Source organism: Aplidium turbinatum, chromosome 7 (genome assembly GCF_918807975.1).
Source record: "Aplidium turbinatum chromosome 7, kaAplTurb1.1, whole genome shotgun sequence".
Lineage (NCBI taxonomy): Eukaryota > Metazoa > Chordata > Ascidiacea > Aplousobranchia > Polyclinidae > Aplidium > Aplidium turbinatum.
In genome coordinates, this window is record NC_137478.1 from 16439829 (window position 1) to 16728186 (window position 288358).

General features: G+C 38.6%; 4 protein-coding genes, 1 long non-coding RNA gene and 2 other non-coding genes across 9 annotated transcripts; 5 read left to right on the plus strand and 2 right to left on the minus strand.

Moving 5' to 3' along the window:
• The first annotated feature begins 3091 nt into the window (after positions 1-3091).
• LOC145773790 (uncharacterized) lies at positions 3092-17667 on the plus strand. The gene is made up of 3 exons (XM_082584919.1): positions 3092-3158; positions 3249-3398; positions 12383-17667. The coding sequence occupies exons 1-3, from the start codon at positions 3092-3094 to the stop codon at positions 17665-17667; spliced, it is 5502 nt and encodes a 1833-aa protein (XP_082441045.1).
• Positions 17668-21927: 4260 nt separating this feature from the next.
• LOC145773791 (protein FAM200A-like) lies at positions 21928-22287 on the plus strand. Its single transcript, XM_082584920.1, has one exon. It carries the CDS (start codon positions 21928-21930, stop codon positions 22285-22287), a length of 360 nt encoding a protein of 119 aa, XP_082441046.1.
• Positions 22288-28227: 5940 nt separating this feature from the next.
• On the minus strand, positions 28228-30966 carry LOC145774378 (uncharacterized). Of its 2 annotated transcripts, XR_014290018.1 has the most exons (4): positions 30039-30966; positions 29243-29428; positions 28899-29017; positions 28228-28619 (listed from the first exon to the last, which is right to left on the minus strand). XR_014290018.1 is itself a non-coding variant. In XM_082585616.1 (3 exons), the coding sequence occupies exons 1-2, from the start codon at positions 29472-29474 to the stop codon at positions 28905-28907; spliced, it is 345 nt and encodes a 114-aa protein (XP_082441742.1). In that variant the 5' UTR covers positions 29475-30024; the 3' UTR covers positions 28228-28619; positions 28899-28904. The 2 variants fall into 2 exon arrangements, 1 of the variants encoding a protein (XP_082441742.1); XM_082585616.1 differs by lacking the exon at positions 30039-30966 and having other exon boundaries at positions 29243-30024.
• Positions 30967-52331: 21365 nt separating this feature from the next.
• On the plus strand, positions 52332-53190 carry LOC145774417 (uncharacterized). Its single transcript, XR_014290019.1, has 2 exons — positions 52332-52448; positions 53023-53190. It is a non-coding gene; the product is annotated as an uncharacterized LOC145774417 (long non-coding RNA).
• A 29615-nt stretch (positions 53191-82805) lies between these two features.
• On the minus strand, positions 82806-227834 carry LOC145774372 (guanine nucleotide exchange factor VAV2-like). Of its 2 annotated transcripts, none has more exons than XM_082585605.1 (26): positions 227582-227834; positions 223053-223169; positions 218351-218406; positions 214832-214921; positions 209200-209326; positions 204413-204562; positions 203574-203669; positions 168506-168607; positions 168271-168366; positions 167898-167969; positions 161348-161440; positions 160682-160813; positions 160054-160134; positions 154398-154507; positions 143937-144070; positions 141882-141947; positions 141738-141757; positions 135992-136058; positions 132244-132371; positions 131681-131743; positions 129219-129331; positions 119794-119901; positions 100924-101011; positions 100253-100508; positions 84844-85007; positions 82806-84596 (listed from the first exon to the last, which is right to left on the minus strand). In XM_082585605.1, the coding sequence occupies exons 1-26, from the start codon at positions 227795-227797 to the stop codon at positions 84546-84548; spliced, it is 2796 nt and encodes a 931-aa protein (XP_082441731.1). In that variant the 5' UTR covers positions 227798-227834; the 3' UTR covers positions 82806-84545. The 2 variants fall into 2 exon arrangements, with proteins under 2 accessions (XP_082441731.1, XP_082441730.1); XM_082585604.1 differs by lacking the exon at positions 129219-129331 and adding an exon at positions 129530-129654.
• Positions 109942-110044, plus strand: LOC145774923 (U6 spliceosomal RNA). Its single transcript, XR_014290096.1, has one exon. It is a non-coding gene; the product is annotated as a U6 spliceosomal RNA (small nuclear RNA).
• Positions 170311-170422, plus strand: LOC145774951 (U6 spliceosomal RNA). Its single transcript, XR_014290119.1, has one exon. It is a non-coding gene; the product is annotated as a U6 spliceosomal RNA (small nuclear RNA).
• Positions 227835-288358: the final 60524 nt, after the last annotated feature.

Genomic DNA, 288358 nt, shown 5'->3' on the forward strand with positions numbered 1-288358 from the left:
AATAATTCCCCAGCAACAGGACTTCAACGATCGGAAACTTCACTCTGTCAATTTCGGTGACCTGTCAATTTTTTTGTCTCATTTGCATATTTCTGTAAGTGTAGCCATTACTGGTTACCGCGCGCGATAACTTTTAACCAATTCATTTTTTTCGCGCAGTTTTCAAAGTCAGCAGACAATTTTCGCTCTGTAGGTCCAAATCTAAACATCGAACTTGAAAGAAAAACGAAGCATGCTGGAGACACACCTAGTCAAGTTTAAAAAAGTTCACAAAAGAAATTGATTGTGGTTACTCTAAAAGTAAGATTTTCCGAATTGATTAAGAATTAACCCTAACCCTACTTCTTTTGAAAAGCCTTTGTTCATCGCAAAAATTAATTCAAAGAAAAAAAAATTGAAATCGATGGGCGTCGAACCGTTATTCTCACGAACATTAGGCACAAGATGAAATCATTGAACTAAACATGCCAACGAAAAAATGTTTGTATTCACACGGTATTAATACAAACTCTATCAGAAGTAACTGACAGATAAATTTACCACACGCGGTAACCAATAATGGCTACACTTACCGAAATATGTAAATGAGACAGAAAGTTCGGTTCGCGGGAAAAAAATTCGCGACCGGGCCTGCGTCAGTTTGTTTGTTTGTTTGTTTATCTTTATCATTCATTGCGGGAAAGCGGACTTGAGCGCTATGCATCGGTGTACGCCTTCCGACGTACGTAGGCCTTACGTAGGCCTACACCTGACCCACGCTGCAGCCGACTGCAATGTCTGTTTCCGGTTGTCTACTCTATTTATGACTGAAATTTGGTACTACCCATTACTCGAAATCGATCACTGGGTAGAGGCAATTATCGTAAAGTTTCTTGCCCAGAGAAACAACAGCAAGTGCGGGTGGCTGGAGTCGAACATACAGGCTCTCGACTGCGAGCCCAACGCGCTAACCACTCGGCCAATCAAAGCCCCTACAAGCAGGGCCTCCGAGAGAAGTCAGTACAGGTCGGGAAACAATACTAAAAATGGGCCCCATAATATTTTTTAGCAAATGTAGCCTACAAATAATTTGTATCTTGTGTTGCATGTTCGTGTTAAGCTGAAATTAGCCTATTTTCCTCAGCATGAAAAGAACTTCGTTCAACGTAAAAATTATCAATAATACTGTAATTAATCACTGGATTACACTTGCAGCAAAAATGCCATTGAGGCAAACTATTTTGTCTAGAAAGCTTTGTAAACACACAATATGCTTACAGGCAACGAAAATAGTTGAACCAAGCATTTAATTCAGGAGTGTCCAAACTTTTTCCCACGCGAGCCAGATTTGATAATAAGTGTTCGCGGGCCAACAGCCACAATAATTTTTCTGAAAACTGAAAGTTGAATTTATATGTTTTTTGTGTGTCTGCAGGCCAAAAATAACACATTGTATACAACAACAGGCGTGGCCATACAAAAACGTCTCGTGGGCCGGAGTTGTCCAGCGGGCCGGACTTTGGACATCCCTGATTTAATTCAACCCTTTCTGGACTTTTTGCAATGCAAAGTTGCGGATCACAGCATCAAATGATAAAATTTTGCGACGACTGAATTGATGCACAACATGTAGGCTATAGTTAGGTTCAGTGGCGTACGCAGGATTTTCTCAAGGGGGGGGGGGGGCCATTGAGAGTAGCGTAGCGAGGAATTTTGAAAAAGGGGCTCTTGACGACCGGCGTTTTCGCTTAAGACGACAGCCAACGTCGGGGGGTCTGGGGTCCTTCCCCAGAAAATTTTGAAAAATTACTTTGAATTTGGTGCATTCTGAGAGCATTTTCAACAAAAATGTGGGTATGAATATTCCTGTAAAATGGTGCTGTCAGGTGGCATAGAAAAAGGATAAGATCATGTTTTCTTTGGCATTTTTCGGAAATAAAGCTAAGTTTCTATGTTTTCTTGTTAATTCCTGGCTGAGATGTTTGAATGTTTGGTATTGGCAAAACTCGCTTTTTTAATCCAGTTTTGTTTAACCCTTATCAGCACATGCGTTGACATTTTGTCAACATCGACTGTTTTGTGTGAGATTGCTCTCGCCCCTTATGCACTAGCTCACCAACATTCAGTGACGAAGGAGAACTTCTGAGTAGCTTACTGCTGTAGCGACTTCAAAACGTTAAATTGTTTCCACAATGAGTTATTTGCGTTTTAACTTAATCGGCACATCTGTTGACAAAATGTCAACAATCAGAAACAATAGGAGTTTGGAATTTAAAGCCACTATGCAGTAGCTAGCTATTATCACAAAGTGATAACAGGCGACTTACAGGAAAGTTGCACGTGTATTTAGTGAATCGCTGTCTGACTAGGTCTTAGTGGAGAGCTCCTCCTAGTCACTAGGAGGAGTTAGATTGCCAGTTGATATAACTCAGAAGAAAAATACAGTCTAAGAAGTTGTGTCGGAAACGTTTGCCTTAGCTCTAACTAGCTCTTACAAGATACTTGGCATGAAATACTAACTATTTGAAATTCAATGGTTGTTTCGGCTAATTACAGTAAGGGTCAAATTTACTGATGGACAGACAGAGAAGATTTTCATTTTAAAAGGCCCAAATACACCTGCAAATAACTTCTGATGATGTTGATAGCAACTCTAATGCTGAGGCTACAAGTAGTAGTGAATGTGAGTCCATACCAGATGTTGATGAACTGCCTTTGGAAGAGGAGGAACTGTCCGATATAGATATCTTTGAGGAAGAAAGTGAAGATGACGAGACTGGTAGTGATGCAGATCAAGAATCTAATGACGGTTCCTCAGAAGATGAAGATCAAGTACCAATAACAGCTGGCAATGCAACCTATTATGCAAATCTTTTTCCAGGCAGGCTCAGAAGAAGAAATATATTGATGCAACAGCCTCGGATTGATGCTGCTCCTGAACTTGAAGCGGATGCCTTCAAATTATTTTATCGGCCTGAAATTATACTTCAGATAGTAGGCTACGTGAGACAAACAGAAAAGCAAGAAACGTGAGACACGAATGTATAAGCTGTTGCCTAATTCTGTACAAAAAAAATTCACAATCGAAGAAGTTAAGGCAGGTCTTGCAATTATGATACGTGCTGGCTTGGACAGAGATAACTTCACCGATTTACGTCGATTGTGGGATCCTCTTGATAGTAGGCCATTTTATAGTGTAGCTATGGCACAAAATCGATTCAAATTTCTGATACGATGCATGCGTTTTGATAACTATCGCAATCGACCAGAAAGACAAAGGAACGACATGTTAGCTGCTATTCGAGAGGTGTGGGAAGCATTCAACAGTAGTCTGCGCAACGTCTACATCCCTAAGGAAGCATTGACTGTGGATGAACAACTGATCGGATATCGAAGCAAAATTCTTGGAAGAACATACGGTACATGCCATCGAAACCAAGGAAATTTGGTGTAAAGTTCTTTTGGCTGTGTGAATCCACATCAGGTTTTGCTCTAAGTGGCATTCTTTATTCCGGAAGAGAATCCGGCTTGGCTTCTCACAGACATCTTGCAGATGATATAGTGATGAACCTGTGTTCTGTTTACTTTGGTAGTGGTCGGGATATACGGTCTACGTTAACAGTTATTTTACATCTTATGGTGTGGTTTGCTATCTTTTGCTTCAAAATCTTACATTGGTAGGAACAGTAATGGCTAATCGTCGTAAAGTTCCATCGCAACGCAAATCAGCAAGGGGAAGAGAGGTGGAAAGTACTAAAGGGTAGTATGACCATTTGAACAAAATTCTGCTATTGTCATATATACCAAAACGAAACAGGAATGTCCTCATGATGTCTTCTTCACACTCTTCTGTTTCCGTCACTGACTCTCACAGGAAACCTACAGTTATCATGGATTATCACAAGCACAAAGGTGGAGTTGACACTCTTGATGAAAACTGTGAAGAATTCAATTGCTTGAGGAAAACAAATTGTTATAGTCGTCATTTTATTTACGTTGAATATATGTAACTCGTGACCAGCGTCACTACATAATCACCGTTCAGCGTTTTCTGGTACAGACGTTGGAATTGATTACCACCGCACTGCGCGTGTAATCAATTGAGCGTTCTGTACCACGTTCCTCAGTTGATTGTTTTGCGTTTCTTTCTTACTATATATTGCGTTGATTTTATACACTGAATCAGTAAGTAACAAGAGGTAAATGGTTTTCTCACTTGGTTGGCTATCGCTACAATTATTATTATTGTTTATTTTATATTAAACGTCTGGAAATACAACAGACATTTAACTGGCGTCGTCGGCAGGATCTTTACAGAATTTCTACAGGATTTTAGAAACATGGAGAAACTGATCGAAGTCCTGCAACAACAAATTGCCAACCAAGAACGTCAGACGAAGGAGCAAATTGCCAGACAAGAAGAACGTCTGTACCAGACAAGAAGAACGTCACCAGGAACGTCAAGAAGAACAAGAAAGGCGCCACCAAGAACAATTACGAGAAATACGAGCCCAAACTGCGAGATCACAGCCAACAACAATACAACAACAGGTATCTTTACCTAAGTTCGTAGCGTTCGATGCCACCACTGAACTGTGGGCAGACTATTGGAAGAGGTTTAACACCTTTGTAGCAGCACATTCAGTCGCACAAGACAAAATGCCGCAGGCTTTTCTCACCAATCAATCACCTACAATCTACAAAATGTTAACAAATTTGGCTGCGCAGGAAACAAACCCAAAAGAAGTCAACGATCTCACCATGACGGAAATTACAAATTACATGGCTCAACAATTCGACCCAAAACGCTTCATCGTGAGGGAGCGATTCCGTTTCTGGAGCGAAATGAAGCGCAAGCCCGGGGAAACAGCTCAAGAACTAGCCATCCGCATACGTCAGGCAGCTGCCACCTGTGACTTCTCGTCCATTTCAAATCCATTGGACGAAGCTTTACGTACTCGTTTTATTTGTTCAATAGGTAACGAGGCGGTGCTTAAGGCGTTATTCAAAATCAGAGCTGATGAACTTACTTTCAAACGTGCGGTGGAGGTTGCATCAGAAACCGAAGAGGCAGCCAAGGTGGCCAAAGAAACTGTTTACGGCACTCCACCAGCACCAGTTGCGAAAGTAAGGACCATCAGCAAACCTCCAAAAACTAGGCAACTTACAGGTACTTTCTTTACTTCTAAAAATAAAGAATGCTATCGTTGTGGTAATTCCAACCACAACGCCAATGACTGTAGGTTTAAGAAAGCCACTTGCCATTTCTGCAATATTACGGGACACTTACAGAGTGTTTGTCGAAAGAAAGCTAGACAGTTCAAACCTTCTAAGGTAAATTGTATCGAGGAAATTAACATGCTCTCTAGTTCTTGCAGAAAACCTCGAAATTCAAAGTTGGAAGTACCGATCTCCATTAATTCGGTAACCACACACTTAGAACTGGACACTGCTACAAATGGAAATTTCCTTTCCAACGACGTCTGGACTCGGGTAGGCGCACCTCAATTGCAAGCACCAGTGTCGCAGTTCCAATCTGCTACCAAGCATCTAGTACCAATCACGGGTTCTTTCACGGCCCAGGTAACTTGTCCTTCCACGGGAAGGTCAGATAATATTCCTTTTGTAGTCACGACAGTCAAAGGACTGAACTTGCTAGGTCGTGATGCAATCTCGTCTTTAAGAATTTCTATCGATAAATTCCTTCTGTCTAACTGTTCTACTTTACAGAGCATCCAGTCATGCGACAAGCCTGATAAGAGTCTGGAGAAGGCATGCTCCCTCTTATGTGACGAGTTTAAAGATGTTTACGATGGGTCTCGGGTGCTTACGAGATTATGAACTAGACATAGATTTTAAGTCTGATGCTAAACCTGTTTTTCTAAAACCTAGGCCTGTACCTTTCGCGCTAAAGGAGGACTTAGCACAAGCCTATGATTCGGGCATTGCACGTGGTGTATGGACACCAGTTCAGTTTTGCGATTGGGGCACACCGGTTGTTCCAGTCCGTAAGCGTTCAAATTCTTCAGAAGCGAAGGCCAAGTTACGCATTTGTGGCGATTATTCAGTCACGGTGAACCCTTCCCTGGAGACCCATCGTCACCCGTTACCCTTACCAGAAGACTTAATGCAAAAGTTGGGTGGTGGGTATGGTTTCAGCAAGATAGACTTGGCTGATGCCTACAATCACATTCGACTTGGTCCTGACAGTCGAAAACGACTCGCATTAAGCACTCACCGTGGCGTACTTTTACAAAATGTTTTACCTTTTGGCATATCTTCTGCTCCAGGTTATTTTCAGAAGATCATGGACGACCTTACAGCTGACCTTCCAGGGGTCGCAGTCTACCTAGACGACATTCTTGTCAGTGGCAATACTGCTGAGGAGCATCTCCAGAATCTTAGACGGCTCCTCGATCGACTTCACTCAAAAGGCCTGAGGTGTAGGAAAGACAAGTGTAAGTTTGCACAACCTCAGGTAGAGTATCTCGGACACATTTTGTCCAGGCAGGGCATCTCCAAAGGTCCCAAGGTAAACGCCGTACTGGAGATGTCTGCCCCCACTGACGTATCTTCTCTTCGTTTGTTTTTAGGTTCCTTACAATTTTATTCGAAGTTTCTACCGTTGAACGCTTCTACTGTAGCAGAACCACTATACCATCTCACGAAAAAGGACATTCCTTGGAGATGGGGAAAACAAGAGGAAAACTCTTTTGCTCAGCTGAAGCATCATCTATCTACTGATGAGGTTCTTACACATTTCAATGCTTCACTTCCGGTAGGTATCGCATGTGATGCTTCTAGTGTGGGCATCGGTGCTACTTTGTTTCACCGTTACCCAGATGGCACAGAACGGCCTATTGCAAACGTTTCAAAGATATTAACAGCTTCGCAGAGAAACTATAGTCAAATTCAGAAAGAGGCTTTGTCGATAATTTTTGCGCTAAAGAAATTATCAATATCTTTTTGGTAGATCATTCATTTTGGTCACAGATCATAAACCATTGCTTAGTCTTTTTGGCCCGACCAAATCGACACCTTCTTTGGCAGCAAATCGTTTGGCTCGTTGGGCACTCTTTTTATCGCAATTTACCTACACTATTGAGTACAGGAAGACGAAGGATCATCAAAACGCTGATGCTTTGAGTCGCTTACCAGCAGGAGGGGATAAAGTCTTCGATGAAGAGGAAAGTGCGGATGACATTGATATCGTCTGCGCTATCGATGCTTTGGATTTGCAGGTCCAGACCCCAAATGCTGCATCACTACGTAAAGAATCTTCTAAAGATCCTATCATTTCCACGGTAATGCGTTTCATTCATGAAGGATGGCCGGCTAAGTCTTCTCCACAAGACCCGGTCGAACCGTTTCGTAAGTACGCAGACTCTCTTTCTACTTGTTACGGATGTCTACTTTACGGTTCCAGAGTGGTCATCCCTTCCAAACTTCGTCCTTCCGTCCTTCAGTTGCTTCATGAAGGACATTTCGGCATTGAGAGAATGAAGCAGTTGGCAAGGACGTCCGTCTACTGGCCAAACATCGATCGAGACATAGCGGAACTTTGTCACAAGTGCAGTACCTGTGGCAAATATCAACCGCAATCTAAAACCCAGGTCCAATCATGGACGGTTCCAGAAGCACCGTGGAGTCGCTTACACATAGATCATGCAGTAGAATTCATGGGTTACTATTGGTTACTCAGCATTGATGCTTTTTCTAAATACCCTTGTATTCATGCTACTACTTCCTTATCTTCAACAGCTACTATCAACCTGCTAGAAGAGATTTTGCTCATTTCGGCTATCCCCATACTGTAGTTACCGATAATGCTACTACTTTTAAATCCACAGAATTCCAAACTTTCTGTAAGGAGAGGGGTATGGTACACATCACGGGTGCCCCTTACCATCCGGAAACCAATGGAGCGGCGGAACGCCTCGTACGTACGTTCAAGCAAGCACTTCGCAAATCTTCCCTGCCCCGAAACAAGCAGTCTTGGAATTCCTACAGCAGTATCGACGCACGCCCACTCCGAGTGGCTACTCTCCAAGCCAATTACTCAACAATCGTCAGATTCGAACCAAGATCGACACGCTTCTCCCCACACCGTCTCAAGTGGTACCCCGACAAAACCCTCACAACACGGACGCCTCTGAAGTTACAAAACGACATTTCAAACCGGGAGATCCCTGTTACGCGCTATCATTCACTCCACGACGGAGCCAGGATCCTCGTTGGGTTCCAGCCGAGGTGATTAAGCGACAGGGTAGCCGAATCTTCCTGGTACGTCTGCTGCCACATGGTCCGACGTGGAGGCGCCATATGGACCAACTGCAACCTCGCTATGCATCATCGGAGGACCAGGAGCCGGGAGAAACTCCTGCACCAACAGTCGACTCCTCCGCTGTCTCCACCTCAGCCCGAACGAATTCGGACGACACACCGACTGTACCGGAATTCGGGCCACACAACCCACGAAGGTCGAGCCGTCGCCGCAGACCTCCGGCCCGTTTCGGACTTTGAGTTTTATTGTTAATTCGGTGTCTTGTTCATTTTTATGTTTGTGTATAAAAATTATCGGGGAGGTGTTATAGTCGTCATTTTATTTACGTTGAATATATGTAACTCGTGACCAGCGTCACTACATAATCACCGTTCAGCGTTTTCTGGTACAGACGTTGGAATTGATTACCACCGCACTGCGCGTGTAATCAATTGAGCGTTCTGTACCACGTTCCTCAGTTGATTGTTTTGCGTTTCTTTCTTACTATATATTGCGTTGATTTTATACACTGAATCAGTAAGTAACAAAACCAGCTCAGTGGCCGAGTGGTTTCGCCTTCGGCTCTGGTGCTGGTAGATCTGAGATCGATTCCAGGTCGGGTCAAACCGAAGACTTTAAAAATGGTACCGATTGTGTTCTATCCTGCATATCGCAGTGAGAATGAGTCGGGTAATAGGCTAATGTGATAACATCGTAAACCTGATATAAATTAAAAATGAGCCCTGTCGCTAAAAGACCTTAGCTGTTGTAAAGCGACAATAAATAAAACCATAACATTATTATTATTAGTAAGTAACAAGAGGTAAATGGTTTTCTCACTTGGTTGGCTATCGCTACAATTATTATTATTGTTTATTTTATATTAAACGTCTGGAAATACAACACAAATCATTGGCCAATGGGTATAAATTACAATTTGATAAATGTTGCCAGCAACAACACATTTCTCATAATGAGAGGCAATGGGAAAAGTAACAAAAAAACAGATTTTCTCAAACAACTTAGCTTTCAGCTTGCTCAAACGTATGTCAACAAAAGAAAATTGGCGAAAGAAACTAAACTACTTGCCGAAAAGTCGAGGTTCATCGATGTTGCTACTTCAAGCACTTTCAATCGCACAGTTCAAACTATCAAACGGGGAAGATGCTACAGATGTGCAAAGCATACTCGTTCTAAATGTGTCACTTGTAGCCGACGGGTTTGCCCACCACACTGAAAACTTCAGAAGAACCAATATTGCTTGGAATGCTGAACAATTTGTTGTAGTGCTCCAAATTCCTTCGTTTTTGTGTTTGAAATATACGTGGCAAAACTTCGCTTGTTAAGATTTCTTTGCATTTTATCTGACAGCTAGTAATCTAAAACTATGTCCTGGATAGAAGATAGACCTCCCAATTAGGATTAATGATTGTTTTGTTGAGGTTTTATCAACATCAAATCATCTAAAATAACAACTTCACTTTGAGACCAGCGCATTTGTATCGAAAAACACAAGAAAATGCCATGTTGACAATTTGTCAACATCTGTGCCGATTAAGTTACCTAAAATCCCTGTGCTAATAAGGGTTAAAATTAGGCAAGTTTTTTTAGACTGAAAGCATCATTCCCAAGCATAAACAGACTGAAAGCATCATTCTCAATATCGTGACGTCACACGCGTGCCAAAGTGGGGTTGTAACTCCCCTGCCATGGCCCAATGCCCCCCCCTGCGTACGCCACTGGTAGGCTTTTCAATCGGTTTTGAGTCGTAGGCCTACTGGAGTGCAAACAATTCTTTACAAATTTCAGTAATTGCTAAAACCACGTTCTCAAAGCGCAACCGTTGGAGGTATAGCTACCGGAACACAAAAAAATCATAACAAAACTATTTGGAAAAACCTTTCAAAAGTTGCAATCAATGATTCCTTATTGTATTGATTATGGGGTGGTTCGTCCTGGTTTGCAGCTGAAGTTTGCTGTGTGGCTTTCTGTCAAAAGTACCAACTCATCCAAAATGTCTTGAAAAATGTCATTGTTGTAGCCTACAAATGGTTTAAATTTGTTCCACATGCCCGAAACTGCACAACAGACATACGATGAAATTTTCATGGAACTTCAAACTCATCGACGATATGTTTGAGTTTGTTGATACATTTGTCAATTCCAACAACTATCGAATTCTTTGCAATGTGCGGTAGAATACACTTCCTTCGAATGATTCAGCTAGTTAAGTGGAGTTATAAAAGCGTTCTGTCTTCAGGAAAAAAAATCATTTTTTTTTAAATTTATAATCGCCACTGCAACTTTAGCTTGCGAGCAGTAGCCTACTCTTCTCAGCTTTCTCTTACTTAGATTACACCTTCCTTTAATTTCATTAAATTCGTCAGTGAATCTTGTTTAGGACCGTAATCCACATAGGCTAATGCAAAGCAGTCACAAATTTAAAACTGCTAGTTGTAGGCTACTTTAGCATTGACTCAGCTTCCGATCAAGCTCTTGTTGGTTTCAACTTGATGCATTTAAGAAACGTCTTTATAAGAGCTTCAATTGCAAAAGGGTAATATAAAGCATTGAGTTTGACTGCACCACGCCTTGATTACTCTCTCGAAGTCAATTTTTTTTGCAAGATGATAGGACAGCTTGTTTAGATTTTCAGAATTTTTCCTCTGACTGGGCTATAACTTTGAAGAGGCCACAAGCTTACAGATAATCAATTACTCCAAAAATGATAAGACATTTGAACAACGCTGTCTGTAGGCAACATAATGAATTCAAACTAGATTTAAGCAACAACATCTATAAAAAAAACTCAAATAAAGAAAAAACTCACTACCTTCCAAAATCCCATCATCTTGAGAAGCATGACCAACAAAAGGCTACTTAATTGACCACAAGAAAACAGAAGATCTTTTAACTATGGCAAAATTAGCCTACATCCAATTGCAGCAATAAGTTAATAAAATCAAAAGTTTTAAAACTGTACTGCAACACTAAAAGATCACAATTCGGAATCAGCAAAGTTTGCACAGAAAGAAAAGTAGAAGGAAAAAGAAAACGTGGCAGACAACCAAAACGATGGCAAGACAACATCCAATCACGAACCGGACTCAGCTTGGCGACACTGGGCGAGCTGGCTCAAAATCGCCACTCTTGGAAGCAAATAACTCATGTTGATGCGCAATCTGCTGCAGACGGAGATGATGACTGATGATGATCCATAAACAACAAATATACAGGATTTACTTTCTTTAATCGTGCTTGGACTGATACCTTTAACTTTCCCAGATAACTTATGTTGGATACAACATCCTATGCCTGGCCAACGCAGATTTTGAAGTTAAGGTTCAGTTGTCAAGCAAAAATAGTTCCCGCTTAGCTAAAACAGCACCAGTTTTCAAGTTGAAACTATCAGTACAATCGAAACCGTTCAATGATGCAGAAATCATTTCAGCTTCAGATTTTACGTCTGGAAGCTGTTCAACATCGCCTACCTTAACACGAAAATGATTTGTTCTTGATGAGAAGCATCGAGAGTGACATTTAGGCTACAATGCTTGAAAAATACATGAAACTACACACCGTTGTTTGCGTTTGGTCTGAAGGAGAGCAACCTCTGTACATTTTGCAAAATTGCTACGGAGAATACCTTTCATTTGTTTTGCGAATGTCATGTTGTAAAGAATTATTGGGAAGATGTTTTTTCTTGGATATCAGCAAAACTGAGATATCCTGTTATAGCTAATGACCAGTTGATTCTGTTTGGAACTGTGAATTCTAATTTGTTGAATTGTTTACTTTTATGCGCAAGATATGTTGTTTATCGATGCAAATATGCCGAAGCTAACCCGACGATTTCCCAGTTTATTCAAACGGTAAAAGAAACTCGGCAATCAGAGCGAGTGATCGCCGTAAAGTCTAAGAATTTGAAAAAACACCAATTGAAATGGAACCACATGACATAGATAGTTTGTGAACTAGAACTTGCATGCATCTTGCTGATGTGCTGATGAGTACAATATTTTTGTGTTTGTTATCTGTGTTGTTATTGTTGTGTAATAAAAAAAAAAAAAATAAATAAAAAAAATAAATAAATAAAAAAAAAAAATAAAAAAAAAAATAAGGCTAATTCTAATGTTGAAGGTAAAACTGAACCGTCATGGTCATCTGGGGCAGCCAACCAGTTCGACCAGGATGAGACTTCTGGCAGTAGTGGTACTAGCAGGGAGCAATATCAAGTTATAGATGCGCTCTCGGGTCACGACCTCTCTCCAAGTCTGAAAAGCGAGGTTCAGTTTCATGGCAAAACCACAGTGCCGCCTGACTTTCGCGGTGAACCACAATTGACGCTCGGTTATGCAACTAGTTATGGATTCTCAAGAAGAGCAAGTGCGCCACCTGGCTTCCAGTCCAGGTTTGATGTGCCCAATATTTGGTCTGATAATCAGGGTCACATGCCCAGAGATTGGACTCCTAGACAGACTAGTTATTTACGCTCCGCACCCCAACCCAGTCGGCCTTATATGGCGCCTACATCACCGGCTGTGCAGCTTCCCCAGCTGCAGCTGAGGAAATTTAGTGGGGACATTGGGCAGTATCCATCCTTTGTCCAAGAGTTTAAGGCATTCGTTGAAGGCAGCTGCTATGATAGTCATAGACGGCTATTATACCTGCAGATGTATGTCACCGGAGAGCCAGCCAGGTTGATCCAAAATTGTAATGTCTACCCAGACAAGGGGGAAGGATACTATAAAGCATGGGAGCTTTTAAATAATCGGTATGGCAACAACCTCAGGATGCGGGTGAAAGTTAAGGAAGAACTGATAAAGGGTCCCAAAATCCGTTCATCAGACTCAGAGCGACTCAATGACATGGCTCTCCGGATGAACAATTGCAAATGCCTTTTTGAAGCAGGTGGCAACTTGGGAGAACTTAACGGTTCGGAAATATTAAGCCTCCTGTTAGCTCGCTTACCCCTAAAGCTTCAAGAAAGGTTTGCTGAGTTGGCATTTCACAAACAGCGTGTAGGGGAGCAGGCCACTTTTGTAGATCTTTTGGAGTTAGTTAACGATGCAGCTCGCTATGCCGAAATGGAGTGGGCTCAACAGGTATTTAAGGCACAGGCAAATAATGACTTCCATTTGAAAACACACCAGAAGGAACACAACCGGAAGGACAGGATATTGGCAGTCTCCAACAACATGACGGGGAATGTTAAAACTTCTGTAAAAAAGGAATGTCCTGTTTGCAGTGAGGACCACCCCATCTGGCGTTGTAATACTTTCCTAGAGACATCCATATCCGACCGCCGCAATTTGGTGCGTGAGTGGGGACTTTGTTTCAACTGCTTAAAAGGGGGTCACCTTGCATCTAAATGCAACTTTAGGAAGCATTGCCAGAAATGCCATCAAAGACACAACACTCTACTTCATTACGAAGGCGAGCAAACAACTGCACCTAACAAGTCCCTCTTTGCATCGACGCCGATAGAAGTACCTACCCACCCCGTCTTAAGCATTGTACCGGTAAAGGTTTGGGGGGGTGACCAGGAACAAGCTATTTGTACCTATGCTCTTATGGATACCGGCTCCACCACAAGCATTTGCACTCAACGCTTGGTGAAAAGATTGAGGTTAAAAGAATCCATTGGAGGTGCATCTCTCCAAGGCATTGGTAACTCGGCCACCTGCCATTCTAAAGTCAAAGCGCTGCACATCCAGGGAATGGCAGAAGATGAAGTCTTTGCAATTCCTTCGGTGATGGTACTACAAAAACTACCTAATCTGTCAGGCAATATCCCCTCTAATAGGATTTCAGGAGAGTACAATCACTTAAGGGACATTCAATTTCCTAAACTGCCTTCACAACAAGTGGATTTACTGATAGGCATGGATGCCCATGAGGTCTTCCGTATTAAAGAGCAGCGCTGTGGTAAGGCTGGTGAACCATTTGGGTGGCATACAGCAATTGGATGGACATTGTTTGGAGCCGAATTTGAAGAAAATGTCAACTCGGATAGTGGTGGCACTGGCATCAGCCTTACGGCAGTGAAAACCTCGGAAGGGCTCCATGAACAAGTGCTGCAGTTCTTGGAACAAGATTTTAAGGATGCCGAAGAGGTCCAACAGGTGTCCATGTCCAGGGAGGATCAAAGGGCCTTATCAGTCATGGAAGACTCGGTTAAAAAGGTTGGTGGCCATTATCAAATGAGACTCCCCTGGCGAGATGAAAACGTACCCCTCCCAAATAACCGGATTGTGGCAGAGCGGCGCCTTCAGTCTCTTAAAAACAAACTTGTTTGTAACGAGGAGGTAAGGGGCTTATATGCTCAAAAAATTAATGAGTACATTGTAAACGAATATGCCAGTCAGGTGACTAATCCCACTCCTTCAGATCGTACATGGTACCTCCCTCACCACGCTACAGGGCCGAAGTTTCGAGTGGTTTTTGATTGTGCTGCCAAATACAAGGGAGTTTCCCTTAACAGCACACTGCTGCAGGGTCCAGACCTCTGCAACAATTTAACCGGTGTACTTCTTAGATTTCGTCAGGATCCAATCGCATTCATTGCAGACATCCGCAGTATGTTCCACCAGGTGCGAGTGGACCCTGCAGACAGAGATGCTCTCCGATTTCTTTGGTGGCCTGATGGTGACCTGGGTAAGACGCCGGCGGAATATCAAATGAATGCATTTCCCTTTGGTGCAACATGTTCGCCTAGTTGCACCTCTTATGCACTCCTGCAAACAGCAAAGGACAATGCCACCGGTGCATGCAAAGAGGTAAGAGACACAGTAGGTAACAGCTTTTATGTCGACGACCTCTTAAAATCATGTGGTAGTGCAGATGAAGCTACCAAACTAATAAGTGAGCTTCTTCCATTGCTGCACAGTGGTGGGTTCCATCTGACCAAGTTCGTCGCGAATTACCCAGATGTTTTGAATTGTGTTTTAGACGATGACATCGCCAAGTCTGGACCGGATGTGTCACTGCATGACGAGACAGTTGAGAAGGCCTTGGGTGTTTTCTGGAGCACCTCGGCAGATTGTCTCAAGGTCCAAGTTGACGTGAAGGAGAAGCCAATGAGCAGGCGAGGACTTCTTTCCATGATTAATCAGGTGTATGATGTCTTAGGCATAGTTCAACCGTTTGTTTTGCCCATAAGGAAGCTTTTACAGGAATCGTGTCGAGATGGGAGCGGCTGGGATGACATCATTTCAGAAACTGCACGCCAGCAGTGGCAAACTTGGTTGCATGGACTACCACAACTGCGTAACGTCTCTATACCACGCAGCTTTAAATTGGCCGACAAGGTTTGCGTTAGCATCGAGTTACATGTTTTTTCTGATGCGAGCACTGTGGGGTATGGTGTGGCCAGTTACATTCGTATTGTGTATGCTGATAATTCGGTAAGTTGTGTCTTTTGTATGGGGAAATCTCGAGTAGCGCCTTCTAAACCTGTGACTGTACCCCGACTCGAGTTAACTGCAGCCACTATGGCCGTGAAACTAAGTACGTTTATTTGCAACATGCTTGAATTTGACTTTAACAACGTGTATTTTTGGACTGACGCTACCATTGTGCTCCAGTACATCCAGAATTGTGCCTCTCGCTTTCATACGTTTGTGGCTAATCGGCTTCAGGTCATTCATAACTACTCCACACCTGAACAATGGCGTTATGTTCCCACCAGTGTCAATCCGGCTGACATTGCCTCTCGTGGGTTAATGCCTAATCGGGTCGACACTGCTGGACTTTGGTTTAATGGTCCTGAATTTTTAAGCGAATGTGTAAGCAATTGGCCGCAGCAGCCAGACGTGATTACAGTGCCATTGAATGATGATGATGAAATGAAGAACGTTTGCATGGCTACTACCGCAGCTGCGGAAGACAATTTGCTGAAACTGCTCCTGATGCGTCACTCGAAGTACTGGAAAATCCAAAGATCAGTGGCATGGCTAAAGAGATTCAAAGCGTATATCTTGTGGAAACATTCCAGTTCACCACAGCCGAAGGTTGGTCCACTTACAGGCGCAGAGATGTTAGAAGCCACTACCGACCTCGTCAAACTTGTACATTGGGATGATTTCCCTGAAGCAATGACAAGATTACAATCTCTACCCAACAATGAACTTTTACCTGACAGGGAGTTGTGCAACAATCCAGCACTCAAGCCACTACGGAAGCTTAGTCCCATTCTGTTGGACGGTGTATTACGAGTAGGTGGACGGCTGAGGAATGTGGATCTACCTTTAAACATCAAGCATCCCATAATTCTCCCACCCAACAATCCGTTAACACAAATGCTAATTTGCAACCGGCATGAAGAGTCTGGACATAGTGGAACTTCGCATGTTTTGAACTCTCTGATGTCAACCTTCTGGATCATTCGTGGTCGTGCGGCCGTACAAAAGGTTCTAAGCTCTTGCCTTCGTTGTCGGGTGTGGAACACTCGCGTTGGGACGCAACGTATGGGCGATCTCCCAGAATCAAGAACGGCAGCCGGAAAGAAACCCTTTCACTCCACTGGCGTCGATTTGATGGGCCCATTGCTTATTAAGCAGGGAAGGAGTACCGTCAAAAGGTACGTCGTTCTGTTTACTTGTATGGCGTCACGTGCCGTCCATTTAGAAGTCGCCGAATCGCTGGAAGCAGCTGCATTTATTCAAGCATTTCGAAGGTTCATTTGTCGGCGTGGCAAACCAGAGGTTGTTTTCAGTGACAACGCCACCAACTTTAAAGGCGCCGAGCGTGAGCTGAACGACGGCGTGAAGTCTTGGAAGAGTGCTAAGTTCCAACATGCAATGACTCAAAGCGAGATCGAGTGGAAATATAATCCCCCAGCCTGTTCACACTCAGGTGGTGTCTGGGAACGTTTAATCAGATCGGTTAGAAAGCACATGCGCCTCATGGTAGGGGAAACCAGCTTAGATGATTTCGAGCTGTCAACTTTGATCAGCGAAATAGAGCGAATCTTGAATGATCGGCCCATTACTGACGTTTCAACAGATCCAAAAGACTTTATGGCTTTAACACCAAGTATGTTGCTTACCGGGACGCTGGAAACGGTCTTGCCGAGTGAAGTGTCGACGAAGAGAGATCTGTATCGACGATCCTGGCGCAAAACCCAAGCTGTTGCGGACAAATTTTGGAGTCGCTGGCTGACCGATTATTTGCCAATGCTCCAGCCTAGAAACAAGTGGTATGGGACCTCTCCAAACCTGGAGATTGGTGACCTGGTGTTAATAGCGGACGATAATGTCAAACGCGGCTGTTGGCCCAACGCTATAGTGAGAGAATGCTACGCTGATTCAGATGGCCTGGTACGTCGGGTGCGCGTCCAAACTGCGGACAATGTATTGATTAGAGACGTGAGGAAAATCTGTTTGCTAGAAGGACATTTGGGCACTCAGCCCTCTGTGACATGAACTGTTTCTGCTGCGGCTTCGCTGATCGACAATTTTGTTGTTATATGTATTAAGTTAGGCATTGCTATGTTTCACTAGGTGGGCTTAACCTGTCTTAGATTGCAGTGCCAATTACTAGTTTTGGTAGCACTGCTAATAGTGACACACGACTGCTACCTTTAGGTTTAGTCTGTTAATTTTATTTCTTGACTGCTCTTTGAATTTGATATCATTTTTGTTTTTAGTGTCTGTAACCAATGATCTAACTTTGGCGCTTATAGGGCGTACTGGATAATCTTGTCATAATTTTGTGTTGCCTTTATTATCCTCATTGTGTGTTGTAATTATGTAATAGATCAATGCGTTCAACCTTAGTTACACTGCTGTTTTCGGTTAGGTTACAATAACTACCTGCATGCGTGTGATTATTCGTTGTTAGTTACTTTCGTACGTTAGGTTAGGAAACTCCCCACGGTGCCTCGCCTCTTGCATGATACCTTTCTCTAATTATGTCCTTGCCATTTCTAATTTAGGAACCGTGTGCCTTGATTGCACCGAGTAGTTTTGTCCATTTACTTGTAATAGTCGTAGTGTAACATCTTTACATCTACTAGGTAGCTATCTTGTTACCGCCCTTAACAGTCGTGCTTGACTAGGTAGCTATCTGGTTACAGCTCTTGACACTCGTGCTTGAATGTGTAGTATCGTTTAGTGCGTTTCATATCGTTTTAAGGATCCGTTGTTTTGTAAAAGGTCATGCCCTTTTAGGGGGCGGTATGTTACGGATCCCCTTCACGGTATGTTACGGACCAGAAGCAACAATCACTTTTTCCTCCCCTACTTCTCCAAAAGCTTGACTCAACAATCCATTCAGTTTAGTGGAGTTAAAGTGTGGAACCATCTCCCGAAAACCATCACTGAAATTGAAACCTTTTCAATATTTTGCAGTAACTTGAAAAAGCACTTGCGTTTTGAAAATTAACCTCTAACAACCTATGCTGTAACTCTTTAATGATCTGACTGTATTATTGATTGTTGCACCATATCCTGGTGTAGCATGCCTTTCCAAATGCCACTTTTGTAAATTTATCCTACATATCATATATTACTATATTATACATTAACATATCTTACTATACGTATATCTTATATATTACACCCGACCGGATAAGGATGATGATTAGCCTATTATCTTTACTCTTCCATGAATAAGCTACTATACCATTTTGTATAATTTAATATTTGCCAGATAAGAATATATCACTATGTTACTACCAGCTTGCATCTAACTACTCCCTGATTATTATAAGCTATTATGTTCGTTCAGAGGATCGCTTGACTTTTCGTAAGATTATTATTTAGGTTGGGTTTGGAAAAGATGCTTGAAACAACTCAGACACTACATCCTTCATCGGCACTACCAAAGAATCTCCACCTCTCATTAGCGATACCAAAAACACTCCATCCCTCATTGACGCTAATTCAACTCTTATTAGAAATACCAAAAACACGCTGCTATATCATCATGCTTCTTATGCTCTTACATGCGCAGGAAATTAATTTAAAAAACAAAGCTTTTTTAACTATTTTATCTTGATAATGAGCTGCCATATTATGTATTTGTTCTGCAATATATAGGCTACTTAATATCGTTGCTGCGAACACTTTATTTCTGTATGAAATCTGTAAATAGTCCTTGTTTTGATAGTCCGTTACGTAATTTCAATATGTGTGTGTAAGTGTAACTGTGTATATTAGTTTGTTTTTGTGATGTTAGGTTCAGTCGTGTTCTCATTGCTTTAAGAATTGGCGCTCCAGTTGTTCCAGGAATGAGGAGGCGACTGATTCTTAACTAATTCATCAACTTATTTTAAAGTATCAGGTTTGGTGGCCGTGCTTAACTATATTTATTGATGCATATACCGCAATATTAGATCCTTTCATGCACGTCTTAAACCATTAAGGTTTTGCCACCTTTTCCTTTTGTTGGTTTTGTTACTGTATTTCTTTTTCACAATATCATTTCTTTTGCATTCTAACAAAGAAAAATAAATTGAATTGAATTGATATCTGAGCGTTCTTGCAACTGTTAAATTCTTTATCGATTGTCGATCAACTAATCTCGTGACGTCATCTCGCGGTCGCTTTGGAACTGTCTTTTAGATACTGACATCGCTAGAGTTAGGACGTATTTTGCTGTCTCTTAATTACTAGACAGTGGTTGTTTCAATAATTGGTAATCCTTTCATCAACCTCATCACTCGAATTAAGTTGGTCATTGTTATTCCTTTAAGTGTTTACATCATAGGCTTGAGCCACAATTATACTGTGTTACCCATCTCCTTTGGTGATTTAACTGAGTGTGGTATTTTAGACAGTGTGGGTGTCAAGTCAGGAATAATTAGGTACAGGTTGACGACTGATCTACCAGACTATCCACTAAAATTAAGTAGGCGAGCAGCGGCGGTAACATTTGGTTTTGGTGACATTTAGAAACAATCGATTTGTTGATAGTCATTGATCTATGCCAGGGGTCACCAAACTTTTTTCTCTGAGGGCCGGATTGCTGCGAGATTAACAGCTGCGGGCCGGATGCAAATTGCGAAAAGATTTACAACCATATAGAATCTCCATTGACTTGAATTGAGCACAATAAATAACAAAGTCAGCGGTGGAATAGCAAAGCTGTGATGAAAATCGAAAGGTTGCTAGAAAAGTTATCTGTAGCGGACAGTATATAATTTAGCTTAACCGCCCATACCTAGCTGTGGAAGCTTAAGCTACAGCAACATTCCGAGCGCAGTGATCGCAGGGAATGATCGAGAACAACGTCTAGACTTCTTAGTTATAAGTATGTTTTTATTGTAGAAAGGAACTTCACATCATGAACTTCCTCTCAAGAACCATCTTGATTATAATCGAACACAATTTAAATCACCACAACCAAACTGGGCCATGGCTTTGATCCCAGCAAAAAGAACTTAGATTACAAATTAGAACATACTAGAAATTATATCACTACTGGACCAAACCTGGTCTTCCAACCTCACCAGAATAACATCTCTACTGCACCAAAAATTATACTGTTACTCGACCAAGCATGGTCTTCCAATCGTACCAAAAATTATACTATTACTGTCTGTTGAATTGAAGGCCAGAACGCGATATAGGCTGCATAGTCGCTGAGGAATCAAGCATCTGTAGGCTATAACGTTGAAGAGACGAAAAACTACGCATTAAAACTGCCGGTTGCAAGAATGATTTTAGCTTATGGCATGCGATTTCTTGAAAGGCACGCAAATTCTTAATCACGCTTCAAAATCTCGAAGCATATATAACTGCAAAATTACTTGAATTACTGGGTAACGTTACATATAAGCTTATGCAAAAGAACGACAATTTCATGACGGTAATAAACGTTGAAAAGACCTAAGGTGAAACGCAGGGCGCTACATTATCCCCTGCTGTGATACACTACAGGGCATCGTGCTCTTGAAAAAACATTACATCTTTCCAAATTTGGTCTAGGCTCTCCCCATTTGTGGTGGCCTAATGATAAACAGCAATGTCAGTCCTTTACAAAAAGTTTGGTAACTTTTTTCCTTAACAGTTGTGGTGCAGCTGTTATCAATCAATCATTTTATTTTTCGTCATTAACGCGTCCGGGACGAAAAAGATAGGCTACTAACTACAAAAATCGATATAGACTTACCAACACGTTAATGAACGGGAAAAGGTGGCAAAACCTTGAAAGGTTTAAAACGTGCCTGAATGAAAAATTATGTAGGCCTAGTACAGCGGTTCCCAACCTGTGGGTCGCAACCCCAACTGGGGTCGCCTGACAATTTGCCTGGGGTCACCCGAGGCCTTCTGAAAAGTTTAGAATTTTACTAGTTTAGAAATTTAGAAAGTTAACTCTTAACAATGGGCAGCTCACCACAGAGTGCATCGCGATTTTACTAGAGTCTAGTAAAAATCGCGATTGTACCATGGTTTGTCTAGTAACTAGATAACTAATAACTAGACAAACCAGAACACCCTAGGCAAAAATAATGCACTTTTTAAGCAAAAGTTGGACTTGAGGTCGCGATTTTTGTTGACATTTGTGAGAAAAAAGTTAAATTTTAAAACATTGAGCAGCTTGGACGCAAGTTGAGACCTAGGCTATTATTTCTGCATCAGTTGATAGCCTAGGCAAGCCAGTGTAGGCTCAGTGGCGTAGCAGTTACTTGGCGGTCCTGGCTCTGCGCCAGGGGCGGCAGGCTGCAAGGGGGCGGAAAAATGAGGCTGCACAGTGCATTCACCATCAGAGTTGAAGATGTTCCTGAGAATGCACAAGAGGAGTTCATTGAACTCATTACCAGCGATGCAGCAAAAACTGATTTTTCTTCAGTGTCAGTTACCAAATTTTGGATCAAAAGTTTGCGGTCATATCCCATTCTGTCTGAGATCGCATTGCGCCTGATTCTTCCTTTTCCAACAACATACCTTTGTGAAACAGGCTTTTCAAGCTTGTTGGTTATCAAATCTAAATATAGGAGCAGACTTGATGCAGAAGATGATCTGCGTTGTGCTCTTGCAAAGACTGCTCCAAGGATTTCAGATCTGGCTAAAAAGAAGCAAGCACAGCCTTCTCACTGAACAAATTGTTGTGTTGTTTATTTATTATGAAGTCAAATTTAATATATAGTCTAGTAGCCTATCCAGTTAGCTCCAAAAGTGCAGTGAAAGAGGATCAACCCAACTAATTTTATCCTTGGGGTCACCGCAACTTGGCAAATGTTATAAAAGGGTCACAGCACCAAAAAGGTTGGGAACCGCTGGCCTAGTAGGTTATTGGTCACAGCGGAAAACCATAATAAATTCTTGGGAAAGTTGTAACATAAAATTCCCGAATCCTTTCATCTGTATGCGATGACACCGAAACGAAAAAATACTCTTCTGAAAACGTCTTTTTACAAATTGTATTTCAAGAAAAAATAGCCACATGATGTCGAAAAGGGAGCGCAACACAGTACGCACTAAAACTTGTCACCCCAATACAGATTACTGAGATAAAAGACGGAAATTTCCTCTAGTTGGTAAACACAAGCAAAACAGTTTTAATAGTCGACCAACCTTTCCAGCGACAATTCTAAAATGACGAAACTCATTGAGATATTTCAAAGCCACATAACTTGCAGCTGTGACGTAATAGTAGATATGCATTGTTATGCAATTCCACAGGTGTTAAAAAGGATTGTGCAATGTTTTACAGGTGTTACGAAAAGATGATGCAATCTCTGCTCATTTTTTAGCAATATTCCATGACATAAGACACCAGGTTATTAGACCTTAACGGTTTTATGTGACGTTTGATTCGGGGAACGATTGTCCGTAACAAAGTTAACAGTCTGACCCTGACATAACTAAAAAAGAATTGACGACAATCGTGAGCCAATAGATGAAAGACACGCGATACACAAATTGTTTGAATCACGCACGGTTAGGTTAATACGCAAATACAAAAGGCATGCAAAGAGTGAACAACAATAAGAATAATAGGGCAAAGTGGGGCGTGTTGTCACAATTTTTACAAATCAGCATATATCTCGTTCTGTACCAATGGTATCGAAATGCTAGATAGTGCAATTGAAAGAGGTATCATTCGACTTCTTTTAGCTACAGCTAAAGTTTTTCTGGATTATTTAGTTTTTACATAAATGCATGTTTAATGCAAGTGAATGGACTGTGACAAAACGCCCCACCCCGGGGCGTGTTGTCACAGAGCATGGGGCGTGTTGTCACAAAATTTCTGCACATGCTTTATGACCAAAATATGACAGACACCAACAAAAAATGATTTTAATACAGGCTGAACGAATAAAAAAATATGCAAAATGCAAAAAAAATTTAATTTGCAACATATTGGTAAAAATTTTATGCGCATTATCAAAAACAATAAAAATGTCATCTTGAGAATTATGTGTCACTATCGCATATATGTGTGTATCATTATCTAACATTAATTTTTATTTCCCAAAAAAGCGTTGTATTTTAACAAATACGCATATTACCTCGTTGTATAAGCATGGATAATTTTTTATGTTTCTTAATATTAAAAATGCACACCACGGGGCGTGTAGTCACAGATGTGACAACACGCCCCGTGGTATGAAATCAGGTGGTTTCAACAACCATGTGTACATCTCTACTTGCATGTCTTATCTGTTTGGTATGATGAAAAGAGCAGGCTTAAAGCTAACGAATGGTACCTTTCCTGATCAGTTATGATCCTACCTTAGTTTGCCAGACCATTTTTTAGTTTAGTTAAAAAACCTGATTTTGCTCAAAATTCAATGGCACTCCTCATAATTTCTGCTGTGGTGACAAATTTATTAATCTTCACTGCTTGTACGAAAGAGAACTGAAAACTATGCCTTCCATTGAAAACTCGTAGTTATACGCTTGGGTTATCACATGGAAATCGTGCTGTGACAACACGCCCCTGTGACAACATGCCCCACTTTGCCCTACACGAAGACACATAAAATTGGTACCATAGGTACACGCTATATACAATGGTTGCGATAATAACCAACTGTTCAGGGCTCAGACAAGTGTCGGCCACCGCAGACAGAACTAGGCTCAAACCCTAACTCTTAGGTGTTCTTTACGGGGGCGAGGCACGAAATATCCCTCAACACGTAGTCTACTTTCACTTCCCCCGTACTCTCATCATAGTTGCAAACGGTAACTTTAGCTCTACGAACCACAGGCTTCCCTTTCCTAATTTGTGGGACTACCTCATGCACCCTCCCAAGTTGATACTTCCCACGTTTACCAATGTCTTGGAGAGAACCCACCACTACAAGTTGACCAGGCTCCAAATTCTCGGCCATTTTTAACCATTTTTTCCTGCCCTGAAGCCCTGGCAAGTAAAAATCGATCCATGTACTCCAAAACTGCTGAGAAAGTGACAAATTGAACCGATAATCCCTTCTTAGTTGGTGACGATCATGTGGTTGTCCAACATCACAATATGGGTCTAAATATGGGGTCAAAAGTGAGGCAGGGGTGATGACAATAAAATCCTTAGGGTCGTCACTCAAAGGTACCACAAGGCGTTCATTCACTATCCGAACGGCACTGCCTGTGTACGTACAAGCAGTTCAATAAAATTGAACTTGCGTATTGAAGTGTCCAAAACGTGAAAAAATGCAATTTTAGTCACATCGGCCATGAGACCAAATCTACCAAGCCGAAATCTAGCAAAGACATCTACCAGAGGGTTTAACAAGTCAGGACCCGAAAACATTACATCATTAACTCAAGTTCCTCGGAAGTTAGACTTTCCATCGTAAACAATGCGCTTTTTTAATTGTGACGTCACAAGGTATGGTAAATAGCCTACCACTCAAATCCCTTTACATTTTCTGCTTCACCAGCACGCTCAATATAACCATTAGATTTAAGATCTTTCATGGTGTTGGTAAGAAAATCACGAAGTTCAGGTTGTTTTAAAGCCTTCTTCCTTAAAGCAGCAGCTCTACTAACGCCAACACATAATTATTAGGTAGATCAATATCTTCTTTCAACGGTACAGGTATCTCAAATCGACCGTCTTTCAACTCAATATTCGGTTCAACAAGTTTCCTAGCCAAAATGTCACTGCGAAACAATTCACAGGGTTCATTTTGCAACGTCAAATCCTGAATGACTTTATTCAGGTCTGCTATCTCCATATCACGAGAATCAATTTTTTGCTGAATGCCAGAGATGACATCCGACTCTGAAGAAGTCTGCACCATGCACACGTTAGCAACGCTTTCATCTAAGGGTGACTTACCACAACAAGCCAACCAACCGAGAGGAGTAAGTAAAGCATGTAGTTCACTACGATTTTCATCAAGACCCTCTTCTTTAGCCCACATCAAATAAGCGTTGTCGTTGCCAATCAGCACTGCATTCGCTTAAATGGTACACATTCACGTCATGAAAATGACGGAAACCACTTAAATCCTGCTTATGCGGCAAAGTTTTAACATCGTCAGCCCAAGCTGGGTTAACCACCGAGATTATATCACAAAACAGTTCATCCGTCTCTAACGACTTGATGTTGAGTTTAACAAGGTCAGTACAAGTAGGTTTCTGACCAGCCAGGGTATCCATTTTAAACGACGCTTTATCATACGGTTTAAGGCCAAGTTCGCACACCAAATCACTCGAAACAAACACCAACTGCAAACCAAAATCATGCTGACAATACACCAACTTCGATTTACCCGTTATTGGATTCAAAACACGAGAGCAGTAATGCGGTTAAAGGCTGCTTTAACATTTCCAATCTTAACATTACACACAGGAACTCTGGCACAAACATCATCTTTGCCGACCGAATCCAGAGAATCACGTGGCGTCACATAAAAATCATGCAGAAGAAAAAAGTGTTTCCTATCATTGTTAGGCCCACACTTACGACAGTTGTTTGCATGATCACAGTCTCTAACCATATGCTGGCGCAAAGCGCAAACAATTCAAGCATTTGCCAGCTTTCACAATAACATCTCTCCGATCTTTAGGTATCAAGCGCAAAAATTCCTTACAATTAGACAAAAAATGATGTTCAACTTGACCCCGTGACAAACAATAAATAGGCTACATGCTACAAGACCTCCACGAACTCTAAAACGTTGGGGCAAGCGAGCTAACGACATTTTATCTTGTCTTCCTCTGTCAAGCCAGGGGTGTCTGAAACCAAATTAGCAATCGTTTGCGCAGCTGTTCTAACACAAGCTGCTTGTAACAAAGTCAAACAAGTTCCTTTAAAGGGCGAAGCTGTCATCAAGGCCGTAACAGAATTTTTAAAGAAGACAAATGGCATATTATTACCATCGTAACCAATCAAGGCCGCCTTATCGAAAACGTCCTACCATTTTGGTATTCAAAAAGCAATCATGCTGTTGAGCACCCGATTTAGCGGGAGAAGACAAGCTATATCCCTTAAGGGGCTGAGGGCGCTCAGTCACATGCACAGCCCGATCACGATCCTCACACACGTTAAAATCAGTAGACGCGACACGCCTCTCACAACCACTCAAGTTACGTGTAGCTGGGCGATCAAAACCTAGCGCCACAGAAAACTGTGAAGGGAGAAAAACATTTCTTCTGATGGCGGCCCCGTGACCTGTGCGCTCTGGGGGAGAAGATCGGCTAAAATTCGCAGGCCTTGGCTCTAGATCATTCGGAAGACCGTTAGCCGCGACCCCGAGACCTCCTGAAACAGCTGGAAAACATGTGGATTGTACTGGTCCACTTACGCATTGACCAGGTATCTGGAAAAGGTTACCGTATATGTAAATTTAACCTCGAATAAAGTTCACTTCTGAATTGGCTTGAAGAGCCCTTCTTAGAGCTACACCGGGAGCCCACCTCTGATCGATATTTAGCTAAAGCTACCTCCTTACGTTGTTCAGCCCTCAACTGGGCGTCTTTGAGTGAAAACTCAGCAGCTCTCGCTTCGGCCTCGGCTTGTAAGCTATCTGGAACTCCTTTCGTCTTAGCTGAAGGTTAATTTCTGCAACTATCCGTGACGAGCTCCTAGTGCTTACATTTGAGGCGCTATCCTCAGGGTGTATGTCAGCATCCAACTTATCTGAGTATTCACTTTCTTTTTTTTAAAGTTAATTTTTAACAAGTCAAATTCGGGATCTACTCTATCACGAAGTTCTGCCAAATTTTCAGAGTTAAAAATTTTGCTCAAAAGTGCATGGAAATGCCGTAAATCCTCTTCCAAAGTAGATAACTTAGATCTAAAAATTAACAATTCTCGCTTATCACCTAAAAAACCTAGGGCTACAGAAAGTTCTACAATTTGAGTGAAAATATCCCTTCTAAGATACCGGGCCTCCCTAATTAACTTAGCCTCATCATTACTGGGTCCCTCCCCAGAATGGCCTGCCCGACCGCAAAGAACATCATCAGGTTTAAACCCAGTCGAGTCGACGGCGGTCGAGTCCTTGTTGACACCGAGTGTAGACATAATAAATATTGGGTTTAACAATTAAAATTTAAGTTATACACACACAAACAATTACAGTAGTTATAAAAACTTAACTGCCCCAGTAAACATTGATTGTTGGGGCAACATTGGCAAGAAGTTGGCCGCAACATTGACAAGATGCAGACGCCAACATTGGCAAGATGTTTTATGCACCATTTGGATGCATCTGGCCAGCGTTGGCGTCTGCATCTTGCCACCGTTGGCTTCTGCATCTTGCCAACATTGGATTATGCATCTTGCCAACGCTGGCTTCTGCATCTTGCCAACGCTGGCTTCTGCATCTTGCCAACATTGGCTTCTGCATCTTGCCAACGTTGGCAAAATGTTTTATGCACCATTTGGATGCATCTGGCCAGCGTTGGCGTCTGCATCTTGCCAACGCTGGCTTCTGCATCTTGCCAACGTTGGCTTCTGCATCTTGCCAACGTTGGCAAAATATTTTATGCACCATTTTGCTTCATCTTGCCAACGTTGGCATCTGTATCTGGCCAACGTTGGCAAGATGGCTTGTGCACCATTTTGCTTCATCTGACGCCTAAATTCTGGTTGACTTTTATGCACCATGATGCTGCTTCATCTGACCTATTGACTATTGTGATGCCCGCGCTTTGACCAAGGTTGGCCATGCGAAGCAAGCTGGTGCATAAAACATCTGAACAGCATTGGCATCTACATTTGCCAAACGTCTCTGTACTTAAACCTCGCTCATCACCAAAAGTTTATTGTTGAACCTAGCTAATCCTTGGGCAAAAGAACAGCAGCAACACGGATTTATAAGCAACACTACTCCCTTTGTGACAAAGCAAAGTAACAGCCGAGCTTCGTATATTTTCACATTTATTAGAAACAAGCCACATCAAATCGTATTGATAGATGGAGATTCATTGCACATCAGCAGCTTTTTCTTGTGTATCTTTATCATTGTGAATTCCTGCGAATGAAACAAAAATATTTAATTCAAGAGGGCTGTTTCGCAACAGTGTAGGATTTTGATCAGTTGTCGTCCAGGATAATACGAAGTTAATTGACAATCTGCAATATCAATGTAATACCCCTCTCTCCAACGTGCGTGACAAAAAACTTATCATTCGATTCTGCGCCACGCAGAGCGATAATCAAGTTCCAATACATTCTAATTGCGTGTACAGTAGCTATTCAACAACTAAAGCAACACATTCGCTGTTGTCTGTCAAACATATAACAAGCTCACCAAAAGTTAGTTTTTGCCGTTTTCGGCCACCTTGCCTGTCCTTCCAATTTCGAAATCACTCTGAAACTCTTCATCAATTTGCTGCACAGCAGCAGCTGTGTCGTGCGCCATCACCATGTCTAATCATGAAAGTAAAAAAAGAAGTGTTAAATCAGTATATAAATGCCGACATAGCCTACTAACCACCATGTTCATTGTTCACATCAATGTGAGTACACCACTAAAACATTTTCATACATTACTCAATACTCTTCACAATTACATCATACATTAATCAAAAGAACAAAATGGCATAGTTATGACATAATCATTTAGTCGTAGTAGAAACATTTATCCGTACTCACCAAGAACACCCTTTTTCAGATTCTTTTTTAAACAATCAAACGAGTGCTTAGACTTCACGACGTTTTTTTTTCTTTCTTTTTTCTCGACATGACTTGAACTGTGTTGTGTTCGATAATAATAGTTGGAATAAGCCCACTGATACAATCGCTTGCATTTTTGCCAACAACTTGATTTAAATTTGCCACCTGCAAAATGTAAATCGAATGTAATGACAGGGGTTTCATCCATCATATTAAAAAGCTTCAGCACTTGTTACAGAAATTTTCGACTGTTACAAATGACAGCCAACGTTTAAAGTTTATTTTGGGATTCCAGTCGTCTGTTGTGTTGCGTATGTAGGTCGCAGTGTAGGCTACTGTAGGCTATGTTGTCGCAATGGGCGCAAAATAAAACATGTTATTATTATTCAGTTGACGGCAATGAAAGCTACATTTGCAAATACTCTACAACCATCACAGATTTATCCACACGACATAAAAATACAAACACATTCAAGCAGTCAGGCAAACACTGCCGGAGCAGCAAAATCAAAGATTGAGCAAAACCCTACACATGTTGTGAGACATCACAAGCTCTGCTACTTTGCTGATATCTTCTTAGCACTCATCTAGGAGCACTGGCACTACATTTGTCACGAGAATATTTCATATGAAAGTTTTCCATTGGTCATTAAGTTTTATAACTTTCTCTAAATTGAGTTTTATAACTTTCTTTATATTGTGTGAACGTAGCCTAGTGACAAAAACGACTTTACACAATTATTTCAGGTTCAATGAATAAAAGACATTCACTTACCAGGTTTTCATAAACGTTGTCGTAAGTCATTCCTATAGTTTCATTTTGATCATTTCTAAAACTTCTTTCGGCCGTAATATCTCAATTGAATTCGATTTTTTGTTTTTCGATGCAAGAAGCGAAAATTCCTCTTAGCGCTGTTGACATAAGCATTGTGCTTTCGGCTCTCCACGTAATTGTGTATTGCGCACAACCGCCATGCTTGAACAGTCGAAGTGAATCGAGTGACGTCATAATCCCTTTAACAAAGGATTAAGTCATGGCCTTTGTCTTCCTTCATAAAAAAAAACAAGTTCTTCTGCTAAATTGCATCTCCTCACGTTGATATAACACATCGCCGCATTCTAAAGCTTTGTTGCCTATTTCACTTCAACGCGTTATATTGCCCAGTCAAAGTTTAAGTAGTGACGTCGTAATGGAGTTTTCACAACAATTATTGTGCCTGCAGTATTGTTCTATGCACCGCGGGAGGAGAAAAAACGATTCGCCGGATCGTTGAAAGTAAAAGTAGCGATCGTTTTGTGAAATCTCGCTTCAAGAAATTGAGGAGAGATTTCGACGCAACTTGACTGCTCCTGAAGCTGGGCTATTGTGCAAGCTTTGCTATATTTAAATTAAACACGCCCCTTTGTTGGCGACACGAGAATCTCATCCACGTGGTCAAAATCAGACAGTGAGCGAGACTGCTCTCAGAACAAAATCAATAAGTGATAGCGCATCAATCGATTTTTTTTACATTGATTCAGCGTTTGCAGACAGGTCAGCAGCGCGGCGGCAGTGCAGCCGCAACTCAATGATCACCACAATCATGCTGCTGTGTCGAGCGCTACCAAACATCAACAAGTGAATTCGATTAAGCTTACAAGTTGTTTTAAATTTTCTTTAACTGCACGCAAATTTTGAGGTTAGTCCTGAAAAAATGTTTTCAAAAATATTACAACACATTTTAGTATAGTTAAACTTGAAAATTAAAAAAGCTTTTGTTGAACACAAGAAAAAAATGAAGACCTGGCAACTTGAATTAGCAACCACGTTTTTAAGTTTATCGCTTGTTAGTTACCTTACCAACGTCTGCAGACGTTGAATCATTGTAAAAAGAACGGATTATGCTAGTTGGATATTGGAGGCGCCAAAGCCTAAACTTTCTGGAAGTGTCCTCTGAATCACAAGATATTTATTGCACTAAATTATCTGAAGCAATTGAATATGAACAAACGATTTTTATCATGGCGTTGTTGGTACAAGAATACGTTATGCTAAAGAAACTGTGTTTTTCCACTAAACCACATGAGTCATTTAATCAAAGAGTCATTTTATTGTTGGCTCTTAATATTTTCAAAGAATAAATCAAGTGAAGCTGAAATGAAGTAGCCAACGTTGCAATTGTTTATTTTGTAGAAACGTGTAGGGGCGAATGGAAACTTTAAACTGGTTCGGTATCAAGCACGTTATCGCGTTTGCGTTTTGTTGCTCCTGCCTTTTTCTAGACCTCTGCTCAGTTTGGCATAAACAAACTTGGCAAACTGTTGGCTACACTTCTGACCAACGCTGGTCTTAAATATTCATAGTATACTTGTACGGCATTATAAAATAATAACAGCATTGATAGCCTATTATTAAAATGTAAAATTGTAGCAAAATCATGGTATACATTTGCATAATTTTAAAGAAAACACCGAAATTGTTATGAATTGGCACAACGAGGGCAATGCTTCTGACCGATGTTAGCCAACCACACAATTGTGTTTTGAAGCAATAGCCTACCACATGAAAAGAGGTTTGTGTTAGTAATTTTAAAGATTAAAACAAATAAACCTGAAATAAAATCTTTGAGACCTTTTTGAACGCATGATAAGAAATAAGTTATTGAAATTGATGGCGTATTGTTGGCAACATGTTGAACATAATTGCCAATCTTGTGCCCTCACATCCAGCATATAGCCGACATTGCAATTGTTTATTTTGTGGAAACGCGTAGGGCAAATGGAAACTTAAACTGTTTCAGTATCAAGCACGGAATCACGTTCGCGTTTCTGCTGCTCCTGCCTTTTTCTAGACCTCTGCTCCGTTTGGCATAAACAAACTGAAATGAAACTACTTTGTTGGCAAACCGTTGGCTACACTTCTGACCAACGCTGGTCTTAAATATTCATAGTATACTTGTACGGTATTATAAAAACAATAACAGCATTGATAGCCTATTATAAAAATGTAAAATTGTAGCAAAATGATGGTATACATTTGCATAATTTTAAAGAAAACACCAAAATTGTTATGAATTGGCACAATGCGGGCAATGCTTCTGACCGATGTTAGCCAACCACACAATTGTGTTTTGAAGCAATACCACATGAAATGAAGTTTGTGTTAGTAGTTTTAAAGATTAAAACAAATAAACCTTAAATAAAATCTTTGAGACCTTTTTGAACGCATAATAAGAAATAAGTTATTGAAACTGATGGCTAACACTCACAATAGTATTTCAATTAGATTTAATTTATGTTATGGAACCGGTTTTCTTCCATTAGGAATCGTCAGCATAACTGAGTCGAAATAAAAATTAGCCTACATCAATAGATGTCAGCACAACTGAGTCGAAATAAGAATTAGCCTACAATATCAATAGATGTCAGCACAACTGGACCAAAAACAAACGAAAAATTACAAATTAATTAAATAAATAAAAATGTTCATGACCTCCAATCCTTCATATTCATTTCTTTATTTCTGCCTTTTCTTCTCTTCATAGTTTTAGCAAAACGCAACTATCGAATATTATAATTTCAATTTGACCTAGCTTGAGCAAGTATAATGGCAAACACTTGAAAATTCAAATAAAATTTACTAAGCAGAGGATTATAGAAATACTATGTCGGTGAAATCTAGAATAAACGCTTTTATTACATCATCATGCTAAACTTGCAATTGTGCAAAAATTTAAAGCAATCAATGCGGCAGAATAGGTGACAAGGTTTGGAAAAACTATAAAAACCGTATCTATGATCAAAAATGGGAGAACCAACTGAAAAAGGTGATCTGGTACTATGACACTTCCTCAAATGGGCGATCTACCTAATACAGAAAGCAATATCACTAAGAAAATAAATCAATAGCTTTTTTTCCTTGGTCTAAACCTTAAAACATTTGACCAGGCTAACACTCACAATAGCATTTCAATAAGATTTAATTTATGTTATGGAACCGGTTTTCTTCCATTAGGTTCAGACCAAGGAAAAAAAGCTATTGATTTATTTTCTTAGTGATATTGCTTTCTGTATTAGGTAGATCGCCCATTTGAGGAAGTGTTATAGTACCAGATCACCTTTTTCAGTTGGTTCTCCCATTTTTGATCATAGATACGGTTTTTATAGTTTTTCCAAACCTCGTCACCTATTCTGCCGCATTGATTGCTTTAAATTTTTGCACAATTGCAAGTTTAGCATGATGATGTAATAGAAGCGTTTATTCTAGATTTCACCGACATAGTATTTCTATAATCCTCTGCTTAGTAAATTTTATTTGAATTTTCAAGTGTTTGCCATTATACTTGCTCAAGCTAGGTCAAATTGAAATTATAATATTCGATAGTTGCGTTTTGCTAAAACTATGAAGAGAAGAAAAGGCAGAAATAAAGAAATGAATATGAAGGATTGGAGGTCATGAACATTTTTATTTATTTAATTAATTTGTAATTTTTCGTTTGTTTTTGGTCCAGTTGTGCTGACATCTATTGATATTGTAGGCTAATTCTTATTTCGACTCAGTTGTGCTGACATCTATTGATGTAGGCTAATTTTTATTTCGACTCAGTTATGCTGACGATTCCTAATGGAAGAAAACCGGTTCCATAACATAAATTAAATCTTATTGAAATACTATTGTGAGTGTTAGCCTGGTCAAATGTTTTAAGGTTCAGACCAAGGAAAAAAAGCTATTGATTTATTTTCTTAGTGATATTGCTTTCTGTATTAGGTAGATCGCCCATTTGAGGAAGTGTCATAGTACCAGATCACCTTTTTCAGTTGGTTCTCCCATTTTTGAAACTGATGGCGTATTGTTGGCAACATGTTGGACATAATTGCCAATCTTGTGCCCTCACATCCAGCATATAGCCGACATTGCAATTGTTTATTTTGTGGAAACGTGTAGGGCTAATGGAAAGTTTAAACTGTTTAGGTATCAAGCACGTTATCGGGTTCGCGTTTTGTTGCTCCTGCCTTTTTCTAGACCTCTGCTCAGTTTGGCATAAACAAACTAAAATGAAACTACTTTGTTGGCAAACTGTTGGCTACCCTTCTGACCAACGCTGGTCTTAAGTATTCATAGTATACTTGTACGGTATCAGAAAATAATAACAGCATTGATAGCCTATCATAAAAATGTAAAATTGTAGCAAAATGATGGTATACATTTGCATAATTTTGAAGAAAACACCGAATTGTTATGAATTGGCACAACGCTGGCAATGCTTCTGACCGATGTTAGTCAATCACACAACTGTGTTTTGAAGCAATACCACATGAAAAGAGGTTTGTGTTAGTATTTTTCAAGTTTAAAACACATAAACCTGAAATAAAATCTTTAAGACCTTTTTGAACGCATAATAAGAAGTATTGAAATTGTTGACGTAATGTTGGCAATGTTGGCAAAATGTTGGACAAAATTGCCAGCCTTGTGCCAACATACCCAGCATATAGCCAACGCTGGCCCAGCAATCAATGTTTGCTGGGGCAATGACCGTAAAAATATAAAAAAGAATTTAAATGCACAGTACCGTAGTTGTAAGGGTATATCAAGTCCAACCAGGGATATCTAGAGAAGGGGATATGAAGACTTTTACTACGTCTGACAGTAGAAGGGCTTCTGTTTATCGCCTAAATAATCTCTGTTTACAGTAAAATGACAATTAGCCCCGATAGTAGTTTAATAAATCTTGTTATGATAACCTGCATTGCGCTATTATCATCAAGCCTGGATACTCACTGCATGCTCATGGTTGCTTGTTAATTCAGCTAACCGTGTACTTGCTTTACATCTAGCCAATTGCAAAGGCTTTCTTAAGAAAAACAGTTTACAGGTAACTTTTCAACTGTCTTTCCAAACAAGTATTCTTTAAATATGCTCTACGTAACATTTGCTAACTGTCTTCTGTAGCTTACTGTATCTGCTGTACTACAAAACTTTTTGTAATTTTGAAAAGAACCGTATGTTTCACGCGCTTCAAACTACCGCTCTGGTAGTGTCATAAGAATAAGGCAATCGCTGTGAGCCTTCGCATCCCCTTCTTTAGATATCCCTGAGTCCAACCCCTTCTGGAGTATTCCAATCTAGGCGAAAGTTCCACAACAACTTGCTTGGATTCGTCCAGTTGAATCTTCAAGCACAAATCGATAATCTTCAATCTTCTTTCTTGCCAATAAATGTCAATGCTGTTTCCAGATAAAATGATAAGCTTCTTTAGATTTTTTCTTTTTCTTGCTTAAGAACCAATAAAGAAACATCTTTTATTTTTTTGCTTGATGTGCTTCTGTCCCAACTGACAAGAACACGTATTTTATTTTGTGCTGAAAGTTCTTCTGTACCAACTGACAAGAACCCGTCTTTTATTTTCTTTCTTGTGCTTGCGTACAAACACCAGCCAGAGGACCGTCTTTCATTTTTTTATGATTACAGCGGAAAACCTAATATTTTCGTGAGAAAGTTGTAACATAAAATTCCCGAATCCTTTCGTCTGTAAGCTATGCAATCACACCGAAAAAATACTCTTCTGAAAACGTCTTTTTACGAATTGTATTTCAAGAAAAAATAGCCATAGGATGTCAAAAAGGGAGCGCAACACAGTACGCACTAAAACTTGTCACCACAATACAGATTACTGAGATAAATAACGGAAATTTCCTCTAGTTGGTAAGCACAAGCAAAACAGTTTTAATATTCGACCAACCCTTCCGGCGACAATTCTAAAATGACAAAGCTCATTGAGGTATTTCAAAGCCACATGACTTGCAACTGTAACATGATCTGAACACGACATAGACCGACGTGATCACAATTTTTTAACGTTATAAAAACTATATTGAACAACTGTAAGTACCGGTACTTCAACGAAGCAGAGGAAGATTGACAAACAATTTCAAAGGAAAGTTCTAGAAAACAGACTCGTTTTAAGAAGAAAGAAGAAGGAAGGAGGAGAAGAGAACTAGAAGAATTCAGGACTGACAAAGGAGAAGAGAACATATAAACTGAAATATTTATTGTAGGCCTACTGTAATTTGTAAACGAAAAATCTCAAACTAAAATTATGGATGCAAGCGGGTATTTTTTGATCTTGAGTGCAGTTTTGTTAATAAATTCGTTAGTATCGCTTCTACATATCATTCAGGATGTTGTTGTTAGCATACCCAAGTAAATACCGTACTGTTAAATATACTTCATAGCAGGATTGAATAGCAATCCTGGCGGCGTCACACCAGTCAGATTTATAATTCCAGATCGCTGTGGCACATCCAGAAAGAATGGATTTGTGGCCAATGAGATCTGCGCTGACAAATAAAAACATTCGAGGGACCCGTAGACACGTGCAAGAGGTTTGATGGAATTGAAAGCAAATACTTGAGGATAAGCATTTAACAACATTACACACAGCACACCTTGTAAGATTATGATGTCACACCAAGTGTTTGTTGTCATTATTATTCATTGTGAAACCTTTTCGTGTCACTTAGCATTTTGTGTAGTAAGGTCAAGATTATAGTTGAGCTTCGTTACTGCTGTTAAGTGTTAGTTGATTGTCCTATCTGATTAGTCAAGTAAAGTTCGTTCATTAATAAAAGTAACTACAGTTTAGGGCCAGTGGTTATCTTATACACCGGATACTATGAGCTAAGTTTGTTAATTTTATAGCGAATTGCTGTCCGATGAATTTCAGAGGCTTCTTAACAGAAATCTTACGGAGTCATGTTATGCCTTTGTTCGAGACAATTGTTCACATAATCAAACGTCATATAAAAACCGTTCAGGTCTACTGAATCTTAGCGTATTACGTCATGGAATTATTCCTAAAAAGTGTGCCAAAGTTGCACCATCGTTTACGGACTTGTGTCAAACCTGTTTAAACCTGTTTCAGTTTGAAACCTGTTTAAACATGAATACATTGGATTACTAGCTTTGGACACCTGTTTTGAATTGCGTGACAATTGATTTCATTGTTGCGTCACACTACTGCATACGTGAATTTGAGATATTGATATCTTTTCTGATTTATTCGTGAAATGGTTGCTTGAAAGTTGGCCGCACATTTAACTGTTGGCTTAGTGCTTGCTAGCTGGACAAAAGTTCCGTCTTTTATCCAATTAATCTGTATTGTAGTGACAGTTTTTTAGAGGTGTACGCGTTGCATTCCGATTTCGATAGCCGCGGGCTAATTTTACAGGAATACACTTTTTGAAAAGAAGTTCAAGTGTGTGTTACTTTTTCGGTCATTATATACAGACGAACGGATCCGGGAACTTTATGTTACAATTTTCCCACGAAGAGATTATGGTTTACCGCTGTGACCAGCCATAGTTAATAAATATACCTAGTTCGCCAGCTTCCGTTGTTTTAAAGTCGGCACGTACGCCCTCTGTCGGTGGTTAATACGTTTTGCTGACTCAGCAAAACTACTAGATATAAACCTGTAGGAAAATGGCGAATTGAATGGTTGCAGTGTTTGTTAGGTGAGTTTGGGCTGCTGAATGGGGGGGAATAACGATAGAAAGAAGAAATTGTGTTACAGAAGTGCTAAACGTTCCTTTTAGGCCTTCACTGTGTAATTTTAATTAAAATATAATACTCCATGTGCACGTTTTCCTCAGAACATACCGTAGCTCAGAATGCTTGCTGCACCAAGTTGAGCCATATAGACAGAAAGCATGCAAAAAGGCACTGGTAGCATGACTAGGCCAACAAGTAGTTAAAAGATGATTTGAGTTTTCAAATTACTAAGGAAGTGATTAGTTTATAGTTTGAAGTAGTGGTCTTTAAAGTTCATAAGTTTAAAGGTGGTCTTTAAAGTTCAATGTTATTATTATTATTATTGTAACTGTCTCCGCCGCCAGTGTAGCCAAATCGTTTGGCATCCGCTGGCTTCGATCAGTCTTTCAACAAGGTTGATAGGATCTCCATTCTGTTTTGCAATCGATGGAGATGTGGTGTGCTGAGCAGGGATCCCAGGCCAGCTTTTCTGATGTCAGATCTCAACAGCTGTAATAAATTGGTACGGTGACGTCCGGTTCGGCCTTGGTACTTTTTGCTGCCAATTATTGCAAATTCAAGGGCTTTCTGGGGAGGTGAGTCCTGGTGAAGTCTCAGAATGTGTCCAAACATGTTCCATCTCATGGTGGAGATCTTGCAAGACAATGGTTCACTGTTGCATATTTTGTAAAAATATGCATATTTTGTAAAAAGTTCAATGTACCAAGTATATACAGCAGCTTAGTAATTGAAGGGTTTAATTACTACATATTTGTGGAAGCTTTAAGCTAAAGTAAGCTTGAAATTAGTACCATAATTGGAAGATGCTATGGTGCTTAGCCAGCATCATTTCTAAAAACATTGATTGATCAACTAATTCAGTTGACAGTGATTTTGAAAAGTGTAATTAAAGTTGTTTTATTTAGTGATACTACAAAACGGTGATAGGTTTCAATTTGTTGCACTCAAAATAGCCACTTCCAAAAATAATTTGTAAACAAAGAGCATTAGCAAGACAAATTTGAGTATGTATGTATTAGGGTGTTGCAGGCGCCCCGACCCTCTCGGATTTTGCTTACCTTTTTTGTGGTACTGTGTTTAGATCAGTAGACCACAAATATGAAGTTTCATAAATTTTCATCGACGTTTACTTCCACCGCCGAGACCATTTTGAGGCCCACTTTTTGAATTTTTTTATGTTTTTTGCCACTAGAGGGCAGTGTATAAGTTTTGCAATATTGGGGGTATATTTAAAAGATGCTCTATGATGTTCTGAATAATGTTTAAAAAAAATTAGAGAAATGGGATAAGCATTAGGGTGGCCAAAAAAAGTCGAAATTTTTTATTTTTGTTTGCACACCCTCTCATTTGAGGAGGATTCATGAAAAAACGACACTGTGAAAATTTGAAGTCAATCCGACAAGAGGAAGTACTCTCCCACCGACCTATAAATTTGCTTTCTTTGGCAAAATTTCGAGAACCCCCCAAATTTTTTTTTTCATTTTTTTTACATAACAGGCCTCAAAATTCACGGCAAACATGTCCGCCGTCACAGCATGTGATGTCCGCAAGAAGTACCATCTAGATCGGTGATATTTATCCGCTGAGAATTCACAGGAACTAGCAATACAAATCGTCATTGCATAGCACGAACAATTGTTGCGAGAATATAATTTCCAGGTCAGGGGCCATATCAGCTGCCTGTACAGGGTGTGGTTCTTTGCCATCTCTACTACAAGGTGAAGGTCAAAAGGTTACACTGCCACTTGCTTGCAGTACAGTTGCAGATGAAGTGATGTTCTTGTGGGTGAAAGCTAATATTGCTACCACCACAAAGATTCACGTTGTTGTCAAACTGAAACCCATCCATCAAGAGCATATTCGAGTATCAAAGCACAAAAATAGGCGAAATTCAGCTTCCCAGTAGACCTCAGAAGCTGACTTCACCCAGAGCTTAAGTGCATTATTTGATGATGCACATGCTGACTGGGACCGCCGCACAACAATACCAGAAAACTGCCAGTTTTTGATAGACCAAGGTGGTACACGACAGATGGTGATTACAACAGAGGACCCAATGTATCGGCGAGCTGCTGCAAAGTCTATTATATAGAAAGCGCAAAGATGATGAACAGAGGCGCAACAGAAATCGCATTGATCCAGTACCATGAATTGCTGCTGCTCTCTCATCTGATAATTCCTCAGCAGATTATGAAGATTCTTCCTGTGACCCACTGTTTGATTGATTGAATCTTTATCCTCGGACTGGGAAAGCTTCTTGCAGAGCTTAATCTTGGTAGTTTCACATACTTGTAGAGGCTTTGAATCATTGACTCAGGCCCAGCCACTGAGATTGACCGGGTGAAGTTTCTGATTGTTAAAGTCTTGTTGCCGGTGAATCGTTCCATCCATTAGATGCTGCTGAATGGAGAGCAATCCTTAACATCGGACTGAGAAAGCTTCTTGCAGAGCTTAATCCTGGCAGTTTCGCATACTTGTAGAGGTTTCGGATCACTGACGCAGGCCCGGTCACCGAGATTGACAGAGTGAAGTTTCCGATTGTTGAAGTGTTGTTGCCGGGGAACTATTCCATCCATTAGATGCCGCTGAATGGAGAGCAGTCCTTAACGTGCGTTGCTCAAGCGCACACCCCGAGAGTCGAACCAGCGCCGCTTGATCTTGAAGCTTAGTTCCAGAAGTCACGCGCTAACCAACTGAGCTATCGGGGCGATCACAGCTCCACCATAAATCTAAATAACACCAAAACAAAAGAAAACCCAGCAGGAGCAGCCGTTACCAAAATGCTGCATTGTCGATAAATAATCCACTGTTTAATGCAGCACTGGACAGAACTCTAACATCAAGTCATCAAGCAATGATGATCGTCACTCCTGCTCCTGTAGCAGCTGGAGTTGATAAATGAATCGACAATGTCACGTTCCTCTTTGAAGAATGCTCGGAACACCTCACGTGAAATCCTTGCAGCTGCAGTGCGGCAAAAATTTAAACCAACAGTTCCACTTGTTGCTCATTTTGATGGTAAATTTTTGACTAATGCCACTGGCACAAAATGCGACTGTTTGGCCATTGTAGTTTCTGGTATGCATGTTGAGAAACTGCTTGGTATTCCGAAGATGCATGTTGGAACGGGATCACTAATGGGCCAAAATGTAGTGGAATTCATACACGAGTGGGAAGGTGTAGCAGAGCATTTAGCTGCACTTTGTTTTGACACAACATCACGCAATACCGGAATCCACACTGGAGCTATCACTGTCGTGCAACAGGCATTTAATCGAAGGCTGCTATTTCTTGCATGCCGACACCATATGTTTGAAATATGTGCTTCTGCAGTGTTTGATAACTTTCATTCTTCAAGAGGGCCAGAAATAAACCTGTTCAGCCGTTTCAAGGCTCAATGCACTTGTGCTACATCAGTGAGGATCTTACTGCACTGCCTTTATTAAGTGATAATATCAAAATGATGAAAAGAAGGCAATTGTTAATGCTCTTAAGAAACACCCATTTCCCAAAGATGTTCGTCGTGTCGCCCCAACCAAAACTGTCAAGTTTCAACATCTCTCTTTGGTACAATTTGTATCACAGCGTTAATCTTTTCGAGTTACTTCATTTGTCAAAAGAATTTCTAACTGCTTCTGTCGACACATGGCGCATGATCGTCAAGATTACAAAGAAGCATGCAAACTTGTGCATGATCTCAAAGTCGTCAATGATTGTGCAGAACAGGCAGTCAAATTAGCTACTGACTTCAATGGAGTCCTTACAAAAAATGAACAACAGCGCCAGCTCCTCTATCAGGTGGTCAAGCACCACAGAATGCTGCTTCCAACAAGTGCATGTGAAAGCCAACATGCAAACAGCACCACTAAATAAAGTCAACAGCTTGACTCTTTGCAAACATTTCTTTTGCATTTTCTGGGCAATGTGTTGCCACCTGAAGCCTTGCGATCGTGATTGGTGAACGTACTTTTATGCGGTTTTTGCTAAAGTTTAGTGCATTTAATTTCATGGGTCTGCTACTATTCGGTGAGTCCGATTCGGTGAGTTCCTAACCCCTAACCCTAAAACGGCAATGATAATTAGGCTACGGTACCCAATATTTAAAAAAAAATTCAAAAAACCACTGAATAGGGAATCGGACTCACCGAATTGGACTCACCGAATCGGACTCACCGAAACATGCCATTCCGTAATTTCATACCAAATGCATGTTAATGTGATTTATTTTTTGTATTATTCATGTTTTTCTGCATATGGAAACACTTGTTGTATCATAAATTCTGAGTAAAGCAATGGTTAACACAAAAATGCTGCAACTGCAAAGTAGATAAGTCAAAAAAGAATTATGTCACATATTCAAGGAATTTTGATGAATTTTGATGAATTATGCCACATAAAGCAAATTTAGAGGTCGGTGGGAGAGCACTTCCTCTTCTTGAATTGACTTCAAATTTTTACAGTGTCATTTTTTCATGAATCCTCCTCAAATGAGAGGGTGTGCGAACAAAAATAGAAAAATTCGATTTTTTCTGGCCACCCTAATAAGCATATCCAAAAATATTTAAGTTTTGTCACTAATTTTCTGCACAATACTGCCCCTAGTGGTGAAAAGAAAAATTAAAATATCTTAAAAACTACTCATCATATTGTAATGGAACTTGCATGCACCCCCCCATTTTCGTGGGTAAGGAATTTGATTTTAGCAATATTTTTGCAAAATATAGAGGGCGGTAGTTCTAATTTTGAACTATTTTTCTGTAAAAAGGCGATATTGTTGCATTTCTTGAGCTATGCTATCTGAAGAATACAATTTCATGGCTTATGCACAACAAAATTTATTCAATTGTAAAGAAACTGCATGCATGCATGTACTATATCAATACATCCAAACAGGCAATGTGAGTCTTAGTTAACACAATTTACGCAAAGGCAGTTGTGCATCTTCATTGTGTTGATAAACGACGTTTTCTAAGATTTGGTATCTTTCTTCGATCCTCCTCCACCACTTGAATATAGTTTTGCAGATTTTTTTCTTGCTTTGCTAGATGAAGAAAGTCGGATACTAGGTTTACCCCTCTCTCTGCTGAATCATTGCAGACTCTGAGTGCACTTATGATACCATTAGCAGAAGCATAGCCATCATCTATTTCCCACTCTTTCGAGTGTTTGGCAAGAAAAGTTGTTGAAATGTGCAAAAGTTCAAAAAACATTTTGCTGCTGGCATTTGCATAGGAGCACAATGAGTTATCATTAACAATGTCTGCCAGCTCTGGCTTACCATATCCATTACCAAACCTGTTTGTAACCTGGTCATGGAAACTTGCATTTAAACGCAGAGAGTTCTAGCCAAAGCTTCGTTTTCATCCATAGTGACTTTTTTGTCCCATAGAACTAAGGGGATCAGCTCTCCAGTTACATACCATGTGTGCCTACCTAAAGCTTTTAAAGCAGCAACACTGATAATTTTGTCTACTGCATCATAGCTTTTGATGTCACTTACCAGTTGCAAATCTTCTCTGGGTGCTGATGCAGCAATTGGACAGTTAAACCACCATCCATTAAATTAATACAAAAGTGCAAAAGTCAACAAATCGCTCTATTTTTTGTATTTGTGACTTGGAAATGATTCCTTGTGGTAGAAAGTCTTGCAGCATTACTATCTTATACCAATAGAGCTGCTTTCCCACCCACCTTGCTCGATGGACTGCACCACATTTTCCAATATGTTTTCTGCATGCTAGGCAGAGAAGTGGTTTGTCTAGCTTTATTTGAAGAGAAGTGCATGCAGCATAGTGATAGCCAGAAAAAAAAAATTAAAACAATACCCAAAACATTTTTCAAGCCATCTCTCTGCTGTATTTTTTCTTCAAATAAAGCTAGACAAACCACTTCTCTGCCTAGCATGCAGAAAACGTACTGGAGAAGTTATACTTTCTCATGTGTGGGAAGCCTTGAAAGTCGAAACGTCAAGATCTCCAGACATTGAACTATTCAAAAGATTCCGGAACAAAGGATTCAATGCAACCCCACATGCTGCAGCTGTACTGCATACCAAAGATCCTCAAGAGTTGGGAGAATTTGTAACAACCCAAAGCAGAAAAGTGGAAGCACTTATAAATTTTGAGAGATATGCAAAATTATCAGAAGGGTGACTACAAAAAACTTTTAGACCTGATGGCGGTGTACATTGGAATCAACAGTGGACAGTACAACTTCATGAACTGTGGTGCAGTCCATCGAGCAAGGTGGATGGGAAAGCAGCTCTATTGCTATAAGATAGTAATGCTGCAAGACTTTATGCCACAAGGAATCATTTCCAAGTCACAAATACAAAAATTAGAGCGATTTGTTGACTTTTGTATTTAATGGATGGTGGTTCAACTGTCCAATTGCTGCATCAGCACCCCAAAAAGATTTGCAACTGGTAAGTGACATCAAAAGCTATGATGCAGTAGACAAAATTAAAAGCTTTAGGTAGGCACACATGGTATGTAACTGGGGAGTTGATCCGCTTAGCTCTATGGGACGAACAAGTCACTATGGATGAAAAGGAAGCTTTGGCTAGAACTCTGCTGCGTTTAAATGCAAGTTTCCAAGACCAGGTTACAAACAGGTTTGGTAATGGATACGGTAAGCCAGAGCTGCCAGACATTGTTAATGATAACTCATTGTCATTGTGCTCCTATGCAAATGCCAGCAGCAAAATGTTTTTTGAACTTTTGCAAACTTCAACAACTTTTCTTGCCAAGCACTCGAAAGAGTGGGAAATAGATGATGGCTATGCTTCTGCTAATGGTATCATAAGTGGGGTCTGCTACTATTCGGTGAATCCGATTCGGTGAGTTCCTAACCTCTAACCCTAACTTTAAAACGGCAATGATAATTAGGCTACGGTACCCGATAATTTAAAAAAAAAAATTGAAAAAATCCTCCGTTAAGAAATCGGACTCACCGAATCCGACTCACCAAATCGGACTCACCGAAACGGGCCATTCTGTCATAAGTGCACTCAGAGTCTGCAGTGATTCAGCAGAGAGAGGGGTAAAACTAGTATCCGACTTTCTTCATCTAGCAAAACAAGAAAAAATCTGCAAAACTATATTCAAGCGGTGGAGGAAGATTGAAGAAAGATACCAAATCTTAGAAAACGTCATTTATCAACACAGCGAAGATGTACAACTGCCTTTGCGTAAATTGTGTTAACTAAGACTCACATGGCCTGTTTAGATGTATTGATATAGTACAGTGGTTCTTAACCTTTTTTTCCCCAGCGCCCCTTTTCAGAGATTTCCATAGTCTGGCGCCCACCATAATATAAGGGCTGTAGCCTACTAATGACATTTTCTTCCAAGACTATAAGGCTAGCCTACAGCCAGTAGTAATTAGTTATTAGTTAGTAAGAAAAAACTAGTTTAAGCCGATGTTAGTTTTAATACTAAAAAATCAGCACAGATGTGCCTTAAGGCTCTTAACTTAAAAGTCTTAAGGCACATCTCTGCTGATTTTTTAGTAGTTAGTAAGAGTTACACTAATAACCATTATTGACTGACTATTATTATGACCAGTCCTTATGGTTTGCTTGCACTGCCTGCCCGCTGTCCCTGCCAAAAGCTGACCACAAAATGCCATTTACTTACTACAAGGAAAGGGAAACAATGCCCATTATCAACAACAAAGGCCATGCACAACACCATCCGACGTCCACGCTTGTCGGATGGTGTTGTGCATTGTGCTGTATAGGCCAACATAGAATGCTCTGAGAGAGAATCACTACTTCCCTTGTTAAACACAATCTCTATACTGTATATAGCTCCTCATCCTCGGTGGATTCTCGTACCCCCAGCAGAACTACTAAAGCAAATTTGCAGTGAGGAAAATATCGTTACACCTTCTGAATGTAGCGCCCCCTATAACGCCCCCTGAATATTTCCGCCCCTCTAAAAGTTAACAGCGCCCACTAGGGGGCGGTAGCGCCCAGGTTAAGAACCACTGATATAGTACATGCATGCATGCAGTTTCTTTACAATTGAATAAATTTTGTTGTGCATAAGCCATGAAATTGTATTCTTTAGATAGCATAGCTCAAGAAATGCAACAATATCGCCTTTTTACAGAAAAATAGTTCAAAATTAGAATTACCGCCCTCTAGTGGTAATATTTTGCAAAAATATTGCTAAAATCAAATTCCTTACCCACGAAAATGGGGGGGTACATGCAAGTTCCATAACAATATGATGAGTAGTTTTTAAGATATTTTAATTTTTCTTTTCACCACTAGGGGCAGTATTGTGCAGAAAATTAGTGACAAAACTTGAATATTTTTGGATATACTTATCCCATTTCTCTAATTTTTTTTTTCAACAATTCAGGACATCATAGTGCATCTTTTAAATATACCCCCAATATTGCAAAATTTATACACTGCCCTCTAGTGGCAAAAACATGAAAAAATTCAAAAAGTGGGCCTCAAAATGGCCTCGGCGGTGGAGGTAAACGTCGATGAAAATTTATGAAACTTCATATTTGTGGTCTACTGATCTAAACACAGTACCACAAAAAAGGTAAGCATGGTGAAACCAAGATTTAAATTTCATGGGGCGCCTGCAACACCCTAGTATGTATGCAGGTTCAGTAATTTAAAGCAACGATGTCACAAAGGTTAAAAGTCCTGAGATTTAGCTTAAAACTAGTTAGGCTGACGGAAGATACAGCAGAATCAGATACCGTAACTTGTTCCATATTTGGGGAGCCTGGTTTGCGACATGTATAGCATCTTAATTGATTATGTACACGCTGGAAATTTGATTGAATGGACCAGTTAAGGCAGTTATGCTGACAAAGGTTATGTTTTGTTTATTTCCTTTGTGTTGTAATTTCCTATTTATTATGTTAAGCTTACCATTTTTGTAGGTCAATTAGTCCACTTTGAGACTAAGCAGGTCACTACCAGCAGGTCACTAATGCAGTAACCGGTTAACCACTACCTTTATTAGCAATTATCTTTTGTTGTTATTAGCATTACAGTTCATAATCAAATGCTGTATATATGCTTTTTAGGATTATGAATTATCTTAGTTATGATTATTTAGTTGGATAATGTCACAAGTTAAGTGTAAATGTGGTGGAATATTGGAATAAACTGCTGTTTACCACAATGTAGCAGCACTACAAATGTGGAATTTTGTTTGTACAAAGTTCCAAGTGGTGAAAAGAAAAAAAATTCTGTTTCAACAGCACAGTGGGCAAAACAGTTTCATCAGGTAAGATCAACACAATAAAATAATGTAATTTTATGTCATGATGGTTGACATATTAGTAAAAATTAAGAGCTGATGCCTAGTGAATCACGTAATGTGTCATATATATTATGCGTTTTTTTTTTTAATTTAAGCAAGAAGCATATGGTGCTTACTGCTACTGTACTTGTATATTGAGAAGATTCACTAATCTGGCATCCCTGTGTAATGTGTATAGTTAATTTGTGATGAACACGTGTGCTAATTATAACATACATTGCTAAATGTTATTTTTGATAGGTCATTGATTTTCAGATTTAGTTGGGGATGTCAATAGAGATAAGATGCCACTAAGTAAAGCTTCAGATGCTCTTCTCATATCTGTCCTTACCAGCGATAATTCAAGAAACGTTTGCTGCTGGCTGCTGTACTTGCAAGAAGAATAAAGCAGGATCATCTTGAACACTACTTCGGCTGTCAACATTGACCAAAGAGTTGCATGTGATACCGCACCTACAGTTCGAATGCTTGGCAGTACCGCCAAAATCTTAGATATTGTAAAGCACTCTGCAGTGAAGGGATCTAATGTCGAGAAGTGAACATTAGACTAACCACTCTGGCATACTGCGCTTTACTCGAGACTGCATAAAACAGTGATTGAAAGTGGCGTATCCGTATCTACAGCACATACTGTATGCTAATTTCCGGTACAGTAAACCTTGCATATAACATACAGTATGGGTATATAGACGAGAATTTTAATCCGGATGGTTTCTTATACGTATTAGTTCATTCAGATGAATGAGGGTTATAAGAGTGGTTTACTGTACTTTCACTGCAACTACATCATTGCCGCATTGGCACCCTTCTGTGTACTTTTTACAGTACCTATTTAAATTACGGTGTTAATAGAAAGCCTATTTTATTCTTTAAAGTAATGTGCTATGAAATCACCTTGAAAAGCATACGATGAAAGTATGCTACGATATTTATTGTACAAATCAAAAACGGATAACAAAATACAACAAGAATCCTCCTTCAATGTTTGCTTTCAGAATTGTTTGTACTTTTCAGAGTGCTACGTAGTGCACTGTTCGGCTTATGCGACTGTTTTGCTGTTTTGTTTCTCTTGTAAGAAGTCTTGTAGTGGTAAAAAATATGAGTCCTCATACGCATGTATCTCTCCAGCAGAAGTTAGAAGTTCAGTTTTTTTATTTCTGACCATCACAGCGAAAACAATACATGTCAACATAGCAAGGATCTAGAAAGGGTCTTCAAAGGCGCCTTCGTTGAGGGTTTCCAGTTAATAGATTGCTGTATACCTTGCACAGTCCAAGTTCGACAATAAGCTTTCTTCACAGTAGTCATGATTTGCATTAGGCAGATTAAGGTTATCGATTTCATTGCGCAATATGTCGGTGTAATACCCCACGTTTCGAAGAGAATTTCCACCTTCCAAATCTTCATTCAACTGTAAAATACAAATAAATTCAGTATTACACCATCTTCATCAATTGCCATTATTCTCTCCGAACTTAGAAGGCATGGCACCCAAAGAAGAACGTTCATTACCTCAAAATGTAAATCTAGCTACGAAATTATTGAATTAAAGCACTTCTAAAGTAACACCATCATAATGGTGTACATATATACTGTATTATGCTTTTGAAAACTAACTTTTTCAACCTGAAGGCCAACCCTGAAGCAGTTAAGTATTTCACTGGCTAGATTTCCAAATTTCATATTGATAATATTATTTTTATTATTATCTATTTGCATCAGACCAATAAGTCCATATTAATTACCATACGTATGCAAAAAGACAAAAACAAAAAACACAAGAATAATCACAATAACCCGGTTAACAGATAATGCTGTTGCAGAGAATTGTTAACGACAAGCTGCGAATGGCACATTTAAAATATGACGATTTGACAAGAGCATCAGAATTGCAGATTCAACGAGCATTTTTGAATAGGAGTCTTAAAGAGACTTAGTTAGTAAGATATATGAATAGTATTTTGCATCTGAACAAGTGTGGTTAAACATACCTCATCAAAAAATATTGTAAGTTCTTCTTTACTCATGTCTTGAAGAGCCTCCAAACATTGTGACAACATTTTAATGACTTTTAAAAACAATATAATTAAAAACCTTTCTGTACACTTATTGCTGCATTGTAATAAATATATACTGTATTTATGAACATTCTCTATTTGTATTATGCATATAAATTGTTTTCTATATCATGAGTGGCCCACGAGTAACATGCTAAATGTGACATATCCGAAATATAGAACTGCAGTGTATATTTCCTTTTCAATGAAGCTAGCTGTTTGCATTCAAAAGTACCGTAAGTTACCAATAGCCTACCTTAGCTCACCAGTGTTTAATTCAATCAAACATAGTTATTTTGCTTATGTGCTTGTGAGAATTAGCACCAGCATATTTTTAGTGGAAATGGCTCAAAATCAACTGTGGTTAGTGAATAAGAACTCATAGTACAGTACCAATACAAATGTGTCATGTCAAATGCACGTCTTCATTTTTTTGCAAAATACATTAAGTGGAACAAGAAAGGAGATTACATACATAACGTAACTTTATATTTTTTATCAGTAATAAACAAACAAGTTTTTTGCAAGTACATCTGCAGTCTGTAGTGTACACTGACAAACAATAAATATTCAATGGCAAGTTAGAATAAATTTATGGGCCTATCCTAGAAAACTAGCCACAAAAATGGGCAGTTTTTTGACTGTAATGCACATATTCTTAATGAACAGCAAAATTGTTGATTTTGACAAGTATAGTTGTTAACATACCATATGTCAAGCAGATCACAAGTGATTAGTAACTGTAATACAGAATAAAATGATTGATTGCGCATGTCTGATGTAGCCTAAGTATCTAGATTTACATACCGTAGTCTAATAAATAATCTAATCAAATGTTCTTCAGAATAAATACCTGTACAGTCACTAGATATATATTTATAAACTTTGAATAGAAAAAAGTACTGTTTAATCTTGAGTCTAGGTCAATTTCCATGGGCAACAAGTGCCCTCCTTAAATTACCCAGTGCCTAATATTCCTGGCAGAAAAGTTAGCAACTGACCAGCCTTTTAAGAACCTATGTTTTGGTCTTCTGCTGAAGAAGCCAAAATTTAATTCCTTAGTAATTTGAAAACTCACATCATCTTTTAACTACTTGTTGGCCTAGTCATGATACCAGTGCCTTTCTGCATGCTTTCTGTCTATGGCTCAACTTGGTGCAGCAAGCATTCTGAGCTACGGTATGTTCTGAGGAAAACGTGCACATGGAGTATTATATTTTAATTAAAATTACACAGTGAAGGCCTAAAAGGAACGTTTAGCACTTTTGTAACACAATTTCTTCTTTCTATCGTTATTCCCCCCCATTCAGCAGCCCAAACTCACCTAACAAACACTGCAACCATTCAATTCGCCATTTTTCTACAGGTATATATCTAGTAGTTTTGCTGAGTCAGCAAAACGTATTAACCACCGACAGAGGGCGTACGTGCCGAGTTTAAACAGCAAGATTCGTATTCAGTTGGCGAACTAGGTATATTTATTAACTATGGACCAGCCTTATACAGCGCAAGTTTGAACAACGTTTAGGTGATCTTCAGTTGTTATGTTAATATTGCATTATTGTGTACATCAGTCATCTTTTGTCGATTCACCATTTTTGTTTGGATACTCACATGGTTCATCTGGGAGGGGGGGGGGCTGGTGTGACCATAGTTAATAAATATACCTAGTTCGCCAACTGAATACGAATCTTGCTGTTTAAACTCGGCACGTACGCCCTCTGTCGGTGGTTAATACGTTTTGCTGACTCAGCAAAACTACTAGATATATACCTGTAGAAAAATGGCGAATTGAATGGTTGCAGTGTTTGTTAGGTGAGTTTGGGCTGCTGAATGGGGGGGAATAACGCTAGAAAGAAGAAACTGTGTTACAGAAGTGCTAAACGTTCTTTTTAGGCCTTCACTGTGTAATTTTAATTAAAATATAATGCTCCATGTGCACGTTTTCCTCAGAACATACCGTAGCTCAGAATGCTTGCTGCACCAAGTTGAGCCATATGGACAGAAAGCATGCAGAAAGGCACTGGTATCATTACTAGGCCAACAAGCGACAAGTAGTTAAAAGATGATGTGAGTTTTCAAATTACTAAGGAATTAAATTTTGGCTTCAGCAGAAGACCAAAACATAGGTTCTTAAAAGGCTGATCAGTGATCACTCAGTTGCTAACTTTTCTGCCAGGAATATTAGGCACTGGTTAATTTAAAGGAAGGGCCTCGTTGCCCATGGAAATTGACCTAGATTCAAGATTAAACAGTACTTTTGTCTATTCAAAGTTTATAAATATACAGTATATGTAGTGTACCGGTACAGGTATTTATTCTGAAGAATTTTTGATTAGATTATTTATTAGACTATGGTATGTAAATCTAGATAAGGCTACATCAGACATGTGCAATCAATCAACCATTTTATTCTGTATTACAGTTACTAATCACTTGTGATCTGCTTGACATACGGTATGTTAACAACTACATACTTGTCAAAATCAACAATTTTGCTGTTCATTAAGAATATGTGAATTACAGTAAAAAAACTGCCCATTCTTGTGACTAGTTTTCTAGGTTAGGCCCAATAAGTTTATTCTAACTTGCTATTGAATATTTATTGTTTGTCAGTGTACACTACAGACTGCAGATGTACTTGCAAAAAACTTGTTTGTTTATTACTGCTAAAAATATAAAGTTACGTTATGAATGTAATCTCCTTTCTTGTTCCACTTAATGTATTTTGCACCAAAATGAAGAAGTGCATTTGGCATGACACATTTGTACTGGTACCGTACTATGAGTTCTTATTCACTAACCACAGTTGAGTTTGAGCCATTTCCACTAAAAATATGCTGGTGCTAATTCTCACAAGCACATAAGCAAAATAACTATGTTTGAATTAAACACTGGTGGGCTAAGGTATTGGTAACTTACGGTACTTTTGAATGCAAACAGCTAGCTTCATGGAAAAGGAAATCTAACCATATCTAAATCTAACATCTAGTCAATCTAACAATCTAATATCTAAATCTAACTATCTAAATCTAACATACATATATACAGCAGTTCTATATTTCGGATATGTCACATTTAGCATGTTACTCGTGGGCTACTCATGATATAGAAAACAATTTATATGCTTAATACAAATAGAGAATGTTTATAAATACAGTATACATTTATTACAACACAGCAATAAGTGTACAGAAAGGTTTTTAATTATATTGTTTTTAAAAGTCATTAAAATGTTGTCACAATGTTTGGAGGCTCTTCAAGACATGAGTGAAGAAGAACTTACAATATTTTCTGATGAGGTATGTTTAACCACACTTGTTTAGATGCAAAATACTATTCATATATCTTACTAAATCTCTTTAAGACTCCTATTCAAAAATGCTCGTTGAATGTGCAATTCTGACGCTCTTGTCAAATTGTCATATTACAAATGTGCCATTTGCAGCTTGTCGTTAACAATTCTCTGCAACAGCATTATCTGTTAACCGGGTTATTGTGATTATTCTTGTGTTTTTTGCATGTTTGGTAATTAATATGGACTTATTGGTCTGATGCAAATAAATATTATAATGTAATAATAAAAATAATATTATCAATTTATGAAATTTGGAAATCTAGCCAATGAAATACTTAACTGCTTCAGGGTTGGCCTTCAGGTTGAAAAAGTTAGTTTTCAAAAGCATAATGTATATGTAATATACACTATTATGATGGTGCTACATTAGAAGCTTGCTTTAATTCAATAATTCCGTAGCTATATTTACATTTTGAGGTAATGAACGTTCTTCTTTGGGTGCCATGCCTTCTAAGTTTGGAGAGAATAATGGCACTTAATGAAGATGGTGTAATACTGAATTTATTTGTATTTTACAGTTGAATGAAGATTTGGAAGGTGGAAATTCTCTTCGAAGCGTGGGGTATTACACCAACATATTGCGCAATGAAATCAATAACCTTAATCTGCCTAATGTAAATCATGACTACTGTGAAGAAAGCTTATTGCCGAACTTTGACTGTGCAAGGTATACAGCAATCTATTAACTGGAAATAGTGTTGGGCGATATTGAAAAAATCAAAACGATACGATATTTGAAAAAATACTCGATATTTCGATACTTTTCGATATTTTTGTACTAATTAAGAAAAGAGTTTCTCAGTCTTCGAAATTAGTGTCGGCAATTGCCGACGCAGATACATGAATGGCGCATTAGCGTCGGCAATAAAAATGCCGAGGCCACAAGAGCGCTTGTAAGGTTAGGGTTAGTCATTCCTCCTAGTCGTTATGCCACAGCCATAGATTTGCTCCTTAGTCAACACCCTGATGGAGCTCTGCGAAAGAGGCGTGTGGATGGGTATCAAAGCACGAAAGCCGCAAAACGTGGACGCTTCATTGCGAACGGCGAAGACAGTGTAGATTTACAGCCAAGCGATGAGCCTCTTGATGTGTGCGATTCCAGAGATAACACGACAACCTCATCCTCCGATACAGCATCTGATGATTCCGATTCTGACATCTTGTTCTTCATCAAACAGACTTTGTGTTGCTCGCAGTATCCCAACTATGCCGAAATTATGTTAGTGCATACCTAAATCGAGGCAATCTTCTCGCAGGGAGCGATTAATATGTTACCGGGTACTTGGTTGAGCAATTAACGTTATTTTATGATAATTCAACGTCGCTAGATGTCGAATTAATGTAAAACATACATAAGTTTCTTTTTGGGCATTGTTCGCAATATAACCCGCCGGGAAAATTAAATCGATTTGTGCTGACTCGAACGTTGAATCAACGCAAATTTAGCGTACTTTTCCTCCCCGTGAGTTATTCAACGTGAATCACCGCAACAGCGTGCGTATCGCGTTGCTCGCTTTATCGCTACTTTTGGTATTATTACATCACAACAAATCAAACAGTGCGGTCGTGATAGACTACTCTAGCATATTTTTCGCTTCTCGTTTTCCATGTTTGGTGCAATTTTTTTCGTAATAAACGTTCACAGCAATTGCGGAGTCAATTTCAACTTTTGCCGTTTGGCTTCGGCAACGTTTTTGTAGGGGTTTGCAGTTACGAATTATCGAACGATATTGAAATAAATATCGATATTGAAAAGATATCGTATCGTATCGAAAATTCGATATATCGCCCAACACTAACTGGAAACCCTCTACAAAGGCGCCAAGAACTTTTCTAGATCCTTGCTATGTTGACATGTATTGTTTTCAATGTGATGGTCAGAAATAAAAAAACTGAACTTCTAACTTCTGCTGGAGAGATACATGCGTATGAGGACTCATATTTTTTACCACTACAAGACTTCTTACAAGAGAAACAAAACAGCAAAACAATCGCATAAGTCGAACAGTGCACTACGTAGCACTCTGAAAAGTATAAACAATTCTAAAAGCAAACATTGAAGGAGGATTCTTGTTGTATTTTGTTATCCGTTTTTGATTTGTACAATAAATATCGTAGCATACTTTCATCGTATGCTTTTCATAGCACATTACTTTAAAGAATAAAATAGGCTTTCTATTAACACCGCAACTTAAATAGGTATTATACTGTAAAAAGTACACAGAAGGTTGCCAATGCGGCAATGATGTACCGGTACTATTTTTAGCTCCTACCAGCCGTGTAGTTTTGAGGTAGTTGCAGTGAAAGTACAGTAAACCACTCTTATAACCCTCATTCATAATACGGATACGCCACTTTCAATCACTGTTTTATGCAGTCTCGAGTAAAGCGCAGTATGCCAGAGTGGTTAGTCTAATGTTAACTTCTCGACATTAGATCCCTTCACTGCAGAGTGCTTTACAATATCTAAAATTTCGGTGGTACTGCTAAGCATTTAAACTGTAGGTGCGGTATCACATGCAACTCTTTGACGTTGACAACCGAAGTAGTGTTCAAGATGATCCTGCTTTATTCTTCTTGCAAGTACAGCAGCCAGCAGCAAACATTTCTGGAATTATCGCTGGTAAGGACGATACGAGAAGAGCATCTGAAGCTTTACTTAGTAGCATATTCTCTTATTGACATCCCCAACTAAATCTGAAAATCAATAACCTATCAAAAATAACATTTAGCAATGTATGTTACAATTAGCACACGTGTTCATCACAAATTAACTATACACATTACACATTCTTCTCAATATACGAGTACAGCAGCAGTAAGCACCATATGCTTAATTGCTTAAATTAAAATAAAAACACATATCATACGGTATATATGACACATTACGTGATTCACTAGGCATAAGCTCGTAATTTTTACCAATGTCAACCATCATGACATAAAATTACATTATTTTATTGTGTTGATCTTACCTGATGAAACTGTTTTGCCCACTGTGCTGTTGAAACAGAATTTTTTTTCTTTTCACCACTTGGAACTTTGTACAAACAAAATTCCACATTTGTAGTGCTGCTACATTGTGATAAACAGCAGTTTATTCCAATATTCCACCACGTTTACCCTTAACTTGTGACATTATCCAACTAAATAATCACAACTAAGATAGGCTAATTCATAATCCTAAAAAGCGTACAGCATTTGATTATGAACTGTAATGCTAATAACAACAAAAGATATTATAATTGCTAACAAAGGTAGTGGTTAACCGGTTATTGCATTAGTGACCTGCTGGTAGTCTCAAAGTAGACTAATTGACCTAAAAAACTGGTATGCTTAAAATAATAAAGAATAGGAAATTACAACACAAAGGAAATAAACATAACCTTTGTCAGCATAACTGCCTTAGCTGGTCCATTCAATCAAATTTCCAGCGTGTACATAATCAATTAAGATGCTATACATGTCGCAAACCAGGCTCCCCAAATGAAACAAGTTACGGTATCTGATTCTGCTGTATCTTCCGTCAGCCTAACTAGTTTTAAGCTAAATCTCAGGACTTTTAACCTTTGTGACACCGTTGCTTTAAATTACTGAACATACATACATACTAAAATTTGTCTTGCTAATGCTTTTTGTTTACAAATTATTTTTGGGAGTGGCTATTTTGAGTGTGCCAACAAATTGAAACCTATCACCGTTTTGTAGCATCACTAAATAAATATACGGTACACTTTTCAAAATAACTGTAAACTGAATTAGTTGATCAATCAATGTTTTTGGAAATGATGCTGGCTAAGTACCGTAGCATCTTCCAATTACGGTACTAATTTCAAGCCTACTTTAGCTTAAAGCTTCCACAAATATTTAGTAATTAAACCCTTCAATTACTAAGCTGCTGTATATACTTGGTACATTGAACTTTAAAGACCACCTTTAAACTTATGATCTTTAAAGACCACTACTTCAAACTATAAACTAATCACTTCCTTAGTAATTTGAAAACTCACATCATCTTTTAACTACTTGTTGGCCTAGTCATGATACCAGTGCCTTTCTGCATGCTTTCTGTCTATATGGCTCAACTTGGTGCAGCAAGCATTCTGAGCTACGGTATGTTCTGAGGAAAACGTGCACATGGAGTGTTATATTTTAATTAAAATTACACAGTAAAGGCCTAAAAGGAACGTTTAGCACTTCTGTAACACAGTTTCTTCTTTCTATCGTTATTCCCCCCCATTCAGCAGCCCAAACTCACCTAACAAACACTGCAACCATTCAACTCGCCATTTTTCTACAGGTTTATATCTAGTAGTTTTGCTGAGTCAGCAAAACGTATTAACCACCGACAGAGGGCGTACGTGCCGAGTTTAAAACAACGGAAGCTGGCGAACTAGGTATATTTATTAACTATGGTGTGACGTTTGGCTTCGATCACCGCAAGCTCGCGCGGAAAACTAAATTAATCTCGCGCTTGCCTTCAGATAATTTCACATTTTTGTAAGTCACACGATTCATTTTTTGACTACGTGGAGAAAAATTTAGAGTTTAGTTTGGTTTAGTTACAGAACGGTCGTTTCTTTTCCTTACCACCAGAGTTGAGAAAAATGGAGAAATAAAACGAAGACGCACACTATTGTTTCTTATTATTTGCATGGCGTTATAAACCTAGACCTGAAAGAAAAGAAAGCAAATGAGACAGCGCGCACAACAGAACCGCAGCAATTTCAACACCGACGATGCAGCAAGCAGCAGCGACACTGATGTTGACAGACATGAATGTTCCAGCCAATAGACCTTTTGCATAACAAACCAACAGAGCGTGACGTTGGAGTCGTGAACGACCAGCCGCTGTTTGCAATGCTGTGCGATAGGGTTAGTGGCGTAGTTTGCAGGCGAATAAATTGTTTAACGTTTGCTTGAGCTTTTGTTTTGTGGTCTTTACAAGCGTGTATCAGTGTTTCAGATTTTCAGTATAATTTTCAATAAAATAAAACTCTTTTAAGTTGTAAAATTAGGCTACAGAAGTGTTAACCTTCGACCAGTTCTTTACTGTATTGGAAGCGATCTTGCCCGGCAAAGATAGGAAGGATTTCCTATATTATACAGCTTCAAAAGCTAAGCATGCAAATCAAAATGTTGATGCAGAACTTGATGACGATGCTACTTTCGAAATACCTCAAAATGATACAGGAGCACTGCATCTAGGCTACATAGACTAGCGGTGGAAGATGAATTTTTCTTGGTGTTGATGAAGCTTCGCCTGGGTTTGTTTTATACAGACTTAGGCACAGGGTTTGGTATTAGTTCTGCATTCGTACTGTACACCGTATTTTTCATTCATAAATGCATCTCATGTATTTACGGTTGATTAGTTTGAATATATTCCCTCATCGTAATGTTATCATAGCAGCCATGGAGCCAGACTTCAAAAAGGACTACTCAACCACCATGATCATCATAGACTGCACTGAAATACGTCTCGAAACACCATCCTCATTGCACCGTCAGTCGCAAACGTACTCGAACTATAAAAGTATGAACACTGCAAAGGCATTAGATTAGTGGGAGTTGATCCAAGAAATGGGGGTATTATGTTTGTATCTCAGTTGTACACTGGTAATGTGAGTGACAAAGAAATATGTCAGAGGAGTGGATTTTTCACCTTTTGAAGCAGAAAATAGCTGCTAATGAACTGCACTTCAATGATTATGGCCGAAAAAGGGTTTCTTATAGAAAAAGATTTAGCCATGGTATTGGTCTACATTTGAATATCTCACCGTTCCTAGGTAAGCCTCAAATGAGTGAAGACAAAGTGTTGAATACACGAAGTATTGCACGTCATCGCATTCATGTAGAGAGTGGGCCATAAAAAAAATCGTCAATTTCACATCTTCGACAGGAAAATACCAGTGACTATGCTTGGCATCACCAATGAAGTGGGGTTGGTTTGTTGCATATGTTATGCAGAATGAAAATAAAATGTTGCAAGACAAGGTACCACTAACGTGATCCATAATTCCCGGTCAAATCAAAATGCACACGCTCCACAATGCCGTCCTAAATTGCCTTTCCTAGTCTGTTAGCCAACACTATGATTAAAACGAACAAAAACTGAAGTGTATCGATAACCTACAACAATTCATAAACACAAAAAATTTACTTTCATCTGCCAGCGACCTCACGTTTGCTTGCAATAACAAGAAACGCCTTCATAAACCGTAGAAAACAAGCGATTCTTAACTCTCGGACTCCGCGTAACTCAAACGTCACGCTCTGGTGATTTTGAATGTGCAAAAGGTCTATTGTTCACCAAATCAAACGTCATATAAAAACCGTTATGGTCTACTTAACCTAGCTGGCATCTTACGTCATGGAAATTGCTAGAAAATGTCCAAATATTGCACCATCGGTCGTAAGACCTGATGAAATATTGCATCATTGCCTTTCAACACCGGTTTGAATTGCGTGACAATGGGTTTCACTATTGCGTCACAGTACTGCGTACGTGAATTTGAGATATTGCAAATCATTCTGGTTATTCGTAAAATTGTTTGTTGGAAGTCAGTCGCATATTTAACGGTTTGCTTGGTGCTTGCTAGCTGGACAAATTTTCTGTCTTTTATCTAAGTAATCTGTTCTGTAGTGACAAGTTTTAGTGGTGTACGGCGTTGCATCCAATTTCGACAGCTTTGAGGCTATTTTTACAGAAATACAATTTTGAATAGACGTTTCGAAGGAGTGTTTCTTTTTCGGTCATTACATACAGACGAACGGATCCGGGAACTTTATGTTACAATTTTCCCACGAAGAGATTATGGTTTACCGCTGTGACCAATGAAACAGATGACTTTTTTGCTCCGTTGTTTGAAAACACAAAAAAAGGAGTGCCGCAAAAATTCTAAATGAATTTCTTGAACGTAATCCAAGACGGTTACGTCTGGTGCATTCCCCAATGACGCTATCAGGCGTTTGTTCTTGCAATATCCAATGTTGCACGTTGACGCTGTCAACGTACAACATTTGACGGCGTCAACTTCTTGTTGACGCTGAGGCTAGCGCCGTCAATTTATTTGTTAGTTGACGGAAGTGATAGTGATAGAATATAATTTTTGAAAATCAACTATTTTGCCGATTTTAAGCTTCACGCGCTATGCACCATTTCTTGTTTTCGTGGAAAATCTCGTTTCACAATGAGAGTTTCACAATGTATTCTGACCAGCGCGACTCATCTGAATTACCGGCTTTCGCGTTGGTTGGAATGCTACTTGGAATACAAGCGAAAGAAGTTGGCCCAATGGTGATCACTCATATCGTGGGCGGTATCGAGAACGAGGGATTAGAGAAAGAAAGCGAAAAATCAATGAATGTCATCGCGGAGGTTGAAGATACTTTATTTCAAGAGCTCTATGCTCCTGAAAAGAGCGATGTTGGTGCAGGGGACCTCGTTGAAAGATTTATGCATGCTACACCATCACAGCACGCTTGGAACAGTGATACCTTTCCGAGTAAACGTTGTCAAGGATTGTTTTTTAAATACAACACACCAGTACCATCCAGCGCTGCCATGGAACGCATGTTTTCACTTGAAAAGGACATTATGCGTCCCAAACGCAGGAGATTGTCGGACAAACATTTTTAAATGCTTGTGTTTCTACAAGGAAATAACTAATAGGCTAAGCAACTAATTACAATACAGTCTCAAAATATAATACCTGCTTTTTATTTATAGGTATTGTTATCCTTAGGGTTGAATGTAGAAACTAAACTTAAGCTGTCCTTAGCCATAAGAACTACTTAAGTACTAATAATGTCTTAAAACTGTATGCAGAAACTAAACTTTTGACTAAGCAATACTTAAGTTCTTATCAAAATGTTCAAAAGTTAAGACTGCTACTAAGTTGTGATTATTTCTGGCAATGCCTAAAGTTATGGTACACGTTAGGCTGATGCGAGGTGATGGGGGGATTGCTTTTATACTGGTAGAGTTGCTCCGTTCGCTTTTGGTTGATTTTCTTTGGAATATTTATGGTTTTGAGAAAACGAGGGAATCCTTTCCTTTTATGTCAAATTGACACTGATTAGCTGGAGTGAAATAATCACTCATGGTGCTACTGAGTACTGTTTGGTGAGTGCTTGTAATCAGGGGCGGATCTACCGGGTGGGCCTGATTGGTAGAGGCCCACCCAGATAGGCAGTGGGCCCACCCAAAATCAGATTCATGAAAAAAAAAGTATATTAATGCTTAACACTAGAGCAACCAAGTGGTAGCCTACTGAATTGTCTGTGGCATCACTATTTCACACTGAAAGCTACATATGCAACTCCACGAGAATTCGAAGGGTGGCTTTGGTGACGTGCTCAAACTAACAAAAGAACTGATGGTAAAATATGAGATAACTAACAGGACGTGGTTGCTTTTCGTGAAAGTCAACTGCTTTCGAAGTTTCACAAGTCTGTTGTCACCACAACGTTGGGAAAAACATCGGCTGTCAAGAGCAAGGAGGATTTAAGGGCGCTGTGGAACTGTATGTTTGACAGGCAGATAAAAACTGCCGTTTTATGGACGACACGTTTGGATTAACGAGAGCAGCGGCCTCTTTCGCACCTGAATCTACCACTTTTGGCGGAAAAACTTTCTAAATGGTCTGTATGCACTGTATAACATTGAGATCGCAGATGCTGAACATGTTGTATTCATTCAACACATCAGACGGAAAATGGATCGGGAAAACTTTCCTACATTAATGGAAGTACAGGACAGCTGCCCTTTTGACATTTTCCCGAATATGAACAGTGTTTTAAGGACCATCATAACACTGCCTTCCACGTCCTGCAGCGTTGAGAGACTTTTCTCCGCAACAAACAGGATCCAAACGCGCTTGAGATCATCCATGCTGATTGGATGCCTTAACAACTTGACACTTTTGTCTTTTGAACGACAACTCATTGACAGTTCGGATTATAATGACATATCAACTTTTTTAACTCGAAACCTAGGAGACTCGGCCTTGTGTAGAAGCTCCGGTAACATTAGCTTCTGTATGCTGGCCGCCGTGGCATTATTGGTGAAGGCCCACCAAGATATTTCCTAGGCCCACCCATAAATTACGTTCTGGATCCGCCACTGCTTGTAATTTGTAAAGTTTTCAACAAAAACATTATATACTTGCACAGTTTACAAGGTTTTACAAAGGTACCGTAGCAAGATAATTGGAAAATGGTTCTGTGAATGGTAATCAGGTGATTGTTTATTTCTGGCCGAGTGGTTAGCGCGTTGGGCTCGCAGTCGAGAGCCTGTATGTTCGACTCCAGCCACCCGCACTTGCTGTTGTTTCTCTGGGCAAGAAACTTTACGATAATTGCCTCTACCCAGTGATCGATTTCGAGTAATGGGTAGTACCAAATTTCAGTCATAAATAGAGTAGACAACCGGAAACAAACATTGCCGTCGGCTGCAGCGTGGGTCAGGTGTGCGTCGGAAGGCGTACACCGATGCATAGCGCTCAAGTCCGCTTTCCCGCAATGCAGGGTAAATATATGAAAAAACAAACAAACTTCTGTTAGCGTTTGGATACATAAAACGCATTAATTGAATAGGTAATCAGTTTATAACATCATTTGTAATTTTTTCTCTAATGTACAATACTTGTATCTGTGTATGTAGGTCTTGAAACTATAGCTATATACTGTACAGTATTGTCTGAAATTGTGAAATCTGTCATTATGCCTGGAAGAGGACTGAATTATGATGATGCTGAAAAGCATGATGAATTATGATGATGATGCTCCTTTATCTTCCTCAGCAACAAGCTTACAAGGACGAGCGGTTCGCTTGCAGTTAATAAACCAATAGGCTACTTCCAATAAACCAATACTTTCAGTTAATAGACCCTTTGGCAAGAGTTTATTCAATTCAATTCAATTTATTTTTCTTTGTCAGAATGCAAAATAAATGATATTGTGAAAAAGAAATACAATAACAAAACTAACAAAAGGAAAAGGTGGCAAAACCTTAATGGTTTAAGACGTGCATGAAAGGATCTAATATTGCGGAAACCTGATACTTTAAAATAAGTTGATGAATTAGTTAAGAATCAGTCGCCTCCTCGTTCCTGAAACAACTGGAGCGCCAATTCTTAAAGCAATGAGAACACGACTGAACCCAACATCACAAAAACAAACTAATATACACACTTACACACACATATTGAAATTACGTATCGGACTATCAAAACAAGGACTATTTACAGATTTCATACAGAAATAAAGTGTTCGCAGCAACGATATTAAGTAGTCTATTTATGCGACTATGCATGCTTGAAAAAACTCAGATTCATGGTAATAAAAAACTGGTATCAGGGAATTGAAGTGGTTTATTATCATCGTTACCTTTAGAGGTTACAATGATGGTTCAGCAAAGTTGACCACATTTAATAATGAGGCATGTAAATTCACTGCAGGGGGTAACTGCAATTTGCGAAAATGCACAAGTATTGTAGACTTCAGTTATGTAAATACAAGAGGAAAATACTTCACCGCAGTAAATTTTAGCGCGCTAATCAAATTGGGGGGGGGGGGGGGCTCGAAAGCGCGTAAATCAAAGTGGGGGGACCCTGAGCAACTGCCCAATTAGCCCATTCTTATATCCACCACTGCAAACGGCTGTCGCTCCCAGTGACCAGTATGTAATTTGCAGTACTATGTCAAAACTGGATCGCTTTATACATTGTTTTTAATTCTTGTTATTAGAAAGGGTTATTACAGCATACAAATGACCAGAATTAGAAGTTTCGTATGCGCAGGTGCTGCTTTGCAAGTCTAGTGTCGGTGATGTATCAGCGACGACGTAACAAATTCTTACGCAATGCGTCACGTACGTAGACTTAAGTCATTGACTGAAAACTTAAACTGAACTTAACTAAGAAGAGATTAAGAATACTTTCTGCAACAGGAAATCGACCAGGACTTAAACAATGCTTAGCTAAGTTCTTCTTAGCGTTAAGCAGTTCTTTAGTTAAGTTTAGTTTCTACATTTAACCCTAAATTTGGTTGAAATACTTCTGTTTTGTGAGACCCTGGCTAAAATAGCGCTAGAAATTAGCGCTAATGCCAGTGGCGTACGCAGGATTTTCTCAAGGGGGCGGGGGGGAGCATTGAGAGTAGCGTAGCGAGGAATTTTGAAAAGGGGGGTCTTGACGATCGGCGGGCGAAGCCCGACGGCGTTTTCGCTTAAGACGACAGCCAGCGGCGGGGGGTCTGGGGGTCCTCCCCCAGAAAATTTTGAAAAATTACTTTGAATTTGGTGCATTCTGAGAGCATTTTCAACAAAAATGTGGGTATGAATATTCCTGTAAAATGGTGCTGTCAGGTGGCATAGAAAAAGGATAAGATCATGTTTTCTTTGGCATTTTTCGGAAATAAAGCTAAGTTTCTATGTTTTCTTGTTGTTAATTCCTGGCTTAGATGTTTCAATGTTTGGTATTGGCAAAACTCGCTCTTTTAATGCAGTTTTGTTTAAAATTAGGCAAGTTTTTTTTAGACTGAAAGCATCATTCTCAAGCATAAGGAGACTGAAAGCATCATTCTCAATATCGTGACGTCACACGCGTGCCAAAGTGGGGTTGTAACTCCCAACCCCCCCCCCCCCCCCTTGGCTACGCCACTGGCCATTGATATGCCAGACGTCTTCATGATATCCCAGTATGGTTTTAGTTTAGACTTTATCCATTTCTCTCTCACTAATCACTATAATAGGCTTACAGAACACTATGCTACATTGGCATACCTGGGGTGGGGTAGATGGATTGGGCCATGTATTTCGTATTGGCTTAGTCTATAAAACAACATTGTTACAGTGATTGCTTTGACAGAGCAATGCAAAACATATTAAATGCCTTAACCTACGTCGTTAACTACTAAACCATTTTAGGGGGGAGGGGTGGGCATGGCCCCCCCTGCGTACGCCACTGGCTGATGCCGTCAATTTCTTCAAGAACTGACGCAGTACTTTACGCCGTGAAGTTTTTAAGCAATTCGCGCTGACGCTGTCAATTCATTTCATTGACGCGTAGGCTACAACACTGCCCCTATCGCCTCCAGTAGGCTACTGCTGTTGAAAGACTGTTCTCCCTTGAAAAGGACATTTTGAAGCCAAAGCGAGCTAGACTTAGCGATCAAAATTTTAAAATGCTGATGTTTTTCAAAGGAAATTAATGTGCCTCTTCGCTTATTTTAGAAACCCGTATAAAAATATTGACATGCCCTTCTGGCTACTGATGGCTGTTTTCTAGTTAGGCAACAGCTACGAACAAAGTAGGCTATCATTTTGCCTTTTATCATGTATTTTTCAACTTGTAACTTACTTCATAGTGCAGGCCCTTAGGGGAATCTTTAGGCTAAACGTGTTACACGTTGTTTTTTTGCATATTTTTGCAGTTGATCAACCCAACTTTGATTTTAGTGGGTGCCGCAACTTTTTGGGTCACGTGATCACCCCCAAATCGGGGATTTCCCCAGAAATCACGTTTCAGCTCTTTTCACGTCATTTTTGTGCAATTACATATTTGATTTTTGTATATTTTAACTTAAAAAGCATATACAAGTAAGTGAGACAAAATAAACACAAAATGATTTGATTGATGACGTCATTGTGACGTCATCACATATTTTTTTTGCTTTTTTAACCTATTTTGGTCGTTTGCTGTTGGTTTTAGTTGGATTACCGGTTACTAAAACCATTTCACAATTCCTAAAAGTAGTTTCGTCATGATTGCATCTTTTATGACGTCATCATTACATTATTAAAACTAGACAACTTCAAATTCAGGAACCAAAGGTAAGTTTATTCCGAAAAAAGCGATCAAATACTCTCATTATAAGTTTTGCAAATGCTTAAAATTTTACAATTGCAAGCAATAACATTAATTCCAGTACAGTATGACGCAATAACGACGTCATCAAGGGAATAACCAGAAGAGCAGCTACCGGGGATGAATTTCCCTTTTGGTCATGCCACTTTAAAATTTAAAATAATATGTAGGCCTAATTATGATCTACAAATCAAATTAATACACGACCCCAGATGATGCAATGTCAGAGTCTTAACACTGTTAATTCAAGATGAAAAAACTAGCGGTTTTCCATGTTAAATTCCTACCATACGTAATTTGATGTTAAAAAAATTCGTGTAGGCCTACGACAAGTTTTTTCATACAATTTTGGTAAAGAGGTCACTTTCTTCAACCACAGACATATATAACCAAGCAACCAAGTTTTTTCAAGTTACAAGATAGAGTTTAGAAAGTCAAAAGCATTTCTTGAATGATCAATGTGGATTGGAGATGAAACGTCAATGTGGATTGAAGATGAAACATCAGAGAGGATTGGATATTTTGTGGTCGAATTGCATGTTTCGTACTCGCATGAACAAAGACTTGTGCATTTTATGGATTTTTTCTTACAGGAACATCGAGAGCCACAAGTAGACTAACAAAACGGAACAAACTGATTTGCATCATTATGTTTCCAACCCCAAGCTAAAGGAGAAGGTAGTTGCTGAACATTTACGAGGCTTGATTTCCGTATTTCAGCTTGATGTATCGCTCTGCGTGTATGTTGCATCAGAGCAGCTGACGTTGGTGGCAGCTTTTCAATAGTGCAACCATTGGTAAACATCATATAACGGCATTCGTCTACATCCGTAATAGTAGGACCATTGCCATAAAGAGCTATGACATACTTTTGTATGTCATTTATAGAACTAGGTGAGCTTTTGAAATTCAGAGAGTATAAGCCACACATTGCGGTAAGATCAAGCATCCAACAATCCCAAGCCTTTTTTTCCAAAGACGAAACAGTATCACAGATTGTGATAGCATAAAACAAAGGTAAAGAAGCGCAAATCATCGGAGATTGAGGTAAAGATGAAACAATATCATGGATTGGAATGAAGCGAGTTTTTTCTCCAACTCCAAATTCAACCCATAGTTTACAGATTTCTAACTTTTCAAAACACGAAATTGCAATAATTACCACATTAGTATCTACTGTTTTGACTATGGCATCGGATTTTCCATGTTTCACATGGAGAAACATACGGGTGTCTGCCTCTTCGTGATCACATGGGGAAACCTCAGACATGTCCAATGTTTGATTGTTATAAGAGCTGTATCTGACGATGTTACAACAATCGTAAACAAGTTTGGATCGACTGAAGTTATCACAGCTTGTTGAACCAGTTGATATAACGCAGTTTTGTTGCTGTCATTTCCCAAAAACTCAGACCAGTTGAGAGGAAGACGAGTATTACTTGTGACAGCCACGTAACATCCAGACCCTGTTTCTTGCAGAAGATAAGCCTCAAATAGCTACCGCCATCACAGAACATGCCAGCAGTGTGATGTCAGCCGATTATGAAGTAGTGAAAGAATCTGCCTCGAAAACCGATCACTACGTCCTTGATGGAGGGTTCTTGTTGCATCGAGTGCCATTGAAACTGGAGACAGTTATGGGTCTATTGCACAGTCGTATGCAGATTTTACCATCCGTCATTATCGCTTAGCAACAGTGGTCTTTGATGGATATGGTGGTCCGTCTATCAAAGACAATACCCATCAAAGACGAGGCATGAACGTCCACCCGGTTGTTTACTTTACTGTAGACACCAAGTTCATTGGAAAGAAGGAGCAGTTCTTGCCTCGAGCTTCCAACAAGGAAGGATTAATTTCTGCTCAACTGAGGAATAGAAGCTGCAATGTGATGAACGCTCCAGGTGATGCAGATGTTGACATCGTCAAGACGGCAGATGGACAGCCCTTATCGACATAGTACGACTTTAATTGGTGAAGACACGGACTTTTTAATATTGATACTACGCTATGCTGACACTGACCCAGACATTAAAGACCTCTACTTCCGCTCCGAAAAGGCTTACGCAACCAAGATACACGACATTAACAAACTTAAAGCAATCATCGGACCAGACATAATTATGCTTACAGCTCCTCTTCATTCATGCATTCACCGGTTGTGATTCAATGTCAAGGATATTTGGTATCGGGAAGAAGACGCTTTTAAGAAACTAGTGAAAAGTCAACCAATAACCAAAGAATGTGCAAATTGCTTTATTCTCCCAAATCAGCCAGACCACATCATTAAGGATCTTGGAAACAAAGCTATGACCGTTATGTTTGGCAACGATGGCAGTAGTAACCTAGAAATACAGCGATACAATACATTGGTCAAGAAAATTAAAACAGCCAAATCCTTTGTTCACCCTGAACGTTTGCCACCTACATCATCCTTTACCAAATTCCTCTGCCTCAGAGTTTACTACCAGATTATGGTCAGGATGGGTAGGCTACTGACGATGGTATGGATGTTCTAGACTGGGGATGGAAAGTAGACAATAATCAGATGGTTCCAATCATCACGGACATGAAAGCTGCCCCGGACAACCTACTGAAAATGATCACTGCAATTGCGAATCGTGTTCACCTCACTGTAGTTGCCGCAGATATGTGCTACCATACCATGCTGGATGTGGACCATGCCAAACTGGTTTATGTGTCCATACAGCAATCACATAATTACAGACGATGGCATCGAGAGTGACAGCGATGAGCATTAGTAATACTTGATCCATTTGCTTTCTTTACGCTGATTATGCCAAGAGTCTACTTGACCACATCGTATGAGCTCTTTATGCCTGCTCAGTTAACCCAAATATATATAGAAATCCCTGTGATAGAAATTTACAGGGTTTTTTAATAAACAATACATTGTTATTGTCATCATCATCATCATAATCCATCGTCGGTTTGTTCCCCACTAGTGGGGGTGGCCGATTGTTTCCACGCAGCAATTGTTTTAATCCCTTTTCTCCATTTCACCCTGTCCCTCGCATCTTCCTCCTTCAGTCCGACTTTTTTAAATTCATCCTTCACTTGCTGTTTCCACGTTCTTTTTGGACGACCGCGTTTCCTCTTCCCATCCACCTTTAGATCTAGTGCCTTTCTAAGAAAACTTCCTTCCTCCCTCCTTATCACATGTCCATACCATCTTACTCCATTTGCCCTTGCCAGTTGGTCTATGGTCTCTCTCATCTCTAGCATAACCAACAATTCTTCAGTCCTTTTTTCTCTTCTCGTTTTCACCCCACACATTGCTCTCACCATTGACCTTTCCGTTCTTTTCAGGATTGCCAGTTCACTCTCTCTCAATATCCATGTCTCGCTACCATATAGCATTGCAGGCCGCACACAGCTCCGATATACTTTCCCTTTCATCCTTAGTGAAAATTTTCTGCCGTACAACATTTCCCCACATTCCCTGAACTTTGCCCAGCCCAATCTTGCCCTTGTTGTCACCGCTGCTTCACATCCACCACTTCCATTTATCCGATCACCCAGATAACAGAAGTCTGTCACTGTTTCGATGCCATGGCAGAACTCATCATCATGGCCTTCCACTTCATTCCTTCCTTTACTGCATTTCCCACAAACAAAACACTTCGCCAATCTTGTTGCGGCTCTCTTGACATTAGCACATCTTGCATGTACCCACTTTCCACATTCCTTGCATTGCATTGAATTTCTCATCACTCTCTTGCCACATATTCCACAGGGATCTACTTTGCTCTCAACAACTGTTCCTTCTGCTCCACTCACCATCACTTTTGTTTTTTCAAGATTCACCTTCATACCCTTGGTTTCAAATGCTTCTTTCCATTTCTCAAATTTTCTCTCCAGTCCCTCCATACTATTACTTGTCAAGACCAGGTTGTCTGCATACAAAATTTCACTCAATAGGCCCTCCCTCACTCCTTCAGTTACAACGTCAACCACAGTAGCAAATATCAGAGGTGACAAAACTGATCCTTGGTGTACACCAACTTTCACAAAAAACTCGTTTGAATAGTTTGATCCAACTCTCACTTTTGTTCTTGCATCCTCATACATAGACATCACAGCTCTCACTAATACCTCCGGTATACCTCTTTTCCTCATTGCCCACTCCATCACTTTCCTTGGTACTCTGTCAAATGCCTTTTCTAAGTCGACGAAACACATATATAGTTTTCTCTGCTTCTCTCGGTATTCCTCCTGCATTCTTCTCAATATAAACAGAGCATCCACTGTACCTTTTCCTGGCATAAATCCAAACTGCATATCATTTAATTTCACCAATGTTCTCAACCTCTTTTCTAGTATTCGCTCCACAATTTTCATTCCATGCTCTAGTAGTTTTACACCTCTATATGCACTGCAACTTCTCACATCCCCTTTTCTCTTGAACAATGGAACAACAGTACTATGCTTCCACTCCTCCGGCATTCCCTCTCCATCTAATACCCTTTGGCTAAGTTGTAGCATTACTTCAATTCCCAACTCTCCACTTGCTTTTATCATCTCTACGCTCACTTCTGATGGACCGGCTGCTTTATGCAGTTTCATTTGTCCCATTGCCTCCACCACTTCATCACGAGTAACCGTTCCCACTGGACCCTCCACCAGATCAACCTCTGTCATATGATCCCATACATTCTCCTTATTCATAACATTTTCCATATGTTCCTTCCACACTTCTCCTCTGCTTTCCGGGCTGAAATGCAACTTCCCATCTCCACTCTTTATAGGCTACATCTTCCCCCTACAATATCTTTCCCATTAATTGTTTTGACAGCCATCTTGGATTGCCATATTGAATTTATAGGCTATCATATAATTTAAAAATTCTGAGAATGGTCTCATTGACTTCACAAGGTATAAAAACCTAGATATAGACACCAAAACTACACGTTTTGGTCATATGATAACCTAGTTATGGTCAATTTACTGTTATTTTAATGGTTTGGCGGCCATCTTGGTTTGCCATATTGAATTTATAGGCCATCAGATAATTCAACAATTCTGAGAATAGTCTCATTGACTTCACAGGGTATAAAAACCTAGATATAGACACCAAAACTACATGTTTTGGTCATATGATGACCTAGTTATGGTCAATTTACTATGTTATTTTAATGGTTTAGCGGTCATCTTGGATTGCCATATTGAATTTATAGACTATCAGATAATTTAACAATTCTGAGAATGATCTCATTGACTTCACAAGGTATAAAAACCTAGATATAGACACCAAAACTACACGTTTTGGTCATATGATAACCTAGTTATGGTCAATTTACTGTTATTTTAATGGTTTGGCGGCCATCTTGGTTTGCCATATTGAATTTATAGGCTATCAGATAATTCAACAATTCTAAGAATAGTCTCATTGACTTCACAGGGTATAAAAAACCTAGATATAGACATCAAAACTACATGTTTTGGTCATATGATGACCTAGTTATGGTCAATTTACTACCCAGGTAGCAATAGTCGGCGTGCAGCTGGCGTCATCAGGGCGGCGAGCGCTCACATTGGCAAAATCGAAAATCGTTAGCTGTAGGACAGCGCCTCACTGGCGAATATCGTCATGATTTTTTTTCTTTAAAGTCATGACGATATTCGCCAGTCAGGCGCTGTCCTACAGCTAACGATTTTCGATGTCGTCAATGTGAGCGTTTTCTGCTAGCTCTGCGCCGTCGACTTTCGAGCGAGAGACGCGCTTTCGATTTTCGCTCGCTTTCCGCTGGCAACGCGCCGTCGAGTTTCGTCAGATGGTGTTGGTTTTGTACGAAAGGCCGAGCTTCGCGCTTCATACCGTTTAGTTGCGCTTGATTGAAGTCACGTGCCATTTTAAACACGCGGTTGATTTGATTTGAAAAGCCTGTTTTACTTTGTCTGAGTAATTGTCTTTTGCGCTTTCTCAGTTATTGGGTAGACTGCTGTAGAATAATGCTTACTTTGCACTTATTTTGCTGTACCCGGTTACGCCTACAGCATGTAAGAAAGTGTCGAAAGAGGGAACTGTGTCCTAGTCTATTGTGTTTTAACCTTAATTACATGAAGATTTAAGCTACCAAATTTAAGCAAGCTAACAAACGCTCTCTTTTTGATCTGGAAGAAAAGTGAGAAGAAGATGCGGATGTTTTGGCAGCTATTGTAAGTCACTGTACTCATTTGTTATACACTTTTATGCCACAAGCTACATGTGTGGTAGGCCATGTCGGAATAGGTACATGCAATCCCTACTCCGACATGGCTACACCAGCCTTATGTCATGCAACAACCGATCAGTTAAATTCTAACATGACCTGTTGACAAAATATTTGTTATTGCACCTATAAAGTAACTGTTGTCATATTACAGTAGTTACATGTTTGTTTTCGCTTTGCATGTGGTAACTACAATAAATCATACTAAAAAAAGATTAGAACCTCCCAGACAGCAAAACCCGTCATTTTTACATTGATGTGACGTCTGCGGACATTGAACCAATGTAAAAATGACAGATTTTGCTGTCTGGGCTTTTAATTATTCAACTGCTCAGTTTCAATTTTTAAAACTTGTTTGTTTTGCTCTAATTCTAAACGCTTCCACATACATTTTGTGTGCAGAAATAATTTAGTTTGTAAAATAGAATCATGTTTATTAAACCAATTTATGATGATTTTTAAAGAATAACCTAACGATTAACCAATATATAGAACGTGTGGTTGTTTGGTTTGAGTTCACGATCTAGACTTTGCTTGTTACCTTGTTCAGTTCTAAACTGACTATTGAGTAACGTGTTTATGTTCATTTAACAGCGATGGAAAATAACAACGGTTGGAGGAAATGATTGTACGGAAACTGTGTGGAGAGTTATGCGACTTTTAATGAATGACGATCTGGCCGCTCAGTTTAATTGGAGTGGAAAAAACGAAAAAACTGCTTTTCTTGATCTGAAAATAAAAAAGTGTTATTTGGTAAGTTTGTATTTATTACGTAGTTTTACGAGCTACCGTCATTAATAAGTGCTGCAATGCTATTGCTAGCACCATGCATACTATACTATGCATGCTATTGCTAGCACCATGCATACATGCAGTGGCGTGCGCAGGATTTTCTCAAGGGGGGGGCCATTGACAGTAGCGGAGCCAGGAATTTTGAAAGGGGGGGTTTTGACGACCGTCGGGCGAAGCCCGACGGCGTTTTCGCCTAAAACGACACCCAGCGGCGGGGGGTCTGGGGGGCCTCCCCCAGAAAATTTTGAAAAATTACTTTGAATTTGGTGCATTCTGAGAGCATTTTCAACAAAAATGTGGGTATGACTATTCCTGTAAAATGGTGCTGTCAGGTGGCATAGCAAAAGGATAAGATCATGTTTTTTTCGGCATTTTTCGGAAATAAAGCTAAGTCTCTATGTTTTCTTGTTGCTAATTCCTGGCTGAGATGTTTGAATGTTTGGTATTGGCAAAACTCGCTCTTTTAATGCAGTTTTGTTTAAAATTAGGCAAATTTTTTTTAGACTGAAAGCATCATTCCCAAGCATAAGGAGACTGAAAGCATCGTTCTCAATATCGTGACGTCACACGCGTACCAAAGGGGGGGTTGTAACCCCCCAAACCCCCCCTGGCTACGCTACTGGCCATTGATATCCCAGACGTCTTCATGATATCCCAGTATGGGTTTAGCTTACACTTTATCCACTTCTTTCTCACTATAATAGGCTTACAAAACACTATGCTACATTGGCATACCTGGGGTGGGGTATGGTGGATTGGGCCATGTATTTCGTATTGGCTTAGTCTATAGAATAACATTGTTAATTGCTTTGACAGTGCAATTCAAAACATATTAATTGCCTTAATCTACGTCGTTAACTATTAAAACATTTTAAGGGGGGGGGGGCATGGCCCAATGGCCCCCCCCTGCGTACGCTAGTGCATACATGCATACTAGCACCATGCATACTTATCACAAAAGATTTTCAATAATGCTGAGTATTATCGCTGATGATTTATATTAAATCTCCTCCACCACCGATGTGACGCTAACGTAACGCTTTACATACCCCACCCCGCCGCAGGCGTTACGTAATATTTGAACGTTCCCTAATTACATTTTTTTTATTACTACCCGTCTTGCTACGTCATAGGGGGGTTTATACAGTACATTTAATTGTAATGAACTCCGCTCATGTCCTCATGCAGGTTAAGGACACTTGCCATCGGTTCGATCCCTAATAATGAGTTAGTAGTGTAATTAAGTTGTTGTTGTGAGCGAAATTGTTTTCACAGAGAGCTCATATTGTATTATTACAGATGTGATTCGAAGGCAAGCCAAGGCGACGGACAAAGTTATCAAATCTGCAGTGAAGCGGTATTTGAAAGCGGCTGGTGACAGAAATGAAAAAAAAAAGAACCGGGCAAACAAAACTTCCGACGCAGATAAAAATTCGGACGATACATGAACGCTATCTGTTTTTTGATTGTTTGTTGTGTTCTCTTTTAACATCTTGCTGCGAATTATTATTTTTGCATGCCTCTTAATTCGATTTGCTTCCTTCGTACAGTAGTTGTATTTGGGAACAATCTTATCCCAACAAGCTACTGCCAAACACTGTTGTGCCGTCTATTCACTAATATTATTTCTTGTAGTGAAGTCGAGTTTAATGTTATTAATCATTTAATTAATATGTTTAATGTTGTTATTTAAACGTGTTTTTGGAGGGGTGTTTTGCCGCCAATCCTAATTCCTAACATTACCCCGAACCAAAGCTTTTTGGCGTCAAAACGACCTGTTCCCATTTTTTTTTTTTTTATCTAATGGATGTCGGAACGCAATAATCACTCATGATTGTTGGTATACTATACTGCATGTATCCTACGTGGATTTACATTTTTTTTCATGCAATGGAATGTTATGAGGGTTTGAATTTTGTGCTATCTGGCTTTGAAGGTTGCCAGCATGACAGCCACAACAGATGTGCAAACGAAAATGCGTTATGGTCGTCGTTCAGGCAGTGCCGGTCTTAGGGTATTTCGGGCCCTGTGCGGAATATGCTTTGCGGGCCCCAATGACAATGATCCAATTCAGTAGAGTAGCTAGGTATTTTGAAAGGGGTAAGGGCAGGTGGTTTGACAGTCGGCGATCGAAGCCTGGCGGTGTGTTCGACGAAGGCGACACCTAGCGGCGGAGGGTCTGGGGGCCCTCCCCCAGAAGATTTTGAAAAATTACTTTAAATTTGGGGCATTCTGAGAGCATGTTCAACAAAAATTTGAGTATGAATATTACTGCAAAATGGTGCTGTCCGGTGGCATAGCAAAAGGATAAGCCCAGCTAGAAAGCTACGTATATTACACGTTGATTTTTGGTTGATTTTAGGTAGTATGGTATCTTAGGTAGAATTCAGGTGTTATTAAGGAGTTTGTGTACACCAACAAAAATTTACTTGTTTAAAAAACATTTTTTTAGAGACATATTTTAGCTATTATTTAGTATGACTAGTGTGTAAATATGATTCTAGAAGTTTTATCAGGGATTATTTTGTGAATATAACTCTTGCAAAAATAACACGTGTTTTCCACGTATATTACACGTGTTCAAAATCCTATGATTATTTGACTAATTTTTAAGGTATATAAGGTAAAATCACACCCAGAAGAGGGCATACAAAAGAGAAAAAATGTTTACCCCAGCAGAAGGATGTTTTACAGGAATTTTTTGTATGTTGATTATATGTTGTTTCCACGTGTATTGCACGTTTCCATCTGTTGAAAAGTAACACGTGTTTTCCACGTATATTAAACGTGTTGAAGTTCTTTCGTTCATTTGGGCAATTTTTAATCTGTGTTAGGTAAAACTACCTCCCAAGGACGGTATAAACAGAAAGAATTCTCCACTCAAGTGGATTGGTGTCAACCACGGTCCTCCGCATTTTTTAGGATATAAGTTAGATTATGTGTTTTTGTAGGTGTCTTTACACGTTTTTATTACGTTATGTAAAAAGGAACTTCATGACATTTTTTAGTCGCAAATTAATGTGATCTTTTAACGATAGTTCTTAGTGTAAATTTAAGTGGTCTCGCTTACTGATATTAAACAATTACTTACTAAGGTTTGGTACGGTAGCCACTTTAACAAGTCGAAATTCTGCCACTAATAATGACTAGAATGAAACCGCCAACCGATCATAAGCTCCGGTTTAAAGTGCCCCTGACAGGTTGGATCCAAGTATAGCAACTCTTTAAAGCATTTCCTAGCGCAGAATTACACTTAGCAAACTTTTTAATCCTAACCTCGTAGCTCGACTGGTTAGGGCGTAATTTAATCAAACGACTGCTCCGCAGCGCCACCACAGGCGAAACTCCATATTTCACTGCTCTGGGACGACTTTGGTGGTATTACGTCATCCTAAGTGGATGTCGTTAACAACGGATGAAACAAACGCTTCTTAGATGTAATTGGTGGGTCACAGTTTGGTCGGAGTTGGTACAAGCGGTTGCTTTTTTCGAAGATTTATTGTTTTTTGCAGTTTAATAAAACTGTACTGGATACGTTCCTACAAAACCTAAAATAGACTTGAAGTGAAAAATGAAGAAATCGTACGAATCACCATTCATATTTAATTCATCATCCCTATTCAAAAATAAATAAAAGTTCTCTCTCTCTCTCATAATGTGCCTTCAGTTGGCAATTGAAATCCTGTGTAACGGCCATCTGGATCTGGAAAATTGTTTCGGATTCGCCAAACAATACATGACGGCATCACAATCCGATTGTTGCTTCCGAGAGCATCACCTTGTAGTATCCAATCTAACACATGCCTGTAGGCATTTTTACTTGAGTGGTACTGACAAAATCATCTTCAGTGAAGTGAACATATACGACTAGTTTTGTATGGCCCATCCCACTTTCGAACACTTGAAGAAAACTTTGACCATTTTCTTCTCAGTACCTTGTTTTGTGGGAAAGTGGGAAAAGAAAGCACACGGTCTTTGTCACTGACAATGTCACATAAACAGCAATTTGTAGGCATTGCCTCAACTATAAATTAAAGGTACTGTTTGTGAGATATTGTTGTTACACTGTAAATGGCTATAGCCAGATTAGGACAAATAAAAAAGTATGAAAATTGTAGCCCTATGAAACTGCAATTTCAATTGAATTGAGATTCTGTTTGATAAAAGTAAACTCAACCTAATTTGAACGAAACCTGATAGTAATAATAATTTCACTTTTTCATTTCGGTAATTCTTAATTTGCACATGCTTTAGACCAACAGAGCCCCACCACACATTCACGTTTTGCAGTAGCCGTACCATACCTTACCAAGTCATCACAGAGAAAGAATGTATCTTTCCCGCTTACTGTGACGTCACAGCGGTGTTGCCGTTTTTATTTTCGCAATTGAATGAGTGCCAGATTCGCCGATGTCAACGAAAGTTTGCAAGCGTGTAACTTAGTAGCCTGTTGATATTTTTTACGATTTGCTGGTCAGGGAAGTTTGTTAGTGTCATCTTTTTGGTATCTTAGGTAAATTTAGCGAATTTATTTACCTGTCAGAGGCACTTTAAGTGTCGTAAAAATGGCGAAAAGAAGATGATAGAAAGCAAATTAAGTAATGGATTTTTTGTCAGCTGGTTGGCTTAGGGGTTAAGGTTAGGGCTAGAAAGTAATCATTTCATTGACGCGGGTTCGATTCCCACCACTGCTATTTCTCTTTTTCTTCTCTAATTCCAAATAAAGTTCAAAACAAGCATTAACTCTCCGAATGAGTGCTAGAAGGGTCACAATTGGACAGTAACCTCTTATAACAATATGTGTTATACAAATGTGTTAAATAAATACAAATGTGTTAAATTGTTGATTTCAGATACGGTGCGCGGAAATTAGGTAGAATGTGGGTGTAAAAACACGTAAAATCCACCACCAAATATACGTGTAATACACGTGAAATAGTGTCGACACTTATACGTGTATTATACGTGAAAATTAACCTATAATCCACGACCCAAGGAACGTAAAATCTACGTGTCAGATACGAGGAAATTAGATGTAATGCAAGTGTAAAACACGTAAAATCCACCACCAAATATACGTGTAATACACGTGAAATAGTGTCGACACATATGCGTGTATTATACGTAAAAATTAACGTATAATACACGACCCAAGGAACGTAGAATCTACGTGTCAGATACGAGGAAATTAGGTGTAATGCGGCTGTAAAACACGTAAAATCCACCACCAAATATACGTGTAATTCACGTGAAATAGTGTCGACACATATGCGTGTATTATACGTGAAAATTAACGTATAATACACGACCCAAGGAACGTAGAATCTACGTGTCAGATACGAGGAAATTAGGTGTAATGCAAGTGTAAATCACGTAAAATCCACCACCAAATATACGTGTAATACACGTGAAATAGTGTCCACACATATGCGTGTATTATACGTGAAAATTAACGTATAATACACGACCCAAGGAACGTAGAATCTACGTGTCAGATACGAGGAAATTAGGTGTAATGCGGGTGTAAAACACGTAAAATCCACCACCAAATATACGTGGAAAACACGTGTATTAGTGTTGTCAGATACGAGGAAATTAGGTGTAATGCAGGCGTAAAACACGTAAAATCCACCACCAAATATACGTGTAATACACGTGAAATAGTGTCGACACATATGCGTGTATTATACGTGAAAATTAACGTATAATGCACGACCCAAGGTACGTAGAATCTACGTGTAATACACGTGAAATTTCTAGCTGGGAGATCATGTTTTCTTTGGGATTTTTCGGAAATAAAGCTATGTCTCTATGTTGAGTCTGGATCCAACCTATTTCGTTCCCTGAACAATTCGCACCCCGATTTCGTACCCTAACCCCGGTACGAAATAGGTTGAATCCTTAAACGTTTCTAACCCTGACATGTTTGCATAGCACGAACAATTGTTGAGAGAATATAATTTCCAGCACATTCTAGTGCGCATCTAGAAAATGTTATTACTGTATCCCTTAGCTTCCACTTAAGCAGAAAAGCTTTGGATTTTAGGTTGATTCAACGTTTGGTGGCATTGAATCAGCATAATAACGGCGAATTCTTCGCCAAGAATGGATGGAAACCTACTTCCACACTAATCAGCGCAATTTAGTTCAAGTGTTACATCACAATGTCTGGCTTTGATTAAAAGGCCCAGGAAAAATTCTATAAGTGAGAATGAATAGGATGAACCTACAGTACTTGCTCTCCATCACTTTCGCTCACATGACACGCAAAAATAAACCTAAGGATAAAAGCCTAGTGAAACTTTGCACAGCAGAAAACAGTAACGTTAGTGCAAAAGTTTTCCGACTCCTGCCCAGAGCATTGTGACACAAGAAGCCACACGACCTCGTTCGGTGGAAGTTAATCAGTTATGTTGTGTATTGGGCAGCTACATGGCGCTATGACTCTTCAATGGTCTGATCTGATGAAGGCCTTTCAGAGTGAAAAATTATCAACATAAAGTGATTAAGCATGACGATCGAAGTTAAATCTGGTGTGTCCGCCGTGAGACCTAATTTGTCCGCCGATATAACTGCTCAGACTGGACACGTTTGTCCGCTGTCAACAAAATCGAATTTTGACCTATTTCGTCCCCTGAAAAGATCGAGAGAAATTTTGAAATGTTTGCGGCAATTCCGATCAGCGACTTCGGCTAAAAGTTGCTTTTTTTCTCGATCTTTTTTGGGTACGAAATGTTCAGGAGACGAAATAGGTTGTTTTTCTATGCTTTTTTGTTGCTAATTCCTTCGTTGAATCCACTTGTTGAATTTTTCCATTGCAAAGACAAAAATTACTGCATTTTCTGAGTAAATTGCGGGCCCTCTAATTTGCGGGCCCTGTGCGATCGCACGGTTCGCACACCCCAAACACCGGCACTGGTTCAGGCGGCCCTTCCCTATAATTGTGGTTGCCGTGCTGGCAACCCTCAAAGCCAGATAGCACAAAAAACTCATTAATTTGAATTTCCCTGCTGGCTACGTATTAATCTTTATTACATCATAGAGTACAGTGGAAGCAATAGTAGTGTTCTTGATGTTCCTGTGTATTTTCTTCCAGTGCTGTGATTTTGACGTATTGGAATACCTATCATATATGCTTATATAATTATGATACTGTCGTATGTAGTACACAATTGGTTTCTAACCGGGAGTAAATTTTACTTACCCTTACCCTAGGCCTAAGGTAAATCTTGCAAGCAAACATTTTAATCAAACTCATTATAGTTTGGAAAACCAAGAAATTTTTTTTAATAGAATTTTTTGCTTAAAAATTATTGTTTCGCGAAAACTGTCAAAATTTACTAAACAGCTGCTGGGCTTTTACAAATAATCTCAGTTCAGTTCAATCTCATGTTTATAGTCTTTACCTTTGCTCTCACATGGCTTGGACTTGTAAATTGTTTTGTTATTTGTATTACAAATGATCAGAAAAACCGCCATTCATTATTACTGAAACATTTTTTAGCATTGTGTTACGAAAATGGAGCTGTGATAAGACAGTGTATTAAAAATCTTCATTGTTTTACATTCTTGAATTGCGTCTCGCTTTAACCACAAAAATACAATTAATACACAAAATGCTTCAAAAAGTTTTAGTGTTTTGTTTTGATAATTTCGCAAACAACAGCTGCTGCTGGTGGCCGAAAAAAAGGGCTTCAGCAGGGCGACATTCGTCAGTCCAGCGACAGCGCGCGCAGCCGCAAAAACGTGCCAGTAAGTTTAGCGAAATTCGTTGGCGTACAGACAGCGCGCCGTTAACTAACTTGAGCGACTTTCGCCATCGAGGCGCTTACGCACAGCCGACTTTATTGTCGAACTTCGCCAGCGTTACGCCGGCTATGCGATGAGCAGATCGGTGGCGGCTGGCTGGCGATTATCGCTGGCGCGTCGCCAATAACTTCGCTAGCGTGGAGCTGGCTAGACGCCAATCTTTGCTACTTGGGTATGTCATTTTAATGGTTTAGCGGCCATCTTGGATTGCCATATTAAATTTATAGGCTATCAGATGATTTAACAATTCTGAGAATGGTTTCATTGACTTTACAGAGTATAAAAACCTAGATATAGACACCAAAACTACATGCTTTGGTCATAGGATGACCGAGTTATGGTCAATTTACTGTTATTTTAATGGTTTGGCGGCCATCTTGGATGGCCATATTGAATTTATAGGCTATCAGATAATTCACCAATTCTAAGAATAGTCTCATTGACTTCACAGGGTATAAAAACCTAGATATAGACACCAAAACTACATGTTTTGGTCATATGATGACCGAGTTATGGTCAATTACTGTTTTGTTCAATGGTTTGGCGGCCATCTTGGAAGCTATCTTGAAAATAACCACTTTCCGGAAGTTGGATTCCTTAAGATTTTGAATATGTTAGTACTGACACTCAATACTAATCAAATCAGTTGAAAAACCATTGGTAACTTATTGTAACCAAAAAAGTAACACCAACAACAAACAAGCGACTACAATAAGAAAAAAACAAGCAAAAAATTAATACATGACGTCATTAATAACATAATTTTGTGTCATTTTTATCTCGTGTATTTTGTAGTGGCAGTCAGTCCAAATGTAAAAAATAACGTATCTAATTGCATAAAAATGCCGTGAAAAGAGCTCAAAATTGACTTGGGGGGAATCTCCGATTTGGGGGTGATCACGTGACCCAAAAAGTTCCGGCACCCACTAAAATTGAAGTTAGATTCATCAACTACAAAAAAATAACGTGTAACACGTTTAGCCTAAAGATGCTCATTTTTGCCCCTAAGGGCCTGCACTATCATGCGAAGAAAAGTAGTTGTAGATCAGTAGCCTACACATCCATTTTCTTTAAAAAGTAGGCTAACTGTAACTAGTTACTTTTTAAAAAACGGTAGGCCTACCGGTAGGCTAACTGTAACTAGTTACTTTTTGAGCGAAGTAATTGATAGCCTACTCTTGATAACGCACCATGGACGATCTTCATAGCAACTGTCCATACAAATGTTAAATATATCAGCTAAAGCTATGTGGGCTAATAAAGCTATAGCCTAAATATATGTTGTTTTGTAACATTTTCTTTTTTTTTAATTTTTCTGAAGGTGTTGCGACCGTGCCAAATTTCTTTCAACTCAATAACTTACTTCGGTCTCAAGCACGTTTTAACGTTCGCGTTTTGTCGCATCTACCCTTTTCTCGACCTTTGCTATGCTGACGTGTATTGTTTTGATATGATAGTCAGAAATAAAAACAACTGAACTCAGTTATTTTGAAAGTAACTTGTTCCCACCACTGTCCCTTTCCAATGATACTATTTAGCAGCGCATTTCAGATATGTCTGAAGGTGGAAAGGAGCAGGTGTTAAATGAAAGCTTTTATGATGTTTTTCCTTCCGTGTGGATGAATCAACTGATGTTACTTCATGTACTTAGTTGCTTGTTTTCATGAGATATATTTATTTAGGGGACATCAAAGAAGAATTTTTGTTTTGTAGTGTGTGGCGTCCGAGAGCTAATTTTCTCTGACGCAACGCGCGTTACCGTGACGTCATGTCGAATTCCAGAATCTTCCTTTCCAATCAACAAATACCGCGTACTTTCGGAATGCAGTCTTGTAATCAATCTTTGCATTGTGCCTGAATCGCAGTACCACTGTATTTCATCGACTAGTGAATCCACCGTTGTAGCCTATTAATAGATGATCGCATGTAGAATTGGCAATGCCCGTGGATGCGCCTCTCCAATTCAAACTATAGAGTTCTTTTTAAGAAACTGCAACTATGATCCTTCACTATACTATACTATAGGCCTACTATTCGAGACGATTCGGGGATTATTCAACTCAGACTCGCTATTATTTCTTTTTGCAATCAAGTTGGTTGTTTGATTTCTGCGGCTTCTAGAACGTAAAATGGTGAAATGTAATAGCCTATGCAGAATTCTGTTCTCTGGAAGATGTAGTCGTAGACGCCGTTTCCTTTACCCAAGTGGAAGAACTCTTCTTAAGAAACGTTAACCATGATTACTGACACTCATTCTTAATTTCTGAAGTTAAGTTAACAATGTAGAACGACAGCGTACCCGTACTGGGTTCTGGTGGTGGAATCGTTAGTTGTTCTGGTGCTTTTATTTGGTGTTCTGGTTGAATTCTATCGTTCGACGCTACTCAGTCGAAACAAGTCAATAGTGGATATAGACGTTCTCTGGTCATTCCCACCGCACTACCGCGCTGGGAATGTTGCTGTAGCCTACTAACTACAGCTGTGTATGGGTGGTGCACCCTTAAATAGTGCAGCTACAATGCCCTACGATGAAAACGTGCCTTCGACTAACTAGTAACTAGGCTATTCCAAGGTAAATCTTACAAAACCGAAACCTCAGAAAAGACCTACAATCTATTGAAAAGCTACTTTTGAATTGTCTTCACAAACTTAATGCATGTTGCGGGTTATATGGTATAAACAAGCAGTTTTTGACAGTGCTTTCTTGAAATATAAACTTTGCTGCTTCGGTCGATTTAAGACAAAGTAACCTTTGTTTCAACCTAAATCAAAGTATATACAAACAGTTATCATGAAATAGGTTGAAGTCAAAGAAAAAACAGCAAATCCGAAAGCTGTCCAGCACAAAGTTCAACATCTATGACAGGATGCGATGGGCGCTGAAGAAAACCAATCAAAAACATTTCAACATTTGACACTGGGGGCAGGCGAGAGAAGTGGAATCCGTACAAGACAAAGTTACACTGTCCATAACTGGGCAAGAGACTTTTATGACAAAATCGTACATCGAGACGTACATTCATGGATGAAGAAGTAGGATGAAAATGAAATTGAATGGGTGGAAATTCAACGTCGGTTGCATTTATGGACGCAGTGACGTTTTTCCAAAGTCGCCAGGTCAATTAAAAAAATTGATAAATTGGTTTACATAGATTTGATGACGCAAAATATGAAGACAGGATAACACGAAGAATCATCGCTAAGAGTATGAGAAATGTTGATTTCGACACGACATGCTGGAATAATCATTGAGATTACTAAAAGTATCGCAAATACACTTGATAACGAGATATCAAAAGCAAACACATTCACGCTTTATATGCACAAAATAGATATTGCATAATCAACAATGATACACAATCTTTGTACCAAGGTCTGATCGAAGCGGTTATACTATAACGACAGTGGGAACGAAATAAAACAATTAGAAAGTGAAATTGGAAGCGCAAAATGGCCCGAAAACATGTCAATGGCGATAAAACCAATTATTACATGAAACCCCAATAGCCCATTTCAGCTCAAACCAAAACTAAAATTCATATGGCTATTTTCCACATTAGACTTAAAAGATCAAACCATCCATATTAAACTGGGCTATTCAATGCAGCTGCTTTGGTCTTGTTTGGAACCAACAAGCAGTTGGCCAGGAACCTTTAACCATTCATTTTAAAAATGTGACGTCACATACGAGGCAGCTTCAATTGCAAACTCATGTCCATCATTGAAGTTTGGAAATGGCCACCTATCCTTGAACAATGAACAGCATCTATAACTGTCATCTTCCTATCACGTATTGTGTGGAGGCTTGAAGCACGAAGCTGACACTACAACTTTAAATTGACAGCTGAGATTAGTTAACGCAACCATGACGAATTAAACAAAAGCGAAAATACATTAAAGAATCACCATATAGGATTCTCCGGTTATTGATATGAACTTGGGTTGAATTATCCCAAATAAAATAAATCTAAAGATATTTGCAAAAGTTATATTTCGTAAGGATTTGACATAAACATTAAACATATGCACACGATGGGCGAAAATTCACAAATAATAAAGCACACTAATTTCATTAATAAGCTTGAAATTTTTAACTTAAAAACTAATGAGAAAAAAAACAGAGTGTCGATGGCGATTGGAATCTAGCCGATGGCGCATAGAAGTGATTAAAATAAACTGATGAAAATGCAGTCAGGGACCAGCCAACAGAAGCAGTGACGGTCTGTTGATCCACGCTAGATCGAACTTGTTTGCGTCACCTCAGCAAATTCTAAGAGAGCGTTTGCACTGTACCAGTTGGTGGAGTATTGTTGAAACAGTTGAACGAACTAAGACAGTTTAAGACCCCCTCTCAATCTCTTCAATGAACGTGGCAGGAAAGTAGCCAACCTGGAAAAATGACTAATTTGATGAAGCTTATGACACATCGGGTGAGTGGAATCTCGTCTCTATCAAATCTAGACAAACAACAGTTTTGACACAATCGATTACTTTATGTTTTTGTTATGAACCCGAAGCAATGAAGCTTAATTAAAAAAATGAAGTTTTACAAACATGTCTCTGTTGATATCACTTTTTTCAGTTGAATTCCGTCACAAGATTAAAAATTATGTCATGTGCAAATTAATACACTAACCCTTCCATCAAGCTCTCCCTTCCACCAGCCATGACTGTCTCCGGCTTTGCTTATAATGTTCACCACTTGATGGGCTTGTAAACCGAGTTCGTGGGTGCTACGTGGCTCAAAATCGTAAAGAACACGAGCCCTTCCCAACACGTCATAGGAGCGATTGTCGACAGCTGAAAAGATTTATTAAAACATATGACCAAAAATAATTAAATAGAAAATCTGCAGTTGTCCGTAAAGTCATACGTCAACTGAAGATATGAAAAGCACGCCCGATGCACACGCGACCCATAAATAGGAACTTAGCATAAAGATGCACCGCAACGAAAATACATGGCTTTTGTTCGTAGATCTTTCTGAAATGTTTTTCAATTTTATTTTTTTTTTAAATTTTGCACTTTTATATGCTCTAAAATGCCATTCCTGGTGTTTTCAGGATAAAAAATAAAAATTTTAAGCAGTTGAAAATGTGGATTTTTAAAACTTTGAAACAAAGAGCATGAGGGATCAGTATCGAGCACGAGGGATCAGAGAGAGAAAGCGAAAAATTAATGAATGTCATCACGGAGGTTGAAGATACTTTATTTCAAGAGCTCTGTGCCCCTGAAAAGAGCGATGTTGGTGCAGTGGACCTCACTAAAAGATTTAGGCTATATATGCTAAACCATCACAGCACGCTTAGAATAGTGATACCTTTCAGAGTAAACGTTTTCAAGGCATGTTTTTGAAATACAACACACCAATACCATCCAGCGCGGCTGTGGAACGCATGTTTTCGCTTGGAAAGCACATTATGCGTCCCAAACGCAGCAGATTGTCAGACAAACGTTTTAAAATGCTTATGTTTCTACAAGGAAATAACTAAAAGCTTTGAGCTTGGGGGGGGGGGGCATTGCCCCCCCAAGCCCCCCCGGCAATTACGGGCCTGCGTTAATAGAGTCCAAGTATTGTTTACTTATACGGCCAATCTGGGACTTGGAAGGGTTAATCAACCTGCATTTAGGGTTCGATGTAAAGTTAGGTTTATGATCTTTTAGTGTACTAAACGCTGGGTTGCTTGATACTTTTTCAACCCGATCATCAACCTTTAACGCCTTGGCAATCTTTTTAGCCTCAGTATTGATTGTGTCACTGATAGCAGGATTCACCTTTTTGTATTTTGCCGATACATTATCATTAAGTAATTTTTTATAATCCTGGGTTTTAACTTTGTACAGGTTAGTAGTTTTATCTGCTGATATCAACAGATCCGGAGAGTTAATAATGTTCTTAATGTCATTAGTTAGTTTTCTCTGAAAAGAATATTGTAAATGGGTTTGAACTTAATATTACGAACCATCTCGTATAAACCATTCTCAAATGGTATCAAAGCACCATGCTGTGGAGGTGTTCTTTCAGTCGTAAAGCCAAAGTTATTAAAATGCTCAGACTGAGAAACATCCTGCTGGTTAAGATCGAAAAAGTAGGCCTTCCAACGTAAACGTTTAATAAAATTTTCAATCTTACCTAACATCGTCTTCAAATATCGATCCTTACTTGGGATAGCAATGTTTTTTAAAGAATAACCGTAGTTAATCTTTTCCAGATTCATAATAACTGGATGGTAGTATCAAAATAAAGTGCTCAACTGACTCAGTGCCAGGAGCAGAATTAAAACAATGAAAACTATCAATACTACAAAAAAGTGCTCAATGCTAAGCAAAAAAGCAAAGCAGAGCAAATTAAATCAAATATAGTTATTACTATCTGAAGCCTTTACAAATTGTTTCACCTAACGGATCATCAGAAGGTCTGCAAAAACATGCAAAAAAAGTAATGAATCGATAATTCCTGAAAAGATATTAAATATTACAACTGTAATTTAATCTGCAAAAAAACCTTTTAAACCTGTACTTCCTGAAAAGATATTAAATATTATAACCGTAATCCAATCTGCAGAAAAAAACCCCTCAGAATTACTAAGGGCTACCTTCATCCATTACAGTACTCGTCGTCGTTCGTATGAAGCAGAAAGTTTGTGGTCAGCCGAATGGAAGGACTTGGAGCCAACTTTTCGTCAGATCGTCAAGTGTGCGAAGGCCTGTTATTCCATTGGGAGGGGAATAGATGGGACACCCAAAGATGATGTTGTTAGCTGTTTGCTCCGTCGCACCGCACTGACAAGCAGCAGAGTCCCTTATGCCCCAGCGTGTCAAGCAAGCATTGAAGCGGCCAACTCCCGTTCTTATTCGGTTCAGTGTCACCCACTCCCTTCTCTGAAGTTCAGAACCAAGTGGGAGTGAAGAGGCAGGAGAGACATCGAATAGAACGAGGCGAGACTTTATTTTTGGCACAGTGCTCAATTCCTCGGACCAGGCATCTGACGTGCTGAAATCAGCGAGCTGGAGTTTTGCAGCATGCCTTACAAAAGGGCGCCGTGATGGTAGGCGTTGTATGATTGGGACATAGGGAGTGGATACGCAATCGTGTAGTATGTGGTTCGGATCAGCACAGGCTTTATTTACCAACGAAGACACCATCGCTTCTCTGCGTACATTAGCGGGTAGGATACCTGACAGCACTGGAAGGTATTGCTGTGGTGTTGGTTTTAAGCATCCAGTAATAATGCGCATTGTCTCGTTCAGGCAGGCGTCTAATTTTTTGGTGTGCTTGCTGCGACACCATGCCGGAGCTGCGTATTCCGCGGCACTGTAGGCAAGCGCCAGGCCACCTATGCGGAGGGTAGATGGTTTTGCCCCCCATGTTGTGCCGGCCAAGCACCTCAAAAGTCCATTGCGTGCGGTTACTTTTGCACGCAGGCCTTGGATGTGCTGCTTGTACGTCAGTTGCCTATCCAGTTTCACCCCGAGATAAGTTGGTTGACTCTTGAACGGTAACTGACAACCATTGACTTCGACCTTCAATTTCCTGTTGACTTGGTGATTATTGAGATGAAAAGTGCTGACGGTAGTCTTTGTAGCACTGAGTTGCAGTCTCCACGTATTTAAGTATTCCGAAATTCTTTTCATATCTGACTCCAGTGAGTGCTCTACATTGGACCAGATTCTATTAGTGGCTAGTAGGGCTAAATCGTCGGCATAACCATATTGCTTTGACTTGGTGCAGGGGAGGTCGCTGACGTAAATATTGAATAGCAGTGGTGACAAGGTTGATCCTTGAGGTACGCCGTTTTTCAAAGAGCGAGGTCGACTGCTCTGTCCATCACTGGTGTGAAGTGTGAAGCGTCTATTAGAGATCATCTCCAAAATGAATCGAACTGTGTGACGGCTAGGGATAAAACGAAGAAGCTTGAGAGTCAGTCCACGATGCCATACCGTATCATAGGCTGCAGTTAGGTCAACCAGTACCAGGCCAGCTTTCTCTCGATGTTCGAATGCATCTTCAATGTCGTCAGTGAGTTTCACAACTTGATCAACTGTAGATCGTCCATGACGGAAACCAGCTTGTTCCTTCGGTAGTTGAGGTTCAATGATAGGTTCAAGACGTAAAAGAAGCAGTCGTTCTAGGAGTTTAAATGAAACACAAAGGAGAGATATTGGTCTATAGCTCTTGGTGTCATCGGCAGGCTTTTTTGGTTTGAGAATAGCCATCACTGAAGCCTTACGCCATATTTTAGGGAAGCAGAAGAAAAAGTAGACCTTCCAACGTAAACGTTTAATAAAATTTTCAATCTTACCTAACATCGTCTTCAAATATCGATCCTTACTTGGGATAGCAATGTTTTTTAAAGAATAACCGTAGTTAATCTTTTCCAGATTCATAATAACTGGATGCTGGTAGTATCAAAATAAAGTGCTCAACTGACTCAGTGCCAGGAGCAGAATTAAAACAATGAAAACTATCAATACTACAAAAAAGTGCTCAATGCTAAGCAAAAAAGCAAAGCAGAGCAAATTAAATCAAATATAGTTATTACTATCTGAAGCCTTTACAAATTGTTTCACCTAACGGATCATCAGAAGGTCTGCAAAAACATGCAAAAAAAGTAATGAATCGATAATTCCTGAAAAGATATTAAATATTACAACTGTAATTTAATCTGCAAAAAAACCTTTTAAACCTGTACTTCCTGAAAAGATATTAAATATTATAACCGTAATCCAATCTGCAGAAAAAAAACCTCAGAATTACTAAGGGCTACCTTCATCCATTACAGTAGGCTACTACAAAGTTTCAATGGATTTGTCCATCTGGAAACCAAGCAACCCGATGGCAACCTCTATGACATCACAAAAAAGCAAAATGCAGTTTGATGATCAATGCAACCTGTAGTAATCTGAACAAAATAAATGGAAATTGTTTGTTTAATAACCTGTAAAAATTAAATGAGATTTATAACCTGTAAGAATCAAATGAAATTTAATTTTTTCAAAATTATAACCTGTGAAAATCACAAGGAATTGTGATGATGTAATCTGTAGTAACCTGAACAAATGAAATGAAATCTGTTTCTAAACCTGTGAAAATTAAATAAGATTTATAACCTGTAAAAATCAAATGAAATTTTTTTAAAAACAACCTGTGAAAATCAAAAGGAATTTATTTTATTTTGAAGTACTTGAGTTTAAATTTGTTTCTATGACGACATTTACCCACCAGTTCTAAACAAACAATTTAATTAATTTAATTTAACAATTTAATTTAATTAATTAAGTTTTAAACAAACAATTTCCATTTATTTTGTTCAGATTACTACAGGTTGCATTGATCATCAAACTGCATTTTGCTTTTTTGTGATGTCATAGAGGTTGCCATCGGGTTGCTTGGTTTTCAGATGGACAAATCCATTGAAACTTTGTAGTACTGTAATGGATGAAGGTAGCCCTTAGTAATTCTGAGGGTTTTTTTCTGCAGATTGGATTACGGTTATAATATTTAATATTTTTTCAGGAAGTACAGGTTTAAAAGTTTTTTTTGCAGATTAAATTACAGTTGTAATATTTAATATCTTTTCAGGAATTATCGATTCATTACTTTTTTTGCATGTTTTTGCAGACCTTCTGATGATCCGTTAGGTGAAACAATTTGTAAAGGCTTCAGATAGTAATAACTATATTTGATTTAATTTGCTCTGCTTTGCTTTTTTGCTTAGCATTGAGCACTTTTTTGTAGTATTGATAGTTTTCATTGTTTTAATTCTGCTCCTGGCACTGAGTCAGTTGAGCACTTTATTTTGATACTACCATCCAGTTATTATGAATCTGGAAAAGATTAACTACGGTTATTCTTTAAAAAACATTGCTATCCCAAGTAAGGATCGATATTTGAAGACGATGTTAGGTAAGATTGAAAATTTTATTAAACGTTTACGTTGGAAGGCCTACTTTTTCGATCTTAACCAGCAGGATGTTTCTCAGTCTGAGCATTTTAATAACTTTGGCTTTACGACTGAAAGAACACCTCCACAGCATGGTGCTTTGATACCATTTGAGAATGGTTTATACGAGATGGTTCGTAATATTAAGTTCAAACCCATTTACAATTCTTTTCAGAGAAAACTAACTAATGACATTAAGAACATTATTAACTCTCCAGATCTGTTGATATCAGCAGATAAAACTACTAACCTGTACAAAGTTAAAACCCAGGATTATAAAAAATTACTTAATGATAATGTATCGGCAAAATACAAAAAGGTGAATCCTGCTATCAGTGACACAATCAATACTGAGGCTAAAAAGATTGCCAAGGCGTTAAAGGTTGATGATCGGGTTGAAAAAGTATCAAGCAACCCAGCGTTTATTACACTAAAAGATCATAAACCTAACTTTACATCGAACCCTAAATGCAGGTTGATTAACCCTTCCAAGTCCCAGATTGGCCGTATAAGTAAACAATACTTGGACTCTATTAACGCAGGCCCGTAATTGCCGGGGGGGCTTGGGGGGGGCAATGCCCCCCCAAGCTCAAAGCTTTTAGTTATTTCCTTGTAGAAACATAAGCATTTTAAAACGTTTGTCTGACAATCTGCTGCGTTTGGGACGCATAATGTGCTTTCCAAGCGAAAACATGCGTTCCACAGCCGCGCTGGATGGTATTGGTGTGTTGTATTTCAAAAACATGCCTTGAAAACGTTTACTCTGAAAGGTATCACTATTCTAAGCGTGCTGTGATGGTTTAGCATATATAGCCTAAATCTTTTAGTGAGGTCCACTGCACCAACATCGCTCTTTTCAGGGGCACAGAGCTCTTGAAATAAAGTATCTTCAACCTCCGTGATGACATTCCTTAATTTTTCGCTTTCTCTCTCTGATCCCTCGTGCTCGATACTGATCCCTCATGCTCTTTGTTTCAAAGTTTTAAAAATCCACATTTTCAACTGCTTAAAATTTTTATTTTTTATCCTGAAAACACCAGGAATGGCATTTTAGAGCATATAAAAGTGCAAAATTTAAAAAAAAAATAAAATTGAAAAACATTTCAGAAAGATCTACGAACAAAAGCCATGTATTTTCGTTGATCGTTTATCGTTTGAGAAAAAATGTCATTCAATTATTTAAACAACATGGCTTAAATATTACTGTGGATACTGGTCTAATTGAAACTGATTTTCTTGACGTCACTTTGAATTTGCTATCTGGTAAATTCTGGCCTTATCGAAAACTAAATAATGATCCCATTTACATCCATGCCCAGTCCAATCACCCACCCAACATTAAGAGACAAATCCCGACTATGATTGCAAAGCGATTGTCCGCCACATCATTTGGCCAAAATGAATTTGATAAGACCGCATCTGTTTATAATGATGCCCTATTGAAAAGTGGTTTTGCGGAGAGAGTTTGCTACAACCCTGCTAATAACTTGCGAACATCTAGGAAAAGGAGTCGGAAAATTTTATGGTTTAACCCTCCTTTTAGCTTGCAGGTTGATAGCAATATTGGTAAGGAATTTTTCAAACTTGTTTCCTTACACTTTCCGTCCCATCATAGATTGCATAAAATATTCAACCGTAACACTATTAAGCTGAGCTACAGTTGTACTCCGAATGTTGCAAGCATCATATCCTCCCACAATAAAGCAATATTGCAGACTGATAATGAACCATCGCAGCCTGATTGCAATTGCAGGGTGAAGCCAGATTGTCCTTTGAATGGACAATGCTTGCAGAAGGCCGTTGTTTACAAAGCTACCATTGATAACGGCCCGAAGGTCCTTAATTACATTGGTTGTTGTGAAACTACTTTTAAAAAACGTTTTTCCTACCATAAATGTACCTTCAATGATAGTTCTAAACGAAATAGCACCGAACTATCTAAGGCAGTTTGGGACCTTAAGGACAAGGGTGTTGATCCTAAAATATCTTGGTCCATCCACAGCTGTGCTCGGCCTTATAGTGGAGGTGGTCGTAATAATTGTGGCCTATGTTTGGCTGAAAAGCTGGCCATTCTGAAGGCTGATAGTGGCCACCTTTTGAACAAGCGTTCCGAACTGGTGGGTAAATGTCGTCATAGAAACAAATTTAAACTCAAGTACTTCAAAATAAAATAAATTCCTTTTGATTTTCACAGGTTATTTTAAAAAAAATTTCATTTGATTTTTACAGGTTATAAATCTCATTTAATTTTCACAGGTTTAGAAACAGATTTCATTTCATTTGTTCAGGTTACTACAGATTACATCATCACAATTCCTTGTGATTTTCACAGGTTATAATTTTGAAAAAATTAAATTTCATTTGATTCTTACAGGTTATAAATCTCATTTAATTTTTACAGGTTTTTAAACAAACAATTTCCATTTATTTTGTTCAGATTACTACAGGTTGCATTGATCATCAAACTGCATTTTGCTTTTTTGTGATGTCATAGAGGTTGCCATCGGGTTGCTTGGTTTCCAGATGGACAAATCCATTGAAACTTTGTAGTACTGTAATGGATGAAGGTAGCCCTTAGTAATTCTGAGGTTTTTTTTTCTGCAGATTGGATTACGGTTATAATATTTAATATCTTTTCAGGAAGTACAGGTTTAAAAGTTTTTTTTGCAGATTAAATTACAGTTGTAATATTTAATATCTTTTCAGGAATTATCGATTCATTACTTTTTTTGCATGTTTTTGCAGACCTTCTGATGATCCGTTAGGTGAAACAGTTTGTAAAGGCTTCAGATAGTAATAACTATATTTGATTTAATTTGCTCTGCTTTGCTTTTTTGCTTAGCATTGAGCACTTTTTTGTAGTATTGATAGTTTTCATTGTTTTTATATTATATACATGTGCCTGTTCATATTTTAGCATTCAATGATATATAATATAGAACTATTTCTATGGTAGGAGTTGTTGTACAACAAAAATACTATTTTTAAACCCCTTTCTAGGGATGTCCCAGAATACATTGTACCAGGCCTATTAAAAATTGTTTGACAAGCTGTTTGAACATATACATATTTTATATATGTGACAGTTCATATTTTGGCATTTCATGATATATAGAACTATTTTTATGGTAGGAGTTTTTGTACAACATACATACTTGATACTCATACTACATTGTCCATCCCTAACCCTTTCGCTTGTCATCAACGTTTACCTGATCACAGTGACCGTGCACACGTATCACTTTGTATTTTCATTACATGTATGGAATTCATGAATACCAGTGTGTACAATTTAGATACAAAATAGTAATAACAACATGGTTGATGCAGTGAATGTAGTGGATTGTGCTGAACTTGATGTTGAAGACCTCACAAAGCGAATAATTAGAGATCGAGCCAACCCATTAGAAGAATATGATGACTCTGAATTCTCAAAAGTGGTCAAAAGTAAATGACTCTGAATTCTTTGATAGATTTCCGTTTTCTAAAGGAAGCGTTTCAGCATTACTGAAACTGGTTCTTGTCGATTTAGAATATATATCTAATCGAAATTCTTTTGTTCCCCCAATACTGCAACTTCTGACTACTATGCATTTTTATGCGACTGGCCACTTTCAGAGAACAGATGGTGACTTGGTTGGAGTTGACCTGTCAACAACCTGTCGCATTGTACACAAAGTGACTCAAGCTATTGCCAAGCGAAAGTCACACTTCATTAAATTTCCCACTGGAGATGCTCTCAACATGACCAAAAGAGAGTTCTATTCAGTAGCTGGATTCCCTAATGTTGTAGGGTGCATTGATGGAAGTCATATACCAATCATGTCACCAGGAGGAGATGAAAGGGAGCTGTTCAGAAACCGGAAGGGATACTTCTCCATCAATGTGCAAGCTGTATGTGACTCAGGCTTATGTTTTACAAACATTGTCACCAGATAGCCAGGATCTACACATGACTCCAGAATGTTTGACAACTCTTCGTTATGTTCGCAGTTTGAAAACAATCTCATTGGTGGACTTCTTCTGGGTGATAGCGGTTACCCATGTCGCTCTTACTTAATGACACTGCTTTTAAGCCCAATTGGTGAAAAACAGTGCAATTACAACCATGCTCATATTGCCACACGAACAAAAGTGGAGCGAATGTTTGTAGTTTGGAAGCAAAGGTTTCGGTGCTTGCGAATTCCTCTCCGAACTAAAGTGGACAACACCCTTCCCATTATAGTCGCAAATGCTTGTTTGCATAATTTTGCTGTTCGCCGTGGTGAATTTGTGAATTTTGAAGAATCTTCATCTCACGCCAACTCCAGCATAAGGAGCCAACAGCAACCCATGCCCACAGTTGGTGGAAACGCAATGAGACGGCAAATTATCAGTCAATATTTCTAAAGTAATCCGGTCTTGGAACTCATACACCAATCTTGTCACCAGGAGGACATGGGTTGTCAATATTTTTAAACTAAAGTAATATTTTTAATGAATCGATTGATTTTTACCCAGTGCTGTAAATGAGCCGGTTGCTGTTTTCTTTCATTGTACACCTGATGAAGGATCTGTGAGTAAATACTCAGCCAGCAAATCATTTCTTTACATTGATTCAACGTTTACAGACATTGAATCAATGTAAATAGTGCTTGATTTGCTGGCAGGGTAGTATCCTAAGGCACTAGTTTTTTCTGTCTGTTTTAAAAAAGTTATGAAACCATGGCTACAGCTACCTGGTGTGTTTATTTCTAAATTGTTCTGTATGAATAACAATTAGGACAGCTGATTCTAAAGTGGCCAAAGTCAAAACTAGGGATGGTAGAAGTAGGGGATTGCTCACTCAAAAAGAAGGTGGACAACTGGAGGGTCATAGTGTTATGACAAAATCTGGTGCAACTACAGCTTGAGGTCTACCGCCATATGTCGCATACCCAGGTGCAGCGTGTTTGACCTGTCTACGAGTGTACAAAGTGTGTATTGCCAAAATAAACGTATGAAAATATGTGATATCATGCTTATGTAATGCTATACTAGTTATAATAATGCAGCAATAGATTTCACGCTACAATAGTAACAGTAGTTAACCTCACACTGCTGTAGCAAGGTTCTGTCGATGTTCTAGCATCCTAAACATCGCGCAAAATATAGCATTTCATTTGTTAAAAATGAATTTGCGTAAAAGCAAACAAAACTTTTTGCAGTTCTGCCAATTTTTAAATTTTGTAGTGACCCTCCAGCTGTCCATATCGCAAGAAAAATCAATAAAGCGAGTCGTCCCGTTATTCCACTGTCCCTAGTCAAAACAGTGATTTTGAGATAATCGAGTTTGGAGATTCGTGCTGTGGTGGACGTTGTCGCTGAAGGTTTGCAATCTTTATTAATCTTCATTAGGGCATACAACCGTTATTAAAATAAAGATTGCAGACCTTCAGTGGCAATGTTTGTCGTGGCATGGGTCTTTGAACTTGATGATCTCAAATCCACTTTTTTAACTTGGGCCACTTTATATCAGCTTTTCCAATTACGAACAGCGAAAAGTTACAACCATTCAATTGTACATATACAAAATGTTATCACTAGGGCGATTTTTTGCAACCTAAATGACTACAATTTTGCGAAAAAGTCACCAAAAAGTAACTTTATTCAACGAAAACAAGAAAGCGAAAGAAATGGCAGCAATTCCACATAAAAAAGTGATCATCTAAATTAGTTTCAATTAGTACTCAAATCAGAATTACACATTCAAATTACAGCACACAATGTAATGTTTTACATTCTCTGGGAGGAAGTTTCTGTCAATCGAACACTTTAGACTACTTAGCTGTTGCAGGGAAAACAATTGGTTAAATATAGTTACAAAATTTGTTTGATCGCAAAAGTTTATTAACGAGTTTTTGGTAATACACGTGATACGAACAAGCATGGGCTCGTGCATACCTAAAATCCATACCATAGTAGAAGATATATTAAAAGTCTTGGCATTACATAAAATGTAAATTCATCTCTCCAGTAGCAAAAAAGATATACAAAAAGGGGAATTAGGCAAAAAAGTATGCAAAATAAAGTGACCTAACAAATAAAAAGTAATCTAAAAACACAAAAAGTGACTTTTGGTAACTTTATAACATCTTGAACATTGACCCCACACAACCCCCACACACAACTATAAAAAAGTAACTTTAGTAACAAAAAATCGCCTAGTTATCACATAAATACTTAGTAGCAAAGCTCAAGTTTGTTATTTTTTGCATTGGTCGAGTTGTGCCTGCATCACTTGTTCAGCTAATTCAAATTTTTTCTTCATGTAATACAGCTTCATTTCGTGTTCTTTTTTTCTGCATTCTAATTCATGTTGAAGTACTTTCATTTTTAATGCAATTACGTCATCGTTACAAGGGTTTTTTTTTCCGTTTATTGATAGCATCATTTGGGGCTTTTCGCTTTTTACTTGCAACCACCCTGCATGTGTCCTCATTTGCAACAGTGATTGGTGTAGCTGGATTTGAACTTTGTGCTTCGTGCACACTTTCAACAAGTTCATAAACATCATCCTCTGGAGACGATGCAGTGCTCACTTCTTCTGTGCATGGCTCAAGAAGAAGTACATATGCATATCTTCATTATTTTCAGTTTCTGCAGAACAAATAAGATAGATTAATTAAAGATAAGATTATTAATTAGTATTTAATTATTAATTAGTTATTAGTTAGATTATTATTAAGTATGGTAATCTATACATTGTGGTAAGCACAACCACAATAAAATACAAACCTGAAGGTGGAGGCAATATTGTAGAATTAAAAAATGAATCATCATCATATTGACATGGCAGGGGGTGCAATTGAGATGCTATCATATCTGCAAATTGAAGAACAACCATAAGACCTTCTACAAAGTGTAGTTTATATAGACACGCACTCATTCATGATAATAGCATGTGTAGCACTTATTTGTCAGAGTTGGACTTACTTTCTACACGATCCAAAACAACACCATCTTTTTTGGTGTCATTGCCCTTTTGAGGTGGACCACCGCCAGTTGTGAAGCGTTCCTGGCGGGCCAAAGAGACCTTTTTTTTTGCTTGGGCCTTCATGTTTGTCCACAACCTTCGAAGCGTACCCTCTTCTCTAACTGCGAAGGTTGAGGCACCATTGAAGTCTTTTGTTAGTTCCCGCCAGGCATCATTTTTCTTCCGTGTGGTCACACCATCAGTCTTCTTGCATTCAATAATATTGCGATATGTTGCAATGCAAGCGAGAAACAGATCTTTTTCGTGTGGGGAAAAATTGTGTGATCGTTGTTTTGACATTTTATAAATGAATTAAATTTAACAGTCAACAAAAAATTGTGAAATATTTGTTTTACACTGAAATACAAAACAATAAAATAATGTAGTAAAATCATTGCAGAAAAACTTACATTAGCCCAATGTTTATGAAAATAAATTTCTAGTTGGCAGTTGTGTCTTGATGAAAAGCATTCCATTACCTCCACCTTAACATCTAGCCGGCTGAGTGGTGAGAGCGTCTGCTCAATAACTGTATGGCTCCTTTGCTGCTTCCAGTTGTCTGTTGTGTTGCATGTGTAATCGCAGTGTACTGTATGTTGTCGCAATGGGCGCAAATACAACATGTTGTTTTTAACAAAGCCTGAGCATTACTGTAAATTAGTACCTAAACTAGTAACTTGTAGTGGCGTTGCCAGGAGTTTAAACAGCAAGGAGTTGATCCATGCAGATGGACCCCTCCAGTGTGTTGACTTAGGCAACCCCAGTAACAGGTGGAGGCCTCCTTCAGACAATTTTGAAAAAATTACATTAAATTTAGTTCATTCTGAGTATTTCGAGCACAAAATGGTCAAAAACAAGATAAACCTCTTTCAAAATGCGACGGTTTCTACTGTATCAGGGCCGTTAAGAGAACATTTCGGGCCCGGTACCAAGCGAAAATCCGGGGCCCCAAAGCTTTAAAAAGCAAAGCAACTTGCTAAGCAACCTTGCACAACCGTCGCTGACACTTGAAATGCCCTTTCAAATCTTCTTAAAAAGCATGAGAAATCGTTTCTTGATATTAGACTGTCATAACTCCTCTCCCACCCCGGTTAGGAAACACTGTTCTAAATGGAATTGTCTCAAATTCACTTTCAAATTTCTGATGAACAACCTTGTAGCCTAACTGCATCTGCTAAATTCAGCTGATTTCAGGCTGCTTCTACAATGTAGTGAAAGTTACGGTACACCAACTTCAGTGGTTAAAACCAGAGAGCACTTTAAAAAGATGTTTCATTGGCACCTGACAAAAGGGCTGCTTAGTACCTGGCTCACATATTACACCAGACATCATTTCGAGCAAATTTGTGAATGCCGGTCCAGCTTACCTTTCTACCAAATAATTTATCAGCAAATGTAACACTTTTTGCCATTGCTATGAACAAACAATGTATGTAGGCCTACCTTTTTCTACCACTGAACTGCACTGAACCACATAACAAATACTCATTGCTAGAGTCATGGCCACCTAAAGATACGGCCTGATTTGTCACATTTTGCAGAAATTTCCAGGTTTTTCTAACTTACGGCAAACGTTTAAATATATTTTTCTAAAAATTAGATTTTTACGCTTTCTTTATTCTTTTCCCCAGATGACACAACAGGTTTTAACATCCTCACATGTTGAAAAACAAAGAAAATTTGATTTCGAAGATTTTAGTCAGACTGTTAATTTTCAATAAGTCTGATTTAGCGTTTTTCAACTTACTTTTTCTCATTTGCTACTGCTTCCCCAAAGCAACAAAAAAGTTTTATGGCATTAGGAAACCGCAAAAAGTAAAACCATCTCAGAAAATGTCAGTCAAACACTAGCAGTAGCTGTAATCAAAATCTGCAAAATGTGACAAATCAGGCCGGATCTCCAGGTGGCCATGCTAGAGTTATGACTCAGCAAAAACCATGAACAGTCTGATTAAATCATTGATTAGCTAATCATGCACAAAATTCTGTTGGTGCATACCAACAACGAATTAACTTTAATCACTCGTTAGTTAATCAATGATTAACTTTAATCATTGTTTAAGTTAATCACTGTTGGTGCATTCGACCCTAAAAGTTCCAATTTGAAACTAAATCCCTAAAAGTGAGAGCACTGCTGTTAACTTGGTTGGCACCCAATGACGTCACAAGACACACAGCGCCATCCGGTGGCCGATTTCCTTTTCGTTATATTTACCAAACAAAAAGGTTTATCAAAAAAAAATTCGAAAAAGATAATACTTAAACACCAAAGAATCACCAAAAACGTAAAAACCGAATCTTTTTTTTCTTTCTACGTCTCAGTGTACTGCGCGTGAACAAGGATAATAATCTGATGTAGGAAGATCCTATCAAAATGCATAAAAAAAAAATTCTTCCATGAAAAGTTAGTAGAGAGAGAGAAGTTCTTTTATTTGCATCAACAGCACATGCGGAAAAAACAATACAAAATTACAATGTGAACTAGGTTGTTTTAATGTTTGCTGATGATGATGGGAGTGGCAGAAGGACCGAACTGGTCATCAAGTCTGCCACACCCGTGTGGTGTCATAACTTATTTGACATGGAACGGTGTCGGAGTTGAACGCAAGTATATATTGTATACATTACAACATAAAAAACAATACACACACGAAATTTAACAGTATGTACATTGTACAATATAAAACAGGAATACAAGAAGTGATGCAGAAATACAAAATGGCATAGGCTATACACATACAACACAGCATACTGGTAAGACAAAAGCGAATATACAGTAATTAGCGAGATACGGTGAGAATAAGTAAAAACAGTTTGATGGCACTATATCAGTTACTTATACCCAGACATCAAGTGCAGTTTTAATTTTTTAGAAAACATACTAATTGTTTGAATTTTTCTTAGCTGTTCCGGTAATTTGTTTCAAGTGTTTGTTCCAAGAAATTTAATTGAGCGTTGGCCAAGCTTTGTATGCATTCTTAGTTTAAAAAGTATATCTTTCATAGCACCTCTGGTATTATAGTTATGTAGTTATTATATTAGTTTATATAGTTATATAGTTATTATAGTAACATGATAGAAAATAATAATTTAAAATGAAAGCTCACTTATTTGAGGGAGGCCGTTCATTCTACGAGAAGGGGACTCCAGAGAAGGTTTGTTGCTGTGAGTGAATGTAGAGTTTCGGCTGACTGGCTTTGAAGGGCGGGGAGGGACAGACTGCCGATGCTGCTGGGTGTTCGGGATATTGGGGCCGGGCATACCCGGAAAAAAGCCAGGATCACGATAAGGAAACTTTAAAGTGGTGTCCAGGCCAAGAAACGAGGTATTCATCAAGTTTTCTTGGTAAAATCTCACTAAATCCTACAAAAAATTTCTGTTGAGTAAAAATTGATACTGCTTTTGAAATTTCACAAAAATTGGAGCACAAATTTATATTCTACCCTGTTGTTCAAAGACAATACAATCCGTCTCTGTCAAACCTCTCACCATAACCTATAAAATCTGAGAGGCTCTACTTTACACTACCACAATGTCTGAACCGGCTACATGTCGGGCAAGCATGAATCAGCCGTTGTGTTGATAAATTTGCAGACACCCAATTACTTTGAAAAGCTTCTTCAATGTAACAAAAAATCTATTGAATTACAAATGAAAATTCTACAGTATCTTACAAGTTATTTAACTTCAATGTTTTATTTTTAATTTTTCATAAAAGTTGCAATGGTTGGCATAGTGCGAGAAAGATGATAGTTACAACTGATTGTTTCTAACTGACCTGAACAGACTTAAAGTTTTTCGATTCGGCGACGTAGAACATGTTTTGCGACTGCAGGATTCGAATGTGCTTCACATCAGTTTGATAACTGAAAAATAGAGTCGCCATGAAATTGTATTGAAACGGAAGCAAGCAGGTGCACGTCGAGAAATAAAAGTCTACACAAGTTTCATGAACAAATTATTGTCTGCACAGAATGTTCCTGCCTTTTAGTAAAATCTGTTTGGTTTAATGCATCATCATCATCATAATCCATCGTCGGTTTGTTCCCCACTAGTGGGGGTGGCCGATTTTTCGATTGCATGAGATAGAAATTAATTCGATCATTTCTTAAATAAACCACTATATGCAAACTCGTGGTCTGGGTTGTGGAAGCCCATGGAGTTCGAATTTGAAAACAGAATACAAAACTCTGAAAAACGTTCTTTAGCAATTTCATTAATTTTAATGTCAACTTTAGCTCAAATTTTAAGGCACAACAGAACATTCCAAGACCTTTAGTTTAATTTGTTTGCAGTTTCTATTAAAAAACCTCCCCATCCAGAAAATTCTTAAAAGTCGACAATTATAGACAATTTTGATTAATCTACAAAAACACTCAAGGCGTAAATGAAACTTGATTTCAGCTACTTTCGGCTTTTTATTGCAATTCACTTTTTGGATATAATTAATGTTAAAAAACTCACCTTAAGGTAAGTTAATGCAGTTTTTCAGCTAAAATTTTGAGCATTTTGAAAACACTTTAAAATACACAATATCAACAAAAAGTGCAACACAAATAAAGCATTACTTTTATTCAAAACAATGCTGAAAATTGAACCAAAAACCACCATGCTACAACACACAAACAACACACATGTTACAAAGGTCATTTCAATATAAGCTACATCAGGGTCTCAGAAAACAAAAAAATGTCTGTATTGCTGACGAATTTTCTTTTATCATAGAGAACAAACATTCCTGGAAAAATATTTAAGTAATGATGCAGGCCACATAAAAAAAACTACACGAAAGTACTAAAGTTCCATGATTTATGTCAAAAGCAAAAACCTTCCACACTTAAATAACAACATATGAATAACATGCATGGTCAACCACAAATGGATGTAAAAGTTTGGAGAGTTATGAAAAGCAGGCATACAAAACTATTACACTAACAGTGTTCAAGTTACACACAAGTACTTCTTTTTCAATTAGCTTGCCTGAACCAGGCATCGACGGCCTCGAACGAATAATTAGACCAAGTGTTCCTATTATTGTTGTATGAATGAGCGTTTCTACCTTGTCATTAAATTGTTTCAGATTAGTTTGTTTTTGTTTGCCGGGTACTCATTTTCCAAAAAAAAAAAACTATCAGTTGAAGAAAGATGCTCCAGTTTTTTATTGCTTATTACATGGTTGAGAAATTTGTATTGTCTGGTTTTCATATTTTTAAACATAGATTTGGTTAGGTTCACTTGGTGTAAAACTTCTTTATTTGCTTTCTTTGCAAGCCATAAAATACGTTGCATTGTATGGAAGCACCACACCTCAAAGCATTAATTTTTTTTCAGTCATTTTTTGTTAAAATATTCCTGGTTTCAGAGTTGTATGGAAAAATAGCTTAAATATAGTAATTTAAAACTCCATAAAGATAGTAAATTTAAACCTTGTCTTAAAGGAGATATTTTTATTGAAAAGAGTAGTAGTGACTGCAAGAGTAAGGTTTGGTTGGGCGAAATTTATGGAGTATCGAGAGTTGTTATGTGGTAGAAAATATCTGTTGAAAATGAGAGGAACAATTATACTACTTGGGTGAAATCTGCAATGCTGAATGGAAATGAGACATAGTGCTTACGGGAAAACAAATTGGCTATTTTAAAAAGAACTGAGAGAGCGATGATGAGGGAAATATGTGGTGTTAAGCTGATGGACAAAAGGAATACCGAGGAATGTATGGATTTTCTTGGGTTAAATGAGAATGTTGATAAATTGGCGATGGCAAATGGAGTAAGGTGGTATGGGAATGCTTTGAGAAGGGATGAAGATGATGTTTTGAGAAGAGAGTTGGAGTTGCAAGTGGAGGGTTGTCGGAAACAAGGAAGACCCAAGAAAATGTGGAGGAAAGAAGCAAGGTTGGCTTGACAAGAGAGAATGCTTTAGAAAGATCGATGTGGAGACAGGGTGTTAAGGCGATTGCAGCACGTGGAAGTGGATCCAGCCACCCTCAGAAACGGTGACATCACCTGAATAAAACTGGAATACTACTACTCACTGCCAGATTTTCTCTGTCACTTTGGTAACAGAATAGGCAATTGTGAGAGCAATGTGTGGAGTAAAATCCAGGAGGGAGAGAAAGACAGAAGAACTGATGGATATGCTAGAGATGAGGGGGACTGTTGAACACCTTGAAGGGGCAAACGCAGTAAGATGGTATGGACATGTGCTAAGGAGGAAGGAAGAAAGTTTTCTTTGAAAGGCATAGAATTTGAAGATAGACGGGAAGAGAAAACGGGGACATCCAAAAAGAACATGGAAAAAACAGGTGAAGAATGAGGTAGACAAAGTCGGACTCAAGCAAAAAGATGCGATGGATAGAATGAGATGGAGAATGGGAGTGAAAGCAATAGCTGCAAAGAAATCATCGACCACCTTTCCTTGTGGGGACAAAACCGGATTTGGATGATGATTGTATATAAGGGCAACGTTTCAATGTTTTCTTCTTTTCTATACCAAGCCTTTTAAGGAGCTTTTTACAATTCCTGGCTTTATCTGTCATCCAAAAATCAACTACAGTATTGATATCTTCTACATCTGCCCAAATGGCAAGGCATCTTAGCTTATGTAATCATATGCAGATGCACAATCTGCTCCACTGTGGCTCACATTTTTAAGATAGCAGGTGGTAAGTGTTTTACACTTGTTATCAGGTTCGCTTCCTATTAGTTAACAAAATAAACTTTTTCATTATCAAAAAGCAAGGCTACGCAGCCATTAGTCATCAGACCCGACCGTATGTAGATGGTCATTATGACGTCACAATCAAAGTGACGCCAAAGACAATACTTATGACGTATGTAGTGTAATGTGAAAATCATCTAATTTGGTAGTTGGTTTTAAAAAAAACTACTGTACTGACCGAAAACGACACAATAGATAAATAAAAACCCTTAACAGATTTGGACTCTACACACATTCACTAAAGAAAACACTTGTTGAGATTATATTTTCATAAAAAGGTGCCTATTTAAACTACCCAAAATACAATTACAAAATTTCATCAGCTAAGCCAGGTATAAACTCTTAGTTCAAAGTACAGAGTAAAATCATAAGATAACGGGTTTTATATCTCAAACTTTCATATTTACATACATTTCGAATTTTACTTATTTATATCAAGTGGCAAGATGTCATTAAAATACGTAAAAAAATAAATAAATTCTTCCAATCACCAGAAATTTTAAAAAGGGCACTAAATTCGTGTAAAAATTAATATCCCTCACACTTTGGAGAATTTTTATTTCTGCCACAACTTCATCCATATTGGCAATCTATGTGGTGTCAGCATTTGAGATTCTTTTGTTTTCTGGGTCCCTGATGTAGCTTATATTGAACTGACCTTTGTAACATGTGTGTTGTAACATGATAGTTTTTGGTTTACTTTTCAGCATGGTTTTGAATAAAAATAATGCTTTATTTGTATTCTGCACTTTTAGTTGATATTGTGTCTTTTAACGTGTTCAAAATGCTAAAAATTTTAGCTATAAAACTGCATTAACTTACCTTTAGGGCAGGGATGGCAAACCTTTTTTAGTGCATGGGTCACAAAAGAGACCTTAATCCTTGAAACAAAAGTGCAGGCCTCGAAATTCACGGCGGACACGGCGGTCATGTCCGCCGTCACAGCATGTGATGTCCGCGGGAAGTACCATCTAGATCGGTCATATTTGTCCGCCGAGAAATAACACAGGAACTAGCGATACAAATCGCCGTTGCATAGCACGAACAATTGTTGCAAAAATATTATTTCCCGCGCATTTCAGCGCGCATCTACAAAATGTGAATGCTGTATTATATCCCTTAGCTTCAATTCAAGCAGAAAAATTTTTCGATTTTTACATTGCTTCAACGATTGATGACATTGAATCAGCGTAACAAAGGTGAATTCTTCGCCAAGAATCGATGGGAGTACCGGTACTTCTACACTAATCACGCGCAATTTAGTTCAAGTCTTACGTCACAATGTCTAGCTTTCATCTCCGAGTAATATTGATAAGGCAAGGTTGGTTACAAAATTAGATTGTAAGAGTAGGCTATTACAGCAAGACGCAGCAAAATTTGTTAAGTTTTGGTATTGCAGTAGGAAAGAAAAGGCCCAGTGAATATTCACTTTCGCTCACATGATACACAAAAATAAATCTAGAAAAAGCTTAGTGAAACTTTGCACAGCAGAAAATAATAGCGTTAGTGTAGAAGTTTTCCGACTTGTGCCCAGAGCATTGTGACGCAAGAGGCCATACGACCTCGTTAGGTGGAAATTAATCAGTTATGCGGCGTATTAAGCAGCTAGCTGGCGCTTTGACTCTTCAAGCGCACGTCGTTGGTCTGATGAAAGCTTTTCAGAGTGACTTTGCTGAAATTTTAGAAAGCCTTCCACACTGTAGCTATAGTTCTCAAATGGCAAAGAATTATCAAGATAAAGTGATTAAGCATGATGATCGACGTTAAAACTCGTGTGTCCGTCGAGAGACTTAATTTGTCCGCCGAGATAGCTGCTCAGACCGGACACGTTTGTCCGCCGTCAACAAAAACGAATTTCGAGGCCTGAAGTGGGTCATACATTTAATTACATGTTAATGCGAAACTACATGTTAATGCGAAACTTGCTGCTGCATCTTCTCTGCAAGTCCTATTATCCTTGGTTGGTAATCCGTAGTTTTTAGCTTCACACATGCAGCACTCATATCTGAGCTGAGACGATTCCGTGTGCTTGATTGTATAAAATTCATGTGCGAAAAGAAAGATTTGCACAAATATTAAGAACCAAACAATGTTAACAGAGCTACCGCAAATCTTTTCATAGTTTTAAACGAATTTGGCAGGGAGTTCCACTCTGTAAGAATTATATTTTCAGCATGGTTTTCAACAGCAGGAAAGTCACAACCATCTATATCCGTTTTCATTTCAATTTTTTGTAGGAGATGATTTAAGTCTACAACATTTGTTTTCCAACAATTCAACAAATCGCTGTAAAACATTACCACAACTTAACCACGTTACACTGTTGTACATGAGTAAGCCATTAAATTTACTGTCACACGCGCACAATAAATTTGCAAACTGGCGTTTATTAAGAGCATGAGATGCAATATAGTTGACTATTTTTGTTACCACACTTACGACTTTTTGAAGAGATTTGATTGATTTGGCGCAAAGGGCTTCCTGATGTATTATGCAGTTAAAATAGGGCGGGGCCTAATTACAAATATTTAGTGAAACATTTATTCTTTGCTGAAATATTTGTTTAAATTTCATTATTTTAAAAAGACAAGTGGGTCACTGAAAACCTGTGATGGGTCACTTCGTGACCCGTGGGTCAGTGGTTTGCCATCTCTGCTTTAGGGTGTACCAACTTCCCTTCAGAGAAAGGTAAGTTCATACACCAAGGTGAGTTTTTTAACGGTGATAAACTGTTTTATTTTGATCAACAACGCACGAGTACAAAATACTTGACACGGCGAGAAGAACACAATAAACATAGCCAAGTCAGAGACTTTAAAGAACCGGCCTGCCACGCCCTGCGGAAGTGGGAAGCGACGTGATTATGGGGTGGCGATGCACCCGGAAGGGAAGTCCACCAGCTTAGGTCGCGAGGGCCAGGTTGGGGAGTCTAGGTATCTGTGGAAGGAAAGTCTGAATCGAAAATTTTGTGCGACTTGTCCGCAAAATTTAGAATGGCAGAACGGGCCAGGGAGATGGGCTTGGCTATCTGCAACCGCAAAAAGGTCAGCTCACGACGGGCCAGGTGACCCGTCTTGTGGGGCGACTGGTACCGGCAGAAGTTTTAAAGCCGGGCAGCGCCCATATCTCCATCATGTGACTGTAACACAGGTACGTTTGACTCCTTAGGTCTGCCCGTGGGCAGAGCGGATAAGCTTTGGGGTCCTCCACGAGGAAGAGAAGCTTAGCTACAACGACAGTTTAAATACTCGTGGGAGACGAAAATTATATAAAAATCTGGATCAAAGGCTCAATTAATTGGTGTAAAAAAAAAGATGGTATGTGGGAATATATTGTATGCTTTACCTACCAGAAAAGTGTTGACGTAGAACCAACAAGCACAGATGTGCACTGGCCAGACATTGGGGCAGGGTCGCCCAGCTGGGTCGGGGGGACTAGCGATCGAAGCGTAGATATGACTAGGCTACGTTACCAGGAAAAATATAGAATAGTGGGATGAAACTTTGGAGAATGCATCAAGTTGATCGGGAAATCATGTTTATTGTTGTATCAAAAGCAATGCGAGGTTGATCCGAGCGGGCAAAGCAGCATATCAGAAGGTAGTGTGTGATATTCTAAAATATTGAAAGATGAAAATACAGATCCAGTGTTGTTAATGATATTACGTAATTGATAGATGATATGAGTCCATTCACGATATGCAATATATACTTATAGTCAGGTTCATTATGTAATTTCGTTCAAAATTTTTGGAGATTAGCAAACCTATACATTTTCGGAAAGCTTAGACCATGAGGAATTCGAAAAACGTTGATTACATTTGCAGAGTTGTCCCCATGACTGCCATTTTGAATTTTCAAAATTGCGGTGGCCATTTTGAATTTGAATTTTCAAAATGGCCACCGCAAAATATATATTTTGATATATCTCGGCTCCTAATAAACTTAGAAACTTTATCAAACATGCTAATTCTATGTTTTAAGGGTCAAGAAATCCATTAGAAGCATACCCAGATACCAAGCGATAACCACTTTGCAACTATCCGCCATATTGGTTTTCAAAATGGCCGCCGAAATTATATTTCGTTGTCCGCCTTCAAAAAAGTATTTGTTCGTAATTAAGTATAAAAGTGAAAATAAGGAAATAAAAAAGTATTTATTTGTATTTGAAGAGCTTGTTTTCAAAACCGCTTAGGTGCCACATTTACAAAATTGAGTTTAGAGTGTCATTAGGTACAGTATTACCATAGGTACCTACCATCCATTCCTTTTTTTCCAAAACCTTCTCTTTCTGCTTCAAATTCGACACTAAAAATGCATTTTCTTCTAAAACCGCATACGCGCATAAACGTTTTTCGTGGTTTTCTTGAAATCACAAAAGTGGATGTAAGCGGTTTTGGAAACAAGCTCTTCATTTGTTGTCCGCCTACTGGAAAGACACCACACATGGAACAATCACTGCAGTTTATCAGAAAGCAAATGTTCCAGGAGAACTAGTCGCACCAAAGCTCGAACTTACTGCAGCTAAGAACTTATCAATCATTCCATATCATGTGCCCATTAAGCCATGTGCCAAGCCAAAACCAGAACTTGACAACAGAGCGCGGAGGTTTGAGGCCAACACAACAGGTGTTGCTCAGTCATATGAACTGGCCCAGTTAGGGTGGGTCACAGCATCTACTTTGTCCAGAGCAAGAGAAAATGATGAACAGAGCAAGATCCCCGGATGAGCAGGATACAAGTCACTCATCTCATCTTGCCAACCACTCACTCACGTTGGTGCACTGCCCCTGCTACCTGAAGTTGCTCATGAGTGGCATACTATGCTGACTGTGATTCTACAAGTATCCCAGCTGAAGACGTTAGTCGTTGGTCAGGGGTACCCAACTGTGATAACCTTCGACATGGCCCTCTACGAAAAGGCAGTGCAGTTGCTAGACGCACGGGTCGACCTGAAAAGAGAAATTATTTCCAGACTTGGTGAGCTGCATGCTGTGATGGCTGCACCAAGAGCTCTCAGAACTTCCATAGAGAACTCTGGGATTGATGATGCCTAGATCGAAGCCGATGTGTATGGATCTGCAACCACAAGACAAATTCTAAAGTGTGCGCACTACAAAATAACTCTTCGTGCACACATCTACACTTACATAGCTTTGGATGAACTGGCCTTGAATCAGTTTTTCACAGAGAAGCCACATCTGAAGTTTATCTGAGCACTCAAGATCAGCAGATAAGGTCCAAGAGGCATGTACAATTGTACATCGTCATCCGTAACAGAAACATTAGTCCTGAATCCATCTCGACTGCTCATGACCATCTGGAACGAATCCTCATAGATAAAGATGTGATGCAGCAATCGAAATAATGGGAAACGGAGAAGTCCTCTAATGCAGGGGTCACCAACCTTTTTTGCATGCGGGCCACTTTGGCACTAAGGAGAGCTGTGGCGGGCTGCACTAATAAAATGTTAGGTAGGTTGACTCTTATGCTAAAAAAGAACGCATTTCGTACCCAGTATCTAGCGTTACGTGTTGTTCATATTTAATATGTTAGAATACCGCAGCAACAAAATTAATCGAACAACGCTACTGCCAGGCCAAGCTCCTTTTACAACACTTTTGACTTTTTTTAACAATGCCTAATAAACGAGGCCACTTGTTTTGCGCACTTATAGCGAATCGAGCGGTTTCATCAGAATATTCATCGCCAAGCAAGAGTGGTGTTGTCACCTCGCTTCACAAAAGATATCTTGCAATTAATAATTTCAGTAAACAAGGAAATGTTTGACACATCGCAATACAGGCAACAATAGTGACCTGCAAACATATCAGCGAAAAATAGGCTTCAATAACAGGGAAAAAGAAACCAGGCACCATGAAACAAATGCTTGTGGAAATCACCCAAAAAACATTTCTATCGTAGCTCATGAACAGTCTTCCCTTTAAAAAAGCAATGAGTTGGTTTTTCATCCTTTTTGTGAGTCTATAAAACTGTCTTTCTTTTGTTATAGACAACTGTCATTTGCGATGCTTATCAGCGTGGCAAGAATTTGTTGATTAACAACATTTTGCAGAACTTGCTTCGGCAGTAGATATACTAAAATTGGAACGATACAGAGAAGATTAGCATAGCCCCTGCGCAAGGATGACACGCGAAATCGTGAAGCGTTTCATATTTCTTTAAAAAAAGAAATACTAAGCTAAATATTTTCATAATAGCCTACAATCAGAAAAAGTCTTTAAATTTATATATAATATTTTGCCAATTAATTATAAATTGAGTTGGCACACCGACCTATTTTGCCAACAAAAACTTGCATAAAGAGAACACTGGTCGTGAAACACAATAACGGTGAAACGCACACTAGTGTTTACAGGACATTTGCAAACTTAAAATAAGCAACCCTATGTTCGACATTTTCGAAATTGGAAAACAGACGTTTTAATCAACCACTCGGACAGTGTGGCTGGACATCGCATTGGAATAGCTTTAAGCAATCCCCACCTCGAACTATAATCTGATTGGTCGGTCTGTGGAATCGTATGCAAAGCGAAAATATGCTTCCCGGAAAGTATTTTTTGCCTTCGTGCTCTTTAACTCCTCAAGAAAAGTATTTTTGGTTATACTTGTACGCTGATACCTTCCGCGGGCCGCAGCGATACAGCGTGGCGGGCCGCCATTTGGTGACCCCTGCTCTAATGCAATGTTCAAGTCAATGATGAACTATGTTCACCGAGTGGAAACGATCTTAATCTTTGTCGAGGCATCCCAGAATGCAGATCTCAATCTCCATTTGCAAGCTGGTGAGGAACTGAATAAGCCCTAGATCGGATAAAGTACAAGCGCCTTTGGCCACGGTATATTGCAGATATGCATGACCTGAAGATCAACCACCCAGAGACTTGGTGTGAACTTCACGAAAGCAATGTGTCTGTTACCAATGGTGAGATCCCGTTTGTGTCCATTGGTGCAGATCGTGCATGCGAGCAGTTCAACAAGATGATGAAAGTCCTAACAACACAAATGCCCGGCAACAGTTTTTTCTGGCTGCACCAAAGATGTCGCGCCTCTCAGAAAAGTTCAAAGAGCAGTTTGGAGACACTTCTTCCAAAACAAGTCACCCAGACCTGAAGTACAACCAGACATTGTCAGGAAAGAGCATGCAGCTGTTGACAAGATAAAAGCTACCATACTGAGTCACGGAAATCCATTCGCAGTTGAAGGTGATGAGTTGTATAACTTCATCACACACGCATGTGTTCCACAAGAAAATGTCAAACGGATCCTGACCGTCGATGAGCAGGGACAACAGCTCTACAAAGAGTATGTTGCCGAACGCATTATTGGTGATGTCAGCTAATGGGCACCAGTTAAGAAGCAGAACAACCCCATGTACATGTCAAGAAACAAGAAGCAAACAGTCAAGGTTCGTGACCAGTAGGTCGATCTGAAAGAAACAAAAGGTCTTTACGGGCGCTTCATGGTTCTATCCAGATCAAGCGGGACATTGACCAGAAGAATGCTATCGGTAACTATGAGCTCACCCTCACACCGAGAGCACTATTCGCTCCAGATGGATCAGTTCTACCATGTACTGATAAATCAAAGCTTATCAATTGCCTGCAGAGAGTTGACACTGCTAATACAGAACTGTACCATCAGCATCACACATGAGTCAGAAAATTGCCATTGTCAATAGCATGGTGGTCGTCCAGAAGATGACAAAGAATACGGGAACCATCACGCCAGTCAAAGATCTTAGCCAGCACTTCAATGACCAGCTCATGACGTTGACAGCAGAGTTTGACGAGATTATTCTGGTGTTCGACACGTACAAGTCTGACTTTTTGAAACAGAAAACTAAAGCAAGATGACGAAAAGACAAAGATCCCGTCTAATACCAAATCATAGATGACATCAGAATCAAGCACATACCACTGAGTAGGTTCCTGTCCCATGACCAAACGAAAGCAGATTTGACGCAGTATCTTGCTGAAGAAGTAATCGGATACAACAAGCATTCTCCAAAGCTGGTGATAACTTCAGCGTCAGGCCACACCAGAAGCAATCGGAACATCACGTTAGAAGTGAACAATCACGAAGAAGCTGACACCTTGATGATCTGCCTCGCAGCATCAGCATCACAGCGTAGTCCTGGTGCGCAGTTAGTCTTCTTCAGTCTGGACACAGACGTTCTTGTCCTTGCTGTTGCAAACTACGACCAACTCTGCAAACACTTGTCCATTTCTATGCGATCAGGTACACTAGTGATCGCACCAATATGGAGAGCTCTAGGACAAGAGAAGGCGAAAGCATTACCCGTGTTCCATACTTTCAGTGGAGCTGATAATGTTGGCAGATTTTCAAGATTGGTTAAACCAAGTGGTTCCAACAGTACTTGAATGCAAAAATGGAAACAATCAGTGCACTAATACAGTTACCTGAGGATAGCACACTATCTCAGAATGTGAAAGAAATGCTGGCCAACTTTGTCTGCATGATGTACTTCCCGAAGGGTGTCCACATAAACAACATTCCATAACTGAGATGGCACCTGTTTAGCAAGAACTTGGCGGAGAATCAAAACTTGCCTCCAACAATTGGTGCATCAGAGGAGCACGTTGAACGCGTGCGAGTTCAGAGTCGTGTCTGGTGCCAAGCCACTGTCATCATGTGGCAACAGCTCCTTGATCCACTTTGGCATGGCTACCATCAGCAATTCAGCATGAAAGCGGGATTTCATCTATTACCACAAAGATTCTACCTGCACCACAAGCCATTATTCAGCTAGACTGATGCCAATGCAAAACCAACTGCTCAACCCAGAGATGTTCGTGTCGAAGGAACAACTTGACCTGCACCGATTTGTGCCTGTGTGGGACAGACTGCGAAAATGACGTTGCCTGTAATGCTGGAAATAAGACAGGACAGCTGTTGGAAAATTAAATTGTTTTTTGTTTGTCCAAAATATGACAGTGGCGTGCAGGCTTGCTTCTAATGAATTCCTTAGTCAACATAACTTAGGACTAGCATGTTGAATGAAGTTTATATCTCAACTAGTAAGTAGTAATGTAACAAAATATAATTTCGGCGGCCATTTTGAAAACCAATATGGCGGATAATTGCAAAGTGGTTAACGCTGTCGCTAGGTATCTAGGTATGCTTCTAATGGATTTCTTGACCCTTGTAACATAGAATTAGCATGTTTGATAAAGTTTCTAAGTTTATTCCGAGATGTATCAATATATATATTTGTCCATGGGGACATCTCTGCAAATGTAATCAACGCTTTTCGGATTCCTCATGATCTAAGATTTCCGAAAATGTATAGGTTTGCTAATCTCCAAAAATTTTGAACGAAACTCTTTTTTTTTGACATAGTGAACCTGACTATTAATTCATATATTACTATATATTTTTTATTGATGATGATTGTATTCTTCATTGAGCTGCAGCTTGCTGATGAAACGACAATCGTTTACAGATAAATTGGCAATGAAACAATGGACTTAACATACTATGACGTCACACAATTACTGGCAGATTTTGAGGTTTGCTGTCTTGCGCGCTCGGATGCTTACTGCAGAGCTTCTGCTGTTGGGAAATTGAGCTTCTGATCACTGGAATCGTCTTTTCTATAACGTAGCACCTCCACGAGTGAGCCCGGCGTTCCAAGATTTCCAGACACGGAGGGAACCTTCGATTGAGAGGGAGGCCACTTTTCTAGCCACCTCTGCTACCCCACGAGCAGGAACACCCAAGGCTGTCAGAACCCGAGAGCTCAACGAAGCATAGCTATCGAGGGAGCCTACGACGAACGGAAGTGACAGGACGTCCCTGCAAGAGCGCTTCCTGTCTTCCTTTATGTCTACACATAGCTCGCCGTACTTGTCGTGTTTCATGTCGGCGGCTTTTCGAAGGGAATCTGCGCCGTAGTCGAATGAGCAAGTGACGTCACATAGAACCGTGACACCGTCAGGGTGCAGGACAATGTCAGGGCGCAGATCAGCACCGCCCGCTTCCACGTGTTGTGGAACCGTACTATCTAAGTATCTATGGTAAGCAAGGGTTGCCATTCAGCAGGTACATGCCTCACGATCTCCCACAATACTGAATTGTGCCGTTCCATGACAACAGGCATCACGGTAGGGCAGTGGTTCAATATATGAGGGAGAGTCTCTTCCGCTTTCCCACACGCGCGACATACGGCAGGTTTATAAGGGCGGCCATGGCTTGGTTTGGATTTCAAAGGAAGTAATTTTTCATAAAGTGAATTGCAATAAAAAGTCGAAAGTAGCTGAAAATAGTAAATCAAGTTTCATTCAGTAAGGGAGGGACTTAGACCAAAAGCTAACCCCTTGAAAATAATATGGTGATACATGCATAAATACCAAACACCTTACTTTTTTTAATTTATTTTTATAGCGCTAATAGCGCTTTATTTTGTTTTTGTAAAACCTTACTTATAGCGCTGATGTTGAAATTTTGGACATTTCAAAAAAAATACTGTTTGTGGTACCTAAACAGTAGGGTGTAACATTTTTCCAAAAGTATGGCAATAATATGCTTTACAGATGGGAAATGGTGATACTAACATGCTCTAAAAAGATTTTTGACAATAAATTTGTTTTTGAGGTTCCACACTTAACTTGAAAATATTCATATTTTTAGCTATAGGGTCATTTCATTATAATAGGAACATTAGTTGGCACCACCTAATTTTTTTATTGACTTAAAACATGCTTCTCACTTTACAGAGAAGAATGGTGCAAATTCAATGAAAATCAGACAAGCCATTCTCGAGTTATAAGTAAAATAACCCTTGGCCACTAGGTGGCTTCATGGATAAGGAGCAATAGAAAAACGGCAATATCTCAAGAATCGCTCAACATATTTGGATAATTTTTAGCTCTACCCCCATGTTTTCTAGGGTGGGCTATATGTTTATGAACACTAAAACAAGTTTTGGCTACTACTTTTTGAGATAATTTAAGAAATTGACCTCTTGTCGTTACGCACCAATAAAACCATGATGCGTAACTTTAAATGTTTTTTTTAATGGGTAGAGGAAAGATTGATGAAAAGTTTGGCAAAAACAAAAAAGTGTCGAAGTCTCAACTTTCTGCACAAATCGTCTATAACCCCTGCACAAATTGATAATAACAACAATCACTCAAAAATGTACCAGTATGAATATGACATCACAAAGGACTATTGAACCTTTTCAGGGAAAATAAAAACATCCAAATGTTTCCATCTTTCACTACTTTTAAATGTGATTTGGGCAAAAAGTTGGGACTTTAGCACTACACTGTTTTTGCCAAACTGTTTATCAATCTTTTCTCTATCTAATTAAAAAAAATAATTTTTTTTAAGTTACGCATCATGGTTTTATTGGTGCGTAGCAACAATAGGTCAATTTCTTAAATTATCTCAAAAAGTAGTAGACAAAACTTGTTTTAGTGTTCATAAACAGATAACCCACCCCAGAAAACATGGGGGTAGAGCAAAAAATTATCCAAATATGTTGAGCGGTTCTTGAGATATTTCCGTTTTTCTATTGCTCCTTATCTTTGAAGTCACCTAGTGGCCAAGGGTTATTTCACTTATAAAACTCGAGAACCGCTTGTCTGATTTTCATTGAATTTGCACCATTCTTCTCAAAAAAGTGAGAAGCATGTTTTAAGTTAATAAATAAATTAGGTGGTGCCAAAATCTGAAAATTTTGTTTGCATTATAATGAAATGACTCTATAAAATGTCGCGTGACCTATTAATACTGTTGTTTTTGGCAAGGTCTTTGTTGTTGTAGTACTGTTGTATATGTGTAAGAGAGTTTTAAGTTTGTCTGGTCATTAAAAATAATTAAATTGACATCTTTCTAGCTTCCTTGGCCTAAATTTAAAGGCAAAATACATTTCAAAAACTCTTTATTTAACAACATTTTACCGTAAAATGCAAACGGTGATATCTAAAGTAAAACGAATATTACGGCAGCAGATATGTTTGATTTACACAATACAACATGTCCATTGTCCAAGAAAAATAACCAACAAAAAATCAAATTGAAATCAAAAGACAAATCAAATCTTATTTAATCTCCTTCAATGAAGCTGTCATGCTTGTCACAAATCCTCTAACAGCATTGTCTGTTTTCATTATCCATGGAATCTTCACTATCAACCATCATTCTTCTTTTCCTCTAGACCAGTGGTTCTTAACCTTTACTTACCTGCTGAACCCCAAATTCTCGCTGAGTCACAAAAACAAAAATCGACCACATTTAATAGTAGCCTAATACATTACTGTATCAATGAGGTTTCTTTTGTTGTTGTTCTGAAACCAATAGTGAGATTCAAGGCTTTGTCTCGGAAACAGAAATTCTCATGTCATTTTCGCATACAAGCCGGTTTCGTTTTTTTGCTTTAACATCCACCAGAATAGAAAACGCGTGCTCGCATAAATAAGTGGTTACGAATAGTATGAGAACTTCAAGGGCAACTTTTGTAATAAGAGGATAACTTCCCATTTGTTTGAATAAAACGTTTGAAGATTTGTTGTGTTGAACTTGAAGTTTCTTTCTTGCACCAAACTTTCTTGAAGCTCGATAATGTCATCCAAGTATGGACTGTTTATATTTGCTGTTGTAGTATCATATGCAAATGGTTGACGTATCCATGCTGGATAATTACGGTTGTTCAGGAAAGTAGTTTTGAAATGAATTTTGCAACTTTGCCATTAATTGCTGTGTCGGAACTACTTACTTCTTCGTCCAGACGTGGAAAGTTAGCGAAGGTGTTATTTTCTAATCGCTGCCACCACAGCTGCAATTTCCTCTGAAAACCATTCATTTGCTCTTCAGCTTCTATTACATTTTACCACCTCCTTGCATTTGATGCTTTCATCAAATCGCGAATGAGCAACATTAACACAGGACCATCAACTGCACTAGGCCTACAATAAATACTGCAAAACATTGGTGCATAAACATCGATGATAAACCGACAAATCTGGCGAATCACAAAGCTTTGGTTTTCGTATACCATAAATTCTAATATGTATGCAATACATATACTAAATACTTATCCCAATCAAACCAAGGAACCATAAATGACAAACAGTTGCTAATAATGTATGTTTGTAGAAATTTCACAGTTAATGACAATTGTACAAAAAAGATATTATAGTGCGAAAATATGAAAAATACTGCAAATGTTGTACGCACATAAGGTTATTTACAGAATAATACAATAGGTACACACAAAATAAATGTTGCAAAATATGATTTGATAAGTAATATAGAATAGGCATGACATTCCTTTAATCTAATATGTAATACATCCTTTTCCTACCATTTGCAGTTATTTATAAACAAAAAAATTAAGTGTAAAACATAAAAATGCCTCTCTTTTACCTAATTTGCATATATCCGAAAGCACTATATTTCAACCTGAGTGTGGAACCTTAAAAAATCGTTTTTAATTCCGAAAAATTGGTTTCTGCTATCAGTGAGGTATTTCCCACCTGTGAGAAACATTATTGGAACAAAATGAAAATATTTTTCAAAAAGTGTTACACCCTACTAAACAGTAAACAGCCTACTTTTATGGCATAATAAAAAAGTTCTTATTGCTTTGCTAAAGTCTTCTCATGTCACATCAGTTTTTAATGAATTTTCGGATAAATGTATTGTGTGGGTGTGAAACTGGGGGTTGCTGTGTCTTTTTTTCAACGTAAAAATATCGCTAGATTTTGGAATGGATGGGATTGTATCTCTGGTGTAACATAGGTTATAGGCTACTTATATGTTCTAATTTATATCAGGCATAGCCAAGACATGTATCTTTAAGTGGTGAAAGTTTTATCACTCTGGGGTACCATCTACATGGTTATCTACTCCCCGGAAAAGGCGGCCCAAGGGGTATTTTTTCAGTGGTGACCATTTTCGGTAGCCTCTAAAACCATTATTTCCTGTTTTTATCAAGACATTTTGCTTCTATTGCTTCTACACAATGCTTATTGCCTAAACTACACAAATTTGGTGATGTTGGCCAAGAGGGGGACTCACAGCTGATGGTCAAAATGTGAAAAATTTACATTTTGACCAACAAAAATCCAGTTTTGAGATGCCTGTAACTTTTTATCAACACATCCTAGTCCAATTATGACAGCAGATTCTGAAAGAGCAGCCCAAAAATACCCATAATACCAATTTTCAGGCATATTGCATGCATAGAAATAAAGATATGTGCCTTCAAAAACCATTGAAAATGAACGCGGCGGTCCACTGTTACGAAAAAGGGATGAGGCCCGTAAAGTTTAAACGGCCATAAAATCTAAGCTGCTTGGAATTTTCATCTGAAACTTGGGGATTTTTCATTGCTCCCATAGAGGTACATTTGGTGCAATTTTGAGCAAAATCTGAGACGGTGCCCATGGAACTTTTATTAATGTTGGTTGAGTTGGGCTGGAATGACCCAATTTTGCCATTTACCAAAGCAGAAGAGATCTTGCCATTTGAAAAAAGACATTTTTTAAACTAAATTCAATAACACTTGTCATTCAACAACTCTAACATAATTTTATGTTCTGGTTAATTAAAGAAAGCTCTTTATATCTACACATTCATTAATTTTGTAAAAGAGAAAAGGTTTAAAAGTGATGATGTTATTTTATGGAAGTGCGATCAAATTCGTAGATAGTGTCAAATATTTGGGTGTTTTTCTTGACATGACAAGGCAATGTGTAACGACAAGGATACAAATCGACAAGTACGAATTTCCAACAAATTAAAATTTTACAAGTGTTCCAGTAATATTAAAAATGTTCTATTCCGCTCATACTGTACTCCACTGTATGCATGTCATCTGTGGGAAAATTATCATCAACGTGACATTAATCGCCTGCGTGTTGCCTCAATAACACATTTAGAATTATACACAATTTGCCTAAACATTATAGCGTATGTGAACATCAAGTCTTGTGCAACATTATAACATTTGATGCATTACTTCGGAAATATGTCTTTTCTTTTGTTGAAAGATGCGAATTATCGTCTAACTCTAAAGTTGCCTCCTTGATGAGGTCTGACTGCCGATCATACATAAATCAAATTACGGTCTTCATTACAATAATACTAATGTATGCTGTTACCTAGTCTTGATGGCTGCCATGGCTGAAAGATATCAATACAAGGTATTCATCGTTTGATAACGTTAAATTTTACTGGTTTGTTGTCTGATCAAAATGAGCTCGTAATTTTATTTTGAATGCTTTTGCGTTGCTGCCATTTGTATGCCTCTTATTTTTGTACTTTCTTTGTGTTGTTTCTTTTGTAATTCGATTATGGGCATTCTTGTCTGATACAAATAAATAAATAAAAATAAATTTAGGAAAAACATGTTTTTGTTTATCATCCGTTGCATTTACTCCTCAAATCGCTGTACATCAGACCTGATGTCATCTGATTGTTTTTATCGTCCTGAATACTTTTAATTCTTCTAACATGTAGCACTACCATTGTACATAAACTTGTAACAGTAGATAGCCTATTTAGTGAGATTTTAAACTGACGACATCCAAAGTGGTTCTCTGTGACCTTTGTGCATTTGCAGTTTGTGTATTTTTTCGTTGTTTTGGATATGGACAGCTTTGTCTGATGCAAATAAATAATATATATTTATATGGCAACACTGCATGAAAATATCTATAATCACTAAGTAGTCATCTTCAAGGGGGTAAACACGGTCCAGAGGCCTAAATATGGGCTTGTTGGAATTGTCACACCACAGTCCATATTTTCAGCCTAATAGAGCATTTCAATACCTTTCACCACAAACCTTTATAAGTCCCTACCTCCTAATTTAAGCTTCGAGAACCTCATGTACACCTCTGATTTTAACAGAAAATGCAACAGCAACATAACTCACATGAGGCTAATTGCCAAGTTGCCCTCTCTGGACCGAACTAAGAAGGTTCCAGAAGGTTTACTATTTAATAACTTCTCGGCATCTCCTCTGTCTGCTACTCCAGCATACCTGTTCGTAAATAATAAAAAATTAACTTTTTAGCAACACAGAAATCAATGTAAGAATTACACAAAACTTCCTGCAGGTTTGGCAAAAAAACTAATACAGAATAACCGCATGTGCACAAAATATATAAAATTAAATGAACTCAGATGACTTCTATCTGCAGTGTATTAAATACTTCCTGCCATTATGATCATTTTACTCAAGTGAAATAAAACTTTGAACTCAAAAGCAAACGTTGAGCTCTGTCTACATTATTTCCACGTCATGTTTTAATAGATTGGACATGTGTGATTATTTACACCAGTTACATTTTACTGATACCAACTGAGCAAATATTAGTTTAATAATGACTTGTTACGTTACCAGAAAACCAACTATAGGCATTAGTATGATGTAGTGTGTCAGTTGTTATTCAGTAAAGGCATGCATTTGGGGGCCAACATATTATGTTTTCAGTGCTGGTAAAAATAGAGACTTCAAGCTGTCGCAAAAATCAATGGCCTAACATTAGAGGACCCGTGGTACTCTGATAGACAAACAAGCTAAATGCAACAGCTACCAATGAGCGAGTGCATCACAGCCGCATCTACACACGTCATCAACTCATGCTCGGTTGCTTACAAGGATGTCACGTCAAAACACACAAGCAAACCGACAATCAGGTAGAAACTATCCTATATCTATTTTGGGTTTGCTACGTCTTTCTTTTTTGACGTCAATATTATGTCTCCAATTCCTTTCAGCATAGCCCAACAATAATACTAAACTTCCATGCAACAACAACGGCCCTTTAGCTGCCATGGTGCTTCTTGGGTAATTTTGGCTTCCAAAGTTCTCGAATTCTGTCAAACCGGTCATGGGATGAATTTGGATGATGTGATTGGTTTGATTTTTATTCCAAGACTGGGAAAGCTTCTTTGAGACCTTAATCTTGGAAGTTTTGCATTTTTGTACAGTAGGATGGTCCTTAAAAACACTTGTTGTAAATTTTGTGGGTGCCAGGTCCTTAAAGTGTCCCATTTGGAGAAAAAATATCACATGCAAAATAATTTTAAATTTTTTTAATGTTTAGGGGTAGCTCAACCCTCCCATTTTTTTGCAGGGGGTCAATGGCTTCATTATCCATCTTTAATGCATCATTTAGCTCTAGCTGATCTACTGTACATTTCAAGTTAGATGCAAAAACTGCATTTTCAAACAAAATGTAGGAAAATACTGATAATCACAACACATTAGTGATATCAACATAAATTCATTGCACTGAAGTAACTGGCTACTACCTTTATGCAGAGCTCACCGATATCACTTTTTCAGGCCGATGACAATATTTATGAAATTTTTAGGCCGATACCGATACATATCAACTACGAAAAATTTGTTACCAATAAAGTTATTAAGCAACAAACCAGTCCAAGAAAGTTTATGAATTGGTTGCTGTAATGAAAAACCATTCTTAACACTAATCACAAAAAAACCCAAAGAAAAACCAAACGCAATATTACTGTTTTGTGTTCAATTCAATAATTAAAGTTCAACAGTTTCAAATTGTAGTTAAAAAAACATAGTTTCTCAGCATTCATGCCAAGAAGAGAACATCTTTTGTCATCGTAAAGCAGTCCAGTCCAACGTAACAGGAGTTTCTGCTAGGATTCGCACAAAAACCGGTGTCACCGCTACTAACCTGATAAACAGAAGCACAAATACAGCAATCAGAGCGCAAACTCTAACCAGGCAGCACCAATTAAATAGGCATCCAGAAGAGCGCCTTTCCATTTGCACAAAACAATACATTCGAAAACATACCCACATGCTGATTGCTGGGTGCGAAAATGGATTGTGTGCAGCTGCGTGCACGCAATTAAAACGACAGAGATTAAATTGTGACTCGTTTGTTAATATTTGGCTTTTTTCTCTTTTACAAGTCTACTGTACTAAAAAAGCCACCAGTTTTTCTTTGATTGGAATTGTTTTTGCCTCTGTCGCATTTGTGTTTGCACATGCGTTTGCACGTGTGGTTTGTTTCGTTAAATCAATAATAGCTTATCAGTCAACGATATAACGTCAGTTTTCATTGAATTATACAACCATTATGACCTATTTGTTTTTCAATAATTGCCAATTCTTGAAAAAGGGAATTCGTAAATTGTACTGTAAATCGATTTGTTTCATTTCTACAAATTGCTTTTCTCTGGACGGTCGCAAATTAAGAAATCTCAAAGTTACCTGTGTTTAAAAGATTGTCTAAAAACGCACAAGAAGAACACGTGAAACCAATTGAAACTCATGTGTGGTGTTGTTGTTAGCAATCTAGACAGTTCAAATAGAGCAAAGGTCAACAACGACAAACAAAATACGTCACTGTAACGTCGCAATAAAATAGACAAAGCGGACGTTACACTCAGTTTTTAGACAATTCAAATCAAGAAAGTCGTCGTTGTTGACAGTGAGCGAAGTTGAATGTCAAGAAAATGGCAACAAATTCTGTAAAGGAGACAGACGTGGCAGATAAATCAAATGCCGAAGAATCAACAAATCCAGAGCCCCCAACATCAAAGGTGACAACAAGATCACAATCCAAAAGGCTCCAACAAGCAACAAATGGCAGTCTGCACCCAAGCGACAGCACCAGCAAAGATTCTAGCAAAAGCCGCTCCTCGACAATGAGCGCTAAAGTTAAGAAGGCGGTAATATTAGCTCGATTGGAATCACAAAAAAGGATTTGCGAATTGGAACAAGAGCAAGCGAAAGCAAGGGCAGAATTTGAAACAATGGTCCTAAAACAAAGTCAGCTACGTGAAGAACAAGAAAGAAAATTCCTGCAACAAATCCAGGAAGCTAAACTAAAGGCAGAGCTCCAAGAGACGATTGCCCAACTTTCGGAAGAAGATGGTGGTGAGCGCAATAAAATGTTTAAAGACAATGTTGATATAAACGGACAATTTCAATCGAATTTAGCAACTAATGTAAACAATAATGATGTGTCTCCTATGTTATCCCATTTAACGTTGAGTGACGTAGAAACCAGCAGGTCTAACATCTACAAACCTATTGTTGTTTCAAACAAAATTAATCCTGCACAAGCAGTAGCAAATAAGTCGTTTGTGAGACATGAGCCGAGTACGTCGCACGCCCAGGCCCCTGTACTAAATCAAATAAACAATAATCAATCAGTAAACTCGAAACAAATTCCAAATATTACTATCAACCCGTCCCCACTGTTGTCTGTAACTTCAGCCAATGCTCGAATCTTTTAACGTTCCAAGGTGTTACAAGCCTTTAAATTTTGGTGCTGTCAAAAACGCCCAAGTTCACCATTTCTCAGATGCATCGGAAGAAGCCTATGGTGCTGCTTCTTACCTTAGGTTAGTCGACACAACAAACAGTATTCACTGTTGCCTATTATTGGGAAAAACTCGACTTGCACCAATGAAGGCAATGACGATTCCTCGATTGGAGTTATCAGCTGCTACAATCTCAATTAGCTCTGAAAAAGTACTACAAAGAGAGTTAAAGGCATCTTATCTTAATAAAGAGTCAATTTTTTGGACCGACAGCACAACTGTCTTGCGCTATCTCAACAACTCAAACAAAGCGTTTCATACCTTGGTCTCAAATCGAGTTCAACAGATTAAAGATGCTTCAACAATTTCCCAATGGAGATACGTTCCCACTAAATGTAATCCTGCTGATCACGCTTCAAGGGTCTCTCAATTCCAAACTTTCTTCAATGTAATCAATGGAAAAACGGCCCTGAATTTCTATGGAAACCACAATCTCAATGGCCTGAGCAACCAGAATTTCTCGAAGTCATGGACAATGACCCAGAAATTAAACAACCAAAGCAAACGTGCTTTGCAACCCAAAGCGAATCCCACTTTCTGGAAGATCTTTTGGGTAAGTATTCTTCTTGGTACAAGCTGAAAAGAATCGTTGCTTGGCTTTTCCGTTGTAAGCATAAGTTTCTGACTTTAAGACTCACTAACCTTGCAAATAGACAAAATGCTCCAGCACATAATCTTTGCTTGTCTCTAGATGAGCTCACATAGGCGCAAAACTTTATTTTTACCTTTGTTCAGTCAAAACACTTTGCCAACGAAATCAGCCAACTGAAAGCACAAAAGCCATTAAACAACTGCAGTAGCTTAATAAAATTCGACCCTTTCTTAGAAAACAATTTACTAAGAATTGGTGGCCGCATCAAAGCTGCACCTCTCAAACACGATGCAAAACATCAAATTATCCTTCCAAACCGCTCCCAAATAGTTCCTCTCATAATTCAAGAAATGCACGACACATTGGGTCACAGTGGTAGGGAACACGTCCTGTCTGCCCTGCGCGAAAATCTATGGATTATAAAAGCCAATTCAGCAGTCCGCAAGGTTTTATCCAAATGTGTTGATTGTCGCAAAAGAAGCGGAAAACTCAGCACACAAAAAATAGCTGATCTTCCTAAAAACAGATTGACACCAGACAAACCACCATTCACCTACGTTGGTGTAGACTATTTTGGCCCATTTATTATTAAAAAGGGTAGAACAGAACATAAAAGATACGGTGTCATTTTTACTTGCCTTGTAATAAGATCCGTACACATTGAAATCGCAAACTCTCTTGACACTTCATCTTTTATACTCGCTCTACGACGATTCAACGCAAGAAGAGGGCAAGTAGAAGAAATTAGATCTGACAATGGTTCAAACTTTGTTGGCGGTGAACGAGAAATGAGAGAAGCCATCAAATCATGGAACAACAGTCAAATCAAAGATGCTTTAACACAGAAAAGCATCAAGTGGATCTTTAACTCTCCAAGTGCATCCCATCATGGAGGTGTGTGGGAAAGACAAATCAGATCCATTAGGAAAATCTTATCGGCTATCTGTAAAGGCCAAACTTTAACAGATGAAACGCTGACTACCTTCATGTGTGAAGTAGAAAACATTATTAACAGTCGCCCACTTACAAAATCGTCAGACGATCCTAATGACATGGAGGCTCTCACACCGAACCATTTGCTTCTTCTAAAACAGCAAATAAATCTTCCTCCAGGCTCATTCACAAACAAAAAAGAGCTTTACTCTCGAAAACGCTGGAGACTAGTCCAATACATGGCCGACGTCTTTTGGACACGGTGGGTAAAAGAGTACTTACCTTTGCTCCAGCAAAAACAAAGGTGGACCAAAAAATCTCCTAATCTGACTGTGGGGGACATAGTTTTAATCGCAGATAACACACCCCGAAACAATTGGCTCATGGGTCGCGTAATTCAAACGTTTCCCGACAAAAATGGCATTGTCCGTAGCGTTAGCGTTCAAACTAAACAGTCCTTGATTGTCAGACCAATTCAATAGTTATGCTTAATCGTTCCTGCAAAACCAATGTAAATTTGTGCTGATTTTGTTTTCTCATGTTGTTTATACCTGTGTATTTGAACAAATGTACGAGGCCTTAAAGGGGAGGGAATGTTACTGCCAAATTTCTTATTTAAGCCCTCTGCATTCATTTTGTGACTCGTTTGTTAATATTTGGCTTTTTTCTCTTTTACAAGTCTACTGTACTAAAAAAGCCACCAGTTTTTCTTTGATTGGAATTGTTTTTGCCTCTGTCGCATTTGTGTTTGCACATGCGTTTGCACGTGTGGTTTGTTTCGTTAAATCAATAACTTATCAGTCAACGATATAACGTCAGTTTTCATTGAATTATACGACCATTATGACCTATTTGTTTTTCAATAATTGCCAATTCTTGAAAAAGGGAATTCGTAAATTGTACTGTAAATCGATTTGTTTCATTTCTACAAATTGCTTTTCTCTGGACGGTCGCAAATTAAGAAATCTCAAAGTTACCTGTGTTTAAAAGATTGTCTAAAAACGCACAAGAAGAACACGTGAAACCAATTGAAACTCATGTGTGGTGTTGTTGTTAGCAATCTAGACAGTTCAAATAGAGCAAAGGTCAACAACGACAAACAAAATACGTCACTGTAACGTCGCAATAAAATAGACAAAGCGGACGTTACAGAAGCTACAACACCATACAGACTAATATGTCACAAAATTCCAGTCATGTAATGGTTAGCTTGAGGAAGCAATAGCTATTTCAGCCCATTAGAATGTATGCTTGTACCAACTTACATTGCAACACCAAAATGGCAGTAACCATTAGGGTGATTCATAAATTGAAATTTTTTTAATTCAATGGGGCACCCACTTGTATCGTGTCAATACCTGAAAAAATAATCCTGTCAAATTTTTATGGCAATTGAAAGCATTTTTAAGGTTGCTACCGACTATGAAAGCTGCACATAATACACAAATGGGTCATTCCATGTCAACTCAACAGGGTGTACAAGCTCGACCTTCTTAGATTTTCTCGAAATTCACAGAAACTCAAAGATGAAGCCCGAACCATCTTTACACCCTCCAAACTTTAATAATTTCACATTTGTTTGATGTCAGTCTCATGGGGGTTAATTACCAACTAGTATAGATTAATGATACGCGAAATGGTAGTTTTGTGACTATTGGTTTGGGAGATAGCGGGCATCAAAAACTAATTTGAAATTAGAAATTTAGGTGGTAGATATGAAAACTAGGACCGCTTCTTAATCAGAATACCAAATTTCAGATTTGTAAATGCTTTAGATTAAAAGTTATGAAGACCCAAACATGGAGGAAAATGTATATGCGAACACATTTTGAGGGATCTTGGTGACTTTGAAGGGCTGTAATTTCTAAACGTCTTGAAATGATGAGCTGAATTTTTTTTTATGTTCATTATACATCAATATAAAACTTTAGCGTGAATTTCAAGAAAATCTAAGAAGGTCGAGCTTGCACACCCTGTTGAGTTGACATGGAATGACCCATTTGTGTATTATGTGCAGCTTTCAAAGTCGGTAGCAACCTTAAAAATGCTTTCAATTGCCATAAAAATTTGAAAGGATTATTTTTTCAGGTATTGACACGATACAAGAGGGTGACCCATTGAATTAAAAAAATTTTAATTTATGAATCACCCTAGTAACCATTGTGGGGTTATGAATAGTGGCTACCCTTCAGCCATTATGACCCAAAAGGTGTGCAACACACTATAGCTGCTATGCAAGTGAAGCCAGTCATATGTTCACATGTTAGGCTACAGTACGGTAGTTGTTTATTGTTTTTTCACAAAATCAATCTGCTTGTTGCATAAAATTAGTACTAGTAGCCAGTGACTTCACTTTAGTGCAATGGATTTATGTTGAAATTGTATTGTGAAAATGAAGTATTTTGCTGAAAAATCAGTTTATTTCACCTAACATTAGAACTAGATTGGCTACACGTATATGATGTAACAAAGTTGTTTAAGAAACCATACATTCTGCATCTTATGATACATAAATAAAGCTTCTGCCATTTGTGGAGCCATTTAGCCCCCTGTAGAAAAATGAGATAACTTCAAATAGAAAATTTTTAAAAGTATTTTGCATGTGACATTTTTTCACCAAATAGAACACTTTAACCCTTCAACAACCAGAGGCATACATATGTACCACAGGTTAGACTTGTTTAAAATTAAACGCTTTCAAAATTTTTAGCATCTTGCATTGATTCCCATGGTTTTGACTATGAGAAATCCGAAAATGACAACCATTTTGCTCTCAGACGATGGGATACCCCATGCCTCAAAAGCCCTAAAATTTGTTTTGTATTCTTTTTGCCAAATCTCTCATTTTGGACCTGCTGCAACGATTATGGCAATCAAGGAATCTATATCCAACAGAAAACAATTTCGTCTAATGCCCTTCTGATAACTCACCAGTGCAAAATCAATTTCTGGAATTTTTTTTATGATTTTGGGAAGTGTGGAAGGCATTAAAGGGGCAGCACTTATCACCACTAGTGTTGAGAAGGCAGCAGGTAACCTATTCACATATTTTGAAATTTCTCAATGGGTCTACTCTAGCAGAAAAAGATCTGAGGTTTATTTCAGGTCGTCAGACTTTTTCTGTTAAACTAGACGCATTGAAAACTTTTAAACTTCCAAAATCATGCTGAACATCCAGAAATTAAATTTACTCCAATGAGCTATCAGAAGGGCATTAGATAAAAAGGTTTTCTATTGAATATAAAGTTTCATCGCCACAATAATGGCTTTACAGGTCAAAAATGGGAGACTTTGGCAAAAAATAAACAAGAACAGTTTAGGGCTTTTGAGGCAGGGTATCCTATCATTTGAGAGCAAAATGGTTATCATTTTCGGATTTCTCATAATCAAAACCATGCAAATCAATGCAAGAGGCTAAAAAAATTGAAAGCGTTTAATTTTGAACAGATCTAGCCTGTGGTACATATGTGTGCCACTGGTCCTTAAAGGGTTAAGCACCTGGCACCAACAAAATTAAAAAAAACAATATGTAACTTCTTGGACTGGTAACCCTGGGTCTACCACCCTTTTCAAGTCCACTAAACTTCCAATTTTTTTAAAATTTAACTACTGCCTGATGGACTGCTGCTGCTGTCTTGCTAGTCTTTTGGATATTTTTCTTTCTGAGTACCCTTCTTCCTTTAATATAACAATTTGTGACCGCTCCACAGCTGATAAGCTTCTTTTTTTGCCCATTTTTAAGGTAACAAATCTTGAAAGAGTTTTACTTTTTTATTTCTGAAATAGCTCATTCATAATGGTTTAAACAGAAGGCTCTGTTACATAACACTGCAGTAATGGTATAAATCCCAATATGACATATCATTTAAAATGATTTCCATAGATTATTGCATAAGAATCCAAAATTTTGACAGGTGGTCTTAAACTTTTGAGCTCGACTATAGAGGCTTTGAACCATTGACAGACTTGGCCACCGAGATTGACAGAGTAAAGTTTCCACTTGTGTTGAAGTGTTGTTGTCGGGGAATTATTTCATCCACTAGGTGCTGCTGAATGAAGAGCCATCCTAAAACACGTTGCTTAAGCACACAGCCGCACACCCCAAGAGCTGAACCAGTGGCGCTTGATCTTAAGTCGGGCATGTATCCACTGAGCTAATGCATGCAACCACTGTATGTTACAACCACGATGTTGAAAAATTGCAGGTCCAACACATTGAAGGTGCTAGAGAGGACTGCTATGTGGTTTTCAAACTGCTCGATACACCAAAACGAATGTGTTTTTTCGTCCGAGTTGGAGTATTACTTGAAGCAAAAATATAAAATCTAGGTAAAGAGGTTTAACAATGATAACACTGGATAAAACTGGGCGGTTTTTCCAGAAGCTTTAAGAATGACAAGTACTCTTTTAAGCAACTTGCTATGCATGCAGTGCAGTCTAGCACCCGAAAATACCAGTAATACTGTTCCAGCTGGATAGGTGTTGAGAGCATCGGCATCGCTATGTTATACACATTGCCAGGTTCCTCTTGCGAGCGGCGTTGCGACCTGCATTGTGGTGATTGAGTCTGTGTGTGCGTGTGAAAATAATGTGTTGTGTGTAGCGATATGAAAGAGATGTTGATAGTGTGAGAAGAAATAAAAAACATCATATGTTAAAAAAAATAAATATTTCTGTTTCCAGAAGGAAGATGATCTGTACATTGCATGAAAGGCAATCGTACAGGCCAACCCCTTTTTGGACAAGGTGTACGACCTATACCCACCAAGGCGCGTCTTCGAGTTTGGCCGGTCCCCTAAATGAACTTGGCCATTCCTCGACCGGGCCATCGATTGTTGAGATACCAGCTGGCTCATAATTTGAGGGTGACGGTTTTGACGGACGAGAATTCTAACGTCAAATCACAAAAAAGTTAAAAGACAGAGTTGACTCAATGCCTCAAAAAACTGGGGGGACCTAAATATTGAAAATCGAATAATATTCAGAAGCATCTGTGGTGTTTTCATGAAAGGGAGTGGCTTAGTGGCATTTGGTAATTTAATACAAATTAGAGAAAATCGTTTATGTCCGATTGATGGGGATAGGATTACTTCAATCAAGCGTTTTGAACACTTTTAGATGTGATACTGATAGGTTAGTTCATTCAAGAGTTAAATTAATTGCAAAATAATGGTTCTCGCTCCAGGCTTTATAACAAATTGATCAGCGAAAAAGTAGTAAATCTAAACACTGAGTTGTGCTAAACGCATTGATGCAACAGCTAGCTTTCAGTCAAACAATCAACAAGTTCAAAGTTTTAGTACAGACTCACAACAAACTGGGTCATCGAGTCGATCAACTGAAATCTAGGCAATTCTGTTTCACCATTGCATTGAACAAACGTCAACACAGATCAACATATGCAATATATACATTATACAATAATAAAAATATTGATACGAGGATGGTTAAACCATTAAAGTGGGGGGATAATTGGCTTTTTTTTCAAACCTAAGTTCAGCTATGAATTTTTTTGAAACATTCACTTAAAAACCCTGCTAACACAGAAAGTTCGTTTCCGCGTAATAATTGCTTCATATTGTATTGACGTCACTTTCTGTTGACGGCAAAGTAGACTACCACATTAAAGAGGTCCAAGGGTATTGTACTGCTTTAAAATCACAAGTATTGCTTCGTCAGTACATACCATTCTTACCAAAGTAAACTTTAATCAACTTGCTTGTTTCACTTTGTAATTAAAACTAGCCTACATTGCAATGTTGATATATTGGTGACTTTGTAAAACCACAATCAAACAAAACCAAGCAACACTCTAGCATTCATCATAACACAAAACCAAAATGTAAACGTTTTTGACTAGCCCATACAACTTGAAAGGGATGTTTTAGCTTTTGTTTTTTTTATCATTTTTTATACAATTTCCAATCATTTCATACATCTTTTCAAGTAACAAATGTTTTCCTTAACTCAAAATAAAGAACTGCAAAAGAAACTGTGAAACTATATCTGCAAAATAACTCATTATAAATTAGTTGACTGTAGTTTTGACATGGTTTTGCAAGTCAGAAGTGTGGCCATGTGCTCAGCAAGTGGTACAAATAAACAACTCAACTTCAAGTGCTACCAATGATGAGGGCTGTTCAGTATTCAGATGGTGAATCCAAGGATATCTAAAGAGGGGGATACAAAAGCTCGCAGTGATTGGCTTATTTTCACAACATTAGAAGGGGGGTGGTTGGTACAGCGTTAAACATATACTTGTTTGGAAACAGTTGAAAGGTCATTAGTAAGCTATTTTTCTTAATAAAGCCTTTGCAGTAGGCTAGGTGAAAAACAAGTATACAGGTAGTTGAATAAACAAATAACTATGAGCATGCAGTACTAAATATTCAGGCCTGATGCTAATAGTGCATTGGAAGTAATCATAACAAGATTTATGAAATTACTATCCGTGCTAATTGTTATTTTATAATAAACAGAGATTATTTACAATAGAAACTCTTCTATTGTCAGATGTAATAAAAGCTTTCATATCACCCCTTGTAGATATGCCTGGGGAAATCCTGTCCCAGTGGTGACCATCTTAACAACCTTTGTTGTTTGTCTTGATGGCTTTTATTAGTTTGTTCAGTTCATTCATTTGTTTCTGTCATCCATCTCTTAAATCCGCAGTCTACTTGATTGATACAGGTTAACTTATCAATGTCTTGATTATTTCGGAGTAAAGGTGCAAATTTTTTTTCAGCATTTAAATTATAGACAGATTGTTTACACAAAATATGATTGATTTTTATAGTCGAAAAAACATTAAAAAAAAAACAAAAAACGATTGCTAAATACGACTCACATCCTTACAACTTGCCCTTGTCAAAATCAACAAAATTTGAAATTTAACAAAAGTATAAAATACACTTACCATTGGACTCACACAAGATGCAGGAAAATAACCTTTCCTGTCATAGAGTGACAGTGAACTGCCCTGAAATTAAAGACTTGAAATGAGGCTTTCAGTACAACTAGTACAGGTGGGCAACAGCGTGTTACTTTCGTAGCGCTGCTATTGTTTTGGTAATGGTGGCATAAATGCGCTACATTTCTTTCAGTCGCACCTCCGCTACCGGCTTGTTTCTAATTTAGTGTAAAAAATGACTTGTTTTTGGAGATATTTTGTGTAAACAATGAGTGAAAAAATCAAAGCAGAAATCATTCGACTATTGCTAGAAACATCAAGCCACATTGATACCAGCCAGTGAAACCATCATCAGTCACGACTCCAAGGATGAATTTGCCAATGTATAATATCTCTTTATTAAATACAAAACACAATTGGGTTCCGGTGCTGCAGTGGAAAAATTTATCTCTGTTGGAAAAGACGTGCTGAAGCCAAAGCAGGCAGGACCCAACAACTATTATTTTTGAAATGCTTGTGTTTTTGAAAGATGCATAATAGGAAATTTCACCTAGAATGAAAATACTTACCACCCACCAATCTGGAGTAATCTTCTCATCGACTTCAATCTGCTCCCCGATGGAGAACACAATAAAAGATGCGCCAGAAAATGGAGGAGGAGGACGACCATTGTAATCACGGTGGGCTTTGTATAAGCCTAAAATAAATATTCCAGGTTTCCCTAACAAAATTTGAGAGAAAAAGAGGGGTACCTACGTGCAAACATCTGTCAGCTTGGCCAATGATGCAAGGATCCACAATAGATACAAGCTGACTTACATAGCCTAAGTCATGAAAAAAATTAGCAATCGCTCAAGCACATGTAGCTCCACACAGAATGAAAACGATATGACTTCACAAGATTTTTAAACTTTGAAAGAAAGTATCTAAAAAAGCAAATATTAACTGCAGACAGAGGCTATATGTTTCGAAATTGAGGTCTTTTTGCTGCAGTGAAATTTTTTACTAGAAATTGCATTCATATTGATGAAAATATTTCAATCTTTCGATTAAGTGGTTGTCTTCATGAGTGACTGGAAAGTAGAATGAAAACATTAATAAATTCAAACTTATTTTTTTACACATTATAACAACCAGGGGGTCTGAGGGAGAGAGACTAAAGCAACTTTTCCTCCTTGCATAAAATTGTAAAGGAAAAACAAGTAGTTTTTCGTTTTTTACTTTTGAGGAGGACCCATTTCTACCACTAAAATAAAACTGTACAAACTTAAAAATAAACGTAGTTCAAATTAATGTAGTGCTCTTTCACTTTCCTCTAATATACAGCATATACTCTAAATAAATGTGAAATAGTCTAATACAGTGGTTCTGAAACTTTTTTTGAGGCCCATTTTCGTTGCACCAAAGTTCTGTGGCCCATTCATTTTTCATAAAAGGAAAAAAATACAAAACAGGTTTAAAAACAAAAATGGGCAGAATATATTTCAAAACAGATTATTTATTCAACCGAGCAATAGCAAGATGAACATTATCAACTTGATCCTGAACATTATTGACCAACTCGTCGTTATAGTGGTTCTCAACATTCATGCCGTATGCTGCCTTTGAAAGCCTCAAGTATTGTTATTCATCCTCCTAACAGTAATTTATGAAAAGAATACTAAAAGCAGATCTGGAGAAGTTTAAGGAGAATACCGCTTTCACTTATTGCTTGATTGTAATCACATAATCTCATCATAGGGAGCCAATGGCTACTGAGCCAACTTTTGATAATTGCATGAACAAAATTTTTTTTAAATAATAGTTTGACGTCTTTTTTGCTGTCTTTGCTAGCTGACAAAATGGGTTTTAACATTACCAGGCTTTGATAAGCAAAAAATGAGGTTCAAAAAATTTAAATCACAATCAGACTGTTAATAATCGCAACATGGAGACTTCAGAGACTTAAGTATCCATATTCAAAGCTTGGGGACAGCAGTTTTTCGCTTATGCTCCTCTGACGTTGTTGTTCATGTCAAATACTAGCAGTTTGTGTTGATATGTGCATTGTGCATTCTTCACATCCAATAACTTTAGCATTCTTACTAATTTTAGATTAAACCAAGGTTCTCACCAGAATATGAGCAGTTATAAACACAGACTTACAAGTTATTAGCCGCGAAACAGCTTTCTCAAAGAATGCACAGAAGTAGTCACAGAAAGATTGAAAGCAACACAAAGGTCCAACAGGTAACACTTTCAATATTTTTTGTACCAAATCACCATGGACAGTTGGACACCCTTACCAGTAGGAGCTTAATGCTTGCCTACAATCCCCCCTTCTTCTTGTCACAACCATAACTTGCAATTGTTTATTTATTTTGATTTATTAAGTCTGATGTGGGGATAAAAACCTGATTTTTTGTAGGGTCTGCTGGGGTAATACGGGTAGGATTTTGGTTAATTTTTACTTAAAAATTATTTTAAAATCTTAACAGATGAAGTGATATTTAAAAAAAAATTAAAATGTAACATTTGATATGTGTAGAATATGTCATATTTAAGATATTCAAAAATATTTACATAGCCTGGTAGCCCTATCATTTTGGTACCCAGGCCTCGGGGTAAAATGGGTATATCATGTATATAGCCTACTCAGTATTACCCGTTTTATCGTTGTATTAAACCATGGAAAAATAACCATAAACACAAGCATATAAAATAATACAGTAAAAGTTATTTAACATCAAATATCAACTTTCCAAGCAACCCAAATTAGCGTCTTGCACAAAAAATACTTTGAAATCAATAAATGTCTTAATTAAACACATCTCACTTTTTTTGTACTAAATTATAGCTGTTGGTATAAATAACTATCACTGAAAGCAGCTCTACATTTTAACAACAAAAAATGATGCAATCATAAAAATAATATAATTAAACGTTTTACTCAAGGTACCCATTTTACCCCTGCAGAGTGCAGACCCTACCCAGTACCCACTTATAATTTTTCATAACGGTTAAACTCAAATCGGAAGTACACACATATCAGAAGCAGTTCATTGTCAGGGACAGCAGCAAGGTTACTTAAGGGTACCGTATATTATAAAAGTTGTCTTTCTCTTTCTGAGAACGACCAACCAGAGGAGCATAAGCACTGAACAGTGAACACATTTATAACATCGTGTTTTACTATCATCAGTACATCGTTATAACATTTAAAGGATTCACTGTAATCTCATCGCGATAATTTCATCGTGGTAATTTCATTGCAGTAATTTTATCACATGGTAATTACATCGCATACATTGTCATCGCATTGTAATTACATCGCAAGACACCACATCGTCAGTAATTTAATCGTCAACGTCCACCCTAACCCTAACGCCCACCCACCCTAACTTCTGAGGGAACCAGCTACTAGACGGTTCGATTATTAGTCTTTTGCCCCTACGCCCAGGTCGGACGATCGATTTGCACGTCAGAATCGCTACCGCCCTCCACCAGAGTTTCCTCCGGCTTCGACCTGCCCAGGGGTAGTTCACCATCTTTCGGGTCCCGACGACCGTGCTCTTGCCGACCCTTTCAGGCCCCGCCGGCGGTGCTCCCGTCGCCCCGCAGCTGGTAGCCTACGCAGCTCTCATACTGCGATGTAATTACCTGACGATGTGATATACTGCGATGTAATTACCATGCGATGAAAAGACCACGATGATATTACCACGATGAAATTACTGCAATGAAATTACCGGACACCCATTTAAAGCAAGCTTACTCAAATTTCTAGTCTAAAATTTCAATGCACTGAAGAAAACCAAAGTTCGAAACAGATGGCCTCTGTTTGCAGTTAATCACATTTTTACGCATTTCTTTAAAAAGTGAAGTCATAATTTTCACTATGTGTGGCGCTACATATGATTGAAATACTGCTGATTTTTTTATTTTCACTGGCAAGTCTCTACTTTTATGTTGGTTCGCTGCTGGTACGCTAAGTAATTTTTGAAAAATGAAGTCAACATTATAAAATATATTTGAAATATGACTAATACTGTATTTCCGAGCAAAAGTGGAATAATATACTGTATTGGAAAACACAAAACAATAGGGTGACGGCCTCATTGGCACTGCACTTATTCTGATCACATGTCGTCCACCACCATTTTTGAGAGCTATATAATCTCAAAGGAATGGGACACCTTATGTTTTTGCAGAACCTTATGTTTATGTTTTTGCAGAAACTATTGGGAATTAATAAGAGTAATCCTTTGGTATGGAAAAGCAAGGGTAAATCAGAACTTGTAGACGAAACCAGACATATTGATTCGACGTCAGGCTCACCTCCTCCTCCTGTTGCAGCTGGTGGTGTCTTGGCGGGAAGCACAGAGGATTGCTCAAGGATAGGTCGCTGAACAAAATTCACGGAATTAGATGCTTCATTTCGTTTAGTGCCCAGCATCATTTTGAAATGATGCTTGTTAACGCATTGCATGCCTTGCTTGAAAAGAATATCTGTAAGTCTATCAATCTCTTTTAAAATTCGTGTTGCTAAATGGAAATTATCAATGTTGTTGAGGACAAAAATTTGGAATTGGAATAAATTTTTAGGTTTTAGGATATTGTATCAGGAATTGAGCACTGCATATGAAGGCGGGTAAAACCTCTTTGGTTACACACGCCAAGCACAAAAGAGTTAAAGTACAACTAGGCTTCTTGAGGACATGTATCATAGTGATTCTCAACTTAGCATGGGAGGAAATTGGGCTATAATTTTGAGACTAAACTAAAAATCCCGAAAATTAAGATTTTTCAAAATCTCAATTGTTCAATGTGCATTCAGTGCAATGCTGACCTGAAAACAAAGATGCTTTAGTGTTGCTATTTATGCTAGATATTTATTTCAATAAAAAATTGAAAAATAAGTTTGCATCTTTATTGGGACTTGTCTTTAGAAAAATTTATTAAAAATTACTGTTAGAAAAATGCATTGGGATTTCGCACAGTTGGGTGACCAGTGACCACCACACCTCTATTTGTAAAATCAACGTCTATTTGTAAAATGCCGCTCAAGAAAACGTCCTCATACAAATGATTTTACTGATTTGGGCATGTTTTTTCTGTAGTCGGGTGAACTTGACAATTCCTTTCAATGTACGTTTGCTTGCAGTGGTTAGTTGTTATCATGTGGCTTCAAATTTTCATTGCCAATATTGCCTAACAGTCAAATAAAGAAACTTTAATACACTTTAATATAATAGTGAATAAGTTTCAATTTATAAGTTCTGCTATCAAACTGATGCTGATATATTTGCATCTGTTTTACGGTCTTCAAAAGAATGATGAGCGATGTTTGAAGTCCATGTCAATTTTTGAATTTGTTGTTTTTTTTTTTTAATTATTTGCATGCGTTTGATTCAGGTAGAACCTTCGTTCACATACATTACAAAAAAAGAGAACTACAATATGAGCTCAATATATATTTACATGAGAAACAATCGTGACAACTTTTTTTTCGAAGCTGCATAAACAACATCTAATTATTTTCTAATAACTGCAATGCATGACGCAAAATTGTCAAATTCCTCAACAATGACAATTTTTTGCTAATCCAAATGGTAAAGAACATTATGCTGGAAAGGGGAGTTTGTATGGTATTATATCAAATACCGTTACTATTCACCTAAAACCCTAATAGATGGTTTCACCTTTATTGAAGATATTATTCAAATGGAAAACTTCAATATAATGTCATTTTACAAGAAATACTACCAGTATCAAATTATCTCAAATACAGATATTATTCACAAAAAAACCTTGACAACCTGAATCACCTTTATTGAAATAATCAAGTGTTTATTTAAATAAATTCTAAGGGAATAAAAACTTTTTAATGATTGCGACTACTTAGAGAAAATGGATTGATCTTGCATCCATGAAACCTGGTCCACTCTTGTGTCGAGGAAAAACACTCTCTGGAACAGTGTACTTAAGGGTACATTTGTCACTGCTCCACCAAGTGGGCTTAACCAAATTTAGGGGATTAGGCAAAATACAGTAACCAGTTGGTGAAGTTCTCTGCGCCAATGTGGCGTCAGGTCCAGAGACATTTGTACATCAGAGGATGCTATCTAGGAGATAGATTGAATGCAAGTGGTGGTTGTGAAGCGGCAGTGACTGCAAGAGGAAGGTTTAGTTGGGTGAAATTCAGAGTGTCGATAGTTGTTATGTGGTAGAAGATTTCTGTTGAAAATGAGAGGAAGAATTTATACTAGTTGTGTGAGATCTGCAATGCTGTACGGAAGTGAGACATGGTGTTTACGGGAAAACGAATTGGCGATTTTAAGAAGAACTGAGATAGCCATGGGGAGAGCAGTGTGTGGTGTGAAGCTGATGGACAAAAGGAATACCGAAGAACTTATGAACTTGCTTGGATGGCATGAGAATGTTGATAAGTTGGTGAAAGCGAATGGAGTGAGATGGTATGGCCATGTTTTGAGAAGGGATGAAGATGATGTTTTGAGAAGAGCGCTGGAGTTGCAAGTGGAGGGTCGTAGAAAACAAGGAAGACCCAAGAAAACGAGGAAAAGGCAAGTTGAGGAGGAAAGCAGCAAGGTGGGCTTGACAAGAGAGGACGTTAGACAGATCGAAGTGGAGGCAAGGTGTGAAGGCGATTGCGGTACTGAGGTGAATCCAGCCACCCTCGGTAACGGGGACATCACAGGATTAAAACTGGACTACTACTACTACTACAGAAGATCTACACAACACTTTTGTGCTTAAAACATATAAACAGAAAGGAAATGAAGACCGTGAAGGAGGTGGTGCTAAGAAATGCCATTTGTTACTCATCTAGACTAGCTTTTGCCACGTGTACAGATAAACATGAAGCTGTGAGAAGAGACGTTATCGATAAACTTAGGAAGTTAAAAGATTAGTAAGTTTTATTCCAAAAACTAAAGATGAAGCTTATTTCAAAGTTGATGACATTGATGAAATCTTTTTATACCAATAGATAAAGAAGCAAAGGAAGATACAGACTACAGAGGTGATTGAAAAGACATGTGAAATGCCTTCAATGAACATCAGGGAAGTAATTCTTCCAAGGCTGAACTTTCATGCAACAAATGACTATGATTGACTGGGACAATGAACTGTAAACTGAGCCTCTATATTTGACATTCCTCAGTGATGAGGAAGTATTAGGCATCCTTGAAAAACGTTTACGTGTTTCGAAGTGGCCAAACCATACTCAATACATTTTAAAGCAAAATTTTACATTTCATACATTTTAAAGCAAAATTTGGCTTGGACGTTTATTTTACCCAAAGCAACAACCCCCCTCTTTTCAAAAAATAACAAAATTACAGCTTGCAATTAATTAATAAAAACCACAAAAATTCTGTCATAATTTATGTTCAAATGTACATTAAAAGTATAAGTAATGGAAAAGCTGACACTGCTTTTTGCAACCGAACTGTCAAATCTAGGCAGAGTGGAGGATAGACAGTCTCTCATATCATTGTCAATCGCAAACTTGCTTCGATACTTCGTTTTCATCAATGCTATTTCTAAAAATCCTACTTCACTGCAATACATTGAAGTAAATTGAGTCAAACGCTTTTCTGAAAAGGATTGGATATTCATTTTGAAGGCCAACCCAAAAATTTCCAATATTTTCTCTTGCAAATTCGGTTTTTAGATTTGCATCGTCATGCAGTCCAAAAAACTCTATTTTTGCTGCCATATGTGGTGATCACTGATACAACTTTTTTCAATCGAAAATGGCTTGCTAATCCGCAAGTCCTTGTGTCATCCTTCTATTCTAGGAGAGTATTTTTCGATAGCAGTTACTATCGAAATCAAGAGGCTAACAATACGCTAAGTAAAGCAGCATTTCATATTAGGAGTAGATTGCAAAAGCATTGTCAAATGTGAAAACATGCTTGTGCAGTTTTTGTACAATTGAAAGCTGCTACTTTGTTTTGAGTTGTGTGCAACTTGATATATGGCATGTAATATGTCAAGGCTCGTATAAATGCAAAGATTTGTTAAAAAAACATTCGTTTTGTTTTGCAAAAATTTAAATTTTTGGTTGTCATTATTTTGGGGTCCATGTTGATGCCAACACTGAATATACACAAGACACCAGGATACTATGATGTCACAAAAGGCATGGTCTTAAGTGAAACAAAATAAAAACGCACACAAAAATCTATCTAGTCTACGTTCTAATCTATAGGGTTGAAAATACTGCATTTTATTGGAATGTAACAAAAAAACGAGAACCTAAATTACCCCCCAAAAATATCAAATTACTCCTCTGGGGGTAATTACCAACAGGTTAAGAACTACTGCACTAAGCGATCATAGCAAAATGTAAAAATTTGTATCTTTTCATTTCCCCCTAATGTGCAATGTATGAAGGTCGCCATCGACGTGCCATTGGTCAATTCGTACTGTGGACTATTTGAGCAACATTATGGTTTCACATGGATATGGAAGTGCACTACAGGGAATGGGATGGAAGATAGAAAATGTCAAGGATGGAAGATTTGGATGATGCGATGGAAGACAATGTTCCATCATTCCATCTCAATTCCATTATTAACTTTGTACTGCCATATCAAGACATACAAAGTTGTAAAACAAATAGGGGAAAACATTTCTGTCTAATTAAACAGAAGTATGTAGATTTTTTGTGAAACCAACGCAGATGCTAGCCGGCGATTGTTCAAGGAAGTGAAGTCGAAAATATTCACACTTTGTGAGTAAAATCTACTTTCACTTTAATTTAGACATTTGAATGCACTACATTGAAGAACATCGCTCTTGAAAGATTCTATTTCTGTGAACATTTGAACAATTAATCAAACAGTGAGAAACAATGACGCGATATGGCAGCATGCAAAAACGATTTGAAAGCTAAAACGCATACTGTGACCTTAACAATAAATCAATCAAGTTTACTTCAGTATAGCTTCAGATACCAACTGTGCGACACACCGTAGAAAATTAATACATTAACAACATAACTTATCTTTATGTGGCAGCTGCAACGTGGAGAAACCAAAATAAAGTATAAGATTTTCTATGTCAAAGTTTTCCCCCAATTTTAAATAAAAGTTAAGCAATAGAAAAGTTTGCATTAATCTGAACACACACTGCACAGTAATCACCGCAAAAACAAAACAAAAAAGCAACCACTCATACGCTACCTCAACCCGCAAAAAAATTGTTGACAATGCAACTGCAAGCATCGAAAAAACAAATAATTTGCTATGTGGTAACTATACCGTATACCCCTGGTGTTTCACATAAATTGACAAAACATGAATAACAGCCACTCCAATGCATTCTATCTTGCTGTGCTCCCAGCACAACATTTGTTGAAGTTGTGCCTAAACAAGATCACGGATTCTTCCAGGGCTGTGCACTTGTGGTTGTGCAGTCACAGTCATGAAGTCGGCAGGATTTTGGGGTATCCGGAGTAAGACTCCATAGCCGTAGATTCTTCTTGTAGTTGTAAGCTGACTTCTATCATCAAGGGGTACGTAATTCTCAAAAAAATATTGCGGATTTTTTTTTAGCTTCAATTAACCTACATTGCAGGTGGAAGATGGAAGGGAAGATTTTTATGATGGAATGGAACAAATATCTCCAGATGAAAGATGGAAAAAAACGTCTTCCATCCCATACCCTGGTGCTCTAGAAAGGTTGCAACTTCACTGAACTAAAGGTGCAATGTGCATGTTTGATAAAAAAAAAACTTGATTTCACCTGTTTTAAAAACAGATTTCTATGTAAAAACATATGTTCTTATTATTACAAAAGTGTATATGTATTTTAGTTTGTTATTTTAGAGACAATGATGAAGCAATCAAAAGTTCAGCTGCAGTGACCGAGGCTACAGAGGAAAATTTGTCAAATTTAACTAAAAACATCACTACAAAATGTAGCCAAACTCTTGCAATTTGCATTGGGTTTGCGTTTAATGGTGCATTCAAAATGGTGATGATGGTTCTTTTGCTACTCACCGTTAAAACGCTTTTGGCATTGTCATAATGAATTTGCCGCAAAATAAACTTACCTTATTCAGTTGAGGAGGATCTGCAAAATATACCATTTGTGTAAATTTTACGCTTAACAATCAATGTAGACAACATTTTGACATAACCAATCCACTCTAAACAAAAGAATAAGGTGTTATGGAACCAAATGAAGAAAATCGCACCACTTGAGTTTTCAATACGCTTCCATGCATCAAGCAAACACCATTTGTGGCATGTTTTGTAGGTGCCTGCAAAACAGCAAAGGAGTAAAAAGATTAAGATAAATGTGATGGCGTAATGACGGAACTTAGTAGCTTTAAAAAGTGCATGGATGACCTGATACGTTGTTGAGATTACAGTTGGAAATGCAAATCTGACAAAATGTTTGATCATAATTTAGCCAGTTCAACGTCTACCAGTTCAACAGTTACATATAACAGTTAAAAACAATAGTTATTAGTCACATGTCTTTTGTCAGCATGTTTCCTCATAATTGCGTGAAACTAGCGTTTGAAAACTAGTTAGAAAATAAAAGTGCAGTGGGTCGCTCAACAGAAAACTGTATCTGCTCGTATTCTATACTGCACTAGGCTACCGTTGGAAGAGCCATGACATGTACCAGTTTCACATAAATGTATCTGTAAGTAATTGTGCAGTGTGTCGTATTAACTCTATACTGTATGGCGAATTACTGAATGAGTTCTTAATCTTTTTCTTCTGGACTTATTCCCACTTCAAGTGGGGTAACCAGTGCAGATAGCAGTCCTCCACATTACTCTGTCAACTGCATCTTCTTTCTTCACTCCCACTATTCCCATATCATCTTCCACAGTCTCTCCATAATCTTCTCGGTCTTTCTCACTATCTTTTACCACTTATCATAGGTCTAAATTCTTGTCCAACATAGTCTTCATCTCTTCTACCCATGTGACCCAACTATTTAAGGCAGGGGACAGGGGTGTCCAACCTTTTTCCCCGGAGAACCAAATTTGATAATGCGGAAGTGCCTGTGACCACAATTCTCAAGCAATATTGTTTTGCGTTAAGAAAGATACATATATAGTAATACTATTTAATGTAATTTTCATACAGCAAAGCAATATGCAGGTTTCAGTATTTTGTTGTAAACATGTCATGGGGTTTGATGTTAGGGTGTACACTGCAATAAGTTATCTGCTTTTCCATCAGAAATTAGCACATCCAGAAACTATATAAAACTCAGCTATGTTAGTGTATTAAAGATGAAACTGACATCTTGAATTCTATACTCAATTCAAGTCTCGTTCGAGGTTAGTGGTAGGCAAGCATAAAGTATTACATAAGTGGGGTCGCTCAGTTTTAATCTCAAGCGGTTCTTGTTCATTACTGAGAACGTCTGCTCACACAACACATGTTGAACCAACCAAGCAAAACAGATTTTTGTAAACTTTTGCATTTCTAAAAATGTACTTTTATCCACATGTTGATAAAAAGGCACGAAAAAAAGATGTTGCTGTCGGCTTCGCAAGGAAGCTCAATTAGTTGTGCACAAGTTGTTGAATTTGTTAACAAGAAATTGAATGAATGCTCGACTGTCTGTATCCCTTCTGGCCTGAATGTGTCTGTGAGATAATACTGTAATACTGCCTTCATCAATTTAAAAAAAAGTTGAGTTTGTACAATTTCTGTGTGTCTACGTTTACGGGCTAAAAGTAACAGATTGTTCAACTACAGCAGAGGCCATACAACAACCTATCGAAGGCCACATTTGGTTCATGAGCCAGACTTTGGACAGTTGGACACCCTTGATTTAGGGCGTTGTCTTGCTCAGCTTATCTTTTAGTTCTCTGACTTGCATATGGTTTCTGATCATTGCATTTCTGAATAAATGTAAAGACTGAATAAACCAAGCTTTTAAGAAATGTTGGTACCCACCACCAAACAAGGGTCACAAAAAGCTTGATTCGATTAAACTTACACTATTGCTTTACAGTTTTGGAAACACTTGGTTGCAGTATTGCACAGCTTCTAAGAAATACATATTCGAGGTATTAGACAATTTGCATGGAACTAAAAGAACATGACAAAGAAAAAAACAAAACATTTATATATGCCAAATAGGCAACCATGTGGTCTACTGACTGCTGATGTGCAGACAAAGATTGATTGCAGGAACGGGCTTGACAGTTCAATTAGTAAAACGGCAAAAATCTAGTGAAAATATAAACTGTGTATCATTAGGTAAACTATTAACCTACGTTCACAAATGTATCCCTGGAAGAAACTTCCTAAAAGAAGTTTGTCGCAAGAAAAACAGTATGTGGGATCCTTGAAGGTCTTCATCTTAAAGTGATGTTGTTTCCCTTTCAAGCAGCTGGGACGGATGTTTTCACTGAAAATAGAAAATGTAGCAAGCACCAAACAAAATCTTTGCAATCACATACACTTTTGTTGTCACCAAGATAAGAAAATGAAAAGTTATTTGGCACTATTACGCAGATAAAACTTCAAACCAAAATATTTTCCCAACTGTGGGTATATTCCAAGGAGAGGTGACTGAAAATGAAAAGCCAGGACTGACAGTGGCAAAGTTCGTCCAAGGAATATGGATATTTCATTTATTTGTCAAATTCTAAAAGTCTCAATCATCAAACCATTCCCAAAGCAAACGTATCCACAAGGCTACATAGCGAACCAGGGTTGCAGTGGGTAGCTACGGAAAAATTTCAATCAAATGTAATTTTGCTGTCCAATATGAGTCAATATTTCCAAAATTCAGACTGCTCAATGGTCATAACAAACCTACAAAAGTGGCTGTCCATGCATATTCTAAATACAACATTTAACATAATATAATAAAGCAGGGGTTCTCAACCGGGGTACGCAGACCCCCAAGAGATCCGCAAAACGTTTTCAAAAGGTCCATGAAAGTTTCAGAGCTTGCAGCATGATTGAGAAACTATGACATATAAAAATTGGTAGCGCTTTATTTGTGTATTTACATCACAGTGATTCTTAAACTGTGCGTCAAGACGGCATGGTGCATCATTAGAAATTTCAAAGGACGTCGTACATACATTCGATTTCATAATTAAACTACGATAAAATTCATATAAAGGCTATGTTTGCACAAATGAATTCGTTTTAGACAGCAGATAATTGATCAATGCTTAACTAAGAAATGCAAACGTGAATCAGCAGTCTATCATTCCGCACAGTTTTACAATGACTGTGATTATAACGAAATATTCATTACAAATGAAAAAGGAGAATTTCTTTGTAAAAGTCAAAAACATTTCATCAACTTTAGATAAAATTTATCGAACATTAAATCAGTATATAGATTGCTGCAATTAAAGAAGATAAAAGAAAACGGAACAATACTACGATAATACGAAACAACGGCGTACTGCTAGAGCGTTTAAGGTGTGCCGAGATGGCAAACCAGCCTCTTCGTACAACATTGCAAAAAACGAAATGCAATCACGTAGACTCGTAGAGTAACACAAGAAGGAAGGACGAACATTAGTAACAAGACAAACATTAATGTCAGGGCATCCTTGCTGCCTCTGTATGACTTTAGACCGGAGATTTCCGGTACTTTTTTTGAAGATAGAAATGCCAACCATTTGGGAACGGTATCACGACAATTCAAAGCCGACAATTCAAAGCCGATGATTCAAAGACGAAATTTTAAGGCATGGATCTCTGAAGAAAAGATCTCTGTTCATCAGAGATCCCTGGGTTAAGGTTAGGGTTAGTGTTATAGTCTTTATGGTAAATAAATTATCAGCTTTGAATTGACCGCTTTGAATTTGCCACTTTGAATTGACGCATAATCTTTGGGAACACCCGGAACAGGCAGTCAAGTGCTTTTCGCAACAAGGGTTTCGCCAGTAAAGTCGGTAGGCCTCACATGCCAACGAATAGCTAGTTCATCTTGAATAGCTTCGTCAGATAGCGGCCTTAATCGCGAGTCGTGCAGTGCATGGCTGGAGCTGTTGATTTTCCTTCGGCAGCCGCCTTTTCTCTGTGGGTGTACTGCAAGGCCTTTCGAGCATGGACTGTTCCTATCAAATGTCTCTTCAAGGAGCTTTTCAACCTTGTAAACCAATGCGGTTGGATGATACCGAGAGATCGGAAATTTGCATCCTTGTAGTTTTCCACCGAACTTGGTATAGAGAAGTCTATGCTGCAATTCTCACACCTATAAGAGAATACTATACTGTAACGTTTTGACGCTTCAACGAATAGGATTGAACATGTCTGATTGTGTGCACAGTAACAATTATAAAGCTGCTAGACCTTAGTTGTTAATTACGACCTATTATGACTGTACCTTATGATGGATTCCACGGGCCGGAAAGAAAAGCAATTGCCCAGTACATTCATCGCATCGAACCGCGATTTTGTAATGCAGTGGTTCCCAAACTTTTTCAGCTTGTGGCACCACTAGAAAAATTATAAAACGCTTGCGGCACACTTACAAAAGAAAATTTGCTTTAAAAAAAAATTATTTTCACGTGTTAATGCGATGGATGTGCTTGTTCATATGACTGAAGCGAATTTGGATTGTTGACAAACATACCCGCATTTCATCGTCAATTCCAAGCAGACTCTCTCGTTTACAGCATTTAATTTCAGTCAAAACAGAAAAGCCATGTTCACATAGCCACGAAGATGCAAATGGCAATATAATGTTGATTGCTTTTGCACCGATCATAGAATAGGATTTGAAAGCAGACAGCCAAAACTCATCCAAGTTTTGGTGGAAACAGCATTTGAAAAAACGGGTCGTTTCGTAAATCAATAAGCTGTTCTTCTTCTGCAGACAGATTGCTTGATTCATTGCTTTCAAATGGATTAACTACCCATCTAAAGTTGTTAATAGCAAATTCTGGAAAGTGATGTTGCAGTGCAAGCTGAAGTTCAGACAATGTGTTCATGATTTGCGGAATGATTTCTTGTTGATGAGTTGATTCATTAAGGTCGGGAAACGAATCAAAGACTTTCTTCAATCTTTTATTTTTCCCCCGCATTGAAGGACAACCATCAGTATTCAGTACAAACGCTCACGCAGTTACTCCATTTCAACTCAGGAAGCAAAACATTTTTATCTACCAATTTGAATATGTCTTCTCCTTTGGTTGTGCCCTTCAATTCTTTGCAAAACAAACAGATGAGATTTCCCAGTTCTGTCGGTAGATTCGTTAATTTGTAAAGACCATAGTAGGCCTACAGACAGCTCGTTGTCTGTAGAAACAACGTGTTGGCGAACTTTAGCCTTTAAATCTGAGGATAGCTCTTCTATCCTTCGTGAAATTATGTTATATGGATATTGGATATACAGTACTGTGAGGTTACAGAAACCAGCGATGTTAAATGTATTTAGCGCTGTTCGTCTCGTAACTCGTTGGAAAGCGTTCCAACTTCAGAACCAGATCTTTCGATTGTTGGTGGTACTTCAACATAAGAGGTTGTTTCAACTTCCTGATGAGCTTGAACATCTAGTGAAGCCGTGCAATCAGGGCTTCACTAGGGCCTGACCTTATATTTGCAGATGGAAGCTCACCGACCGAACTTGAATTGCTTGTTGGTTGTGCTTGGGCAAGCTCATAAACGTTATCACTGTTTCGTCGAGAAAAGAATGTATAGATGCATTGTTCCTTATGCATTTCAACAATCTTATCTATAAAATTTTATTGTTGAATAGTGAAAACATAGTAGATGCATTTTATCAAGCATGCTTTTACTTACCATTATTAAATTAAACATGTTCAAAATTGAGAATGCTTTGCGACGTAAGGCAACAAAACGCTATTAGCCGGAACTTTACATGAATGATAAGTTCCGAAGTGATTTGGCAATTCTTCTTTCGATAGCTCCTTCAAACAGATCCTGCACTTCACTCGCTGTTTGCTGAACCTTAACCGCTTCTTGGTAAAACCGACCAAAGCTTTTGCCATCCATGTTGGCGGAGGATTCTTTTGTTTTTTGGTCATTAAAGGTAGGATACTGACTAACTTAAGACTATCCTATCTGTAGTCGGGCAGAGCTATGCTGTTCTTACAACTTGCCTACTACCTTGTCCGCGGCCAGTGAATTCCTACTGTTCTTCCGAAAGCGAGCTCATATATATAGCGGCCTTTCTCGTCTGTATTTCTGATTCTGAACATCTGGTCGAAAACTAGGTTCGAAAATAGAACCGGGCTAGGAAATTTTCTAGACATAAAAAAACGAGTGTATCCCAGAGACAAATTTGTTAATTGGCTCATACTGTAAAATACAAACTGGCATAGATGTGGATAAACGTTGACAACTAAAAGTAGCCTAATTCGGTTATTTTATCTATAAAAGAAATCCGTTGTGTCGAATAGCCCGAAACACGTGTGGAGAAATGTTTGATGCTAGGCGTTAGAACTTCAATCAAAGCATTTTTGCAAAGTGTTTAAAATGTTCTTCTGGAAGAGAACTCCTTTCCATAAAAATAGCAGCTTTTTTCATCTGTATTTCTGAACATCTGATAGGAAAAAACTTTCGTAACAAGTATCCAACAGTCATTTCAACAAAGAATATTGTTAATTGGCTCATGAGAAATACAAACTGGCATAAACGTTGACAACTAATAGTAGCATAGCTTATTTCATCTATAAAAGAAACCCATTGCATCGAATAGCACGAAACGTGTGTTGAGAAATGTTTGATGCCAGGTGTTAGAACTTCGATCAAAGCATTTTCTGCAGTGTTCAAAATAGCGGCGAGGATGCCTTGGGAATTTCTTGCGTGAAGCATTGCTTTTAAACCTTGCCTTGAAGTACCTGGCGGAAGAAAATTTATGTAAGTCAGCGCTCTCATGATTGCATCACGTGATTGCTCCCCCCGATTGTTCCTCCACCTGACTTTACGTCCTAGAGCTCTCAGTTTTTTTTTTCCATAAGGCACGGTGTTTGTCGAATAGTGACAGTGTGTGTCAAGCGGCATTGCCATCAAAAAAGGCAAAAATCGCAGCCCCTTATCAACAAGGTTTGCAAAAAAATCTAGATAAACTTGTAAAAAATAAATTTTCGTGTGACAGTCATTCTGTATATAAAACGTTTAAAGTGCACCAATATTTTCAACTGAAGTTGCCTATCCTTTGCTCTTTCTTCGAATGTTGTCTACAAATTTAGTTGTTTGCCATGGCTACTATTTTTTATCATTTTTGAACGTTTTGTGCGGCTTTTTCGAGGGCGGCTTGTATTTGTTCATACAAACGTTTTTGTCTTCTAACTGGTGCTTAGTGAACATTCGAGTTTATCTACCATAAGTACCGGTAACCTGTGCTAGCCCATCAGTGCTGAGAACAAGTGGTTTAGCCTTAGTCTACGCCCCTGCTGAATACTGTGCTGCTACTTGGTGCAGAAGTGCCCATACTGACCGTGTCGATGTACCAATCAACAACTGCCTGCGAACTGTCACAGGTTGCCTCCGCCCAACTCCAACTGACTGTTTGCCTGTCCTTGTAAACATTGAGCCTGCTGCACTACGACGCCAACGTGCTGTTCTTTCCCTGAGCCGTAAAGCCCTAAACCCTGGCCATCCGCTACACACAACCACGCTGAGATATCCACCAAAGCAGCGGCTAAAATCAAGAAAGCCATTTGTACGCGCTGCACAAGACCTTCTGGCAGCCTTTGGTGGAAGCCCTAGCAAACAGTGGTGCCACGCGGCGTGGTGTGAACAATGGTCAAGCAGCACGTCCCCACTTCGCCAAGTATTCAGATCCCCGTCCGAAAACCAGCTGGGACATGGCCTCTCTAGACTTGCCTCATCAAGGCGTAACCGTTTGCTTACTGGTGTTGGACGCTATGGTGCAGACATGTTGCTTTGGGGCTTGGCAGAGAGTGCTGCTTGTGAGTGTGGCGAAATGCAGACGGCAGCCCACATTATCAAGGATTGCCGGCTATATAGATCACCCCATGGTATGGAAGGCCTAATTTCCATCGATGACGACACCAGGCAGTGGCTAACCAACGGATGCCCTGACATATAGCGACAATACGAGAGAGAGAGAGTACCGGTAACAAGAACTCGGAAACAGTAAATCAGCTGCAATTTTAATGTTTCTTTTTGTAAAACCGCTAATTCGACAGCTGCTATTATTGTTGCATCTGTGTAAAGCAAACAAAACCAAAAGGAAGTACAGGTAATGTTGATTAGATGACAATACAATTCAGCGCTCTGTTTTGTCAAAAAGTTTTTATTATATTACCATCCGACCACTACTCTAACGTGACAACTGCTGCTTTTCACATGTGCAAGCTCTCAAAGACAGCCTTTTTATATTACACCGGACTCAACAATCTATTGTTGGGAGCAAGTCTTTTAGGCGCAGACAGTTAGGCGCCGGTCAAATAGGCGCACACACCGTGGCGTCTGGATATTTAGGTGCGGAGCACTGTGGCGCCTGTGCATTTAGGTGCTATTTCTAGTAAAGTCTGCAGATTGTATCAGCTTGGCAGGTAGAGCAATGCTTTTCACACAAAATGTTATATTGAACAGAAAAATATATTGTATTTTAATGCGCGTGTTCGGTAGTTATTTGTTGTTCGTCCAGGTTTGCGTAGGTGAAAACTTTATCAATAAATTATTCAAGTTTAAGAACATGACTGAGTTCATTTTTAGTGAGTCAAATAATAACTACACTAAACATCAGTAAAAAATATACCGTAGCCTATATTCAAGCTGATGGTAGGTTTGAGTGAAGAGTAACTTAGTTTTCCGTCAAAACCCCGACTAGGTTTAATAACGAGCAAAGTCGCACCATTATACTTGCAACTTGTAGCCAGGGTTCATACGCCCTATAGAAGTGTATTCATATAGTAGAGCGTTGTCTCATTCGTACTCGCCACACGACCTATCCCTCCCCAGTAGAAATAATTGCGAAAGATAACAGATTAAGTAAGGTTTCATCTGGCTGCAACCTGTGTTCAAGATGCATAGCAAATGTCCTGTGGAGATGTGCTAATATCAAGAGTAGTAGAGCGTTGTCTCGCACCTCATCTCCACACGCGCATTAACAAAACATGTTTTTCTGTTCAATATAACATTTTTGTGTGAAAAGCATTGCTCTACCTGCCAAGCTGATACAGTCTTCAGACTTTACTAGAGATAGCACCTAAATGAACGGGCGCCACAGTGCTCCGCACCTAAATATCCAGACGCCACAGTGTGTGCGCCTATTTGACCGGCGCCTAACTGTCTGCGCCTAAAAGACGTGGACCCTTATTGTTTTAGTTTGAAATTGTCGTATCTCTAGCAAGCTGCAGTGTTTTGGAGAAATTTTGTAAAAAGTCACTTGTAAACATGAGCAAAAGACCTGCTTATTCTATAGTATTCAAGACAGAAGTAATTAAGTTTGCAGAAAAACATTAAAATCGAGAGACCGGAAGAAAGTTTAAAATCGACAAGCCAATGGTACTGAGATGGTTGCAAAACAGGGAAGAAATAAATGAAGCTTATGAGAAACCAAAAATAGATTTTATTTGAATTGGAACTTTCTGATGCTGAAACAGAATGTAGAGGTTTTAGAAAGTAAACCATATTTGATGTAATTTACTCTACTTGACTTTTTTGCTTGGCTTTGAGCATTGTAGTATTAATTAGTATTTAAATTTGGGCTGTAGCGTTTGATTAACAGCGCTTCCTGAATTTTAGTGTCAAATTGGGATTTGCCTTTGCGTAAAATTTTAAATGAGTCAGCAGAGAATTTTTGATCTGTGCAAAAAGAACAATCCATGATATGGTCTTTGATGGCACTTTTCTTTAAGTCTCTAAAGTTCAGATGCTCCCGTACTCTCGTGGTCAAATGTCTGGTGGACATACCGATGTATGTCAATGCCGAATCACACGGACATGTAAAACAATATACGACATTTGAGCAGAGAGACGAAGGCGTCTGGGACTTTAGTTGAAAATACGAACTAATTTTAAATGTTTTATAAATAGGAAAAACGTCCACATCAAATTTATTTTTCATAAACTGTCCGATTTCACGAGCAAACGTTTTGGATTCTTTTCCCACGAAAGCAATGTTTCACGTTTAACTCATTTTCAGCCTTTTCTTTTCGCTTTATCTCTGAGAATTCCAACCAAAAAGAAAAGGCTGAAAATGAGTTAAACGTGAAACATTGCTTGTCCATTCCGTTCGTGGGAAAAGAATCCAAAACGTTTGCTCGTAAAATCGGACAGTTTATGAAAAATAAATTTGATGTGGACGTTTTTCCTATTTATAAAACATTTAAAATTAGTTCGTATTTTCAACTAAAGTCCCAGACGCCTTCGTCTCTCTGCTCAAATGTCGTATATTGTTTTACATGTCCGTGTGATTCGGCATTGACATACATCGGTATGTCCACCAGACATTTGACCACGAGAGTACGGGAGCATCTGAACTTTAGAGACTTAAAGAAAAGTGCCATCAAAGACCATATCATGGATTGTTCTTTTTGCACAGATCAAAAATTCTCTGCTGACTCATTTAAAATTTTACGCAAAGGCAAATCCCAATTTGACACTAATTAGTATTTATTGTTTAATTTTTATCTTTTGTATATTGCAGATTTGTAATTCCTGATGAGGACACAAGTACGTGTCGAAAACATTAGAGTTCATTTTAATAATGTTATATTTTTTGTGTGTAATACATTATGTTAAATCCGTTAAACTTACTTGGTTTTGTTTGTTTATGGTTCAAAAAGAATTGTAATCAACAATACTGTGGTATCCCATGCTTCAGCTTAGAATTTCAGTAGTCATGCCAACAATACAAAGAAATAAAGTATAGTCTTTCAATAATGCAGCACAGTAATTTTATATGACTTGTTCAGTCTAATCGCTCACAAGCTCATTTTCTTATTTTCAGTATCTTGCTAGCATCTGGCACTAGTAAAAATATTTTAGGAACCTTTGAGTGGTGGTTCACTGGCGTGGATCTGGATATATCACTCAGGCAGTTGGGAAATGATGTTAGCATTACATCACTCCTTACTCCTTAGCTTTCAGTAAAAATAAAAATACACAAAACTATACCTCTTGTTTAAGGTTGGATTTTAATCACAAAACAACTTATAGTCTATGAGCCAAAATACTTAATAAATGAAATGACTATATAATATTATATCTACTGCACTGCTTGCGATCAAAGAGCTTTTAGGATGACAAGTGTTCTCAGGATTAGAGTTAGGGTTCAAGTCTTGTTCTCTGCCAGGGCTTCAAAAATTACCAAATCATAGGTATTTATCTTCAACGGGTTTGAAGTTTTTCTCAAACAAGGGCAAAATTCCTTATCTACCAACACTAATGTAGCCATGCCTTTCAATGAAACATCTTAATTTCATAATCAACAAGCCTTTTGTGCGCATAAAATGTAGGCCTTATAAAATTGTTACTAATCTTAATGGCATCTGCATGGAGAAAAATGAGATTTACAGTAAAACATCAAGATGAATTTTAAAGGCTACTTTATTCAACTAGATTAGTAAGCCTAACCGTTTGTATGTACAATCGGAGGCACACATTCTTTTGTGATCTGTAGTTCCTTTTTCTTAAGTCAACTGCAATTAGAGTCTTCTGATAAACTTATAAAGCGATCATCAGTAACGTGCAAAGCCACTTTTAGAACTATTAGCAGAGCAACATCTTAGGTAGTATTAGGCGTATTAGGCTATACAATCTGTTACAATTCATCAGGTGTTTATTTGAAACTTGTTTGACTACATTGGCCAAGCATGCAACAAACCTTTGAAGAGACCTCAATTAGAAGACTTGCTTTTTAACTGAATTTAACTCTGCAATTGCATGCTTTGCTTTTGCAGAAATTACACAACGTTTTCTACTGTTTTTAAACATGGATTTCTTGCAGACTTTAATGCTGGGCCAATATCAGTGTCACTCATTGTAAGCCAAGGTGTTCGCTGTCAACAAATACAAGACCCTTTTAGTACCCTTTCTTGAAAATGTATTGTACTTTTTAAAGTGGTAGGCTACCTTTTTTACAAAGTACAAATCTTCAAGAAAAAGTACCCTACCTCTCCGCAAAGCAATAAACTTCAAAAAAGTAGCCAACCTCATTAAAATGCACAATTTTTTTTTATGTATGAAAACTTAATTAGCTTGACATTCTGTCTGATTTTTGATACAACTGATTTGAAAGCACGCAATTTGTTTCAATCCAATTAGGGACAGCGCTCAACAAATGCGCCACGAATGACCAGTACAGAAGTGCTGCAGTAATGGTTCTATTGCTAGTGTGGAGGCTACACCATTATGGTTAGCAAATCACAATTGCTCACTGTTCTTGTGATTACTCAGCCTTGTCATCTTTTGGATCCGTCATCGGATTTTTCTCTAACACAGGTTTTACTGGGCATGCAGTTGCTCTCAAATACATTAAATGGCGTATCCTAATACTTTTGTATATTACATATAAAACCCGGGTTGGCCGGGTTTAATTAAAAACCCAGATTTGTTTTAAAACCTTGCAGTATCCCAAACCAGGGAGTGGAATCTTAAAGAAAGCTGATGCACACAACACAAAGAGCAAATGTACTCATCGTTGCGAGATATGCTCAAACCAATGACAATTTTCGTTTCATTAAGCTGACGCTTTGGCTGACAGATGCAAATGAAACAATGCTGCAACAAATACACCAAAATAAAGAATCATTAATTAAACTTACAAAGCAGCTTTAGTATGCTCCAGCCATCGCATCTTGTCTCCTTCTGTCTTGGCATAAAGTGTATAGCATCGGGAACCATGCTTGTCTCGCAGTGTCCAACTCCATGACCACTGCAAAACAAACAGGAAAACTATCCTCATTGGCCACACAGAACTTGCAACATTGAACAAATAGACTCAAACGTGTTGAGTCTGCCTAGCCTGCTTTACACAATATTGTATAGCACTTGTATTTGCATGGTGGAAGAAAGAATACTTGACAGGGAGACACGAGTCATTATATACTGGTACCGGGGAGTTATGCTTTCCAATGCAGATTATGTAAATATACAGACACAACATCTCCTTTGTAGGTATTTTTCCACTAGGTTGTAAAGTTAAAATGTAGGTATATTTCCACTAGGTTGTAATTCAATTTGGTGATAAGCCCATTTGACATCTAGTTTAGTAAACCCGTTGCTTTGGTTCATGTCATGCAGCACTTCTTCAATGGTAGGCATCGTGTGACGTTTTCTTATGTCGGCTTTGTTAGTTTGGCGCATGTCGACACACAAACGAATGTCGACACACAAACGAATGTCGACACACAAACGAATGTCTCCACTTTGCTTGGGTAAGATTGTAGCAGGTGAAACCCAAGTTGACGGTTCTTCAACTTTTTCGATGATATCAAGGTCTTTTAACTGTTTCCATTTTTGGCTGTTTTCAATCCAAGCAGCAGCCTTTTCCTTCAATCACCATAAATTCGAATTTTTTAGTGCCCTATGTGTTGTTTTAAAGTCTGCAGAAAAAATTTCTGCTATTTTTAATGGTGCGTTATTTCCTTAAGCGCAAACTGTTTTGTCAGCAAGATGGCTTTTGCACTTAATGCGTTGTTTTTTCAATTTTCATAGTGTACGATCAATTACATTACATGAAGCTCCCGAGTCAATGATAATTTGAATATCGACTCCAACAACATTTACTGAAACTTTTCCAGTATTGTTACTACACACATTAAAGACATAGTCCAACTCCCCGTCTGCATTTCATTTTACTTGTCGAATGCTATTTTTTGGTTTGTCTTGTTGGGTCCGTTTGTTGGGTTCCTTTCCACCAGGCTGATTCAAATAGACTTTGATCTGCAGCAGCTTGCAAAGTGACCCATTTCATTGCATTTCTTACATTCTTTTCCTTGTGTTAGACAATTCCTATCGATGCTTTTGTGACCTTCCCTTCCACATTGGTAACAACGGAATCAAGATTGATAGCTTTTCTTAGCTGATTTAAACATCAAGATTTTGTTGACTTCCTGGTCGTATGATCTTGGTTGAATTTCTGACACTTCAAATACCGGAACCAAAGACAATTCTCTTAACGTTTTTTTATTCAAGCCACTTCCTTTTTTTTAAGAGTCCCTGTCGTAACGCATCCGATCTACATTTTTCCATGAATTTGATCATACATGTCTTCAAAACTTCACGTTTCTGCTTTTTGGCTTAATCGCGTGGTAAATTGTTCTACAGTTTCTTCATCTTTTTGGAAGAATGATCTAAATAAATGGCGTTCATATGGGACATTGTTTGAAGGCATAAAATAAGTAGTTAGGGCCTGAGCGGCAGCTTCATAGGTAGTCAATTATCCTTTAAAAGCGTGAAAAAAATGTCTTGCATTGCCATTCCAGCACAATGTAATAGCAGAACTTGCTTTCTAGATGCACTCGAGATATTCTTGCCTTCAGCCTAAAACTCAAAACCTCGTTTCTATCTGGTCCATCGGGTGCTTGCTCCAGGTCTCAGTCAAAAGGTTGCAAATCAAACGAAGGTATATCCATAATTTTCTAAATATTATACTCATAGCCAGAATTGTTGTGTCCGCCTAGCCTACTTTACACAACTTTGTAGTTCAAATTTAACTTGCTTGTCATAGCACCTGCATTTGCACGGCATAACAAATAATACTTCACAGCGACACACGAGTCATTATATATTAGGGCGTTACGAGTTTCCAATACAGATTATGTAAATGCAGACACTACAAAACATACCATGAAAAAGATTTTTACAAGGCAATCAAAAAAAGTTTCATCTTTCAACCAAAATTTTTTATAAAACACTGTGGTTCAATTTGCAAAGTGACCCATTTCATTGCATTTCTTACATTCTTTTCCTTGTGCTAGACAATTCCTATCGATGCATATAACAGATATATATGTACGACATATAAGAAACGAGTCTGCTACTATTCGGCTAGTCCGATTCGGCTACAGTCCGATTTGGCTAGTCCGATTCGGCTAGTTCCCTATTCGGCTACAGTTTTGAATTGTATTTTGTATTTTATTCCACAATCATAGGCGCCGACTTTTCAAAAAACTTTAGGGGGCGAGAAAGGTGATGACGTCATAACCATAACGCTATTTTACTCAATTAAAGTAGTCTTTGATTAAGCTTAGTGTCTTGTTTATATCGACACCTAGGTCGCAAACCGAATTTATTAGAACCACTGCTTGAAACGATTAGTTTTACACATACAGTACGCCTAGTTGTAAAAATTTTGATATTGTTAGCTCATAATTGGAACAGTTGGAAAACTGCGAGTGAATAACAACGATCAAGACAGTGAAGTTATCGAAATAAAATGCAAAAATCATGATTTCAAGCAGAGTGGAAACCCGCTATCGGTTTTATTAACCTCGTATCGCACGTTTTGCTAATTACTTACCTTCAAAGCGTTAACAACGCCGAAGTGTTTTCTCTTCTGTTTTTTTATCGAAAGTCTTTACAGTCTTTTATCGAATACAGTAGCCTATATACTCGAGTATAAGTCGAGATGTTCGCAAGTGAATTTCACCTCAAAAAGACAGGTTCAACCTATACACGGGACAAGCTATTGTCTCCAGCTTGGTAGTTTTCAAAATGAACGCATTTTTACTCCGGCAAAATCATTGTTGACGTAGATTACGGAGTTTGAAAGGGCGTCGAAAAGTAAAAGATTTGAACACATTTATTTCCAGTGATTCGAACTTAAATTTCAAATTTAATGATTTCTTGTCAAGTGTAAACTTTATGCACTTGTTGAGCAATATGCAAAGCTCACGAGACAAAACAGAAAGAGCTGTTTTAAGAAATCGATTTTTTTATTTTTGAGTGTAGGATATAATCGATCTTATTAGGTAACATTCCATGATCGTTGAAGTCGATGTCAAAATTAAGCGGTCGCATAAAAACAATGGTGTCAGGTTAGCTAGGTGATGATAGCAGTAACAGACATCGTTAGTGCAGACAATATCTGCGGCCAAGACCATTAAACACCTTTTCTTTTATCGGTTTTCAATTTAATTCTCACACATTGTGAACAAAACAATGCGTTCTGTTGAAACATAATTGATCTCACATATCATACCTTCGTTGAAAATAGCGCGTCTAATTTAGCTGGTTTACTTAATATTGCAGTGAATAGTTACGTGACTATTCCAGCAGCGTAAGTTACTCTATCATCTACTTTGAAATTTCCATACCGCATGAGAAAGCCATGCGATCAGCTGCTGTTTTGCGGGCAAGAGCAATGTAGGCTATTTTTCGCTTTTGGCACTCTTTAAGTCTGTTTAAATCAGTGATTCCCAACCGCGGCTCTTAGAGCCGCATGCGGCTCCAAGCTAGCCTTCTTGCGGCTCTCATTGACCCCTGAAAATTCCGCAAAAAATATAAAAACTCTATTTGTAATAATTAGGCGATTATTTTTTGACTTGTCAAAATTGTTTACGAAGTCAAAATTGCTAACAAACTGCATTATCGTGGTGTCGTAGAGGTTGCACTGTCAGTGAACTTTTCATCTTACACCTTGTAGCCTACTTTATACTGTTGTGAATGGCCCATTGTCTACTTATTGTGAATCATAAACCATTAAGTGAAATAATTAGGTTGATATAGTGTGATGCTCAACACACCTCAAAACGTGTAAAAATTTTGGTAGGTCCTATAAAACAGACTGAGAAAAGCAGTAAGTTATTGCCGCTATAAAACTGTGATAGTATAATTATAATCAGCCATTCGCTTAAGTTTTAGTATATTCAGCCAAAAATTATGTCAGAGCAGCCTTCGAAAAAAGCACGTACTCTTCAGCAGGAGAATCGGGTCTTTCAAAGCGCTTATTGGGAAGAAAAGTATTTTCAAATTGAGGTAGACAACAAAGCGCATTGCCTTCTATGTCTTGTGGTGATAAGTAGTGTAAAATTTTTTAACATTGAGAGGCAGTACAAAACTCATTCTACAAAATATGATGGCTACCAAGGAGAAGAAAGTTAGAATCTCTTAAGTCGGCACGGAATAAGCAAATATGTTCAAGGTTAGTAATAAATCTGAAGGAAAACGCAGCTTGCAGGTGGTGTTACAACACATTTCCCAACGCTATCTGACCATCGAACCAATGGATCATTTGAAGCATACAGCAGACTTGTCAGTAACTTGATTGATGAGTTCAACCACTGCATCAACGGAATGAATTTATTTTGCCAATGATGAACATGTTTGAAAATCCTATTGCAGTTAATGTGGCTACTGCTCCTGATACTTTTCAATTGGAGTTGCTAGACATGCAGTCAGATATCGAGCTCAAACAATTATTTCAAAGTGAAGACCTACTTGAATTTTGGAGTCGAGTTCCAGAGGGAAAGTATCCCAACTTGAAAACCAATGCCCAGAAAAACGCCTCTGTATTTGGATCAACTTACGTATGTGAAGCACTTTTCAGCAAAATGATCAGAATCAAAAATAAATATCGCAATCGGTTGACCGATGACCACCTCAAGCAGCTGCTGCATCCTCTGCAATTGCGCCTCGCTTTGACAAACTTGGCTCAAAGCCAATGCCAAGTTGGACATTAAATTGATCTGTGTTATTTTTTCTTGTTAATGTTATTATTCGTTGGTACATGCTTTCATGCTTTAAAATTTTCGTTATAATTACTTGAGTGTTTTCATGCGGCTCCATACGTACTCTGAAGTTTGAAACTCGGCCCCAACACCAAAAAAGGTTGGGAACCACTGGTTTAAATGATCTAAATCTCTTTTGCGAAGTGTTTTATCTTTGAAACACCACTTGTAATAACCATTTTTTTTTGCCCCTGGTTAGTGGTTAGGTCTAAATCCCACTCATCTAGCTTCGATAATTTCAACTGTAAAAGAAACGATATTGTGGAATAAAATACAACATTCTCTAAATAAACAGAAGGCGTCGTTGGATTTGGAATTTTGTAATAGTTGAGGATTCTAATATATTCTAAGTTTCATACAGACGGTGACGTAGGATATATGTCGATTTTATGTGAGCAAACATTTCAATTTAATAGTTTAAACGTTTTGCGCTAAATTTCATTTCAATTTATTTTTCTTTGTTGAAATGCAAAAGAAACGATATTGTGGAATAAAATACAAATTACAATTCAAAACTGTAACCGAATAGGGATCTAGCTGAATCGGACTAGCCGAATCAGACTGTAGCCGAATAGGGAAATAGCCGAATCGGACTAGCCGAATTGGACTAGCCGAATTGGACTAGCCGAATTGGACTAGCCGAATCGGGCTAGCCGAAACAGGCCATTCCGATAAGAGACAAACAGGGTAGGTTCATTTCCTGATAAAGTTAAGAAGATTACTTGCTCAAGTATCAACACATGCTCACCTTGGCTGCTTTACTTTGAGGAGTCTCATCAAGTTGACAGTCCTCAAGTCGAACCAAGTCTTTCAGTTTATATTTGTCATTCTGAAGACAAATAAGATAAGACATAAAGCAAAGCATGATGAAGATATTAGTTGCGAGCATCGTGGGCAAAAAGAAGTGCTTCCGTCCGTTAGCTCAGTGGTGAAGTACCGGACACAAAATCAAGCGGCAACGGTCCGACTTCTGGAGTGTGCGCTTGAACAATGCATTTCAGGACTGCTTTCGATTCAGCGGCACCAAGTGGATGGAATAATTACCCGGCGACAACACTTCAACAAGCAGAAACTTCACTCTGTCAATCTTGGTAACCAGCCCTGTGTCAGTGGTTCAAAACCTCTACATCACCATAAAGATTGAAAAGTAACCAAACTAACATATTATGCTATAAATGCAACACAATCCTCTTCTATCCAGACAGTCAGTCGATCAAATGTAAACACTGTTGTCATCTGGGCAGGAGTATTTGATAACTGGAAAACAGAGGCAACGGTAAACAATACTCTCCACAAAGTCATGTTAGTAGAAAGTGATAGCATTGATCATTAAAACAAAATGATATGAAAAAAGCTCCAAAGCTCAGTGAACTAACCTTTAGACTAGTCATAAACAAAGCTTGGTCGAACAAATATGTGAATCTAGCCTTTGACTTGTTGTCTGTTGAGCTTTTAATCTTCAGATCACCATCTTTGAGCAGACGGCCGTACGATGACAATGGAATTTGCTAAGAAAATATGAACTAATGTTTATTTAAGAAAATGAACTTTTCCTCACTTCCTGCAAAAACAATAAGTGTTCTCAAGAATGTCATACTGTAGATGCAAAAAAATAAACGGCCACCGAAAACAAAAGGCTAATGAAAAGCTTTAAATCCTACCATTGAACTTCTACGAAAAGCTTATCTGTACATGACTAATTGACCAAGCAATGAAGAAGCTACCAAATCGTTGTGCTGGTTGCTCCACAACATCAGTCTAGAATGCTGAAAGCAAGTAATTAGTATAAATTGTCCCAATCGAATATTTCAATTTGACTTTTCTTCTGAGCAATGGATGTCGACAAGTCCTAATATGATAGAAGTCAGTTTCATTTTCTCGAAGGTGTTTCGTTTGTTAAACCAGCCTTAAAAATCCATCACTGCTGGTCCGTTGACAGGAAACATAATATAATAATTTAGTTTCCTGAAATCTAGTTTTAAACCAAATCAAGTAATTTCATCAAACAAGTTGCATGTATAGTACAATCACCAAACACTCACCATTGAGTAATCAGACAAACATTCTTCGACTTTGTTGATAGTTGAGAGCATCTCTCCGTCCCTCTTGACTTCATTAACGTAATGTGACAGTTCCTTAGTAACAAAACATAAATTCATTTAACAAAAGTAAATTAAATTAGCTTCAGTCTCTTGGACACAATGTTAACTTCAGTCCATGGCGACCTCTAGTGACAGGCCATGACATCAGGAAAGATTTTGAGGGACCGGATTCCCAATAAACACAGTGATTGACGTAAACTTACATGGCAAGTGCTGACATTAGATGGCAACTAAATTAAATCCTAAAAAGTTCATTACTTTTCACTTGAAACTCCATATCATGCAAGGGTACAAGCAGGGCTACGATTTTTTCTTTCTTGTTGAACGACCAAAAATTCTGCATTTGTTTGTCGAATAGTAATGTGACGTCACAAGAGTCATATAAAGCGTTTGGCCGCGAATTACCGCACAAGTTGTGTGGATGTACGTCAGAGTCACTTAAGTCTTTAATCACACGATGGTTGAGTGATTGCAAAGGGGTACCAAGCGCAAAGTTGTGTACCTACCGGACGTGCATAATATTTGTTTTGCTCCGGGAAGAGAACTGTTGCAAACACGAAACTGAGGATCACAAAAAAAGCCCTTAGGCTATCGTCGGCAGTGGCGGCTCCAGCTCGTGTCCGAGCATTGGTTTCGTCTTCAAGTCTAATTTGGCTTTGGATGGTGATGTCGTATGTGGCAAGCCTATATTGGCATATTTTGGAAGCGTATTTGGAAGTCCAGTCTATGATGGAAGAGACGTGGGCAAAAGTCACCTTGTACGGAGGGTGGGGGAAGTGGTAGTTTCAGCTTTTCTTATCTATTGTTTCGTTTTTTTTGGGCTTTTTGTATCCTGTTTTTTTTTTTTCGAAAATTCCGTGCCTTCCCTAGTTCTTTTTTCTCCAGAGTGATCTGTCACTAGCAAGTTGTTCCCATGAAACCAGATCAATGTTTGCATGGCTGGGAGACTTTCAACTGATCTTCGTCTCATTTTTGGTCTTCTGGAGTGTCTTTTCCCTGTCTCTAGTTCACCATAAAGCATTATTCGAGGAAGCCTCGTTGGGTCCATTTGCATGACATGTCCTGTCCACAAAGGCGGTGTTGCAGTATGGTGGTTTCTAAACTGGGCAACCTGGCGCGATGAAGGATTGTATCGTTAGTGAGACAATCTTTCTACTGAATGCCTAGCATTTGCCTCAGTTTCTTCTGCTGGAAACCTTCAAGATGTTTGATGTCACGGTGGTATAGTGTCCACGTTTCACAAGCATAGATAAGGGGGGATAGAGCGACTGCTCAAAAGACCATAATTTTTGCACGGATAGATATAGTATGGTTGTTGAAAACACGGTGGTTAAGTATTCCATGGGCACAATGTGCTGCTTTTATACGATGTTCAATATCCTTTGCACATGTTGGATTGTTGGTGCTGTTGAAAGTATGCTACCAAGGTAAGAGAAGTAGTCCACTTCACCTAGAGGTCTTTCCTTGGTTGTTGTATTGTGCTAGCGTAACCTAGTGCGAGTTTTTTCCTTTGGCATCTCTTTAGTTTCGCTTAGTACGTAAATGGTTATGCACGTACCCGGCTACCTGCACACAAACACAGTTACGAGCGAAATATGCGAGTTACCAAATGTTTAATGCCAGACGTTTGAACTTTGATGAAAGCATTTTTCCGCAGTGTTTAAATCAGGAGTGTCAAACTCAAATGCACCCCGGGCCAAAATTAAAAAATCAGCGCAAGTCGCGGGCCAGACTAGTTCAATATTTATTGCAAAATATATTTCAAGGAACTTCCAACTTTGCAACAATAGGTGGTTTTGCCAGCACTTTTGAGCATATGGGTTGCGCATTTACCGAAACATGATTAAAGTTTAAAAAAAGTAAACTCAGGTCAAGTCATATCTAAAGGCAAGATAGGGCAATTAAATAAAGACAAATATCAGTTGTATTCCTTGCTTATGGCTTTCAGTACAGCCTTTTCAGAGCAGCGAAGGAAAACAATATTCAAACTAAAACCGAAAAACACAAACATGCCTCTAAAGAGCAAGGAAAAACCTACACGAAAGTTTACTTTGCAGATTTGTAACGCATACTACTTTAACCCCGCGGAATGGCCCGTTTCGGCGAGTCCGATTCGGCTAGTCCGATTTGACTAGTCCGATTCGGCGAGTTCCCTATTCGGCGAGAGCCTTTTTCGGCGAGTGCCCTATTCGGCGAGTTTTTGAAATTTTTGAAAGGAAATTATCGGGCACCGTAGCCTAATTACAATTGCCATTTTTACATCGTTTTAACGTCGCTAAACGTTGAAATCGTGCAAAAAGGAATAAAAATAAAATGTTTGAACTATTAAATTAAAATTCGTCATGTCAGTTCAGTTATTTTTATTTTTGACCATCATATCAAAAACAATACACGTCAACATAGCAAAGGTAGAAGCGACAAAACGCGAACGTTAAAACGTGCTTGAATTCGTCAGGTCAGTTCAGTTATTTTTGACCATCATATCAAAAACAATACACGTCAACATAGCAAAGGTAGAAGCGACAAAACGCGAACGTTAAAACGTGCTTGAATTCGTCATGTCAGTTCAGTTGTTTTTTATTTCTGATCATGATATCAAAAACAATTCACGTCAACATAGCAAAGGTGTAGAAAAAGGTAGAAGCGACAAAACGCGAACGTTAAAACGTGCTTGTGACCGAAGTAAGTTATTGAGTTGAAAGAAATTTGGCACGGTTGCATCACCTTCAGAAAAATTTAAGATATGAAGAAAAAATAAAACAAAGAAAATGTTACAAAAAAAGTAATGTTTATGTTTTTAAGTTAGTACTTCTGAATAGTTAAAATCATAGGCGCCTAACTATTTTTTTGGCCGTGGGGGCGAAATTGTGTTTCATCAGCAGCAACGTAAATTCAGCGAAATGTCACGCAGATGGATGACGTAATTATGTCGTCACACTAGGATTACTTTTATTGCCACACTCGGAGTTATCGCTACGTTCGACCTACCGTTAATTATTATAAACAAAGCTCGACCAAAACACATGCTATGCGTCTGCGTTGGCTAGCGGTTGATGGACTGCGACTCTTTAAGCTAAGCACAACATAAAGTTTAGCAACGAACTAGATTTATTAGCATGAAACAAGAGACGAAAAGGTTTACTAAAAGGTATACTGTAAATGGAATGAAAATACTAACTTGATCATATGCTTGAAAATATACCTGTTGAAAGCAAAATCATTCATGTTTACATCAATTCAACAGCACGTCACCTTTAATAAATTTAAAAGCTGCTGACATCCGTAAACAGCCCTTGAAAAATAGTTACAGAGAGACGTTTGATTAAGTTTTCGACTTCACATTGCTCCCTTTTCACTACAATATCGCAACTTATGGCTGACCAGCTTTCAAGTTTCAATTCGCTGTAATACGCCCGTTTTCGTGTTGCAGATGAAACAAAAAGATGCGCATATTCTCCGCCTTTGATCGGGTTTCTATGGCAACCGTCGTGTGTGCGCCATGCAGTTTGCGCGAGTCTGTTGTTGTGTTGATTATGCCGCGAGTGCGCAATGCGGTTTGTACCAGCCCTTGTTACGTTGGTTAGTGGTTACCTCGGGCCGAGACTTCAAGTTCATTTTCACAGCAACCGATTCACTGCCGCGACAATTCTCTGCAGAGGTTTCGACTTTCGAAAGCGACAGCGAGGCTGTTTGCAAGCGCATTAAGTTAAACGCACGCTGCGTCAACGTAGCAAATTATGTTGTTTTTGGGTGCATTCAACATCTGATGACATTGAATCGACGCAAAAGGTTGATTTTTGCTATGTCACAGGCAGCAAAATCAGTCATTTTTACATTGATTCAACCTTCAACGTCTGCAGACGTTAAATTAACGTAAAAATGACAGATTTTTTTGTCTGGGGTGGAATTGTAGCATCGCTACTCGATCTAGTGATTATTTACTGCAAAGCTGTTGCAGTTTGCGTTTAAAAATGTTTTCCTGCTGCCGATCGCTAGTTCATCTATTGTTTCATGTATCAATGCCGCATAAAAAGTTGCTCCCACGTGGAAATATGCGTGATGGCGTGGCCCCCACGGCTTAAGCGCCTATGGTTAAAATGATTAGTTTGGATCAACAAATGTGTGACTTACACTCCTACAGCTTAGATTGAAAGGAAATTATCTGGTAGGCTACCGTAGCCTAGTTATCCCGACCAGCAAAAATTTGTTCCAAGAACCCAGTTAGTTTAACAGTTCATTTTTACATTGTAGTAACAGAATGAAAAGGCTAACCAAATGTGTGGCCTATCGTTTTAACGTCGCTAAACGTTGAAATCGTGTAGAAAAGGGTGCTTTTGCTGACTAGGATACGTTGAAACTGAGAAACATTCACAGAAGCCCTACGATATGTTGCATTTTTAAGATAATGTATTCAGACATTGAATCAATGTACAAATGAAATGTTATGCTAAATGGGTTCTTGGAACAAGTCGTAGGGCTTCTGTGGATGTTTCTCAGTTTCAAAGTATCCTAGTCAGCAAAAGCTCCCTTTTCTACACGATTTCAACGTTTAGCGATGTTAACACGATAGGCCACACATTTGTTTAGCCTTTTCTTTCTGTTACTACAATGTAAAAATGAACTGTGTTCTTGGAACAAATTTTTGCTGGCCGGGATAACTAGGCTACGGTACCCGATAATTTCTATTCAATCCAAGCTGTAGGCCACACATTTGTTGATCCAAACTAATCATTTTAACTATTCCAAAGTACTAACTTATAGACATAAACATGATCTATTTTATTTATTTTTTGTAACATTTTCTTTGTTTTATTTTCCCTTCATATCTTAAATTTTTCTGAAGGTGATGCAATCGTGCCAAATTTCTTTCAACTCAATAACTTACTTCGGTCACAAGCATGTTTTAACGTTCGCGTTTTGTCGCTTCTACCTTTTTCTATACCTTTGCTATGTTGACGTGTAGTGTTTTTGATATCATGATCAGAAATAAAAACAACTGAACTGACATGACGAATTCAAGCACGTTTTAACGTTCGCGTTTTGTCGCTTCTACCTTTGCTATGTTGACGTGTATTGTTTTTCATATGATGGTCAGAAATAAAAACAACTGAACTGACATGACGAATTTTAATTTAATAGTTTAAACATTTTCTTTTTATTCCTTTCTGCACGATTTCAACGTTTAGCGACGTTAAAACGATGTAAAAACGGCAATTATAATTAGGCTACGGTACCCGATAATTTCCTTTCAAAAATTTCAAAAACTCGCCGAATAGGGCACTCGCCGAAAAGGGCTCTCGCTGAATAGGGAACTCGCCGATTCGGACTAGTCGAATCGGACTCGCCGAATCGGACTCGCCGAATAGTAGCAGACCCTTAACCCCGATACTTGGCTTCTCATTTTGGATGCAAGTTTATCAATGTTTTGGGTCAAGCTCTCAGCTGAAGAAATCCTCATGATTGAAGACAGGTGTTCATCAGTAAAGTGACTCCTGTGTGAATTTTTCTTTATTTTCTTCAAAAATCGCCAGATTTCTTGATTTTGGCAATAAATTCGTCAATATGGCCTACACAGAATGTCCTTTGATGAAGCATATTGGAGACTTTGGCTCGTGCAAATAAGCACTGTACAGTACTTATAAACTAAACATTTATTAAGTTTTAATCACGTATAACTTCATTATTGTTTATTTTAGTTATGTAAGTTTATTAGTAGCTGTTTAATAAAACTTGAAGTTGTTTGTGATGCAGCATATCGGCGGGCCAGATTTAAAAGGAATTTAATACCATCCTGAGGGCCAAAAAATGTTGCATTGCAGGCCGGATTTGGCCCGCGAGTTTGACACATATGGTTTAAAATGTTCTTCTGGAAGAGAACTTCATTCCGTAAAAATAGCGGCTTTTTTCATGTGTACTGTTTTTCTGAAAATCTGGTCGGAAACTAGGCTGTATTCCAGATGTGAAAAACTTTCGTAACAAGTATCCAACAAAGTCATTTTAACAGTGCAATATTGTTAATTGGCTCATACGGCGATAAACCAACTAGCATAGACGTTACAACTAAAAGTAGCCTAGGTTATCTCATCTATGATAGAAACCCATTGTATTGAATAGCACGAAATATGTGTGGAGAAATGTTTGATGCCAGGCGTTAGAACTTTGATCAAAGCATTTTCCCGCAGTGTTGAAAATAGCGGGACGAACGCCTTGAGAATTTCTCGCGTGAAGATCGCTTTTAGGCCTTGCCTTGAAGTACCTGGTGGAAGAAAATTTAGGTAAGTCGGGACTCTTATGATAGCACCATGTGATGCTCACCTACCAATCCCCGATTGTTCCTCAGCCTGACTTGACGTCCTCTCTTAGTTTTCTTTCTTTTTTCTTTAACTTTTTTTTTCCGTAAGGCACGGCGTTTGTTGAATAGTGACGGCGCGTGCCGAGCGGCATAGCCGCCAAAAAAGGCAAAAATCGCAGCCCTGGTTACAAGTAATACCTGCATAGCTTCCAATGCTTTGCTAAGGTCCTCCCTGTCCACATGAGAATCGCTTGTGTGCTTATGCAGCTCCTGTAAAGAGTTTAGTGAGATTCTTTGAGGCAGCAATAATGCAACAACAACCACAAGTGTTCATTTCAACAATTCAAAAATACAGAAAAACCACGCCCAATACCGTAGTCGACATTGAAAGAGTATTTCCTGATGAAAAGCTCACTGCCGAATCATACTCATCTTAGAATGCACACATAAATATCTCAAAGACACAGATCACGCCACAATGCCACCATACACCACACGACATTCAGTTTTAGATGTTTGATGGTATAAAATCACACAACAAACTACACTCTAAAGAACTTAAAATACATACCCTGATGAGAAGATGGTATTTCAAAACCCTTTGCATGGATACGCACAAGAGCTCTCGAAGCTTGAATTTATTGTGGCTGGCCTTGTTTTGGCAATCCTAAAACATAAATGACTTACAATCACCACGTAATCGACATCTTGGTCATAAGTGACAGCTGCCTCGTGTTAGTTGAGGTTTGCAAGAAAATACTTTTTGGTATCTTTCTGATGTAATAAGTAGCAAGTTTTAGACATACTTCGATGCGTTCCCTGATGTGATCCTTCTTCCATAGTTCCGACAAATATGACAAAGCGTCCTGAAGGTTGCTGCAGTACACTCCATACTTCAAAAAACGATCCTTTGTATGATAAAGTAAAGTAAGAAAAATAAAAGAATAGTGTATACAGGCAGGGTTGTAGTGGGAAGTTGCCTGGGTGGGCTCAGCTGTTCATCTAAACAACCAACTTTTTTTCAAGTTGGTTAATTTCAAAATTTTGGTCAAATAAAATTATGCTGTCTGAATCAGTATTCCCTAAATACAGTTTTCTCAGCTGCTTATCACAAAACCACAAAAATGATTGTCCATGCATATAGCATAGCCTAATTGTACAGTGTACAGTACACTCCCTACTAACCATGTACCGTACTAAAATATACAGTGTCAGTCAGTGGTATGATTTTGATCAGCATAAGTCCCCATTTTTGCATTGTTTCAATGAATGGCGAGTAAGGACGCGAGTCGTTTTTGCATAGACAAAAAATCAATCGTTTTTTGCACAAACAATCTGGGTAAAATTTAAGTGCTGGAACAATATTTGTACTTTTGCTTCTCTGAAATAACTGTTCTGAAATGATCAAAGCATGGATAAGTTAATCTGCTCTATTAGTCCAGTAGACTGCTAGTGCATATTCCCTAATTAAATTTTAAAGAACATTTACTCATAATGTACCGTACGCAATGAAAGAAATATTATAAACAAACTAAAACAAAAAATTGAAACAAACAACAAACGAGGTGTTTGTAGATATGGTCACCAGTGGGACAGCATTTCCCAGGGTTCATCATTCGAAAAGTCCCCATGATTGGTTAGGGTGCATCAATAGACCTTACCTTTTTTGTGTGTGAGGTTTACTTAAAAATAACTTTTGGAAATTGTTTGTTTGGGTTGAATGAGGATGAGGATGTTAATAATTTGGAGAAGGTAAATGAAGTGAGGTGGTACTCGTATGGCCACGTTTTGAGAAGGGATGAAGATGATGCTTTGAGAAGAGCGCTGGAGTTGGAGGTTCATAAGAAACAAGACTCAGGAAAACGTGGAAGTAAGTTGGGGAAAAAGCAGCAAGTTTGGCTTGACAAAAGAGGACGCTTTAGACCAGTGGTCACCAACCTTTTTTGCATGCGGGCCACTTTGGCATTAAGGAGAGCTGTGGCGGGCCGCACTAATAAAGTGTTAAGTAGGTTGACTCTTATGCTAGAAAAGAACGCATTTCGTACCCAGTATCCAGCGTTACATGTTGTTCATATTTATGTTAGAATAGCCTACTGCAGCAACAAAATTAATCGAACAACGCTACTGCCAGGCCAAGCTCCTTTTACAACACTTTTGACTTTTTTAACAATGCCTAATAAACGAGGCCACTTGTTTTGTGCACTTATAGCGAGGCGAGAGGTTTCCTCAGAATATTCATCGCCAAGCAAGAGTGGTGTTGTTACTTCGCTTCGCAAAAGATATCTTGCAATTAACAGTTTCAGTAAACAAGGAAATGTTTGACACATCGCAATACAGGCAACAATAGTGACCTGTAAACATATCAGCGAAAAATAGGCTCCAATAACAAGGAAAAAGAAACCAGGTACCATGAAACAAACGCTTGGGGAAATCACCGAAAAATCGTAATTCTATCGTAATTCATGAACAGTCTTCCCTCGAAAAAAGCAATGAGTTGGTTTTTCATCCTTTTTGTGAGAGTCTATAAAACCGTCTTTCTTATATTATAGACAACTGTCACTTGCGGTGCTTATCAGCGTGGCAAGAATTTGTTGATTAACAACGTTTTGCAGTACTTGCTTCGGCAGTACATATACTACTGTTTTATTGGAACGATACGGAGAAGATTAGCATGGCTCCTGCGCAAGGATGACACGCAAAATCGTGAAGCGTTCAATTTTTCTTTAAAAAAAAAACGTTTTGCAGTACTAAGCTAAATTTTTTCATAATACAATCAGAAAAAGTCTCTAAATTTATATATATTATTTTGCCAATTTATTATAAATTGAGTTGGCACACCGACCTATTTTGCCCACAAAAACTTGCATAAAGAGAACACTGCTCGTTAAACACAATAACGGTGAAACTCGCACTAGTGTTTGCACGACATTTGCAAACTTAAAATAAGCAACCCTATGCTCACAGACAATTTCGAAATTCGAAAACAGACGTTTTAATCAACCACTGGGACAGTGACAGTGTGGCTGTACATCGCATTGGAATAACTTTAAGCAACCCCCACCTAGAACAACAATCTGATTGGTCGGTCGGTGGAATCGTATGCAATGCGAAAATATGCTTTCCGGAAGGTATTTTTTGCCTTCGTGCTCTTTAACTCCTCAAGAAAAGTATTTTTGGTTATGCTTGTACGCTGATACCATCCGCGGGCCGCAGCGATACAGCGTGGCGGGCCGCCATTTGGTGACCCCTGCTTTAGACAAATCGATGTGGAGGCAGGGTGTGGCGGCGATGCCGCCACATGGAGGTGGATATAGCCACCCTTGGTAACAGGGACATCATGACATTAAAACTGGTTTACTACTACCGTACTAATCTTTCATTTGCTATGTTATTTTGTCAGATTTATATTTCTTGCAATAACAATGACAAACTGCCTAAAACAAAAAAATGGGTGTTAAATGTAACATTTACCTTCACGACTGTACCTAGGCCCACTTAAACCAAACATTATTGCCTATAAAGTCAAGCAAGCATGCTTGAGTCTAGCTTAACTTTAAAAGTAAAAAATCTTTGTAAAAGTTAAAAATGGTCTTGATCATTTTAAGGGGGGGGGGGGCACTTTGTTAAATGTCCTTCCTGAATCTGCTACTTAATATACATGACAGCTGCTGGAAATCTCAATGAAATAACGTGTCTTAACAGTTTGACTGAGGTAGTATTTTCTCGCTGTGAGCGTACATGATTTGCTTTCATTTTGCGTAAGTCGCATTTATTGCGTAGACCTTATTGCTATTACTGTAAAAAAAAGTGTTGTGCAATATCGTAAGCAGAAAATCGGCAAAGATCAAGTCTTGAATGGCAAGTTTCATACAAACAATGAGCTTTCTTTCGACGACAGTCTTGTCGGTTGCAAACCACACACTTTCTTACATAATTTCGTCTTGAAGCTGTTGAAGGAATGTAAGCCAAGTGATGTTGGCCAGACATTCACACTCAGGCAAGGTTGTCAGACCCTCAGATTTCCATCCAAAATCAGGTTTCATACCAACCCAAAAGCAAGCTACAGTTTTAGCACACTTGAGGGACTCATGTTGTCAACCTCCTCGTGGTGAGTCCTGGTAATTCAAATTTATGAAGCAAATGGCAACCACAGGCCGCAACTCACAAGGAACCCGGGATGGTAAAAGGATAAATCCTCATCTCCAGTGTCCAATAAGAGAAATTCATCCTCCTTTGGGAGTAACAATCTTGCGGCTAAACGTTGAAGGCCTTAACAAAGTCAAATGTAATATGTTGGAACATCTCACACAAGAGCATAACGGGACAGCAATGCCCTGAAAGAAACCCACACCACCAAAGTATCGAAGTCAAAGATCAGTAGATATACCCTGCCCTGGCAGCATGCACCAATAGCAATATTCATAGAATAGACACATATGTGAGGAACTCTGCAAATTGGATATCGCTTGCTTCATCTAACCGCGACTGTGAAGTTGAATGGACAGCCACTGAAATCGAAGGCACGGCTGTGATCAACGTGTATAAACCACCAAATACACGTCTGCAAGCTAATTTCATTCTCGCTTTTGCTCCACCATCCATGTATGCTTCAATTCCCACAGCACAACCTGGGGCTACCACCACTCAAATGCAGACGGCATAGCGCTTGAATCATGGGCTGGTGTCCAGTTACCGTACTGTTCAACCCAAAAAAAAACACATAGTTTCTTGTCAGGAAGATGGAAAACAACAACCAATCCGGATCTGGCCTTTGCCAACCTAAAATGACCTTTACCAAACCGTAGAAACCTTAGCTCCTTTCCTAAGTCTCAACATAAACCATCGCTCATCACCCGTGAAAACCCATTCAACCCAGTCCCAAGCAAATCTGTGAAGAGGTGGAATTTTCACAAGGCAAATTCACACTCATGGTTGAAAAGAAAACCTGCCAGAAAAGAAAACTGCCAGAAACACCTTCTAACGGGTTGGAGAAGTCTTAAAATAGTCTAGTCAGTTATGCACGTTTTAGGGCTGTTTTGTGCAAATTTGGGTAGACATTTTTCATATGCATTTTCAAGTTCCTTAGACACATCAGACTCAAAATCCGTCTGGAGCCCGAAAATTTCGGGGGTGGAAAGTCCCCAAAATGCCGCTGCCGTTTGAGGGGTAGTGATGGCTAGAGAGCATGTATAAAAATTGTTTTATTTTTTTTAAATGGCATATGAGTACTTGTTTGGGGGTAATTTGGCTTGAAAAGCCGTTTGGAAGCATCAATTTTAACCCAAAACAATCATTGAACCAGATAATGGACAACAGTTGTCCGAAACACTAAAACCGTATGGATAAAATGATCGTTTTTGTGTAGGCTAGGTGGCAATACGTGAAAGCGGGAGGCAAGTTTACAGTAACCTGGGCAGTGAAAGGGGTGCGAATTTAGTTTTGAATTGCATTTGCACCAGACAGATTAACTTTTGAGTTTTAAGAGTAGGATTGGCAGTCAGTCAGCCTTCGGGAAACATTGAGATTGGTCAGTCACAAAGAGAAATCCAACTATATAGGCCTACTATTCTCTACAGGGAATACAAAAATTGGATTCCTCTTTTGTTTAGTCTATTTCCAGCAGGAAATAGAAAAGTTTGACTTTCTTTTATTCAGTCAATAGACACACCATTGCAACAATTTTAATCTTTCTGAGTTACGGTTCGGTACATCTTTTGTTAGTCTCCTATAATATGACCTAATATTGGTACAAACCAGGCAGTGTTAGAATTATCCAATAGGCTACGAAAACTGATTAGTGTTAGAATAAACAAGCTATCACTTTTGTGGTTCTGACTTGCTTCAAGTGTAATTGTACGACAGTTGTCAACGTTGTTTCACCATTTCAATCATTTCACCATCCTGATTACACTAATTTGTCCGAAGCAATCAGAATATGACAAAATTTGTTTGCCTTATCAAGCTATTTGCGGGTTGATTGTAAAGAACACCAAAAATTTCACTAGTCCCTGCCGCACCCCTGCAACTCAGTCACAGCTGTCTCATGGACGCACAAAGGACAAGGCTGGTTTTATCAACTGCCAACTTACGATCAAGCTGTACTCTATTATTAGGTCTAAAAACTTGATGCAAGCCTTGTTTCATCATGGGATAACCTTATCTTACTATAGCACTCTTCGCTTCATTGAAGAACTCTCAGTTACAGTAAAATACTTTTACTGCAGATCAGGTGGAAGAGTATTACCAACTGCCCTACGACATGGTGTATTTACTGTGGTAGTTGATGACAACATCGACCAAAACAGCTCCAGTTCTGTTGCAACTCATCACCTGCATGGAACATCCGTTTCAATCATGCAGTTTCAATTGCATAATGATCAAGGTGAACACCGGGTCAGAAGAAAGTATGCAGACATGGCCACAGACGAGGTACACCAACTGAAGTCAAATAGCACATGTTCGCTTGATACATTCCTCAATGTATCACTTGCAAATCTGCCTAAATATGCACAACGCCCCCAATACACTATGCATGACTCTGAAGAATCATTTAAAGAGAACATTCAACTGGTACTCCAACAACAAAACAGTGAAGAAGATTACTGCTGAAGGTAAAGGATGCTGTCAGCAATTACTACAATGCAAAGGGAAGAAGAAGATTACAGTAGCGGTACTCCTCCTTCATGGGTTGCATACCATACAACTAAAGCAAGAGATCAAACTGTAAACATCACAACAATCAATAGCATTCTTCCAATAATCGACCATGTGAGTCATAGCTGGGATTTGCAACTGCACATTATGAGCATTGCCAAACATTATACAGCATATCTGAATTCAGGCCAGGTTGTTGGTTGTTCACTGTTCAGATAAACCCCTGTACGCAATGAAGAAACAGATACCGTATACAGTGGTTATGTCCAAACCAAGACGATTACTTTTGTTTTCTAGGTGGATTGCATATTGAACATACTGCTCTACTCTGTGTTGGACAGCTGCTGAAAGGCACTGGTCTTGATACGATTATCAACTCGACTGCTTTACATACTGTCGGGTTGGCCAATGCCGTATGTGATGTGAACCACATTAAAAAAGCAAGATACGCTTTGCAAATGACAGCAGTATGCTTGAAAAAACTTTCAAAGGATGCTTATGAACTGTCAGAACACGAAGACGGACAACAATCATTCCAAGATTGGTTGTCTAAAAGTAATGAAAGTAGGCTACAATGTTCAAGTATTGGTTCAACATTCTACAAATCATAAAAACAGTTCTACTGTAGCCTCCGTGAGATCCTTGCGAAAGGCTAACCTTCCACTTTTCATACGCACAATCGAAGAATTAATACCTCCATTTTTTTTGCATTGGATCACATCAATTATGCTAGGTGGTCGTCAGTCTTCATACAAGACTCAAAATAAATGGAAGTGTTACATATTCCATTTGTTTGAACACTTTATGGCTGGTCACGTTGTTGTAAATTCTGTGGGACAGCAATTCTCCAAGGTAGCGTTTGACCAGCGCCACGAGCAAAACAACAAACAAGTACAGTAAAAGCATCCCAAGGAGGATATATCAATCTTGTCAACAAGGAAGATCTAGACTTTCTACGCAAGATCGAGATATCTCTTCCAGAGATGCTTCACTTCCTAGAAAAAGTCGATGGTAAGAATAATATTATGACCACGCAACACAAAGAATGTTCAGCAGCATTTATCGAGCAGTTTGTGCAGGACTGTAAAAAGATATACAAAAAGCTCCACATTAACCCATTCAGCAGTCAACAACAGTTTACAAAGCTGAACTCGTCGGCCATTTCACCAGTAGAGGTTACTGTTGATTGTAAGGAAATCTTTGACTTGAGAAAGGCGCAGTACAACAACTTCAAGAAGACCCGTTTTGTTGAAGGGACAGATGGTGTACGGTAATAAAAACACCAATCAGAAAGAACGCTTTGAAGTTGCCAAGCACTGCTGGGAAAATTCAAATAGAATGCCCCAAAATGATGTTTAATCCTGCAATGATGAACAAGCTTCGTGATGCCTGTTGGAACAGAAAAGAACTTGCAAGGGATGTTTTTTGCTTCGAATTTACAGGTTTGAAAGAAGGCCTTTTATATTTTTTATGTCTACTTTTTCTGTAGTTTTGTTTTATTGTTAGCCAGCAAATTAGTTGAAAGTAGCCTATTTCGTAATATGCGCACAATTCGTAATGTCTGTATTTTTAGGGTTACCAATGTGCTTGGCAACCAAAGATAGCTTACTATATCACAATCTAATATCAAGGATCATTGATTGCTTGACAAGCAAGTCAGTCACTTATCCAGAAAAGGCAGATGAGCTTGTGGTTGATCTTTCTGTCATCATTCGAGCTAAAACTGCTACCATGGAAAAAAATTCTACATTTGAGGAATTTACATTAATGGTCTTAAATGAGACAGCCAACATGGGAGAAAAGCAGCACAGAATTGACTTGGTTGCAGAATGCAGATCAATACCACGCCTTAAGCATAAAGAGCATTAGGCCTACAAGGAAACAACGTGGGTCGGACACTAACCCAGAACTTAAGTTTGAAAAAAAGGATCTCCTACCGCCAAACTTTTCTGGCTCATATCTTACAAACTCGCAAACAAAACGAGATTGAACCAACTTATTGCTGACATCAGCAAAGAGCATCATTGGTCATGGCAAAAAGACTTTTGCATCACTAGCGGTAGTAGGTTAGTGTTTGGGCCAATATTGGCAATTATGATACAAGCTTTGGTGATCACCTTGCCTTAGAAGAGGCTGACAACAGGATTGTTTGCCACAGTAAGAATATGTTGCAAAGTGGTTTGTCAACACTATGTGTACGGACTGTGGATACAGATGTAATTATCATCCTCCTTGCCTTTATGAAGCAGTTTATTGATTGGAATGCCAACACCCAAATAACTGTGGACTTTGGCTCCGGAAAACACAGGCAGACCATCTCCATCAATGCTGCGTACAATCATTTAGGAGAGGCTGTCTGCTTGGATATATTGTTTTTTCATGCATTTGCTGGAGGAGATGCAACAAGCTCCTTTTACAAAATTTCTAAACGCAGCTGGTTCCATATGTGGAAGCAATATTCTAAAGTGGAACAACTCACAAGAGTTTTTCAAAGGTTCAGCTGGCTACCATCAGAATCATGTTTAACTAAGAGCATGTCAGATATTGCTGATTTTGTTTCATTAGCATATGCAAAAAAAGAGGCAAACTTGAATCGACTTCGGTATGAGCTGTTCGTCTCTTCATCATCAAATGAATTAAGGGACCTTCCACCTACACTTGATGCCCTGACTCTACATGTTCATTGCAGTGCGTATCAGGAAGGATGGATAATTATGGGGAAACACTATAAATCAGTCTGTTTGTCCATCTGTTGAACATTGGGATTGGGTTAAATTGCAGAAGGAGCTGAGCATTCAGTGGAAAACAGATGCAAGAGCACAACATTTGGAAAGACTGACGAAGACTTGCAAGTGCAAGATGGCTAAATGTGACAACTGTCAATGTGCAAAATTAGGGTTGCAATGCCTTAGTTTTTGTACCTGTAAGAGACAATGTGTAGTGTAGCATGACATTGAAGAAGATCATTTCATTGAGTAAAACAAACAACAACTATATTATATACGGTACGGTAACCAACAAACCATTTGCAAAATATTGTGCTTTTTGACTTTTTTTTTTGCAATTTTTCGCTATTTTAATGTAAATAACTCGCTTTGTGATGATTTTAGATGAAAATAGGTGCTTTTAAACGATTTTTTGGGCCAAATTACCCTAAATTGATTACCCACATGCTATAATTTAAAACATTTTGACATTTTCTTGTATGCGCTTCATTGTCTTGTAGCCCCAAAAGTGGGAGCAGCCGTTTGAGCACCTTCCACCCCCGAAATTTTCAGGCTCCAGACGGTTTTTATATCTACTGCACCTAAGCAACTCGAAAATATAGGTGAAAAATGTCTACCCAAGTTTGCACCGAAATGTGCATAACTGACCAGACTAAAAAGCCTTCTGCAAAACCTTACTCACGACAGCAAAGAAGTCCATCCCATGTGGATTCCGTCATCAATCCATACCTTCCTGGGACAAAGAATGCAACGCACGCTATGATGCATTCCTGGACTCAAAAACCAGTGAAGACTGAAAAGACATCCATGCCTGCCACTGATCTGTTGGAAGACCTCAACGTAAAACGTAACCAACGTTGGGAAGATACAGCACAAGGCACTGACTTCACCCACTCAGAGCTGCATGGAAAACTTTCAATCGCCTTACAGGCCACACCTCCAATCCTAAACGATGCCCTGTAACTGTGAACGCCACAGTACCTTAAGCACAACAGCTCTTAGCCTATGGCAAATAAGAAGCACGCCCTTGCAGTGAAGCAGGAATGCAGCAGGCTCTGGAGCGCTCCGAGCACAGACGGTATTATACACGACATATGGGCGACGACCAAAGTGGGCGGTAATGAAAGTTCTTCAACAATTCGAGGTCTTGGAAAAAATACAATTGCTATGACGCTTTTGCACGCCAACGCAACTTCAGCATTTGAGCAGTACCTCTGCATTGACCCAGGGACAGCATTCAGGTGCTTTAGCAAGTTCTTTATTAAAGTGATTGAAACACCCAAATATCTGTGCCCTTGGATGGAATGGTGGTGGCCTATATAAATTTTGTAGTTGCCATGTAACTCCTTTACAGCAAAATTTGCAGCTCGTAACTAATATGACCTGAATACTCCGTATTCAAGCATGTTATTTTTAGCTCTGCACCTGCTGTGTAGTTTTGAATATGGCGTACGAAAACAGAGGTAATGTAGAATAATGCCGCACACACTCACTGTTTGTTTTGAAACCGCAAAGGTGTTTTTTCAAGTCTTTTGTGCTGTCTCGTAAAATAATTAATTTGCAATGTCATCTACGCAAACAAACTCGGCATACGCTTCTTGTGTCAACACTAGGTTTCTTTTTCTGGTAAAAATCCCAAGAAAGGTTCATCCGAAACAGCAAGAAATAATCCGTGCAAAAAAAACAATTTTAGATTGTCTGTGCAGCGACCTCCTGCCTTTCGACGCACATTATGATTTATAGCGACTAGAACACTAATTGCTTATGCTGTGTTGGTGGCTTTAGCGTTTTCATCAGCAGGGTTCAATCTTAACGCTAATTCGCCACCCAATGGCTTGAGAAAATTTGCGCAAACTAGTAGAAATGTTGCAGTAGCCTACTAGTCTGATTGGCTAGTGAAAATATGCGCCGGTGAAAAGTTTTCGTTTACAAAATGGCAATTGGCGACGTCACTCGAAAATACTGCAAAAATTTGCTTGTCAGAGGCAAAATTGCACGAAGAAGGCTGCAAGTCGGTCAACTGAGCACGTGATACCTTTTTCGTTTTTTCCTTCTTCTTTGAATTGCTACCTTGTCGTAGTTGAAGAGCCTCCGTGACCTAAAGAGTTATGCTGACCCAACAAGCCAGACAGGTCTGACGGTAGAGGCCTAACCAAACGCAATCCATCCAATAGTCCACTTCTTTTGACAGTGAACGAATATTATGTATTATACCACCCTGGCGAGTAGCGTGTCATCTCGTACTAAAGATGCACACAATGTAATATTACAACATAAATAAATATTAAGCACACACCGCATGCCACATTTATTTTTTATGTTTTAAAATTGCATTGTTTGCGTCTGTAGTATGAGAAGGTGTTTTTGTGCGTATTGTTGCTCTCTTGTGCGTACTGAAATCTGAAAGCCTTTACTTTAGTTAGTTTCAGTCTAAGCCAAAACACTTATCTTAATACATCATCAGACAAGTGAAAAGTCAGTAAACTGGTCGGACTAGTGAAAAATCGTGAGAGCTAGTGAAAACGGGGAGCAACTAGTCCGGTGGTGTAGTGAAAAAAAAGTTTAGATCGACCCCTGCATCAGCATCGATGGTGACCGCACGTTTTTGCAACATACTCCGTCGAACGGCGTCGATGATGATGTTTGAAATTCTTTATGATGCCTTGGTCTTGGATCATCCATTCCTGTGGAAGTTCATCGATAATCTTCGTAAAATCCAAAAGTTACATGATCGATGGATGGATACAAACCACCAGCAAAATGATGAAAATACTAAAAGCCGATATTCCAAATTGTCAATATCACCTATATAATATACACATCCAGTTGTTCGCGTTTTAAAAGTGCTGGTCACTAGGGTGTTTCATTTGCTCCCTTTATTTGAATTTTGATCTGTCCCTAAGTTAATTCTGTTTTATTTGGGGAAAAAATAACCTTACAATAATTTTTAATGTCATGGCCTCCCATTCACCCCCCCACCGAGACCCCCAAATTTCTGCCTACTCTAATTGCCATAACTCAAAAACTACTTTAGATAGACATGGTTTGTCCTTACTCTGTCCGCTTTGAGGGGTGAAGTGAGTTAGATACCTGCCACCAGGCTGTTTCACTACAGAATAATGTTCCTCTTTGGTCATGGAATTGGTTATCAAATTTATTGGCATACCCAACTTTAATTCAAAAATGCTGCCAAAATAACAATCTGAGCAAAAAAAATGTTTTGCTTGCCCAACATAAGAAAAGCAGTTAGCATGAATAGCCAACATACGATGTGAACAACCAAACATAAGTGGCAATTGACACAACACCCACCAAAATTAATCACATTTACACAATATTATCAAAAACCATCTATGAAGTAATAAGACATTACAATAAGTAATAGCACAGCAGGGGCTCACAAAACCTCCATAAAGCAGGCAGCAACGTGGTGTGTTGTGCTTAGCACATCGGTCTTCACACCAAAGAGTGTTTACATTAATTCCAGCTACTGAAACCACTGTGTTGCTGCTTTCTTGGGCAACAAAGGTCAAAATGATTGCCTCCATCCAGTAATGGGTGGTTTTAAATTCAAGTCACACTAATGTAAGTCACTGGAAACAGTGTATTGCCGGCAACTCCAAAGCAAGTACTGCAAAAATTGTCTATGTACTGATTGTACTGTGCTTCAATGATGTTTTCTGTCCTGGAGGATAAAAATTCAATGACAACAACACAAGTGGGACATGAATCATGAATAGTAACACAGCAACAGCTAACGCTCATTAAGTAGGGCATGGATGGCATACTAAGGCCCTTATATATTCTAAGATCTAACTTGAGTTCAAGCTGAAACTCAAGTTTGACGGTCCATATATTTGGTATACCATAGCCCAAGTCCAACTTGCTGATGTATTCAGCAGCATGTATCAGGATTCAAGATAGTCCTTTGTTGTGGTTTGCCTGTAGACACCATATGGGAGAAATCATTCTGTCTCAAATTTTTAATGATCTAAAATTTAAAATTATCTAGTCTCCTGATATTACACTGTTCCTTCGCTACAAGAAGCATTTTGAACTCTTGCCACACAAAAAAATCACTGAACAACTTGTAGGTTTAAACATGACCAGTGGTAATGTGCAATGCAAAAAGTTTAGAGCAAAAGCAGAAAGTCCTGGAACTTTGTTCTGCTCAGCATACTTTCCAGAGGAGTGATTATTTAGAGTTTATTGAACTCTGTCGTATTTTCCTAGAAAATTCACTACAAGACCCAATAACCTTCAAAAAGTCTGGAGCTTTGCATAAAGCCAGATGGATGGCAAAGCTGAATTACTCCATTAAGATATGTCTTCTGAAAAAATATATTGGAGAGCTTCCACCTGGCACTGTTACTACCACTCAACAAACCTCAGCGATGGACGACAAGTGGCTCCTCGTGCCCCATCCTGTGAGTAACATCTGCACCCAAGCAGATGCCAAACGAAACTTGTCAACCAAGAGCCTCCACCCGGACGGCACAGCTGCAAGGGGCAATGGACAAGTTCAGACGCCCCACCATTCTGCAGCTCAACATAGAAGGCTACACAACAAGCAAGATCAAAGTTGTGGAGCAGCTTGCCCATACCAACCGGGCACTCGTCATCCTCCTCCAAGAGACCCACTGCACCTCTGCAGATAGGCTAGCTATTCCCAACTACACGCTAGCTGGGTCTACCTTAAGCAGGAAGCACGGCATTGCCACGTTTGTAGATGAAAGCCTGAAGTGGACCTTTGTCAACCAATCTTCAACTGATGCTGAGATTGAGTGGGTGTGCATTTGCATCTCAGACTACAACATCGTCAACATCTACAAGCCCCCACCCTCGCGAATGTTGCCACCATCCCTTCCAACGTTCCCTTCCCCCAGTCTCTATGCTGGCGATTTCAACTGCAAACACATCGACTGGGGCTACAGCAACACAAGCAGCGACGGAGAATTGCTGGCTGACTGGGCCTCTACAAACCATCTTGCCCTCCTATTCAATCCAAAGGAACCAGCCAGTTTCCACTCCGCCGCTGGGGAACAGGGACAAACCCTGACTTGGCCTTCGCCAGTGTCAACAGCTCTCTTCCAGACAGACGTGTGCTTGAGAAGTTCCCACGGTCCCAACACCGGCCGTTCCTCATCATCGCCCCAAAACTTGTGGCTCCTGTACCGAGTTCACCGGTGAAACGATGTAACTTGAAAAAAGCTGATTGGAATCAATACAGCCTCCTGACCAATGAGTCTGCTGCAAAGTTACCATCACCTGAAACATGCAACGCAGAAGAGGCATACCAGGACTTCTGCAATGCCATAATAACTGCGGCAAAGGCCACATAACTGCGTGGCCATCGAACCAGCTATACACTATGCTGGGAGTCTGAATGTGAAGCTCTCTATCGCTCATACCTAGGCGCCACAAGTAGTGCTGCTTCTAACACTGCCGCCCACCAGACTACTTGAGCGGCTGGACACAAAGAAGCTTGAGCGATGGAACGAAGCTGTCCAAACCATCGACTTTTCACACTCAAGCCGCAAAGCATGGAGCATCGTCAACAACCTCACTGGGCGCTCAGCAAACTCCCCTCGCTAGTGCCCGTTTCTGCTAATGCCATCGCTTCCCAGCTAGTGCAGAACGGGGTCTACAAGACAAAGGACCGCAAGGCATCCCGCCTTGTTGCCAAAGAAGTATCTGCCTTGTGGCGAGTGGAAACACCACAAGAGGAAGCAATCTCTGGAGACTTCACCTCAGGGGAATTTGCCACCGCCCTACGCCTAGTGAAACCACACAAGTCTCCAGGGCCGGAAAAGATCTGCCCTGAGCTTGCGCTCCATGCTGGCCATGCCCTAAAGGCTTGGTTACGTAGATTCCTCTCTTCCTGCCTGCACCACCTCACAATCCCAAAAATCTGGAGAAGAGCTTTAGTAGTTGCGACCCTTAAGCCTCACAAGCCACCAGAGGACCCAAGGAGTTATAGTCCGATATCCCTCCTCTGTGTTCCTTTCAAGATCCTCGAAAGACTGATCTACGCACGGGTCAACCCAATCATCAACCCGCTCCTTCCAAAAGAGCAAGCTGGGTTTCGGCGCAAAAAATCCACCGTAGATCAGGTCACACTCTTAACCCAAGACATCGAGGATTGCTTTGAGGCAAAAAAGAAGGTCGGCGCTGTCTTTCTAGATCTTACAGCTGCCTATGACACCGTATGGCATCGTGGCCTTACTTGCAAGCTGCTTCGCCTGCTTCCTGACCGACATATGGTTCGTATGATTATGGAACTCGTCAGGAATCGAAGCTTCACCCTCACCACCGGTAGCTCACGGCGAAGCAGACTGAGACACCTGAAAAACGGCGTCCCACAGGGATCGGTCCTGGCTCCACTTCTTTTCAACATCTACACCCACAACCTGCCAACTATGGTCTCCGCAAAATATGCTTATGCGGACGACCTGGCAATTCTCCACTTCACAAAGTCGTGGGAAAATCTAGAAGACACCTTGAGCCAGGACATGAAAACTCTCTCAGCCTATCTCCAGAACTGGCGACTGAAACTCAGCGAAACCAAAACTGTGGCAGCAGCTTTCCACCTCCATAATCGGGAAGCTGATCGTGAGCTACACGGCCAGAACAACGGAAAATCTCTGTCCTTCCGAACCAAGATATCTTGGGGTGACACTAGACAGACCGCTCACATACCGCCACCATTTGGTGTCACTGCACAAGAAACTCACATCCCGCGCTGCGCTACTTAAGCGCCTGGCAGGCTCTAGCTGGGGGGCGAGGGCTGACACTTTGCATATAGCAGCCTTAGCCTTTGTCTACTCTTCAGCAGAGTACTGTGCACCTGTTTGGTGCTGCAGTGCTCACTGCCATAACATCGACAATGCCATAAACAGCGCCCTGCGCACAGTGACCGGATGCCTGCGTCCCACACCATTGGACAATATCCCCATTCTCGCTGGCATCCAACCCGCTGAGCTTTGTCGCGAAGAAGCCACTCTGTCCCTCGGTCCACGGGCACTGGAGCCTAACCACCTTCTCCACCACAAGATCTCTGCTCTCCCAAACGAGCACCCCCGTCGACTGAAATCAAGACACCCATTCGTGCCAGCCGCTCAACTTCTTATCAACAAAGCTGATGTACAAGACATAGGCGGACCATAAATGGAGTTCTGCATGGAAGTCAACCGCCACCCAGACTCTAATGCATTCATCCCCGACGCCGACACACGCCCCATCGGTCTAACACTACCAAGACAGGCATGGGTGAGCCTCAACCGTTTCCATATGGGCATCGGGCTTTTCCGCTCAACCATGCACCAATGGGGAATGGCCTCTTCCTCCTCCTGTGAATGTGGTGCCGAAGAACAGACCACAGACCACATCATCAACGACTTCTCCATCTTTAAGCCACCTAACGGAGTACAAGGTCTGCGTGTCATGGATGATGAAACCAAAGACTGGCTGCTCTCTAGTAGCCTTCCTGTTTAGTCCGGAACATCGTGAATCTGGGGTGGTAAAAGGATAGACCCTCGGCCCCAGACCAGACGTAGGGGTGTTCAATTTCGATTATTTCAATATTCGAAATTCGAAATTCAATTAATTTTCGATTTCCGAATTTCGATTTCGAATATCACAACTATTCACCAAACTGCAAAATGTCATTTTATTGAAAGAAACGACATGAAAATTCGATAGAAAACGCGAAAAAAGGCCATAAAAATTTGCGAAAAAAGAACACAAAATAACGTTTACAGCTCCACCAGGCCCATGTTGGTGTTATCAACATGATTCTGCTGATCAAGCTGATCGACATGGTCACCCGTCAGCCGGGATCTCAGCTTCGTGACGGTCAGGCCAGCTTTTGAAAACGATCGCTCCGCTGGAGCCGAGGTCGCTGGGAATTGGGATCTCAAACACTTCAAGTTCATTTTCACAGCGAGCGATTCACTGCCGCGACATTTCACTGCAGAGGTTTCGACTCGAAAGCGACATCGAGTATGTTTGCAAGCGCATAAAGCTAAACGCACGCTCCGTCTACGTAAGCAAATTATGTTGTTTTCGGGTGCATTCAACATCTGATGACATTGAATCGACACAAAATGGTAAATTTTTGCTATGTCCCAGGAAGCAAAATCAGTCATTTTTACATTGATTCAACGTCTGCAGACATTAAATTAATCTAAAAATGACAGATTTTGTTGTCTGGTGTGGGATTGTAGCATCGCAACTCGTTCTAGTGATTATTTATTGCGAAGCTGTTGCGGTTTGCATTCAAAAAGTGTTTTCCTGCTGCCGATTGCTAGTTCATCTACTGTTTTATGTATCAATACAGCATAAAAAGTTGCGCCCACACAGAAATATGCGCAGGCCCGTAGCCAACCGGGGGACAGGGGGGCCTCGCCCCCTGAAAAAAAATCGCCTCCCCCCCTCTTGGCAAAATCTCAACATTCTCGGGCAACAGTTGCAATTATAATGATTTTGCCCATTTAAATTTTTTCTGCCCCCCCTGAAAAAAAATTTGCCTCCCCCCCCCTTGGCAAAATCTCAACATTCTCGGGCAACAGCTACAACTATAATGATTTTGCCCATTTAAATTTTTTCTGCCCCCTCTAAAAAAAGTTGCCCCCCCTTGCTCTGCGGTCTGGCTACGACCCTGACCCACGACTTAGGCGCCTATGGATTCGGTAAAAAATGGATAAAACTGCGACAAAGCTCAGCCTACACTTTCTGCTATTGCACAACCTAGCTATCTTCATTCTTGAGAAAAATTTGTGAAATTTGGCATTAAAAATGCCAACCTGGCATCCCTGGTGCAGGACTGGCCGTTGGACCAGCGAGAGCGTGTGATAGTCACGTGATCGACGATGCGCAATCGTTGAAGTCTTTTTTCGCTTGCAAAATGCGACAAGACAGATTTCGCGCCACTCGCGTTACTTTCAACCGCGTTCAGCCGAAAGGGCGGCTATAATTTCGAATATGTCCGATACGAAAAACGAATTTCGAATATCACCTTAATCGAAATCGAATCGAATTGAAAATCGAAATTGAACACCCCTAACCAGACGCTCACACGACTACGACGAACAAACCTCAAATATAAGAGGCTTTGTCAAATTCGTCATTCTTGTGTATTCTCAGTGGTGGTTGACATGTTCATCACCCACTGATGCTCCATGGAATGATTTAAAGTTTTGCAAGATGCTGTTCACATACAGCAGCATTAATGACTCTATTGCAACCAGTGCTCTGAAGGCATTAAACAGAGACCTTTGGTACTTGACAGAGGAAATGATTCCTCTTTCTCTATTCAGTAAAAACACTTCTATTAAAGCAGGGGTGGGGAACCTGCGGCCCGCGGGCCGAATGTGGCCCGCGTGACTGTTCCATGTGGCCCGCGTCAAAATTTCTTTACCCAAAATATATTGAAACAACAGCTCAAAAAAGAGTAGGCTCTGCATTCTCGGTATATTGCGAATGGCCGTCGATGAAGAAATGAAACGAAACGAAGTCGATCAGTTCATGAATAATCAGGGAAACCATGTCGTCGAACTCACTGATAGCCAATGGTTGTGTGACCTAGCGTTTATGGTTGACATTAGCGAGCACCTCTCCGAGCTCAACGTCAAGTTGCAGGGACCGAATCAGCTTTTGAACTCCTTGTTTGCAAAAGTGAAATCATTTGAAGCTAAACTACATCTGTGGAAAGTACAACTTGAAAACAATAAGATGTTCTTAATAATGATGTTCCTAATAACTTCCAACATGAAATAGTAGATCTCCAGAATGACGGTACGTTGAAAGCGATGTACCAAAACATTCCACAGCTCAACTTTTATCAAAGCTGCATAAATGCTGGTGATTTTCCAGTCATGCGGGAACATGCTTTGAAATATGTGTCTCTGTTTGGAAGCACCTACCGCTGCGAATCAGTTTTTTCTGTAAATAAAATTTCGAAATTTTTAGTGGCCCGCTTGTGTTATTTCTCATTTTATGTGGCCCGCAATACTGAAAAGGTTCCCCACCCCTGTATTAAAGAATGGAGGTTTATTGCTGATCGAATGCTACAATGCATTGATACACACTCAGCCATCCCAAAACAGCGACATGGATCTGGGTTTGGAAAGCCAACATTTCCATAACACCTTGGGCCATCAACAGGGCTTGGTGACTTAATTGGACAAAATTCATGGTATTTTTTTTAAACTTGTTGAACCTGAACCATGAATTTTTGCACATGCCTGGTAATGAATGGCATGGTAACAGCATTTAAAAAAAAAAACCTGGCAAATGTCCAAGGAATCAATGTAATTAATGACTGTGCTAAAAGGTATATAAAATATAAAACCATTACCAAGACATCCGGCAAGTGGCACAAGAACACAGAAAGTGTCAACCATCCCTTCGATAAAGAATCACCCACTGTGGATTATGCCCAACCACCTAGCTTTGAGGATTATATGCATGCATCATCAATCATGATAATATGTTAATCAACTTGCTTGGGGAAAATCGTACTTGCAGTTTTTGAAAAATGTAACTAATTGCAGGAATATAGAGAACTTAAGCCCGTATTCGAAAATCCAACTTGAGTTCAAGAAGAAAGTCAAGTTTGACTTGGTCCATGTACTGTATTTGGCATGCCATAGCTCAAGTTTAACTTGTGTTCACGCTTGAACTTAAGTTGGATCTTAGCATACAGGGCACAGGCCTTAGTTAGTATCCTATCCAGGCCTCGAAATTCCGGCGGTCATGGCGGACATGACCTCCGGAATGACCTTGAATGTCTGCCGAAGCCGACTCATTGGTCGGTCATAAATGACCGCCGCAAAATTCTTGACAAAAATAGAGCTAATGCAGCAAAAATATATTTTAAATTTGAATTGTTACAATTGTTTGTTTAACGCGAACAAATACGGAGCTGAAACAATAATAGTACAGACAATTGCTTTAAAGATCACATTAGAGTGGCGTGGTTAACAGCTGATGGCAAAAGTAGCCATTTTTACATCATTTCAACGCCTTGCAATGTTGCCTTGAAATAAAGTTGTCTGAACTTTTCGGCAGGATATGTATTCTAATTTTAACAATGAGGATTATTGCGTTACATTGATCGTTTGTTAAAAAGAAACGTCACAGAGAAGCAAGTCTCAGCTGGGTTCCGCACGTGCTTAGGCGAATGTGGCGACCTTATTCACGCTGATGCTGATAAAAATAGAAGTTCTGCACAGAAGGGAGGGTGTTAGACTAACACTATTGTGTTAGTTAGTTAACACTATTGAGGGCTTACACTATTGAGTCACTAATGCGCATTTGTCTGGACGGTCCTGACATGGAGATTTACAACCCGCGCCGGCAGTAATCGCTTGGCACAACGATTCTATAACGCGAAAACCACGGAACAAGTGATCGTAGTTGCTTTTGTAATAAGGAAATTTGGATTGTTGTTTTCAATTGTGTTTATTGCGTCATTATACGACTGTCATTAACGCACTGATTTATTTGCAAGCAATCTGCTCCACAGGGGTGGCCCCTTTTAAGGCAATTTTTTCATTTCAACTTGCCTGAGTGATAGATTTTTGCCTTAGCCCAAAATATTAATAAATCCAAAATTTTTTTGAAATCTGACCCTGTTTAGACCCTGCCCCAACACCATTTTTAAATCGAGCCCCTAAATCACGTTTTTAATGATAAAATTAGTACTATTTGAGCTAGATACGAGGTCCGGCTAAAAAGAAACGAGACTGGTGAATTTTAAAGTTTATTAAAACCCATAGCAAGTGAAGTTCACTTTGAATACGAAGTACAACTATAATGTGACCTCGAACGGTCACCTTAAAAATATTCGCCATCGGCTTCCACGCACTTTGTCATTCTTCTTGACCATGCCCTGAAGCATTCTTCAAATTCCCTTTTTTCTATTGATTTGATGTGTGCTGATTGGTGAATTCATAGTTTTCCATTGCTGGCTCTGTCTTTTTGTCTCAGGATCGTATTGAAAAATCCACGATTCATCTCCTGTGATGACCCTTTCTAATATTGTTTCATCTGCATCAATTTCTTCAAAAATGTCTTGACACACATTCAGTCGACGAGCTTTCTACTCTTGTGCTAAGAGCCGTGGAACCATTTTGGCACACACTTTTCGCATGCCCAACTTTTCTACCAAAATGCTTCTGACTGTTTCTTTATCAAGTCCAAGTTCACCAGCCATAATTCGAATAGTGATCCGGCGGTCACTGCGAACCAACTGACGAATCTTTTCGATGTTTGCATCTGTCTTGGAAGTGGAAGGCCTTCCTGATTTGGGATCATCATCCACATCCTCCCTGCCCTCCACCAATCGCTTGTGCCATTAAAACACTCTTGCTCTCGACATGCAAGAATCACCATAACCCTCACGCAGCATCTTCAAAGTCTCTGTTGCAGTTTTTACAAGTTTAACACCAAATTTGATGTTGATTCTTTGTTCAGTTGTCATTTTGCAAAATTGAAAACAAAATCACTTTATTCAATAAAAAAGTTTAATGGAAATTGTTAACAGATACTTTACCACCTTCACTTAACTCTCCCTAAAAACAAACGCAACAATGTCATTGTGACAACACATCTGTCGAATACTCAACAGATGTTATGAAACTCTGTGAAAGCATTGATTCGAGTGAAACTTTTGTATTACGCAGTCTGTGGCGTCAGTCTCGTTTCTTTTTAGCCGGACCTCGTATATGTTGTTGGTATTCATTTTTATTGCTTTTCAGAAAGGAAGACACTTGCATGCCTTAATTCAAGATTTGAACAACTTTTTTATTAATTCATTTTATAGTATCAATGTAAATGCTTCTTAAATTGACCGATGAAGTGATATGATTTCTTTCTGAGAGTTAGGAAAAAGACAAAGTGATGAAAGCACTACTAATTTATTGACCAAGAAGTAACAGCATATCGCATTTCACACAATAGAATCTATGTTTCCTTGAATTTTCTGGTGACACGATATTTTTTACCGATCCATGGCTTTTTTCTTCCTTCTATGGTGCACAAAGCTTCCCCAATTTGTCGTTTTTGCCCGGCTATACGCCCAGTTGCTGTTGTTGTCAGTTTAACTCTATGTTCTACAGATTGAGTGTGACTTCATTGCCATTGAATAGATTCTTTTTCAATTGCATTTCTTGAAAAAGATTGTTCTCCTCATCCCTGATAGTACTTTTATATTTAGCTTGAATGTGACTTTTCCAATAAACGCCAACAATATATTTTGCGTCGGCTGCATAGCCGAGTGGTGAGAACCCTGGAACGGCAATCGAAATGGCGCCGGTTCGGCACCGCTCAAGAGCATGCGGGCGTGTCTTTGGCAGGACACTTAAAGGCATGCCTGAAGGTGGACACGAAGATTGGCTTCCTTGCCTTCCCGTCCACTTAATATAAATCCCAGGGAACCTTCTACCACCAGGTGTAAACCTGGATACGACAAACAAAAAAATATATTTTGCAAGAAGGCTGATTTTTTTTTGTAAGGTGCATTTTGTAATTGGTATTCATGGATATATAAACCCTTACAACTTGTGATTCCAAAGTCAGCCAGTGAGAATGACACAGTGGACCAATTTTATTATAGACAAAATCAGATAAAATTGGTCCATTGTGCCATTCTCGCTGGCTGACTTTGGGATCACGAGTTCTAAGGGTTTACCTATCCATGAATCTATTCAATGGGAATGAAGTGCTCCTAGTCATTCAACAGAGTGTTCCACAAACTTGCTTTTTTGCTCATCCCAAAAATGTGCTTTTGGCAATGCTGAGCGATGATAACAAAACCATCACAGCTAATGCAGTCAAACTAATCTATAAGATTAGGCGCACCACCAATCATGAAAGCTAATCATAAAATTCTACAGTGCAAGAGTTTCACCTTCCCAAACTAAATTTTGAGGCAACATCTTATACAGTACAGAAATGATAACCATATATGGCAGTGGGTACTCCACAATATCCTACCTCTCAAACAAAAAATAAATCATTCCCTTGAATGAACCTCCCCTGTCGGCTGCATAGCCGAGTGGTGAGAGCCCTGGAACGACAATCGAAAGGGCGCCGGTTCGACACCGCCCAAGAGCATGCGGCTGGTGTCTCTGGCAGGACACTTAAAGGCATGCCTGAAGGTGGACACGAAGATTGGCTTCCTTGACTTCCTGTCCACTTAATCTAAATCTTCAACCACCGGTGTAGGCCTAAACCTGGATACAACAAACAAACAAACCTCCCCAGACCAAATCATGCATTAACATTCAGCAATTTGTGGAACATCCTTTTCATCTAATTCTAAATTATCCAAGTCACACTCAATCTGTAGAACATGGAGTTAAACTGACAACAACAGCAACTGGGCGTATAGCCGGGCAAAAACGACAAATTGGGAATGCTTTGTGCACCATACAAGGAAGAAAAAAGCCATGGATCGGGAAAAAGTATCGTGTCACCAGAAAATCCAAGCAAACATAGATTCTATTGTGTGAAATGCGATGTGCTGTTACTTCTTGATCAATAAATTAGTAGTGCTTTCATCACTTTGTCTTTTGCCTAACTTTCAGAAAGAAATCATATCACTTCATCGGTCAATTTAAGAAGCATTTACATTGATACTATAAAATGAATTAATAAAAAAGTTGTTCAAATCTTGAATTAAGGCATGCAAGTGTTTTCCTTTCTGAAAAGCAATAAAAATGAATACCAACAACATATATCTAGCTCAAATAGTACTAATTTTATCATTAAAAACGTGATTTAGGGGGCTCGATTTAAAAATGGTGTTGGGGCAGGGTCTAAACAGGGTCAGATTTCAAAAAAATTTTGGATTTATTAATATTTTGGGCTAAGACAAAAATCTATCACCCAGGCAAGTTGAAATGAAAAAATTGCCTCAAAAGGGGCCACCTTACTGCTCCAGTATACTTTAGGGTCGGTTAATTAAGCCATCAACCATTGCAGAGTTATTCTGTTGTAGAAAATCGTCTTCTACAAACACGACTACACAGTACTGTTAGTGTGATTTTGTGTAAAATCTACATGTAAAAAATATGTCCTGTTGAGATATTAAATGTCCGCTGAAAGGGCTAGTCTGGTAGGACATGCTTGACCGCCGGAAAAAAGTACAAATTTCGAGGCCTGCTATCCATGCCTTACTTAATGAGCGTTAGTTGTTGCTGTGTTACTATTCATGATTTATGTCCCACTTGTGTTGTCGTCATTGAATTAGGACGGAAAACATCATTGAAGCACAGTACATAGGCAATTTTAGTAGCACTTGCTTTGGAGTTGCTGGCAATACACTGTTTCCAGTGACTTAGGCTACATTAGTATAATATGACTTGAATTTGGAACTAGCCATTACTGGATGGAGGCAATCATTTTGACCTTTGTTGCCCAAGAAAGCAGCAACACAGTGGTTTCAGTAGCTGGAATTAATATAAACACTCTTTGGTGCGAAGACCGATGTGTTGAGCACAACACACCACGTTGCTGCCTGCTATATGGAGGTTTTGTGAGCCCCTGCTGTGCTATTACTTATTGTAATGTCTTATTACTTCATAGATGGTTTTTGATAATATTGTGTAAATGTGATTAATTTTGGTGGGTGTTGTGTCAATGTGTCAATTACCACTTATGTTTGGTTGTTCACATCGTATGTTGGCTATTCATGCTAACTGCTTTTCTTATGTTGGGGAAGCAAAAAATTTTTTTTTGCTCAGATTGTTATTTTGGCAGCATTTTTGAATTAAAGTTGGGTATGCCAATAAATTTGATACCCAACAACCCATGTCTATCTAAAGTAGTTTTTGAGTTATGGCGATTGGAGTAGGCAGAAATTTGGGGGTTGCGGTGGGGGGAGTAAACGAGAGGCCATGACATTAAAAATTATTATTGTAAGGTTATTTTTTCCCAAAATGGAACAGAATTAACTTAGGGACAGATCAAAATTCAAATAAAGGAAGCAAATGAAACACCCTAATGGTCATGCTAGGGTCATGCATGACCGATTTTGATGACAACTGTTTTTCTTTGGCCCAAAATCAGGGTAACCATTTAGATTTTTATGTTTGTTTTTAATATGTAAAAAATAGATACATGAAGAGCCATTCCGTGTCAATTCACACAGTCAAGAAAATCAACCTCTTCGATTTTTCTTAAATTTTACATACCTTTTCGCTATCCTATATGATGAACAACTGCAAAATTTGAGTGAAATTTATTGAGAAACACGAGAGTTATGAAGCATTTAGTTTGGGGGGGTCTGCCGAGGGGGCACATTTTTTTTTATTTTTGGCCATGTTTGAGGCCTTATTACTGCTAAATTAAATTAGGTAAGAACCCAAATTTTTTACATGTGATAGTACTTCTGCCAAATATTGAAAAAACAACATTGTTCACATTGTCACTCTAAAAGGTCAAAGGTTATAGACATCCAAAGTTGGTCGTTTCCAGCTCTCGGCTAAAATTTTCCAAAATTTGAAAACCTTGCCAAGACCCTATTTTTGGTTGGTTTTGGCTGAAATTGAGTAGAAATGTTGTTTACAGGATTCTCTATGAACTGAGAAAATTTCAGTACAAAATATTAAAGGGGTTGGGAGGTATTTAATGTGAAACATGGGTCGAAATGAAAAAAAGCAAAAAGTGGGGTCCTTTTAATACCCCGGTTACCCATGACCCCAGTGAAAATTTGCACTGAATTTTTTTTTACATATTCACTAAGATATGACAAGTCTACCATGCAAAATTGATCCATGGTTCTCAATGTTTTCTTATAGAAAATATTCGTCAAAGTTTGGACAAAAACGCTAAAAATTAGAAATAAAAACTTTAAGGGGAGTAGGGGTGATCATTATTTTATCTTGCTATTGGCTATATAAAATGTTCTTGATGGCAGTAGCAATATTATGTGCTTGACAAACGACAATATAGACCTATAAATAAGTTTTGCAAGACGTTTTATGCATAAAGTTTAAGACATTATTATCTTTATGTGTTTTGGTTACACTGTCCGATATCGTTTTGTTCAATCTTTTGGTATTAAATTTTCTTTAATTGCATGAAGAAGAAGAAGTATATAACATCAGAATGCCATGTTAATGCAAGCCGAAGAACCTGATAAGCTGACATACACAGACTATTTGGAAAATTGGTGTGTTCCATAATTCTAACAAAGAATGCATGATGAGTTTGTGCAATGATTGCTCTGGCAGAGAATGTTTGAAGAGCTACTTAATTGATACATTCAGCAACCAGTATGATCTTGATGATACTATAAGGGACAAGCAATGGGCTCATACTGATAGAACGACAATTAACTGAGCAGCTAAAAAGCCTGGATGACTTTATTGAATCATTGTGTGACACCTTTCTTGCTTTTATTTACTTATTTATTTGCATCAGGCTCAACTCAAGATGGTCAATATTACAATCAAACATAAAAAGTAGAAACAAAGCAGATACTCAGCTCCGAAGAGCTGAGTCGTAATGTACCAAATACAGCTTAGAAGACCCATCACTTCATTAGCAAATCACAATCAAGTTACTTGAAACAAAATTTAGCTGATGATGAAGTCGTAGTACTACTTGATTTTGCTGAGAACTACTCTACTCATTTATTGTCCAAGATGCCGTGCAAGGGTTCCATTGGGACAACACTCCTGGCAACCCTTCACCCTTTTGTAATAGACTACAAAAAAGATGGAGCTTTAACATTAAAAAATTTGGTTGCAATATCAGATCACTTGGAACATTCAACAAGCACAATGCATACATTCATTAACCAAATAATTGCAATTATCAAATCACTTGGTAATGTGAAAAAATGATCTATTTCAGCGATGGTGCTGCTTCACAATACAAAAACCGTAAAATTTTTTATCAATCTTTGCCATCATTCAACAGATTTTGGAATTGAAGCTGAGTGGCATTTATTTGCTACATCTCATGGCAAAAGTCTATGTGATGGAGTTGATAAAACCACCAAAAAATTAGCTGCATGTGCAGTGCAGTCGTGCAAGTCTTCACGCAGCAACCACCAACCAAATTCTCACACCACAAGATCTTTTTCAATGGGAGCAAGATCACATTTCTGGGTTTAAACATATTTGGGTTTCTTCAACTGAAATTCAAGACCTCAACACAAAATTTGAATTGGAAAAGCGATATGCATTGTGTAAAACAATAACAGGCACGAGATCACATCATACTTTTATTCCACAATCATGTGAGTCTTAGAAAATGCGTCGACTGTCAAATGATATTTCACATACCCTTGTGGATGTGGTACGAGGTCAATCACAACCCCCAGAAAATGATGCAAATGTAGGCCAATATGTGGCTTGCAGATATGATTCTGATTGGTACATTGGCATTATTTGTGAAAAAAGCTATGAAACGCAAGACTTCAATGTTCAGTTTATGATACTAAACAAAAGCAACAAATGTTTAAACTGGCCCAGACTATCAGACATCAACAAACATGCTGGATTCCATTTCATGACATTATTTGTTCAATTGCTGTGCCGAGTATCCATGGTTCTTCTGGACAACAATACAAACTGAGCAATGAAGATTATGACAAAATTTGCCATTTTGTTCACTGATAATGAGGACCACGTCTACATGGTATATATATATAGGCTCTACATTACAGTTGTCAAATATATAACAATTGCTAGAATCACAATCAAAAATACACTTCAAATGTTTTCTAGTATATATATATAGTTCAATATTGTTGTATTTTTTTTTGAATTTTTCGTTTGTAATTTTTAACGTTTTTCTCCAAACTTTGACGCATACTTTCTGTAAGAAAACACTGAAAACCATGGATCAATTTTGCATGGTAGGCTTGTCACGTCTTAGTGAATTTGTGAACAAAATTTCGGCTTGCATTAACTGGGCATTCTGATGTTATATACTTCTTCTTTATGCAATTAAAGAAAATTTAATACCAAAAGATCGAACAAAACGATATCGGACAGTGTAACCAAAACACATAAAGATAATAATGTCTTAAACTTTATGCATAAAACGTCTTGCAAAAATTATTCATAGGTCTACATTTTTATTTGTCAAGCACATAATATTGCTACTGTCATCTAGAACACTTTATATAGCCAATAGCAAAATAAAATAATGATCACCCCTACTCCCCTTGAATTTTTCATTTCTAATTTTTAGCGTTTTTGTCCAAACTTTGACGAATATTTTCTATAAGAAAACATTGAGAACCATGGATCAATTTTGCATGGTAGACTTGTCATATCTTAGTGAATATGTAAAAAAAAATTCAGTGCAAATTTTCACTGGGGTCATGGGTAACCGGGGTATTAAAAGGACCCCACTTTTTGCTTTTTTTCATTTCGACCCATGTTTCACATTAAATACCTCAAAACCCCTTTAATATTTTGTACTGAAATTTTCTCAGTTTATAGAGAATCCTGTAAACAACATTTCTACTAAATTTCAGCCAAAACCAATCAAAAATAGGGTCTTGGCAAGGTTTTCAAATTTTGGAAAATTTTAGCCGAGAGCTGGAAACGGCCAACTTTGGATGTCTATAACCTTTGACCTTTTAGAGTGACAATGTGAACAATGTTGTTTCTTCAATATTTGGCAGAAGTACTATCACATGTAAAAAATTTGGGTTCTTACCTAATTTAATTTAGCAGTAATAGGGCCTCAAACATGGCCAAAATTAAAAAATATGTGCCCCCTCGGCAGACCCCCCCAAACTAAATGCTTCATAACTCTCGTGTATCTTAATAATTTTCACTCAAATTTTGCAGGTGTTCATCATATAGGATAATAAAAAGGTGTGTAAAATTTAAGAAAAATTGAAGAGGTTGATTTTCTTGACTGTGTGAATTGACACGGAATGGCTCTGAAGCAATGTATTGTCAAAATTTGATAACATTTATTCAAGTATATCATCATCATCATAGTCCATCGTCAGTTTGTTCCCCACTAGTGGGGGTGGCCGATTGTTTCCGCGCAGCAATTCAATCGACCACCCCCACTAGTGGGGAACAAACCGACGATGGACTATATACAATGGAAATAATTTACTATTGAATTTGGGTGATGATTTTTGTAGGTATCATTCTGCTTCATTGACCACAATAAGAGGTCATTTTGTATGGTCCATAACTTCACGAAACCTTGACCAATTTTTCAAAAATTATTTTTTTAGAAACCAGTAACAAAAGTTTTTTATGTAACATATTCAATTTCTTGAAAAAAATCTATGACATTGGGTGACAATTGACAAGGCCTGGATCAGCTGACTAGGAATGAGCTAAAAGCATTGTTTCAATTTAGGCATTTGAATTAAAATTCACCATGAGAAAAAACACAAATTTTGAGAATGATTTTTTGATGAAAATGCATCATCAATACCAAACAAATAACACATTCAAAAAGAGCCCAAAAAAACGCTACCGGTATCCGCCAAACTGATAAACCAACCAAAGTCAAAAGGAGCCCAATTTAACGAGAAAACTGCAAACCTCGCAACCGTGCAATCAAGAAAGATTATAGAATCTGTAATTATGAAATGGAGATCCAGAACCGAATAGAAAAAAGACCAATCATACGCATACTCACAGATACTGCTTTAATGTAGGGCACTGAAACGCTCACATTCAAACTAGCCTGATAAACGTATAAATACATCTTCAGTGCATAAAAATCGAAAATGACCCTTACGATCAAAGTGGTAAAGATGCGAGCCTTGAACATCCAAGAAAAAAGCTTGTAACATATGAAAACCAATAAATCTGAAAAATAAGACACAACATATAATATATAATATGTCCTGGGTATGACGTTAGCCCTTGAATTTGCAATAATTGGCAGCAAAAAGTACCAAGGCCGAACCGGACGTCACCCTACCAATTTATTTCAACTGCTGAGATCTGACATCAGAAAAGCTGGCCTGGGATCCTTGCTCAGCACACCACATCTCCATCGATTGCAAAACATCGCAAAGGACAAAACAGAATGGAGATCCTATCAACCTTGTTGAAAGACTGATCGAAGCCAGCGGATGCCAAACGATTTGGCTACACTGGCGGCGGAGACAGTTACAATATATATGACGTTAAACTGCATCCTCAATATCAGGAGGAGAGGTAGCACCTTACTCCAGGTCTGGGCCCGTTGGTACCGGAACACGTCCCGCTGGTAGTTCTGGACCTCACTTCTGACATTGATGCCCGTGCCAGGCAGGTTGGCGGCGTAGGCGGATGATAGCTACATGCTACAACGGCTACAATGGCAACATCTTTCAAGAAGGAAAACTTAAGTCAAACCCGGGTTGGCCGAACTCGTTAGTTGTCGTGCAGAGGCATCTGGTCATCAAGACCACTTCGGTCTTTAAATGGAGGTTGGGGGTAAGCAAAAGCATGCTCCCTGTAGAAAAACATGCACCAAAAATCCTAATGATAAGTGTCAAAAATAGAATGGCCCCCAGTCCCCAGCAGCCCTTAAATGGGCAGGGGGTGCGAAGAATCTCCGGGTTGTCTGACATTTCTATAAAAATTCAGGGATACGACTGGGAAGTCTAAATGTTGGAAGTTTGCGTTGTAGAGGTACTGAGGTGAGTGAAGAGCTGAGAATGAGGAAGGTAGATGTTTGCTGTTTACAGGAAGTCCGATGGAGGAACAAAGGAGCCAGGTTTTTGGGTGTCAAGGGAAGGAGATACAAGCTGTGGTGGTCGGGCAATGATATTGGGACCGGAGGAGTTGGGATTTTGGTAAAGGAAGAGCTATATGAAAATGTTGTTGAGGTTTGTAGACAGAGTGACAGAGTAATGGCGATAGTGATGGTGGTCGAGAATGTAGTGATGAGAGTAATCTGTGCTTATGCACCACAAAGTGGAAGATCCGATGCAGAAAAAGAAAGGTTTTATGACGAAATGGCCTATGAATGGAGCACAAGAAGTGATCAGGAAATTGTATTGGGTCTTGGAGACTTTAATGGCCACGTTGGCCAACAAATTGATGGGTTTGAAGGTGTTCATGGAGGGTTTGGCGTGGGAGAAAGAAATCGCGATGGAAGGCGACTACTTGAGTTCTGTGATGAAAAGGACCTGTGTGTTGCAAATACCTGGTTTAAGAAAGAGGAAGGAAGAAAAGTGACTTTCAGTGCAGGTGGAAATGAAACCGAAATTGACTTTGGGTTGGTATGCAGGAAAAACAGAATACTGATCAAAGATGTGAAAGCGATACCATGCGAACTTCAGCATAGGTTGGTGGTTATCGATTTGGACAAGAAAGGTCTGAAGAAAACTGTAAATAAAAAAAGGGTGATCAAAAGAAAAGTTTGGAAGTTAGAAGATGCCGACACAAGAGAAAGGTTTAAAAAGAGAGTTGAAAGTCTTGTTCACAACGATGTGAATGATGTATGGGGATCCTTCAAGAATGGAGTTCTGCAAGCTTGCGATGAAGTTTGTGGGAAAACAAAAGGCAGGATGGATCGAGGAGATACGTGGTGGTGGAATGAAGATGTGAGGGAAGTAATTGGGGAGAAAAAAGTCGCATACAAGGCTTGGTGCAGAAATAGATCAGAAGAAACTAAGCTCAAGTACAAGCAATTGAAAAATCGGACAAAGAGAATAGTTGCAAAAGCTATGAAGAAAGAAGCTGAGCAGGAATTGACCAAATTAAAAAACAGTCCTAACGAAGTATATAAGTTTATGAAGGTTATGAAGCGGGATGGGAAAGATGTAGATGGTGGACGATGTATTAAAGGAAGGGATGGAAAACTTGGTTTCAGTGAGAAAGATCGTGGAAGAATTTGGAAAGAACATATGGAGATGATAATGAACGAGGAAAACGATTGGGATCAAAATGTGGAAGCCGACGTGGTAGCAGGTCCATTAAAGAGAGTTACTCGAGAGGAGGTGACGCAAGCAATGAAGAAAATGAAATCGGGGAAGGCTCCTGGACTATCTGAAGTCACTGTGGAAATGATACGCGCAAGTGGAGAGACAGGATTGAAAGCAATGCAGGAAATCAGTCAACGTGTGTTAGATGGAAAAGGAATGCCAAATGAATGGAAGATGAGTGTGATGATACCCATCTTCAAGGGAAAGGGTGATGTAATGGATTGTGGGTCATACAGGGGAATAAAACTGTTGGAGCATGCAATGAAGGTAGTGGAAAGGGTGTTGGAGAATAGAATAAGATCTGTGGTGAAGCTGGACGAGATGCAGTGTGGATTTATGCCTGGGAAGGGAACGACAGATGCTATTTTTATTTTGAGAAAGTTGCAAGAGGAATATCGGGACAAGGGTAAGAACTTGTACATGTGTTTCGTGGACATGGAAAAGGCGTTTGATAGAGTTCCAAGAAGAGTGATGGAATGGGAAATGAGAAAAAAAGTAATGCCAGAAGCTCTCGTGCAAGCCGTAATGGGTCTACACGACGATGCAAGGACGAGAGTTCGCGTTGGATCTGCCCTCTCAGACGAGTTTTCGGTGAAGGTCGGTGTACACCAGGGATCTGTCCTCTCTCCTCTAATCTTTGCCATTGTGATTGATGTGATTACCGAATGTGTAAGAGAAGATTCATTAATGGAGATACTGTACGCCGATGATTTGGTTTTGTTGAGTGACACAATGGAAGATCTGAGAGGGAAATTTGAGAAGTGGAAAGAGTCGTTTGAATGTAAAGGTATGCGTGTGAACATCAAAAAGACAAAGGTCGTAATAAGCGGAACGGAAGGGGAAATCACAATGAGCAAAATTGACCCATGTGGCGTCTGCGGAAGAAGAGTGATGGCAAATTCTGTTACATGCACAAAATGCAAGAAATGGGTGCATGGAAGATGTGCAAAGATGAAGAGAGTGACATGCAGATCTGGAGATGGTTTTGAATGTGAAAGATGCAAGAAGATTGAGGAAGGTATGATTGGTCCTGTTGAAAAGCTGAATGACGAAGTTGAATCAGTAAATGCCTTTTGTTATCTAGGAGATAGATTGAATGCCAGTGGTGGTTGTGAAGCGGCAGTGACTGCAAGAGGAAGGTTTGGTTGGGTGAAATTCAGAGAGTGTCGAGAGTTGTTATGTGGTAGAAGATTTCCGTTGAAAATGAGAGGAAGAATTTATACTAGTTGTGTGAGATCTGCAATGCTGTACGGAAGTGAGACATGGTGCTTACGGGAAAACGAATTGGCGATTTTAAGAAGAACTGAGAGAGCGATGGTGAGAGCAATGTGTGGTGTAAAGCTGATGGACAAAAGGAATACCGAAGAACTTATGAGCTTGCTTGGGTTGAATGAGAGTGTTGATAAGTTGGCAAAAGCGAATGGAGTGAGGTGGTATGGGCATGTTTTGAGAAGGGATGAAGATGATGTTTTGAGAAGAGCGCTGGAGTTGCGAGTGGAGGGTCGTAGAAAACAAGGAAGACCAAAGAAAACATGGAAAAAGCAAGTTGAGGAAGAAAGCAGCAAGGTGGGCTTGACAAGAGAGGACGCGCTAGACAGATCGATGTGGAGGCAGGGTGTGAAGACGATTGCGGCACTTGGAGGTGAATCCGGCCACCCTCGGTAACGGGGACATCACCGGATTAAAACTGGACTACTACTACTACTAACAGAAACAATGATGATAGTCTGTCAATTATCATAGTCAATACCAAAACACTCATGGACCCCTAGGAGTCCACAAAAAGCCCATGCTGGAAACTTGTGTTCTAGGGTAAGATAAGAAAGATCTTTCTCTTTCTTAAATAATTATTCAAACCTTTGGCGATATAAACTGTGAACCGAACACAATACTGAATTATGAATGCTAGATAAAAAATTGTATCACTGACAAGAGGCAATTTCAATTGTCGAAATCGTCTTGAAAAGTTTCTATTAGTATTATATTATCGTTTTTAACAATAGTCTTTCTTGTTGATTTTATCTGTATTTGTTGGATAGACAATTAACATTAATCACAATCCATTACCATCACAATCAAGCGTTCAATCAATGAAATATATCGACGATCAACTGGGTAATATTTTGTTTAAATTTACTATGTCATTAATAGCGGGCGTTTCAATTGACTGGTGCAGAGATTGGCTGGCGTTTCAGTGGAATTGCCCAAAAATGTACTAGTCCGTCTAAGTAGGCTATCCACCCATAGACTGCTATGGTTCACACCAAGCACCTTGAATATTCATCACGGTTTGAATAGCAATCATGCTCACAATCACAGTTCTTTCTTAAACATAAAGAGACAAAAAAATTAATGACATAGCTTATTGGGACATCAAACGTTAAACATTCATTTAAATGGTCGAATAGTTTTAATAGTGAGATTGTAAATGAAATCCTTGAAGGACTTTACGAGTGGTTCAGCACTTCCATCAGATAATCAAAATAAACTTCAAAAATTAAAGACAGCAACTTCTCAATACAACTCTCTCCATCGATACAATCGTCTTCAACTTTTAGAAAAATCAACTTCTACAGTAATTCCACTCTCATCTACTCATACCTTCTCGTCATCTCATTTACTCTCATAAATCTACAAATCTACTACGCAAATTATGCCATTATTTATAGCCTGATTGTTTTGACCAGTAACTTCCAGAAACTACGGCAATGTTACGTCAAAAAAACTTATTTTTCTGGTCAACTTTACAAGAAGTAATAGTACTTTAATAAAAGTATCAGGCTATTGTTACTAAATTGTAACAGCATTTTCTAACATTAAGATTGAACCATAGGCATACGAAGCCGAGTAACGTGATCAAGTTTAACATCTTCAAGATGTTAAACTTGATCATGTTACTCGGCTTCGTATGCCTACGGTTCAACAAGACAAACTCTCTACCGAAGCTCTAACATTAAGAATTAAGATTGATGAAGAAAAACAGCATAAACAAAAACCATGCGTATGATAGGTTGTCATCCTTAGACAGAGTATCTTATGTTGATTTTGTTGGTTATTTGCTGACAAAATCAGTGCTGTTTTAACACTGGCGTTGGTAACTTTTTAACGACATATTGTAAGTCGAGGCTAAACGTAAGTACACAAGCGTGGAATGAATATGGAGTGAACAGTTTTGCAGGATATGGAATGTGAAGTGTAATCCTTGTATCAAAATTCTTTCCCTCGTAATTTCCAGCATCATGTTTGTTTTCATCGCCTAATTCGTCAACTTTCTGTTTGGTGCGTGACAACAAAAGGAACAGTATGCAATAAACTAACCGTATCATTCTGTAAGTTCGTAGTGTAGGGCTAATTGCATGGTCCAGCAGCTTGTACCGCGTATCTAAATTTTAGTTCTCTTGGTATGTTCAGTTATCCAAGAAGTAAACAAAACGTTTCAGCAAATAATCCAAAACGCAAACTGTTATGTAATTTTTCGGTTTCAGTGAAAATTTATCAGCCATCAAAACGACAACAAAATGACCATAGCATAAATCAAACCAGAAAAGCCTAAAAGTAGCTCAGCTTCCCCACCTTGAACTTGATGAATGGTTGACTCATCCGCGTCATGTTGTCGTTCCTTGCGCTTTCAAGAGATTTTAGGAATTGTTCATGAATAGGAACAAGTTGCTGAAATAAAAACATCTCTTATTTGAATGTCCAACTGATTTGTGATAAAGTTTACGGCCTTTGAACACAACTGTTATTGAGATGTTCTGTATTTTAGATGTTGCACATTTCCTTTTTGCAGTGTTATATCTAACAGACTGCGACTTTACGAAGGTGGTGGTTATGGTATGATTTAAACAATGTTGAGAATGTTATAAAACAAATAACAGTGTGAGAATGAAAGTGTGCGTATCATAATATCTGCACAGTGCACAGGTTACAAACAAACCAATCAATGTCATCCGGAGTTCGGACAAAAAATATTTAACAATGGTGCTGAGATGGGGAGAGAAACTTGTGACATAAACAAAAAAGTAGAAGTTGTTTCATTTGTGAAGAAAACACACGGAAATTACGAGCTTCCAGGTAAGCCAGTAAGATGTTTCCAGGAACCCAAGTAAGATGTTTCATCCCATGTCTTGGCAACAACAACAGCAATGGTTAAAATTGCCTTTAGCAGTGCATGTGAAAGTTTTGATACATTTTTTTGCAAAAAAAGCTACTTTGAAACAAACCTCACAGTTATGTATAGAATGAGCTAAAACAGTTACCGTACCATTCCAATCAAGTAAAAAAAGCTGTATTACAAAATAGAAAAATAAACAGAATTAGCAAGTTCACGAGTATTATTTGCTGTAAATGTCGAAATTTGAGCAAACACGTATATTGCTGACTGCAGAGTAACTTTGGCAAACTAATCTCACATCAGTATTAGAAAAGATGATTCGAATATCTTTGTCATCCAACGTCGTTCCTTTTAAAGGTTCCATGAACTTATGAAGCATCATTTGCAAGTGTAAGACGTAATTGTGCTCTGTTTCACAAATTTCGTTGACACAGTAAGTTCGCTTTTCCTGGATGTAAAAGAAACAGGATGTCATGACTTGTTGTACAGACACTTCATAAAATAACCTGCTTGGTTTCGTGTGGGCTCATGGAAGGCGTAACGTTTGTCATAATCAAATGTCATTAAACGTGAAAAGAATAAACAAAAATGGCTGACATCAAAACCAAACATTGATATGGTTGCAGGCCTCGAAATTTGTTTTTGTTGACGGCGGACAAACGTGTCCGGTCTGAGCAGCTATCTCGGCGGACAAATTAAGTCTCACGGCGGACACACCAGTTTTAACGTCGATCGTCATACTTAATCCCTTTATCTTGATAAATCTTCGCCATTTGAGAATCATAGCTACGGTTTAGGCTTTTTAAAATTTCAGCAAAGTTACTCTGAAAGGCTTTCATCAGACCAACAACGTGCGCTTGACGCCGTGTAGCTACTAAATATGATGATGATGATTGTTAAAAATTTGAATTCTATGGACTTTTTGTGTCTGATGCAAATAAATAATAAAAAAATAATACGCCGCATAACTGATTAACTTCCGCCGAACGAGGTCGTGTGGCTTCTTGCGTCACAATGCTCTGGGCACGAGTCGGAAAACTCTAACGCGTAACGCTACTATTTTCTGATGTGCAAAGTTTCACTATAGGCTTTTTTCTTTAGGTTTATTTTTACATGTTATGTGAGCGAAAGTGACGAAAAGAATAAACAAAACATTAGAAAAAGCACAATTATTTTTCCCCTCTCCATGATGCGGTCGCCTTTTCAAAATAGTATCAGTATTCCACGAGACCACGGCAGGCTCGGAGTTATAATCAGCGCAATCAAGGCCATCCAAACATATGCTTATGATGAGAGCTTCAATAGCATCGATCTTCAAAGACGTGCGCCAATCTCCACGAGATCAGTGCTTGTCGTTAAGATACGTGATACCGAGATCTATTCCGTGTCTTTTCTCCAGACCGGCTAGTTGAGGGAAAAACGTAAATGCGAGCTCTTCTTTAGCGATGAAATATGCGATTTCAAACAACCTCTTTTGATTTTTTTCGTTGTCACTCATATTGTTGATGGCCTTGATGATCGGAAATTGATGGCTTGGGGTAAACGATATGTTGTGATCTTGGACAAAGCTAATCCTTACATTCGTTGTTCATTTAATATATGCGTCTATCACCACTAAATTTCCTAGTAGTAGGTTCATCGCCCTCATTCTCACTTTCAGAATTTTCCCTGGGCCTTTTACCAAAACTTAAGTTTTGCTGCATCTTGCTGTAGTAGCCTACTCTTATAATCTAACTTTGTAACCAACCTTGCCTTATCAATATTACTCGGAGATCAAAGCCAGACATTGTGACGTGAGACTTGAACTAAGTTGCGCGTGATTAGTGTAGAAGTACCGGTACTCCCATCGATTCTTAGCAAAAAATTCACCTTTGTTACGCTGATTCAATGTCATCAATCGTTAAAGCAACGTAAAATTCGAAAGTTTTTCTGCTTGAATGGAAGCTAAAAGATACAGTATTAACTTTTTCTAGATGCGCGCTTGGAATGCGATAATTTCGCATTCCCAGCGCAAATTATATTCTTGCAACAGTTGTTCGTGCTATGCAATGACGATTTGTATCGCTAGTTTCTGCGATATTTCTCGGCGGACAAATATGACCGATCTAAAGGGTACTTCCCGCGGACATCACATGCTGTGACGGCGGACATGTCCGCCGTGTCCGCCGTGAATTTCGAGGCCTGTGGTTGGGTTGGCAAGCTACACACATGACAATAAGTGTAATAAAGATATACCTTGCCTTGTTTTGGCCAGTACTAGCATATTGAAAACACTTTACATGTAAAACAAAACAAATCTTACTTAAAGCGTGGTAAAATAAAATACATAGCTAGGTGAATGAGAAACCAGACTTTCCAACAAATTTTAGTTATAAAAAAAAATTATTAACGAGCTCAACTCATGCACCTTTTTTAAATTTGCTGCACAAATTTTGAACATAACTTTCCACATAAGGTAAATGCCATAATGAGAATTATATAATCATTTGTAGATTTTACTTTATAGTAGTATTTTTATTTTATTGTCATTTAATTTTTCCCTTTGATCAGTAAAGTAAAATTTCAAACAGGTTTCTGTAACGTAACTTGCAGTTTTAGTTTGAGAATGCAACAGCAGTAAACCAACATCCTGTCCATAATGCGATTAGGTTGAAATGAAACCACACATTAAAAATAACCTATCCAGGCCAGATAGTATCAACAACAGCCAACGTTAGTAAAATATATAGTTTCAGCAAAAAGTTTGCTTTCTTGTACTAAAGATGTGCATTGTGCAAGACACAACAATACAACAGCGTTGCAAATACGTAAAATATATTGTTATAATCCTCAACCCTGTTGTATTGTTGTGTCTTGCTTGTCTGTAGTAAAATACAGTATATAATATTCAACTAACTGTCCACATAATGAACGAAAAGTATTGGTCTCTCACCAGCACCATTTTACGTTTCTTTGTTTATCCATTTTACATTAGTAACCCAAAACAAATACACATGTACCAAAACAAATATAACAACTACCGGCATATAAACATTACTATAATATTTACTTCATAACCCACTAACCAAGTCCACGAGCATTAGGGTGTACGGTTTTTTACAACCTATAGGGAAACCATTGTTTTTTATTGGGAAATAAGTAGTTAGGACCACAGGTGAAATATTTTTTCTCAACTCTATGGTTTCGAGGTCCCAACTGCCACTTCTCTACATTTAAACAAACATTGTCTACAGTGTGTACCAAAAAAATAAACACATCTATTGATTTGCATTAACTGATCTATTTCCTTGCTTCTGCTTCAAAGGCACCAAACCGTGCACCAAACCCAATATGTTAGCAAGTGCAACAATAACTTCTGGCCATTTTTTTGTTATTTCGAGAACATATAAGTTGAGTAGTGAGTACTGAGCACACAAAAAAGTAGATACATTTTTGGTACACACTGTATGAAACCATTAACCCTACTACAGTAGCTAAAACCTCAATTGCTAAGGTAACAGGGATCAGTAGTAAGTAGATGTGACAGAAAATATATTTCGCACTTGCTAGTGCATCGTCAGTTCTGATAAAGGGCAGTTAAAACCTACAAGTAATGTTTTAAATAACTTTACAGTGACGCAATAATGTAAAAACATGAGCGTAATGTCCTACTGTGGTAAATGCTATAAACATACTTAATGGAGCCGCAGCAGGAGCAATTTTTTAAAATTTGCAGCTCCTCAGCATGAACATGCATATTGCATGAATGCTTGATGGCTCCAAAGCTAGAGCCGGAGCTATTGGATAAATGCTTGATGGGGCTGGAGCCGCAGCCAATGCTCTCTTACAGTGGCTCCACAGCCCTGGCAGCATTGAATGCTGCAATTAATCAGTGCATCATTGAAAAAACATAACCTTTTATTCTATCATCAACTTCATTAATTTTTTCCTGTGCCTGCATATCATACTATCCTTTACTTTTCCTTCAGTACTAATGCATTTTTTCACAAAACCAATTGCTCTATCATTTGACATCTGGTTGTTTTTTAATGAATGCCAGATGTTTGGGGTAGCGAGTGATATTAAATATGGTGAACATTGCATGGTAATGTCATAAAAAGAGACAAAGTTTCTTTTAACTTCTCAGCAACTTTTTCTGTTGCTTTTTTATTTAATGAGTTGGTAGTTATTTTATGGACATTCGGCTGTTAGTAGCTGAACTTGCCATTTTACAATGTTACAAAACTACTATAAAATATTCTGTGATGAACTGAATAAGAAAAAGTATAATGATATGCTGCAAGCACAATAGCTGTTTTTTGTTTGTTTTGTTTTTTAAATAATTAATCTATTTAACTACGGTATTAGTTTCAGAGACTAATGAGTACTGAGTAACTCATTCTAAGTCACAAAACGGCTGGGATGAGAAGCTGCACATCCAGGCAACAGCTCTTCATGTTTGTCAATTTTGAGTGGCCCGTTTGAGTTGACTACCTACCAGCAAACAGTACTAACAGTGCTGGACCATGTCATCGACAATCTTTAAACTAAACAGTTCAATATGTTATTCCTTATAACATTGAAGCAAGGCTAAAGTATCTTTGGCTTGCTAATGAGATTAATTATTGAACTTGCAATTATAGTGCAAGTCGACCCCCGCGTTATCATAAAGCTGACTAGGACACTTTTGGGGCCCTTGCAGCTACTGTTTGGGGACCTTCCAGTCCTATAGCTCTTTGAACCCCAGGCTAGTGACCACTGTAGCACACTTTTTTATATATCTAACTCTTAATGTTACTCATACTAGCTGCATAAAGCTTCAAAGTTCTTTTTAGTGGTTAAAATTCTCCTCTCCAGTACCATGATTTTACACCAAACTTCTTTCTTGAGTTGGGACCTTGAATTGTTGGAGTAGGAAAAAAAAATTTGAGATTATGAGTTTTTAGCTTATTTCCCGACAAAAAAATTGGTTTTACTGGAAAATTTGACAAAAAAGTTTCGAAACCGTACGCCCTAACGAGCATATGTAAACAATAACATACACTACAAATAAAATAACTCATAGTACACTTGAAAACATAAGTTTGCATAACAATTGCCACTCACCTTGGGAAGAGTGGAGGTTGATGTTGGACGCTTCACTGCAATCACTGATCCATAAATCCCTTCCTCTTTGTCCTCCTCAGGAACGGAATCATAAAGATTATCTTCTTCATCAATCAGTTCACGCTCGCTAATACAGAAAATATTCGAATTAAGATTGGCCTATGTACTTTACACAGGATTAACTTTTCAAAATAAAAAATTCCTTTTTTTTAACAATGACAGTAAGGAAATTAAAAATATTAAATTAAACACAGAAAGATATAAAAAAGCAGAAAAAAGTAAATACGATGTTGATTTGCAGTTAAGATTTTGATAACAATCCTTCAAAATAAATTGTACGACTTGCGATTATTTTTCGTATTTCCCAGACAGCAAACCAACCGTTCTTTACATTGATACAATACAACGTATGCAGAATCCCAGCACACTTGCCTTCTAGCCATTCATAGTGCAAGGTAAAAAACTACAAGGTAATAAAAAATACTACCGTATACAATGAAAAGATGCAATTGAATCTTTAATGTAAGGCAAACAACAACAAAATAAAAATGCTTACTGGAAATGCAGTGTTGATTAGATATGTAAGCTGTGGTTGCCCACTTGCCCAGACAACAAAATCTCTCATTTTTATATTGTCTCAGGACATAAAAATGACAGATTTTGCTGTCTGGGTGGTGTACATCAGAACAATGCATGAACCTTAAAATTTAATGGTGAACTCCGATTAAATTATTTGCCTACATTAAGTGGTTCCAAACTTTTATATTGATTAACTGTTAGAAGCAGGGTTGTAGTGGGTAGCCCAGCCCACCCGGGCTGGTTTTACTTGTAAAAACACAGCCTTCGAAATTAGCTTCCATCTACGACGGCAAAGACATTGCCGTCGCCAAATCAGCAAACCTTGGATTGCGGCGACAATTGCCGTATGCTTTAATCAAACGAAATTGTATGCGCTTCTTCTTCATCGTGTGTCACACGGCGGTAGCCCAGGAGCATCAAGCAAGCTATTTTATGCGCTGACAATGCTCTTGTGAGCTGTAAAAAGTTTGCAACCTTACAAATACTGGCTTAATTGTTACGCAAAAGTTATTCTTTCATCAAATGCTTATTTTTTACCGGTGTTGTTGCGAATATAAAAAGTGGTACAAAATTGAGGTTCTTCGGCAGTAAAGAAAAGTAATGCTTCCGATCATATGGCATCGCGCGTTCATGAACTGGCAGTTTTGCGTCTTCAAGTATTCCAGTGACGACGCGACAACCTCATCCTCCGATACAGCATCCGATGATTCCGATTCTGACTAGTTTTTTATTGAACAGACTTTGTGTTGCTCGCAGTATCCTAATTGTGCCGAAATTATGTGAGTGTATACGTAAATCGGGGCAATCTTCTCGCAGGGAGCTATTGATTTGTTACCGGTACCTGATTGAGCAATTAACGTTATTTCATGATAATTTAACGTCGCTAGATGTCGCATTAATGTAAAACAAACGTGAATTTCTTATTGGGCATTGTTGTTACGCGATATAACCCGCCGGGAAAATTAAATCGATTTGTGCTGACTCGAGCGTTGATTCAACCTAAAATTAACTTACTTTCCCCCCCCCCCCCCCCCAATGACTTATTTAACGTGAATCACCGAACAGCGTGCGTATCGCGTTGCTCGCTTTATCGCTACTTTTGGTATTATTATTTATTACATCACAACAAATCAAACAGTGCGGTCGTGATAGATTATTTGATTATTTTTTTTCTCTTCTCATTTTACATGTTTTGGTGCAATTTTTTCGTAATAAACGTTCACAGCAATTGCCGAGGCAACTTCAACTTTTGCCGTTTGGCCTCGTCAACGTTTTTGCGAAGTAAAAATATGCTAATTTCGAAGACTGTGTGAGTGTTCACAGCAAGTAAATAGTCCGAGGTGAGGTCTTGGTGCGATGTTTCTGCTGATTAAACTCCTGCTGCGAGTAAATCAAACAGGAAGAAATTTTGAACAATTGTCCGAATTAAATGCTCATTTTGCGACGGCATTTTTATTGCCGTAGCATAATGGCCATTATGACGTTTGCGGCAGCATTTACCACGGCAATTGCCGTGTGCCGCCGCTAATTTCGAGGACTGAAAACACACAGGCTTTTCAAAAAGGAGATGGTTATTGGCAAAAGCCACAAATCAATGTTGCCAGATGAGGAAGTCTGCTCTAATTTGAGAAAACTTCAAAGCTGTTCAAGAAAAAAATTTGTGGTAATACCTGTGACAGAACAAAGCTTTTTCACAAAAGTTTTACTTTCAAAAACTAATCAACCAAATATATACTGCAAAGTTTGTGTGATTATCGGGATTGCCATCTTTCTAGCATTAGTTTTGTTGCAACCATTGTTAGAAAAAAAGTAATGTATTGTATATGTTTGAATTAAATTCTTGATACATTTAACAGACTTAGCAACACGCAACTCACTGCCCAAGAGCATGGTTTTTCACACGAATGCATGCATATCGCATAAATAATAATCAATTTTTTTACTTGAAGCCCGTTCTTACCCATAAAAACCAGGGCAGGCTGGATTTTATTTTAAAAAATCTGGGTTTTTTACAATCCTCGTTAGAAGTGCTGAACCCTTTGTTAAAGTCTTTCAAGGCTTCCATATAACATCTTATATGTAAGTAGAACTATTCGACTATTTCTTTGACTGTTTTACATTTGATATCCCAATAAACTAAGTCATCAATCTTTCCAACATTTGTGTCTACGGTATCCGGGTAAGAGTGTAGAAAGAACTGTTACAATGTGGCATATCTTTCCTATTTTGCCGTATGGATGTGAAACCTGGATGCTAAGCAAGGAAACACAGTTGGGCGATTCCGTGTCAATTCACACAGTCAAGAAAATCAACCTCTTCGATTTTCTTTAAATTTTACACATCCTTTCGCTATCCTATATAATAAACAACTGCAAAATTTGAGTGAAATTTATTGAGAATCACGAGAGTTATGAAGTATTTAGTTTGGGGGGGTCTGCCGAGGGGGCACATTTTTTTTATTTTTGGCCATGTTTGAGGCCCTATTACTGCTAAACTAAATTAGGTAAAAACCCAAATTTTTTAGGGGAGACTGAGGTTAGTTGGAAAGCGGGGTTAGTTGAAAAATCAGCATTTTTGCAACTCCCGAAAACTTTTTTAAATATTTACTGCCACCATGTGATGTAGTTTGTCAAAACACACAATCCATGTTAGTTTCGATTTGCTGAGTCCAGGTATGCCTGCTTGAGTGAACATTTTTTATTTTTTTAGCTATGAAGTAAAATTTTTGGCTCTTTGGGAAACATCTTGTGCGTCCATGTCGTTAAAGATAGACACACGTTTTTTGGTGTGTGTTAGCTGTAGTTGTTCCACAATACTGAGAAATAAATAAATTTTGGTCAAATGAACCATGCTTGAATATTTTAGGAAAATTGTTAGTCATGTCCTGATGGGGCTAGTTGGAAAATTGTAGATGGGGCTAGTTGGAAAATGTTTTGAATACTTTTGAAGTTTTAAATTGTGCTTTTGAAAGTAGTATATGTTCTAATATACTTGTTTTTAGCACATTGTAAGGTTTTAGTTTGAACTTTGAATAACTTGGAAAGGACATAGAGTAAATAAATTTAAAAAATTATTTTTTTTCAATGGCGCCCTTGAAAAAGGCTCATGGCCTACTAGAGTCCATGGCCTCCAGGATGAGAAACCCTGGTTAAAAGTAATTGGTTGTTGAATTTATTGCTTTTTTACTTGAAAGAAAGTAATTTATTTGCTTACAACGACATGTAAATGTTAACCTCATGACGTTTTCCAACTAACTCCATGATGTTTTCCAACTAACCCCTGACATGGGGTTAGTTGGAAAATCAATTGTATGTTTGTTTATTTTAAATTTCTATTAAAAGCTGAATTGACTCAATACTTATTTTTGGTTGTAAGATACAGGACACCATAGGTGATAATTTAAGCCACTTCAAGTTGTCAGGTTATGCACCAGTTGTTTTAAATTTCACTTTAAAAGAAAAAGTTTCCAACTAACCCCAGTCTCCCCTACATGTGATAATACTTCTGCCAAATATTGAAAAAACAACATCGTTCACATTGTCACTCTAAAAGGTCAAAGGTTATAGACATCCAAAGTTGGTCGTTATATACTTCTTCTTCTTCATGCAATTAAAGAAAATTTAATACCAAACGATCGAACAAAAAGATATCGGACAGTGTAGCTAAAACACATAAAGACAATAATGTCTTATAAACTTTTTGCATAAAACGTCTTGCAAAAATTATCCATAGGTCTGCAATTGTCATTTGTCAAGCACATAATATTGCTACTGTCATCAAGAACACTTTATATAGCCAATAACAAGAAAAAATAATGATCACCCCTACTCCCCTTGAATTTTTCATTTCTAATTTTTAGCGTTTTTGTCCAAACTTTGACAAATACTTTCTATAAGAAAACATTGAGAACCATGGATCAATTTTGCATGGTAGACTTGTCATATCTTAGTGAATATGTAAAAAAAATTTCAGTGCAAATTTTCACTGGAGTCATGGGTAACCGGGGTATTAAAAGTACCCCACTTTTTTCTTTTTTTCATTTCGACCCATGTTTCACATTAAATACCTCCCAACCCCTTTAATATTTTATACTGAAATTTTCTCAGTTTATAGAGAATCCTATAAGCAACATTTCTACTAAATTTCAGCCAAAATCAATTAAAAATAGGGTCATGGCAAAATTTTAAAATTTTGGAAAATTTTAGCCGAAAGCTGGAAACGACCAACTTTGGATGTCTTTAACTTTTGACCTTTTAGAGTGACAATGTGAACGATGTTGTTTTTTCAATATTTGGCAGAAGTATTACCACATGCAAAAAATTTGGGTTCTTACCTAATTTAGTTCAGCAGTAATAGGGCCTCAAACATGGCCAAAAATTAAAAAAATGTGCCCCCTCGGCAAACCCCCCCAAACTAAATGCTTCATAACTCTCGTGTTTCTCAATAAATTTCACTCAAATTTTGCAGTTGTTCATTATATAGGATAGCGAAAGGATGTGTAAAATTTAAAGAAAATCGAAGAGGTTGATTTTCTTGATTGTGTGAATTGACACGGAATGGCCCAGTTGTATTTAGATGAGCGCTAAAATATGTTGTTTTTTTAAATGAAACAACATCATACATACAAACGAAGACGTACTAACTCAAACAAGTTTTTTTGGCCATGTTATGAGAAAGAAACAATTAGAACACACTACTTTTTGTGGAAAGATCAAAGGAAAACAGGCTCGTGGAAAACAGTGTCTCATCTTCCTCAATAAACTCAAACGTCATCTTCACGTTACAACCATAACAATTTTTAATACAGTCACACACCAGGATAAAAGGAAAGAGCTACCGTATGCATGAATGTGTAAGCTTGCAACAGGCATAGTACATCTAGAAAAAAAATTGACTTCTGTTGTTTGGACAAACGGCTGGAGTGTTCATACATCGCAGTTTGTTCGCTTGCCAAAAGATGTGTAAAACAAGAAAAAAGTGAAACATTTTAGAGAAAAAATCGGCCAACATAAATTGCTCATAAGGTTGCATGACGCACGTTGATTAGCAATACCTGGCAAGGTCGGGAAGCGTTCTGTATATGTCTTCATCATCGTCGCATCTGTACGAGTGACGTTGCTGACCCGTATCAAGAGGGAACGGGCTGAAATATAGAAAATATCAACTTGTTTTTAATAACGCAACACTAGACAGTAGACACCACCATTTTGTTCAGACCATAAATCTATAAAATCTGTTATAAAATTTGAAAGTTACAAAAACTACTTCTCTTCTACCGAATTCAATAAACAATGCGTCATTCAATTGAACTTTCTTAAAATCAATATTGACTTGGGTGTGTTTCATGTGTCTGCTTGAAAAGTTTAGCCATTTTTTCAGGTACAAGTTAGAAGACACTGAAAGAAATCGAAAAAGCACAAAAGTAAAATTAGAAAAAATGGAATTGGGTCTTTTTTGAATTCACGTATTATATTATATCAGGAGTGATTTTGTGTACAGTGACCGAGTGTCTGCATCTCAACCCATTGGATAATCTTCCAATCCTTGCTGGCATCCAACCTGTTGAGCTTCATCGAGAAGAAGCCACTCTCTCTCTCTTGGTCGATGAGCATTGGAGCCCAACCATCTTCACCATTTCAAGATCTCTGCTCTCCTAAGAGAGCACCCGGGCCGAATGAAATCAAGACAACCATTGGTGCCAGCCGCTCAACTTTTGATCAACGAAGCTGATAAACAAAACATCGCTGCGACTAATTGGGTGGATCATAAATGAAACTCTCAACGGAAATCAAACACCATCAGACTCCATTCATTCATCCCCAATGCCAACACCCATCCCACTGGCCTGACACTACAAAGACAGGCGTAGGTGCGCCTGGGCCGTCTCCGTACAGACCTCGAGCTTTTCTGCTCAACCATGCACCAACGGGAAATGGCTTCTTTTTGTACTTGGGAATGTAGTGCTGAGGAACAGACCACAGACCACGTCATCAACTTAAGCCACATTGTTAATAGCAATCTGAATTGATTTTAACCCTTTGTTCCATAAAAATCAGAGGAGACTTCCAAGTTTTGGAGATGGCGGCCCACATCATGACAGAAGACGGTGGTAAACTCTTCTCACAGAATCTTTAATATCTGCTGAAGACTTTGGATAAACTCTATTATTCTGATTCTTGAGCTGAGTTTCAATTGTGAAGAGTTTTTTGTCTGAAAAAATTATCTCTTGCCTGGCCGTGCCTGCCTTCAGTTCTCCGAGAAGAATTTGTGCTCTTTCAAGTCTGTTTTGCTTTTGGATAGGTCTAAGGAACTGTTGATTTCTCATCGTATAAGGAGACAACTGAAGATCCTTTTCCACAATGGTTTTAATTGATATTTTGCTCACACTATGGCCATTTGACGGATGGATCTGTTGGACAGCCTTAACCACTTTCTTTGTTCGAGGAGTATGAGGTCTTCCACTCCTAAGACGATCTTCAGATGTACCAAATTCCTTAAATCTATTGACAACATGGTAAACAGTGGATTTGGCAACTTTTAAGAGGTTAATGATCTCAGAGTTGGTTTTTCCACACGATAGAGCTGATGATGGCTTCTCTGGCACATTTTAGACCTTTCAATTAATGTTTAGAATTAAACCTATATTTTAGAGAGTTTAGTAAGATATTTAGTATATTAAAAGGCATCTAAGTGATATTCAATATGTTTAGTTGTTTACGGTAATCATAAAATGAAAAAAAGTCCAAGGACTTTCTGTTCAAGTAAATAAAAAAATAACAATAACCTCTCAAGTACATGTTGCTCCACACAAAGTGAAATTTGCATGACTGTTGACTATTTTTTATTTCTTTAAAAATAATATCTAAAAATACATTATTAATTATTAAAAAACATCATAATTTATTGCTTTTACATCATTTTACATATATATTAACTTTACATTGCTAACTAATATAGAATTTGTTAAAAAATTTTATGCAACAGTAATTCAAAAAAAATTTGTTGACCTGTGTTGTGTTATGTTACAATTTTTAAACAGTATGTAATGTAGAACACTTAAGAACTCACTAGTGTTGGGCAATATTAAAAAAAAAAAAACGATACGATATTTGAAAAAATACTCGATATTTTGATACTTTTCGATATTTTTGTTCTAATTAAGAAAAGAGTTTCTCAGTCTTCGAAATTAGTATCGGCAATTGCCGAGGTGATTTCCGACGCAGATGCATGAAAGGGCATTAGCGTCAGCAATAAAAATGCCGAGGCCACACTAGCGCTTGCAAGGTTAGGGTTTAAGTTAGACATTCCTCCCAGTCGTTATGCCACGGCCATAGATTTGTTCCTTAGTCAATACCCTGATGGAGCTCTGCAAAGAGGCGTGTGGATGGGTATCAAAGCACGAAAGCGGCAAAACGTGGACGCTTCATTGCGAACGGCGAAGACAGTGTAGATTTACAGCCAAGCAATGAGCCTCTTAATGTGTCCGATTTCAGTGATGACACGACAACCTCATTCTCCGATACAGCATCTGATGATTCCGATTCTGACATCTAGTTCTTCATCAAACAGACTTTGTGATGCTCGCAGTATCCCAATTGTGCCGAAATTATGTTAGTGCATACGTAAATCGAGGCAATCTTCTCGCAGGGAGCTATTAATTTGTTACCGGTATTTGGTTGAGCAATTATATAACGTTATTTTATGATAATTCAACGTCGCTAGATGTCAAATTAATGTAAACTGTTTTTTTTTTCAGTCATTTATCAGTCATTGACCGATTTTCTAGCAAAATGTCCGAAAAAAAAAATATAGTCAATTTGGACAAAATGATATAATAATAGTCAATTCGCTCAAAATATCCGAAAAAAACGTTTCTCTTCTCAGCGAAACTTAATGTTGTAGCTAGTCAGGAAATGCAAATTTTGGTTTGTATTGTCAGCTACTTGAAAGGAAATATTTTCATCAGAAAAAATAATCGAAATAAATAAAAAATGACCGAATTTTTTCAAGACATTTCAAACAAATGACCGAAAAATCTCAGCAAAAAAAAAAAAACAGAATGTAAAACAAACGTAAATTTCTTATTGGGCATTGTTGTTACGCAATATAACCCGCCAGGAAAATTAAATTGATTTGTGCTGACTCAAACGTTGAATCAACCCAAAATTAACTTACTTTTCCTCTCCATGAGTTGTTCAACGTGAATTACCGTAACAGCGTGAGTATTGCGTTGTTTGCTTTATCGCTACTTTTGGTATTATTACATCACAATCACAACAAATCAAACAGTGCGGTCGGGAAAGACTACTCTAGTATATTTTTCGCTTCTCTTTTTACATGTTTTGGTACAATTTTTAATAAACGTTCACAGCAATAAACGTAATAAACGTTCACAGCAATCGCCGAGGCAATTTCAACTTTTGCCGTTTGGCCTCGACAACGTTTTTGTAGGGGTTTGCAGTTACGAGTTAGGGCAGTAATAGTTAAAATATTGAACGATATTGAAATAAATATCGATATTGAAAAGATATCGTATCGAAAATTCAATATATCGCCCAACACCAGAACTCACCGGAATTTTGATATAGAAGCTGATGTATGTGATAGCAGAGAAAGAACTTTCAAAACCTAATAATAAAATAATGAAAGAAGCTATACATTAAAAGGTACTGAATGTACTTACATGATCACTGATCAGTGATCAATGATCATATTTCAATACCAGACTTTGAAATGAACTAAAATAGATAAGGTTTTAATGCTCACAGTTCACATGAATTTCCAATCAAAACACAATCTGCATACATTAAGTCATGTGCATTGTGCATACTACTTTGAAGTGAGAATGATCTTCAGTAGATTAGAATCACTATTGCAACAGGATACTACTGAATTTGTTCAAGCGATAATACAAATACATATTGTATAATTATGACAATTGTTTGAAACAATAGTCAAAATGTTACTGAGAGTGAGGCTTCATCTTTCAAATGACCACTATAAGTAGACACTAGACAGTGGTGACAATCAACACTTGCAAACATACAACCATGTACATCATGTTTGCTTGTGTGCGTGCGTGAGCATTTTGAAGTAACTTCCAATAATACAACAGGGCAAATTTTTCATAAATTGTCTCAATATCAGTGGATTTAAGAAAAATTAAGTAGAGAGAAGGCTTGAAAAAAAATTTTATTTCCGGCTTCAACTGAGTGTTTTGTATTACAGACGAAATCGGTTAATCAAATCACCTATTTGCCAGACGTTTTGATACGATTATACGATTGATTCGTTTAACCAATTTACTAAAAAAAAGGTTTATTGTGAATGGGCGTAATTGTTGGGAAGATGCTTGTGCTGACTAGACTGCAACGCACATTACAACTGATGCAGGGTGCAATGGACAAGTTCAGATACCCCACCAGCCACCATCCTGCAGCTCAACATGGAACGCTACACAAGAAAGATAAAAGTTGTGGAACAGCTTGCCCATACTAACCACACTCACACATCCTCCTCCTCCAAGAGACCTAGTGCACCTCTGCAGGTGGGCATGTCATTCCCAACTACATGCTAGCCATGTACATTGTACACTTGTACAGTGTACACCCTAAGTAGAAAGCACGGCATTGCCACGTTTGTGCATGAAAGCCTGAAGTGAACCTTTGTCGATCAATCTTCAAGTGATGCTGAGATTGAGTAAGTGTGCAGTATTATGTATCTCAGATTACAAAATCGTCAATGTTTACAAACCTCCAGTCCTCCACCCTGTTACCATCATCTCTTGCAACGTTGTCTTCCCACAATCTCTATGCTGGCGATTTTAAATGCCAGCACACCGGCTGGGGCTACAACAACACAAGCAGTGACAGAGCATTGCTGGCTGACTGGGGCTCTACAAACGATCTTGCCCACCTATACAACCCAAAGGAAATAGCCAGTTTTCCACTCTGGTCGCTGGGGAAAAGAGCGGTCCACGACATTAAGGCGCGAACAAACGGCGCGAGACAAAACAGCGCAGAAAAAACGGCGCAGACAAAACGGCGCCAAAGTCAACGTAACAAGCTCAGAACCTTTTCCTTATTTTTTTCACATGTTTTGGTCAATTCCTCTTTGTCATGAGTTGCCAAGGGTGGTGGGGGGGGGAATTGTATACCAGCTCCAAAAATCCTTATTCACACATAAACTTTCGTTATGGTTGCAGAGCATCATCATTCTATACATTGACTTTGGCGCCGTTTTGTCTGCGCCGTTTTGCCTCTGCGCCATTTTGTCTCTGCGCCGTTTTTTTCTGCGCCGTTTTGTCTTGCGCCGCATTGTTTGCGCCTTAATGTCCTGCTTTGGGAAAAGAGACAGACCCTAACTTGGCTTTCATGAATTTCAATAACTCTCTTCCAGACAGATGTGAACTTGAGAAGTTTCCGTGGTTCTAGCATCGACTGTCCTTCATTATTGCCCTAAAACTAATGGCACCTGTCCTGAGCACACTGGTAAAGCGATGGACCTTTAAAGAAGTCGATGAGAATCAATACAGCATCTTGACCAACGAGGGTACTGGGTCATTCCATGCCAAATGAACAAATGGGTTACACCATAATTATGTCATAGATTATATTGAAATTTGGAACTTGTAGTTGTCAAAGAAATATGAAGAATGCAATATAAAATTTTGAATTTTTTTAAATATTAGTTGAGTTATGGTCATTAGAAAAATCGTAATTTTTGCCTGTTCCACTTCAGTGATTTTGCCCAATTTCTTATCATATTTCTAATTTCTTAACATATGATCATACAAAATGGCTGAAAATTGCTAGACAGGCATTTTAAGACCCAAGGAATCCAAAAATGTAGATTAACCACTTCGAACCGATAAGTTTTTAAAAAAATATTTTTCTATTATTTTGTCTAACTTTAGACCACTCTTATTGCAATAGAAACTCTAAATTTGTGTTTTGTTTTTATTTTCAATGAATAAGAAATGTGTACTTTTCATTCCGACTAAAGAATCACAATCTCAATAGATAGTTAATAAGCTCATTTATTGATAATAATCGAGCAAGTTTGATAAACGTTTCCGGTTGTTTTTTCTTTTACATTGATATGTTTGTTTTCTATGATTATATCTAGAGATGTACGGTACCGATATATCGGTATCGGTGATATCGGCCATTTTTTGAGTATCGGTATAAAAGGCATTTGCTGCGGATTTTCTACAGAAGCAAAGATATAATTTTTTTAAAGTAGTAACTAATGTCACATTGATGTAGAAAAATAACAACCTGTTCAAATTTTTGATATGTCACACTCCCATGACTTCTTGCGCTCACGCCGCACGTATTAACATTGGTTGCTTACAGTGATTCTTTCACTTAAATTCTAAACGTAACAGAAATAGCAAGAGCAAGTATCACTATAAAAAAAAACACAAAAATGTGACGCAAATCGACAACATCAAAAGACATAGATGTTTTCTTTGACTTGTCAGCAGCAAGTGGTAATAACTGTAGCTGTGGGAGTTCGTTCCGCAATGCGCAGCCTACTTACTCTGACATTGTTTAAGCTTGATGAGTTTATTACAACAAAGGTGGAAATTAAATCACAAACTGATAGAACCAGCTTACTAAAACAACCAAGTTACATGGGTTTTTTAAACATTTGGCAACGTAAAAACGATGCAAAATTATACATTTTTGGTACTTGGGTATTGGGTAGTCTTGGCCTGGCAAAAGCTTCTCAACCAAACGACAAGCGCCCTTAGGGGTAGGAACTTTAACATACTGATATCCAATTGAACGAACCCGAACCACGAACCATCAGATGTTAGGTTGTCCGTCCAATTGTGACCATTTCAGCATTCAGCCAGAGAGTTGATTATTACTTTAAACTTTTTTTGGTAATTACTCAACATGAGCAATAGCAGTAGTGGGAAGTTGCATTTTTCCTTTGTTCCGAGACAAGCAACCTTGATGATGTCATGAACAGCGTAGCTTCTGATTGGTTGATGGTTCGTGATTCAATGGGATATCAGTATGTTAAAGTGCCTACCGCCCTTAGGTTGCACATTACTTGTCGAATAGTTTTTGTACAACTACACAAATGACTTGGTTTACATTTTACATCTTATTATCAATTATGATAGCCTATTTGGAGAGTTTGCGCAAATCCTTCATTAATTTTTCAGATACCCCAATTATGATGTAATGTTTGTTCCCTTATACACCAGTCCTCAATCACGGTGGCCTTTCACTACTAAAACCTACTATTATGTATTTCTGAACATCTGGTAGGAAACTAGGCTGTTTTCTAGATGCAAAAAACTTTTGTAACAAGTATCCAACAGAGTCATTTTAACAGTGCAATATTGATAATTGGCTCATACAACAAAATACAAACTGGTATAGACGCTGACAACTAAAAGTAGCCTAGGTTATTTTATCTATAAAAGAAACCCTTTGTGTCAAATAGCACGAAACGTGTGTGGCAAAATATTGATGCCAGGCGTTAGAACTTCGATCAAAGCATTTTCCCGTAGTATTCAAAATGGTGGCGCGGACACTAGGGTGATTCAAAAAAAACTTTTTTCTAAAATTTAATCAGTTTGGTTGTTTAGACCTGTGCATTTTGGACACAAAAAACACCTTATCAAGTCTCAGGTCAATCGGTCGACATTTGACACCCTAGAAGTGGACCCCTTTTTGCCCGGGGCTTGAAAAGGGCATTTTTGATGTATCTCGGTAACCACTTGAGGTAGAAAGCTGGGACTAGGCTTAAAGTGACCGGAATACATAACTTCCTATCTAACTTTAAGAGGAGCATAGGATCTATCTAGCTTATTTTCTTCATAAATCTCCTAAAACCGTTTTAGGTCCTTTGAAGGGGCAAAAATGGTCAAAATTCATGAAACCAGCACACTTAGAGAGAATTTTGGTGATGTTTGGAATATTGCAATTGATTGAGTTTCGCTTTTAGCAGTATGATCGTTGCTTACTTCACTGTGTAGATTCTAACGATCTTTTTAAGCCTGATGCTGCGAGTTAGTTGTGGCAATATTGAATTACACGAGCTTTCGGAACACAGTTCCCTAGTCATGTGCTAGGAATCGGACTAGCCCAATCGGACTAGCCGAATAGTAGCACACCCTGAATTAGAATAGGGAACTAGCCGAAAAAGACTGTAGCCGAATAGTAGCATACCCCGTAATCTATGCCTATTGCCTATGTATATTGCATAATACAATATTACAAATGACATTTAGCAAGCCTATATAAACTTACCTTGCGAAAGTTGGTCATATTATATAAATCATGAGCAACAAACAATTCATGTTGGGAAATTCCAAAAACAGTGAAAAGTGAACTAATCACTGTTTGAAGGTTTTGAACACATAAAAACTGAAAAAAAAAATTATACAAATTTTTACAAACATATATAAGCAGCACAACACATTAAAAAGCATTATTTCAATTTAAACACCATACAATTACAAACAATAAATAAGCTGCTATGCTAATAAATAAATCGATTTGGATATACAGTAGTTGTTTGCTGATAAAGGAATGAAAACTTTTTGATTTGCAAAAAAAAAGATTTGTAAAAAAGAAAACTGACTACTAGTGCGCAGGAAAAGGCGCATTGTAAACATATAGCATCAGGATAAAAGGAGTGCAGATGAAAGGAGTCCACAAACAAGTCAACTTTAGGAAAACAAATTATCAGTTACTACTTCATACACTTGCCACATACTTCTTTAAATCGTTTGATATAATTCCCTTAGCATTATTTTATAAGGCTTTTCACCAAAAGTGAATTGAATGATATCAATTATAATATATTTTCTCTAAAACGAAAATTTCAACTTAGCGCATTTAGAAAAGGCACAAAAGAGCATTTGTTGCTTGCTTCCAAAATTCTTCATGGATTCACGTAGTCATTTATGAGTTCTTTCGAGAGTAAAGGTGATTTTACAAGAAGCAACAAAATTCTTTAGTAAAAAGGTTCTAGATTGAAGGCTATCTGTGGTAAATCTTCTGCTTTGTGCAGTGCACACATGCACTTTGTGCTTGTGTGACGAAATAGTAGTGGAACACAGTGAGTTTCTATTTCATTCCAACATTCTTTAGCTATCGCAGAGAAAGTTTTTTGAGAAACTGGCCTACATGAAATTAGTACTTTCTTGAAAGAACAGTACTATCATGTGACCTACTTGCTCATCGCTTCAGCGACAGCAATTAGATTGCATTTTGCTATTCCCAAATAGCCTAATATTTTCGAGCCATGTGAAGTTTAGGTTAATGTTCCTTTCAAATGCCCACCACCCATGTTGACTATTGCTAGTAACTACCAACCCTGAATGAAGAAATTTTCCCTTTAAAGTGGAGTTTTTCAGCATTGCTCCATGTTCACATAGTGAATAAATGCTTCATAATAATTTTCCTGACAAGTATAAAGCTTTACCCATATTCCCGCAATGCAAGATAAAGATACAAAACAAACATCAAAGATGAAAACTTATTTTATTTGGGAACAAGAACAAATTTAATGAAACTAACAAAAATCTGATGTAGTAGTATTTGCTTGCTATGAAGTTGTTAATCTAGTTATGCAAGATCAGAGTCCTCAGATGAATAATATGTTGTGTTAGCATAAGGAATGTGAGAAGATGTGAAGGAGTCTTACTCTGACTCAATATCAGAGCTGTCGCTATCACTGCTGCATGTTTGATTTGATTTTAAAGGGCTTCTTCTGCTGGTTGTTGGCAAATGCACATCAACTGGAACAATTTCTTGACATTGTACTGAAAAAGGAGTGGAGTGCTGGTCAAAAGTGCCTTTGTCACTGGTGGAAATAACCAACACCGTCAGTTTGAGGTTCTGGCTTACAATACAAATATGAGTCTTTCGATCTGCTACTATTCGGCTAGTCCGATTCGGCTGCAGTCTTTTTCGGCTGGTTCTTTAGATTTACGGAAGGATTTTGTTGGATTACAGAAGGATTATGGTTGGATTTTCAAAAACTTGGCAAATAGGGAACTAGCCGAGAAAGACTGTATCCGAATAGGGAACTAGTCAAATCGGACTAGCCGAAATGGGCCATTCCAGAGTTTTTCAGCATGCTCATTAGAGTGGTTCAAAAAAATACAAATTTCTCGGAATCTATCTCCACAAGGCTTAAAATGTGCCATTTTCCCATAGAAGTGCCCTTGCAAAAAATTAGACTGATTGGAGGTCGTTTGAAGGTCAATCAGATTTTCACTTTTTTACCACATGATGCATAAAACACCATTTTTTCAATATTCTTCTTTTCAAAGATATTCAAAGGCAAAACTTGCAATGCACAATGCAAGGTGGATGGCAAAGGCCATCCACTCTCTGAAGATATTTCTGTTCCTGGACCAGTTCAAACTAACCACTAGAGAGATCACTGGTTTATCCCAGTTTTGTCTCTTTGTGGCTCTTGTTTATGCACGGTACTGGCACGAGGCTCCATTAGCTACAAGAGCTCCCAACCATGACTTCTCGACCTCCTTCACCACTACCCAAATGTCATATCAAGAAAGCAGCTCTGAAGGCTCTCCATTGTCACTTGTGATATTTTTCTGAGCATCTTGCTCTGTTAGATGATTGTGGTGATGACAGAACCAAACCAGCAATGGTGATAAACTTGGCACGATCACCAAATCCAAAAATTTTGAAGTGGTTGGACAGGATTCGACCACATATCTCCAATAGAGTCATTTATAACAAGTCGGTCATTAAAGCTATTTGATCTGCTTTGCACAAATAATAACAAAAAAGCAGGAGCATTCCTTGCCAATTCCCCCATACCTCTGGGCATCAGACCCTGCATACAATAAATTTAAAGCCAGTGTCAGTCTCCTGAAAGTGGTTAATGACACAGCCAAGCGAGGAATTGCACTAATTCAGTCCTACAATTCAGCTCTAACCAAAGATGAGACTCAAAAACAGTACCTACTGCAGTTAGTAAGCACCCACAGGAAAAGATTTCCGATGCCAACCAAAGCACCCCTCAAACTCAACAAAGCCTGAAATGAGACTGTGATGAAAACAGTGGCCTAATGTCATATCTGGTTTAACACCGAAGTCTTTGACACTAACATTTTATTTTAATTCACTTATTGTGATATTGATGTCTCTTTGTGATAAAAGGAAAATTGTAGTATGTTTAAACTTATTCAACCTATGAAAATAATTGAAGTGATGACTGATGAGACTACTGCTGGTTTCGAGTGATCAACTGAACATTTTTCAATAATTATAGATGCCGAATTTCCAATAGTTTAGTATGGAAATAAGATTTTTGCTTTGTTAGGTGTTAAGTTAATAAATACTGTTTACATACACACTTAGTTTAATTCTGCATCATATAAAAGTCTAGCTCTTTCTCTGCTGTGGTTTTTAAGACGATATAGGGCAATCTCCCCTCTGTAAGTCTTGCGCACAATATCGGCCTGTGTGTGATAGGGTTTGACATAGGCAGAATGTGGTAAAAAAGTGAAAATCTGATTGACCTTCAAACGACCTCCAATCGGTCTAATTTTTTGCAAGGGCACTTCTATGGGAGAATGGCACATTTTAAGCCTTGTGGAGAAAGATTCCAAAAATTTTGTATTTTTTTGAACCACTCCAATGCTCATACTGTGTGAGTCTGTTTCTTTTTTTTAAATTTGCATTAGAGTGAGCTGAGAAGCTTCTTTCACATGCAGCTCAGGGGTCGATCTAAACTTTTTTTTTATTAGCCCACCGGACTAGTTGCTCCCCGTTTTCACTAGCCTGCACGATTTTTCACTAGTCCGACCAGTTTACTGACTTTTCACTTGTCTGATGAAGTATTAAGATCAGTGTTTTGGCTTAGACTGAAACTAACTAAAGTAAAGGCTTTCAGTTTTCAGTACGCACAAGAGAGCAAAAATACGCACAAAAACACCTTCTCGAACTACAGACGCAAACAATGACGAACAATGACTACAGATGCAAACAATACTTCAGAGTGACGTCGCCAATCGCCATTTTGTAAACCAAAACTTTTCGCCGGCGAATATTTTCACTAGCCAATCGGACTAGTACTGCAACATTTCTACTAGTCAGCGCAAATTTTCACTAGCCATTGGCTAGCGGACTAGCGTTAAGATCGTACTCTGCAGCTGAAGTGCATGGAAGTTCTAGAACCCGAGTTGCGACTTTCGATAGCTGACATTGTCTGCACAAGCCAGTCCACCAAGCTGTGGGTGAAAGACAAGAGTTTCAGAAGAAAGTGATGCCCACAGTATGAAATACTGGCAATAGGTCAAATCGATATTATTTGAGACATTTGAATGCCCACATTGTGAAGCAGAGAAACTGGACACTGACCAGTGACCACCTGGTCTTAACATGCCCATTGCCCATTAACCAAAATCCCAGGTGGCTTCAAACCTGTACATGAGTGTGGTAATGCATTTAACAACTGGCTGGACCAAATTACAGACACTACTTGAGATGTGCCAACCATAGGACACTGTTACTACTACTTGAGACGATGAGAAATCTTTATGGCTCGTGTGTTGAGAGTTTGAGATCTGCAAAATTTCAATGAAAAAATATACCAGACATAATATAGTCTGATTTGAAGTAAGTTATTTGAGTTGAAAGAGATGCTATTGCAATGAGTTTACCCTAATTGCTGCATATTGTGACATTTAATGTCAAAAGAGGTTAAAAAAAAAACAAAAAAAAAAACGTTTTTTTACATCTCTACATGAAACTACACTAAAAGTTTAATATTACAATATAACACAAATGATTACCTGCAACATTTGTGGCCGAATATTTATTTGAGCAAGATCTACTGCGCCAGGTTTAATAACATTCAAAAGATTGCACAAAACCACACCATCACGTAGAGTTTGAGCCAAATCAAAAACCTGTGCATCTCGAAAAGCAGTTTTATGTTGCCGTGGAAGTACTCCAGTACTAATCAACCAAGTAACACATTGTCTCCAAAGCTCTTCATTTCTCTCCATATTCAAAATGTGAATCAAATAATTTTCAAAATCTATTGCAAAAACTTATGCATAACCCTTTAACAAAAACAACACAACAGGTTAGTTCTGGTCTTTCAGTAGTTAAACATAACATTTTTGCCTACAGGGTACAAATGTCTGATTTGATTACTCGCATGGTGTTCCAATCAAATCAGTGCCTTTGTATTCTTTACCTCAATTACATTCTTGCATTCTATCTCAGTATAAATTGTAGGGCATTTAACATCACTTTTGGTGAGTCTACTACTGTAGTGCAATCGACTACAATATTTCACTTCGACTTATTTAGCCGTATTCAATCTTTTATTAAAGACAAGTCTAGCAAGAATACAACCGAATTAACTAACATCATCGGCAAGGTTTTACAGGCATGGAGAAATAGATCGAAGTCCTGCAATAGAAAATTGCCAAACAAGAACACCAAGCAAAAGAGCAAATTGCCAGACTAGAAAGTCACCAAAAACAAGTGCAGCATCACTAAAAGCAGACTTTCCTGGAGCAGCTATGCAAAGAGGCAGCCAAGGTGGCCAAAAAAACTGTTCAAAGCACCCATAGGTGCCGAGTTTTCAAAATAGCTGGGCGGGTGAACACACACTGTCACGTCATAAAGGTTATTTTGTGCATTTTTCAAAAGGGCGATTTTGCTGGGTTGTTGGGCTAGCCTAGTTTTTCATTTAAGTTTATGTCTTCTCTAACACGATTTGGAAACAAGCAATAATATAAATATGATTGGTACGCAACAACGTCTGGTCCTGGTAATTCAGTTCTGCATATTTAATGTAATTGGTATGTGCGGGTTGCGGGCCGAAAACTGCAACACTGTACTAGTTCCATAATTAGGCCTACATTACTATTGTTGATACAACACGATAACACACACTCAATACATCGGTGGGTTCATATGATAAGTCGCTCCTAGCAGGCGCACAGATAAGATACAAGATGCAGTAATGCAACGCAGAAGCGATTTTACGGGCAATTCATCTCCCGAGAAGCCATCTAACGATAAACTGCGCTATTGAACCGAGCTTACATTGAATCTACAATTAGAACAGTTATAGAACGAAGGAGCTGAATTGAGCAACGCATTTCAGGACTGCTCTCCATTCAGCGGCACCTAATGAATGGAATAATTTCTCGGCAACAAGACTTCAACAATCGGAAAACTTCACTCTGCCAATCTCGGTAACCGGCCCTGCGTCAAGAGCCTTTACAAGTATGCGAACAAGTACCAGGAATAACCTATCAAGGCTTTGTCAGTCCGAGGATAAAGATTCAAAACCAAACCAAACCAATTGCAACTAATGACAACCAATCATCCGGCCAAACCAACAGGGGTGCACAGTTTAATATCAGTGACGTAACAGACAAAACTGTGATGATTGAGACGACAAAATAGAGCATTTTGGCAGCAGAGTTAATTGATAAACGTCGTTTGAGAGAAAATTACTCCTTTGAAGAACAATGCTACAGTTTTTACACCGATTTAACATCTGGCGATATTAAAACGATGTAACAGCAGAGGAAATTGCGTCAGACTTTTGCCACGAACGAAGTTCCTCACAGGTTTGCGCAATTTACTTGATTTATAGCACTGGGCTACGAGTGGCAGAGTGGAGACAAACGGCGCGGCTGGACACTTTTGCTCACTTAACGGCGAATCAACGTTGTTTAATGTTGCATGAATGTAACAATGGCAATAATTGACAAAAACTAATCGCTTAATTAGTAGGTCTAGTAGGGCCTATCATTATCATATGGCGACAAAACCCTGCGAATAAGGTAACTAGGCTAGTATCAGAAGGTGGCAGATGGTTACAGAAAGTTTGGGATTTAAAATTGCATTAAATTTTATTTTAACTCCTGAAATGTCCGGCAGGCGCGGCCCGCCCGCCCGGGACTCGGCGCCGGTGAAAGCAAGGACCATTACCAAACTTCAATAATAATAATCATGTTTTTATTTATGACCTCCAAAAGTTAAGCATCGAAGAATAAAAATGCTATCGTTGGGGAAATTTCAACCACAACGCCAATGATTCAGTTTCACGGAAGTCACCTACCATTTCTGTAATCTTACAAGACACTTACAAACTGTCTGCCAAAAGAAATCTAAACAGTTCAAATGCTTCAAGGAAAATTGTACTGAAGAAATATGCTCTCTCGTTCTTACAGAAAACCTTGAAATCCAAAGCTGAAAGTACCAATCTCTATTTATACAGTTAACAGTACCGGTACTTCTAGAACTGTGTTGTCGTCATTGAATTTTTAGGGTGCAACCTAGTTCGTACCCTGAACAGTTCGTACCCTGAAACAATCGAGAGAAAAAATTAAAAAAAGCCAAAGTTGCTGATTGCAGTTTCCCGCAAACATTTTAAAATTTTTCCTCTGAAAAAATCGAGAGAAAAAAAAGCACAAAGCCGAAATCGTTGATCGGAGTTTCTGTTTTTCCACAAACTTTTTTAAATTTCTGGTAATGATCATAAGAGTTTGCCAAAGTCGCTAATCGCAGTTTCAACAAACAATTTTAAAGGGTTAGGGGTTAGGGTTAGGAATAAATCGAGAAGAAAAATTTAAAAATAGCCGAAGTCGTTGATCGAAGTTTCCGCAAACCGAAGTCGCTGATCAGAGTTTCCGCAAACAAACAAACTGAAAACATCGAGAGAAAAAATAGAACAAAGCCCAAGTCCCTGATTGCAGTTTCCGTTTTTCCGCAGTTTCCGCAAACATTTTTAAATTTCTGGTAATGATCTAAGAGTTAGCCGAAGTTGCTGATTGCACTTTCCGCAAACAATTTAAAAGGGGTTAGGGTTAGGAAACAATCAAGAGAAAAAAATTAAAAAAAGCTTAAGTCGCTGATCGGTGTTTCCGCAAACAAACAAACTGAAAAGAGCGAGAAAAATAAATAGAACCGTTTTTCTTCAGTTTTCGCAAACATTTTAAAATTTCCAGTAATGATCATAAGAGCTTGTCAAAGTCGCTGATCGCAGTTTCCGCAAACATTTTAAAAGGGTTAGGGTTGATCGGAGTTTGCGCAAACATTTTAAAATTTCCGGTAATGATCCAAAGAGTTTTTGTTTGTTTGCGGAAACTGCAATCAGCGACTTCAGCTTTTTTTGATTATTTCTCTCGATCTTTTCGGGGTACGAACTAGGCTACATCCGAATTTTTATCCTCCAGAACAAAAAAACATCATTGAAGCAGAGCACATCTAGGCAATTTTCGCAGTACTTGCTTTGGAGTTGCCTGTAATACACTGTTTCCAGTGACTTACATTAGTATGACTTAAATTTGGAACTACCCATTACTGGATGGAAGCAATCATTTTGACCTTTCTTGCCCAAGAAAGCAGCACCACAGTGGTTTCAGTAGCTGGAATTAATGTAAACACTCTTTGGTGTGAAGACCGATGTGCTAAGCACAACACACCACCTTGCAATCTGCTTAATGGAGGTTGTGTGAGCCCCTGCTGTGCTAATGTGTTATTACTTATTGTAATGTCCTATTACTTCATAGATGTTTCTTGATAATTATCAAAATTAATCAAGTGATTAATTTTGGTGTTGTGTCAATTGCCACAAGTTTATGCTTGGTTGTTCCCATCGTATTTTTGGCTATTCATGCTAACTGCTTTTCTTATGTTACGGTATGTTTTTGAAAATGATAGACCTAGATAGATGATTGAGACCGGTAACAGCTTTGCTACGTACTGTAAGTTATCAGGAAGGTGAAAAAGGGTGCAACCTAATTGGTACCCTTATTTCGTACCCTGAAAAAATCCAAAAAAAATTAAAAAAGCCAAAATAGCACACTGATCGCAGTTTCCGCTTAAGCCAAACTTTAACTTTAAAATGTTTGCGGAAACTCTGATTAGCGACTTCGGCTTTTTGCTATTTTTTTCTTGATCTTTTCAGGGTACGAAACGAGGGTACGAATTAGGTTGCACCCCTTTTTTCACCTTCATGATAACTTACGGCATGTAGCAAAGCTGTTACCAGTACCTATTAATTATCTATCTAGGCCTATGGTTTTCAAAAAGCATCTCTCTACCAAAGCTATACCATTCTTGAAATTATGTTTGATAGTTCATGATGGAAATGAGATACTTTCTTTCAAACCTTTCACTCATTTCCCTCTTCTATCCCAAAACCTGACTTCCGTTCTACGTCATGCCAAAATAAGGAAGTTAGTTGGCCTACTTATCGTTTTATTTTTTTTTTGTATGAAGAATCAAAGCAACCAAAACCAGAGTTGCCAAATGTAAATCGCATTATCATAACAGGACACTTGCGTCAAGAGATGAAAATGGAGATTCAAACTATACCGATTTGAAGTCATCGATTGGATTTGAGCTGTAACGACAGAATTTGGATTTGAACATCTTCTAACTTAACTTTCTTTATAAGTGCTATTTTCCCAACCATTCATCGCTCTAAAACAGGCCCGTAATTGCCGGGGGGGGCTTGAGGCCCCCCCCAAGCTCAAAGTAAAAACTCTGCCAGGCAAGCTACATTTGGTTTTCCAATTTCAAATGAGTAGCCTACGGTAATCCCAGACCCAAGACTTTCTATAGTTAATTTTTTTTGATTCTCATATGTCACTTTGTACAATTATCTTGCTTGTAATTTTGTAGTTGTTATGTACTGGTGGGGTAATAGTTATAGGGTTATTCCAGACAGATTGCACGATAATGATTTTTAAATTTGGGTGAGTTTTTTTGGCAAGGCATCTCAGGTAAAAGCAATTACAATGGAGTAAGATGCTGGTTTTGGAAATATTGTCCATGAATATCTCTTAAAAACAAATAAATCAACATTGGTATCAGCTTGGATAGCTGTTAGTGTTTTTTGACGTTTACTGCCGAATATTACACCCCAAAGGGGATAAACTGGTTTGGTGGAGACCTGTACCAAACAAAGTCACGAGGGTCATTCCTGACAAAGTTGTGTGTTAAAAATATTGCATCCAGTGGCGTAGCCAGGGGGGGGGGTTGGGGATTACAACCCCCCCCCCTTTGGCACGTGTGATGCTTTCAGTCTAAAAAGAAATTGCCTAATTTTTAGCAAAACTGCATTAAAAGAGCGAGTTTTGTCAATACCAAACATTCAAACATCTCAGCCAGGATTTAGCAACAAGAAAACATAGAGGCTTAGCTTTATTTCCGAAAAATGCCGAAGAAAACATGATCTTATTCTTTGGCTATGCCACCGGACAGCACAATTTTGCAGGAATATTCATACCCACATTTTTGTTGAAAATGCTCTCAGAATGCACCAAATTCAAAGCAATTTTTCAAAATTTTCTGGGGGAGGCCCCCCAGACCCCCCGCCGCTGGGTCGTCAAAAACCCTCCTTTACAAATTCTTGGCTACGCCACTGATTGCATCTATTCTATTCTGCAATCATTTGGGCTGGAATTACCCATGTTTTGGCTGGAATTATCCCAATCATTCGAAATTACTGCTATCTAGCACCTTGTGACTTTATAACATATGCCGTGCCTTTGCCCGAAAAACCGCAAATTAGACTAATTGCAACTACACATGTTATGTGCATAGCCTTTTACTTCGCAACAGCTTTTGAGCCCCCCCAAGCTAAAATGTATAATTACGGGCCTGCTCTAAAAGAGGACGCTATTGCAGACGCAGTGTGTTGCGGTTCGCTCATACACAGCTGTTAACATAACAGTGGCATCCCGAGACAAGGGCTTGTAGGGGACACTGCTAATCAGCATGCGCGCTTTTATACAGCCGTCAGCAAGATGGCGACATTCCTGGGCATAATTGGTGAGGAATGACCGGGACACGAAGTCGTCTTCACTGCTGCATTGTTTATTGACTTTAGGCTACTGACTTTTGGTTGCTTTATGGTTTATCCGCAAGCGCGGCTCTTTCTTTGAACAACTTTGCCCACCCCTGAACTAAAGTGTTATCATTCCGTGATTTCAGTTAGAATCTACACTTAAATTTTTTTCGTGCAGCATTTTCGTTTAGCCTATTACGGTACTTGATGTTTTTGTCCTAGCTTAGGCTACCTTATGCTTTTGATCACCCATGTTTCTAGCCACGTAATGTTTATGCATGGTTCGGCTTCTTTTACTCTTATGGAACTAATATATTAACACAGAATGAGACAGCATAGGCTTATGTATTTTGGAAATTATTACTTTCTGTCGAAATAGGAATAATCACATCACAAGTTTGCAACACACACGCATTCATTTTAAATTGGACTACAGCGCAAGTGGAATCCCCAAAACCATACTTTTTGGTTAGGTTAATACAATTTTATTAAATTATTAGCCTACTAACTGTTGTCTAAAATTTTAGTAAACTTTCTAACATTATAAAACTTTAATTAAGTACAAAAATTTATAGTAATGTTATAATGTAGCAACTGCATGGTTATTAAGTGGAGAAAACATTTGCGCGACGTTCGAAAAAGGACGTCGGTTCAATACCGCTCCAGAGTTTGCAGCTGTGTCTCGGCAAAGACACAGGGGCGCCGGAACGGTTTTTGACGGGGGGGCAAGATTATGAAAAAAGGGCACTTTTGTTGCTGTAAGGCCAATTTTTTCGACAGCTCTTAAAGAAATTTACGGCATTGCAGATGCATTTCAAAACGTTTGTCTGACAATCTGCTGCGTTTGGGACGCATAATGTCCTTTCCAAGTGAAAACATGCGCTCCATAGCAGCTATAAATGGTATTTGGTGTGTTCAAGAGCGCAGGAGCAATTTTTGACTGAGGGAAGGGGGCAGGATTATGAAAAAATGGCACTTTTATTGCTGAAAGGCATTTTTTTAAGATATAGCGATAATGCTCATCTATAAGCTCATTATCGAGTAATGATACTAGTGTCCGATATAGGCTACAAAGAACAATGGCACGAAGGGCATCATGCTATGTTATATCGGCCTATCATATTTTCATTGCCTAAAAAGAGGACACGTTTCGCCAGCAAGTAGAGTTTAAGCTTGAAGAATCTTTTAAATATTTTTAGATCGTTACAGCAAAAGTTACCAAAAAAGAAAAAAGATTGACTGAACGTTAGGCCTAAACCTTTTTTTTTCTCATTTTTAGTGCTTTCTTAAAACAACAAATGATTTTATATTTGAAGAGTCAGCAAAAAATGAAAAAAGACCTAATTTTTAGACAGTTTCAGTCAGACAGCAATGATCGCAAAATGTGACAAACCAGGCACGACCTCCAGGTCAAGCCTTAACTTTTTTCAACAAGGAATGGTCAGCCTTAACGAAGTTGTTAAATTATTTGCAGGAAATATGACTAAAACAGTAGGCTGCACATTACCGTTAAGATGCTAAAATCGGCGTGAACTAAAAAGCTGTTTCTTTCCTTGCAAAGCTGTAGGTCTATCCATGCCACGATTTCTTTTGCTGTAGGTTAGTTGTAGGCTAATATACATTGCACTTTTAGACATTCGTTTCGATTTGTTTCAAGCGCGGTAACAAACGAACCAAACTGAGTTGGTAATCAACAACGTCTACAAGGGTTGTATCAACATAAAACGTATGTAGGCTATAGGCCTAAGTAAAAAAAAAAACTTTGTGAAAGTGTGAGCATGGGAACCAGGTAATGAACGTTCAACGACAGTTCCATAAAATGCACCAATTTCTTGTAGAATTTATAAATCAGCATCTTACAATGGTAGCCTATATAAAATGTTTAGAAAACAAATAGCCTACAAGCCGTCGCTGAAACGTCATCAAGCAATATCATCACGTTGAAAATATAAGCATGAAAACCCAAACGGTCAAAAAAGAGGACATTTGAGCATTTTTAGTGTCCTCGAAGGACAATTTATTTTTCTTGAAAAAATAGGACAAATCCTTTTAAAAGAGGACGTATGGTAGCCCTAATGTTATAATCATGTAACCTACTGTGATAGCCTACAGAATTTTGTGTCGTGAATATTATTTTAAGGCAAAAATGAAAGATTATAATTCAGGCCGTAATTGCAGGGGGGCTTGGGGGGGCAAGTGTTTTGCGCGGTGCAGAACAAGAAGGAAGGTGCAGTTTGAAATACAAATTTGAGCTCTCAATTTTAAACAACTCAACCAAACTGGAGACAGACGACCCAGAAAACAAGAAGGAGACGCCGTCTCTAAAAAGAAAACGAATGCATTCCGAAGAGGAGTACCAAACGGAAAACAACCCAGACGAAAATGGCAACAATACTACCATAGATATCTTATATATAGATATGCAACTCAGCAATCGTGGAATTATCGTCACGCTCGACTGACTTTATGGACACAATCAACAATCAAGGTTGCCAGCTTGGCTAGCGTATCTATGGTAGGCTATTATTGTACGGTTTGGGCTTGGCGAGTGGTGGCTTTTGAGCTCCTTTGGAATATTTTGTTTGGCGTATATTTCAAGTTTTCACAGAATAGCCTACTATGAAAAATCAAGGAATGTCGCTGTCAGCACGGACGGCTGCATATGAGCGCGCGTGCTAATTACCGCGTCCGCTACATATTTATGATGACCCCGACGTGATTCAACCTTCTGCAACTTTCAACCTCCGAAGACATCCCGTCGTGTTCACCTATTTATGGTGACCCCGACGTGATCTTGGATTAGCGTGAAACTTACATTGGATTATATTGGATTACTTTCCTGTGGAGTATTGTACGATTTTCTTCACCGGACGCCCCAACATCGACTGCGACAACTATCATCACTGTTGTGTCCTGTTCAAGTTCGAGTTGGACCCCTGGACTCAAGTTAAGTGTTAATTTACAATGTCTATATACTATTTTTATGCTATTGTGTCGGCTATAGGCCTTTTAATCTCCCTCGTCGTTGTCGTCCTTGGTCGTCGCCTTACTCGTGGCTCGCGATCGGGGCGTCTTGACAGCAGCGATGACAATGTGTTTCGCCCCTGTTCGGACGACTCCCGACACTGGACTGGACTCCCAGACACTGGACTGTGAGGCCTGTAGGTACCTTAGGCTTTGTTACACATTCACTGTTTAGTTCTTCGTCCTGGGCATGACGTAAAACTGCATCCATTCATTCCACCGTCCTTAGTTAGCTTAGTCACCGTTCTCGTATACAGTTATCGAATCAATTACAGTAGCTTTCCGTCCTGGGCGTGACGGAAAACTGCAACCATTCCTTAGTCCTGGGTAAGACTTGAAACTGCATACATTTCCTCAGTTAATCACTCCCTCGTTTAGCAGTTCCCTGCTCTGCAGTTGTCTTTAAGAGCTGCGCTTCCCTCATATAGGCGTGCGACGCAGAACACTTCCTGTATATAGTACTTGTTATAATCCTTGTCTGACCACCGCCGGTTGTTCACGTATCGCCTTGTTGTTTATCTTTGTAGTCACTGTTGTTAGGAACTTGCTTGTTAAGGTGGTATCATAGATTCGAAATGTTGCTTGCGACTAGCTTGCCCGTCGCTTTCTGCCTTTTTGGCATTGTCCTGTCACTGCTATCGTTATCTAGCTATCATAGATATAAGCCGACATGCTGCTTGCGACTAGCTTGCCGTCGCTTTCTGCCTTTTTGGCCTTGTCCTGTCACCGCTTCCGTTACTCAGTTGTCCTAGATATAAGCCGACATGCTGCTTGCGACTAGCTTGCCCGTCGCTTTCTGCCCTATAGGCATTGTCCTGCTTTTGTTGCCCAGCTGTCATAGATATAAGCCGACATGCTGCTTGCGACTAGCTTGCCCGTCGCTTTCTGCCCTACTGGCCTTGTTTCGTCACAGCTACTCGCATTCATCTGCCCACCGCTTCCTGCCCTGTTGGACCGGTTCCCGGTGCAGTCGCTTCGTATAGCTATCATGCTTTCAGTTTATCTATCATTCAGTCTCTGTACTTGCAGTACTACATATACACATTAAAAGTGTTCACCTTGCAGTCGTAATTGTAACCTTGTAGATGTAATAGTAACCTTGTTGTAGTTGTAACCTTGTTGTAATTGTAACCTGTATGTAATTGTAATTCATGATTGTTATCGCCCTCACTAACCGCATTTTTGTTGCACAGAATAGTCTTGTCACTGGCCGGATGTCCGCTGCACGAGACCTCTGCTTCGACCGACCGTCAAGAGCCGACCAGCCGCTCTTCTAGGACAGAGGGACTGTTAGCGCTCGCGCCGTGCGGAGGGGGTCCGACCCCGTTCTTGTTTTCAGTGTATACCGTGTTATATATATACATACTGTGGCTTGTACTTGCACGTTTCTTCCGCCTCACATGTTTTGCTTCATGCACCTTCATCAGAAGCCAAACGGTTCACCCCGTTTGCCTTCTTGCGGGGGTGTATGTGGCGCCCGAGAGCTAATATTCTCTGACGTAGCGCTTGTCATTCCGTGACGTCAGGTCAAATTCCAGAATCTTCGTTTCCAATCAACAAATACCGCGTACTTTCGGAATGCAGTCTTGTAATCAATCTTTGCATTGCGCCTGAATCGCAGTAGCCTACCACTGTATTTCATCGACTAGTGAATCCACCGTTGTATTACGTTAGATGATCGCATGTAGAATCGGCAATGCCTGTGGATGCGCCTCTCCAATTTAAACTAGAGTTCTTTTTAAGAAACTGCAACTATGATCCTTCACTAGACTTTACTAGACTGCTATTCGACTATACTTACGAGACTGCTATATTAGACTTTACTATACTGATCGAGACGATTCGAGGATTATTCAACTCAGACTCGCTATTATTCTATTTGTAATCAAGGTGCAGTCGTAAACGAAGTTTCTTTTCCCCAAAGTTGAAGTTCTTTTTGTTGTGATGAAGTTCCTAATGTAGTACGCCAGCATGCTAGTATTTCGGTAGTGGGATTGTGAAAAATGATCTGAAATGATCTGAAAATGATCTGAAATGTAATAAAGCTGCAGGAAAGGATAACATTTATCCAGAAATGCTAAAAGCACTCAATGGCATAAGTTTAAAACGCATACACAAATTATGTAATGAAATATATATGACTGGATTTATACCTAAAGAAATAAATGAAACTGTTTTTGTCAGACTACCAAAGAACTGCAGTGACTTTAGAACATTAAGTTTGATCAGTCATGTACTGAAAATTTTGTTGAGAATAATTTTATTAAGAAATCGAAAATCTAATTGAGAATGAGGTTAGCATGACTCAAAGTGGATTTATAACTGGTAAAGGAACACGAGAGGGTATACTTAACTTCAGAACAATTTGTGAGAGTTACAATGCAGTAAATAAAGATGTATAGGCCTATGCATGTTTTATTGATTATGAGAAAGCATTTGATAGAGTTAACCATGAGAAACTGATTTATTGTTTGTCCAATATTGGTATAAATGGCAAAGACTTACGTTTTATTATCAATTTGTACTGGAATCAAAAAGCATTTATTCGCATGGAAAAAGATTTGTCTAAAGGAATTGATATCAAGCGTGGAGTACGCCAAGGATGTGTACTTTCTCCATGTCTTTTTAATTTATATACAGAAATGATTTTTCGATCCATTGATGATATGAAAGGAGTAAAAGTTGGTGGCTTGAATATAACAAATTTACGCTATGCTGATGATACTGTTCTGTTGGCTGAATCACAAGAAGATCTTCAAAATATTGGACAATGTTAACTCAATTGGTAAAGAATTTAATATGAAAATTAAAGCTAAAAAGACCAAATCAATGATAATCTCAAAATCACCAGACACTCCAGTACTCCAAATTATAATTGACAATGAAATTATACAAAAAGTAAAACCTTTTTTCATATCTTGGTCATTTAATAACTGAAGATGGGAGGTGTGACCATGAAATTCTTAGACGGATAGAAATTGCAAGAACTACATTTGGAAAAATGAAAAATATTTTAACCAATCAACGTTTAAATTTATCAACTCGTCTCAGGATCTTAAAATGCTATATCTGGTCGACCCTATTATACAGTTCTAAAACTTGGACAATATCAGTTCAGTTCAGTTGTTTTTATTTCTGACCATCATATCAAAACAATACACGTCAACATAGCAAAGGTCGAGAAAAGGGTAGAAGCGACAAAACGCGAACGTTAAAACGTGCTTGAGACCGAAGTAAGTTATTGAGTTGAAAGAAATTTGGCACGGTCGCAACACCTTCAGAAAAATTTAAGGTATAAAGGGAAAATAAAAAAATAAAAAATTACAAAAAAAAACAACTAAACAACATATATTTAGGCTATAGCTTTATTAGCCCACATAGCTTTAGCTGATATATTTAAGATTTGTATGGACAGTTGCTATGAAGATCGGCCATGGTGCGTTATCAAGAGTGCTGATGGTCGTAAGGGGAACACGTCTTGATGCGTTTAGCTCATAGCAAAGAAGAGCAAGGCAGGCAAAGAAAACCCCGAAAAGAAATCCTATCACGGGCAAAGCCATTTCAAGCGCAACGCACCATAGGCCTTGCACGACTCACAAAATAGATAGGCTATAACTTGACGACATGAAAACAATGACAAAAACAAATAAAACAAACTAGCAAAAACAACATCATCATCTTGCGGAAATTCAATTATACCCAGGGAAGTTATATCTTGAAGATATCAAGCGTGCTTTGATAAAAGTTGCGTTGATAAAGCGATAAGTTTAGACCCCAGTCAGCTAAACTCGTCACCTCCACACTGATCCAACGTTAGCAAACGTTGAATTAATGCAAAAACAACAGGCATCGCCAGCTGGGATGTAGTAGTGGCATGTCACAGTAATATGATAAATTTGGGTTACCGTATGTTTTACACGTTAAACCATAACAAAAGTGAAGAAAAAAAAATCCAATTCGGCATGTTAGAAAAATAGATGAACAATCAGACAATAGCATGACGATCCAGTCCAAGATATTGATATAAAACAACTGGTTGGAGCACATTGGCACCGCTTCACCGAAAGATGGCGATTGGTCGAAGAGGATGGAAAAACTTCTGCAGACTCTGTAGAACTTCTATGGACAAAAAAAAACACAAGAACCAGAAGGCCGGTAGGAGTAGGCTACTTACAACCTTACTATTTTGCTAATAAATCTACACACATTGGCCTATCATTTCTGGGCAAAAAAAAAAATTATTAGTAAGTTTGGTGTATGTTATACTTAGATAGGATTATTTCAAGAAAGATTTAGCTTGTTCATTTTTGATTTAAAGCCTTTTACAGTTTTGCATTCATTTCTTATAGTAGGGGGAAGCTTGTTCCAAACTGTTGGCCCCATGTACCGTATTGATTGTTTGCAAGTGTTAATTCTGCAATATATCGGAATATAAGGAGAATTACTTCTTGTTGTTAGGCTACTTGATTGTTTACACATAATTATATCATTGAATGTTGTGGGAAGTAGCTTTTTTGAATATTTAAACATGAAAGTTGCAATCTCTGTATTTTTCATGTGGTTAATTGATTTTAAATTATTGAGTTCCATTACACCTTTTATGCTTTCTCTGCGGTCAATGTCAAATACAATACGAAGAAAGTTATTGCATGCACGTTGCAGCTTTTGCAATGAAGTTTTGTTTTCATGACACCATGTTGAGATACAATATAATATCTGACTCTCAACTAGAGAATGGTAAATGGAGAGAAGTGCCTGTTTGTTTAGGAAAGGCTTAATTTTTTTTGTCACGCAGAGCGTTGATCTTATTTTTTGAAGCAAGATTTCCATATGAGATTTCCATGACAAATGCTCGTTTACAATTATTCCCAGAAACTTTATTGAGGCAACTTGTTTTATGTTGTTTTTTCGAATATTTAAGGGTGGGTTGCATGATAGTGTCTTGCTTCCTTGACTTAAAAATAATATATGTTTGGTTTTGGTGACATTTAGAGACAATCGATTTGTTGATAGCCATTGATCTATGCATAGCCTACAAGCTCTTGATTTGCCATATCATATACAGTAGAAACGGTTTTATTTTTATATATAATGGTGGTGTCATCTGCAAACATAATTGCAGTTCCGTGTTGAAGGCAGTTAGGAAAGTCATTTACATAAATCAGAAATAGAAGAGGGCCTAAGATAGACCCTTGTGGGACACCCAAAGATATGTTGTTAACATTAGAAGATAGTGTGCCATTGAAAACCACTCTTTGTTTTCTATTACTCAGGTAACTCATGAACCAGTCATAGGCCACGCCTCTTATTCCGAAATGATATAGTTTAGCTAGCAATATTTTATGGTCAATGGTGTCAAATGCTTTAGATAAATCAAGAAAGATTCCTAATGCAAGATGGTTGTCATTGAGTATCACAAAAAATGGAGAAACGGATTGATGCCTTCGAGCTCTGGACATACAGGCAAATGTTAAAAATTTCATGGAAACAAAAAATCACTAACGATGAAGTACTCTCCAAATTCAATTCAAGCAAAATGCTCTTACAAACAGTCAAAAGAAGAAAATTGAAGTATTTCGGACACACAATAAGGCAAAATTCATTACAAAGATCATTAATAGAAGGGAAGATAAACGGTAAAAGAAGTAAAGGCAGACCAAGAATGACTTGGACAACAAACATCACAAAATGGACAAAATTAACTTATGAATGTGCAGTACGCACAGCTCATGGTCGAGAACAATGGCGCATTGTATCCAACCCTCCAGACGAGGAAGGAACAAAATGATGATGATGATTGTTAATAGTTCAGTGTTTTCTTTTTGCTATGTTTGGATTTCTGTTCTTCTGGAACTAGTGGTGAAGTTAATAAACAACGCAGTCTTAAAGAATTCTATCTTGTGTCAAGTACTATTCCGTCAAGCCAGTCAAAAGATAAGACATTGAAGAAGACTATCGTGTCCTGGTCATTCCTCGCCAGTTCTGATCTCGGTTCTGCCCAGGAATGTCGCCGTCAGCACGGACGGTTGCATATGAGCGCGCGTGCTAATTACCGCGTCCGCTACAGGTCCAACATATGAAATTTTCAAGTTTTTCAAAATAAAAAATATTATACATCATTTTTTAGCTTTTTTCAAGGGGAACAACTTTTTCTATTAACCAAAACCCTAAAAATGTACAGAAAAAAAAGTTATTATCGATTAAGCAACAGGATAAGTCTATGAATTTCAGGCAAATTTGAAATTATTCGTTACTGTTGGACTTAGCCTATTCTTCTATATTCTTTGACAAGAATTGAACAAAGTAAGCGAAACATAAATTGAAGCTATCATCATCATCAAAAACGACAAAGATGTTGCTTTCCTCCTCGTTTTGTCCCATTTCATCTTCATTGTACGAGTATTTCTCTTCTTCAGTAGGCTACCAACATCGACGTTTTGCAGAAGTGAAAAAAAACCTTAATTCTTAAGTTTTTCGTCTAGTCTCTGGAGTATGTCGTTCATACTAACTATTAGCCTGCTTAGATACGAAAAAGATGTGAAACTATTTTTGTATTTCATGCATACTTACTAAAGTATTACATTCAACACCATGACTCCAGATATTGCTGATAATTGCAGAATTCTCTTCTCAACTATGGTTGTAGCCTACGATCAATTCCAAACCGAGCAGCACACAGTAAAGAGGACAGCAAAAAGCTTCACTGGAATTTGGACAGATCTTGCGATCGAGCAAACTCTTATGCGCTCAAATAAGTCGCGTGGAGGATTGACGGAAGGAAAAAGTATGACAGAAAAGTGTTCGACATCTTTGGGTTTTGAGTGTGAGTCACTCGCCAAGTATTCATGAAGCAATGACGCAACTAAGCAAGGCTCAGTTTCTATGAAGCAACCAGCATGAAGAGTTGGGTGCTTCAAGAAAAAAGAGGGATTACAGAGATTGTGAAAAGTTTCTGGCCTGGTTAACAACGAAACACCCATTCTTGGTATCAGATGTAAACCTATCTTCTCTTTCAAACGGTCTAGTGTCCATGTCTGGAAAAGATGGCGTCAATTGTGATCAAGCGGTGCAAATTGGTCAAAATATCCAGAAAGGTTTAGATGGGGTAGCAATTACTAACGCATCAATCAAACGCAAAGATTGATCAAGCCATTAGAGTTTTTAATGGAAGTAAACAAAACAAAAAGTGGTGCAAGTGGTATTGGTCCGAAAGTCATGTTCAATAGGATGATTGCTGCTGCTGAAAGAGAGGAAATCCTTGAGCAATTTTTCGAATTGACTTCAATCGAATCGAGTTGACTTCAGAGCCAATGTCGATGTTCAAGGAAGGCATGATGAGAAAGCCTGACAAACCATCCCTTCGAAAAATTATTTTGCCTGGTTCTTCGTCGCATGCCTTGGATGAAATCAACAAGCAAGTGACTTCTATTAACGACGGTGGTGCATTACTACATAAAGTTCTCTGGAAAAAAGAATGAAGTTTTCGGAAGTTTGAAATTCGCGGGTGAAATATATCCAAAACCATTATACCCATGCTGTTGTTGTGTTTGATGGCTATGATGACGAAAATACTAAAAGTTACGAGCACTTACGCCGAAATTCCGTTCCACAGAGCACGTTTGTGAAAATTGATCCGAGCAATTCACTTCCTTTTACTCAACATCGCTACCTCATCTGCATCGAAAACAAGGCTGAACTCATCAAGTTTGTTTCTACCCTTCTGAGACAATCCGAAGTTGAAGTTCACAACTGCTCTGATGATGCTGACAGTTCCATTGTAGCGAAATCCCTTCATTATGCTTCTCTTCGAAAAGGTCCAGTAAATGTCATTGCTGATGATACTGATGCAGTTATTATGTTACTGCATCATTGGAAGACTGGCACTCATGATGTTATCCCTTTGCATGCCATATGCATGTATTTGCCATGTCTAAAAGTAAACAAAGATAAATATTACATACAAGGTATCTAGAATTGGACAATATCTTAAAAGTGTAAACATTATTATATAATCCCTACGTAAAAATACATACCTGAGTGAGTGAGTGTAGTCAGCGTTGAATCTTCATTGTCACCATACCAGATCTTGAATGCAGCTATAGATGCTTCTCTGACCTTATTTTGGGAACTCCAGACATTGCTGATAATTGTAGAATTCTCTTTCAGTGTTTCTAATTTTCGCAAACTCGTAACCAAACTTCCTTTCCCTTTTCCAAATATCGATGACGTTGTGCCGCATCCTGACCATGCATGGAGAAAAAGAAGATCTTTTTTGATATCTTTAATACTTGGGTTGGCTTCTTTGATGCTCCAGGCTTTGTTGAAGCGCTCCTGAACGAAGTAAATAATTGCACAGGAAAAGCTAACACCAAGCCAAAGAGCAGCCTACTTCCATGGGCTACGTCTTTAGCCTACTTGGTGAAGAATTTAAATTCAATGTTTGTGAATGGGGATGGAGAAACAATAGCAACAACGAACTTGTCCCAATAATGACGGATATATGCATATAGCACCAGAAGCATTGACCAAAGTAATTAGATGTAGATGTAAGAAATCAACGAAAAATCCATGTGGAACGAAAACTTTCACCTGTCGTAACTGTGGAATGGCATGTGCTTCTTCGTGTGGTGAATGTCATGGTGTTGAATGTGATAGTATAGTAAGTATGCATGAAATACAAAGATAGTTTCACATATTTTTCGTATCAGAGTAGGCTAATAATTAGTATGAACGACATAGCCTACTCCAGAGACTAGACGAAAAACTTAAGAATGAAGATTTTTTTTCACTTCTGCAAAACGTCGATGTTGGTACGGTACTGAAGAAGAGGAATGCTCGTACAATGAAGATGAAACGGGACAAGACGAGAAGGAAAGCAACATCTTTGACGTTTTTGATGATTATGGTAGCTTCAATTTATGTTTCGCTTACTTTGTTCAATTCTTGTCAAAGAATATAGAAGAATAAGTCCAATAGTGACGAATAATTTCAAATTTGCTTGAAATTCATGGATTTATCCTTTTGCTTAATCGGTAATAACTTTTTTTCTGTACATTTTTAGGGTTCTGGTTAATAGAAAAAGTTGTTCCCCTTAAAAAAAGATAAAAAATGATGTATAATATGTCCTATTTTGAAAAAATTGAAACTTTCATATGTTGAACCCAATAGGAATTGTGACGTCATTTGGATAAAGGGCCCAAAAGTGGTTTCCCATCATCCGATTGATGAGGATTTTTTCTGAGCCATTTGCATAATATGGGGAAGGTCTGAACAACGTATCAGCTTGATAAAAGTTTTTTCCCACAAACACCATTTTTTAAGGTCCCACGACTGCACTATATAGTGGGTGGGCGTGTTTCGGCTTTATGATTTGCGCTGACACCATAGTTATTAACTATGCTGACATGTTCACATTGGTTTGTATAGAAACAAAACGTTAAGCGTATGGACAAACTTTCAAAGTTAGGCTATAGCAAAACCCGACATTGTAGGCTATTTATATCCGACGTGGGTTCGATACCGCTCCAAAGCACGCGGCTGTGTCTCGGCGAAAGACACTTAAAGGCAAGCCAAAATAAGGGGAGCAGCTGACTCGAAGACTATATGTCACTTCGCTGCTTCCTGTCGTCTGTTGTATCGCATCAGTGGTCGCAGTGTACTGTATGTTATCGCAATGGGCGCAAATAAAAGCATGATTATTATTGATATTATTTCGTCAACAAGAAAACTTAGCATTTTTTTGAAAAGTAGCCTATGCAAGAAGACTACTTGCAAATAACAATGGAGTTTTTCTTCTGACATAGACCTTTAAAAAAAGTTTGTTTATTGTTCTTTACAAGTAGGCCTACTTCGTGTCTGATTAACCAACAAAACAAACTGAAGTAGGCTACGGTAGCCTACGGTATTTTTAATAAATTTTACACAAAACATTTAGATGGTTGGTGCGGCCCATATTTCAAAGAAGGTTTGTCCTGGGAGAACAAGATCTTGTGACATAATTGAGGAATGCTTCCATCGTTAGTTTAGAATGAGTAGTAGTAGGTCTACCTTAGATGATCTGCTTTCTTGACTAAACGTGTCAGCTCCGCTTTGTCGCTTTTACCCTTTTTTGAACCTTGCTATGTTTGACGTATATTATTTTTCGTTATGAAGGCCAGAATAAAAACAAACTGCAAGTGCAGGTTATTTTTATTTCAGCATGTTGGGAAATGCAATTTGGTCGAGAATTCAAGTGGCCAATTTGTGAAATTTCATTTGGAATCTTGTGTTAACTTCCCAGCTTCTCTTACAAGTTTTATGGTTTGCCCTTAACCGAGACGGTCTTGCCTTAACATATCTCCGCATCACAACTGTCCAAAAAGTATAGGCTATGGCTAACATCAGATGCTCTGCAAACATCAACAGACATATAAGACTGGCAATATAGGCTACAGCTACACCCGTCGGGCTCTTTTTTGCTCTAAAAACTACCAAACCAAGCACGGATGTACTGAAGCAAGCAACTACGGAGTATCAATATATTATAATACTTCGAAGTTGGAAATTGGAACGCAACACCGTGCGCCACGAAAACTTGTCACTTCAATACAAATTACTGAGATAAAGACGAAAATTTCGCCCAGCTGGCAAGCACTAAGCAAAACAGTTAAATATGCGACCAACTCTTCAAGCAACAATTTTACAAATGACGAGAATAGATTGCAATATTTCAAACGCAATAAGCAGCTTCTGTGACTTAATAATGATAAGCATTATAATAATAATAATAATAATTTATTTGCATCAGACAAAGCTGTCCATATCCAAAACAAAACAACAAAATAATACACAAACTGCAAATGCACAAATAACGAACAACAACAACGAAATAACATCAAAAAATAACAAAATAATACACAAACTGCAAATGCACAAAATCTCAATAAATAGGCTATCTACTGTTACAAGTTTACAGACAATGGTACGGTAGCGTTACAAGTTAGAAGAACTGAAAGTATTGAGAACGATAAAAACAATCAGATGACATGGCAGCCATCAAAACTAGTTAATAGCATACATAGAATTATTATAATGAAGACGGTAATTTGATATACGATGGCAATCAGACCTCATCAGGGAGGCAACAATAGAGTTAGACGATACTTCGCATCTTCCAACAAAAGAAAAAACATATTTACGAAGTAATGCATCAAATGTTATGATGTTACACAAGACTTGATGTTCACGTACGCTATAGTGTTTAGGCAAATTATGTATAATTCTAAACGCATTATTGAAGGCAACACGCAGACGATTAATGTCACGTTGATGATAATTTTCCCACAGATGACATGCATACATTGGAGTACAATAAGAACGGAATAGAACATTTTTAATATCACTGGAGCACTTGTAAAATTTGGATTTTAATTTGTTGGCAGAACAGTAGATTGATCGCACTTGTCGATTTATATCCTTGTCGTCACACATTGCCGTGTCAAGAAAAACACCCAAATATTTGACACTGTCTACGAATTTGATCTCACTTCCATTGAGCCGTACAATTGGATTCATATTTAACTTTAAGTGTTTTGTTTGGAAGTACATAGCAAATGACTTTTTGCAGTTAAAAATGACATCGTTAGAAAGCGCATAATCTTCACACACATTCAAGATACTCTGCAGACCATGAACACTTGGAGAAATACAACAAATATCATCAGCAAACATGAGATGATTAACAAGTGTATTACCTATGTAACAGCCTGCCTTGGTTTTGCTTAACACAGTCGATAGATCATCCATATACACGGCAAATAAGTAAGGACTGAGAATACCACCCTGTTTGACACCATTGCTGACAGAAAAAGACTGTGAGTAATGACAACCCCAGCGTATGTACATCCGCTGATGGGTATACCAATAAACTACTAGACGAACAAAGCACATTGGCACTCCTCGTTGAATTAGTTTCTTGAATAGGAGGTTGTGGTTTACCCTATCAAATGCTTTCGAAGAATCTAAGAATACAGAAAAAACAGGACTTCCACGTTTTCTGTAGTAAGACACAGCTTGCTTAAGTACAAAAATGCACATATCTGTGCTATGCTTAGGTTTAAAGCCAGGTTAGGTTAGGTTAGGTTAGGTTTAAATTATGAAGCTATTCAAACACTTGTTGAATTTGGCTTACACCATATCTCGTAAGTCAAGATTTAACGATGATGTAATGCTTCACAGGTGTGACAAAGCACAAAGGTGATGCAATTTTTGCTTATTTCTAGCAACAGTCCATGACGTAAGACGTCAGGTTCAGTAGACAACAGTTTTATGTGACGTTTGATATGAAAATTGTTCGTAACATAGCGCACCCTAGTTATGACAGTCTAATATGGCATAATTAAAATAGAATTTAAGGACAATTGTGAGCCAATGATCAAAAACACACGATACACAAATTGTTTGAATCACTCACGGTTAGGTTAATACGCAAATACAAAGGGCATGCAAAGAATGAACAGCAATAAGTATAAGACGCGACGATACATGAAATTGGTACCATAGATACACGCTATATACAATGGTTGCGATAATAACCGACTGTTCTGGGCTCAGACAAAGGTCGACCACCGCAGACAGAACTAGGCTCAAACCTTAACACTTAAGTTTTCTTTACGGGGGCGAGGAACAAAATATTCCTCAACACGTAGTCTACTTTAACTTTCTCCGTACTCTCATCATAGTTGCAAACGGCAACTTTAGCTCTCCGAAGCACAGGCAGGGGCGTTGACAGGGTGGTCTAGGTGGTACTTTTGGACCTGGGCCCGGAATATTTAGGGGGCCCGGATTTAAAAGATTTCCCGCGACTTCAAACATTATTAAGATCTTAATATAATCAGATCTAAAGGAATTGCCATCAAAGGTTAAAACAGCCACTTCAGCCGTCAGATGGTAAAGTACCGGGGCCCCTTCCGGTATAGTAATTTCCCTAACCACAATTTTTTTTCGAAAACACGAAATATTTATCTTCACCCACTCTTTAATTCGAATAGCCTATATATATTTTTTGGTGGTAATCACTTCTAGCTACTTGCATCTACATTACATAGCCGTAGGAGATGGGGGCAGGGCTGACGGTCGCTCCCCCGCTGAAAAAAAAATGTTGCAAATTTGGGCAAAAATGTCCAGTTATTTGGGCTAATTAATCCTACCACAATGTTTCAACGCCTCATCAGTTTAGAAACTTTACATAATTGTTGTAATTTATGAGATGCATTAATATTTTCCTATGAATGTAAAATATATTATCACCGACTTTGAAAACTGTTGCATGTGGTATTGCAATCTGGGCAGAATGATAAGTTTCGATTCGACAACTGCAAAATAGAACTGTAAAAAAGTACAGTTGGGAAACAGATGTAAGCATATTACTGATATTTACTAATATGTAGGCTGCAATTGTTCATGGGTAAGATTTAAAAGCCTACTGGGTACTGGTAACTTTATGAGGTTTTTTGTTTTTTCTCTACATCCTACTAATGTAGTTAATTATAAAAATCATTTGGGCAAAAATGTCTAGTTATTTGGACAAATCAATTCTTACCATAAGTTTTCAACATTCTACCAGTTTAATAACTTTATAGTGTTGCATTTTGTATAAAAAACATTTTGCTTTGAATGTAAAACAGAGTAGGCTATCAACAATTTTGAAAACTTTTATATTTGGTATTAAAATTTGGGCAGAATGTTAAGTTTCGATTCAGTACTTGCAGAAAAAATGCAAAATAATGCTTCGACAAGTTGAGATAAGCTTATTACAGATGTTCATTAGAATATCACACTAGCTTACATTCCTTCATTGATAGAATTTTGAAACCTTGCTGGGTTCTGGTGAGCTTATGAAGTTTTTGTTTTTTCTCCATATCCCACTAATGTAGTTGTTATGTAGATCACTAATGTTATATCCCACTAATGTAGTTGTTACCAATATCCAATTATTGGATAAGTCAATTTTACCATGAGTTATGCTATGCTTGCAAAACTTGACTTAAATACTACAAAGATAGCTTATCATTTTTATATGGCAGTGGCTATTTGACCGGCGCCGGTCTTTGAATCCGAAACACTATTTGACCGGTCATGACGTCACTATATAGACATTTTTTTCTTTTTCTCTTTAAAGCAAGAGACGAGAAGAGGGAATGTTTGTTTGTTTGTTTGTTTATCTTTATCCTGCATTGCGGGAAAGCGGACGAGCGCTATGCATCGGTGTACGCCTTCCGACATACACCTGACCCACGCTGCAGCCGACAGCAATGTCTGTTTCCGGTTGTCTACTCTACTTATGACTTAAATTTGGTACTACCCATTACTCGAAATCGATCACTAAGTAGAGGCAATTATCGTAAAGTTTCTTGCCCAGAGAAACAACAGCAAGTGCGGGTGGCTGGAGTCGAACATGCAGGCTCTCGACTGCGAGCCCAACGCGCTCACCACTCGGCCACGGCTGCCGACTGTTTGTTACTTAGTTCGATACTTCCCGAAAACGTTTCTCTTTTTTAATTTTTAACTAAATTTTGACCCGAAGTGACTCAATCGTAAGGCTTCTGCATTCCTGTGGTCAATTTTTAATTTGAGTAGCCTACAACCCAATTTTTTATGTCTTTTTAAATATGAGTAATAAAGTTAGAGTTTTTAATTTTCTTGCATTTAAGAATTTCTCTGGATAATTTTCCGTTCGTCATAAGAGCGATAAGAGGATGTGACCGTGTTTGCCGAACGACGCAAAAATGTAATGACGATCGGAAAAATGACGTATCGAACTCATTCCCTCTGGAGCACCAGCTCGATACGTATCCTACGCACCACTGAATCAGTTGAACATAAGTGTTGAATTTAGAACTTATATAGGCACTCTTCTCGTCTTTTGCTTTGGAAGAGAAAAAGAAAAAAATGCCCATATCTAGTGACGCCATGACCGGTCAAATAGTGTTTCAGATTCAAAGACCGGCGCCGGTCAAATAGCCACGGCCTTTTTATATATGGTCAAACAAAATAAGTATTTGTTATAAACTTTAATATTATAATTGAACAGTTGTGAGGCCACATATACACCACTTTTGTAAGCATTAATTCCAGCCACTAACTATAGTTAGGTACAAAGTGAAAAAGTATTTTAAATGAAAACAACTTGTGAATTTCCTGGATTTAATTTCATGTTTTTAAAATTGGTTTAACTGTTTTCTACATTGAATTTTTCAGTATAAACTGCTGTTTGTCTTTGCCATTCCCAGGGTTGATATGCCCAGTTATTTAATATCTATGACACAGTATTAGAGCAACAACAATCAAATATAAAGACACATGTTATGTTGTTTTGTCATCCAATTCATGCAGTTGATATATCAGGCAATGTAAACAGTGCTATGTTTGTGTCATGTTTTGGTAATGTGGTCTGTATTTTGTGGCAACGATTGAGTTTGAAGTTATTAACACATCTGGGAGACTGGGAGTCATTTTTTTTTCAGTGCTTAAAGTGATTTGAGTAGGCCTAGCTAATTCATTGTGAAGTAAGATGATCTTTGTAATGATCTTCTGAAAAGCATTGACTATGATTCATTGTAATTTATCAATATTTTTGGTATTAAAAGTAGTTTTGTTCAAAGGTGGAAGTTTGGTGCACATAGCATGGTAAACTGCCAAATTCTTTTCAGGCTGTAGGATTTGAAGCAGCATGAATTAAGTAATGTTACTGGTTTGATAAGTAAACGGATTGTCGTTTTAGTTTTTTTCAATGCAAATTTACAAATATTGAGTCTTTGGACTATCTTTGAATTGAAAAGATTGAGCTACTTTTGGTCAGGCCTTTTATTGAAGTTGGGCTGGAGATTTTCATATAATCTGCTGACATGAATATTCAGCAATTATTGTTATCCAGTTATTGGTGAAATCTCAGTTCAAATTTTTTTGAATCCAGTTAGGCTTAATATACTGTATATTTTTTTGTGATACACAAGAATGTTTTAATTTGATGGTTTATTTAATTGGGACATTGACAGGTCTATGAACGTAGATTAAAGTAAGTTCAGCCTTGTTTTGCTGTTGTACGTGTTTTTGCTTGTGTTTCGTACATGGCCAAGTTGATGACTCTCAGAGATTGTGAGTAATTTTGTATTTTTGAACATATATACGCAAAGACAAAATTTGGGCAAATTATGTTTGCCCCCCCAAAATGTTTTACTCTCCTACGGCTACTCTACTTTACAAAGAATTAATTTCAGCCGAAAACCCCAACAACTTTAAACATATCGACGAAGATCGTGATTGAGAGCAAGATTTTGCAGTTTACGGAGAAATCCCTAATGCGTAATTGCACAGTTGGGGAAATTCGTGGATACAACAAATCTTTGAGAATATATAAATGATAGCCTATTCCTCTTAATTTTCTACTTTGAACGGCATGTGTCATCATCATTTTAACAGCACATCAATAAAAGTTTGGACACAACCTTTATATTCATAACATTGTCGATGAAGGGGGCCCGAAAATAAATTGGTACCGGTCCCGAGAAATCCTGACAACGGCCCTGAGCACAGGCTTCCCTTTCCTAATTTGTGGGAACAGTATATGGGTCTAAATATGGGGTCAACAGTGAGGCAGGAGTGATGACAGTAAAATCCCTAGAGTCGTCACTCAAAGGTACCAAAGGGCGTTCGTTCACGATCCGAACGGCACTGCCTGTGTACGTAAGCAGTTCAATAAAATTAAGCTACGGATCGAAGTGTTCAAAATGTGAAAAAAAGTACTTAGTCATATCGGCCACGAAACCAAATCTACTAAGCCGAAATCTAGCCAAGACATCTACTAGAGGGTTTAACAAGTCAGGACCTGAAAACATTATATCATTAACACAAGTTCCTCGAAATTCAGACTTGCCATCGTAAACAATGCGCTTTATTAATGGTGACATCACAAAGTATGGTAAATATCACTCAAATCCTTTTACATTTCCTGCTTCACCACCACGCTCAATATAACCATTAGATTTAAGAACTTTCATGGTACCGTATCGGTAAGAAAATCACGAAGTTCAGGTATTTTTAAAGCCTTCTTTCTTAAGGTCTGCTACTATTCGGCGAGTGCCCTATTCGGCGAGAGCCCTTTTCGCCGAGTTCCTTATTCGGCGATTTTTCGAATTTTTTTTTTTAAATATTGTGTACCGTAGCCTAATTATCATTGCCGCTTTTACATCAATTTAACGTCGCTAAACGTTCAAATAACCCCCTCACCCTTTACCCCCTAACCCTTAACCTCCTAATCCTTAACCCCTAACTCTTAAGCCCCTTAACCCCTAACTCTTAACCCCCTAACCCTTAACCCCCTAACCCTTAACCCCCTAACCCTTAACCCCCTAACCCTTAACCCCCTAACCCCCTAACCCTTAACCCCCTAACCCTTAACCCCCTAACCCTTAACCCCCTAACCCTTAACCCCCTAACCCTTAACCCCCTAACCCTTAACCCCCTAACCCTTAACCCCCTAACCCTTAACCCCCTAACCCTTAACCCCCTAACCCTTAACCCCCTAACCCTTAACCCCCTAACCCTTAACCCCCTAACCCTTAACCCCCTAACCCTTAACCCCCTAACCCTTAACCCCCTAACTCCAACCCTAACCTCTATCCGTAATCCTAAAACGGCAATGATAATTAGGCTACGGTACTCGATAATTTTAAAAAAAAATTCTAAAACTCGTCGAATAGGGAACTCGCCGAATCGGATTCGCCGAAACGGGCCATTTCGTCTTTCTTAAAGCAGCAGCTCTATCTGACGCCAACACAAAATTGTTAGATGGATCAATATCTTCTTTCAACGGTACAGGTATCTCAAATCGACCATCTTTCAACTCAATATTCGGTTCAACAAGTTCTCTAGCTAAAATGTCATTGCGAGACAATTCACATGTTTCATTTTGCAACGTCAAATGCTGAATGACTTTGTTCAGATCTGCTATTTCCATATCACGAGACTCAATTTTACACTGAAAGCCAGATATGAGATCCGACTCTGAAGACGTCTGCACTCTGCACACATTAGCAACGCTTTCAGGGGTGACTTACCACCACAAGCCAACCAACCGAGAGGAGTGAGCAAAGCATACGGTTGTTACGGACAATTTTCAAATCAAACGTCATATAAAACCGTTCAGGTCTACTGAATCTTAGCGTATTACGTCATGGAATTTTTCCTAAAAAATTAGCCAATATTGCACCATCGTTCGTAAGACCTGTTCGTTCGTAATGAACGTTAAGTTTTCGGTTGTACTGCACGCAGGAGTGGAACTTCAGCGTCGTAACATTTGTTTCTCACAAAATATTCCAAACGTGTATGAATGTGTGTTGTGTATTTTCTTTCCCATGTGACAAACAAGAACAGAAATGGCTATTCAAAGATTAATCGATTTAGAGTGAAAAGAAAAACTTAACTTGTGTTCCGAATCAACAACATGATTTAGCCACGAAAATAAGTTAAGGAGCTATGCTTTTTTTGGGAAACAAAACCAGAAGCCTGTGATCAACTCACTCTCTTTATTTTTACATTTATCGATATCCGATGTCAAAAATCAATATAAACAGGACGAATGTTGCCAGAGGTCGTTCAAGGTGAAAACGCTTACATGATTCATTTGTGGCAAAACAGCGCAATATTACACATCAAAAGTCAGGCGTTTCACACATTTAGTATATACAAAGCATTGAAAAAGCGTTATAATATCTAATTTTGATCGTTGTAGTGTTTGTTTAAAATTGTCGTTGCTTAGTCAAATTCTCATTAACGGTTCATTAAAGTGAAGCGAGGTGTGACTTCTTCAGTCATGTACTCATCCTAAGTCAAACTTAATGTTAAATTGCAATTTGGACAATAACTTACACATTTTCTTGGTGAGAATTTAGAGAAAACTGTTTATAGTCCAGGAGTTATACGAGTTTAATTACATTTTCATTAGGAAATTTAAGGAAGAACTTTTTAGATGTATTTTTGGGCGTAGAATCCAAAAATCGAGTGCTTACACGCCGAAAACTGGACATTTTTGAGATATTAGCAATTTTTAATGTTTGTGGGCTCCTTCCGTTTTTATTTTCTAATTTTTTCCTATACCAATTTGTCATAGAATTAAGACAGCTTCTTAGTTCAAAAAGTGAAATTGGTCAAATTTTGCCAAGACAAAAGGTTTTCTGTCATGGTTTTTGAGTAACTGTAACAGTTTTTGTGTTTTTCAAATATGAAACTGCAAAAAAAATACAATCTGAAATACAAGATTTGGTTAGATAATGTTCAAATCATCATTCTGACTTTCACTGTCATCTGAATCGTCAGATAAATTCGAATCCTCGTAGTCACTGCCATTGTTATATTGGTCTGATAGAGCTTCGGTACAGAGTTTGTCTTGTTGAACCATAGGCATACGAAGCCGAGCAACGTGATCAAGTTTAACATCTTCAAGTTTATTACATTTACATAAACATAAAACTACGCAACAAATTAAGTATCGAACGTTTTCGACATCACAAGATGTCCTCTTCAGGAATAACATATATACAATTTTTACTACATCTGAATAAAATACAATGGTTATTATAACTTAATTATAAACAGGAAAAAACAAAAACTGCACAGTACTTCTGACTAGCTCAAACTCAACGATATAGGCTCTGCGAGAATCAAAGGTAACTGCATCAAAAGGTGTTGAACAGATCACATGATGTGGTAGAAAGGCAAAGTGCGAAAAAAAAACTAATTTTAAAATACAGAGAGCAAGAAAGATGAGCCGCAAGGATACAATTGTCTGTTCAAAGGTGGATTGTTACGTTTTATGTACAAGGCTTCTAAGATTTTAGTTTGATACTCAGACCTGCCTCTGGATATGATCTCAAATTGTTTGATGGAAACGTTGTTTTTACATTCTGTACATGAGAAAATGTGATCTTTAATAACACTTTTCTGTATGGAATACAAATTCAAGTGTTCCCCAGCTCTGGTCGATAAATGTCTTGTTGACATACTGATGTATGTCAGGCTTGCATCACGCAAAAAACTGAATTTATACACAACATTGGAACAGTTTATGTTTATGTAGTTTTATGTTTATGTAAATGTAATAAACTTGAAGATGTTAAACTTGATCACGTTGCTCGGCTTCGTAAGCTTATATTGGTCTACTTCCAGAGAATCTGGCAGCTGAGAGCCTTCAAACCAATTTGGCACTATCTTGCCGCTATTATCCTCTTTCCACCCATGGTCTAAGGGTGACTCTGTCACAGGCTTGAATTCATTTGCAAGTTTCCACATCCTTGCGATAAAATATGCTCGCTTAATGTGCTGGATAAACGCTGCCCTGCAAGGAGGCATTGCTGTAGGTTCCAAACCTTTTACTTTTTGCAAAGACTGCTCACTATGTATTGGCGTAAACTTCGTTTCAAATATAACTCTGCGGGCTTCATTGACGTCACGAAATTGCCTTTTCCCGATGTTGCACATACAAACTCTTCGAGAGCAGCTTCCGTGGCAGAGCTAACACTGATGGAACTTCCTAAATCTGCCAGTGCTTGAAGGAATTGAGGGTACTTTAATGCAATTAAGAGTGGTCTAGTTTTCCCTTTGCCAAAGAAACAGGAATTGTAATCACACCCTGTGATGGCATGATATCCTGGCAAAGCTGTACAGAGTAAGCCATTAATTTCACTGAGCTCCTCCATCATGCTTCTGATGTTAACAATACGCCGAGTATTGTTGTAAGCATGACCCATTTCTAATAAAACTTCTGTTTGCAGGTCCACATCGCTGCAACAATGCAAGAGAATAATCGTTACATCTGTGTTATTACAACGCACATTCACTCGCAGAGGATTGTTGCTACTTTTGTAGAGCTGAAAGATGTGATGCACCATCCTTGTGTCCGCTTCATTGTATTCGCAGTCATATAAACAGCAGTCCTGTCTTATTACAAGATTGTCACTTTGCACACTAAATTCATAGCACTTTTTTCCCGTTGCCACAATTACTTTCTTGTTCCCGATTACTTCAGCATAGGATTTGACTGCTACTCATAAAACAAGAAAGCAAGGAAAGAATTTTTGAACTGTGATGAGGATAGGCACTTTGAAAAGTCTTTAGGTCTTTTTTTGGCTAGGACCAGTAATGCTGATGACAGTGTCGGTGTCCCCCCGAATTTCATGAGCCGAATCTTTGATTGTGTTCTGAGTATAATCGTCACATACAAAGTGCACTTCTTTGCTAGTAGATTTATCAATCATAGTTAAGAGAGCTTTGGCAATTCCACCATAAGTAGAAGGAAGGTTCTTAATCATTCTGATCAAGAACATGCCATCAAAAATACTCACATAGCTTCCCGTATTCAATGGTTCATTAGCTGCCGTCGCAAGTGACTCAAGATGATTAGCCAATTTGGACTTGTTGGTTGTGGTCATACTTCCATCTACATTGCATAGACTAACGGGAACTTCTGACAGTTGGCGAGACAGGACTTTTCTTAAGTCAAGCTTTTTTTGGCAGGACAAGTAAAGAAGTCTGCCAAACATGTCTCTGGAACATTTCAGCTCTACCACTTTCTTATCTTTTGTGGTGACGAAAACCTTTGCTGCATTGCTAGCAAAATTTCTAACTGTCCTTCTCTTGATGGGCTTTTCAATTCGAGCTGGATCTTCTTTTATTTCATCAAGGAACTCCTGTTGCCATTCAGAACCTTTGCTAATTGTGTTCAAGAGATCATTTCTGATCTCATCTGGAGCTGGTTTTCCAGACGATAGCTTGATCAAGTGATTGCTTTGTTCAACATGTTGAAATGGATTCATGGTCGAATCGATAGTTTCACCAAACTTCATGAAATCAGCATGGTCTATTTTTATTCTGTAGGGTTTTAATTCCTGGTAAACAGTTTCATAATGTGTCATACCAGCCTTCTCCATCGCATAATTTATCACTTGATTCCTTACATACCTCGTGACATTCCATCTTCGTTGGGCAAGAAAACTCTGGGTAAACGCACTTATGCCAGTCATCCTGGATGCAGCATCCACATTCACAGTCATCTCCACTGCTTGATCAACAGGTAATCTGGAGAAGGAATGTCCAGACAACCTCACAGAGAAGGCTCCTTTCTCCAGCTGATCACGTATGCCAGGGTGTGTGTAGTCCATGTTCAACAGTTTCAGGAAGTACAGTAGCATGTGTCTGGAATAGTTGGGCTTGTTGCATGCAAAAAACACAGGGAATATTGTTTTCACATATTATGTGAAGAGCTCAATATCATTCGTCTTTACAGCTCTGTTCATAAGTAAAAATCGCTGTACAAGATTGGTGTAAAGAAACCAGAACTGGGCTGTACCGCGATGGTTCCCGTTCCGTGTGTCGTCACAGAACTTCTCATAATCATTCATAAGACCTTTAAAAGGCATCTGATTTCTCTACATCTTCAATATGCATACTGTTTCGAAGCATTGCTGTGATGATAGCATGTCTATTCACATTGTCCTTCATCTGCTCTAAGAACGACTCTACATGTTTTTTTCCTGAACGCAGTGGCAAGTAAAACATGCAATCGCTTACACCTGTTGTAATGCTTTCCTGATAAGAAGCCGCTAATTGACCCAGGAACTAGTAGGCTACTTCCGATTGAGTAAGGATGTATGGACCTCCAGAATCCTCTATCAGGTAGCCCAAGCAACCAAAGTACCTGAACATGATGTGGAACGGTCCATAGTGGATGAATAACCTATCAAATCTGGGAGCCAGAATATTCTGGATTTGGGCAGCAGGCTTTGCAATTCCAAGGTCATACGTAACATTCATGCAATGTCCCTTGCATTCATCCGCTACTTTCAAGCTTTTTTCATAGTATCAAGAACTACATCATGTCTTGTATGTGGTTTCCCTATATTTGGCATGTATGCAACTGTCTGGCGTGGCAGGGGATCTTTTGTAAGTTGAGCATTCCATCCTGACCACATAGGCGTGTCTTTACAGCCAGCAAAGGCAATTGACCAAATCACATCCCTTTTTGTCACATTTTGTAGATTTTCAGGAGAAGGCATATCAAAAGTTTTGAAGTTGGTAGAAACTATTTTTGGCTTTTTTGTTACAGGCTCCAGCTCAATGTGAGGGATATCAAGACTCCTTTTTCTAATCCAAGACAAACCAGAATTGCTACTATCACTCTGTGATGGGCCTTGTTCCTTTGATCCATCTAACTCTGTTGTCATATTTTGGAAGCATATTCCTTGTGTATCATGGAGGGTGCCACTGCCTGAAAGCGTATCTTTATTCTGATCATAATTATCCCAAGCAATCGCAGTTGCTAAACCTTTTTCTCCAATTATTCCTTCTGGAGAACACGTAATGAAACAAGCACAAACGTAACCCAACTTTAGAAAAATTGTGCAAAGTGAAGTCATCAAAACTGAAATTGTGAAGTAACTATAAAATTTATTCTATGAAAGTTGGTTCGAATTGAAACGAAACAATGAGACCACAACCCAGCACAGCTAAAATTTTGCCGCGACCAGGAAACAAAACTACCCGATTTCCGAGGGAAAACAGCGAACTAGCAACTTTGGTTTTGAGCCATGTATTCAAATGCAGCCGCTATCCAACGACCGCGAATTTCTTCTGAGCTCCCAAGCAATGACGTCATTCTCTTGCTAGCCCAAAAAATGCAAATATCTCAAAAATGTCCAGTTTTCGGCTTGTAAGCACTCGATTTTTGGATTCTACGTCCAAAAATACATCTAAAAAAGTTATCGTTGAAATTCCTAATGAAAATGTAATTAAAGCCATGTAACTCCTGCTCTATTAGGAAAGTTTCATTAAAAGCAGTTTCTAAGTTTTCTTTACCTTAACACTAATGTGAATCTTCCTCTGTCGGTTTGTGATTTGCGGATGAGAAAATTTCCTTCTTCCGAGCATAAGGTTTCCGCTTCCTCTCTGCTTATCAATCCGTGATATTCTTCACCGTAAAAGTGTGGCCGATTGTAGTCACCCCCCTTTAAAATAATAAAAAAATAACTTTATTTGAATAAGTTACAAAAAGAGAAACAATTCCACTTAAAAACACAAGGTCTTAAACAACTCCAAAAGAATATAGCAATTTGACTACTTTTACTACGTTACTTAATAAGGAAAAATATATAGATTTTTAAAAAATCAACAGGGTAGGATGTCAGTAATCAGATGAACACTGAGATACATCTTATCCTGAAAACAACTTTCCTATCATTTGTCTCACATGAAAGTTGCTTTTTATTTAGTTTGCTCTATATCGCATTGCACAATGATAAAAACTGCAAATTTTGCATGGTACGATTACATTGCGCCTTTTTTTATTTCATTTTCTAACCTTTCACGCTGTGCTGCATAGGCTAGTGGTTGAAGTGAAAATGTAGAAACAATTCTTAAATGATATGATATTGCTTTGTTGCTGTATTTCACTTTTTTTTTTTTATCTTGGCAGACCTTTTTACACCATCTGTTGTGCTAGCTGAAGTAAATCAAAAACGTTCTATACTCCAATTTCAATCTCATCATCATCAAGTTCCTTCCTCTTGTCGAGGGTTGGAGGCAATGAGGCGCCAAGTTTCTCTGTTGTGAGATTTTTCTACTGCAGTTTTGTAATTAAGTCCTGACCAGTCTTCAATATCAATAGTCCAAATTCTTGGTGGTTTGCCCCTATTTTGTTTGCCGTTCATTTTTCCATCTAGTAGTTGTCTTTGAATAGATTTATTGCGAATTATGTAGCCAAATTTCAATTTTCTTGATTTAATTGTTTGTAAAATTTCCATGTTAGTTTGTATTCTAGATAGTGCATCTAATTTCTATCTAAAGTTGCCCAATCAGATCTCAAATACTTAGCACATTGATTCACTTCTCAGTCCAGTGTGGCTAACCAGAGAAATAATTATTTTGAGAGTACCGGTATCGGTAAGAAAATCACGAAGTTCGGGTATTTTTAAAGCCTTCTTTCTTAGGGTCTGCTACTATTCGGCGAGTGCCCTATTCGGCGAGAGCCCTTTTCGCCGAGTTTCTTATTCGGCGATTTTTCGAATTTTTTTTTTTAAATATTGTGTACCGTAGCCTAATTATCATTGCCGCTTTTACATCAATTTAACGTCGCTAAACGTTCAAATAACCCCCTCACCCTTTACCCCCTAACCCTTAACCTCCTAATCCTTAACCCCTAACTCTTAAGCCCCTTAACCCCTAACTCTTAACCCCTTAACCCCCTAACCCTTAACCCCCTAACCCTTAACCCCCTAACCCTTAACCCCCTAACCCTTAACCCCCTAACCCTTAACCCCCTAACCCTTAACCCCCTAACCCTTAACCCCCTAACTCCAACCCTAACCTCTATCCGTAATCCTAAAACGGCAATGATAATTAGGCTACGGTACTCGATTATTTAAAAAACAAATTCTAAAACTCGCCGAATAGGGAACTCGCCGAATCGGATTCGCCGAAACGGGCCATTTCGTCTTTCTTAAAGCAGCAGCTCTATCTGACGCCAACACAAAATTGTTAGATAGATCAATATCTTCTTTCAACGGTACAGGTACCTCAAATCGACCATCTTTCAACTCAATATTCGGTTCAACAAGTTCTCTAGCTAAAATGTCATTGCGAGACAATTCACATGTTTCATTTTGCAACGTCAAATGCTGAATGACTTTGTTCAGATCTGCTATTTCCATATCACGAGACTCAATTTTACACTGAAAGCCAGATATGAGATCCGACTCTGAAGACGTCTGCACTTTGCACACATTAGCAACGCTTTCAGGGGTGACTTATCACCACAAGCCAACCAACCGAGAGGAGTAAGCAAAGCATGCGGTTGTTACGGACAATTTTCAAATCAAACGTCATATAAAACCGTTCAGGTCTACTGAATCTTAGCGTATTACGTCATGGAATTTTTCCTAAAAAATTAGCCAATATTGCACCATCGTTCGTAAGACCTGATGAAACATTGCATCATCACCTTTGAACACTAGTTTCAATTGCTTGACAATACCTTTCATTATTGCGTCACAGTAACTGCTTACGTGCGTTTGAGATATGGCAATGTATTCTGATCATTCTTAAAATTGTTACTTGGAAGTTGGTCGCATATTTAACTGTTTTGCTTGTTGCTTGCTAGCTGGACAAAATTTCCGTCTTTTATCTAGGTAGTTTGGATTGTAGTGACAAGTTTTTAGTGGTGTATCGCGTTGCACCCCATTTTCGATAACCGCAGGCTAATTTTACAGAAATACACTTTTTGAATAGACGTTTCAAAAGAGTGTTTCTTTCGGTCATTGCATACAGACGAACGGATCCGGAAATCTTATGTTACAATTTTCCCACGAAGAGATTATGGTTTACCGCTGTGACCATAAATAATAAAAGACGAGTTAAAAACAGAGAGAGACTGTTCACCAGGCAAAAGACGAGTTCTTGTCAGTTGGTAGGCTGCAGAAGCAAAAATAATAAAAGACGAAGTTGTTGGTTGGTAGGCTACAGAAGCAAAGAAATAATAAAAGAAGATCTTGTTGGTTGGTAGTCTATAGAAGCAAAAAAAAAATTGAAGACATTTCTTCTCAGTTGGTAGGCTACTGAAGAACTTCAAGCTAAAAATTAAAGACGTTTTTTGTTGGTTCTGAAGGAAAACAACTTTGACAATCATTGGCAAGAAAGAAGATTAAAGACAATCCATCTGTGCTTGAAGATTCAAGTGGACGAATCCAAGCAAGTTTTGTGGAACTTTAGGACTTCATATGCCCCCACAACTACGATATTGTGCATTTAAATTATTTTTGTATTTTTACGGTCTTTGCAGTTAAGTTTTTTATAACTTAATATTTTGTGTGATTGTGTAACTTAATTTTTTAATTGTTAAATTTAGCCCCAACATTTAATATGTCTACACTCGGTGACGACAGAGACTCGGCCGCCGTCGACTCGACTGAGTTTAAGCCTGGTGATGTTCTTTGCGGTCGGGCAGGCATTCTGGTGAGGGACCCAATAACGATGAGGCTAAGTCAGTTCGAGAGGCCCGGCATCTTAGAAAGGATATTTTGACTCAAATTGGGGAACTTTCTGTAGCCCTAGGTTGTTTGAGTGATAAGCAGGAACTGTTAATTTTTAGATATAAGTTATCTACTTTGAAAGAGGAATTACGGCATTTCCATGCTGTTTTGATTAAAATTTTCAACTCTGCAATTTTGGCAGAACTTCGTGATAGGGTAGATCCCGAATTTAACTTGTTAAAAAATGAATTCGAACAAAAAGAAAGTGAGTACTCCGAAATGTTGAATGCTGACACACATCCTGATGATAGCGACTCAAATGTAAGCACTAGGATGTCTAGGAGTTCGTCTCGGATAGTGGCACAAATTAACCAACAGCTAAGACGAGAGGAGCTCCAGATCCAAGCCGAGGCAGAAGCGAGAGCTGCGGAGGCCGCCGCGAGAGCTGAGGCCATACGAGTTGAGGCCAAAGCAAAAGCTGCTGAGGCCGCTGCGAAAGCTGAGGCCGAAGTGAGAGCTGCTGAGGCCGCCGCGAGAGCTGAGGTCATACGAGCTGAGGCCGAAGCAAAATCTGCTGAGTTCGCACTCAATATCGATCAGATGTGGGCTCCCGGCGTAGCTGTAAGAAGGGCTCTTCTAGCCATTCCAGAAGTGAACATCAATCGTAGTTAAATTTACATAACCTTTTCCAGACGCCTGTTCAGTCCTTGAATGGACCAGGGCAATCCACATGTTTTCCAGCTGTTTCAGGAGGTCTCGGGGCCGCGGCTAAGGGTCTTCCGAAGGCTGTAGAGCCAAGGCCTGTGAATTATAACCGATCTCCTCCCCCAGAGCGTACAGGTCACGGGGCCGCCATTAGCAGTAATGCTTTGCCCCTTCACAGTTTTCTGCGCCGCTAGTTTTTGTTCGCCCAGCTACACGTAATTTGGGTGGTTGTGAGAGGCGTATCGCGTCTCCTGATTTTAACGTGTGTGAGGATCGTGATCGGGCTGTGCATGTGACTGAGCCCACTCAGCCCCTTAAGGGATATAGCTTGTCTTCTTTCACTAAATCGAGTTCTCAACAGCAAGATTGCTTTTTTGAATACCAAAATAGTAGGACGTTTTTTGATAAGGCGGCCTTGATTGGTTACAATGGTAATAATATGCCATTTATCTTCTTTAAAAATCGTGTTACGGCCTTAATGGCAGCTTCACCCTTTAAGGGAACTCGTTTGACTTTGTTACAAGCAGCTTGTGTTAGGACAGCTGCGCAAACGATTGCTAATTTGGTTTCTGACACTCCTGGCTTGTCAGAGGAAGACAGGATAGAAATGTCGTTAGCTCGCTTGTCTCAACGTTTTGGAGTTCGTGGAGGTCTTTTCGCCGAACCGGAAATTAGAAAGTATCGCTATGGTAGCAAATTAACTTCGATCTCTTCCAGTGATTTGAAAGAGTTTAAAGATGAATTGTCGCAGTGTCTGCTTTACGCGCAAGCTTATGGTCAGCGTGATAAATTAGAAGGACGTTTTGTTTTGGATTTAGCTAAGCGACTCCCGTTTGACGCTAAGCAGCGTTATCTTGACTTTTTAGGTGATCAGTGTCGTGGCACTAATGAGCCTACTTTTCAAAGTTTGTTTGAATTTGTAGTACGGGAGGAAACGGGCAAGTCGACTGATTTTAGTATTATGTTAATGGGCGATTCTGGTGAGTCGCAGCATTTAAAAAAGTTTGGCAAAGGAAAATTGCCTTCATGTCCGGTTAGGCAGACGTTGGTAAAACCCCATAATAATGTGATTTCAGGGAGTTCGCAGTACTCGACTGCTGTTGGTACACCGCGCGGTGGTGTGGCCAGACGTAGAGACATGCCGGCATGTTTTTACTGTTCGTCACGTGGTCAAGTTGAATATCATTTTTTGTCTAATTGTAAAGATTTTTGCGCTTGACACCTAAAGATCGGAGAGATGTTATTGTGAAAGTTGGCAAATACTTGAATTGTTTGCGCCAGCATGTGGTTAGAGACAGTAATCATGCAAATAACTATCGTCAATGTGGGCCTAACAACGATAGGAAACACTTTTTTCTTTTGCATAATTTTTATGTGACGTCACGTGATTCTCTGGATTCGGTCGGCAAAGATGATGCTTGTGCCAATATACAATTTGCAGGGCTGCAGGCCTTGGCTCTAGAGCCTTCGGAAGATCCTTAGCCGCGGCCCCGAGACAGCTTGAAAACATGTGGATTGTACTGGTCCACTTACGGATTGAACAGGCGTCTGGAAAAGGTTATGTAAATTTAACTGCGATTGATGTTCACTTCTGGATGGCTAGAAGAGCCCTTCTTGGAGCTACGCCGGGAGCCCACATCTGATCGATATTCAGTCAAAGCTACCCCTTTACGTTGTTCAGCCCTCAACTAAGCGTCTTTGAGTGCGAACTCAGCAGCTCTCGCTTCGGCTCTCGCGGCGGCCTCAGCCGCTCTCACTTTGGCCTCAGCTTTCGCAGCGGCCTCAGCAGCTTTTCTTTAGCTCGTTTGGCATCAGCTTTCGCGGCGGCCTCAGCAGCTCTCGCTTCTGCCTCGGTTGGATCTGGAGCTCCTCTCGTCTTAGCTAGGTTAATTTGTGCCACTATCCGAGGTGAGCTCCTAGACATCCTAGTGCTTACATTTGAGTCGCTATCCTCAGGATGTATGTCAGCATTCAACCTATCTGAGTACTCACTTTCTTTTTGTTCGAAGTTATTTTTTAACAAGTTAAATTCGGGATCTACCTATCACGAAGTTCTGCCAAAATTGCAGAGTTGAAAATTTTAATCAAAACAGCATGGAAATGCCGTAATTCCTCTTTCAAAGTAGATAAGTTAGATCTAAAAATTAACAGTTCCTGCTTATCACTCAAAGAACCTAAGGCTACAGAAAGTTCTACAATTTGAGTCAAAATATCCTTTCTAAGATGCCGGGCCTTTCGAACTGACTTAGCCTCATCGTTACTGGGTCCCTCCCCAAAATGGCCTGCCCGACCGCAAAGAACATCATCAGGTTTAAACTCAGTCGAGTCGACGGCGGTCGAGTCCTTGTCGCCACCGAGTTTAGACATATTAAATGTTGAGACTAAATTTAACAATTAAAAAAATTAAGTTACACAAACACACAAATATTACAGTATAGTTATAAAAAACTTAACTGCAAAGACCGTAAAATACAAAAATAATTTAAATGCACAATACCGTAGTTGTGGGGATATATGAAGTCCTACCACTTCCGGAGACTTCCAATCTAGGCTATTGAAAGTTCCACAAAACTTGCTTGGATTCGTCCTCTTGAAACGTCTTTATTATTTTTTGTGCTTCTGTAGCCTACCAACCAACAACAAATCGTCTTTAGTATTCTTTTGTGCTTTTGTCCCAACTGACAACAACACGTCTTTATTATTTCTGTGTGCTTTAAGTTCTTCTGTAGCCTACCAACTAACAAGAACGTCTTTATTATTTATGGTCACAGCGGTAAACCATAATTTTTTTGTGTGATAAGCATTATGAAGCTATTCAAACACCTGTTGAATTTGGCTTACACCATATCTCGTAATTCAAGATTTAACGATGATGTAATGCTTCACAGGTGTGACAAAGGTGATGCAATCTTTGCTTATTTCCAGCAACAGTCCATGACGTAAGACGTCAGATTCAGTAGACAACGGTTCTATGTGACGTTTGATTTGAAAATTGTCCGTAACAATTCCCGCAATGCAGGAGAAAGGTACAAAACAAACATCAAAGATGAAAACTAATTTTATTTGGGAACAAGAACAAATTTAATGAAACTAACAAAATCTGATACGTAGTAAGAGTCTATTTGTCTGCTACGAAGTAGTTATGCAAGATCAGAGTCCTCAGATGAATAATCTGTTGTGTTATTGCAATGAGTTTACCTTAATTGCTACATATTGTGACATTTAATGTCAAAATAGGTAAAGTAAGTCAAAATAGGTAAAAAAACAAAAAAAAACGTTTTTTACACCTCTACCTGGTAACACTGGTGTTGTAAATATAGCCACGCCTTTACTTTGTATTGCAAATTTCATTCTATGTGTTTATTCATCATCAACATCCCTGATCATCAAATACGTAAATAAAGCAATAGAAAGTTTGTTTAGATAGCTTAGTTGCTACCCTGTAAATAAGCATTACGTACAGCTGTACACTTAAGATTGGTATGGTGACACAAAAGCAGTAAAACACACAGTGAAAAGACGAAACAGTAGGCCTACAATTTACAAAAATATGAACAACAAATGTTGTCACACTAGAACTAGATTTCTCTTCAGCTCACTGACATCAGCAACAGCAGTAGGCTAACGGTTTTTTTATCGTTTCAGCAACGTTTTCCAACTAAGCTGTTTTGTTATCAATCATTATTTGATATTTTTTATATCAGAATATAAATTAATAATTACCCGGTGTAACGGTCCAGGAGTTACTGCGGTCTGAAAGTTACCGTAACTTCTGGACCGCGTATACGCGTTCTGAAAGTTACTGCCAGTCCAGAAGTTACTAAAACAGGGCTGTCAGATTTGACGCGTAATTGCAGCAGATTTGTATAGCCTAAATGATTTTAACATTGGAAACATGTTGAACTTGAAGACTTATCCACCATTGCATCTTAACAACATGGTTTACAGCAGAAACGTAATTGGGAATGAAGTGAAAATAAGATGAAAGTTAAAAGATGAGTTTTGTACCAGAAATTGTTGCTGTATTGGAGTGAAATTTTAATTTGTAACCTAAAATTTTTCGTAGGGTAGGCTATCATTTTAACCTGATGTGTTTGTATCATACCATTTGAAGTTGTGTCCGTGCCTTACGTGCTTTGGCAAATAAATTTTGGCAAATAAATCGTAGGTTGCATCATTGCACAATCAGGATGACAGCAAAAGACTATAGGCTATGTGGTCATCTAGTCAATCACCTCCCAAGGGTTTGTATCATACCATTTGAAGCTGTGTCCGTGCCTTACGTGCGTTGGCAAATAAATTTGCATGGGGAGGTGATTGACTAAGTCTTAGCCTATAGTCTTTTGGTGTCATCCTGATTGTGCAATGATGCAACCTACGATTCACAATGTAGTGTTATGAGTGTTTTATTGACTCGTTGTAGGCTATATGGCGCTGTTGAAAAAAATAATTTAATTGATCATCGCTCTAAACCAGGGGTCACCAAACTACGGCCCGTGGGCCATAACCGGCCCGCGAACTGATTTCATCCGGCCCGTCACGTGCTGCGGAAATAACAGCTGCTTTGCCTTTTTGTGTAATAGAGACTTCTTTGTTAAAATTGTTCGTTCTTATAGTTCGTTGTTGTATGTTGAATTTGTACATTTTTCCACCAGGCAGCCTACATGTTGGTGTTCTGTTTTTATCATTAGGCCACCACAAATGGGGACAGCTTGGGCCAAATTTGGAAAGATGTAATGTTATTTCAAGAGCACTATGCCTTGTAGTGTATCACAGGAGGGGATAACTTTTCCAGCAAACTTTCGATTTTCATCACAACTTTGCTATTCCACCGCTGACTTTGTTATTTATTGTGCTCAATTCAAGTCAATGGAGATTCTGAATAGTTGTAGCCTATATCTTTTCGCAACTTGCATCCGGCCCGCACCTGTTAATCTGGCAGCAATCCGGCCCTCAGAGAAAAAAGTTTGGTGACCCCTGCTCTAAACATTTCAAAGTTTGAATCGTGGCTATACATGAATCGGTGGCATTTAATAAGCTACAAGCCTTAATATATCGTGCAAAGGTTGCATTTGAAAGCTGACTTGTTAGCCGCTGGTCTTGAGTTGTAGTTGACAAACATAGTCTTTGAGACTTTGACTATAGGCTATTTTATGTATTTCATGAAAGTTAAAACCAAAGTTTTCTAGTGAATGAAGCACTGAGCCTATTTTTGGTCTGGTTTTTCATAACTACCGTTTTGAAGAAATATAAAGTAACTTAGGCTACTGGCTACATGTAAGCCAACTGGTAGTCAAAACGCCATCAACCTTCAGTGAGTAGGCTATCACAGTCTCACACGCGGGGAGGCTTTAACTTTTACGAAAGTGTTGAACACTTCGAGATTCCAATGAATTTCCGTTGGACTCCCATCAAAAACACGTGGCACGAAACTTAAAGCCAATAATAATGGTTTCGTGGTGAGAATATTTATCCTTGGGAGTCATCTTTCGCATAGGCCTACTTGCAGAGGGTTTAATCTACTGACCAAGTGAAGTTTAAACTGCAGTTAAAAAAACAGTTTTAACTGCAAAATTTTCAGTCCATTTACAAGTTACCCAAACGAATTTCAAAAAAGCACACCCACTTACAATAGCAGTAACTTTTGGACTGCTTCTGCGGCGTTGCAGTCTGGAAGTTACTGTCAGTCCAAAAGTTACCAGGGGTGCCTGGCGTTTTTGCAATCGATAGAAAAGCAAAAATTGTTTTAACTAAGAGTAGTGAATTCATTGCTTTCAAATTAATGCAAGCTTTTTAGTTAACATTACAAAATACTTATAATTATTAATCTGACCTTTTGAGAGGTTAAAAATTTAATTATTTTTCAAAACAAAATTAAATAAAATTTAAATGAAATATTTGGCAACCCTTGTAACTTTTGGCATGCAGTAACTCTTGGACTGCTACACCGGTTGGCCTAAATCTTTTTTCATTTCTTTGCGTAACTTTTTTTTCAACTTCCTATCTTTGTAGGCCTACCCATTATGCTTTTTATCGTACAGAGCAGGAACATTTTATATTCTACCAGTTTTTTATTTAATTGTATGTTTTATTGTTTAATTGAAGCAATGTTAACTGCAATATAAAAAAATTAATACCACTTGATCATGTAGCCTACCATGGACATAGTCAGTGACGATCGGTGAGGGAAAGCAAGGAAAGCAGTGCTTACCTGAGCGAAAACTATGCAAAATATAATGACTGAATTCTAGGTTTAACTCATATCAAAACAATACACGTCAACATAGAAAAGGTCGAGAAAAAGGTAGAAGCGACAAAACGCGAACGTTAAAACGTGCTTGAGACCGAAGTAAGTTATTGAGTTTATTTATTATTTTTATATAGTCTATTTTAACTTGAAAATTACTGTATTCGTGACTAGAATTACTCGTAACGCTTGTGAGTAGTCTAAGTCCTTACCAAACCGCATGTCTTGCCTATAAATGCCAATTAACGCAAACGCTTCTGTCAGAAACAATCACTGAGGCTCCAGGTAAGCAACTATCAAACTTGCTCTCCCAGATTCAAAAATGTCAAAAAACGCCTTCGTTTTATCCAATCATCACTCGTTTTGCAAAACGTCACCAGCTGCTTAGCCAATCAGATGTGTTATGGTTAGATGAGTCTTGCTTTCCCAGTGACGTCAATGTGAACATTCGCTAGAGCGGATAGACTAACTCGTCAGAAGTTCTCTCGTCACGATGCAGAGCACAGCATCATAATGCCGAAATAATTGTTGCTGTTTTTCGATGTCTCCTCGCCATGTACTTTAGCCTATACTAGCTTTCATAGTCATGCCTTTGCCCTTTTTACAGCGTTGATATAACGTTACTTCGCCAATGAACGTTCAGGTGCGGATGCTATATTTAGTTCGTTAAGCTTCTATACGTAGGAGGCAAACTTATCCAGCTTTTTGTACAAATTGCTTGCGGTTGTAATGTTTAGGCCTAAGTGTTAGTTTTTGTAGTGTAGGCCTAACTAAATATCTGAGAATGAACACTCATGACGAATTAAATATTTAGACAACTATTATTCTGTGGCGATCCCCGTCCAACAATAAAACAAAAAAAAAGGAATATATATTGTCTGGCAACACTTTTAAAACCAAATGACTGATTTGTCCTTGCCTCGTTTTCCCCTTTTTCTGGTTGTACGGGTGCTGAAATGTAGAATGAATAATGTGTTGTCTGGAAATTTTATGGGAGAAACAACAAAGCAAATGAAAAAAAAAACTAACCAAAATTTGAAGTGAAGAAAAAAGGAAGAAAAGACAAAGTTTGATTTGACTGTGATTTATTAATTGGGCAGAGTTAAAGTTAAGTTGAATTGTATTTGTATTATGTAACTATATTCGTAATTATTTAATTCTGTAATTGTATTCGAAATTAATTCATTAAACTGATTCTGTCATTAGTCATTGTTTCCATAAAATAGGTTGAAAATATAAGTCGGGAGCCCTTCTGGTGTCAGATTAGCAATTAGGATAACCCCCCTTCATAGTTAAAATCCCGCACTGGTGACCCCGTTTTAGCCTAATTTCAACCTCCTATTGTACTGTATATATCCTGATTTCATTATTTCCACTCTGGCTCACCCTTATAACACAAGATTTAAACAACTAAACAAAACACTTCAAATAAATACCGGTACCAACATGGCTAGTTCTGAAAGTGTGGTAAGCACAGTTTCCACTTCGTCCATTGACTGCATTGCATCTAACTCTGCTCCCACAACTTTAATTGCATCCACTTTGAGCAATCAGGCCATGTCCTCTCCCTCATCACTACTACAAACCCCCTCTCATTCTGGTGCTGGTGCTCTCAGGCCTGGGCGTAAAATTATTCCACAACCGTTTAATAAAGCTGCCCCCGAAGCTTGGTTTCAAATCTTTGAAAATGCATGCCGCACCTGGGGTAGTATCCAAAGTGATTTCAAAATAGATGCTTTAATTAACTGTCTAGATATCAACCTTGTCACTTTGGTGCAACCACTTATTTCGCCGCACACATCTTATGACGACATACGTGCTTTTATTTTGGCTAAAGTTCTCCCGCCTATCAGTGTTAGATATAAAGAGTACCTACAAATCAGGGACCTGGGTGACATGTTACCATCGGAATTTGTACACAAATTTAAAAGAGATTTTCCCAATCACATCGACGATCACTTCATTAAAACAATTGTAAATGAGAAGCTGCCATCGCAAGTCACCTTTTTCTTATGCGATAAACAGTCTGCACCCTTGGCTGAATATCTTGCTGCTGCTGATGCAGCTGTAAGAAACTTGCCTCCGGGACCTCTCATAGGAGGGGTCAATCAAAATCAGTCTGGATTAGAGGCTAAGGTTGTTGCTTTGCAAGAGCAGGTAGCATCTCTAACTACAGCTTTGCAAACCATGATGCAGCAAGGTGCACCTTCTCTTCAGCCAAATCATCGAGAATATTATCCTCCTCCCAGCAATTGGTCCCAAAATCCTACCCGTCGACCAAGATTCAACAACAATCGTTGGTCTGCCCCCCCGCGCCGTGGAAGCTATGTTGCATTGTCCAGTATCTTGTGAATATTTTTTCTTTCAACTAAACTAAAAAAAAAAAAAATGTGTAGTGTTTGTAGTCTTTCATCTCTTGCATAAACCTTTGATATTTCTTAATTTGCTGTGTATGTCTGTATCTCTACATTCTTTTTTAATTACGTAAGTGGTCCAGATTGCATATTGCTTGTGAAGTTTCTGTAGAGTGTTGGATAGTTTGAGCATTTCAAGTCTTCTTCAGTAGTATCTAAGTTGTTGTCATGCCTCATAATCTATCTTTTTCACTCAATTTGATTCAGAAATACTATCAGCTGCTGCGATGCTTGAGTATAGTGGTTTTGTTTTGTTTTCTCATTGTGTATCAGAATTTGAATTGCCCTACAGCTCTTTAGGATCTCAATGTTTGTTTGTTTATTATCCTGCATTGCGGGAAAGCGGACTTGAGCGCTATGCATCGGTGTACGCCTTCCGACGTACACCTGACCCACGCTGCAGCCGACGGCAATGTCTGTTTCCGGTTGTCTACTCTGCTAATGACTTAAATTTGGTACTACCCATTACTCGAAATCGATCACTGGGTAGAGGCAATTATCGTAAAGTTTCTTGCCCAGAGAAACAACAGCAGTGCGGATGGCTGGAATCAAACACGCAGGCTCTCGACTGCGAGCTCAACGCGCTAACCACTCGGCCACTGCTGCTCGGCCACTGCGATCTCTTGAGTTATGGTATTCATAATCTGTTTGGCTATGGTAAACTTGTTGATATGTGGCCACTTTCAGCTTGTTGCTTTGAGACTGGTTAATGGAAAGTTTCCAACAATCTGGTTTCATGCCATGCCTGTCTGTCTCCTTGTTCAGCTACGTTTTAGTGCATTTTTTGTTGTTGTTTTTGAAACAACACATGCCTGCAATTTCTTAAATGAAGAGGTTTGTTGTAGGATTTTGATTGACTATAAAACACACTCACAAAAAAAAAAATGTTTTCATTGTGTTGTATATAACCTTTTCATGCACCTTTCACATTGTAAAATTTCTGGCAGACACACACACTCTTGTCATTACAATACTCACTACAACACTACGTAATGTTTGTCTTTACAGCCCTCTTGTGTGTTTTGTCCGTTCATTTCCATCCTTGCATTCTACCTGTTCAGCCAACCTTTACTCCACTGGCAGCCTATTCTAAATTATGTTTGTCATTTGTAAAAATTTTTACTTGCAATTGTATGTGTAGAGATGAGATAAACTCTTAATGTTTGTGCTAAGACCTCCGTAGTTATGCTTTTAGAAGATAATTGTGCCCTGCTACAAGGTTAACTTTTTACTCTGCCCAAATTTTGCCTGTTGTTACGCAAACTGCATTGAAAACATGGACATTTGTATTCGACTTTGCAGTCATCACCTGATTTTGTTTGACATGCTTCTGCAGCAGTTACCATAACTGTTCCGGTGTGTTCCTCATCTGCACCAATTAGACGACGACGACGAACATTGCAGACAAAAAAAATCATGTAGCCTACTGTTCCAGAAGTATTCGCTCTGCGAAACTTGTCGAGGAAGTTGCCCTTTTGTTCAACTTTTTCTCTGGGGGGAAGTCTGTGGCGATCCCCGCCCAACAATAAAACAAAAAAAAAGGAATATATATTGTCTGGCAACACTTTTAAAACCAAATGACTGATTTGTCCTTGCCTCGTTTTCCCCTTTTTCTGGTTGTACGGTGCTGAAATGTAGAATGAATGTAAGATCGTATAGCGGTGCGGGTTGTCTGATGTTAAAACACCTGATCTACACTGAGGTGATTCCACTTGAACTTGTCTGCTCGCATACCACCAACAAGCTGGGATGATTGTTCTATGTTGGAAAAACGCGCAATTGTCTTCGAAGCACTCAATTTGTCCTCGTCAGGTCGCGGTTTTTCTCTGGGGAAAATAACCGTGACTTTACGAATACGAAAACGTATAATAATAATAAACAGTTACCACAATATACAAGTAGACATCATACGTTTGGTATGTTAAACTTCATAAGAGATGTACGGCTGGTTAACAAATGAGACAAACTATGAATAAAATGAAAATCATATTTAGGCCTACCGGTTGTTGACAACCCCTTTTCCAGAATGCATTTACAAGGTGATACGCCTAAGCATTATATCACGACTTATTCAAATAGAATCATAGTTAACAAATACTCCAGAAAGTCTAATATAACCTTTCTTAAATTACGATCAAGAGTTCATTTCAATAGCTCAGTTAACAAATACAGTAATCTATTTCTAAACTGCTAAACAATTCTATCCATTAATACGTGTGAAATTGACACAAAGGAATGTTCGCGTAGCTGAGCTATTATTGCTGAATTAGAGAAATAACGCAAAGTTCTTCTATTTAAAGCCATGAATTAGGAAAAAGGCTATTCCTGATGCTGAATGTAAAAACGTTACAGTTGCATAAAAAGGCCGTTCGTTGACGTTAATGCTGAGTATTTCACAATACAACGAATCTTTAAGAAATTGACACAAAGGAATACGTTTACAAACAAGCGAACCCATTTAGCATAGAATCAACGTCAAACTGTGCTATGCCAACGTATACACAGATGTAATCTCACAATAATTAATCAACTGGAAGGAATCCGACAACACAGGCTATTTTCGATGCGTTGAAAGTTAAAAATAACACTATTTCAGAAATGTGGGCGCCACTATATGACTAAAGGAGGCATAGACTCCTTTTTAGTCTGAAAACTGTCAGAATCTAAGATAGTTAATAGACTTGTTTTTTCCGGACGCTACAGACAAAGGGAGAATTTAAATGTTGTTTCTATAATCCAACAGACAACCAAATTTCCAGATAGGAAAATTTTGATTTCGCTCACACAACTTTTATATTCACAAAAGTGATGTTACATCCTCCCCCTTAAAATGCTAACGATGGATGAGATACATTTTACAAACACACAAACATCACTACTTCTATGTTACACTACTACAAACAAGTGTCCTTTACATATACAGTACATAATTAGGCCTACGTATGTGCATACAACTCATTTAGTGTCTCTCGTTGTAAGCATGCTACCAAACATAATGTCGATCATAGTTCTTTTACTATTTCCGTAATGTCATCTTATTTCGAGGCGATACCATCTGCTTCCTGGATGAGGCACAGTTTTGCTATAGGCCGTTCAATACTTCCCGACTGCGTGAGAACTTCTACAATTCGAACGACTCCTTTTTTGTCAGGAAAGGATCTGGTAACGCGACCCATTCTCCATCTTCCACGAGGAACATTGTTGTCAACAACAAGAACGATATCGTCTTGGTGAAGGTTACGTTTCACGTCTGGCCACTTTTGGCGTAAGGCAATGGTTGGAAGGTACTCGCGAGACCACCTTTTCCAAAATTGATCTGCCAGGTATTGGACTTGTCTCCAACGACGCCTTGTGTAATTATCTTTTTGGTTAAACAAGCCTGGCGGCAAATTGCTTTCGGGTCTCAGTAATAACAAGTGGTTTGGCGTAAGTATCTCGTCGGCGGTTGGATCAATAGCGACGGGAACTAAAGGGCGAGAATTAAGAATTTTCTCAACTTCAAGGAATAGGGTGTGCAAGACATCATCTGTAAGGGTTTGTGACTTTAACAGGGCATTAAAAATTCGGCAGATTGAACGAATCATCCTTTCCCAAGCTCCCCCCATATGGCTAGCTGTTGGTGGGTTAAAATTCCATTTTATTTGTTCTTGTTGAAAGAACGTTCCTATATTTTCTTGATTAAGAGCTTGAAGAGATTCTCGCAAAATTCTCTCGGCTCCAACAAAGTTGCTACCGTTGTCGGGAAACACTTCTTTGGGTTTACCTCTGCGGCTGACAAAACGGCGAAAAGCGTTGATGAAGGAATCGGTAGAAAGATCATGAGCAACTTCAACATGGACAGCTCTCATGGTGAGGCATGAAAAGACACACCCGTAACGCTTTTCTAAACTGCGTGCACGTTTAGTATAGAATGGACCAAAATAATCTATTCCTACATGTGAGAAAGGAGGCTCATCCGGTTTCAGACGAGCAGGAGGAAGAGCTGACATAAGTTGCTGAGAACCAAGTGCGCTACGTTTGCGACACAGAACACACTTACTAATTTCTTTTCTGACAGCAGCTCCACCCTTTATGATCCAAAAACGTTGGCGAAGCGATGTCCATGTATGGGACATACCAGAATGGCCAACCAGACATGGTGGTTTCGAATGAACAAAGTTGTCAAATGATGTTGATAGGGCAATATTGCTGGGTGTTTGGATTCGAAAAGTATCGGTGCATTTTCTAACCGTCCACCAACTCGAAGAACACCACTCATCAGGCATGGACTCAACTTCGAAACACATCGAAGATTCGGAAGACTCTTTAATTCCCTTTTGAGTGCTTTGCTAGAAGAAGAAGAAGAAGAATTCTTAAGAATTACAAACACAGGCGAAAAGACTTGCTTCTGTACATAAGATATGAGACGTAACTCAGCGATGTACAGTTCATCAGCAGTAAGACGTCCTGGAGTTACAGAAGACCTGTCTTGGACAAACTTGCAAAACCGTTTTAGCCATGCTGTGGCCTTTTTTAAACGGTGCAAGGTCGAAAAATAACTAATTAGATTGTCTACGGCGGCTACTGTCTGACTTACCTGAACTGCAGAGACAATATTAGGCTCAAGAGGCTGAAAATCTAAAGGAAGAGACTCAAGATTTACTTCTGAAGCGTAATAGTGACCATCAGTGCGTGACACCTCTTCACGCAGCACTTTAAGAACATGTCTGTCTTGCACAGACGATGGAAAAGAAAGCTCTTCCGGTTTGAAATCTTCAAACCAAGACTGTTGGATCGCATTGTCCAACTTTTCATCTGAATGAATAAAATTAGATAGAATGTTGTTTTGATTTTTTGATGATCCCAAAAGTGACCAACCTAAGGGTGTTTTTATTGCCCTGGGTTCACCATTGTTTCCTTCTCTCTGCTCTAAAACTTTATGAGCCTTTAAAACATCGATGCCAATTAAGATTGAGACATGGGCATTTTCTAAAGTTTCAAAATTTAAATATTTTAAATAAGGAAATTTGGAAACATCGTCGCAAGAAAGATTAGGATTTGGAGACACTGGTATTTTGTCTATGGCGTAGGCTTGCACTGTTTCAAAGTTGACCTTTTTATCTAAAGAAGAAATTGAGACACTGACTCTTTTACTTTTAATAGTATCTAAGCTTTTATTTACAGTGCTCAGCTTTATTTGGCTGGGCTCGCCCTCTAAGTCAAGCGACGAGATCAAACTGTGATCGCAGAAAGTTGCGTCCGATCCAGTCTCGAGAAAGGCGTAAGTTTTAAGTTCTTTCCCATTAGCCCTTGCTTTAATAGGAACGACGTTAAAGAAACTTTTATGACCTAACACTGAATCGGAAGAAACAGAAGTTGAAAGCAACTTACCTGTGTTGACTCGAGTGACATCAGGAGATGCTTTACTAGAGACGTAGTGCATCAAAGAATGGTGATGACCTTTGCAACCCTTTTCGGTACATGTACTCTCAAACCTACAATCTGAAGTGGCATGTTTATTGAAACAATTAAAACAACGCCTCTCTTTGTTTAGAAAATCTCGGCGATCCTGTAAAGAAATTTTGGAAAACTCATTACACTTATAAAGTATATGATTTCCAGAGCAAAAGAAACACTGGCGACCGGCAAATCGCTGTCTTTGTCGTGTTTTGCCTTCAAAGGATTGTGACGCACGATTACCACGGGTGGCTGAAACCGTAGCACAAGTTCGCTGACTGCTGATTTTTTGTCCACTACGACCAAAAGAATTTACGTGGCGCTTAGAACTTTCGCTTTCAATTTTAGTAGGATAAGCATTTAAAAGTTTTGCTTCATCTTCTACGAATTCGACGAAGTCCCGAAAGGTAGAAGCCCTTTGTTGTCTGCATTGAATTTTTGCGTACTTTCTCTTCCAAGAATTGTTTATACACGGCGGTAACTTGTCACTTGTCAGCAAGATCATCTAAGTAAGAGTTTAATTCGTAAGAATGTCCATGGCTATCTAAGGTTTCGTAACACTTTCTCAAAGCTGTGGAGAGGCTATGCATTGCTTCTTTGTCGAGATGTTTGATTGCAGAGATTTTAAGCAACTGTCGTTTAAAAGATTCTGCTATGACGCGCGGCTGCCCAAACAAGTCATGCAAAATTGTTAACGCTTTACTGTAGCCTTCTTCAGGCGTTTTAAGTGAAGGACAGTGACTAATCGAGTTATGCGCTTTGCCAGTTGTGTATAGAAGTAAGTAACTCAGTTTTTTGCTGGGGCTTATATCTGCGCAATTTATAGTTTCTTCGAAATGACGGAAGAAAGTAAAATAGTCTTTAGGATCCCCTGAAAATTTGGGGCATTCATATTTTGGCATATTCATGCCAGCGCTAACGGCAGTAACTATTCCTGCTAGAATAGCAGAGTCATTCTTCATAGAAAATTGTTCGTTAATTTTAACATTTGGCAAGAGAAGGTTCAGTGCTGGAACACCGGGATTAGGCACATCGGCATTAAAGCTAGAACACCCAGGATTTATATGACAAGAACTGGAACGAAACATTGTTGACTGTACCTTGTTTGGGTTGAGATGGTCGAAGGGTTGAGATCGAATGTTTCGCAGAGAACCTTCTTGGGAGTTGACCTCCCAGACCTCGGCTTCTAACCGGGCTGCTTCCAGAACGCGACGGTCTTCAGCGGCGGCGAGTTCGGCCTTCAACTTAGCTTCAGCGGCAGCTCGTTCGGCCTTCAACTTAGCTTCCCTTTCTTCTTCCAGACGACGTTGTTGATTGTGTTTTACCGCCAGTTGCGCAAGTTCCAACTTGGCTTGCAGCGTCTTTTGTTTAGAACTCCTGCAAGATCTCGAAGTCGTCGTCATATGGCTACCGGTTTTAGAGCCATTTTTGGAACGTTGCAAAACACGAATTATATCAATAGAAGGAGTATGACCACTCTCGTGTTCATCATCCTGCTCTCGCAACCAGCCTTCAACAAAAGTCAAGAATTCGTCTTTACCACGAGAATAGTCATCTTTACGAAAAGTACAAGATTCCAGAAGTGGTTTATCAGCAGAAATGTCAACACAAAGTGCCATAAGAGAACTGAACAAATTATCTAAATCAGGAAGACGAGCGCGTACCGTTTTTGCGCAATGGGGAGTCTTCATAAGGTTATTGATTTCAAGATAGAAATCATTTAAATTTTTAACAGCAGTTTCAATAGTTTCACAGGCCATTTTGTTATAAAATTTCCCACTTCTTAACATTCAAAGAGTTTTAAGAAAGAGGAAAAAGCGATATAACAATACTAAGTAAACTTCTTTAAGAGATCAACGAGAACTGCCAATCGTTATTCGAACGATGACAAACGAGTCGCAACTCTGCGACCAGAAAATTTCTTACTAAAAGAAATAATTCTGTACACTACCGGTTTATACTTACGACCGGATCAATCGGTTGATACCTCCGTCAACCGAGAAAAACTTTCATTGTAAGATCGTATAGCGGTGCGGGTTGTCTGATGTTAAAACACCTGATCTACACTGAGGTGATTCCACTTGAACTTGTCTGCTCGCATACCACCAACAAGCTGGGATGATTGTTCTATGTTGGAAAAACGCGCAATTGTCTTCGAAGCACTCAATTTGTCCTCGTCAGGTCGCGGTTTTTCTCTGGGGAAAATAACCGTGACTTCACGAATACGAAAACGTATAATAATAATAAACAGTTACCACAATATACAAGTAGACATCATACGTTTGGTATGTTAAACTTCATAAGAGATGTACGGCTGGTTAACAAATGAGACAAACTATGAATAAAATGAAAATCATATTTACCGGTTGTTGACAACCCCTTTTCCAGAATGCATTTACAAGGTGATACGCCTAAGCATTATATCACGACTTATTCAAATAGAATCATAGTTAACAAATACTCCAGAAAGTCTAATATAACCTTTCTTAAATTACGATCAAGAGTTCATTTCAATAGCTCAGTTAACAAATACAGTAATCTATTTCTAAACTGCTAAACAATTCTATCCATTAATACGTGTGAAATTGACACAAAGGAATGTTCGCGTAGCTGAGCTATTATTGCTGAATTAGAGAAATAACGCAAAGTTCTTCTATTTAAAGCCATGAATTAGGAAAAAGGCTATTCCTGATGCTGAATGTAAAAACGTTACAGTTGCATAAAAAGGCCGTTCGTTGACGTTAATGCTGAGTATTTCACAATACAACGAATCTTTAAGAAATTGACACAAAGGAATACGTTTACAAACAAGCGAACCCATTTAGCATAGAATCAACGTCAAACTGTGCTATGCCAACGTATACACAGATGTAATCTCACAATAATTAATCAACTGGAAGGAATCCGACAACACAGGCTATTTTCGATGCGTTGAAAGTTAAAAATAACACTATTTCAGAAATGTGGGCGCCACTATATGACTAAAGGAGGCATAGACTCCTTTTTAGTCTGAAAACTGTCAGAATCTAAGATAGTTAATAGACTTGTTTTTTCCGGACGCTACAGACAAAGGGAGAATTTAAAGTGCCCCTGACAGGTTGGATCCAAGTATAGTAACTTTTTAAAGCATTTCCTTGCGCAGAATCATACTTAGCAAACTTTTTAACCTTAACCTCGTAGCTCGACTGGTTAGGGCGTAATTTACATCAAACGACGGCTCCGCAGCGCCACCACAGGCGAAACTCCATATTTCACTGCTCTGGGACGACTTTGGTGGTATTACGTCATTGTAAGTCGGCGTTCTTAGCGACGGATGAAACATACGTTTCCTAGATGTGATTGCTGGATCACAGTTTAGTCGGAGTTGGTACAAGCGGTTGCTTTTTTCAAAGATCTGTTGTTTTTTACAGTTTAATAAAACTGTACTGGATACGTTCCTACAAAACCTAAAATATACTTGAAGTGAAAAATGAAGAAATTGTACGAATCATCATTCATATTTAATTCATCATCACTATTCATAATAAATAAAAGTTCTCTCTCTCTCTCTCATAATGTGCCCTCAATACGTACATAGCAGAGTCTATACATGTAAAAGCCTAGTTTACCTGTACAAGGGTACGTTTTTGTAAACGTTGTTGTTTAGAAGTGCTGAAATCATCATCAGCAACTGGTTGCATCTTTGCTGTTATAGATGGTAGCCTATGGCAGATTCCTTCAAAATGTAAAGTTTTCTCAAGCCCATTTTTACTTGAGTGGTATTAACAAAATCATCTTCAGTGAAGTGAAGAGAACATATATGACTAGTTTTGTATGGCCCATCCTACTTTCGAACACTTGAAGAAAACTTCTACCATTTTCTTCTCAGCACCTTGTTTTGTGGGAAAGCGTAAAAAGAAACCACACGGTCTTTGTCACTGACACTGTCACATATTTATTTATTATTTATTTGCGTCAGACAAAGCTGTCCACATCGAAAACAAAACAACGAAATACTGTAATACACAAACTGAAAATGCACAAAGATCACAGAGAGCCACCTTGGATGCCGTCGGTTTAAAAGCTCACTAAATAGGCTATCTACTGTCACAAATTTACATATAATGAGCGTTGGAAGAATTGAAAGCATTCAGAACGATAAAAATAATCAGATGACAAGCGATTTGAGGAGTGTACGCAATCGGTTAATAAACGAAAACATGTTTTTTCCTCAATAAAGCATCAAACGTAGTTACATTATTCATTACTTGATATTCACGGGCACTGACCTAACGAGGCAAATTGTGCAATATTCTGAAAGAGTCATTGTAAGCAACACGTAATCGTTTTATACTAGAAAATCTAAACTTGTTCCACAACTGGGATAAGTAAAACGACATACAATAAGAACAAAATAAACTGTTTTTTACAGCGGGTGAGCATTTAGAAAAATTGAGATTTTGCATTATTTGCAGCACAGTACTGAGAGCGTACTTGCCTTGAAATATAATTTTCATCTGAGAACTATCAATAAATACACCCAGATATTTTACAGAGTCTGTAAACACAATTTCAGATTTACCTAGATGTAGCAGAGGAGCACGTAAAAGATAAAAGTTTTTTGGGGAGAATAACATACCAAATGACTTTTTAGAATTGAAAGTAATTTCATGTTCAACAGCATACTTGTGGCAAACATCTAACAAATTTTGTAAGCCACACAAACTAGGCGAGATGCAGCAAATGTCATCAGGAAACATAATATGATTTAGACAAGAGTTGCCAACATAGCAACCAACTTTTGTTTTATTGAGATAAGAAAGCTGATCAATATATATATATACGGCAAAAAGATAGGGGCTTAACACCCCACCTTGTCAGACTCCGCTGGACACAGTAAATGATTGGCACAGGTGACCTTCCCACCTCACTTGCATGGTTTTTTTACTATAAAGGCACAAAGGTCACCAGTATTCCAATAAGCGAACAAAATAGATAGGCAGTAGGCACGTTACGTGTGATAAGCGTTTAAACAATAAATGATGATTGACTTTGTCGAAGGCTTTTGAAGCATCCAAAAAGACAGAATATACAGGAGTGTCATGACTGATATAAGAGGACACTGGTTGTTTTATTAAAAAACACTCATTTCAGTACTATGACCAGACTTAAACCCAAATTGATTGTCACTGGTATTCCAGAAAGGCAATAGATGATTCACATAAAACGTTCAAACAGTTTTGAGATTACTGTGGCTAGAGCAATAAGTCTATAGTTACCTGAATCTTGAATGTCGCCATTCAAATTCTTTACAATCGGGACTAAGACAGTGTTCAAGCAAGAATTTGGTACAGTGCCATGACTAAGACACATATATATTAAAAAGTACACTAATATAAAAACATATAATCAGCATAAACAATGTGTTCAGCTAAAATTTTGTCAGCACCAGCAGCGCGGTTTATGGCAGTTTGACAAGCAAGGAACCAATTGTGTCCATGTTGCAACAAAAGTTGTAATATTTATCCCTAGAAGAAATACATGAGTTAACAAATTCTTTTTCAGTGTTGGTTTTGCTAGAATTTAGCAAGGAGCTGTAATGATGTTTTCACATCTCAGCAATTGCTTCAGAACCTTGTGCTCCACCAACATTTACAGGAAGAGAACTCTTTTTGCAAGTAGACTTTTTTACTTTCTGCCAAAATGACTTATGTGAGCTGTACAAGTTGAGTGCTGAGGCAAGCACATTTGCTCTATGTTGTTTAGAGGCATGATTACAACGACGAAAGGCTTTTTTAAACTCCTTTCGTTTGCTCTGCATCAACTCATATAGTTAACCATTTCACTGTTTCCCATTTTTCACCTACATGATGTAACTTTCTCTGGCAGTAGCATGAGCTTGCTTAACATGATTATTCCAACCAGGAACAGAAAATATGTTACATTTCTTCTTCACACCAACAAAGATTTTATCAGAAGCTGCTTTGAGAGCATCAGTTATAATATTATAGAAAGAGTCTATTGAGGCAACATGAGAAGCATCTGAACAATGAGAATTATTGCATTTAATACTTTCAGTTGGCAAGGAAATTTGGGATAGATATTTTTAAATACAACAATACACATGAACAGCAATTTTTAAGCATTGCCTCAACCATAAATTAAAGGTAGCCTACTGTTTGTGAGATATTGTTGTTACACTGCAAATGGCTATAGCCAGATTAGGACAAATAAAAAAGTATCAAAATTGTAGCCCTATGAAACTGCAATTTCAATTGAATTGAGATGCTGTTTGATAAAAATAAACTCAACCTATTTGATCAAAACCTGGTAGTAATAGTAAGTTCACTTTTCTATTTCGGTAATTCTTAATTTGCACATGCTTTAGACCAACAGAGCCCCACACATTCACGTTTTGCAGTAGCCGTACTATACCTAACCAAGTCACCAGTCACCACAGATTGTATCCTTCCAGCTTACGGTGACGTCACAGCGATGTTGCCGTTTTTATTTTCGCAATAGAATGAGTGTCAGATTCGCCGATGTCAACGAAAGTTTGCAAGCGTGTAACTTAGTAGCCTGTTGATATTTTTTACAATTTTCTGGTCAGGGAAGTTTGTTAGTGTCACCTTTTTGGTATCTTAGGTAAATTTCGCAAATTTATTTTTCTGTCAGAGGCACTTTAAATGTTGTTTCTATAATCCAACAGACAACCAAATTTCCAGATAGGAAAATTTTGATTTCGCTCACACAACTTTTATATTCACAAAAGTGATGTTACAATGAATAATGTGTTGTCTGGAAATTTTATGGGAGAAACAACAAAGCAAATGAAGAAAAAAACTAACCAAAATTTGAAGTGAAGAAAAAAGGAAGAAAAGACAAAGTTTGATTTGACTGTGATTTATTAATTGGGCAGAGTTAAAGTTAAGTTGAATTGTATTTGTATTATGTAACTATATTCGTAATTATTTAATTCTGTAATTGTATTCGAAGTTAATTCATTAAACTGATTCTGTCATTAGTCATTGTTTCCATAAAATAGGTTTAAAATATAAGTCGGGAGCCCTTCTGGTGTCAGATTAGCAATTAGGATAACCCCCCTTCATAGTTAAAATCCCGCAATTTCATGTCTAACACTGGATTTTGGTCCTGCAACGTTAAAATTAAGATTGTTCATGACTTCTAAACATTAAATGGATGTATGATCACGACATAGGCGAAGCACAATTTGACAGATTTTTGATTTGTTTTGGAAATGCTCTCAGAGCGCACCAAATTGGAAGTGTTTTTCAAAAATTTCTGGGGGAGGCCCCAAGACCTCCCGCTGGAAGTGTTGCCTTCGGCAACACACCTTCGGGCTTCGCCCGACGGTTACGCCCTTCGTGCCTACTACCTTGCTGCAGCATATTTCCAAGTTGCTTTCCCAACGGTTTAAGCCACCGAACGCCGCTGGACATAGTCTATGTCATGACTTAGGTGTGTTTGCTTTATAAAGTACCGTATTAAATTTTACTTTTAAATCACAGACCTAACCTATACCGAATACCGGTACTGCCCTGTATTGAAGCAGGCCAAGTCAAATATAGCCCACTCGGCCTCCATAGATTCAGAGCTAATAAAACAGCATAGCCTACTGTAGCATAGCATAAGCAGCACAGCCTACTGTAGCCTACATATTCTAATTCAGTATAATGCATAAAAACCTGAACTACGCTTTCATTTATTGGCCAATTATATGTAAAGTTGTATACTATTAGCCTTGTTGATCTTTTTGCAATAAGGTTGTTTGGAAAACAAAGGTTGTAACTTATCTTTGATTAGTTTTAAAACAAAAACGATCTGGTTTTTCTGTAAATTTGGAATTATTTGTCAACTATTTAGGCCTCAATTAAGTATTCTAGTGACACCTGACCCTGGTTTATATTACAGCAATAGGCCTAGTATTTTTTCCTAGGCTTTTGATCTATCAATGCCAGTATGTTAAATCAATTACATCTTGCTGCTGGTTAGAATTTGAACTGTCTGCTGATAATGTGTACAAAATCAAAATATCTACAGAGCCAAAACTGCTGACAAACTATAGCCTAAGCGAGTACAATCAGCCGACCTCTTCCGAACCTCGACTCAAACAGATCGAGTTCTCATGAACCCCGCATTAATGAGCATTACAGGCAAGAAAATATACCCACCTAATTTTCTAATATTACACCGAGCATTCTCTGAAAGGAAATTTAAGATAGGCATACACATCCAGATATAACGTTTTGGCTATAGTCAGAGATGTACGTATACGCCGTATACTTGCGGCGTAGACTTTTTGTTTACGCTAACGCTTACGGCCACATTTTTTTTTTGGATAGTTGTCGCTTGAGGCTACGCCGTAAAGTTTTCGCGTTTTTTTAGCACACTTTTTAATGTATTTTTTTCGTTACGACACGCCAATACCTTCCAGCGCTGCAGTTGATAGAATGTTTTCAATGGGCAAAGACATATTGAAACCAAAACGCAGCAAAATGTCAGATGAACACGTTCAGATGCTTGTGTTTCTTCGTGGAACTTCAAAATAAAACTTGTTTGTTTCGAGTGGTTTATACCGTGAATGTTTGGCACCTAGCAAACAAAATGAGTTTACGCTAGTGTATGCGCTGACGCCGTTAACTTTTTTTACAAGTTACGTTGACGCATACGGCGTCAATACTTTTTTGTATGCGCGTACATCACTGGCTATAGTTTATTATTGGTTACTTACATATAATGTTAGAGCTTCGGTAGAGAGTTTGTCTTGTTGAACCATAGGCATACGAAGCCGAGCAACGTGATCAAGTTTAACATCTTCAAGTTTATTACATAAACGTAAAACTACGCAACAAATTAAGTATCGAACATACAATGTTTTCGGTACATATAATGTTTTAGGTATGTTGCTCTCATAGTCAGATTTCTGCAGTATTGCATGCGCTTGCTCACTGCTGACATCAGAACCAAGGGCTATACATCTGCAGTAAACTATAGTACGGTACACATAACCAATGTATGCCATCGTGCAGCAGTAACTGTTGAATGCTTGAGCTAAAAACTATAAAAATATGCTGTCTACATCATCACAAGAAACACTTTCTATGCATGCAGCTTGCCAAAAGCCAACATTTTTTTTGCAACCAGAAAAGCAGGTCAAGTTAGTGCAAACAACTGGATCTGTCTCCACAGAACAGAAGTCAAGATCTTATGTAAAAAGGTGGAGCTGCAATGTTTCACACAAGATCTTGCAAAGCAAATAAAAATATTGCCAGCATGCATGGCAGGCTTTGAGTTTGGAAAGCTTTGAAATAAATGAATATATTGTGATTGCTTTGCGATTATATATTTCAGCAGTAGCATTTTAAATGTTGGTGAATTTAACATGACAGAGTTGCATAAACAAACAAAATGTTTTATTTTTATTTTGGGGGCAACTGCATCATTTTAATTTGGGTAGTTTTATAAAAGTAACCAAACAAAGCTAAGCAACACCACAACATTAACATTACATTCAACAGGTATAACATTTTTTGTTAAATGTTGTGGTGTTGCTTAGCTATGTCCGTTTATGGTTGAAAAAGTACTGTAACCTCTCCACCCGAATGTTTTATAAAAGTATTCACCAGATTTATATAAATTCATATTTTGTAGTTGCCCAAATCAAGATTATGCATTTATGGATATTATGAAAAAAATTAAAGACTTTGTAAATTTTGATGCCGAGGCAACTGCATCGTACCAATTTGGGCAGTTTTATAAATAGACTATGATCAGATAATTTCATATTTTTTTGTGGACTAAATCTAAACGATACAGTTATGTGAATGGGAAAAATTACTGAATTAGTTCATTTTGGGGAAACT

Coding starts and splice junctions, on each gene's coding strand:
- LOC145773790 (XM_082584919.1), top strand. CDS start 3,092: ATGATACGTGCTGGCTTGGACAGAGATAACTTCACCGATTTACGTCGA. Junction 3,159..3,248: donor ATTGTGGGATCCTCTTGATA/GTAGGCCATTTT, acceptor GCAATCGACCAG/AAAGACAAAGGAACGACATG. Junction 3,399..12,382: donor AATTCTTGGAAGAACATACG/GTACATGCCATC, acceptor CTAATGTTGAAG/GTAAAACTGAACCGTCATGG.
- LOC145774378 (XM_082585616.1), bottom strand. CDS start 29,474: ATGATGGATGAAACCCCTGTCATTACATTCGATTTACATTTTGCAGGT. Junction 29,018..29,242: donor TCTGAAAAAGGGTGTTCTTG/GTGAGTACGGAT, acceptor TTTCATGATTAG/ACATGGTGATGGCGCACGAC.
- LOC145774372 (XM_082585604.1), bottom strand. CDS start 227,797: ATGGAGAGAAATGAAGAGCTTTGGAGACAATGTGTTACTTGGTTGATT. Junction 101,012..119,793: donor AACTTGGCAATTAGCCTCAT/GTGAGTTATGTT, acceptor TCTATTTTTCAG/TTATCAAACTGATGTGAAGC. Junction 85,008..100,252: donor GAACGGCCTCCCTCAAATAA/GTGAGCTTTCAT, acceptor AAATCTTTTCAG/CTGTCGACAATCGCTCCTAT.
- LOC145773791 (XM_082584920.1), top strand. CDS start 21,928: ATGAGGCTGCACAGTGCATTCACCATCAGAGTTGAAGATGTTCCTGAG.